Genomic DNA, 287,554 nt, shown 5'->3' on the forward strand with positions numbered 1-287,554 from the left:
TGGTGCAAAAATCCTTTTGTTAATTTCAAGTCATAGGCCTTAATTTTAAGGAAAAAAATTACACTATTGTATAGGTTCATTTGATGACAAATGATTTGCTCATTTTTACTTTTGGGCAATCGCAATGATTGTTTAAAATGTAAGATAAGTTTCGGTTAGATTAGACTAGATCAAATAAATTTAAACTAGATCACTTGTGCTCAGACAGGATGCTAAGACTATAGACCATTTGAGTGATTTGAGTCTTTTTTCAATATTTCCACTCTAACCATATGTGCAGTTTACACACTCCAAGAAGCAGGATGGGGGCCCTTTAAATGTTTTAAAAATTATTATTTCTTATTTACGACCACCTCCTGCCTTAAACATGCTGTGTGACCAAACATACACTTGGAAAAAGCTTTCGAAACTGGCTGCAACTGTAAGGAATCGTTCAAGTCGTGAGCTGACTCATCTTGCGCAGGGGAAAGAGCACAGCAGATTTGGTGTTAGAGATTATTTAATTTATCGTTTTTTTCTTCAGAAACGATACATTATTACTTTTCGTATTGATATAAGTTTATTCAATGTAAAATACATATGTGAAAAGATATGAGTTAGGCCGAGCTAACATTAGAGATTAGCTGCTACTAGTTAACCACTAACTACTAATACAATTTAAAACGTTTATAAGGTGAGCAGCAAACATATTAGTTAGAAATGTGAAAGTAAGATTTAGTTAGATGTATACGCAATATCAAGCAATAATTCCATAAAATTAAGCTAACGTTAGTAAACTCGTAAAATTGTTTAAATTGCCATTGAAGTGGAGGTTATAACCTGTTTGCTCTGCAATTTTAATATGACTCAAACAGCCAATCTGAAATAAACAAAAAAAATTTTACGCTAAATGGTTGAATTTATTACTGGTTCATAGAGAATGGCACAAGTTAAAGGAAAATAGCCTTTCCTTGCTTTGGCTATCTGGGGGCCAATACCACCCCCACTCCCACCGGCCCTGCATAGAATTGTTTTTAGCAACGCACTGGAGGACAGTACAAATTCAGGGTGATTTGGTAGAATTTCACCACAAGGGGGCAAAATGTTTTTTTTTTAAATTGACGTTACACTTATTTATACTTGTGGTTTATTAAACTTTGGTAGCCTCCAGTCTTGCTAACACGTGCTACTAAGTGCTCCTAACGCACTTTTAATGAATCTCCTATTCACTGCAGAAGAATGGGGATGTCCTCTACTTTATATCCGATGAACTGCTATAAACCAGATGTCCTAACCGGAGGGTAAACAACGTTTATGACATTATATTGACATTTGAATGAATGTGTACAGGATATCAATCATCAAAGAAATAGCATGACTGCCTCACAGAGTTTTTGGTGCAAAAATCCTTTTGTTAATTTCAATTCATAGGCCGTAATTTTAAGAAATAATTATACAATTGTATAGGTTAATTTGCTGACATCTGATTTGCTAATTTTTACTTTTGGGCAATCACAATGATTGTTTAAAATGTAAGATAAGATTCAGTTAGATTAGACTAGATCAAATCAGTTTAAATTAGATCACTTGTACTCAGACAGGATGCTAAGACTATAGACCTAATTGATGTGGAATCAAACCCTGAGTAGCTAAAAATAGGCCTATGAAATGTGCCTAATGTTTTATAGACGTAAATCATAGACACAAATATTATATACCACACACCCAACAACCCATACAAAAGAACACTATGGCTGTCTGAAAAAATGTCACCTTAAAGAATTGATGGACAATGCCAAGTCTTGCAGTGGGTGCAGATGTCATTGGGGAGAATTATATCTACTGAATTATACCTTCATGTCTCCATGGCAACCTGTGAAGAGATGAGTTTTTCTACTAAGCTACTTTTCTGGCAGTGCCTTAGGATGTCGAACATACTGTGAACACTGAAAGCAATTGATACAGATCTAAGTAGTCTTTAATTCAACAGTATAACCTTTAGACCACTTATTCTCAGCTCATCATGGCAGCAGCGGCTGTAACTTTGAAAGATAAGTAGCCTTATTTGTTAAAAAATTGTAAAAAAAAAAACAAAAAACAAACAAACCAAAAAACCCAAAACAAAACAAAAAAACCATAGTGGGAACATGGTCAGCACATGGTCCTTTGACCACCTCCCTAACAGCTTCACCAGAAAATGAAATGTTTATAGTGTTTATCATTGTGTAACCTTTTTCACATGGTGAAGATATTAAAGCTTAGGAGGATGCCAGTAAGATGAATAAAGTTAAAGTTAATTCTATCACTGGTTACAGTCTAAATGATAATTTTATAGGCCATTAAAAAAAACTGAAGAAATGTTAAAGGAAATTTAAATGCACACCCCAAAACTACCTTAGAAGAGAGCTTGTGGTAGATAGCTTTTTTAGACATTAATGGCTGAGACCATCATTGGAAATGTGATTTACTGGAATTCATGTTTTATTTTACTCCATACATATAAGCCTATTTATTATTAATTACATTTATGTATTATTGTATAACTATCCATTGGTGTATATTTTAATTAACTATTTGTATGTAAACCTAACTTTTCATTGTTATTTTTTCATCTTTTCATGTTCTTTTAATTGCTATTGCTGTTACTAATATCGTGGCGGCAATGGCAATCCACATTTCATTGTTATACATACCAATGAAGAAGAACCATATCGGTAGCCTTATAGCCTCTTTTAAAAAGCCTAACTCTGCAATTGTTTTATACAGTGTAGAAATTATATGTTTGGTTCTATTTTAATTGTATGCACCCTTAATTCCATATTTTCTATTTGTTCCATTCTCTTCATGAGTATTCATTATCTATGTTGCCCAGAGAATGATAGGTTCCCCCTTTGAGTCTTAACTCATCTCAGGTTTTGTCCTCAAATAATTATGGAGTTTTTCCTTGCCACTGTTGACCTTTACTTGTTTAATAGGACCCAGATATCTTGCTCACTGGGATCTGGCCCCATTTAAAGCTGTTTTATGCCAAAGTCTATCTTTTTGTAAAAGCTCATGAACTATTAATAAAGCCAATATATAAAAGGGAGAATAGTCTGAATTCATTGTTTTTATAAAATAGCATGCATCTTTAAATGATAGCAAATAAATAACCATGGTTAAAATTAAACTAGACATCATTCTGTTTCTAAATGGAATGTTGACCACAGATGTGTTTTGTGCACCCTTGGATTTACTCGAGGATTTTTGCAAACACTCGAACACTATATATTTTAATTCAGAAAAAAATGTAATTCTTTCCTCATTTTAACTAGAAAAATGAACAGACTTATCACGGGGTACCGTAAATAGAAACAGAAAAAAAGACTTCATGTAAATGAAGTTTAAACGGTTGCTATGACGATAGCGCTAGAACCAATAACGTTAGACTATCAGAGGAGTAAGGAGTTTTGCGTTGACTGACAGCAAAATAAACCAATTGTTGTGATATTGTTCGACGATTTGTATCTGACTGCCCGAATATCCAATGAGAGTTCTCTAATGACACCGCTTCCAAGGTCCTCTCAGCCAATCACAATATAAGACAGACACTCACGTAAATATGCAATGAAATCAGGCTAGAATGCGTAGGTTTCTTGGACAAATATTGTAGCGACGAACGGGGCTATTTGCAGGTTTGTTTTAACTGCCTTTCCAGTTTTTTGTGTGATATCGTAATAATGAATTCAGCTGAACACTTGTAACCACGCAGTGTGGAGCATAGATTGGATACTGAGGTGATATATATGACTGTCGACATTAATTAGTGAGCGCAGCTTGGCACTTGCCTGCAAATTAGCTCGCTCGCTAGCCAGCCACAAAATGGAGTGATTTTCCTGTAATTTAGAGACTGGCTGGCTAATCAATCACCTTGCCTTTTCTAGCTGGATAGCTGCTAGCTAACTATATAAACGACTCTACATTAGCTGCTTGTTAGCAGTATTTGTAAACTATAACCAGACATGTTTCGAAACGAACGTTATCTAACGTAGCTAGTCAATAAGTCAGTTTTTTTATTTAGATCTCAGTTACTGTTAACCCAGTTAGCTAACGATAATTAGCTAGCTAATGTTACCGATTAATTTTAGCCAGCTAGCTACAACTGCTATGCTAACGCGAGTAAAGCCGGAAAAGCAAGCCATTTTGTGAATGGCGAGATGGCTAGCGTTAGCTTCCTAGCTGCCAAGGTACTTTGCTCTTTAGAGGAACTATGTATTTCTCGTCTCAAACATCCTAATAGCCACTTGAAACAAAACTTGCTGCTCTTCCTTTGTTAATATGAAGTATTACATTTTCACTGGACCTGAAACTTGTCTTCTCGTCCACATGTACGATTTGCTAATGTCGTCAGCTGGAGCCCTAAACGCTACCCACGCACCATTTTGAAGTGGCTACGCTAAAGGCGCGGTGGGCCTTGTTGATGGGTTCTGTGCCACCTTTCATGATTTTGTAACAATCTGCTTTTGCATAAACTAGCACTTTAATATAATCTGTTTTGCGGTAAGCTAACTCGCCTCCGCCTTGTTATTTTAGTTCATTTGATTCCGTCAGTTTTTTTGTGCTGTACTTCTTGATTAACCTATCATCGGACCACCGAATGTGTGTGTTCTTGTGGATCACGATGATTCTATAATGTTTCAGTAGCAGGAGTTAACCTCAAAGGGTTAGGTACAGCTCATTTCGGCAGTGATCATTAGAAAATTAGTCCTTGACACACCCACTAAAAAGATGTTGGCCGTGCTCAGGGCAAAGTGCTCACACCAACCGTGCTGTCCCCAGAGTTGACAATAAGGAGAGGAGAGCCCGTTCCAATTTCCCTGTTGGTAGAAGACAATGGAGACAGAAATTGAGCAGCAGGAAGAAGAAACCACATTCAGCAACACTGACACTAACGGTAAGGTCTGGTTTCTCGGTAAGTTAAATTTGTCAAAAAAAAGCACACTTGTCGTCTCACTGCTGCAGGTAATCAATTGATATAACGCTGAGTATTTTTACTTGGGCTAGTAGTTTTTATACATGTTTATTTTTAGCATTTATTATTTATTTTTGATTTTACTACTCAAGGACATCATTAGTTGACACACACCATCACTTACTTGGTTACTATTTAATAATCCAAGAAGGATATTTTTATGAAATACTTATGAAGCTGAATTAAGTTTCTGTAAATGGTAATGGCTGCTCTTCACTTCTCAGACAGTTAAATCCATACTCCCACAGGCAAGCGACCTGCTGAGGACATGGATGAGGAGCAAGCCTTCAAGCGCTCTCGTAACACAGACGAGATGGTGGAATTGAGAGTGCTACTGCAGAGCAAAGTAAGTCAGTGCTTTCCTGGGAAAACAAAAATACAGCTTTATGCTTTAAATATCTTCTTTATTGGCAGTAAAACCACAGTGATTGCAAAATGTTAATTTTCGGCAGTTCCACAAAATTTTATTGTCTTTGCAGAATGCAGGTGCAGTGATTGGAAAAGGTGGAAAGAATATTAAAGCCCTTCGGACAGATGTGAGTATTTAAAGTTTGGAGAGGACATTTACATTTGTGAAAGCATCATTCATTCAGGGTGGGACTTGCCTTCAAATCATCAACAATCACATTTTCCAATTTTTTTTTTTTTTTTTTTTTTTTGGCCAGTATGTTATTTATTTATTTTTATGTTTTAGTAAGGATCTGATCTCAATCAAAAGGCACCAGAGCGATTATATTTAAATCCCACAATTCAGCCATCACATCAGATTTTTTTTAAAATCAGAGCTTTGATTTAAAAGATGAATCATATTGTTGTAACTGCATCTTTAAGGGCAATAAACCCAAATATTGCATGCCACTAGACCCTGAAGGGAGGATCTTGTTCTCCTTTATATGGCACAGTGCTGCGCTGTATCTATTGGTTAGCTCATTTGGACAGACTCTCAAGCTGGGGTCTGATTGTGGGTGGGGTTTTGATATTTTCACAATAAAGGGGAAATATTCTCAAACTCAAGTTCGCTTGAGGGTTGTCTATCTTTCTCTCTCCTCGACAGGGATGTCATGGCGGCCTAACCATTCCGTGCTGAAACCCTAAAACTGATGTCTTGACTTTTGAGCTGACCCATAGTCATATATTAACTGCTATAGTTTTGTAGCAAAACTGTCTTCAGATCTGTCCAGCCCTGTTTCTTGTGCACTCATTGCCAAGTCTCTTCAAGTTTTTTTTGGACAATAGAGTGATGAGTATAGCCTTGTATTCAATTAAAATGTATTCCTTCTCCCCCTCTTCCCTCTCCTTTACTTTTTTGTTTTTGGCCACCTTCCTCCGTTGCCCATGTACTGGATCGACATGCCCCTCCTGCGTTGCCCACCTTGACGTTGGCCCAACCTCCGCCCCTGAACGCCCGCCCACCTGACACCCCGGTTGGCCCCATAAACGTGCCCTTTCCTAAACGGGCACCTTACTTGACAACATGTGATTGAATGCCCTTGCCCAATGCCAACCTCCACGACCAATGCAGTACAATGCCAGTGTATCAGTCCCAGACAGCAGTGGCCCAGAGCGGTATGTCCCACCAGTTATTGCCTCACTGCCTGATTAGAACAGAGAACACATGTCTTTGATAACCTGCCTTCTGTTTCATTTTAACATTTTAAACACATAGTATCCCCCCTTTTTAAGAAACATGTATTGTTCCATTTAATTTCTTATGTCTTCTCCCCTCCTCCCCAACACCCCATTCAGTCTTTTTATTTGGGACCCTTTTCTTTGTCAGTCAAGTATTTTTATGAAGTCAATTCTGCCACACGAGAGGGAGAACATTCCCGTCTAAGTTATTCAATTTTAATGGAAGGAGGACTGTTTGAAGTGTTAAGATAAATATATATTTAATTGTTGCTGCTGTTGTTTCTTGCTCTGGTGTTGATTGTGAATTGTTAAAAAGCAAGTCTCTTCTCCCCCCCCACCCCACCCACCTACCCACCCCTTTCCTTTCTTTTCTTGTTGGCCCAACTTGCCCCCTCCCCAGAGCCAACCTCTCTACTGTTCTCAACATCACTGTTCATGACTCTGCTGCTGTTGCACCGCCCTCTTTGTTGTTGTCATCATCACTGTTGTCTTTGATTTGTCTCTGGTACTGCATCTCTCCTGGTTTGGTTTTCCTCTCAGCCCACCCAACAGGCCCTTTCCCTGTTGCCTTGCTCCAGCTCTACACCACACCTAGTGCCCCTCCCCCTCTGCTTTAACTTTTCGTTTATGGGCTGCCTCTTTCTCTCTCTGTCTCTCACTCTCCTCGTCTGCCACCACCAAAAGGAGGTGTGCTAATAGTGCATTAGTTGTAATAGCAAGGAATTTCATTTTCTCCCTCCTTTCAAAGTTCGCTAATGGTGGGATAGAGTATAAAACCAGTGGCTGTGTCTCATGTCCTGCGGAGCCAGTAGTGCTCACTGATGTTCAGCCCTTTCACTGCTGCCCATTTCTTCAGGCCTGATGTCTGTTGAATGTGCAAGGAGCAATTGCATGTCAGTTACTTGTACTTCAGTCCAGTGTTGGAAGACCTAAACATGTGTTCAGCAGTCTTATTTTTGATTCACGTTTTTCTTTTTTAAAAATTTTTGTTGGTTTCTTTGTTTTAGTTTTCTAAAGCTTTTTTTTCCCCTTATGAGTTGTATCATACTGTTGTGATGTGGATCTAAAGGTATGTTTCCATTTGTTTTGCTCTTGTCTTCCAATATGTTCATATTTTGTCATCTGGCTGTGCTGCTGCAGTATCCTGAGTGTTAGTGCAGATATTGAGACCATTGGGGAGATTCTCCTGAAGATCATCCCCACTCTTGAGGAGGTAAGGACTAATCTTGTGGGATTTATTATGTATAAAATCTTGAATAAAAATGATTAAAAAATTCTCAGACTTGTAATTACAAACAATACAAGAGTGCATAAAAGCTATTAAGTTAAAAGTAGGCTTGGGAAGCCTGAGCAAATGTTAGGCCAGGTTTTCAAGCTATGTTCTATTGGTATGTTAATATTAGGTTTTTATCATGACTCGGAATATTTCTCCCTTTGCATATATCTGGCAGTACCAACACTACAATGGCATTGACTTTGACTGTGAGCTACGTCTGCTGATTCATCAGAGTTTGGCTGGAGGCATCATTGGTGTTAAAGGTGCCAAGATTAAGGAGCTGAGGGAGGTAAGATGTATTATTTCTTTCAGGCTGTGCTCTACAGATTAGACAAAGGATCTTTCTTCTAGTTTTAGTATGAGGATTACCCTTGCTGGCAAATTCTGTTTCAGCCTCCCGACAGATGTCTCAAAGTTTTGCTATAGAATACTCAGGAATCAAGTTCATAATATGTACCCTTTGGAAGCAGAAATGTCCTATAACTCCAAATCCAGCAATATACTCTGCAGTAAGGGAATTTGGTTCCCACCTCTGGTGTTCTACTTTGGAGTTATCTAATCATAACCCTTGGTTCCAATTAAAGTTTGATACTCCAGATACGTTTTTTTGTTTGGGGGGGGGGGCACTTTGAAGAGTTGAGATTTGTCATATCTAAGAGGTGGCTTGCAATAAGTGTGGAATCTTGATGACCCCATGATGTAATTAAGTTATTCCATGCCCTTCCACAAGGCTTTCTGAAACATGGGTGTTTGTAGAACCTTTGTCATCCTCTGGCCAAAAATGCCAACTGCAATTTGTTTATGCATTGGTGAAAAGTTTGCATCATGGGTGTTCTTTATAGCATCAGATTACAGCCTGCATTTGGAGATGATTAATAAAACAGAACTTGTTTAGCCTAAGCTTTCTTTTATTAAATATTATTGCAGTATCCTGTCATTACCCACTTACAAAACATTAACAACTTTAAATAGGCCTTATCAATGTGCTTTTAACCAGAGTAGGTTGTTTTAAAAGGAATATAATCCCTTGTTCATCTTAGTAGGGACATCTTGACAGAATTATTTGACACAACTATTTATATCAAGTAGATTTGAGCAATTAAAACATTGTTGATTTCATAAGGATGTATTTTCTTCTAGATCCTTGTAATATGCAATGACTGCAGTTGCACTGAATTTGAATGTAAAACTGTTACTGTAACAGACGGTTCATGAATTCTAACAATACCTTAGAGTTGATCTCTACATACCACAGTGGTATGAAAATTGAATGATCGATATATACAGTTTGGCTAATTCTCAAAAATCTGAGCACGTTAAAATGTCTTAAAATATGACATGTATGGAATTTGAATACATTGTGATGAGCCTATAATGTCAACTGATATGCAGTATAAGCTACAAAAGGTCAGTCTTTTCCCAAAAACAAACCCCCTTCAAAATCTAGTGCAAATCAAGTGTTTGAATCTTGAAAAAGCACCTGGAGTTGCTTTTGTAATCAAATATGGTGCTCAGGTATCTCTGAGATTTAAAAAAAAAACAAAAAAACAAAACAAACTTAATTATGGGATTTTCTTGTTCTTGTTTCTTCATTCAGAATACACAGACCACCATAAAACTTTTCCAGGAGTGCTGCCCACATTCAACAGACCGTGTGGTTTTGGTGGGAGGTAAACCTCAAAGAGTGGTGGAGTGCATCAAGGTCATCCTCGAGTTGACATCAGAGGTGATTATACCTACTGAAAGTAGAATGTGTAGATCCCAGCTAATGAGTCTGTCTTTGATGCAAGAACAGAGGTTCTAAATAAGTTCACATCTCCCAACTCGAATAGGCTCCTATTAAAGGACGTGCCCAGCCCTATGACCCAAACTTTTATGATGAGACATATGACTATGGCGGCTTCACAATGATGTTTGAGGAAAGAGGTCGGCGTCCCATGGGTGGGTTCCCCATGCGTGGACGTGGGGCATTTGAACGCATGCCCCCTGGTCGTGGAGGACGACCCATGCCTCCCTCCCGGCGGGACTATGATGACATGAGTCCCCGTCGTGGGCCACCCCCACCGCCACCAGGAAGAGGGGGCAGAGGAGGGAGCCGTGCTCGAAATCTGCCTCTGCCTCCCCCTCCACCACCCAGAGGAGGGTGAGGGAACCAGATTCAAACAGTCTTTTTTTTTTTTTTTTTCTTTTTTTTTTTTTAAACTTAGACACACTGTTTCAAGTTGTAGAACGCTGACTTGTAAAATGTTGAATTGGTTTTGTAACTTTCGATTTTACAATTACCAGTACTCAGTCCTATGGGTCCACAGTATGTTGTATCTCTTTTGTTTAATGGCAAGTGTGAACTTCTTTCTTGTTCTTACAGAGGTGATAGATTTTCCCATCAGAGCTATCATAGCAACATGGATGACAGACCAAAGTAAGTAAATTCAAAAGTGCATTATCTTCCTCAAAAAAATAAATACTCCTGATGAAACTTGGCATATTGTCATGAACATGTGCATAAAGCTTTTACAGTACTAGTTTCTGAATATCCGTTCATATTGAGTTTTTGTTGGCTTGTGTGTTATTTCTTACTTGCATTAACCTAAAGTTAGTAATCTAAAGTTATTTGTGAGGCTTTGACATTTTCATGTGCTGAAATGAGTGTCGAGATGATTGTTGGCCAACATGCTGATCAGAATGAATTGTCCAAGTGTGCTCAGCTGATTTACACATGTCTATATGTTTTTGTTTTGCTCTCAGCGACAGAAGGGGAAGGCCTGGAGACCGCTATGAAAGCATGGTGAGTAACTGGCTCCTTAAACCTGCTGTATGACTGGCTTTGTTGCACCATAAAATGCCTGTGAAGTTGTGGAGTGCATGGCCTGTCCTTGGTCTGGCTGTAGTGGCCCCTTTTTGGAAAAGCACTTGGAAAACCCAAGTAAAACTGGTTGTTCTGTCTATGTGAAATGGATGCATATGTGGAGCTCTTATCCGTGGTGCACTAGTTTGGACTGCTGTTGCTAGGCAATAATTTTTTGAATCACTTGTTGCCTTGGTTACCAAGGAGCAGCTAGATACGTAGGTGAAAGCCATCACACTCACCAGTGAACTCGGGGCAAGGCTGCTTCAAGTGCATAGCTTTGTAGAATACAGGATGCTTAATGGCTGCCATTTAAAGGCTCCACAGATGGAGTAAATAAATAAAATGTAATTTTAAAATCCATATCACACTTGTACATGCTCACACGCATTTTATATGTATGTGGGTTGGGCTAACACCTTTTTTTTAAAAAAATCTATTTTCTCTTTGCATTTGAACACAAGGGTGGAGTTGGCTATGGTGAGTGTTCATCTTTTATTCCCATATTTCCTGTGTGTGTGTGCGCGCGCGTGTGTGCACACACCATATGCACTCACATGAACTGAAGGTTGGCCCCAGTCAGACGTAATAGCTGTAGTATTTCCTGGCTTTCTTTCTCTCATACCTCTAATATCTTGAACACTTTCTCTTATTTTCTTTCCCATATCTTTGTCTGAAGACAACAACTCTTCTTGGGAGCCCTTCCAGTCTGGTGAGTATATATTATACCTTTTATTTACAGATCCTGGGTGCATGGAGTGTAGCATTGAAGTAAATGTAGGCCTAACATATGATTTTTGCCAGGTGGCAGAGGTTCCTACAGCGACATTGGTGGTCCTGTTATCACAACGCAAGTCACCATACCCAAAGACGTGAGTGCAGTGTAACCCCACAACCCCAGCATGCACATGCATGCAGGTGGAGTTTCACTGAGATGTATTAAGGTCTAACCATCCTCTCCTGTTTTAGCTGGCTGGTTCCATCATTGGGAAGGGAGGCCAGCGGATCAAGCAGATCCGTCACGAGTCCGGAGCCTCCATCAAAATTGATGAGCCTCTGGAGGGCTCAGAGGACCGGATCATCACCATCACAGGAACACAAGATCAGATTCAGAACGCCCAGTATCTGCTACAGAACAGGCAAGTTCAAGCTCAAATAGCCAGGCTTTGGGAACTGTAGGTCTGTGCTTGATGACCAACTGATGGGCACCATAAAACCACCATGTTTGTCATCTCTTGGCATGTGAAATGGGATAATTCTTCTGTCATTGGGGCAAACGTGTGGTAATGTTGTTTTCTTTGTAAGGAAACACGTCCATTATCTCTTAACCTTTTGATATCTCCCCATTCTCCTTTCTTTCCTCTCTGGGCACTGTTGTTTTTAATCAGCTGTATTTGAAGTATCTAAATGATATTTAAAGTACAGTGAGCAGGGTTGAAACTTGACAATGCTGAGAAGCATGATTTGATTATTACTTCATAGAAAGTGACACATTACATGATTATAAGGCTTGTTGCCTTTTTAGAGTGATTGTGCTAACTAAACAGATGGTTTGTTTATTTTTCTGATGTCAGGAGAAGCTATGTAGTCACTCATGACCCAAAATTAGCTGGCCATTTGTGACCTGACAAATATGGCATGAAACAATTTAATTACCATACCTTTTCACATCATGATGACACTTCAAATGCACTTGGCTGCAAATGGTATGCTCTTCTCTCTGCTTGACTAACAATTTCTTACTTCATGGGGGGTTGGTGTTCCTTTTGACATTCATACAGGGTTGTAATAGTTACATTTTGGAAAAGAAATCCAAATTGAAAGTGACTGAGGGGCAAATGACTTGGAGCCCAGGACAGTGGGAGAAAGCTGGCTTGCTTCTGTGTGGAAGACTTGTGATTTTGTTGTTGTTAGTTAGATAAATTGACAACAAATCACAGTCTGCCCTACAGCACAGGCCCAGCCTCATCTGCCCCTCCCCCCAAACTCCCAGCCTTTGTCTCACTAACCCTGCTGTGCCACTGATGTTTACCTTACTCTGACATTCTTGTAACATGTATGTCTGCACGTTACCCTGCCTTCAACCCTAGTAAACCTTTAGTGTTTCCCTGCCTTTTAAAGCACTATTCCTTTACTCCAGATGTGCCTCCCATGTGTAAATCTTATTTCATCTTTCAGATTAGTTTTTTAGCTGAGGCTTATGTACCTTTTTGACCTGTTACTTTTATTCTTGTATTTAAAAGGTTACTTCTACTAATTGGTTAGAGAACAGGGCTATACCAAATACTTTTAATGCATAAAACATGTAAAGCTCCCTTGTTTCTCATTGTAAAGTGCTGTGGAAAAAAGCAAAGATCACACTACATAAAACAAGCATTGCGCGCGCATAAATATATAAAATGTGGGATGACCTGTTAACACTCTTCCAAAGACCATTTTAACCTTGTATACCAAATCTTTAACAACCTATCATCCACATCTTTTCATATAAATGATATTTATCAGTAGTAGCAGTAAGAGCAACATTGTTTTAAAACCTCTTGCTTTCTGTGCTACAGTACAACCTAGCAGAATTTGAATGCTCAAGTTTCTTCCGAATGACATAAACCCACAGTACTCTGTCTCAACAATTTGTGGTTCTCCTCTTTCAGTGTGAAGCAGTACTCTGGTCGGTTCTTCTAGAGGACGGCGAATGAAGCCAAACTGCCATACCCATACTTCAGCTTCTTTTCAGAGTTTACATTCCTCTGCTGCTTGAGTAGATGTTCTCCCTTTCACTCTCTCCTAACATCTTTAGAAAAAAAAACAACCAAACAAACCAAAAAAAAAGTAACAAAAAAGTTTGGGAACGGTAGAAAGGTGTCTCGGAAGCAGCAGAATGAAGTGGAGCCTTTCCTTCATTATGGCCATGTGGTGTTCTTGTATGCATTGATTTCTTTCTTTTTGGAAGCTGTAACTACTGGGGCTCATCTGTAATGTCCACTGTTAGCCTTACCAGAGCTGCATGCCCAGTCAGTACAGCATGCAGAATGTAATCTTTTTGTAATCGTCCTCCCCTTTTTGCCATTTAGTTTTTTCTTTCAAAGGCAAGATGATGTCTAATACTGTATATATTCAGTTATCATTTGGTGAAAGTTTTAATATCAGTACAATCTTATTGTAATGGTTTGAAAAATGGTTTGAGGTGGAACATAGATTCATCTCTGATATGAAGATCTCTCCCCCTCCCCTTTTCCTCAGTTTTCTAAGAGACCCTTGGATGGACTGACTGTTTGTACTCTCACTGATATTGGGATCCATTTAATCTTGCTGATGCTTGTTTTGTACGTCTGTTTGTAAGCATTTTTAACATTTTAGATGGGATCTTTCTAGACCAGTCAGCTAGAGGGAAACAAAATCTTACCTGTAAAGATTTGTGGCAGGTCTGTATTACCAACTGTGTGTTTATACCCCCATGCCCCCACCCTGTGTCTGTAGAATGTGCTGCAAGTCTGAGTAATAAAATCTGTGCCACCTTTTATTAAAACAATGTTGCTGGCTTTTTAGGTGTGGTGTTGAACAAGCGATCAAGTTGAATTTCCATTTTAAATCAAAATTTGTGGATCAGCTTAACTATTTCTTAAAAAAGTTGTTGTTGTTGTTCTGTTCTTACAGATGATTGACCAGTTCCTTTAAATGCTTAAGTTTAGTCTGACACTTATGAATCTAACAGATCAGACATTTTATATGAACAATAATGTCCTTGATTTTAATACCTAAAACCACTGTCAATAAAATAAGTAATTTATTAGCAAAAAAAATTCTCCATATAGCTTTCTTGTATTTTACTAGGATTAAATCAGTATAGTCAAAGTTGAAACGTGTTTGTAAATGATTGCTCTACGTAATGTGCCGAATTTCGAAGATGGCAAATTCACCTTCCTGTAAGGAAGGAAAATGTATTCAGCCATACAAGAGTTTAAAAGATGGTAGCACTGTCATAACTGATGGAAATGGTTGGCGTAATGGCTTTAATAAAGTCTCATTATCTAAATGTGACTAAAGGGTTAGTCATGTGGTTTAATAATGGTTTCATAATTAATGCTGCATATAGACCAGTCAGTAAACAAGCTGTAAATGTTTTAAATCAATGGAATCGATGCGAGTGCAAGTAAGTCCATTGTGACTTTATAAAACGCTTTAACGCGGGGATACATTTAACGTGGTTTAATGAGTTAAAACAGTGAAATCGGTTGTTTCTCTCACTTTAATAGTTACGCACTTTATTTTGCCAAAAGAAAGATTCCAGAATCTAAAAACATAGCTCCAGGTTTTGCACTGGGTCCTACTCCATTTAAATCTGTTCGGAAGCAAACGGCCTATCGTTGCACAATCTACTGAAACATCCAAAATAATGATCATCCAATTGACCACAGACAGCGTTTTATTACTAATACGATGCGAGTGAAATACCATGCAAGTCCGTGGTCGTTTTAGTACATTAAACGTAGTTAACCCCTTTTCTTACGAGACGGCTCAATGTCAAAGTCTGTTTCGGCTTGATATTACGAGATAATTACATTCGATAGTACTAGCGACTAGAACGATGTGACATTTTGGGGTAGTAAATTGTTGTTGTTGTTGTATATTAAGACACGTTAAACTTTTACAGATTAATTTTAGAATGTCTCCCAAAAGATGTACACCTAAAATTGTCTCCAACTTATAACAACGACTTTATTACTCTTCCAGGATACGCAGGATATGTGTACTTTCCCACACTGTCTAAACTGTTTCCTCTCGGCCAAACACACCCCTCCTAGACTGTGAACGTCACATGGCAGGGAGTGGATGGTGGCTGTAATGAAATTACATATGGAATAGGCGAAAGAGAACTCGAGTGCACCCAATCTGGAATTTACTTGTTTCTATATGTCCGGGAATAATTTTATGAATGAATTTAACACTGTCGGGTTTTTTTTTTTTTATTGTGAGACATGTATATGCCCGAGGATGATATATTTTCAGTGGATTTTCCAGTAGTCAACTGGTCCAGTCTGGTGGTTCGAAGGGAATTGGAGTGAAAGTCCGCCATATTCATCTTTACCACGCCCGGAGTCGAGTATTTGGGGAAAACGATTTCAACGCTTTGGCTACGCTCGCTAATCATACAAATGTTATCTGCTGCAAGTGTGTTAAAATGTAAAAAGACGAGAGCACCGTTGCTTCTTTCTTAGGAGGAAAACGTTGGTTTTATTAAAGGGACTGGGAGATTGTTACTTATTGCTAACAAATTCGACAAACGTTAGCTATGGAGTTAATCGACCAAAAGGATCTGTTGCTTCTAAAGTGAGAGATATGCAAACGGCACATTGGCCTTATTAGGATTTAAGTAGGTGTGTGGTGAAAGTTTTGGCGGCTGGTTAACGTAAGGGAATGATGCATAATTGCAAAAACATTTGTTTATGAATTACGTCGACGGTTATGAATCGTCCCCTCCTCCCCAGTAAACTACAGGAAAACTAGCTAATTAATACCTACACCCATGTTCGGACGGAATTTTTCCTCAATGGATTTGCCGAAAAACTCTTAGACACGAAATATCTACCTTAGTGTATTTATTCGGAGAATCATGACTCTTGACTCCATAATGGCGTGTTGCCTCAGCGAAGAGGCGAAAGAAGCGAGGCGAATTAACGACGAAATCGAAAGGCAGCTCCGTCGAGACAAGAAAGACGCCCGTCGGGAACTCAAGCTACTGCTACTCGGTGGGAGATCAAAATAACTTAAAAAAAATCTGAGCTCCACTATGTGTTGGCAACGGCCCGGCTGCGGTTTATTATGCAAAACTTAGTTCGCTTCACTTAAATCATGTGTTTGCAAATGCAAATGGTACCGAGTTACTGTCGATATCTAAATCAAGCATTAGAGAATATTAAGACACATTTCTAAATGGTAGGCATGGTAATAGATTTAGTTTTTTCTAACAGTGTTTTGTGGCAGCAAAATACTTTAAATTAAAGAAGGATTGTAATCAGTTTATTATAGCCAACAATGCTAGTTCGGTTGTCGTCGAGGATCCCAGAGGGTACAACTGGACAACGTGCATCAAATAGACACCATGGTAGCGGAGAACGTTTGGCGTCCTTGTCATAGAGCAGTGGAATGAGGTGTTGGTACCAGGTTCACTTTAGCCGTAATCACTGTTCAAAATAAATCTACACAAATGCAATCAACTATTCGATCACGACAACATGTTTCGTAAACGGTAACGTGTGCTGCATCTGCAGGGTTCGTAGGAGCAGATCCACGGCGAATTTAATGTGGAGGACGCGCCTAGGCTAGTTCGATTCTAAGAAACTATCGACCCTGCTCGTAGATCACCATCTATTTAGTGCAGCTGGAAAATCCACCTCTGCGGCCTACGAAATCGTGCACATGTTTGGCATGGGGTATGGAATGTTGGCAGGTGTAGAGCTGCTTAAGTTGCATTTATTTATTTGTTTTTTTATATTAAGGTAGCTATTCTGTATATTGTCTAAGATTTGTTTTTGTATTTCGTTGTCACTGTGTTGTAGGGACCGGAGAGAGTGGGAAGAGCACCTTTATTAAGCAGATGAGAATTATTCATGGTTCTGGCTATTCTGAGGAAGACAAGAAGGGCTTCATTAAGCTGGTCTACCAGAACATCTTCACTTCTGTTCAGGCAATGATCCGAGCCATGGACACCCTCCAGATTCCCTACAAATATGAACAAAATGAGGTATAGTTTCCTCATAACCTTGTCCTTGCCTTTTCTGAGCAAAGCAGTAGCCTCTTCAGTGTCTGCCCAATAACATTAAACCTTTGGTTTGAAGTCTTGCAACAGTGGGGTCTTTCATGTCGTTTTAGTCGGCATGATTCCATGACTTTAGCAAAGTGTCAGAGTCAAGAAGTGCATTGTCATGGTCAGTCAACGTTCGTAGGTTTCAGAGTTAATTTGATGTTGCTATTCTACCACATCTGTGTATCTTTAGGAATATCTCAGAGGATGCAGTTTTGTTGTGAAGTAGGTCAGCTCATGAGACAAATGCCACGAGAGAGACAAAACCACTTTGGTTAAACATGCAGCTCCTGCCTAATGAGATTACCCCTCCAAGCTATAAAATTTAATTATACAAATTCATTGCCTTACAGAAATATGCTGGCACCTCTTTTCCATTTCTAGATAGGCCTAAAGGCAAGCCTATTTTTTTCTCTTCTGCGTTCGTTGACTGAAATATTACAGAACATTGCAACCTTGATGAAGCACCACAGTATTGGGTCAGGCCTTGCAAGCAGTAACTTTCAGAAACATAAGTGTGTGGTAAAATGGGTCATTGACATGGCAAGCAGGTTAGACATGTTTCATTCCTTTAGTACTGATTCATGGTAATGTTTCTATATGATGTATTTTTCATAAACTTCATTTATTTCCTCTCATTTTTCAGGGCAATGCAAATATTGTTCGAGAAGTGGATGTAGAGAAGGTCACAACATTTCTAAATCCTTACGTAGATGCCATTAAAAGTTTATGGATTGACCCAGGGATCCAGGAGTGTTATGATCGAAGGAGAGAATACCAGCTCTCTGATTCTACCAAATAGTGAGTGCGCTACAACACAGTCATCAATAGGCTGAAAAAGAACGATAATTTAAACGCTGTCTTGGAGAATGCATTGAAAGAATGCAGGAATTTGAGTTAGACTGGCTTCCTTGAGTTCCTTCCATGCCTATGGTGATATAAATGCCACCACTCCTGATGTAGCATGTCAGTAAGTCAATAAAGAGCGATTGCTGTGAATTTTAGGGGCCCTTTCACTTTCCCAGGCACTGCAGGGGCATTTGAGACCAGTGCTAATTAAGGTGTGAAACTGAAGCCATAACAGTAGGCCTGTGTAAATGGAAGTGTGACACTGCTTTGATACATACAGAAACTAACCACTTGAATTTCGATTTCATAGCCACCTACTCATAACTGCATTTGGTGTTCCTCTTCTTTCAACCACAAGCTAGCTCATGATGCAAATAAAATCAGTGCAGAAAAGCTGTTTCAAGTCTAGGTTCAGGTGATGTGCATGTATGTCTTTAACATATTTAGCTACCTGAACTCACTGGAACGTATTGCTGACCGATCGTACGTGCCGACACAGCAAGATGTGCTCAGGGTCAGAGTGCCTACCACTGGCATCATTGAATACCCTTTTGATCTCCAGAGTGTCATCTTCAGGTAGACCCTGTAAATTCTGTTCTAATAGAGTCTAACCTGCTCTGATACAATGTTTTTAATTCTGTTTCACCCAATGTTAATTTATAATTTTCCAAATTATAAACCTTTTGACTTTTTCTCTTGTATCTGCCAGAATGGTAGATGTGGGTGGCCAACGCTCAGAGAGACGAAAGTGGATCCACTGCTTTGAGAATGTGACTTCCATCATGTTCCTAGTGGCACTGAGTGAATATGACCAAGTTCTCGTCGAGTCGGACAATGAGGTGCGTATCTCCTTGTCTGATCAGCAGAGGGAGACAGAGAATTGCTCATAGCAGGACTTCAGCAAGATCAAACATTAGCTTCAGAGCTCTGTGATAACACAGTGACATCTTTTAATACCTATGAAGACCTTTTTTTTTGTTAGCATAATCTAATTTTAAGAGACTTGGTGTCTTCCAGTGGTAGATGGAATATAGACTACTTTATGGGTAGCAAGTGTGATAGTTATTTTGTATTAGAATAATAAACTGTTGTCTCTTAAGTAACCAGCAGAGGATCCAAAAGCAACAGAAACTCAGGCTACAGTCATTTTTCCAATTAAGTGTGTATATGGTGCTGTGAGTATGTAATCAAATCTTAAAATGTGTATGATTTATTTCTCTCCCTCAGAATCGAATGGAAGAGAGCAAAGCACTGTTTAGGACAATCATAACATATCCATGGTTCCAGAATTCTTCAGTGATTTTGTTTTTGAACAAGAAAGACCTGTTGGAGGAGAAAATAATGTTTTCACACCTGGTAGATTACTTTCCTGAGTATGATGGTAAGTGGTCTGAAAGCCTTAATTTTAAAAGTGTCATGTGTCAAACTGGCAAAAAAACTCACTAAACCTCTAAAAGCACAACCACAAGGCAATATGGTTGTTGAATGCTTGCATGTACATATACACGTACGATAATGCTTTATGGGAACGCTGGTGGAAGTGCTAACACAGCTAACAGAGACTGACTGTTACACATCAGCTAGTATATTAATGATGACTGGTGACTAGCTATCATTTATCATCAGCTTGATTTAGACTTTTTGGTCATTGGTTATTCCTGTGGGTTTCACAATATGCAGCAAATAAAGAAATGGAATGTGTTTCGTAAGCGCACAACCACATTAAGTGGCTTTACAGGCTTGTGCATTCTTAGTCACCAAACAGTGGTGGCTAAGGCTGCAAAAACGAGGAAATGCCATCATTTTCTGAGCTGTATCCACGGACGCATAGATTGTAATAATTGTCCCTGATTGCTCTCCTTTCTGTTTCTCAATCCCACTGCTAGGCCCTCCGAGGGATGCTCCGGCAGGGAGGGAGTTCATCCTGAAGATGTTTGTCGACCTGAATCCAGACAGTGACAAAATCATCTATTCTCACTTCACCTGTGCAACAGACACAGAAAACATCCGCTTTGTCTTTGCTGCTGTCAAAGACACCATCTTGCAGCTGAACCTGAAGGAATACAATCTAGTCTAAAAAGACAAACAACAACAAAACCCCACCTGGTCTAAAATGTGTGCTGCTCCTGCTTGCAGACTGCAGCTTGACTACAACTGTACATGGCATGCAGAGACCATATGGGTCAACCTTGATTTTCCTGAAGGGCAAATTGCAGACAGATTACCTTTTTGTCTTTGGACTGTAATATTGATTAATACAAACTGCTCACTACTGCATAATTATTTATTTGCACCATGGAGCTTGTTCACAGGGTCCACATTGAATATTATTATTCCATTTTAAAGAGAAATTGTTAATTAACTTTTTATGATCATAAGAGGTAAATGCATTTGGAGAAGACCTGCTCTCTTCCTGATCTTTTCAAGGAATCAGGTAATTCCATAACAGTTAGCTGCAAGAATGTACACATTTGGTTTAATACTAAGGTGACAGAGCAAAATGTATGATGTAATATTCGTTGAGGGACAAGAGGTCGTTAGGACATAATTAATACATTGTCCATTGTATTTAAGTACTTCAGGGAGTTGTGGCATTCTCTTCAAAGTCAGAAGACTTTGCAGGTGCAGGGGGTTACTCTTAAAGAAGTCAGATTACTGTGCGTTTGTTATCTTTATGATGAGTAAAACTAAATGATTAGGAGTTGAATAGTAGTATGTTGCAAGTGCCACATTTTGCTTTATATATATATATATATATATATATATATATATATATATATATATATATATATATATATATATATATATATATATATATATATATATATATATATATATATATTAAAAAATAACTATAGCCTGATGAATATTTGCACCACTAACATTAGCCGTCCCATTCATATATTTTAAACATGAATTTTTTTTTTCTTTAACACACCACCTGTTTCTATTATCTTAAGGATATTTTACATTGCTGTTTTGCTCTTGTAACGTCCTACACAATTAGCGCTCACTTCGCAAATTACTGTAAGTCACTCATCAGTATTTCAGAATGTTAAGCCAGTGTAATGTCACTAGATTGTCAGTCAGTGCCTAGGATATGAGGAAATTCTTTGTGTGTTTCTCACACTTGATAGATAAATATTTTTGCCATAATTTTGGCTTTATTAACATTAACTACCAAATACTCTCAGTATGTCACTGGAATACGTTTGACATAGAATGACCAAGAGGTCAGTTTAATGAAAACAGGCTTTTGGTATTACCATTGACTGAAGCAAGGCGGTCTTACCGAATTGCCATCTTAAAAGCGGTTGGTGTGATTTAATCTAATGTTGGTATATACAATGAGTGCCTAGTGTTCCTTTCAGAAAGTCCATGGTACTTCCGAACTCTGCTAGTGGAAGTTTTGGTGATTAATGCAATCTCAGCGGTATTATTGGTTGCCATCAATTCCTTTTGTCTGAAATGAGCTTTCATCAGGTTTACAAATGTTTATTGATGAAGGGCTGCAATTTTAGAAAGTAACAGTGGTGGTGTTAGTGCTATGTGATGTTTGCCATCAGAACGTTTTAAAATTAAAGCATGACCTAGTCCTCATGATTCCAAGGGCTTTTGGTGTTAACTTGATGTCTAATTCATTCCTAAAATGACTGATATAAAATTAAACTACTTGTTTTTAATCATGGCAAGGCTTCAGTTTAATGTTCTGTAAATGCCATTTGACAATCAGTTCAACTTAAAAGTATGATGCCGTCTCTGCCTTTGCTTCTGTACTGTTGAGAGCTTCATGTCAGAAGATCATTCAGCTGAGCTGTGAAGGATGTCTGAAGTGCAGACGTTAACACGAGCCTGGGAACAACTGTGCACCTAATAGTAGGTTTGTGTTACAGCATTAATTGTTGCTCATTCTTTTTCATAGCACTGCAGAATTGTGTTCCAAGGCAAAAATGAAAGCTTTCCAAAACTAACTAAACTGTTCTCAACATTCATGTGGGTTCAGCACATGATTCCCTAAGTTCACTAATTTGAGAAATGTGAAATCTGATTGTGCTTCACATGAGACCAAACATTAGCACTGGAAATATGAGTCCAGCTCAACCACCAGTTATGCAGTACATTGTACCCATGTTTAGAGGGCTTCTGCAGGGATGTCATGGTTTGCAGGTGCTTACTGATAATTTGATGGACCAACCATGTGAAAATGCTCGCCTACAGTTGAATCTGGATACTCGTGTTGCCGTTACAGGGTTTGATGATTCACTTGTTCAACAACATGCATCAAGAGGAACAGAAAACAAGTATAATTCTATTGCCCGTTAAGCATCCCAGACTGAAAGGTGTGGTCTTTTTGGACAGATTTTAAGTCTTGTTCAGAAGTTGTCATACCCCAATTCTAAATTCACTAGACACTTAATATGGTTAATTCAGAAGGAATGGCAAACGCAATGTCTGCCTTTCCCTCGAAAACACTGTGCTGGCAAGTTGTAATGGTTGCTTTCCTTTCATCTAGAAATAGGAGTTTGCTGTTTATTGTTCTTCAAAACATTGTCATAGAACAGTCATCTAAAATGCTTTCTAATCAACTGTTATGGAATAAATTATTCAATTTTCTAAACCTGAACGTCCTTTGTGGTGTAATTCATTACCTGGTTGTTCTAGACGGAAAGAGAACATACTCTTTCAGGTCTAGTGCACTGCCTGTGTTGCAGTACAATGTACACCATTCAGACTAGGAAAAGGAAAGCCTCTTATCCACAGCTAGTCTGTGGTTTCATCTAGATAGTGAATACATTACTCCTCGTTTAGAAAAGCAGAATTTTCATCTTCTTCTCTTTTAAGGACTTGGTTGAAGTCCCCTATTCCTGCATTGATCACTGAAGGTTGCCTTACTATAAGTGGCAGTTGGTGTGCACTACTTGCAAACATTCTTGTTTGGGAAGATGAATGCCTGTTGCATGTGAGAGAGAGAGAAAGTTACAGGATCCACAAAGAGATTGAGAGACAACTGAAAATGGACAAAAAGGAAGCAAAGCGACACGACAGCTGAAACCTTTACTTCTAGGTATGTTATTGTGTTTTGAGAATTGAATACTCACATATTGTCTTGTATTGTAAAATCTGAATTAAATTCCTACCTCTTAAAAATGAGAATTAAAAAAAATAAAAGCAGTTTTATTGACAAAATAAAATAAGAATTTTTAAATATTCTTATATGGTAAATAGAATGAGTGAATTTTCACATGACATCACACCTGTAGGGTGCAAAACCATGTTAGATTATTATGTTATAAATTATGTTACAGCTCGTCACTGCCTTTCCAACATATTAGATGAGCCGACACTGCCTAGCCAATGCTTCATGTTTTGGTCTTTTTTCATTAAATTAATATTGGGCTAGTTTTTGACAGAAACATCCAGTGAGGTAATAAGTGGTTTTCATAATAACAAATTTCACCGACCGCACAGCATTAGTTATGAGAGGTTAGATAAATACAAATATGCCTCATTCAGTTAAGTCATCCCATATATTTAAATGTATTATTTCCTCGTTTTGAATTTGTTGCCGATTAGGAATGTTGATGAGCAGAAGGAAGAAGATATGAAAACAGGCATTGTACTGTCTCCTCCTCCTCGTCCTGATAATGTTCCCATAAACAAAACATTGCCTGTTAGAAGAAAACATGTATAGAGATAAACTTGTTCGGTTCCTATCCATGAAAGCCAGGCTGCAAAGTACCCGTGTTTTATAAGTATTTTCTCCAACCACTTTATTCAAAACACAGGAACACCATATACATGTACAGTTACAAAGTATAGTCCATCTGTTAACACAGTATGTGTTAGCCATGCTGCAGTTCTTCCTCAATGTCCACAGGACCTGATACACTCAACCTAGATATTTCTCAACGTATATATATATATATATATATATATATATATATATATATATATATATATATATATATATATATATATATATGTATAACACAAATCCCTCTCACCCACTAGAGGGTAGTCTTTCCATCACAACATAACCAGTATTTTTTATGTTATTTTTTTGTGATCACGAGTACTTAATTGAACATGTAAGGTAACTGATTGACCATTCTGTTATCTGACCTGACTCCTGTGCAAAGAGGTTGTAAAACCTGTATCAGCTTGGTCATGGGGACTATGCTTTAAAAAGGTAAGAATAGGCTACTAGTAGTACTACTATTTGTACTATTAGTATTAGTAATAGTCAACTTTTGTGTTAATATAAAAACAACTATTTTTTTCCTTGTTTGTTTTCAACTGTCTTTAGGTGCAGGAGAGAGTGGTAAGAGCACCTTCATCAAGCAAATGAGAATCATCCACGGGAAAGGTTTCTCAGAGGAGGACAGAAGCGGCTACACCAAGCTGGTGTTCCAGAACATATTTACTGCGATTCAAGCCCTCATCCAAGCAATGGAAACACTGCATATCCCATTCTTAGATGACAAAAACACAGTAAGAACTTGCTGTATGCATATACATGCACATATATTACTATTAGCATAATACAATACAAGTCTGCGTTAAGGTTTAATATTCAACATTTTTGTGACATATAACTCCAATTTATTTGATGATTCATCAAACACTGGCTACATTTACCACTACAATTGTCATTTAATATACAGATGAGTCTACTAAACTTTTACACTGGGAGATTTCAGATGTGAATATGTCAAACATTTTATATATGAAAAAGATTCCAGGTGAGTAACTGCTGTTTCGACCCCAGTCTATGCAGCGTGGCCATAACAGCAAAAATATATACAATCCTACACCAACTCCATAACCAAAAAACTGACACAAACCCCAATCCCAAACAAATAGGCACCACTCCCAACAACCAGTAACTATTTACTGGTGAACCACAGGGCTCACACAAACAATCAGTAAGAAATGATACACAGGGAAACTGGGAGGGCACAAACACAAGGCTTTTGTTAGAAGTCCAAAGAAGCAAAGCAAGAACAAGTACTAAGCACAGTCAGCACTAACTGAGCTGTGCTATAAGAAGCCATCTTCAGTCTTCCAACTTGGTCCATATATAGACCATCTTGATTGGTAGAGAGGAGACAGCAGCTGTATCCAAATACCGAACTGGAGCACATCAGGACTGGCGTCATCAGAACTGGAGCACATCAGGACTGGCGTCATCAGAACTGGAGCACATCAGGACTGGAGTCATAAGGAAGGGAGTGCAGCAGCCTTAGCAGCCAGGGTTCTGTAGTTGTCAGAAGTTATAGAAAAAGATATAAATGGCAGTGAAATACACAAGAATTCCAAGATATGGAGGCACTTCAAATTTCATTAATTGATGACAAAAACACACCAAGAATCTCTTATTAGCTTATTAGCAAGAAACAAAAAACTTGCTTTGTGCTAGTCTTTTACCATAACTGCTTCAGAATATAGAAAATCAACCTTGATGTCACTGGCCAAAGCTTTTGGGCTCTATTCTATGCATTATGTATATAAGGATTATACCACAGTTCTTTACTATATATATAGTGTAATATAGTGATATTTGCAGCCTTTACAAGCAGAACACTATCATGTCAAAATTACAACTCCTCCTATAAACACATTCATGAGAAAACAAAAAATAATTACAGTTTATTATAGTTTCATGATTTTAAAAAATGTAACCCATAACTAAGCTATTTAAACTTTTGATTGCACTCCTAAAAGATACATTTCAACTTTCAAATATTCAAAATATTAGTAAGGTATCATAAGAATGTAGCATAATGGTCAGCATATGGTCTGTGGTTACAAAAAATGTTGAATCCATTTTTTCCCCAGGACCTAAGAATGATGCAGATGCTGCAATGAAATTTGTACTCAACATGTATGAAGAGCAGAACACAGAACTGAAGCAAATGTACTCACATTTCACATGCACCACTGACACAGAAAATATCTGTAAAATCTTCCTGGCAGTGAAAGACACCATTATGAGAATTCACTTCAAGGAATTCATCTTGAATTAGTAGAACATGTGTACAGCCCTAAGTCCAAAAAAAATAATTATTTATCTTCTGCTGAAATCACTGTTTTTTGGTCTACTCCATGACAATACATTGCACATGTAGTATTTAGCATTTATCACTGTTTCCCTGTTCATGCTTTGATGTTGGTGATTAGTATTTTGTGTTAGAATTTTGAAATGTTAATTTTTTGTTGAAATTTCTATTACACAAAGGATATATTGCAGATCACATTTGCTTTTCTTTGGATACAGTTGTCCTTATGACTCATCTTTTTATCTGCTTAATTTATAAGCTCCTGTTACAATTTAAAAAAAAAAAAAAGACATAGCAATTTTATTAGTGTACCCAGGAAAAGGGTTCTATTGCTTGTATTCTCTATTTTCTCATCTCTGCATCTGATCAGCTGTTCCTTCATAGCTAGAAACCCAAATGAGTAAAACAATTTCACCCCACTGTCATCCGCCCCACTGTCATCCGCTGCATAGCATTTGGTAAGGAAATATCAATATAACAACATAACAACTATTCCAAAGTAACTTATCACTCAGTGTCCCTGATAACACTCACTGCTTGCAAGATAACTCTTGAAAGTGAAAAGAAAGTGTTCAGGATGTTCTGTGGATGTGCATTTGTAGCTATATGACTACCAGTTATATTGTTTAATTACATAAATAGCTATGTATCCTGCGGTTATCTAGAATATAGTTCTAGAATATTTCAATATAGTTGCAATAGTTAGCATGTAGGTAAATGTATCTTCTTGGTTTGTTACATTATGTGTAGAATTTAAATATTAGGCAGTTGCAGTTGCTAGCACCTTGATCTACTTGTGCTCTACATGCACATAGCGTGAATCTACATCATTTACTGCTGAGATTCTACGTAGGTTGGATAAAATTGTTATTTCATGTAGGTGTGTAGCCTTATTAAAGAGTTACTGTAACACTGTTAAGTTATATGAAAGGATGTAAGTATGTATTTGGCATGTAGGCTTTTTGTAGCTGTATATGGAAGATATTGTCTTTATGATTACTCTGTTTACACTGCTTATATCAGCTATTTAGATCCATTAAAACCTGGCTAACCTTAGCTAGGCTTCTTGGTCATCCTATTCTTAAAAACCTCTAAGGCTTTTAATTCAAATGAACAAAGAACAAACTGAAGCTTAAGTATATACGATACTTAACATATGAATACTTAAAATAGATTGCCATAGGTCTACCAACAAAAAAAACAAAAAAACAAGAAAACTACAACTTTGTAATCCAATTTATTTATTTTTTATTACATGTAATGCGGTAGAGGGAGATGTGGAAATGTGCCAATCAATTTTAATAAAGGATGTAGTGAATAAACTAAAGAACAAAAACAACAAAAAGGAGGAGGAGATTAAAATGGAAAAGTAAAGATGTAGAGTAACTATATATAAAGACACAGAACAGACTGAAAAAGATGTGACACAAGGAGCAAGGCAAATGGTGGAATCCAGAGTAAACTCATAGATACATACACTGATCAGCCATAACTTTAAAACCACTTACCTAATATTGTGTATGATTATGTATGTCCCTTATCGTGCTGCCAAAACAGCTCTGACCTGATGAGGCATGGACTCCACAAGACCTCTGATCCAGCAAGATATTAGCAGCAGATACTTTGAGTCTTGTAAGTTGAGAGATGTAGCCTCCATGGACAAGACATTCCACAGATCCCAATAAATGCGCTAGCCTTTGTTGTCTATGTGCATCAGAGAGCCTTGGAAGACCATGATGATGTGACTGATTCACAGTTCTCTTTCCTTAGACCATTTTTGGTAGGTACAAACCATTGCATATTGGGAACTCCACATATGATCATCTGTTTAGGAAATGCTCTGACCCAGACATCTAGCCATCACAAGCTGACCTTTGCCAAAGTTTTGATCCTTACACTTGCTTATTTTTACTTTTCCAACACATCAACTTAAAAACCTGACTGTTCACTTAATGGCAAATATATTTACATTCGCATTTTATGGAATTTAGCTGACACTTTTATCCAAAGTGACTTACAATTCTGACTGAATATAACTTGAGCAATTGAGGGTTAAGGATCTAAATATTTCCTACCCCTTGACAGTTTCCATTGTAATGTGTCATATTTGCCCATCCGTGGCATTGTGGTGCCCATGGCAATGCCACTATGTTTATTTACTTCCTGGTTTTGTTTCCTTGTTATGGTTACTTTTGGTTCTGCCACATAGTTAGTTATTGCTATCACCTGTGTCATGTTATACGCTGTGTTTGTGTTCAGCCATTGTGAAATCTCATCACGTTTGGTACGTTTCTGAGCTGTTTTTTATCATTGTGTGTTTCTTTTGTTTATTTGGATTTCTGCCTGTTTTTGGATTACCCTCTTTGCCTGTTTCCCATCTGTTTGGTTTGCTCGTTATGACTGATTGGTGTATATATATATATATATATATATATATATATATATATATATATATAATCCTAACCAAGAAACAAGACAAAGACCAAAGACACACACACATGAACAAGGACCACTTAGGAACAGTCACTGGGAGGGGCTACAAACAATACTCAGGATAGGTGTATGTCAAGGATGCAGAACAGGGGACAAAGAATTAAAGCAAAACAAAAACACATGGCACAAGAAGCACATGTAAACACATACACCAAGACAGACAATGTTAAACAAGGGGGATTACTGTGGGGGTTTATTCTGCACCTCTATTTCACATATTAGAATCCATAGAGAGAAAAAAAACATCATATATGCATAGTATTATAATTTGAATGTATGGTATACGTTTTCTGATCTGATGAAAAGCCTTGTGTGATTTAGTAGACAAGGTGACTTACAATGGGGCATAAACATATAATGCCACATTTTATGCCACAACAACTATTAACAACAAATAACACAAGGCATTACCCAAAAACGTCTATGAAACTATAATGAAAATAATAATTCTTGCTTACTTGATTAATTTTTTGCTTTCTGTTGTAATTGCTTTCTGTTGACTTGTAATTGTAAGGTTGCTGGTTCAAGCCCTGCTACTGCCAAGTTGCTACTGTTGGACCCCTGAGCAAGACCCTTAACCCTCAATTGCTCAAGTTGTAACTAGTCATAATTGTAAGTTGCTTTGGATAAATGTGTCAGCTAAATGATATAAATGTAATTACTTTGTGTGAATTGTTAAATTACTTAGCTAGCTATGAAAAGAGTTATCTACTGCACAAACGTCTTGTACATTCCACAAAAGCCTCTTCTAGGCTGTTTGCCAGTAAAAACTAATGTAAATTAGATATCTCATTTAGCCAACACTTTTATCCAAAGCAACTTACAATTATGACTGAGTACAACAGCCTTGCTCAGGGGCCCAACAATGACAACTTGGCAACTTTACCAATGAGCTACTACTGCCCCTCTCATCCCCTATATGCACTTTTGTGTGAGAACATTTGGCCCGTAATGTTTCAGGTTTTAATTTTTGGAGCCCTAGCTAGTCAAGAATTCTGTCAATTTTTTTGCCTGTAATAAAGCATATTTGTCATCTATGCTGATTTTCATTTCTTTAATGTTTTTTTTTTTTTTTCACAAATGTATGTTCTGAGTTTGTTTATTTAGAATTTTATGTAGATACCTTAAATATATACCAGTGTTTAGTTATGGATTTATTATTGGGATTTGATTATTCTCATGAATTTTATTATTTTTTGAAACTGAGGTGGGTGTATCATGTCAGTAGAGAGGCAAAACACACTCTGCTAAATTACTCCTGTCAAGCAGTCAAAAATGCATCTTCACCAGAAGTTCTAATTTAGGACAAATCGTAGGCTTTTATGTGAACTTTAAAGCTGCACTATGTAATATTTACTTGTTAAAATAAGTCAGATAACTGAGTCAAAAGAAAAAAGTATTTGTACTTGAAATGTGAGTCTGAAAACACCACAAAGTCAAAATCTAAATTCATATATGTAGTCACACTAGCAGTAGACATGCAAATTGCATGCAGATTGGCTAAACCGACAAATGTACAGAGGCAAATGTTTTTGTACCTCTACCTTGTACAAATTGTAGCAAAAACAAATAATTTTATGAATTATTGAAAAGGGGCACCACCCTAAAATATAAGGAAAATATGTCAACTAACAATGGTGAAATGCTGAAGGCTTATTAACGTTATATCAATCTCATTCTTAAATTAGTTCGTCTTGCAGTGTCCGAATACCATTGCTTCAAATATGGTGTCAGTGCCAGAGCGTATCCTAGACATATTTTGTAGAACTCTAAGGTTGGCTAATTAGTGCTAATTACTGTAGGCCAAAAAGGATTAATTCTAACTGTACCAACGATGTAAAACAAAATTTTGACTATCCTGACGGAGTAGTGAAAAAACAAATTAAACGGTTTAAGACAAACTAACACACTAAATATAAGACGAACATAAAATATGACACTATTCTAACTACTTAGTTCTTCTCTCGAGAGGGTCTAACGATCGTTCTCAGGTTTGATTATGTATATGCATGCCTCTTTGTCTCGTCTCCAGATTTGGCGGGTAACAACAACAACAAAAAAAAAGTAAAGAACTTTAATCAAAAAGAATAGAAAGGGGGAATAAAACAAATAGGTTAGGTTGTGGTATTTGGTTATAAGACATATGCCTTTTAACCATAACAGGTGGGATCAGTTACCTTAATCCTGGTCTACATATTTAGATGGATGTTCTAATAAGTAATAAAAAGCACACAATTATATGTAAGCAAGCAGTTGCATTTTTTCCAGGAGTATATAACTTAAAAACAGAACTGATTACTGGGGGAGACAGAAGAACATAGAAAAGAGATAGAGAAAGGTAGAAAGTGCAATTTCTATCTTTGTAGAAATTGTACACACTGTACACACTGTACTCACAGTTTTCCACTGTACTCTTATCAATAATGCAAATCTTCCTCTCTCTGCTATATGTGAGATGAGAAGGTAATCACTAAGTAATACATGTAATAGGCAAACACTAGAATAGTAAGGTTAAGGCATGGATATAATGGCCTCATGGCTGGCTGAAATAACCAGAAAAGTTAACATAACTAGAGAGAGAGTGGGTTTCATAACAGTTTGGCGATGATAGCTTAGTTAGATTTCATCCCAAATTGAGCATGTAGAGCCTGTTATGTTTACAACAATACATTGTTGGCCATACGTGATTAACAAGTCAAGATGGGAAGTCTGTTATAGTGACTGAGGTGCGCTGAGAATCCATTGTCCATACAATACATCTGAAACATGAACTTGTTAAAAGAAAGGGATGGAACAATTAAAAATCATCTTCCGGTCTCGTTGTGATCCTCGCAGGAAGATCTTTCACAAGGATAACATTAAATTCCAGTGTTCCTTCAGGAACATGTTCTTTTTTAAAGTTTCCCTTGATCTAAGTATGCTAGCTTGTGAAGTCATCCACTTGAGGTGTTTTATGACATTGTTGCGCCCCAGTTCACAGCTGGGGTTGTAAAGTTTGGGCCATGTGTCCTGGTGGGGTAATAAACCTTCCTTACGGAGTGGTGTGGAGACCTGATGAGGAAAGGGAGCACACTTTTAACAGAGCTAAAGGTGTTCGTGTATTTGTCAAACAAACACAGACATATTGCTGTCTGTCTTTGGTTCTGTTTGTTAGATTTAGTATTATTTATTCTATTTGTCCCACTCGTTATGGTTTCCTTCGTTAGTTCCGTTTCAGGTAACATCCAAGACGCCGGCACTTCGCATGTGTGTTCGCTCTCGCTTACCTCCCCTCCTGTATTATAGTATATACTTAGGTCACACTCTATTGATGCGAATGTGTTATGGGTTTTGAAAAGTGTACATGGTATTGAGTGTGAGAAACAACTGTAAAAACTGCAAGTCGGATGTTTGTGACTTTTATTTTGGAGTCTAGGTTATAAGAGGAAGCATTTCTCTTTTTCTTTCTCTCTTGGTTTAGCAGGGAGTAGATTTGAAAGTGCTTTGACACCTGCTAAAACTTTTTAAAGTGATTAAACCCTGTAATCCAGAAATAGGGAACCTGATTGGGCACATAATTAGAAAGCAGGAGAGCTTGATTTATATACATTGTTTGGGGGGGTGGGGTGACTTGTGTGGAATTCTGGATGTTGCTGACTAGTGAGGGTGTGGCACTGAGGCAGATGCATTTCCTTTGACATTACAATACACAGCCAAGTTTAAATGTTGTTTTTCACTTTCATCTCACTTTTTTTCTTCAAAGAATTGTCTTTAAAATTGAGACTTCAATTACACACTTGATTTAGTTTCAGCTTGTAAATGAATCTCCCATGTATTCATTTAAGGATTGTTGGTGAGAGGAGAGTTCTATTCTCTGAGAGAAATGAAAAGATTGCAGTTTGTTCAAGTCTAGTGCATTGCTTGGGTTGTCCTACAACATGCCCCATTTAGATCTAGATGAGCAAATCTACAGCTGGTTTGTGGTAAAACCTGTCTAGCATATAGAATGTACCATTCTGTGTTTGAACCCTCCTGTAGTACAGTTCCTTGTACATGCAATAAGGGAAGCTGCCCGGCTTTTCCCAATGATTATTTACCCTGCTTATATTTTGGTTTGGGAAGATGAATTTCTGTTGCATGTCTGATGAAGAGTGGGAGAGAAGGAGAATTCACCAACAGATCGAGAAACAGCTGAGAATGGACAACAGGAACCTACAACGACAGCTGAAGCTATTACTTCTAGGTATGTTTGTGTAATTTTATACACTTACTCATTCATTGTCTTTCACAACCATCTAGCAGACAATTTAAACACAATTGCTATAAATCTACAATGTTTATAGACATTAAACTTGGTTTCATTGCACTGCCTTTAGCTTTGATTATGGTACACATTCACTGTGGCATTTTCCATAAGCTTCTGCAAGATCACATTTATTTCTGTTGAGTTGCATTAATATTTCCAAGATCTACTGTTGATGGGTGATTTAGACCACTGTGCAAAGTCTTCTCCAGCACATCCCCAAAGATTCTCAATAGGGTTCAGGTCTGGGCTCTGTGGTGGCCAATCCATGTGTGAATTTTCATGCTCTTTCACAATTTGAGCCCGATGAATCCTGGCATTGTCATCTTGGAATGTGCCCCTGCCATCAGGGAAGATAATCCATTGATGGAATAACCTGGTCATTCAGGTAGTCAGCTGACTTCATTCTTTGAGCACATAACATTGTTGAACCTAGACCTCACCAACTGCAGCAACCCCAGATCATGGCATTGTCCCCACAGGCTTGTATGGTAGTCACTAGGCATGATGGTGCATCACTTCAGCCACCTCTCTTCTTATCCTGACGTGCTCCATTCTGGAACTCAAAGATATTTCCCCACTATCCTTCCACATTTTAATAATGCATTGGACAGTTCTTAATGCATTGGACAGTTCTTAACCTGATTTTAGTAGTTTCAGCAATCTCCTTAGATGTTTTCTCTGCTTGATGCATGCCAATAATTCAACCTTTCTGAAACGGGTTAACATCTTTTCCCTGACCACAGGATGTCTTTTGACATGGTTGTTGAACAAATGAGAAGCTACTCACTGCATCAGTTAAGGTTAAATAACTTGTTGCCAGCTGAAACATAATCACCCATGCAGTAATTATCCAATGGGAGGCTCTTGCCCATTTGCTTAGTTAAATCCAGGTGGTGACCTTTGGCCAGGAAGTACGTTTTATCGATAGATTCTGAAATGGCATAATATAGTAGGTCTGGGGAATAGTATACATTGTTAAATATTGTATAATGGTGCCAAAAAGCTAAGTAAGCACCAATGGGCCTGTCTCAGTTCAGCCAGTTCAAGAGATCAATGCAGGAAATTGAATGCTTCCTCATGTTTCTCAACATTTCTGTAACAAACTTCACCTCTTTGTAAAACTTGATTACAGTGCTTTCAACAGCTCACTTTTATGTGGACAGTGCTAGACAATGTACTGAAAATGGTATCTGAAGGCATATAAATGATCAATGTGAATAAAAAAAAATATATAGTTCCTTTGGAGCAGTTGATTATCAAAATGGTTATCCCAGTAATTGTGGAATTTGAATTTTCCCTGTCTGTCATGGTTGAACACACTGGGAAGAAATGGAATGAAGTGCATAAGAACAAACTTCGTTTTAGACAAACCGCACTGGGAGGGAAAACATCACTGAGCAAGCAGGGGTGAATGAGCTACATCTCCCAGGTGTTATTGTTCAGGGGTAGCAGAGCACTGCATGGTAATGATGGAATTTGGCTTTCAGCAAGGGGTCCAGCATCACTCCTGAGGACACAACTTGCCTAGTGTGCGAAGGAGGGGAGAGGTCCCACAGGAGGAGCTCCAGGAGTGCCCTCATGGCAAATTCAGAAGACATTGTCCATCCGGTGGGGGGGGGGGGGGGTTGGAGGTGGGGGGTGTACACAGGGGTCTCCTACAGGGAGGTATGACAGGCCTGAGAAGGGAAATGTGGCAAGGTGGAACACCTGTTTCATAACTTTGGAGGGGCCTATGTAGTGATACCTGTGCATTTTCCGTTGAGGAGCATAACTTGCACCATTCACCCAACCAGTCACTGCAAAAGGTGCACAGGTTCCTGATTCAGTCACTTCGTCTGCACATTGGCCCATGTTTGTGCCTAGAAGTTAGGGTTACATTGATGCCCAAACAATCCATACATGTCCTTCAGACTTGCATGATAAACTGGCTAAAAATCAAGTGAAGTTCATAACTTGTGTATTGATTAACAAATGTAAAAATCTGAAATGTATATTTGTCATAGGAGCATAAAGAAGCTAATATCAACAAAATAAATAAATCACAGGTATCCATATCTGGAACCGAAATCTAACTGTGGCTTCCCCCCACCCCCCCCTCTTCCTCCCACTGGTAAATTGTATTTCTCACCAGACTCCTAAGTAAATGGAGGTTGGAAAATCCGCAGCAGGGCTGATATAAAACGATATGCAAAGGATTGCTTATAACCATGATGGACTAAGAATAGGTTCTTAGATTTTTCACAGTACTCAAGTACACTTCTTCCTTGTTTTCAACTGTCTCTAGGTGCAGGAGAGAGTGGTAAGAGCACCTTCATTAAGCAAATGAGAATCATCCACGGGAAAGGTTTCTCAGAGGAGGACAGAAGCGGCTACACCAAGCTGGTGTTCCAGAACATATTTACTGCGATTCAAGCCCTCATCCAAGCAATGGAAACACTGCATATCCCATTCTTAGATGACAAAAACACAGTAAGAACTTGCTGTATGCATATACATGCACATATATTACTATTAGCATAATACAATACAAGTCTGCGTTAAGGTTTAATATTCAACATTTTTGTGACATGACTCCAATCTAGTTTTGATTGATCAAAACAGGCTACATTTACCATTTAACATACAAAAGTTCATACATGGGAACTTGAGTGCTAAAGTACATTCCACAGAATGTTTTAGACAGAGGTCCTTCATCAGCTATGCTGGCAAAGTGCTTCTGAATTAGTAGTAGTAGTAGGATACTTTTCATATATAAACTGGAAGTGTATAAATCCTAACATTAATTCCATGGGGTTTTCCATATACTTTTAAAAATTTTTTATATACTTGGTATACAGTAACTGCACTGTTTACTAGTTGTAGTAAAATATGTAGAGTTTGCAGTGAAGTCATACATGTTTATACAGAGGAGAGTGAATGGTGTGTGAATATCTATCTATCCCACTCACTCTCCTCTGGGTGGTCTTTTTCCTTCAAGTTCTGGTACGTCATGGTACAGCTCCTCCCCGAACGTCTCCTCTTGTGTGCGTGTTCCTCAATGTGGTCACACCTGCTCCTCATTGTCATTTATTGTGCATGTATAAGTGTCGTTTACGTGTCTGTGTTGTCGCTGTTTGATCCAAGTAGTAGTCTGTGTTTAGAGGTGAAAGTGATCTGTAAAATAAAGATGTGTTTGACATGACTTGTCCCCGCATCCTGCTTAAACCTCCAACGTTACAGAAACGCAGACCAACAAAGGATACCTGGGAAGGGGAGCAAAAAAGGAAGGGGAAGAAAGGAGGTAAACGCCCTCACAACCTGCACAGCAAGACCCTCCATCATCCTGGCCTCGCTTCGTACTTCCACCATGGGGAAGGAGGCCGCCACGGGATGATTTTCAGGGGGCCCCGAGTGTGGTCCAGGGTCGGACCTTGCAGAGTCCTACAGACTGCAGCTGGACCCTGAGGATCGGCACGTGGAAGCAGACTCTGCTGGGTCCTATGACCCCTACATGGACTTCTACGAGGGTTACGGATTATGGAGTGCAGTGATATTAGTCTGTGGTCGGACTTGGGGTTCAACTATGGGGAGGACCCATCTATAGAGGTGGAGGAAGTGCTCTATGGGGATCCTCCCAACAGTGACGTAGAGTCTGCAGACACTGAGAGCGACGAGCCTCCGGCACTTAAGATGCCGCCCGAGGCTCCACCTAGGAGGTAACACTCGGTAGTGAGCGAACCATCCTGTGTGGCACAAAGAAGGAAATTCCCTCCACTAGGGCACACAGCCCCGGAACTCGTGTGCTGGTACCCAAGTCTCATAGAGGCAAGGGGGAGGTGTCACCAGTACCCACCCCAGAGACGGGCAAAGCAACTGGTGCACCTCCTGTAACAAGTGCACGGAAGTCACTGCACCCCAAATCAGCAAAGGGTGATTCCCTCACAGGCGTGTCTCCCTTTGTATCTGGCCTTGTCTGTCATGATCCTGCTCATGCTGGCCGGTGTTGGGTGGCTCGGTCCCCTGGCCTCGCCATTTGGCATTGGTTTCGGGGCCGCAGCCCGATAAGCTGGTGTGCCGAGAGTCGTGCAGTCAGGCAGGGGCTCTGTCATGTTATGGCCCTTCCCCCGAGCGTGTGCACGTGTGTCGTCAATGTGCCCCTGCCCTGTGTCCCACATCTGCTCCTCTGTGTGTGTGTGGCACAACTGATCTCCTGCATCCTGCTTAAATCTCCATCTTATTGGTCTACATTATTTTAGATATGTGTCTAACAACTGAGAGCTCAATCCTTGTAATGGCATTTATTTCCATATGCACAAAGGCACTGGGAGCACTGCACATTCAATTCCAAAAGAAAACATGGAGATATCAATTGTTGAACTGAAAAAGAATGGGCTTCATTTAGAAACTCAAATAGTTACAGAAAGTTGTTTAGAGATTTAGTCTTTCTGTTGATAACTGAACTAATATTTAATTGTATAACCTTTTATTTCTGATAACTGCTTTTACATCTGTGTCATTGAGTCAACTGACACCTGCAAGCAGATATTCCAGGCCAAGATGACTGGGCTACGTTCTACAGTTCTTCTGCATTCTTGGGTTTTGCATCAGAAACAGCATTTTTGATGTTACTCCACAAATTCTCAATCGGATTGAAGTCTGGGGATTGGGCTGGCCACTTCATAACATCAATCTTATCGGTCTAGAACCAGGTTGTTGCCCGTTTGGGGCCGTTGTCCTGCTGAAACACCCATTGGAAGGGCACTTCAGCATAAAGCAACATGACCTGTTCCAGTATTTTGATATAGTCAAGCTGGTCCATGGTGCCTGGTATGCGATAAATGTGTCTGACTCCAAAGTATGAGAAACATCCCCAAACAATTGTTTGCACCTCCATGTTTTACAGTCTTCAGTGTACTGTGACTTGAATTCAGTGTTTTTGGGCCATCTCACAAACTGTCTGTGGCCTTTGGACCCAATACGAACAATCTTGCTCTCATCTGTCCAAAGAACACATTGACTGGCCACTTCTCTTTAGGCCAGTCAATGTGTTCTTTGGCAAACTAACTTTTTCACTTTTTTTTTTCTTCCCTATTAATGATACTTTGAGGGTTTCTTGCAAATAGTTTGGCTTCACGTAGGTGTCTTCTGGTTGTTGCAGTACTTGGCTAACTGAAGATCTTTTGATATCCCTGGAGCTGATCATTGGATGCTTCTTTGCCATTCTTGTTATTCTATGATCTATGCAGATGGTAGTATTTCTTTGCTTACCACTTGTTTTGGGTTTTGTTTGCCATTTTAAAGCATTTGAGATCATTTTAGCTGAGCGGCCAAATATTTTCTACACTTTGTTTTCCCCTCTGCAATCAACATCTTGATCAAAGTTCTTTCTCCTGTGGTATGATGTCTGGAATGACCCATTTTACTCACCGAGCAAGGACTAAAACAAACATTTACAGCATTTGTCATAATTGACACCTGTTTCCTTATAGAATGAATGACCTCACTAGTTGAACTCTATGCTGCTATTAATTTGAACATGCCCCTTTCATAAAATGAGTCAATTACACGCAATTAGCAGCATGCATGTCATGACTGTTGATTCTGTTTGTTGCCCATACACCTAGTCATGAATTCTTTTCCCATGTTGTATTATCTTTTCTGCCAAAATCAGTAATTTTAAATACATTAGTGATGTTAGACTGCTATTATTTTGCACATAATGGTATATTTTCCTTCAAGTTCCTTTTCCTTTCAACTTCCAGTCCTCCCAGGTGGAGGGTCCTGTATAGGACTTTAGCTATTCTCAGTACTATACACTTCTGGACGGATATCTCAGATGTTGCTACAGCCATTATCCCAGTTTGGGGGTCACATCCCCTAAATCTCCAATTACTACTGGAGCCACTGTTGCCTTCACCTTACACATCTTTAACAACTCTTCTCTTAGCCCTTGGTATTTTTCAGGCTTTTTGTGTTCCTTGGTCCTGATGTTGCTATCACTTGGGATTGCTAAATCTATCACTATGGCCCTCTTTTGCTCTTTGTCCTTCACTTTTATGTCCATTTGGTTATCCGTTAACATTTCGTCAGTCTGGATCTGGAAGTCCCATAGGATCTTAGCGCAATCATACTCCACCACATTCTCCACTACCTTTTGTTTCTGTATACTATGCCAGCCACATGTTTATGACTTTCCAAGTATACTCTGCCTGCTAGCATCTTGCATCACGCTGTTAGTTGCTGGATTGTCTCAGGGGCATCTTTGCACAGCCTGCATCTTGGGTCCTGTCTGGTGTGGTAGATCCCAGCCTCTATTGATCTTGTATTCAGGGCTTGTTCCAGTGCTGCCATGATTTGTGCCTTCATGCTGTCTTTTGGTTCATGCTTTTCCAGCAGTTGGTAGGATTTCTCCATATCAGCCACTTCCACTATTTGCCAGTGGTACATACCATGCAGGGGTTTGTCCTCCCTCGATGGTTCCGGTTCTTCCTCATTCCCATCCACCTCAGGTTTCTGCTGTCTGATGTACTCACTAAGCACTTCATCAGTTGAGGCCATCTTTCTGGCATACTCCTGGATCTTGGATGTTTCATCCTGGATAGTGGCTCTGACACTCTCTAATCCCCAGTCTCTTTGCTTCGGCTTAGTATACAGTGCTGGATTTTGGACGAAACCCTCTGTGCATTACCTTGTCTTGATGTTAGTTACTTCTATCTTCTCCTTTGGCCAGCTAATTATGCCAGAGGGTTATCTGATGACTGGTAGAGCATAGTTGTTGATTGCCTGGATTTTGTTCTTCCCATTCAGCTGACTTCTCAGGACTTATCTCACTCTGTAGGTATTTCACTCTAGCTGCTTTCCTTGTGGCCTCTTCCTGTTTCCTTTGGGATTCCAAGGTATTTGTAGCTGCCCTCAACATCTGTTGTTACCTTTTGATAGTATGATCCCCTTAGGTAGTCCTAACTACCTATCCTCCCCTTGTAACCATCCAACATATGATGATGTTGCTGTATATCCTTGGTGAGATGAATTAATGAGTTGAGGTTTCATTCAATTCTGGCATATAATTGATGTCATCCATGTAGAGGAGGTGGCTAATGGTTGCTCCATTCTGTAGCTAGTAACCATAGGCACTCTTGGAGATGATTTCACTAAGGGGATTCAGGACTATGCAGAAAAGCAGCAGGGGGATTTTACCTTTTGTAAATCCTGCTCTTGATGGTGAATCATGCTATTGGCTTGAAGTTGACCTCGAGGGTCCTCTTCCACAGCCCTATTGAATTCTTTATGAAGGTTCTTAAAGTCCTGCTGATGTAATACATCCTCAAGCATTACAGGATACACGTGTGGAGCATTGAATAGATTATTGGTATATTGGACTCTAACCTACTATACTGGCTAGGATGTAGCCTATGAGTAAATGACAAAGTCATTCTGGATGCCGTAAATGTAAATGAATCATAGGCTTTCTGGTAGTCAGTCTAGTTGATCTCTTTGGTGTTATCCACCATGTGCTAGGCTTGTCTGGTGTTCTTTCCAATGCCTTTCTGGGCTCTGCTCATGTGTTGAGCCATGTGCCTAGTCATCTTTGCCACACTGATGCCTGACAAGAGCTTGCAGGTTATCTGCTGGTAGTTGGATGGAACTGCCCCTTTCTGGGGGTCCTTCAGGATCATGACAGTCTGGCCTTCAGTTAACCATTCAGGGCCCCTTCTTTCCATTAACAGCTGGATTATTTGTGCTGCTAGATGCTCATGGAGTGCAGTTTAGCTTCTTTAGCCAGTAGATGTGGACCATGTCAGGGCCTGGGGCTGTACAGCTCTTCATATTAGACCTTTTCTAGGATGTCTGCTAGCATGATGGTTACTGGATCCTGTTCAGGGAGGTTGTTGTGGTCTGCTCTCATGCTCAACATCTACTGGGCATTGTTGTTTTGTGATGTCCCTTCTCCCATATGCTTTTCCCATATGCATATCAACAGCTTTGGATCTGTTACCCTGCCACTAAGAGTACACTTTGAATGGCTCGTGGAAGCCAATCAACAGCCAATCTTTGAGAGCTGTCAATCTTTGCATGGCAGTCTCCAAGGCCTCAGGATGGATGAGTTTGTCTTAATTAATTTTGCTTCTGTTTCATAAAAAAATGTAAAATCTCTCAAACCCTTTCACCTAATGATTTCTGACCATCACTTAGATATATACCAGCTGTTGTAAGGAAATTGACTAATTGAGCTCTTTTCATTTGGGGTAATAAGTTTAAAGCAACCTGGAAATAGGCTAGTGCAGAAATAGCACTGTCAGGCCTACTATAGACTAAGGCTTTTTTGGACATAAGGTTTTTGGTTTTTTTACATCAGTTTTAATAAATAAATCTACTAAAATCTATAAACATTTTTCACAGGTAAATATGCCTTTCATACTTCGAGATTTCATGCAGACTTCATTTATGCCTTATAGTGATAAGTTGTAATTGTGGTATATTGTATTCCATCTCATTTTAAACAATACAATGTTTGAGAATGAACATGATCCTGAATGTCAAATGTACACTACTTTATGAGTAGTGTGAAGTCAGAGTCAGAATGTTTATTTATTTTTAGTTTATAATTGTGAATGTGCATTCATTTTCCAGAGATTTGTTCCTATGCTAAGCAGTATGACACCAGAAACTGTGTTCAAAATGGAGGCATGCTATGCTGAAGCAATTAAGAGTGTGTGGAATGATCATGGTATGCAGCAATGCTATGAGCGCAGAAGAGAGTACCAGCTCTCAGATTCAGCCAAATAGTGAGTTCCTGGTCCTCTCTGTTTCTATTTGGCTAGTGATTGCCTATTCAGTTGCTGACTTTGAAGTTCAATCAGTATGGATTTGTGGCTAATATTTTTTTTTAACTTATGTAAATAATTGTCATGTCACTAATATAATATCAAGAAATTATAGATTTTGTATGATTTTGTATTTTAGTAGACATTGTATGTAGGTCAATCTGCATCAGTGCTTCTAATTATTTGTGAATTTGTTTTTGTTTGTTAGTTACCTGGATGACATAGACAGAATCTCTGCTTCTCTTTACGTGCCAACCCTGCAGGATGTTCTACGAGTCAGACTTCCTACCACTGGAATTATTGAGTACCCCTTCAACCTCGGCTCTGTTATCTTCAGGTTAAACTTTTGTACTAAAAAAAGTTACTTTGGGCTAAAATAAGTGTAGTGTAATTACTGCCAGCACCTTCTAATTCACTTTAAACTACTCTGTTCACACAACTCATCTTTAAATTAGATCTTGAATTTTAAGGGGACCTCTGTAATCACCAAATTACCAAAATATTTCCTAGCAAAGTAATTAAGAGAAGGTTGGCAGCTAAAATCCTATTTCAGTTCCATAAAATGCTTTCAGTGACCCCTAGGAGCTTCATGACTAGTGTCATCCTGGTTTGCCTGTTGCCTTAACGGAGACCAGTTTGGGCCAATTCTTCTTTCTTTCAGGCCTGCCTGTACTTGTCTACATTCTGAGATGTAACTTTAACTTGCTTAACATCAGACTTGGGATTACTCTGCTGGGTATCATTTAGTTTTAATAGGAAACCGGTGATCACTCTGTGTATCATTCATTTTAACAACAAACCTGGGATTACTCTGCTGGATATAACTTGTTTACTGGACATCATGTTCCTTTACCAGAATATCTTTTATTTTACTCCTCAGCACCTGTCAAGAGTTTAGAATATTTAGAAAATGTCACAGCAGCATTTAACTATTTTATTTGTCATCATCTGCATGATTCATTTTGATCAATTTTCTTCCCTCAAAATAGCCCATTCATAAGAAACTGTAAAAGACATAAGCATTAATATCCATAAAAAAATGTGAGGTTTGTGTTGATACTTCTACAGTAAGCGCTTTACAACACCTTAGGTTTTAAAAATATGAATTGCTTTCCTAATTAAGAGGTATTTGTTAGTTTTTTTCCCAGATTTGACTAGTTTATGTTAAATGTGTTGATATGTAACACATTTCTGGTTCATTAAAAAAAAAAACATGCACATATTGTCATTACAGAATGGTTGATGTGGGGGGTCAGCGGTCAGAGAGGAGGAAGTGGATTCACTGTTTTGAGAATGTGACTTCTATAATCTTCCTGGTAGCACTAAATGAATATGACCAGGTCTTGTTTGAAAACGCCAATGAGGTGGGATACCGTTCTAGTCTATTACTCATAAAAACTGAGAAGATTAAATTGAATCAGAGGGAATGGAAAAAAAGGTATCTTAAATGTCTACACACCCTCCCCTTGCAGAACCGCATGGAGGAGAGTTTGGCTCTTTTTAAGACCACCTTGACCTACCCTTGGTTCGATGAGACCTCCATCATTCTCTTCCTCAACAAAACAGACCTCCTTATAGAGAAAATCTCCAAGTCCCACCTTGAAGACTACTTTCCTAAATACAATGGTGAGGTTTAAAAAATGTTGTGTCCACCAAAACTATTGAAACAGCAATATTTACAAAATAGTTTTGTTGCTGCTCAAGCAGTAAGAGTTAAGATTATTGCTCTGGGAAAAATCTCAATTATGACACTATTGCCATATTTTAGTAGGATGAGCAGAATGGGAAAGTATGCGCAATTGAAGCTCAGTTTTTTTTTGTTTTTTTTTTAAACGATTGTATCTTGTTGGCACAGCTTTTGTACTACTGATTAAAAATTCTTAGAACAAAACATTTTTTTCTGCAACTCTGGAAATTCTTAGCAATTTTGCTTACATCTTGTAATTTCCAGACTAATCTTATTATTATTATTATTATTATTATTATTATAGAATACATTTTCATATATTTCTCATTTCATTTAAGATGATAACGCTATGATGCTTTTGGAAAACAGGGGCTTTGTCATTTTTCTTCATATCCCTCTGGAGGGGGAGAAGTGTGAAAGTGGACTACCATTCTTTTTAGTTAATTACATGGAACAATTTACTACATTTTTTAAAAGATACAACAGAGTTTTAAAATATATAAAAGAGGACACTTTATATAAATATTTTTAAATTTTGGGTTGCCATATCCTATAAATAAATTTTAACTTGATTCGAAATATTAGAGTAAAAAAGCTATGCAGGAAACATTTTTTCAAAATGTTTCAATAAGTTGTATTTTTTTTCCCCAGGCCCTAAGAAGGATGCAGATACAGCAATGAAGTTTATTCGCCACATGTATGAAGAGCAGAACACTAAACTCAGTACAGACTGCAAGCGTATGTACTCACATTTAACATGTGCCACTGACACCGAAAATATCCGTAAAATCTTTGTAGATGTGAAAGACACCATTATGAGAATCCACTTAACTGACTTCAACTTGAATTAAAAAGGTATACAGAATACAGTATATGGCTTTTATATTTCAGATGATTATTTACTACTCTTAGTTAGAGGCTAAATTGTGCCCTCTCCAGGTTTTGTAAGTCTCTTAGCCTGTGGTAGGAAGATGCCAGAAAAGTATAGTACAGTCATAATAACGTTTCAAATAATAACATCTAGCCAGTAATTTATTAATTTCAGTGGAAAGTATGGACATATGGACACTTCTTATTAATTTACTTTGTGAATGCTGTCCATCTGTAATCTTATAGAACTACAGATCTGTGCCCTAGTCCGTTATCAAATCGAAACCAGATTAGAATTCAGTCTCTAGTTTTTGAGGATCATGGATCTATATCTTAAAAACATTAATCACAGTGTGAAATTTAATGCATTTTAATTTCTAAACAAAAATGTTCAAGCATTCATTTACTGACAAAATTGTAGGGACTTGACATTGTGTATTATGTAGAGATTATTGTTTACCTGTTTATGGTATATTTTGTCTTGCAATTTGAAGTCTTATGTTTTGTTGAAATATATATACTGTATAAATAGAATATTCCTAATAGTGCAAGATTTATTTCAAGTGTCATTGTTTGAATACACTGTTGTATTTTCAAGATTCTTGCATGTTTTCATTGTTTTGAGTTTTGTCTTCAATAATGCATAAGTACTTTTTGCATTTTAAATCTGGATATTGCACTTTTATTACTATACTAAAAAAATCAAATGTGTTTACATAAACCTTTGCATCTGATTAGCTGTTCCTTTTGGTATGGGTTATACCATTATACAGTTTAATATGGAAAGGGGTGTACCGTATGACAGCTTCGCATACTACGTATACCATTTTTAATTTAAAAAAACTTGTACTTTAACTTTTAAATATTTGGATAATGTAAATATATTTTAAACTAAAAAGTCCTATATCCCAGTTAACATAAAGTGAAGACATACTACAATTTCACTCTCAGTTGAATTAAACAAGCAACAATCAACATGAGGGCTCATATTTCTAAGGAAAGATCTTTTTTCAATAGTCTTTTATTGCAACTTGTGGACATTTAAATTATGACAAGCCCTCGTGCGAGTGGATTTCTTTTTCATAGTCATCACAGGTGGGGATGACATTGTCCCAAAATCTCCCTGTCACTATCTCTCAGTGTGCTCAGAGTCGTCATCAACATCTAGCTGTGTGGAGGAGCTAGTGTGTACAGCAGAGACAATCTAGTAATGTCTTAAGTGTCATGTGTTCCTCCTGTATGTGGCCCCTCCTGAGGTGAATATGCTGTAAGCCCTTGGCACTTCTCTCATCTTACATACTCGAGCAGGTTACCATCCTTTATTTTCTGTGGCCATCCAGTGTGGTCCATTTGCAAAAGGGATAATTATAAGCCTTGTAGCTTGCTGCAGCAAAACTCTGAGTCAGGGCTGCTCTTTTGCCACCAAGGTCAGTATCTTAAGATTCACCGAGCAGTGTTTTTTACATTACTCTAATGAATGCACTAGCTACCTTTTTATGTCTTTGCCTGGTGTATATACAATGTTTACATCATACTTTTGTATTTGGAGTTGTATCTGTGTATGGCCACAATACCTTCAAGTGACCGGTGATCACATTAAATCCCAATTGTACCTTAATACACATTCCGTACACATGGTTTGAATTTCTGACGAGCATAGAACAATGGCCCTTTTTCAGTCTGAGCTGAATTCAGCGCTGCACAGTGGTCATGAAGTGTAGGCTGTGGGCCACCAGAATATCTTCAGAAGCATCGTCTTGTATCAGTCATTTCTTTTAGATTGTAGAATGAAGAAGATATGGCAGCATCCAAACTTCACCTTCAGCTTGCTAACTCCTGCTTACTGAACCAGCCACCACACTGACTCATTCGTCAGCAGTTCCTGAAGTGGGACACTTGGTGTATAATCCCTAGTAGACCATGAAATTCTTTTTTTGTCTGCTGGCATATTGTGAATGGCAGACACTTGGGATGAGTGTTGGCAGATTGGTGGACTTGGTGGTAAATGATGAGCACAAATAATGTTAGTGTCTTGATAGTGCAATTATAAACATTTAAGTATTTAGAATTTGGCTCATGATGATTTGCTGCTTTGAGAATAGTTAGGCACTTTTCCTGTCCAATATTTCTTTGTAATGAGCTTCCATGAATTCTTTCCAAGATTTCCAGGTACTTCCAAGAAACAGCACAATTATTACAATCCAACAAAATTGTCTTTAGATTGCTACTATTTGTTTTCTAGTATTTACACAGAACCAAATGCACAAAGATAATCAAGTCACCAATACCCTCTAATAAATGCCATTCTACATTTACTTAGTTATGCCAACTGATACTGCAAAACTTGATAGCTTCCATGTTCCATGGTTTCCCTGTCTTGGGTGTTCTGGTTCCATTCTGTAGTTTCATTAGATTTAAAACCCTGATGCTCACCTACAAAGTCAAAAATAGACCACCATACATAATGACAGTGGTCAAAGCCTGTTCTGAACCTTGAGTACTTTGAACCTCAAATACATCTCAAAATTTTTTATTTTTTACGGCGCTTTTTACAACAGATGTTGTCACAAAGCAGCTTTACAAATGTTCAATTCTAAGTCCCCAGTGAGAAGCCAAGGGAGACAGTGGCAAAGACAAACTCCTTAGAGCATATTGAAGAAACCTTGAGAAGGAACCAAGACTAAAAGCCCTCCTTTCAAAGCCCATCCTCCTCTGACTGAAACACCATGCTTCAAGACTCATGGAAGACAAGCGTTGAGACTATTCTCTGTCCTGATTCACAGATGGTGAATGAACTTCCTTTGCAGTATTCAAATGTAGACTGAAGACTTATCTATTTGTGAAATATTGAAATTACCATTCATCATGCACCCATGTTGAGTAACTGAAAGTCTAGTACTTATTTTTTGGTTTGTTTGTTTATCAGATGCTTATTGTGGTCATCTGATATAAAGTTTATCCTTATTTTGCACTTCTTTTAGTTATCAGCATTGATTCCTGCATTTCAGCAGTATTCTAGTTCAGCGGTATCTTGAACCTGCAGTACTGGCTAGGGTACATTCTAGAAGTAGATGACAAAGTACTTTAGAAAGTTGCTCTGGATAAGAGTGTCTGCTAAATGCTGAAAATGTAAATGTAAACCAAAAAGCTATTCAGTTTACAAAGAAAACAGAACTGCGAATCCTCATTCCTGAGTAGTGTATTAATTGTATATTATTGTTCATTAATATTTGTTAAAAGAATAAGGCTGGTGATTTTCTATTTTTTTCTTATTGTCAGTAAATCCCATGAAAAGACCAAAACCAACTTTTTAGTATCTTACTATGTAGTATTGTGTGTGATTTAAAAGCCTTATTTGTTTGTAACAGCTCTGTTGTAGTGTTTCTTTAGAAACAGCTCTATAGATTAATGATCATCACTTTCAAGAAGGTTATTAGTCTGTAGGGTCTATTTTACAACAGTGCCCATATGTTTGGTTAGGAAGAAATTAATTGGCTTCATATTTAATTGAACAATTAGAAAATTCATCATCTTTGCTCTGTATGCCACATTGGATTTGAGATGAATTAGGATTTTGCACTCCAAATATGCAATCAATTTAGGACTATGAACACGGGTAACAACCAATTCTGCAGTATTCTTTAAATCCAAAAGCACCTACCAAGCAGGTTTATCACTGGGAACTTGTTTTCCAACAATTAAAGGAACTAACTGAAGAAGACACCAGTTTTCATTGGCGTTGCCATCTATTGTGTTTCCTGTAACGTTTGTTGTAAAGTTTTAGGTAACAAATGAGGGCGGTTAGTTTTATCCCTGTCGTGCTTGCCCCCCTCCTAGCATCTCTGTCTCCATGGTTTCCCTGTTTTCATGTTATTGTTTCATTTTCTCCATTCCAGTTCCAGTCCTTGTTTTGGTTTTCACTCTCTTTTGCATCACCTGTGTCTTGTTAACTCAGATGTTATTCCTTACCTCCATTTGTATTCCATGCCTTGTGTTTGCGCTGCATGTTTTATCGTTTATGTTGGTGGTTTATTTCTGTAGCTTGTATTAATAGTTTGCTTCCCTTTTTGTCATTGAGTGTTTGTTTTATTTTATTTTTGTTCACTGTCTATTCCCAAACTCTCGGCATTGGTAAATTTACCCTGGACTGTACTAAATACTAGAGTGAGACAAACACTTCAATGCACCATACTAGTTCTACAGGAACTATGCCCTCAAATAGATTATGGACAATATCTGGAGGGTAATCTCATGTCTTTTTTTGTGACCAATTGGTTCAGACTTCTTTGTCTCTGATGACCAATGAAGGGTGACAGCACTCATGTCATGACCTTTTAAATTTTCATGTCTGAAGTGGCTTCTTTGGAGATAGTGTTTGCTGAATAAACACATGCTCTCTGGCTGTGAGTCACTAAGAATCACTAAGACTTTGTGTGTTTTTTGATCATGCTTAAAGAACACTATTATTCATCACACCCCTTTTCTTGCACTGTTTTGACATAAAGATGATTAATGTCCTTGTTTCTGCACTCAAATACTCCTCATTGGTCCTGAATGCCACAAAGCTGGGCTGTACAAAATTGATATATTTTCCTGAGAAACTACAAATGCAGCTAGCCCATGAGCCCCCAGATTATCAACAACACACTGTACTGTGCCCTGGAAAAATGACCCAAGCTGTGGGCTATACAGTTCTTGTTGGCCCAAATTCAATACGTCATGCAGTAGAGGCTCAGAAATTCTCATAACCATAACCTTTAACATGATCAATTTTGCACAACAAAACTAGGTAGATTGAGAATAGAGCAGAGCTGCAACCAGGAAGAAAGTTACCTGAAATCCAGTACACTGCACATAGCTTGTGTTTCTTACCTGACATCTCTAATGGCTCACAAAAACCAAAAACATCAGTGTATATGCATAAGGAAATCCTTAAATTACCTGAAAAAGGGATTGCTTTTATGATACTTGATGTCCTGAAAAGACATATATTGGTTTAGATTTGGAGAAGAGGATGCATGATTATCAACTATATCTTTACACCCAAGTAGCTGCTATAGACACCTCAGAAGGTAACATACTGAAGCTCTTGCTGGTGCCCACTTGACATGTTTGACACCTTATTTACCTTGTAGTATTGTTTACATTGTTTATTGGGCTACCCTTAGCTGTAAATGATTATTAGTAGAAATGGCAAGGCTGAGCTAATGTATTATTGAGAAATTAACTGGAAGGTTCTGCTTGTCGAAAGCTGTACTGTGTGTTGAGGGCACTGCGGCAGAGGTAAAAATGAAACATAACTATTCCAATAACTCATTCATGTGACACAATCTCATTTCAAAAAATGTTTGAAGTTTTTGATACAAGGAAAATTACTCTCTACTAGATTTCCAGGAAACAAAAAGCATGTAATTATTACTAATTTTACACTCCTTACATGTAAAACTTCAACATGACATTGACTCACATAAGTTTTAAAAGCATTCCATGTTTTGAATGAGCATGGGCATGTCTCTGGCTGGAATGGCCGTGCTTCAACTAAGTGTTTTATTAGCCAATACATCGTAGATACACTTTTAGAACACTGTTTGCACCTCCACATTCAGAGCCTAGAAAAGAAAATGGAAGTGTCAGTGATCAGCAATAATTTAAAGTCTAAAAATATATTATTTCTAAGTGACAGGTATTGTTACACATTTCTGCTTATCTGAGGCAAATTCTCCAGAGTAAAGAATACTTACCTCCACATTTGAGCCTCAGGGCTTAGCATCCATCAGGTGAGACTTGTTGACAAATCCAGACAATTTATAGGTAGCCTTCACACAAAAACCCCACAAAAACATCTATCTTTCATAGAAAGTGAGAAGTATAAAGTTTACAGTGTTTCTATTCTAAATCTTGCATTTAAGATTAATCCACAAATTACTTATTTACCTTCCATTAAGAATTAAGGACTTTAAAATAAGAATTTAAAACGGGCTCAAGCCCAACAGAGCTCCTGCTGATACTGAGTGGTTTAATGTTATAGTAGTAGAAATCAAATCAAATTTATTTATATAGTGATTTACAACAGTCCAAGCCCCCAGTGAGCAGCCAAGGGAGAAAATGGTAAGGGAAAACTCGCTAGAGCATGAGGAAGAAACCTTGAGAGAAACCAAGAGTCAAAGGGGGTGGGGGGTGGTGGTTCATCCTCCTCTGGCCAAAACAATAGCAACAATATAACAATAAGTAGCAGAATAGGTAGTGAGAGAAAAAAAAAACAAATAAATAAAAAGAAAGAAATGAGCAATGACTGTCTATTCCAGTTTTCTAGAAATTCTTTAAAAAAAAAAACACTGTGTCATGCACCAGGCCTCACTCAATCACACACACAGCAAATCACCCACATAGCCCCATTCACCCTACTCCTGTAACGGTGAGCAGTAAGGAGGCGGAAACATGTGCAGACAAGCGCGAGATTTATAGGGGCAAATCCAAAGTCGTAGTCGTCAGAGTAGTCCAGGGTCAGTTTACCGATACGGAGATTACTAGGATACATGATAAACAAACAAAGCACACAAAGGCAAAACAAGGGAAGCAGGCTATAACAGAGGCTTAAGAAATACAAAGGCTAGACTTAACACACAGGCTTTGATTCACAAAAATCTTTGTGGAAAACGAAACTATGGAATGGAACCAAAACACCCAAGACAAGGAAACCATGGAACATAGAAGCACCCCCCCACCAAACGTGCAACACTAGGGCACGCAAAAACAAGAACCACCAAAACAGAACAGAACAGACCACGAACAGGACTATGACGAGATAGCAACAGGAACAGAACGAGCAAGATGCGGAGGAGGGGCAGGACCCAGACGAGAGACAGGAACAGACAGGGCAGAAACATGAGCCGAACACGGGACATGATGAGGAGCAGGCACCGGAAGAGAAGAAACCAAAGATACAGAAGCAGGAGACCCAAACACAGAAACCGGAGGAAGAGGAGCAGAAGCAGGAACAGACACAGAAAATGGAACAGGACCAGAACCAGGAATGGGCACAGAAGCGGGAGCAGGAACAGACTTAGGACAACTAAAGTGCCAGGAGGAAGGCCAAGGAGAAACAACAAAAGATGACAAACGACGAGGGACGACCAGAGGCACAAAAGGATGAAGAAAACAAAAACACAAAACAGACCAGACCAGAGACAAAGGGACAAGAACAAAAACAGACACGGGCACCAGAATGGACACATGGATGGGCACAGAGACAGAAAAAGGGAGACACAGGAACCAGAACAGGCACAGAAACAGACAACAACAGGAGCAAAAACAAAACCAGGAAATGGAGAAGGCAACAACGGAGACACAGAATGCACATGGGGAACATAAGGCCTGGGAGTCAGAAGGCAGGTCCAAGGACATCAAGGAGACCGGTGACAAATCCATGGTGCACAGAGGCGCAGCTGTGGCATTCAGCGGTGGGTCCGGAACGATCACCAGAGGCAGGTCCAACAGATGTTTAGCCATGGGAACAGACCTGGAACCAGGACATGCAGTGTCTTCCACGCCGGGAACAGGAACTGGACCAGGACGGGCGGCGTCTCTCATGGCTCTTAATAACCCAAAGAAACCCTCCAACGTTCTCATCTCCTCAGTGCAGTGTTTCAACAGTATTTCAGCCCACTGCAAAAACCGAATATTTAAGAAGTCAGGTGGTTGTGGACAGAGCAGGCACTGAAAATATAGTCTGCTTTGCAAAATAAATGCCTCTAATGAGCCCTCCCCACTGAATTTGTGAGGGGTCCCCTTTTCAGATGGGAGAGACCAGGGTTCCCCAACTCTTATGTCAGACAGCAGGTCAGTGTCCATGCTGGGAACAGAAACCACAACTGGTGGGGCAGAGTCCTTTGTACCTGGAATAGGAAAGGGATCAGGCTGGATGGTGTCCTTCACGATGGGAACAGGAACAGACTGGGTGGCTTGCAGGATAGCCACAGGTTGTGTGACACTGGAGGAACACACAGATACAGAACCCACTTGGCAGTTCTCAGAACGCACATGGGCTATGGGGAGCTCGCATTTGCGCTTGAGCACACACCGAGTGCCTAGAAATGGGTTATCTGAGCCTTCACTCCACCTATTCACGTCTTGCGCTGCAGGCCTCTCCCCTGCAGCATTGCTGAAGACGGGTAGACTCTTGGCGCTTACCTGGGACCTCGTCATCATCAAAATACACGGAATCCTGCTTTTTTCAGGAACAAGGAGACACCCGTGTACCCGCAGCATCAGGGGATTTTCTCTCTCTGGTTTGGAGGCACTGAGACATAACGAACTCGGATTGTGTAGAAACAGCCAGAGTTTCGTCCCAGCGGAACAATTACCTCCCAGAGTCTCGCTCTATCGCTGTGTCTTTGTTCGGTTGTTCATCCTGTAACGGTGAGCAGTAAGGAGGCAGACGCATGTGCAGACAAGAGTGAGATTTATTAGGAGCAAATCCAAAGTCACAGTCGCCAGAGTAATCCAGGGTCAGTTTACCGATACAGAGATTGTAACAACAAAAGAACAAGGCAAACCATGGGAAGCAGGCTATAACACAGACTAAGAAACACAAAGGCTAGGATAAACATATAAGGGTAGACTTAACACACATCTTTTGATTCACAAAAAAAATGGTTCTGCTTACATACAGACATTCAATGAACAGCAAAGACATGAACTTAACAAGTCTGGAAAACCAAATGAGGGGCAAAGAAAATGAAATGAGGGAAACCATGGAACATGGAAGCTAGGCGGGACTAACCGTGACACCTCCAGCCCATCAATCACCAGTCACTCCACCAATCACAACACACAACCACATTCACGGTACTTATTTATCACACACATCTGCAATTCATTCCACCTTTCCTATTTAACCCCACAGGACCAGTCCTTCAGTGCATTGCATTGACCGTTGCCATTATGAGAACATGTCTTGCAAGCCTACGAACTCTGAGACTAAACAGTCTTTTGTTTGGATTATTTCTTTGTTACATTTGTGCCCTCAGTTGGCTCCAGTTTGCCTTTGATGTTTTTGTTAATAAAATACCTTTTTTCTCTCACTCACACCTGTATCCTTCCCTCTATAAATGTCACACAAGTCATATACTCTTGCTTTATAAGGCATTAGTAGTTATAGCTACATGCTGAATGAGTAATTATACAAGCTTATGGCAGGTGTTTTAAAACATTATAAATGCCATATATATATATATATATATATATATATATAGGAACTGTTTCCATTATGTTTTATGTAATAATTAATTGCTTTTATTGGAATATACATTCTTTATAACTTTTGAGTACATTCTTGGTATCATCAGTGATCACCACTAGACGAAACGCTCCCCTTCCGCTGGTCACGTGGTATGGCCCGCTGCGTGATGTATGAGTTCTCCGTTGACTGTAACCGTTTGTAACCACGCCTATGTTGTTAAGCACACATCTGCATCGGTTTAGTCTTGTCTCGTTTGTATGTATTTAAACCCTTCTTAGTGTGTATATTATTGTTAGTCATTGATCACGTTCACGTTGTTCCAGTTCGTATATTCGCATTCACAGTTTATGTTATAAAATGAGTGCCGGTGTGTGTAGCTTATGTTAATAAACGTCTGTCTCCGTCAAGTGAGTCTGTGTATCCTGCTCCGTGCCTTGCGGCGCTTTGGCCGTTACACCAGGTAACATGTTAAGGCAGTTTGAAGGTTGTTAATATTTATTTGTAGTCATACTTTATTCTTAGTTCTTTTTTTCTAAACATTCCACACATATTAATCGCAGTATGTTAAACATAATTGTGCAGTTGGGTACAGGCGGTGGCTTCTTAAATACTCATTGGTCATTTGTGAAAGGTTGTGATCCATCAGAGAAGAATACAAGCCACCTGAAAAGGTGTCAGGAAGTGAAACAGGTGACTAAATGTGGTTAAAGGGGATATATTGTGTGGAAGTGGTGATTTAAAAAAAAGTGAATTTGTCTACTGCTCTTTCAGTTTCTTTGGATTTCAGAACCTTTATGAGACAAAAAAGGACTGAATGTGTTCAGATGGGCATGCAGCAAAATCCCACATCCCATGTGCTGAAAGTAAGTATCGCAGGAATCTCTAAAGTAATGCATGGTGTTCTAATTCAAGTACTCTAATGGGGCATTTTTGCTTAGTTTCCTCAGTGTAATTTTAAGGATGAACCTAATGCCTTTTCCACAAACATGGGGAGGGTGGAGGAATTAAGAAGGGGAATAGCCACAATTGTTGTTTACCTGTAGGCCTATTAGTTTTAAGCATGTAATATGTACCTACAATTTACTTGTTAAGTCTTGTCTTGAAACAATAAAATTGTTAGATGCCCTTGAGTGATTAGTGTCTCTTTGCAGTTCAAAGATATGAGGTGGGAGTATAACTTTGGCAATTGTCAAGTTGGTGTTAAATATACTGAATTATGTCTTTGTATTTCAAATTAAGCTTTATGTAGTTATCGTGACTATATAAAAAACATTTATCCACCTCTTCTAACAATGACCGAAGGAAATAATTGCCAATATCCATCAGGTCAGTATATGTGTCAGCAAGGGTTGTTCCAGCCTTGGGAATTAAAGCTGAACGTTGTATTCCTTGTTCATGGCACTCTCATAATACACATTGTCAAGTTTTATGTGCTTTCTGTACACTGAGTACTATGAATGTCACTGTCATATTTGTTTGACTTTTACCGGGTTTTCTGTTTGAGTTTAAATGTCAGATTTAACACTTGTCATTATCCTAGATACAGCAGAAAATGTGAATGTAGTCTTTAGCATCCATATGCCTGCATGAAGTGTGTGCATGCAAAGGGAACAGAACTGTTGAATTCGGCACAGCACCAGTTTCTGCCATGCTCTTAGCCAAACAGACAGGGTGGGGTATGGAGGAGTGTCTTAAAGTAAATGACATGAGGTCTATGTTAACACAAAACAAGGTTCCATTCCAGAATAGTTTTTCAAACAGGATTTCTCAGACAAGTCATTAATGCGGATTTAACCTTTCAGTGCAGATTCAGGAATAGAATGTGTCTGTTTTTACACTACCCATTAACCTTCCTCCACCAAACTTTACTGTTGGCACTATGCATTCCATTAGGTAGCACTCTTATCCAAACCCCCTGGGTTTCTGTGCCACTCAGATTTGTCCAATAGTTAAGCCTGATTCATGGCTTCAGAGATCACGTTTATCCTGCTGTTTACCACTTTGTGGCTGAGCTATTGTCACTCCTAAATTTCAATTTTGTAATAACAGCACTGATGGTTGACCAGGGCAGAAATTGTGGCCTAGGTGGTATTCTAGGACACTACCACGTTTAAAATCACTGAGGTCTTCACTGTGAACCCATTCTACTGCTAATGTTTGCCTATGAAGATTACATGGTAAAGTGATTAATTTTATTCACATGTTAGCAATGGATGTAGCTGAAGCACTTGAGCTCAATAATTAGGAGGGGTATACTTTTGGGCTGATTGTGTTGAGGATTTAAGCATGGATTGAATTTCTTGCTCAGTCTCACTATTCAAATATTCCATTTTAAAGAGCTCAAATATGGAATTTATGCTCAGCATAGCCATTACTCTTACAATGGCCTTTCTATTGCAGGTTTCCACTGCTGTTTCTTCTGAAATTATATTTTCCTGTGGACAGATGTCCTCTGTATGTATTTTTCAGATGACTGTTGAAGCTGAAATTTCTTTGTTTCGGAAGAAATGTATTCGGGCTATTTATGGGTTCCTCTCACCTTTTTAAACCTTTTTGTATTGAATGGAATTCATTTTTACTTTTGACCTATGAAGCACTAATGTTGGTTATTTCTGGCCTGCTACATGGTTTGTTATTGCTATATTCACAATTGGAGCAGTTTGCGATTCACATCTAAACAGTAGATCAGCAAGCAAGTATTACTAAGGTAATCTTAGCCAAGGAGCAGAGACATTTTGCTTACATTTATGACATTTAGTTGGTGCTTTTATCCAAAATGACTTACAATCATGGTGGAGTACAACTTGAGTAATTGAGGGTTAAGGGCCTTGCTCAGGGACCCAACAGTGGCAACTTTGCAGTGATTGGGTTTGAACTTGCAACCTTTCAATTACCAGTAGTGTACCTTAACCACAGATTATTATTTCCTGATTTTTAATTAGTTCATAGTCTATCTTTACTTAGAATTCCTACATTTATAGTCCAGAGTTTTGGCCAGCTACATAAAGGACATGCTATTTACTAACAATCTCCACCATTTTGAGTTCAAGATTTTCAGACCTGTTCATACTGAAAGATAAAAAATATCCATCACATTAAGTTATTTAAAAAAAAATTTATTTGTCTTATTTCAGTTTTGGATCTATTTATATTTGTCAGGTTTTCTTTTTATCATGTTTACTTTTATCATTTTAGTCAACTTGTTTTATTAACAATACCCCAAGTAATGTGTTGAATGTGTGTTTTCGTTCTTTGAATTCCCACTTCTGCTTGTGGTGGGCTAGTCCTAAAGGTGTGACAAAGCCGTTATGGTAATGACCTTTGGACAATCACCTGTTGGTGGAGATCTTAGCCAAGCACCTTCTTTACTTCCTGATTATCAATCGAGATTTTGTGATTTAAAAGTGAGTACTACAATAAACCTTTTAATGTTCATTTGCGGAGAGATTGGAATATTGAAGGGGAGCCCTGACAAAGTCGATGGCATTGCTGACACCATACTTGCATCAGAGCTTGTATTTTACCCAGTAGCCGTCTGTTCTTGTGAATCTGTGATGAAACTCTTGCTGAATTTGTGACTGAAGTGTACTTTCTTTTTGACAAATGTACTGACCAAGCAGTTAATTTGTAATATTTAATTATTTCACATGTAAATGTATTTAATTTCCTATTTTGTGTGCTATGCAATAATATATTGGTGATTTGATTTGATTAAAAGGCATTATATTGAAATTATAAAGCATTTAAAACACAGCCAGCAAAGTTGAAAATTCATTTTATTTTATCCTGCTAATACAGCTATATCCTGTATATTGTCATGAGGTTTGAGAACCTCAAGTGCCCAGGGCTTCTGTTGTCAGACCGACTCAGCTTCCTTTGGCTGAGCAGTGGGGCTCTCTGGTGGTGTGGTTGCACACTGCCTCCGTCATCCTCAGTAAGAGGCTGCGTGAACAGCCTTATTTGGTACTAGAGACGGTCACATGACCACAAAATGGTGGATGCTGTCGGTAGCGGGTGAGGTGAGCATCTTTGACTGTGCAGAGAGACGGAGACGAGCACAGAATCCCACACCCGTTATTTAAATCCTGGCAAAGGAGAGAGAGTGGTGAGTGATTTGGGTGGACTTCTTTTGCACCGAGAAGAGGGACAGGTCATGTGTTTTCATGAGCTGAAAGAGAAACAAGGGGGAGGGAGGGGCAGGTGTTTATAGAGAACCAGTGCTGTGTGTGTTTGCAGGGGAGGGATATTTTTGCTTCCTTGATGATGCCCATCCCATTGTGTATATGCATGTGTGTATGCAGTGAGTTTGCTGCATACACACAAATGAGGGATAGTGATGTGGTGAGGCATGACTACCACATTTGATACTGTGTGTGTTATTTAAGAGTTCCTCACCATTAGTCACAGCTGACCTAGTTTTGGTCATTTAAATCTGTGGCATGGCAAGTCTAGCCAAGGCATTTTCCTAGAAATGTGTGCGCATCGTTTCTCAAAATGTGGGTGGGTGGATGGATGGATAAATAAACATGGTGAAACACTCATGGATTTGAATGAGTATGAGATTACATAACCTGCCCCTCACACTCTCCTATATTGCCTACTGCTGTGTTGGATGAATTAGACCAGACTAGTAAAAAATTGAGGAGAAGAAACCCCACCTTCTCCTCTTTAGCACCTTGCACGCACACACACACACACTTGCACGCACTCTTACTTTGAAATCCATCTGGCAGCTCAGTTTATAGTGGAAACGATCCTTTTAAGGCATTATTTTTCATGTGTTTGTAGGTGCTATCTGTGTGTGTGTAAAGTATGCAAATTGTGCAGGAAAATGTAGCACATTTGAAAGATTTTACACAGTAATACACTGCCATGAGGAATCTTTGTTACAAGGAATTTGCACACTGATATATTGCTATGAAGAATCTCTTGTGCTTTCTGTTGTCTACTATAATAATCGCAGTAGAGCATTAAGCCATGAATCAGGCTTAACTTCAGTCAGATGAACTGACTCTGTGGAGGCAAGATCTGCTCTGATAGAGAAGTTAAAAGATGTGAATTGATTTAAAACACAGCAAAGTGAATCCACTATGTGGAAGACTCAAATGTTCTGTATGTTTGTGCTTGCAACAGATGCTGGGCAGCACAGTGAATGAACGGATTTAGGGTGATGCAGTGGTTCTCAGGAAGCCAACTCTTCTGTGCCCCAGTTATATTCTAACAGTGCTGCGGAAATAATGCTCTAAATAGTGTGGATTTTATTTCAATGGGATGTTAATTATGGGATGAATAGACGAGTGGTTATCCATACATAAAATGTAACCAATGAAGTAACACTTCCCTCAATCCTGGCTTCACCGTGTTGGTGCACATGTACTCCACAGACTATAGCAAGCAACTGAACTGGACGCTGAGATTTGATGAACTGTGTGCACATGGTTGTTTAATCCTCAGGATCCACCACTTCCCAGTGATGTGGGGATGGACCAGCCTCCTGAACACAAGATGAGTCCTGAGGAGACAGAAGGCAGACCATGTGCGTATGCTATTGCAAATATCCACCCACCCATACCTAGCTTATCTGTGACTATAATGCAGGAAATATGAGCAGCATATAAGATGGGTACAGATGAATGTCATTATAGGGGAGATGTTTGTCTCCTCATTTGTCTAGAAAACTATTTGAACAAATTCATCTCACTTTTGTCCTCCACTAGCCCCTCCCACCTCTCTGCCATTGCAGGGCGATGGGGGTGGGGCCTCTCAGAGGAAAAAGCTCTCAGCTCCTCGTATTAGTCTCTCATTGGACCAAAGTGAGGATGACCTTTTCGATACGCCTGATGACCTGGATATCAACGTGGACGACTTGGATACACCTGATGAGGCTGACATCCTGGATTATACTGATCATGAGATGGATTTGGATGGTAAATTTTAATTAAATTATTTAATTTAGGCTTCTGCAACAGCAAGAAGGTTGTTGGTTCAAGTGCCATCAGCTAACAAGTGCCATCTTTGGTTCAAGTGCCATCTTTGGCTCAAGATTCGTGTGGCGGTGCCACTCTCTCCACTAGCTCAATAGCCTCTGCTTGATAGCAAACTTCTTAACATCTGAATATCTGTTTTGCTTGTATTCAGAGTCTAAGGCATCTGTAAAAGCTTCAGCACTGGAGGGGGTCGAACCCATTCCTACTTGCAGTGCTGAAGAGGAACGGCAGGAGTCCAGACTCTGGAGAACAGTCCTTATCGGCGAACAGGAGCACCGCATCAACATGAAGTGCATTGAACCCTACCAAAAGGTCATTTCCCACGGAGGTACTCAAAATATACATTCCCCTCTAATCTTAACTCGCCTTCAGTTTGAGTATTCACACAATTACAGACTGTGACTATCGATTATTTCAGAATGCCAGTTTCATGGTTTCCTTCATAACGATGATCTCTATCCTCCAAAAGGATACTATGGCAATGGTGTCAATGCCATCATTGTGTTTGCTGCTTGCTTCCTTCCGGACAGTGATAGAGAGGACTACCATGAAGTAATGGAGAACCTCTTTCTGTGAGTGAAAGCCTAAATACAGTGAACAAATTGGGCCAACTGTTACAGTCCCAGTATTTAATGCACGCTGGTGGGAGTTGATATCAGTCAGCGGGCTTTTAATTGGACATTGTTGGCTTTTTCTTTTTTAAAAAACACCCTTTGCATTTTTATTGAAGTATGTGAAAATGACAGTACTTGTCATGTTCAGGTATGTGATCAGCACGTTGGAGCTGATGGTGGCGGAGGATTACATGATCGTCTATCTGAATGGAGCCACGCCTCACCGTCGGATGCCTGGCCTTGGCTGGCTGAAGAGGTGCTACCAGATGATTGACAGGAGGTGGCTACTGTTCTTATTCTCCTGCACATTGTGTGTGTTGAATGTAAGCATGCAAAGCTGCTAAGGCCTGAGAACCCATCTGACCAGAAAAACCTACTTTCAGGCTAAAGAAGAATCTGAAATCCTTCATTATTGTTCACCCTTCCTGGTTTATCAGGGCTGTTCTAGCCCTCACCAAACCCTTTATCAGGTACAAGAATGAAACCTCATGGTAATTTGCTCGTGTGTGTTGCAGCATGTGTTGGTGGGTGTGCGTGCTTTATTGCTCTAATCTTTATGCTTTTTGTGTGTTCTCTACAGTTCAAAGTTCAGCAGCAAGATTCGGTATGTGAACAGTTTAGCAGAGCTGGAAGAGCTCATCCCTATGGAATATGTCCATATTCCTGAAAGCATCATCAAGTAAGTAGAAGTGCTCTACTAAGGTGAGCTATGTATGTGAACCTAAAGTGACTTTAAGGGAAATGCACAGATACCTCAGTGAGTTTTTCTACTGTATGAAGAGGCCCCTTTTTAAAAAGTTTCTGTCATCTGTACAAGCTCATACACCAAACTTGCCTGCCCCACATTAGAAGAAATATTTATGTATATGAGGCTGTGTGGAGATTTCACTGTTCCTGAGAATCTCTGCTGAAGCTGTGAGATTTTCACACCTGGGTTTCTGTGGCAACTAACAAGTATTGAAAAGGGTGATTTGAACAATACCCCTTTAATTAGCAACAGTTCTATCACTGAAAATTGGTTAAATGGTTCAGGATTGTTCCATTATTTTCAGGATTCTTAAATCATTTCAGCATGGTATTCTTTCCATTTCTGCTTTTCACATATACCAACAATTATATAGCATCTTGTTGTATACAGTACAACAATATTTGAACAATTGTTTAATAGAAATGATTTCCTCACATCAACTCTGGCATTCAGATGTAAATAAATGTAAATAAAAATAAATGTAAATAAAAATATCAATATGTGAGTATTGATTAGGCGCCACATGTTTAGGATCAATTTCTCTTATCAACAGAGTTGATGAGGAGTTACAGGAGGCAGCAGAGAACTCAAGGTGAGAATTGTTGTGATGGATCCATTCTTGACTTTTATGACTGGAAGGCAACCAATAGCATAAATTCACTCCAACCCACTTTAAGAGTATACAGTGCTGGTGATTACACACCTTTGTATATAAATATATTTGCTGAGAGCTGCACACAACTGTCATGGATTTTTCACAATATCTGAAAAACTGTTACTGCACCTTATTGCTTGTTATACAATGCTTGTTTTAAACTTTGAATGCAATCAATTACTAAAGGTAGTGTAAAATATTGTGTAGAATCAACAGCTTTCTCCAAGGACATGAGGTGACCCTGGAGGAACCTACGTAAGAGCACTTTTCATTACAAGCAAAACATTAAGTGGTTGTGGCTGTCAAAGTCTAAGTATCTAACTGTTTTTCTTTTACGTGTTGCAGTGCTCCAGCAAGTATGAACAGCTCTTAAGTCTTAGCAGCAGTGGAGAACTACTTGGGCAGTGTCTGAAGGAGAGGTCACCTGATTATTTGTAGCCTGGATTCTACTTGGAAATGCATGCGATTTAGTTTCTCCTGAAAACATGGATAAACGCACGCCGTTCTTCTCACACGTCAGCTCAGCAGATGATATTGCTATTTTCATGTCTCATTCGGCACTGAGGAAGACTACTCTAGATCAGTAAAGCCCTTAAACTCTCACAGCCAAACAGCAGTCCTCTGGACAAAGGGGTTACCATGTTCATTCTTTTTTGCATAGGTTTTCATCCTTTAAGATTAGTCTGAGATGCATAAAAGCAATAATGTCATGTGTATTTCACACTAAGGTACATAATGTATTGTGTAGACTTAAATGCGCAGGACTGATTGATAGAAAATGAAAACTAAAATACTTGTGTCCTGTCCAAGAATCCACTGGAACAGTACCATATTGAGATATTCATGACCACTCAGTTGTGATCTATGTAGCAATTCTTATAGACTGAGTGCAAATGTATTACACCGTGCTATGTGGTCAGAGTACTGCCAGAATTACAAGAGTTTGCTGTAGCAGTTAATGTAACATTCAGGAGTTTCTTTTAAGACCTTTTTTAAAGGATGATTTAAAAATATATTAGTAATGCCAGTTCAGACAGTTGCAAATGCAGAATATGGACATTAATTAGAAAGTTTCTGAAGACTCACCAGCCATTAGTCATAAATCACCTGGTATTTTGTGTAAGTAATTGTTCTCTCAAAATGAATGGCTTTTTAAAATGAAGTCTGTTTTCTTCAGCCAGGGTGTTTGCGATGTGTAATGATCCGACTACTTCTGACTGGACAGACTAATTTGTTGACCGCTTCAGCGGACTGCTATCAGTCAGTCTACTCCAGAACACCTCTTTGTGTGTGGCTATGGGTGGCCTGTAAGTGTAATTATGAGTTGGGTGTGTGTATGTGTGCTTTCTTATTAGTATGCCATTATGTCTCTCAGGTTCCTCCTGTACAAATGAAAAGAACTCATAGGGGAACTAAGACAAGTGCTACAAGCACAATATTTACATAGTCATGTGTGGGTGTGCTCAGGTGCATGCACGTCACTGCATGTTTCTTAGTTATGTAGTCATTTGAAATAATCTCAAAACATTGATTAAATGGAGAGCTGAGACAGAGGCCTTTTCAAAGTGTGTTAACGTAAAATGATGCAGAAATATCAATAAATTTACCTCTAACTTAATTCTGTAGCATGCATTATTGTGTTAGAATAGGCAGACTTCTGGTAGTTTTAGAATTTATAAAAGTTAAAAGTTTGTTTTTATATATGTCTTTGTCCTGCTGAGCTATTCTTTTTGAAAGTTGTCATATTCCATTTTAATTTCAGAAAGTCAATATTTGTTATTTATCCCACTTTTATTAAAATGAGTGGATGAGACACACTTCCACAACAAAATCAATGACAGCAAACAAAGTCAATGTGTCTCCAAAGGAAACGGTATCTCAGTTACCATGTAAGCCCTTCAGAAATTATATTTAATGCTGTGTATGGGCTGTTCAAATGGTTGCCTCAGTGAAATGCATTGCTTCACACAATCAAAAATAGCACAGAAAACAATTTGTCTAAAGGTGCTGACATTGAGACCCATGAACCAAAAGGTTAAGTGATTTTTGTTTGACCATACATAGTAAACCTAGAGCAATACATAGAGCAAGAAGAGAAAAATTAAAAGCCATTGCAAAATTAATAATGGACTTCCCAATGTCTGATGTAGGTAAACCAAACCACTTGTAAAGTTTCTTAAACATAACCAATAACTTACTAAAACAACTTTGAACACATTTTTTGTTATAGACGTTGAACCCGGTTTAACTTTGGCCTATGTTGCCAGCCTAGAAGTTCAATAATTCAACTTCTTAGTGTCTCTGAGGTGCATCTTGAACTATGAGCCATCTACTGGACTAGTGGGGCAAACACATTATTTTACAGGAGACAAAGTGCTTCTGCTACCAGTGAGGGTTTCAGGAATCTTTTTTTTAATTATCGGAAATTATAGCTCTCATCGTCATAGTCCATCTCCTCGTCCTGGTCCTTTCCCATCTGCCCATAGCTGAACTTGCGGTAAACCGTACCATCCTGCCCCATGTACACAATATCTTCATCTACTTCATCCTCATCATCCTCATCATCCCCTTGGCCCAACTGGCCGTCACTGAGGTCCACCAGCTGTGCCTCTTGGAAATGTCCGGAACTAGAGCTGGCCTGGCCGCCATAAGTGGAGGAAGATGATGTCATGCTTCTGCCATGGTGTCTGTCCTTAGCTCCACCGTGGCCCAGTTTTTCGTAACCCCGGGCAACAGTTGCATCAGGTGGGGGCTTTTTGGAAGTGGAGCGTTTGAACAACATGACAACTAAGGTGACTAATGCACCTACTAGCAGGATGGTGGTAGTGACGAAGATGGCCAGGTTGCCTGACTGCTCCTCTTCCTCATGGTTGCGGAAGGCAAAGTTTGTAATGAGGACACACTCACCTGTAAGGAGACAGACAAAAGCACAGCTGTAGGCAGAAGACCCTAGTGACTGGCCAAACAACGTAGATTATGACAGCAGTAACAGATACTTCACGTAAATCTCAGTGTTTCCTAATGTAACTATAAGCTTACTTTACATCCTAAATATGTCAATAGAACTGTAGACATTAATTCTGTTGAACATCATATCTAGGCCTGAGTTATGTAACAGACATTCATGTGTTACAGTTAAATGGCTCTAACAAAAATGTTTGTTAATTGTACTTAATTCATTTATTATTATTATTTACAAATTATACAATATATAATTTATTTTAGGATAGCATATGTCATATGAATATCATGAATACTGTATTCATGAAGTTGTTTTCAGACATAATTGTCAGTCACGTTGGATAAAAGCATCAGCTAAACACCATAATGTAAATGAATATATATTGGTATGAATATCATGTGAATATATATCATGAAGTTCTGAAAGACCTGTGGTTTGTGTACAGTTACAGCACTCTGGGTCCTGTACACTTGTCTCTTCTTCGCCTGCCTCTTCATTCAGACAGCAAGCCAGACAGCGCCAGCCAGTCAGGATGAACGATTCAGGGCATACTGTGCAGTTTTGTGGCCCAGGACCCTTACAAGCCAAACAGGACTCATCGCAGGTGTTGCAATTAGAATCCTGCTCCTATGAAGAGATAGTCAAGCCAATAAGAACAACATGACAAATAAAACAACATGACCTCTGTGTTTTCTAAACCTCTCATGACCTCTGTTTTCTAAATCACTGTGTCCTAGTCCTGGTCATGGAGCATATTCATATCCATGTTGTTTTCTCTGCTCTAAATTCCAAACACCAAATTCAATTAATGAACGTCCTAATTACTGACGCTCTAGTACAGAATAGAACAAACAGAGCAAAAAGAAAAAAATGGACATTGGAAACACCAGTAAAGAAATAAATTATTTTGGATTGATAATTTTTGGATGAGAAGCTGCCAAATCTATAACCTCCAGTGATGTCCAGACTGGTACCTTATCTGTGGGATACTCCCCCACGTCACAGTGAGACTCACAAGTTCCCTCGGTAAGTGTGTATCCATGATGACAGGAGCTACAGTCCTGTTCCCCTTTACCTGCCAGTTAGATATCACAGACGTTCATGACAAGTACAGGGGCCATTCCAAACATACACACATACACAGACAACTTTTCATCCAATAGAGAGCATTCAATGGAGAGAGAATATTCTTTAACATTTGGCTACTATTTTCCAATACTTTTTAAAACCTTTTCAGTTGCTACTGATAGCATGTATCTGTGGGATGTTTTCAGAAACTTTCCAAACTTGTCCGTAAACTTTATAAGAGGCCTCCAGACCTGTGCAAGAATTGCAGGTTGCATGGCAGGGCTCACAGGAGCGGTATGCCACGTTATGGTAGTGCAGGTCAGGGCAAGAGCTCACACAGTGGCTCTGCTTCCTCACGAACAGCAGATCGTCCCTACAGCTTAGGCAGCTGTCAGCATCCGCTCCCTCACACTCCCGGCAGCTCTCATCACACCGCTCACATACCCTCGAGTCCATATCCGCATAGTGACTGCAATAGAAGTAGGAAGGTCGCGCACATCAGAGTGTGCTTTGCAAACAGTTTCTCTCTAGCAGTTCTGAACAACACACACTGTCACATGGTGTGCTGACGCACTTCTGTTTAAAGTAGGCATAATAATTTTAAGCCACTATATTCCTTTAGAGTTTTGGTTACCATAAGAATTTTGCTTACACACTTTGGTAGAGGGTGTGGTAGTATGTGTGTTGTAGTGTGCGTGGCAGAGTGTGTGGTAGTGTGTGCTGCAGAGTGTGTGGTATTGTGTGTGGTAGTGGGCATGGTAGTGTGTATGGTAGAGGTTGTATTAGTGTGGTAGTGTGTGTGGTAGTGGATATGGTAGATGGTGTGGTAGTGTGTGTAGTAGAGGGTGTGGTACTGTATGTGGTAGTGTGAATGGTAGAGGGTGTGGTAGTGTGTGTGGTAGAGGGTGTGGTGCCACATGGCCACCGCCCATGTGCTGAGCTTACTTGGGCCGGCAGGTCTCCACACACTCCCTGCCATTTCTGTAAAGGTGGGCTCTGCAGCTCAGGCACTCGTAACTACGGCGGCCTATGCAGGTCATGCAGTTGGGGTGGCATGGCTCACACTTCTGGGTCTCCCCACCAAAGAAGCCCGTGGGACAGCTCTTTACACAGGTACCATCTGCAGTGACACACCAGGATCTGGGTGTCAGTGCAGGACATCCATGATCTTTCTGATCGGTGTTCCCCGCCTGACCCTTAGTAGAACATGTTACGCAAAATTACATCATGCTGACTCACTGTTCAGGAAGTGGCCGGCGTAGCAGCTGAGGCACTGGCTGAGCTCCGGGCCCGAGCACTGGTGGCACTGCCTGTGGCACAGGTGGCACTCGCCGTCATGGTCGCTGTAGTGGTGGGAGGGGCAGGTGGTGGGCGTGGCACAGCGCTTATACGCATCTGCCCTCAGGCCCTCAGAGCAGCTGAGACAGTCTGTGTCCAGGGGACCCGAGCAGGTCTGACAGGTGCCGTGACACACTGGGGACATCATGTGACATGACTTTCACAGGGTATGATTATGATGACTATCAATTGATAAGATTATATGGTCAATAAAATATGGTCAGCTTGATTTCATAATACAATAATTATGACATCCAAAATACAAGTTTGATCTAATCCCAAAACAACAAATTAAACTAAAGTACTTTTTATGCTAGTTATTATGCACAGTTCCTGTTAATTTGTATTTTAACACTTACTCATGCACTCCTCAGATCTGCTGTCCCTGTAGGTTTGTGGGGGACAGGCTGTCACACATGCTCCGTCTTGGAGAGTACTGTCAGGGTCATTGCAGGAGTCACAGTTGTTAGGGCCTGGGCTGTCGCACAGTTTACAGTCAGAGTGACACCGCATGCACATATGTTGCTCTGTGTGCTTGAAGTAGCCATCAGGGCACACAGAAATACACTCTCCGTCATATAGGAAAGTGATGTCGTTACACTCTGGGGAAGGAAAAGAGACAGCAAAGGACTTGCACTGAGGGGTGTGTACATAAATGCACACGTCTGGGTAGTAATAAGTGCTGTAATTGTAAATAATATATAGACCTATACTACCAGAATATAAGCATATATTGGGGTACTGGGATGGTTAATAGTGACACAAATGCTACAGAGACTGGTGAAGTTATTGGTATTTTTAAATTATTAATATCGTTCTTACTGCTGTACTCTTGTTATTCACTGGTGTGGCCACTTAAATTTAGTCAAATACAAAAAAGGCATCTCACCATGTATGTTCTCCCTTATATGCTGGAACTGCTTATACTGTGGCACTAACGTCATTTAAGTAAGGAGCACTGGCCATAGTGCGACAGTCTCAGTGCACATTTTCTTACCTGTACACTGGTCTTCCTCAGAGCACTGTCGGCAGTCTTGTGGGCAGGCCACACACTCTTCATTGTGAAGACTGTGTGCAGGGGGACACATTTCCACACATTCATGTCTATGAAGCAGTAAGGGCTGATCACAGCTGAGACAGTGCGTGGCGTTCTGCTCACACGACGCACATCCTGCTGCACAGCTCTTACATACCGTTCCAGCAGGGTAGCCTCTGGAAGAGTGCACACAAACAAAAACAAAAACACACACACACATGCGCACGCATGCATGCATGCACACACACACACACACACACACACATATAGCTTCCAGATATGCTTCATCTGAACTTTCAACCAAACCTGAAGTCTCTATACAAATATGATTACAGATAAATATCCAGTGCAAAAGTGAATTAACATTCTAATCCCACTCCCATTTTAAATCCATAAAAATATTTAGTTAATAGATTATTAACTAATAGATTAATAGATTATACTTTGTACTGCCACAAATATAATTAATAACATAAAATAACAGAAATAAACAGAACATATCTGACCTGAAGCACTGGCGGACACACTGTCCATCCTGCAAGTAGAGGGCACTCTTGCGCGTTGCCAGGCAGCGAGTGCAGTGCTGCTGGTCCTGGCACATGGCACAGCCCTGCGCGCATGGCTCACAGTGCCCAGTCTTCTTACTACCAAAGGTGCCCATCGGGCAGCGGGTGACACACAGATCGTCTGCGTTCATATACCGCCCTAAAAACACACACACACACACACACACACACACACACACACACACACACACACACACACACACACACACACATACACACAAACTGGATTTGAAATACTTTATATGAAATATTAGATTAAATATTTCATCTAGGAATTTTAGGTTAATGCTAAATTGGTTCAAAAGACACAGAGTTCTGCTAATAAACTTTGTGTTCATCTATCATCTTGCCAGTTAATCATACCATTCTCTGATGTATAGTCTCACAAGCCTGCGGAGCCGCTGTTAGTTTTTAGGGACAAACTGAAACAGCAAAAAGAAGCCTTGCAGAGAGAGAGAGAGAGAAGGAGGGATAGGGCCACACTCGACCTGAGATGCATGCTCGGCACTGGTTCCTCTGGCTGCCCCAGCACACCTCACAGGAGGAATGGCAGGCCTCACACTCCCCATCATCTGAAGGAGCCAAACCAACCAACAAATCCGACATTTAAAGCAACTAATGCTCATGTATTTATACAAATAAAACAAAAAATATGTCTAAGACTCTTTAAGGTACCCTTGAGCTGTACATGCATCCTTGCTTTGAAACTATAAGGTCATCTTAGAATCTCATGGTATAAAGGGGAACACAGTGGTGTTTCGTCTGGCCGACTCCATTTTGTCTACATCTTCTATCGTCTCTCTGAACACCGACTTAAGTACTCAAATCATAGTTCTCAAGATCAGGTTCCTACAGATTTTCTATCCTGCATTTAGCTAGGAGTCAGGTGTGATGGCAATGTAGCATACCCAGCTCCATCAGTTAACTACTAATGTTATCAGAATTAAGTACCAGATCTGGATTGGATGTCGAAGCCAGATTGTAGCTAGATTAACTGATTGTTGTTGGGTCTTGAAAAACCCATATGTCAAGGTGACGGTAATGGAAAGGGCTCACCAGTGAGGTAGGTTTTTTCAGGGCAGCTCTCTTGCTCCCGCGCACACTCTCCACTGGACAGCACCAGGCCATCCCGGCATCTCACACACTCCTCGTCTCCTGGTCCGCTGCATTTCTGGCAGTCCTTGTGACACTTCTCACACTTCTGTGTGTTCTCATCACCGTAGAAACCCTCTGGACACTCTTGCATGCACATCCCATCTGCAAGAGGTGTTATTGACTGTTATTTTCAACTCAGAGGCAGGCACACACACACACACAAATGTTTGAGACAGACACAGTCTCAATATTTAAGCCTAGGCTGAAAACCTATCTGTACAGTCAGGTATTTTCTTAAATACTTTTCATCTTAGGTAAAGGTATAGACCTGGGGGTCCATGGGCATTAAGAGTTATGGTAAACTGGGATGATATGATGCTATCACTTCACCTGTCTTTTGTCACTGAAGTTTGTTGATTGATGCCATGGAGTGCTGATGTTCCAGGGTGCCCTCATGCCTGTGGTTCCTTTTGGCTCAATACTTTTATCTATGCTGCCATAGTAGATCTGCCAGAGTCCATCTTTATACATTACAGTTCCCTTATTTACACACCCTTGTACCTAGACATACCTAACAATATATTTTCTCTTTCTGCCGAGGTACACCTACCACCGATGTCACAATGTTACCGCCAATGTCATGATGTCAACCTGTCTCAGCTGCAATGGCTCCTCCCACTACCTCATGATACCCCCCTGCTGTAGCTCACCACACTTCCACCCCGGCCACTTCCACCCCGTTGCCCTTGATAGACCGTCTTGTGCAGGATGTGTTTTGGACACACACACACATGTTGAGACCAGACTAGGACTTCTAGAAAACTGGACTACACACTGATTGCATATGTCCTTTATTTTTATTACTTATTTATTTTCTCTCCTCTATCTCTGCCTCTTTCTCACTGCTTATTCTGCTCTTTGCTGTTTAGTGTTGCTATTGTAGTGTTCGTTGTTGACCAGGGGAGGATGGGCCCCCCTTTTGAGTCTTCCTCCCTAGGTTTCTTCCTCATCCTCTAGGGAGATTTTCCTTGCCACCATTGCTCTTGGCTTGCTCATTGGTGGCTTGGACTCATACATGTGTAAAGCTGCTTTGTGACAACATTTGTTGTAAAAAGCGCTATATAAATAAATTTGACTTTGACTTTTTGGTTTTTGTTTTGGTACTCCACATGGTTTCCTGATGACATTGTATTCTCTGTACCATTTTGTCCTCTCTATACTTTCAATCAATTTGATTGATCTTTATCTCATTTGTCTATGAGTGTTTGACTTTTTTACCTTTTAGAAAACTGGAACTTAATATTTGTGTTCTTAGGTCTTACCCATGGTGTCCATCTTGTGGTAAACCTTCAGAGGTGATGCTGGTTTATACTTTTCTTTCTGGTAACATTTGACACATCTATGCCTGCATTTAGTAAAATGTTCTTGGTCTGTGAAACATTACTGCGGTCATCTGTGGTCTACTGTGGTCTACTGTGGTCATCTTTACATCTTATCATTGCTAAGCTGACCAGTGTGTGCTTGCTTCATGAGAATGTACAAAATGTGTTTGACACATGCATGTCACTGAATGTTTTGGGGTTTTTTTGCTTGTTTTTGTGGCCATTTGGAGCTCATTCCAAAAGGCAACATCAACAGACTTAATACGCAAATCCATTTACCAAAAGAACTAAAGTAATGACACTGACCAGACACGCATACCTGATAGGAAGAGGTCGGTCTCACACCAGTGGCACTCCTCCTCATCACAGCTGATGCAGTCTTGTTGACAAGCCACACAGCTCATTGTATCTTCTACAGTGTATGTCTTAGCAGGGCAGTGCCTGTAGCAACCCTCCTCATACCTGTGACACATGCACACACATGCAGGCACGCGCACACACACACACACACACACACACACACACACACACACACACACACACACACACACACACACACACACACACACACACACACACACACATACACAGCTGTTGTCACAACCAACCTAAATGCTAATACAATGTCCTGTACAAGTTACCACACAAAGCTCTCTAAGTCATACAAGATCCAACATCCTCTTACTTGTAATATCCATCAATGCAGGACAGGCAGTGTTTGGGGTTATCTATGACAGAAGAGAGGAGTCAGCAAATAGCTGCGAGAGATTGACTGCAATGAAGCTTCACCTGGGCTAGAGAGCAGATCATAACTGACACAGGACGCATGTCTAGATAGCAGATCATAACTTACACGGGACACACGTCTAGAGAGCAGATCAGAACTTACACAGGACACACGTCTTGCAGCCTTCTTCACATGCCATGCACTCATTATACTCTGGGTCCTTGACCTCCCCTAAACACACACACACACACCATTAATGCTCTGAAAAAAATTATTAAATACAAAACCCAAAACACAAATTATTAAACTTGCCTTAACTGACGGATATGTATGGAGTGAATGGCCCCTACCCTCTCCACACTCAAGCTGTGTGCAGCTTCCTTGGTTGAGGTAGTAGGAGCTCTTGCATTCAAGGCAGCGTGTTGCAGAAGAACAAAGCCTGCAGTGTTCTGAACACGGCTCGCATGTCTTGTGGTCGGTGGAGAAATGGGCCTCGGGGCAGGCAACCAGGCACTGTCCAGCATACAGGTACCGGTCCTGGCCAAATTTATCTGCAACTCAGCCATTGAGACATTATAGGAAGGCTGGTAGATCCACAAGCATATAAAGGCAGGGTCAAAAATGATTAGGTTTAGTTAACAAGTGTTTGTGGATTGTGATACTTTTTTTTGCTTCGGCTTTCTATTTCTTTGTAATGCCTTATATTACAGGCATTTTAATACTTACAACAAAATTTTGTGGGACCATCCAAAAAATGGACAAATAACTTTAATAAGGTAATTTTATAACATTTAGTTCTTGACAGCAGATCCTATCCAGACAGTGTCTGCCTGAAGTCTTACAGTGCATGAAGCCTATTTAGACTCCATTCTGAACCTCATCAATGTTAACCTCCCATCCCCCAAAAACCTTTGCTGTTTCAGTATGTGTTAGGTTGGTTTAGTACGGTAAGGTAAACTGGTATCTAATGGGTTTGAAGCATGTGGCTGGACCTGAGCAGATAAGGTGCTGGTAAGATTTTGTCCTTCACCCTGCTAACAACAACAGAGCAGTACCAGGTGAATTGACCTGCTGGGATGACAGCTAGTTCTGCTTTTCCTCACACTTTCCTCATTCCATCACTATGGAGCATGTTAATCATTGCCTCATCTGTCCACAAGACTATCATAGGGATATTTTTATGCATGTTTTAGCAGCCTAGAACCAGGCCATCCAGTGGTTTGCATTTTGTGGTAAACCTCTAAGGCCATATAGCTGCATTCTCTTTTTTAAGGTGAAATTCTGACACATCCATGCCTAGATCCTAAATAGTACTCAACAGTGTTTCTTCATTCTTTTCTTTATTATTCATTTTCTTCAGTTTTTTTGGGCATTCACTTGTATGATCTGCTTATCATGGTGGCATAGTTGTAAGCAGATAAAATTAGTATGTTTAGCCCTCAGCAAAATGCAATCAAAGTCCAAGGACCAGACAAAGCAAAGAAAGTCAGCACATGATAAGGGAAAACAGAAACTGAAATATTTAGGTAAAGGAGTATGATGTCAAACAAGTGTCAATGATAAAGAGACTAAAGAGGGCTAAAGAGGTTTCTGGGACTCAAAATCTGTGACTGAGGCTGCAGACATCTCAATGCTATCATTACTGCTAAGCTCACCATGGTATGCTTCTTTGAAACAAAACCTGACTGACATTTTTAAATTTCAAATCTGAAGCACTCGGGTTCAAATCCAAAGCAAAAAAGTGAGAAAAGACCAGAAAAAACAACATAAATGTTGCAGTCCGATTGCTTATAGACAGTAATGTGTATATGTAAAGTCAAGACTGTTAATATCCATGAACAGTAACACTAGTAACACTAGACAGACTTTAAATGCCTACCAACTTCTTGCATGAACAAAACAAAGCACTGTAAAGGAAAACAAAAAATTATAAAGTGGATTCTCACCTTTGTCACAGCTGGTGCAGCTGGCAGGGCCAGCGTCCATGCACTGACCACAGGTGTGGTCACACACATGGCACTGCCCACTGGACTTGTACTTCCCCTTTGGGCAGTGTGCCACACACTGGCCCTCATCCAACCAGCTGACACACCACGAGAGCGGAAAACACACAACAGGTTGGACTCTGTGTCATATGTAGTTAAAAAGATCATCCAGAGCTTAAATAATACCTGATCAATACATACAGTTTAAACTGTGCTGTCAGAGACACGGAGTCAGACAGAACTTTTCAAGGGATAAAGAAAGGCCACGAAGCAGCCATCTTGAGAAGTGTTTGTATTAACCATACAAAGGGGTATTATTACATTTAATATTTATTATAAATAAATGTAAGTAAATATTATAAATAAACGTAAGTGTATACAAGGCCTTCAGTATACTGACGTGAATTTCTGAATGTGCTGTCACAGTCCAGAACAGGAAAGCTTGTTGTACAGCATGTCCAAATGATGGAATTCTGAAGTTATAAACTTAGGAAGTTGATCTTTACCGGGAAGCTGAGCACCAAATGCAGTCATCATTCTGTGGCCCTTTGCACTTATGACAGGTTCTATCACATGCCCAGCAATTCCCAGAGTCATCCCGGTACTCTCCTGTCTCACACACACACACACACACACACACACACACACACACACACACGCACACACGCACACACGCACACACGCACACACACACACACACACACACACACACACACACACACACACACAAATGAAGACCACTCCTGTGGTGAAATATCAACATCTGATAGTTTGAGACATCTGACTTACCAGTACTACAATCATGAATCAGCACACACGCCCCGTTATGCAGTGAGTGCCAATCCAAACATGCACTGCAATTCCCTTTGCCTGGTCCAACACACTCCAGACAGCTAGGATCACACCTGAGTAGAGCAACACACATACACACCCCCTGAATAAAAGATTAAGGCCATTTCGAAGCAGTGATTAACACACTGTAGTTACAAAGGAAATGTCAATAGATGGTGGTCATTAAAAGCTCAATACACACAACACACATACCTCCTACAAGAGCTCTGGGTCTGTCTAGCGGGGTCTGAGTGCATTAGGTAAAAGCCTTGACTGCAGGAGGACACACACTTCCATTCCTCCATCAGATACCCAACAGCACAGCGGTTGCAGGACTCTATGCCTGCAGCTGAACGCACACACACGCAGGCATGCATGCACGCATACACACACACAGACACAAACACACACCCACTGGGCTTAATACCTAGAAAATACAAAATCCAACACAACAACCCATCTCAACACAAACACATGCGCTTGGTAGAGACATTTCCAGTGGTCAGCACCTGCACATGTAGCACAGGCTTCATGGCATGGTTCACAGGCATTATTACTCTCATCATAAAAGGTACCAGGCTCACAAGTCTTCCGACACCTGTTCCCCATAAGGCTGAGAGAGAGAACAAAGTGAAAGAGAGAGAGAGGAAGACAGAGAGAGATGGAATGAACGAGAAAGAGAGATTTAACAATGACTACAACACAAGACTGCTTGTTTATAGTACTCAAGAAACATTCCTCAATAAAGTATCAATGACATATCCTACTTATAAATAATTACCTTGTGCCTTGTGGGCACTCAGTGCATACAGTGGGTGAAGTACACTTCACACAGCTCTCACTGCATTTCCTACACAATTTCTCCTCTGTGAGACACAACATCAAGGACATGATTGGTTATTAACCAGTGCAGCGTTAGTGAAACTTGAACACAGCATGGAAAGTTAGATTTCTAAATTGTCGCCAGTTCTCCTCCTTCCTGCCCAGCCTTCTTTCCACTGGCTACTTGCCATGGCTGGTGTAGTATCCATCTCTGCAGCTGGTCACGCAGCTGCTGCTCTCCTTGTCAAGGTAGTATTGGGCTTCGCACGAGGAGCACTGATTAGCGAGGCTGCCGGTACAGGTGGCACAGCTGGGGAAGCACTTCCTGCAGCGCTTCCGGTCACTCCAGAAGCCCTGTGGGCAATGAGACAAACACGTCCTACACACACACACACACACACACACACACACACACAATCACATGACAAATGATCATGTCGTATCAAAGGATGGGATTCAAATCAATCAGTGAGAGTCTGACCTAGTGCCATTCTTGAACCTCAGAACGTTATTCAAGCAGGAAAAGCAGTGAAGTGGGCCTGGACCGTCACAGCCGTCCTCACTGCATTCTGGGTCACAAGAACCTTGGAGATGGAGGATTCAAACACAGGAGTCGAAAAACCATGCAGAGAGATCTTTGTTAAATGAGGGATACTTCATAAAACTGAAATAAATCCAGGATTGCATTACAACAGAACAATAAATTGAAAAGAAAATGTAAACAGCCCACTGTTGTATTCTTCAGAATTGTAATCGCTGGACATCTCAGCTGAGCGGGGTTGTTCGTGCCGTTCATATGGGTGCCCAGATGTGCCATAAATCACCAAAGTCCATTCTAACAATTTCCCTATACCCAGATGATCAAAAAAGAAGTAGAAAAAGAAACCTCTAGATTTACTACAAATTAGTGTCGCTAAATTCCTTGAAGGCAATACATTAACAATTTATGTAAGCTGGACTGTATCAACCAAGCTCCTGATTCTCTCAGTGACATAATGAAGGTGCAACGGAATCCACAAAGAAGCTGTGGGTACCCTGTCGTTGGGTGTTCCTCCTCAGTGATGGGAGGTCTCTAATCCCCAGGATCCAGTCTCCAGTTGCCTTCTCACCCCAGCAATGTGTAGTCATGAACTCCCACTTCCTGAAGCCTTTGGCTGAGTGGTCATTGGGTCTGCTCCGGAGGATCAGTGGAGAAGCAGTCAAACAGGGAGAATGTGAATCCCAAAAAGGTAACATTGCAACTAATTAATGAAATAGGGACTGATTATACAATTTAGGTTTTTGGGTGTAAGTATTGCTTGAAGTGCACTTCTATGTCACTGTAGGACTAAACAGTCAAAAGTTCAGTCTTCTTTTTTGCCTATATGGTTAGTAATTTGAAGTGGTCTGGAAGGTTAGTGGTGGTATGTGTATTCATACCGAACAGCAAGAAGCTGGGATGTGGTCCCAGAGGGGGAGGTGAGGGTGATGGACAGGTCTCCACGGTGCGGGTGAGTGATTGTGATGCGTACAACCACGTGCTCCAGATACGCCACATGCTGACCACGCTGGGCAGCACAGCCTGAGGACTTATAGACCAACCTCAACACTCTTTCTGGACTAATGACTCTGAGAGTGAGAGAGAGAGAGAGAGAGAGAGAGAGAGAGAGAGAGAGAGAGAGAGAGAGAGTGAATAACAGGTGTATTGTTTGCATTAGTATTAGTGCTTGTGTTAGCTATAGTCATCACTGACTACTGCAGTATCACAGTGCATGTAATACCTTACACGTGATGCTGTTACCTTTCATCCTGACCAGTGTTTTCCTCACATACATGCTGAGTAGGAACCTGTCTCCAGGTTTCTGCCTCTTTCACCATTGCCCCCGCGTCCATCAACCCAAACCCATACAGATGGCTCACTGTCAACACCATTGATAATATACTTTACACACATAGGAACCAACAAGTGTTAAGTGAATTTTTAGATTTCATTTTAATAGGTAACTAAATTCCAAGTAACCAGTGGAAAAAGAAAACCCAACAACAACAATGTCCATTTGTGTGCCATTGATTTGCTCATGAGTGTGATTCTGAATTTGGTCAGGTAACACACAGACAAGCTGAGCCCTTGAGCTGGGCCTAGATACTACCATCATATCCAGCCCCATTGCTCTGCCAGTCTGGGGCACTCAGGTGACCTCGGCGGGATGTCCTCACAATGATGTGCTGCACATCTCTCCAGGTCAGCAGTGGGCTATGGTGAGAGGGCAACAGATGAAAGGAGCAGACATATGCTTCAGTGTGAAACGTACATACTAAAGTCCGTTAAACTCAGGCAACATGTGAATATTAATCATGAGAATCTCATGATCAGTCCCTCATGAAGCCAATAAAACTCCAAATGTTTAATGCTGAATGTCTTATTGGGACAGAATCTGTGTAAGTAATTCCCACACCAATCACAGACATGCATGTGCACATGCACATGCACACACTCATATTATATAGTGATGTTTGAAAGTTACATAAAACTTTCTACATGTCTGCATAAATTTGACCTAAAACTTCACCAGAAGCCACAAAAGTAGATAAATAGAACCAACCAAATCAAGGAAAATGATCCAATAAAACATTGCAGATTAAAAAAATAAATAAATTTATATATATATATATATATATATAAAGAGGATTAGGAAGTTGAGGCTTACTTTGCCTCCAAGGTAAGGGCAATGATTGCAGCAGCCATGGGGGCTGAGGCCGAGGTGCCTGAGTGCTGGTCAGTGCACTGCCGCCTCAGGTCTGTGGTCACCTGCACACACACAGGAGTGGCAGCTAAACCCTGCACAGGCTGTGCTGCATAGTCACAGCGTCAGCAAGCAAGACATGTTTAAGCTTTTGTGGCTTTAGAGGACATACATAGAAACAAAGTGTCACATTCCTGTGTTGTCACTCATCAGATCATCAGCCACCAGAGGTCATCATCATATGCAGTTTTCTAGTGTTTTTGCTATTCTATGCTGTGTGATGATGTTTTTGGACTGCTAAAATTGCCTTCTGCCTGACCTAGAATATATCTGTTTGCTAGGATTAGTGTTTGCCTGTATTTGTCAAAATGCTTTTGCAAGTGTTCTGGTACTTCTGTATTGAGGCTACTGCACTCTTTACTTTTTCTTTACTTTCTAGATAATAGAGATACAGTTCAGAAATATAGCTGTTGTTGGTTTGGTTCATTTTAACACTTTCATTAACAGACAATAACTGCAATTCATTCGTTTTTTCTTTGCAACTGAAATAAATGTGTGTGTTAATATCATTCATTTCACATCACACATATGTTTTCAGCTACATTCTACACTATTTATCAGTGCTCAGCCTCTGACCACACTGGGCTATTGCTGACCAAATATTATCTGATTGTATTCTGGAACATAAAGAATAACGAAACATGCAACATGGCCATGTCCTAGTTTGATAAGGCATTTTGTCACTGACACTACATGAACAAATATTTTTAAAATGTACTAAAGGCTTTGATAAACCTTATGCTCTCCTATCCAGAAATGCACCAAACCTCTTTAAACTGCATCTTAATTAAGTCAGTTTAAATGCAGTCAGTGACTCACGATGCCTTGGCTATGGCTCTCTCCACTGCTGTAGGTGGAGGCTAGAGTGGATGAGCACTCCTCCAGGTACCAGGGCTTGTGGCCACTCTGGGTGGTGCTGCTCAGAGAGATAGTGTAGATGCTGTTGGTGTAGCCATCGCATGAGCAGTGGTCTTGGCTCCGCCCCCCATTCCCTGATGCCCAGACAAAGATGGAGCCACGCCCCTTCCTGCCCTGCAAGGCAAGAGTTTCCATTTCTATTCTGATGACATTCCGTTGATAGGTGTGGATATTTATATGTTCATGGATGCTGGCAGGACCTCAAGGCAATGACAGCTAAACACACACATACACACACACACACACACATACACACCTTGCGTATGCCGTTCTCTAAAGCAAGGCGAGCAAGGGGTCCGGGACCATCTACTGTTTTGCCATCATCGTCCGGACCCCAGCTGGAGCTGTAGATATCAATGTACTTTTGCCTCAGGCTAAGTGATTGGGCCTCCACCATGTCTGTCATATCACCATCCAACATACGAACACCTACATAATAATAATAATAATAATAATAATAATAATAATGCATTGTATTTACATAGCATTTGTCAAGGACTCAAAGATGCTTACAATAGTCAGTACCAAAGAAAATACATTTACAGAAAAATAAAATAACATATATAGTATTCAGAACATTTACAGGACATGTATAAAGAGAGGTTCTTAGGTTTAATGCCATATGATCGCCAACAACACAGACATACAGTTTCACTGTTAATCTCTCCATGAGCACATACCACCTATCCTGGCATTGTAGGCAATTCCGACCATGCACAGGGAGTTGTTAGCTGAGGCAGCCACCACTCCAGCACACCTTGTCCCATGTCTAAAACAAAAGACACCTGCTAATGGCCAGCCTGGGTGGAAGAGTGCCCAATATATACCCGAAGGTGCACCATTCTCAGTCATCAAGAAACATGCTCAATATTAATACATTACAAGAAAAACAGGCATAGAGGAATAAATCTGAGTACAGATACAAATGCTAAGAATAAAGTTTTAATAGTGAGAGAGGGACAGACTTGTTTTCATTAGTGGAATCATAGCGTGGTGTGGGGTCGGGGTCGTTTCCATTAACATCATGGCTGGCTTGAGCATCCTTACAAAGACACAATAACAGTGACTAGTTAGAATATGCCGTACATAAGACCTTCACATTCACTTTATTCACAAAAGGACTGGTTCATTCATTTAATTCCATGTACACCGAGTCATCTTGAGGGCTTACGTAGTTCTGCTTTAGGTCTGGATGTTGTCTCTCCACACCATCATCCAAAATAGAGACCACTACACCTTTCCCCGTGTAGCCTCTTCTCCATGCTGCCTTGATGTTCATGTCAGTCGGACAGTTCTGGTCGCAGTGCTGCAGATCAGTGGTGCATGACGGTCATTCTTCAATAAGTCAGTCAGTGCTTCAATAAATAGTTCTTATTGTTAATTCATATTAGTGGACATGCAGTGGAAATCAGAACTCAGTGCAGACTGACTCAGTGCAGCATACTAACAATGTACCACATGCTGTCCCACTGTGGGTCATTAAAGTGGGTGGAGTGGGTCTGAGCTGTTTCAGTGCGTTTCACCCTCCTCTGAACCATCTGCTGTTGGATCCATTCCACCTACGGCATGAGAAACACAGGGGAGTTACATCAGGGGTACGCCTTTACATGCTACAATGGACCAACCTTAAGTATAATGGGAGTGTTTATGATGAATAATTGAATAAGCTTAGTTAAGGTTGGATCATTTAACTCCTTGGCAGTTTGAGGCTACATTAGTATGGTTCAATGCTCTGTGTATGTGTACGCATGCAGCTGCATGCATGGGAGGTGTAGTCTGACCCATGAAGTATTCAGTGGCTTCTCAATAACGGCAGACACGCGATCTATGTACCTGGCTCTCTGTGGCAATGAGACTATGGTTCCCTTGGCTCGCTATGGGAGAGCGTTTGATGGTATCTCGGTGCAGGAAGTGGTAGTAGTCCCTCAGCCCACCGACCTGCAGCAGTGCATGAGAAAGTGCATGAGGATCAGCCTTTAGATCCAAGACATCATTCTGTACACCTGCAGATAGGGTTAACCCTAACCCTAGGGCCTTGCAATAATGATGGATAGAGCACACTGCAGTCATTATGTGACTTGCAGTACATCATAACACAATGCTGAACCTTGGTTGTGACATGGTTAAAAGTTAAAGGTTAACAGCCAGCCTGCATTTCTGTTACTGAATCTATTTACATGTAACGGATCATACAAATGTCAGGATTCCTCAAAGCATCCACAGAAAACTCATCTGGAATGTCTGAGATATTGTGGACGATCACAGCACACAAAATATTTTGTGATTTGGTGGCGGTGTCTTTCTGTGATGTCAGTATTGTAAAAGTCAATATTGCAATAATGATTACCAAACAATACATCATGCTGCCCTACCTGCTGCTTCTCTGTGACTGGCACATACATAAATTATGCACCCATCCCTGACGTATGCCATAGAGCCAACAAGTGGGTCATATTACACCAGTGATAAACTTACCGGCAAGGGGCAACTTGAGCTCAAGGAACGTAGCTAGTTGGACTTTAAGCCACTGGCTGATCCTCAATGTCTAACAGCCTGATACAATGATGTTATATAAAGTTGGCCAAAGCTAAAGCCTAAAAACTTGCAGCAAGCTGACATGTTGTGGTTACACACAGCACATGAGCAGGAAAAATACTACTACTACAGGAAAAGGATTACACACTGAGAAACCAAAACAAAAGGTGATGAGGTGGTTCATGGATACGCCAGATTAACCCCCCAAAATAGTGTATACTTCAAAACAACTGCAATTAAAGATAAATGTGCTTTCAGCTTGAACTGTGTTTGCTGGTTAAATAAATTCAGACTATTTGGGCTCAGGAGCTCATCTTGCATGATTGTACACATACATTATAGAAGAGATTCACGCCAGTAAGGCTTGAGACGAGATAGCATTATTCAAAATAACTGCCAGTTATCTAGAGTAAAGGTTTGCCCACTGAAAAACCAAAATAAAGCAAGTAAACAAATATTCCTTACTTCAATGCACTGAACAAATGACTGTCGCTGTCAAAACTCGAAGGCCATCTGCGTAGTTAAACCTTGTTCTTTGTCTGTGGTCAAAGGCCACATAACTAATTAAGGTTGTGAAACAATCCTATATTGATTCAGCTTTTAAATCCTTTTAGATACAACAATTTTATGATTGTCATTTATTACTTGACAGTCAAATGATCTTAGCTATCATATGTTATATAGTTTAACATATGTCTGCACTAAAGGTAAAACGAAAGGAATTCAGGTCATGGAGGGAAGCGACTACTTAAAATCATAACGGTATTTTACGATAGCTTGCAAATTTGTGTCTTTTGACATCCTCAAGCAGCACATTTAGTTCAGGATACATACCTGGCCCATATTAACAAATCCATATTTTTCAGCAATTGCATCAGCATGTTCATGACCTCCGCTTATTCTTACCGCCCAGTTATTCGTGAACATTCGCATGTGGCTAAACGGGAATATAATTCCAAAATAAACCGTATATCTAAAAAGCGCTCCAGTCGTCATCTTCGCCGGATGATACGGTGTCCTTACACTTGCTCCCCTATGCATTCAGTGCGTTAATATGCAACAACTCATGACGAATAAAGCAATAACTTGCATTCTAAACGAAGACAAAAAAATTTCAAAAGTGGTTCCCCATGAACACGTCTTGAGTGTACTGAATGCAGAACTCTCCTCCAGGATGGTTCTACGGTATCTGTTGATCGTAGCCTCTCAATAGTGTCTCAAATTACCACCGCGCTAATTTACGGGGATGATAGGCCCTTCCTTGGGGTCAGCAGGCCAAACTGGGAAAACGATTAAACCAACCAAATAAAACTTGTACATAGTTTTAGGCAAGTCAGGTGAAATTTAATTTTGAAAAATAGAACTACACATTACACACAAATTAACTCTAGGATTTTCAGCACTACACAATGAAACAGAATGAAACCCTCTTTATTGCGATTAGAGGCACATCGGTGTACTCTAAACATGGCTAGACCTGTCAGTGGTCACCACACAGCGCGAGCAGAATCTTGACATAATCTCCCTTAGTTTCGACCTGTAAAAACCAAATAAATTGGACCGTTACACGTGATAAATTATGTTACATCAATAACAATTCCACAGGTTATTCAACGGCTCTGTTTTGTTAATGAGGACAACGTGCATCGTACGTCACCAGAGTAATGTCCTTTTTTTTTTCTTCTCAGCAATGACTCACATTAATGTCTTCTTGAAGGGTTTTGCCATACATTCTTTTGTACTCCTGCAAAATTTTCTTGAGGTCCACCTCTGAGCGACTCACGAGGATCCTGGTCAGGGTGTTGCAGTTAGCCCATGCGCCCTGAAGAGTCAGAGCATCGCATTCAAACAAGACCATATTACTATTACAGCACAACTGGGGATACATTCACAGTACAAGAACTGCAGGGTTATTAGATTTATTGAGTGACTTGCTGGATAACTTGCCAACTGACAAATACATTAGCTGTACTGAAACATGTTGGAATACTGTAATTGTGACAAAAGCTAGCTGATGATTGTTTGATTTGTAGCTGTAGCACTGTGCTGTGATCCTTAGATAAACTTTTACCTTCATAGCTAAATGGAGCCTTTCAGCAAAGTATGCAGGCTTGTTCCATGCTGCTTTCACTGGATAAACAATACATCAGTCAGTCACACCTGAGATAACAGGCTCGCACGTTTAAATTTCAACAAGAACCTGAAAAGGACCAAGATGTAAACACAGCCTAAAATCATGTTCAGATCAAATTATTCACTTCATGGAATAATGACTCAAGAAGTCATTATTTGAAAATAGCCAGAAAATCAGAAATCATTAAAAATAACTAAAAGGAGCAACAAGTAATTTTAACATTATGAAACAGCCAGTGACTTGGATGTTGTACTGAAACCCAGTGGCATGGATGTTTAAAATTCAGATAAAATGTCTAAAATTATTTTAAAAATAGCTGCCTCCATATGGGTGACTCATTATTCATTTGAGAACTACAAAGCAATTTTATTAATCTCATTTGAGCTGCACTTTATAGAGAAAATATTTAAAAAATCATAAGTAAATCATTATCAAATGTTTGCTACTTTTTGGTGGTAAATGACTTATTGCTCCTTCAAGTACACATAACTGAGTATCCACCTCCTCTTGTGACTATGCTCACTGCCTATCTGCCTTAACATGCTAATCTGGAAAGCCAGGTTTCTTCTCTCCTTGTGCTCCCAACACACTTTTGCAGTGAATAAAAATTCCCTACATAGTTTTGATCTTTTGTGGGTGAGTGACATGGGATCAAGTCTGAGGCACATGCACACAAACACACACTTACCCAGGGTCATGAGACAATCTTCCACATCTCCTTTCATTTCATGTTCTAAAGCCTTTGGAAAGCCCTGTGTACCAAGTTTGTCATACTGCTTGAAAACTGAGGGCACACAAATTACCCACAAATTTAGTTATAAAATTTTAAATGTTACTTTAAAATGTCAAAAACTCTTATATTAATGCTGACTCATATTCCAATATCAGATTTCATGTCTGAACTCTTTGGGTGACAGTGCCATCTGTTTGTATAGGTTTTTTGTTACCATGTTATCTACCTACTTTTGCATAGTTGAGCTTCGCTCCTGGATGTGAGAATGTCAATAAAGACAGAGTACACAGTTCCTATCTTCTTCTCTCCAGCTTCATAAAGAGCCTGAGGTCATAACACACAATTTACATTACATCACAGTTGTATCTTTACCATGTTATTGCTTGTCCTGTTATTTGAAAGCTATTGTTTCATTACTGAGCTGATCTGCCATTTGACCTTGTCATATGACACAGACACTTAAACCAGGAACTGTGTGGAATTGTATTGTGAAAGAAAAGCTGTTTGTTAGTGATGCGGTATAATTTCTTTAAAGTGACCTCACCTTTGCATCGCTTTTTGCCAGTCCATCATCGATATCCTGGTCCTCACTTCTGCTTGTCTGAGTTAATAGAACCATATTAGGTTTTACTCATTGTTCCTTGCTCTTTTCTTTTTCATTTTTGTTTGAAGATTTGTACCTTGCTCAGGGCAAGTAGGGCAGTCTCATAGTGCCCGCTAGTGTCGCCTTTAATATTGTGCTCCAGCTCCGCTCCATATGCTGTCATCCATACACACATATTTCAACTGAGCCTTTAGACATATAGACATAATTTAGAAATATTATTGGACCAGCTGCAGCAGATTCAATACTGGGTGCTTACCTTCTTTGAAGGCAGTTTTCAATAGTCTAATCTCATGGTTTGACCTGGTTCCCAGAATTTCATTCAGGACCTTTTCATTGGTTCCCAGACCCTGTTTTTGAATGAAATTTTAGGTTTTTTGCAAGTCAACAAGCTTAAAAAAATTCACAAAGTCCCTGATGAGATTCCTGATGTAGAAGCAAGTCACTCAAAATGGTCTATAGTACCATAAATAATCTATAAAGTTGCAGCAAAGTACAAATGGCATAACATTTTTAGATGTATTAGTATTCATCACAGTCCCTATTGAAATAAGGAAAAAGCACTATAACATCTGTAATTGAAACACATCCATAAGCCTGAGACATGAACTACAGTGTTTAACCTTCATGGCTTGTCTGAGCTCATAAGCATCATACTGGGCTGGATTCATGAGCAGAGCCACGACCGTGTCTTCGTAATGGGACTTCAGAACAGATTTCAAAGTCTTCACGAGGTCCTAAGAAATAAATAATGGAAAACCACAGAATATCAGTATAGCATGCAAGGATAACATCAGTTTCCCCCGGGATATCTTAAAATATACTGAAATAATGTCATTTAATGGAGTCTGCCTTGCAGTCATGTATGCACAGCATCAAGTGGGAGTGCTTCAGGAGGTCTCACTTTTCCAGTGTCATTTTCATAGGCTGCTTTAATCTGCTGTCTCTGTGCATTAGTCCTTCTGGCTAGAATCTCAGTAATGGCACTCTCATCCACACCTGCCGACACAAAGAATACAGACATTCCCACGCACCCCTAAAGGGGTCTGTATGAAGTCTCCGAACAGAATCTACAACAGCATAAGCCAATTCTTTACCACCTTCCAGACACTTTACATGGCCCCAAACTTTAAGTACATAGACTGATGCAATTGTGCAAGTATAACACACATTTGTACAACTATAAAGGCAATAACAGCTTCCCCCAGCACAGTTACCCACACCCACACCCACACTTGTATCATTAAAACCCCTTAAAAATACTTTGGCCATGACTTGACCATTTTAAAACATCAGCATTACTAAAGGCCTTGGTAGGAGTGGGAGAGCTGTACCTTTGGCTTCAATGGCTCTCTGTAAAGCAGCAGCATCTCTGCTGGCGCTGAAATTAGGATCAGGAGTGATGGTGCCATAGTATGGCGGAGTGCTTCCTTTGGATGGAGCTTTACCCTGTAACAGCACACATGACGAGGATACAGTAGAAGGAGACATTCTAACCTGCTCAACCATCCCTGGTTATGAAGGTAAACACAGACAATGTCACGGATTTATAAAAGGAGGACTGGTTTGAACTAACCTTGCCATCATCTTTGGGCTTGTCATCGCTTATCTTTTTAATAAATTTGTTGAAAAATTCCATTTTGAGGATTCTTAAAAAACAAACAAACAAAAACTTAAGATATTCTAGTATTTATGATAAATTGACTCAATACAGACCCAGTTCCAAAAATGAACACAAACTTCTCTTTTGTATGTCCAGCTTATAGTGCAATAGGAAACAAAGTACAATTATTTATCAAGATCAGTTGTCACATGATGAAACATCTTTGTTCTTGTCTATCTTTCAGTTATGCTCAAATGTTACAGAGAAAGTCTACTTATACCATGATATAACCCAAGAAAAAGAGAGGCATCCTACCTGTTTGTGAAGTGTATGAACACTGGCCTCAAAATTACTGTACGGCTACTGAACTCAGATTTTTGCAGATTTTAGAACACCCACATGTACTGACTGCACTGATGAGTCCTTGAGCTGGGTGGAGATGAGGGAATCAGGCACTTCTGGTTATACCTGTCTGTACATCAACAATGAGCTGTATTGGCTAATGAGACTATGGAACTGTAGAACCCTGTGGGACCAAAGCTAATGTCATTGTGGTAACTACAAAATAACTTCCAGGAAACATGTACACTTCTGAAAGATTTAGTAAAGGCAACAGTGAAACTGAGGGGATTGTGGCAAATTCTTACAGAGAAATTTGGAACAACTTTGCAAACCACTACATTAATATAATGGATTTGGGTGTTAGATATGAATGAAATTAATGTCACACACAGCTAATGATGTCAGTGGGACCATAGACATCACCAAAACTACTTTCAGTGCACCCCACCTCAAGATAAGAAACATTTATATATTTTTTAAACAAACAAACAAACAAACAAACAAACAAACAAACAAACAAACAAACAAACACACTTGTGCACTTACAAAAGTACTGTAGAAATAGCAGCGCCACTGTCTGTGCCTTCTTCTAGGGAATGGTTTGCACCACTGTGATCCTGGGAAGGGAGAAACAGGAGCTAAATGCTAACTTGTGGGAAGAAAGGAATAAGTGAAATAAAGCAATAGCTGAAAGCATACTTACCAGTAAAGATGAGGAAATGGCCATGTAAATATGATCTATATGACTATGTATTTATTATGGATTACTTGTAGATAACGTAATGAGATACACCCTTTTACCTGTTTTGGTTTATTCCACACTCAATCACGGCGAGTAAGGGCAATAAAAAGGACACAGCCGTTACATGGGGAGTCAGTTTAATTTTTTTTGTTTGTACGACCTTGTGTCTTCCAGATGGGTGAGTGAAGCTTGTGCTCATGACGTTTGTGCGGCCTCTTCCTGATTGTACTGGGAAAAGAGTCTGAGCTTTGAGCACTGAGAGGTCAGAGCACAGTGACATCTAGTGGCGTGCAAAAGTTGATTTAAAACGATGATTTAAATATGGAACCGAGTTAGACGATTTCTCTGCTGCATTGTATATAATGAAGATATACTACAAGGCAGTGTGTATTTATTTTGACATCTACTATTTGTGTACAACCAGAGAAGAACTACTATAAATATTCATGTGTGAAGTGGATGAATTATATTTGTAAGTAATAAAGGAATGTGTTAGTTAATGTAGTTGGCAAAGGGAAAGATTTGTGGGATCCACAGTTAAACAGAAAACTATATCAACAAATAGTTTCAATACAAATCATTTTTAGAATACACTGTACCTCCTGGACCTGTACAGTAGCACTGGCTGTAGCTTTCTTATTTGCTGTTCTGACTAGGCATATCTGTCCAGCATGGTGCCTTGTGTTGCAGTTGGCTCACATGCCAGCCTTAGTCCTGATGCCTCAAGTCCATTCGAGATACAGCCCTAATAACACATCTGGCTCTAATTAAGATGCTACTGAAAGAGTTGGTTTTACTGTATAAATTGTGAAAGATTAGGGACAGAACTAAACACTCCAGGGCAGTAGATCTCCAGGACCAGAATTTAGCACCCCAGCACTAGAGCAGTCCTACTGAGCACTGTGGCCCTTCGTATGACCTGAACATTCACATGTGACCCTTGGCTTGCTCACTGGATTGGACATTTGTAAAGCTACTTTGTGATAACATCTGTTTTAAAAAGCACCATATAAATAAACTTTTATTTGATGTACAACAAAAGCCCACATGTTTTAAATAAGACCAGACAAAAGACAAATTCAAGTCTGTTGACCTTTGGTACTTATCAGAGAAACATCTTTTTAGAAACAAGTGGATGAAGTAGAGCAGCCAGGTGGAACCTGGACTGTGATTTAAAAATACAATTACTCTATCTATCTATCTATCTATCTATCTATCTATCTATCTATCTATCTATCTATCTATCTATCTATCTATCTATCTATCTACATAGGGTTTTTAAATTTTTACTTTGTAATTTGTTAGTAGTGTCTGCTAAATGACACAAATGTAAACGTAAATAAGTACTTCAAAAGTGTTGGATAGTGGTTTGGGGTTGAGTGCCGGGGGGAGAGGGCTTGTTGGTCTGGGTGTATGAGTTTCATTTAGGGCGTGAGCAGTCCTAGGTTCAAATCCAGCCAGAGTTCTGGATCTATATGTCACTGTAGTCCTGCTTCTTAGAAAGCTGGCAATAAAGATAATGACATTATCCTGGTATATCCTTATCTTGATGATATTCTTTAATATTCACAATCTATATAACAATTACACATCTGACTATATATGCCTTATGGGGGGGGGGGGGGGTAATAGTGTCTGAGCAAACTGTATAAGAGACCGTTTTAAATTATCTGAAGATTATAACTGTTTTATTTATTTAATTAGAACTATTTTATTTGGACATCTGGACACTTAGTACATAAAGTACATAAAGACCACCCTTTTATTTATTTCATTTCCAGTCAACACAGAAATTAAATACAACTTATTCATTTTTTTGAAGAAAAAAAGTAGGAATTATTTTTAAAATACACAGTGTCCAACACTAAGCATAATATCAAATCTATTACTCTTTATTTTGTCCTCTATTCACGTTTTTGCATTCTGTTGCTTCTGTTGTTTCCCACAAACCGGTGTGTTCCCCTATTTCTATAGGAAAAAAACTCTTCAAATTTATTTATTTTTTGCCGTACAGATGATGACAAAATATTATGAGTATGATTATGATATTATGATACAAATCTTATTATTGTAATTGCTCTTGATTGTTTAGTAAATAAAAAACTAAAGGTTTGAAGTTTTGTCAGTAGTATTCTACAAACAATGATACTGTACTACAACCCATATTAAGTCAATATGTAATGTATTTAATGTAGCACCCACACTGTTTACCCCTATTTACCACTGGACATAAAGCCTCTATTATTTAATACTCTCTAAATGTTTGGTTAATTACTGTAAATGGACTCAGGTGTACAGACAGATAACACACAGTATACTACATCATCATCCTGGTAAAGAGCTAGTGGCTGGGGGGTGGCGCAGCTCCCTTATGGCCCGGGCCTGCATTACCAGGCAGACAACCTACTGGCTTGGGGCCCGGGGCCTGGGTCATGAGCCCTCGAGTGTTCGGATTGGCTAACGCCAGTGACACGTCTTTCTGCACATTTATGCCTTTGCCAGCAGCACCCGGCTTCACTTTAGGAGCTTTCCTTTCCTCAGGCTTCTCTGGAGTACAGTGAGAAAAGAAACAGATACCAAATCAAATCCAATTAAACACACAAACATTTCATGGAATTATGGAATATTGTTGTTGTTACCTTCCTGCTCTCCTGGACGAGGCAAATTTGAGCGATTTGGTAGCAAGTCCTCTAAATCCTTCAGTACCTGATTGGTGCTGTCTTTATTATTTCGCCTGTTTTTCTCTTCGTCTCTTGCCTAGAAGTGAGGCACTGCTATTTACTAACAAAAACCAGCTTTGTAAAGATTTTGGTTTTTTCAATAGAAGGAGAACATCTGCTGGGGATTAAGGATTCCAGAGTTTAAAATCTAACATACCATCTGCATCTTCTTCTTCAGCTCCATGTTGGCATTCTTATACCCCTCAGACACTGCGTTCAGATAGTAGATAGCCAAACTGCAGAAACAGTACAAAGCGTTATTGCTAAGCGTAAGTCTTGTGCTACACTCATGCTACTGACAGGACACGATGATCAAGGGCTTGAATAAAGGGCAACTCACACCATGAGAAGAATGGCAGGGATGATGAGGCCAGGGTTGGCTGCATAGCTGAAGAGCGTCCCCATAAATGCAGGCAGGTCCAGATCGATGGTCTCAGTAATCACATCGAACATTCGCTCCTTGCCACTGCAAGAAAGGACAACGGTGATTAAAATTTGCATTCTCCAAATATGAAAGAATGTTTTGATTTGGACAAGGTGTGTGTGTGTGTGTGTGTGTGTGTGTGTGTGTGTGTGTGTGTGTGTGTGTGTGTGTGTGTGTGTGTGTGTGTGTGTGTGTGTGTGTGTGTGTGTGTGTGTGTGCGTGCGTGCATATATGGACGCATGTGCATGCATGTGTGTATGACCTAAATGGCCCACAGTCAAAGGATGGTGGCAGAGACATGATGGTGTAGACCACAGGCAGTAGACTGAGGAAGAGGATGAGAAGAAGAAGGCCCATGTAGAAGTTGTTGGATTTGGAGGCTTTGAAGACCCGCTCATGAGGCACGTTACAGGCCATGACAGCCCAGCACTGGTAGTACATTGACGTCAGGAGACGAAGGACGTTGATACCCACCAGGCCAGGAGCATAAAAAGCTCCCATCCTAGCTCACACACACACACACACACACACACACACACACACATATACATACAGTCTTGTATGATATTGGAAAGAAAGATGATTTTGTTTCAGCTCTGTACTCTTGCACGTCAGCTTTGAAATTAAACAATTACTATGAATATTGTTAGCTTTAATTCCATGCTGGTTGACCACTGTGTGAATTACAATTATAGTTGTGCAATTTACAATTCCAATTTTTATACATAGCTCTATTGTGGCTCCTCACATGTGTATTATAGCTGTTTTGTTGTAGGATTAGTCCACAAGAGAGTGAAGAAGTGTCTAGACCTAAGTTCAGACAAGGCATTTGAACCTGTCAGTCTAAGACCCAAAAATATGAATTAAACAGAGCGATAAAATATTAGCTGTACCACAGCCAAATGTTCGGCACATTGTTAAGAAGAAATAATGCACTTTTCAGCTTCAGGAAAATAACCTGGCAGACCACAAGTAGGGAATCACCAAAGATTACTTTGATACAAGAAAACAGCTGAACAGATCAAGAATATTTAGAATGTAGGCATAGGTTTGTCAAACTCTACCATGTTAAAGTCTACCATGAAGAGACCTTGTGACCTCAGTCTTAAACACAAAATGCAAGTGAGTGATAAGCCACAAACAGAAATATTAACCTTTGTTGGGAAAAGTTTACTAAATTGTAGATAACAAAGCCTGCAGAGTTCTTGGACAAAGTCTTTATTTAAGATTATGTGAATATGCACAGATGAACCATAGCCTGAAAGCAAGACAAAGGCAAAAATATACCCAAATATACCCAATGTGTGATGACTTCAGATTACCATCAGATTAAATTTGACACTTCCTCTGATGGCTCATAGTAATTGTTACATTTCTAATCCAATGTGTGAGAGCACAGAACCGAACCAGTAAAAGCTGTGAAGCAGTCTTGTTATCTACAGACTGCACTGTGTGTGTCCTCTGCTCCTATCCATTATAAAACAGATTTGGCCTAGTGACCCTACCAGATCATCCCTTGATTGAAGACCAACCCAAGCACATTACCGCTGATGTCAAATTCACCATAGGAAGGCTGAATATAGAAATCAAAGTTAATGAATCACTTCTGGGTAACCTTAAAAGCTTGAGTGTGAGATTAGTGATGAAGCTGAAACACCCACCCAGCCTGCCTCCAGGTCCCAACACCAGCAGTAGTTCAGGAACCGTACAATCAGAGCCCTCAGAAAGTCTCCAATAAGGATGGTAAGGTAGGTGACCTGTATGTCTGAGATAGTCAGCTTCACAAACTCCTGTTGTGGACAGGGTAGAAGAATTTCAGCCTCAGAGTTAAGGCTGGAAAGCTAGATATGTTCAATTTCATTTATAATGAGCAGTAATATGCACAAATTCAACATCATTACATCAAGGTTACACAGTCATGTTTACACAGGCAAACTCAAAGCTGAACCTGAGATTTTCACACTGTAATCACAACACCAGGCACAAGGGGTAAGGCTTAATACTGGGCAGTCATAGCTCAGTGGTTAAATTACTTGTACTTGTAAACAGAATGGTTGTGGGTTCAATCGCCATGTCATGAATGGCTACTCTCCTGGTGTCACTGTTTCTTTAGTTTCCCTCTCATGTCTTTTTCCCTTTACTTCCTTGTTCCGTTCCTTGGTTTCATTTTCTCCGCCCCTATCTGTTCCTCTATTGCACTCCTTGTTTTAGTTTTTGCTGTTCCCATGTTCACCTGTTTAGTGCATGATTGTTTTGTTTATTTAAGCCCTGTGTTTTGTTCCCTAGGTGGTTGGTTATTTTGGTAATTTAGGTTGGTCTGTTGTGTCTTGATTACGCTGGCCATTATTGTCGTTGCCCTTGCTTTTCTGTTTGCTCAGTTTATGTATTATTTTTGCCTCAGTGTTTGCCCTTGCCTCAGGTTACCCTTTCTGATTAAACCACCTCCTGCATTTGCATTCTGCCTCTTGCCTGTTCCTGCTGAAATGTAACACCCCACCACTACCAAGTTGCCCCTGAGCAAGGCCCTTAATCCTCAATTGCTCAAGTTGTACTTCGTCATAATTGTAAGTCACTTTGGATAAAAGTGTCAGCTAAATGTTGTAATAATAGTAGTCTAGCACAAATATATTCATTGAAGTGAGTTTTTTTTTCACTGAAGCCATGAGTGTAAGTGCTCGCAGGGTCATTACTATCCCCACTGTTGTCTCCCAGCATGGGCCTCGGATGACATCAGAAGGGTCAATAGGGGGTGGTGTGCCAGTGTCATTGGGGTTATTGGCAGTGTAGTTGGCGTGATACTCCTGCATGAACCAGATACTGGCGTTCTTTATGGATTTCTCTTCCTCCAGCTTAAGGACCAAAAACAAATGAGTTCATTACATTAACCCTCTCCTCTAGTCCTAGTCAAAATGCCTTATTTATAACTGACAATAATACAGACCAGTGATTTCATGCTGAGAACACCTTTAGATAATATTACTACTACTACTACTAATAATAATAAGAAGAAGATCATGAAGAGCAGAGCCTCAGTACTGTGCAGTAAGTGAAAAGTTGACTGAAAAGACTCATAAAAGATTACATTTAATCAAGCCACTTCAAATTGCTCACCTTCCCTAGCATCTTAAAAAGATTGTAGATTGGAATTAGGCTGGTAATTGCTAGATACTCAGGGACCAATAGATACTTTAAAAAAAAAAAAAAAAGAACTGGCTTAACGTTTGACACAAAGTGTAACAGAACTAGAAGTAATAATATGAGAGATATGAGCAGAGACAGCCAGAAGGTCTGACTGGACATGTAGGGGCAGGGTCTAAGTTGGGGATCATGGGATCATAAAATTCACAACGTGGTCATGACTTTTCATACCTTGGCATTGACCTCATCGAACAGAGCCAGCAGGAAAGTGTAGAGGTTGCCCAGGAAAAGGGCAAAGATGCGTCCAAGCTGCCACTTGAGGGCGATGCGTGGATGGTAGTCCTCCAACTCAGCAATAGTCTCAAACAGCATTGGGCCCACCAGACCCAGCAGAGACATAATAATCTCCAGCTGAAAGGAATACACCAGCATGCAATCACCATTCTCTAGTTTTAAGACTTTGAAGCTTTGAAGTCCAGCTCACGAAATGCTAGGAAAAGGGAGTGCTATGTTGTTGTTATTCAATGTACATGTTACAGTTGCTTTTCATTGTCCTAAAACATGAAATTCCAGATTTAGGCATTGATTTAGTTTCACAAAGAACCCTGGCTCTGTTTTCCTAACAAAAGCAAGACAAACCTTTGAGCTCAGTCCAAACCCTATGCTGGTGTGGTTTCAGAGAAGCAGAATCATAGCTGTGTTATATTACCTCATTTTTCTCATACCAACTTAGATTATCCATATTGGCAAACTCTTGGGAGCGTTTCACCACAAAGTAAATGAGGTAGCCGCTGCCTCCCAGGGTGCAGGTGATGAGGAGGTTAGCTAGCACACGTAGGAATCTCCTCAAGTGGACGTTCTCATCCTTCTGGTTCTCCTGTTCATCCACTATGGACTCCTGCAACACACAGCACAACTTATTAATACAGACTTATATTGAACTTCATGCACATACACCCACTGTTAAATACCACTAAGATAAAATAAGGGATTTTTTTCCCCACAAATTACAAGCAAAAATATTGCCAAGTGTTTTAGTCTTATATATAGTGGAAATTCACATCTTTCATCTGAAAGAACAGCCAAAAAATAAGACGCAACCTAACACAGATGATCGCCCCCCCCCCCCCCCCCCCCAAAAAAAAAGAAAAACAGATCTATATCTACCCACATGTACACACACACCTTAAAGCTGGTTGTAATGGAGGCATATTTGTTGTCAGCTGTTTCGGCGTTGCCAATGAGATAGTCCCAACTGGTGAACATCTTCCAGGCGAAGGTAAACTCATTGTCCTCACCGTCCCCGCCCCCCACATCTGCGTTTTTAGCCATCCTATCGGCAAGAGTGGACTGTGTTCGTAAACTCATGGGGAGTCCACTCTGGCTGGCAGGATAACAGAAGCGCATACTTCCAACCTGAGACATTGCACAAGCAACCGGTTTGGAGACTGACTCTAGGTAGAGTTAAATCCAATCTTAAATCCAAACTCTACAGATCACTACTGCCTAATCCAAGATGCATAATCTGCACAGATAACTGAATTTTTCAAAGCACATCATCATTTCATCTGAACCTTTCAAAATGTATTTATGAAAGTTGCTGAGCTGCATTAGCCTATCAAGGTCACACTTGATTGTGTAATATTAACCATGGTCTGTAGTGATACTTCATGCCATTTCTAGAGGATCTAGTAATGGATGAAACGGGTTCCACTCACGTTCGGATCACAACCATCAGGCTATACCCGAAGGTCCCAATGCCCACCATGAGGTAGGACAGAGGGAGACGGAACTTCAGGAAGCCGACAGTTCTCTGGTTATTATAGTAGCCATAGAAAAGGGCAGAATACTTGCAGTAGCCCTGTTAAAATAGAATTTAGTGAACAAGGTTATTATCCAAGATGCACACAATGCATTCTTTAGTATAACATAAAGATCAGCATACTGGCCCCATTTACTCTAGCATGTAGTTTATAGATCTGGTATTAAATAAGGTACTTATCTTACGTTAAAGTCCGTGAGGACAGAATAGTCCATGGCAGTGGCCTGTTCTGCCCTTGGCACCGTTTTCCGAGGAATAGATCCATAGGGCAGACCCATGAGTAGCTGTGAGATATACACCATTGCTTCTGATTCATTAGGAGAAAAAAAGCAATGATGTATAATATTCTTTAATACACGAATCGTAATATGTCTGACCTCTGGGATCACAACCAGGCCAAAGGTCAAGCTGAAGAGAACTAGGTTCATGCCATACATCCAGCGAAGGAAGATGAAATAAGATGCGACAGAAGAACCAAAGTGACCTAAAAGTCAAGTATACAAATTTCTTGGTCGAAAAATCACATGGAAGGCCGTTTCTATTCTTTCCACCAGGTGGCAATGTGGTGCTTTAATATAATCTGTTTCCTGACAGTATTTACCTAGAAACCCTTCAAAACAACTGCATTAATGTAGTATATTATTTAATTTGTAATATATTATTTAATAGCATTTAATGTCTGGATCTCTGTAATAAAGCTTTCACAAATATTTGTTAAACCACTGCATTTTAAAGCTTGCAAGACTTTCAACCTTTTACAACCTTTTACATTGGACATTTGTAAAGCTGCTTTGTGACAACATTTGTTGTAAAAAGCGCTATATAAATACATTTGATTTGATTTAATTTGAAATAAAAATCAGAACAGGACAAAATATGGAGTCATAGCTCAAGGAAATCTTTACTATTCATTTTAGACAAATGCATTTAAAAGTGATCCCATTCGAAATAGTCCCTAGTAAAGTTTCTAATAACACTTTTATTAGGGTCTAATACTATTATGCACTAAAAGTCTATAAAGATACTTTTGCTGCTCTTTGAAACTGTTGGTTTGTGGCCTTCCCCCACCATCATTTGCAGTGTTTCAATCTACCCTCTGCAGACATTTCCTAAATGCCCTCAGAGACAGCATGTGCCCACCTCTGGTCAACTTTTGAAACAGCTATTCATAATCCTAAAACATTACGCATAATTATACGCTTGAGCATATGGTAACATGAAACTAAGTCTTGCTTTGCATGTTTTTGTCATTGTTGTTAATGCACTTTAAACTCTTTAGAGAGTCAGTCCTGGAATAAGCATTCAGATATAAATTAGTTTCACCATGAATCAGTAACCATAGAATAACATAGAATACCTTAATTAGACAATACAAAATTCATACGGAAACAGATCACTTATATCCAAACCACTCACTTTCAACCTCTTTTATTTTCCGTTCCCAGGGTATGCAAGCTGTCTTAAAATTTTCAAAATCTCTTTGAAATTTGATCCATTTCTGTGAGAAAATGAAGAGAAAAATAAAAGCAAATTTGACATGAATATGACACTAATATATATAGCTGTAACATATATACTGAGATTTGTCTTTCTTACCTTCATCATCATAACTTTGTAGGCATACAGCTTCCTGCCCTTCCCTTTGCCCAGAGCTCCCTCAAACTTATCCACAAACAATTGAGCTTCCCTGAAGAGGACACGTGCAAAATGGCCAAAAAGGGAATTTGGGAACCTGAAATCTGAAACCTTAAAGGAAGTAAATTCATTACAGATGATGGCAGTAACTGATACTTCTCAATTTAAAGAAAGAGAAATTGTCTTGCATATAGTCAACTAATTTCTTCTTTATTCTATAAATTATCTTATCAATATGCAAGTTTATGTTAATTCATGTAATCAAGCTCAATTTCCCCAGTAGTAATAAAATATTTTAAAACAGCAACCTAAAATTGCTGGTGGGGTAATTTAAATGAATGATTAGATTCCCTGAAATAAATAAAAATAATTCCTTCACAAACATTTTGTATATTTGCTTGAATCTCTACTGGGCCCACCATGTCAGCCACCCACCTTCACATGTTTGCTCTTATAATTTTTGTATGAAATACAGTTATATATGCAGGTTATGAAATGCAGATATAGCCCCTGGACCAGTACCAATCCCCAGTTGTTCTGAAACCTTCCTCCCTTCACACCTATGAAGTAAATCAACCATTGGTTGAGCCATTAGAGCATCTACCAATCACAGGCTGGTTTACTCCATACCATCCCACGTTTATGCTAAACAGCTCTCTAGACAGCATGCTGTCAGTATTTGGTGAGAACTCCTTTACTCTACTTGAGATGTTTAAGTCTCCTCTTCATGCGCCAGGGCTTGTTCCTAATGTTAGCAATCAGCTTCTTCTTCTCCTCCACCTCTTCCATCAGCTGGGCCCTCTCCCCCTCTGACATGGACTCCTCCTCCTCTCCACCCCTCTCTGACTTTGAGTCCTCACTTGGATAAGGAATAGAGGGATGAAGAATAAAGGAGTGGTGAACAGTACCACGGGAGGGTGCTAGCAGACAGATATGGTGATCTATTGTAACAGAGTTCAGGCATAAAGGGGAAACCTCGACCTAGAACCTGACGAGCAAAGCAGTCAATGGTTGGGTTTCATGTTTAGAACATTTGTGCAATGATGCAGTAGATATAGTCAGGGAATGTGCTGGGCTCTGCCTTTTGAAAATACACGATCAAAGGCTACATGTGGAGCCAAAGCATTAAAAATGCAATGGTTGTGAAATAAACATTAAGGTATACTGCTCAGTTAAGGACTGTAAAAATGAGGAAATATTCACTGGTTACTCTAAATGAGCACTTAAACTGCTAACACTTCTAGTAATGAAACAAACGTTGTTGGGACCAATTACAATTACACACTAACCCCTGGAAAAAAAATAAGGCACTGATATTATTGAACTTCTGAAAATAAAAAGGAAGTAAAGTATTATTTTTTCCCCCAATTATATATTTGCTAACCCCAATTACACAAAACTTAAAACTGAGGGTTTTTTTATTACCTGATTTGCACCTTAGTGCTAAATCGTAAGAACTGCTTTGCAACAGCTGTGTAAAACAGGAGTTCTGTTGATGGCTCTTTCCCAGCATACCTACTGTTCTTGCTCTTCTCATCCTGCTTGCCCTTGACTTTGTCCTCCTTCTGTTTCTTGCCACCTCTCTTGTTTCTCTTGTTGGGCTTGCCACCCCCCCCACTCTCTGCTGCGCTCCCACCCGGTTTGCCTCTCCTCCGGTTCCCAGCACACCTCCTTGGAGGAATATCGTCATCACTGTCCTCCTCTAAAGTCTCGTTTTGGGCCACTTTTCTCCTGTTGGCTGCTCGCCGACCCCTCAGGGGCTCATCGTCTTCATCCTCGTCCTCACCATCCTCGCTGGCAGCCGCTTTGCCCCGTTTCTCTGTTGCTGTTCTTTTGCCACCTTTGTTTTTGGGTGTGCTGTTTTCTGAATTCACATATGTACACATGTAAGGAGTGCTCATCAGAGCAAAACACAGCAGCACACTCATAGTAGATCGTTGGTGTATGTCAGCAAAGAACAGTCATCATATTCACTGGAATAATGCAGACTGATATGACACACAAATTTGTGCAGAAAAAAAAAAGACTTTTGCACTTACCCTGTGCACTGTCCACTTCTCCATCAATCTCTATTCCCACTGAAATAACATAGAAACACATAGTACTCCACTAATACTTTGGGACATCTTCATGAAGAACACAGTAAACCATATGAGTTTGAAAATAGAGCAAACCAAGTCAAATAATGTAGAATTGTGAACTACACAACACACCACTTCATTTGAATTTAAATTGCTCACCCTCCTCTAATTTCCTTGCTATATCGCTGTTCTTTGGCATTTCAGGAGCTCTTTCTTGGGTGATCCGTGGGTGCTGGGATGTTCTGCGAAGCACAGACAGTCTGGTGCCCCCAGCGCAGGTGTGCTGCCGCTATCCAGTAACTAACTCCCTCTCCATGGCAACGCCATGTGATCTCCCCATCAGATATGTCTAATATCAGCAGGCATGATGTCAATATCACTATGCAAGCAGAACTAAAAATCATTGGAAAAATCTTTTTGAATTTGAACTGGAGATTTGCATGCATTCAGGACACGTTATACAATGGGGGAAAAAAGAAATAGCTAGGACTGACAGAGTAAGAAATTGAGCACTGGAGACACTTTCAGTTAAGGAGCATTCAGCTATTTGACATTTAACACTTAACACAACAATGCTTTCTTATGACCAACAAGGGAGTATATTATGTCTGATTAAACTGTCAGACATTCTCACTTATTAGGATACATGACACCCACCACTTGTCACAAGATGAGCACTCTTAAACATTTAATGAAGGTTTAGATTTCCTTTCACATGCAATTAAAGATATTTCACACTATATTAAGCTTTAGAGTTTCATATAGCAAGTTGTATACAAGCGTGAGGCATATTCTTTCAATGGATATTACTTAAAAAGTTCCCCAACAAATATTTGGACATTAGAATATTGTTTGAATAATATTATTTGAATAATTCATAAGTGAGACGTGAGCTACAATATTCCAGATAAATAGTTGAGTAATTTTTACATATTCACATGAACACATATGCAAATACTGACATATTCTTCTATTGTGGGTTATTTCTATTGACACCTTTCTCGCTCCAGAAAGATCTTTGGTTCCTTTGCTTTTTCAAATAAATATTGAAAAACATTATTATTTTTATGTTGCCTTGGGGCTACAAAATATTCCCCAATTTAAATATTTCATGTTTTCAAAGACCTAAATACCTGCATACCTCCACACACACATGAGTGATACCTGTTTGATGATTCAGAGGGTCTCAATTTTCATAGACAAACCGCAACATAGTAATTTGTTTGAATCTTTTAGATCAACCTTCACTAAAATACACATTTCCAAACATGTACAAAGGTAATAACATATTTTGGCATATTTGGACCTATTTGCACTCACATACAGACACACATCCTCCTGAACATCCACATCATTCTGCACAATGGTGATAGTCTTGGTTCAAAAACAATGCTCTAAAACATTTTTTAAACTTCTCAAATGATGGTGAGTTAATAATTAATGATTTACCTCATGTAATGTGTATGAGTAGCAATTCAATGTTAATGTATCTTGTTTGGCAGAGATGGATATCACATCTCATCTTAAAATAGACATTTTGTATGGTCTGAAGAAATATGTTCTCCTCTGATTGACACCGAACAACTAACACCAATATAACAATATAACAACAATATAAACAATTTAAGTATAAGTAACGTACGTATCTATAAAAGTAGAGATCAGTTTTATTTTCTATATAATATGAAAATGATGGATAATTATCGTTTATTGATATAGTATTCCACAAGTTTAATAAGTAATTTCGACTATTTTCGAGAACAAGGCAATGGATAAAGCATATAGTTTTATTATTTCGAACACTCCAGACTGAAGGTGGCACTGGTGCGTGAATGTCAAACAGTATGGCCAGGACCCAAGTACACCACCCCCGCTATACTGAAGATTGGAAATTTTAGAGGTGGCTGGAGTATTGCTTGTTAGCTAGCTAGCTAGCAAGCAACGAGCGATTGGATCTATATATCTGTATTTTATAAAGTCTTTATAGAAACATTTAATACAATGAGTGGAATACTAGGCACTGCTGTTATTCAGATCACAAATCTGTCCGCATCTGTTAACAGTGAACAAATGAGAACTCTCTTCGGCTTCCTCGGGGATATCGAAGAGTTGAGGCTTTACCCCCCTGAGTAAGTGTATGCATGCGGGACAACGTCAATCCAGAAACACCGAGGGTGTTTAGGCCCTGTTAGTGCTTTCTACCAAGAAGCTGTTCAGAAATTCACCTTTGTTCAGGATAGATTACAGTAGCTAGCTAAATGCTTTTGATTGTATCCTAGAACATTCAAAACTGTTTAATTTATCCAGTGCATATCTAAAAAACAATCCCCACATTATCTGGCGCTAACACGCTAGCAGCCCCGCAAACTTAGCTAACTAGCTAGCGTTAGCTAACAGCGAAATTAGATGACTTTTTCTTGTTAGATAGCTAGTATTTTCATCATTTGTACATTGCTACTCGGTTACATTTTTGACATTTTAGAAGTCGCTCTCATTCACATCAGTGTGTCTACCTTTAACATGTTGCCTAGTTATGATCGTTGCTGTTAATTTGTATAGCGAACACAGGTTTGCGTTACAAAGCTATAGCGTTATCCACAAATAGCTGTAAAGTTAGTACATCCGGTTTGCCCTATTGCATGGAGATTATTACAGCACGATCACATTTTCCGGATACAGGTTTACTGGTGTATTTGTGCTCCTAAAGAGGGGAAATTTCAGTCAGGGTCAGTGAAAAGATCGCACTGTTCCGAATGGATTCAACGCTGCTGAATACGAATCCTTATTGCAAAAAGAAACTAAATAAGTAGTCAGACAGACAGCTTTAAAGACGACCTTATTAAACTCCAGGGCGACTCCTGGCCTGCTATAGCCAATATCTAATAAGATGCGTCTCCAACAGCATGTTGGCTAAAACAAGTGTCTTTTCAGGAGCATTCTGTGGTAAGACTTGTCAATCTTCCAAGAAATATTTGACTGAAACGTCTATTGCTTCTCTTTCAGCAATACACCCCTTTCCTTCTCATCTAAAGTCTGTTACATAAAGTACCGCGAGCCAAGCAGTGTTGGCGTGGCCCAGCATTTAACCAACACTGTGTTTATTGACCGAGCTCTCATTGTTGTGCCGTGCGCAGAAGGTTAGTAACTTCTATCTTATATACACAGTTCTAGTCGGACAGATTCTTTTGTGGAGGGGAGGGGTCACATATGCTTGCACACAGTCCTCTTGAGAGGCTTCCTAGGCTGCCTGGAATAGACCTTCAGAGGCTGCCTGCCCTAGCCTTGTTTGGGTCACTGTTTCTCATATGTGCACCATCTTTCTTATGTGCGGAAACAAAATGCTCTCTTATTTGCTGGTGTAGCCATCGGTTGTAGCAGTTTGCTGTAGCTTGTGTTGTTTAATGTAGAGACTTATATCGGCAGCTAAATGGGATGTAACTAAAAAATGCATCGTTGCTGATTACTATTAGGAGTTCTTGAAGTGGCTCTGTGTAGCTGAACTTGGGAGTCCTAGTAAAACCTGTTTTTGTATGAAATTAACTGTCATGGGCAGGTTAAAGACTGAATCAGGAATTGTTTAAGCAACCAAAGACTACTAGTTTTAAACTAGCAATAAGAGAGCATGCTAAACACATTTTATTGTGCTATTTTTTTTTTTGTAGATCTGTTTTGGTAGGTACAACAATATTTGTACAAAGCCCTCTGTTATTCTACCAGTAACTCGCTTGCTTGGAGTAACAATTCCTGATCCAGTGTTGTGAAATGTACCAGTGTTGAGTTTTACTGAATGTTTTGCTTTCTACACATAATTGAGGGGCTTATCATTACCAAACCATCTAAGATTTTGCTTGATTTTGTTAAATATGCAAGGCTTTGCTCAGTGAAATAACAAACAAACAGATGTGCAAGTCCTGATAGCAAGTGGAATTACAAGAGAAGGCTCCTTGCAGGAATCCAGGATGCCTGTCCTGTTGTTCATACTGCGGCCATGAAAAGATCTGTCTTAGCAAAAGGGTTATTTCAGGGCTGCAGTACAAGAACTGCTTAACCATCTGTCTCCTTTCTCTCTCTTTTTTTTTTGGTTTGTCTTAATTTTTCATCTCTGAAAACAAATAAAACAAATTTTGCAGTCCATTTTTTAAAATAAAAAGCTTCTAATGAATATTGGTATCTTAACTGAGCTAATCTGACCCTAAAATTACCGAAAAAAATTGCTTGTCCTCGTGACTTCGTGCTGCTGGATGGCTTACTGCGTTGATTAATTTGGTTTCTGTATGTTTTTTCTGTGTTGATTATGTGTGCATATCAGATGACTAGAGTGGCCCAGGCGTTACAGTACTACACTAGCCTGACACAAGGCTTTGTTTTCCAAGCCACTAAACCCGCTGGGGCCCACGCTGCCTTCAAGGGGGGATTGTGACCAGGAGCGTAGCTGCTGAACCTTCCAAGATGGACACCTTGTCTCTTTTTTTTTTTTCTTTTTTTTTTTTTCTTTTCTTTTCTTTTCTTTTCTTTTTTCTTTTCTTTTCTTTTCTCTGACATTGTCCGTTGTTTGACTTTTAGAAGAGCCTGTTGCATATTCATTGTGTTGTTTTTCCCCATTTTGTTTTTATTTTTGTTTTCTGTCTCCAGCCCCCCCTCCCCCCTATCCAGTTGCACTCTTTTGCGTGTCTCTCAGTGCTGTCCAGGTTGGCGTCCAGTAATGAAGGGGGATTGAACGGTACACAGGCAGCTGTGACTGGCGTTTAACTCTGTCTCTCGCTCGCTCTCTCTCTCTCTCTCTCTCTCTCTCTCTCACTCTCTCTCTTTTTCTCTTTCTACCTCTCTCTGTCTGTCTGTATGTCTGTCTGTTTCTCATGCTTCTGCATATGGTCATGGATTCACTTTGACATAAGGATCCTGTGCAGTACCCAGAAATGTATATTTATCATACAGTGGACCACTTTAACTCTAGGTCTTGCAATATAATTTTTGTGACAAGGGCTAAGGAAGTTACAGCAACCAGTGTTACCTGTATTAACGTCAGATAAGCACATGATTGTTGCTCATTTAAGGAAAATCATGCTTTTTTAAGTTATTTTTTTTCCCTAGAATGGGACTATCTTATGCTCAAATCCATCTAGTCTTCATCCAGCTAAATCCACCCAACACCAATCTAGAGCTGACAGTCACACCTTAAAGCATGTATAAAATACTTATTTTACCAAGACTGACAGAATAATATTTTTGGACAAAAAAAAAAAAAGTTTGATTTTTTTTTTTTTTTCTGGCAAGTTTATAGGTATACACTTTTTGGGGGGAGGGGACTTTTGAAAGGCACCTAAAATGTTCTTCTCTTCTGTATCTGATGTTCTGTGTGCTATTAGTGATGCAGCCAACATGAACGGTTGTCTTGTGTTGCACACCCTTTCCAACACTGCGACACGATCGCCCCAGGGAGAAAAGCGTCCATGCTTGATATCGTATGGTTCATGACCATTATGTTTCCAGTACAGGTGACCCATACTACAAAGTGTTCCCTCATTCTCTACATTTGTGTTGATCTTTAAAAAAAAAAAAAGAGAGAGAGAGAGAGAGAGAGAGAGAGAGAGAGAGAGAGAGAAAGAAAAGGAGAATGAGAGCTTTTTTTTGGTTTTGTTTTGTGAAAAAGATGTTTACAGTCTTGTGCTGAAGCTGGTAAATTGTACATGGTTAATAGCAAGTAACTTGGACTAGTGACAGGATGTAAGGACTGATAACTATTCGGTGTTAGAGATCTAAGATGTGTATTCTGGACCTTTTCTTTCTTGTGTGCATTTAGAAGGGAGAAAGTGGTGTAAGCTCTCCATGGCTCCCTCTAACGCCAGCACTCTCACCCTGCAGGAAAGATCCCTGAGGAGGCCAAGGCTCTGTCTCTCCTGGCACCTGCTGCCCCAGTGGCTACCCTGATGCCCGGTGGAGGACTTCTGCCAATTCCAAGCCCTGTTCAACTCCAGAATGTGAGGAAATGCTCGCCCCCACATTTTGAACAAATAACATATAGTAAAGACTGTAGTAACAGTTAAGAATTGAGAACTTTTCTATGTGGGAGCACCTGTGAATAACAATAAAGATAGAATTAATGTTCTGAGAACAGAAGCTGGAGGCAGAGTTTTTGCAGTCATGTTGGCCCCGCCTCCTCACTTTAACTGACGCTCAATGGTTGCTGCGACCTTGCTTGCAGCTGGGGCTGCCGCTGCCCGCGCGGGGCCCGCAGCCACCTAGCCGGGACACCTCCGTGGCGGCAGTAAGTGCCACTCCCCCACAGCCCCCCATCATGGGCAACGTGGACCCTTCCAAAATTGACGAGATCCGGAGGACTGTCTACGTTGGCAACCTGAACTCTCAGGTATCCATCTCAAGCCCTCTCTTCTCAGCCCTGAGAGGACAGGGAGTTTAGATTTCCCTAGATTTGCCTATGACAAATGTGATTGGTCAGCCAAATCAGGCTAACATTTACTGGTTATGCTCTGTTTACTAGATACTAAGAAATTAGAAAATTAGTCGCTTTGACCTCGGTGGAAAAGAGGTCTAGAGAAGTGTCTGGTACAGGGCACGCAGTGTCATCCTAGGAGCAAAGGTCTACATTTGTGTATTTGTTATTTGGTTATTCATCAGCCAAGTTTTCTAGGTGTGTAGTTAAGCTCTCCTCATAGTAGGGAATTATTTCTTATGTCCCTAATGTTCTGATTCCAGAAATTTGGTGTGAGTGCCTTGCGCACCTTCCTCTTCAAGTGACGTGTGTGTGTGCGTGTGTGAGACTTTCTATGGCCCTTCCCCCACAGACCACCACAGCCGAGCAGCTGATGGAGTTCTTCAAGCAGGTAGGCGAGGTGAAGTTCGTACGGATGGCAGGTGATGAGACGCAGCCCACGCGTTTCGCCTTTGTGGAGTTCGCCAACCAGGAGTCTGTGGCTCGAGCGCTGGCCTTCAACGGCGTCATGTTTGGGGACAGGGCCTTGAAGTGAGTGGCTGCCCGGCTGGCTCTTTCCCTGACCTGACGAGGTCTCCCACACTGGAGGTCTACCACACTGAGTCCGTGTCCTTTATGCCCAATGAGGGGAACTTTAATAAAGAACAGCAGAGGGTGTTTGGTTCGGCAATGGCATGTGTATGATGACATGGTGCGTGGTGCACTGGCCTGAGGTCCATCACTCTCGTACTGACCTGTATTCCTTACCGACTTGCACCTGTACTCCAATGGCCAATGGCCATTGGTGTACATTATCTGTGCATAGCCAACATGTTGCCAAGCAGAACAGGCCAGCCACCCTTTACTCCAGATCATCACTGCATAGTTTCTGACCACAGAATCACTGGTGTCCAGATGCTGTTTGGTTGACTGATCATTCATCACAGCAGTGACGCAGACATGGTAGTGGGGCTTGTGCTGATATGCATGTGTCAGACACACCAGTGCTGGTGTGGAGTTTGTGTGTCTGCCATCGGGTGTGTAAGTGGAGAGCAGGCTTATATCTAGAAATATCCAGCCACCAGCAGTGTTGTGGACAGAAACTGACTGACGGTAAAGAAAGAATAATCTTGTGCTTTATTATTAAGTATATATATTTAACATAACTTGACTCTGTCTATTTTAACATTAGAGTTGCTGTGACAATTATTTTGAGCATTTTGAAATTGAGATGTAAGTTTTAACAAATCCTCCATGTTTACTGATCCATGACTTTTATTACAGTTATATATTATCATTAATAACTATAAATAAATATATTTATTATAGTTCTATTAGTGCATGTTTGTTTGGTATTGTTCAGAAATTAATATTCAAGAGTAAAAAAAGTTTCTGAGAGTATTTACCTTGAAAGCACATGTAAAGGTTTTAATTGTTTCCCCCCCCAGCATATCAGGCTTTACTATGGCAATAATTAGCCTAAGCACTTCAGCTGATGTAACTCAGAGGGAAGAAGAGTTATGGTTAAAAAAAATCATTTTAAAACGATAAAAATGTTTTTGTGTGTGTTATACCAAACATAAGCGTTCACTTTTCGAGCACTCAGAATGGCTGCCGCAGCTGTTTGAGTGCACTACAAAATCCCGGGCTCTTAAGTGTTAATGCTTGGATCATGTATGCTTCCAGGATCAACCATTCGAACAATGCCATAGTGAAACCTCCTGAGCTGACCCCTCAGGCTGCAGCCAAAGAGCTGGAGGATGTGATGAAGAGAGTTCGAGAGGCTCAGTCCACCATTGCTGCAGCTATTGAGCCAGGTGCTCTCCCTCAGCCATCCCCACAGCTCCTCAGCTGCCAACTCGCTGCCGGGCCCACCATCACTTGCTGGATGCTAACCTGCTATTGTGTTTTGTCTCCATGTTTCTGCGTGCATCGGCATTGTTACCGGGTGTAGGGGAGAGCAAGAGCAAGCGCTCTTCCAGCAAATCCAGGCACTCCAGGAGGTCTCGGTCCAGCTCGCGCTCGCGCTCCCACTCACGCCGGAAACGCTCGCACTCTAGACACCGGTAAGCCCAGCTGCGCCTTGGCTCTGTCTCGCTCTGGCCGTGTTCCCTAAAGCTTGTCCCACTGTGCTGAAACGCTACGCGTCACGTTTGACTTGGTTTTGTGGCAAAGGGGCCGGTTGTCGGGAAGGTCGCGGCAGCGGACAAGCGACTCTCGCAGCTCACACAAGAAACGTTCACGCTCCAGGGAGAGGAGACACAGCCGTACGCGGTCACGCTCCAGGTGAGCTCGAGCAACTGCTTTCAACCACAGTCAAATCTTTTAACCACTGCATTGGCCCCATTCACAAACCTGGGAGGACTGCTGTCAACCCAGCTGAAGCCCTTGATGTTTCCATTCTGACTTACAGCAGTAATGCTACATATTGTATGTTATTTTAGGCTGAATGGTGAATAAAAAAAATCACAAAGATTTTATATATACATTTTGTAAGAATATTCTTTAATACATTTCTATGTGTCTTAGGGACAGGCGAAAAGAGAGGGATGGGAAGATGAGGAGGAGAGATGAGGATGACAGGAGAAGAGAGAAAAAAGGGAGAACGCCCCTCAAAGGCTACGGCCGTTCTCCGAGATCGCGCAGCACCAGCAGGTCAGCAGGAGCCATGCTGCCAAAAGCCACCCGGTACTCCTAGGCAGCAGCACATCTTGCCATCTGATTTGCACACTGACTCGTGCTTTCATTAGTGTTTTTGTATAAGTTGCTTCTTTAAAAAGCTTTGTGTGTATGTGTTGTAGATCACCCTTTTATCAACATGTTCTGTACATTTTTTTTTCTCTTAGCATGCCGGAGTTTTATATTGGCATCTCTTCTTTTTTTTTTGAGAAGCACATTGTTTTCATTGAAGGGTTCAAACACCCTTCACTTAACATTTGCTTCTACTGTATAATAAGTGTGAGTGCTGTGTTCTTTCCAGGGGACATAGAAAGAGAAGCAGAAGTCGGTCCAGAACACCGAGGAGGAAAGCGAGGTCTGCCTCACCAAAGAGGTGATGGCAGCATAACCCTTGATGTCACTAACAGCCAGCCGTCTGCGCTGATGTGTTGACGTGTTTTATTCCTGTGTCCAAGAGGCAGGAAGGAGAGAAGGCGAGCACGTACGCGGGACAGCAGCAAGGAGTGGAGGGATAGCTCCGCTTCCAGGAGGCGGAGCACCAGAGACTCGGACCAGCGGGAGCGCAAGGCCAAGACCACCCAGGTGAGTCTAACACACATACACACTTAAACATGAGGGCCTGTTTAAGCTTTTTCCTTGTAACTAACAGTAACGTCTATTACACTGGACTTAAAGATAATCTTTGACTTAAAGGTAATCATGCTCTCAAGAACCAGAAGACAGAGTTAAATCTATTGTATCTTAAATCAGTGTAACACCTGTAAATTGTTAAATTTTACCTCAGCATTTACTGTAGTTGGTATAATCTGTTTATTGGGAATATTTGGCATGTAGCAATATACTGAGTCTGATTGAGGCTTTGGTTCTAGAGATTACAGTGTGATTTTGTCCAGTATACATAAATTAATATATGCTGTGAAACTGCAGCCAAGAGCCATGTGTTTACAGTGTAACAGTTCTACAGTGTATGTTTCTACAGTTCCACAGTGTATAAATTGATCAGCAGTGACGTCCCTCTGATGTATAATTCCGTGCCTTGGCAGTTTATCTAAGGCAGATTCATACTGTTCATGATGCTTTTGTAACATCACCGGTTTGTCCAGTGAACAGCAGATGAGTGTAGTGTTACAGGGTGTGTTTGTTTTTTTTTAACCATGTCTAGAACCTTCTTTTTTCATGAATTAGTCGCCAAACGGTCTTCAGTAAAAATGGCAGTTTGCCTCACACTGTGTAATTTATTGGAAAAGAAAATATCTATATCTTGTCTATATCTCTATATCTATTTGGTAACCTTATTTCTAAAGCCTTTTTGCTTGCCTGAACATGGAGGGGTTTTTTTTCCCTTCTGTGTGGTTTATGTGCACCACAATGTTTCATTTTCATGTTCAAATCAGCAAAATTCTGCCCGGTGAGGATGCCTTCAGACTTACTCACAGCAAGTTGGGTTTCCTGAACTTTTGTACTCCTCACATTTTCATGCCTGGGTTATATAAGGACTGCACTCCAGGGCTTGTCTGCATCTCTTATTCTGAATCAAACCAAATTTTATTTTGACCTTCGGCATCATGTGACATGTTTAGTTAACAGCTTTAGCCACACTTAGTAAAAGTAAATACTCCAAAAAGCAAAGAACGGGTACTTTGCAGAAGGCACTTTACATGTGCCGTGGAACTTGTACAGGTAATTTAGAGGACTATGCCTTCCAACACACAACTGCTATCCATGCTTTTTATCTCCAGAGCCACAGAAATATTGTTGCATGTCATATGAGGCACGACACTGTAAGAACTCAAACTTGTGTGCATGTGTGTTTTGTCATACCAGCAGGGGAAAGCGTATGAGCAGCAGGAGCCGGGCTACGAGAGCAATGGCGAGGTCTCCAGTTGTGGTGCTAGTGAAGACCTGTCTCCCCATGCCCACCTCAACGGCAGCTACAGCAGCACGCACGGAGAGGAGGAGGAGTGACTGTGCCCAACCCCAGATCAAGCTGATCCAACAGCTGCTGGGACTCTTTTCTGCATCATTGTGGCAGGGATTGGGGGTGGTCGATCTTAACACTTTGTCAACTGGAGTTAAAGAAGTGTAATGTATGTTACATTTCTAGGTTGCCCCTCAAAGGTGTTTTTTTTTTTTGTTGTTGTTGTTGTTTTTTGTTTGTTTGTTTGTTTGTTTTTGTTTCTTTTCTTTTCTTCAGCTTCTATTGGTTATGCAGCAATATTCCGTACCAGAATATTTTACAAGGCATTTTCTGTGGCCATCAGTCTCCTGCTGGTCATATGTTTATAAGGAATATGGACCTGATGAAGAATAGCTTTTGGACAGATCCTTGTGTGAAAGCTATATTGGAAAGATGCACCTGTATGTAGTTATGTATGTATTGTTTCTATTTCATATATATATACATTTCTTTTTATATCTTTAAGAAACACTTTCTTCAAGATACAGTTTGACCCTCACAACAATGGGACTTCAAGGGAAATATGTGAAAAACACACATAGCATGTAAAAAGTGCCTGGAAAAAGATGGTTACTACAAAAAATGTTAAAGTATAATTATGGAAAAGAAATATATATCTAATCCATTTGTCTAAAAAAGTCACTAAAAACCTTGTAAGTGCTCAGTTTTTAGTTGTATTTTTAAAAAAATATTTTTGTGTAAACTAACGAGTAGGCATAAGATGTATGGTACATTTCCTTATATTTCTGTACAAAAAGTGTTAGTTATTGAGCTGTATCATCACATTTAAAGTAGTGTGGTATTTTAATTTTTATATATGATGAACTATATGCAAATCTTTTAATGCAGTGTCTCAAAAGCTACATTGATTGATTAGTGAAGACTTACTGTAAACTTCTGAAATGTTTGGGTTGATGGATTGTCTCATTTAAGTTAGTGAACATTAGACACTTCTGAATGTTATTTATTTTTTTCTATTACCATTTTTGTTAGATTTTGTGATTTGGTTAAACATGCGTGTATGACGGTGGGAACTAACATTAAAATCTCTTGAACTGAATTACATCAAGCTTCCTGAATTCTGACTGTTTTGTGAAGTGTGGCGTGGATGTGTTTTGCCTACTTTTGAAAGCAAACTGTACGTCTAATTGATTTAGAATTGCCCTACCGAATATAAATAGAGACTATACCTCAAGTAAAAATTTTCTATAGTTAAAAAAAACAAAACAGGCAATGATTCTGAAAATGGATTTTAAAATAATATTACAGCATATATTTCGCAATGCTATTGTCTCCACTGTCAGAAGCTCCTTTCATTGTTGCAGGTCCTCTGTGTAAGTGAGTGCCTGGTGCATGTAGTCCTCCGGATTTGAAGGAGCTGTCTCTGAGCAGCCTATTTTATTGACAGTGCTCTGAACTGCAATTCTGGAAATCTGCTGGAATAGCTCCATGGTAGTGTAGTCACTCACAATGGGTACATTGGGCTTCACTGTTAAGACATCATCTGTTCCTCTTGTATTTGAGGTGTTCATCGTGTTAATGGCATCAGTGGGAGGGGTCAGTGCAGAACCTTCTGTGTTACCATCTATGGGAAAGACCTCATTAGCTGTGGAGTCTGTGATGGTTGACGCTGCATGTGGCTCGGTGGGTTCACCTATGAGGGTGTCATCAGTGCTCTCAGTAACTATGACCGGGATAAGAGTAGCCTTCAAAAAGTCCCGAGGAGTGAGGGAAGGACAGGTGGCCGGACATTCCTTGAACTCCACTACACACAGACTCGCCTCAGTCCTATCTGCTACACACAGACTCGCCTCAGTCCTATCTGCTACACACAGACTCGCCTCAGTCCTATCTGCTACACACAGACTCGCCTCAGTCCTATCTGCTACACACAGACTCGCCTCAGTCCTATCTGCTACACACAGACTCGCCTCAGTCCCCTCCACTACACACACACTCGTCTCAGTCCCCTCAAGATTCTGCCAGTGTAGGGGCTCCAGCATCTCCTGAAGAAGATCAGAGAATCTATATATAACCTCCAGAACGTAATAATAATAATAATATACTGTTATTTTTATTATGGCACCTTTCATACACAGATAACAGCTCAAAATGCTTCATAGTCAAAGCACTATGGACAATAATCTATGAATGCAAGCCATTTTAACTAGGATGGTTTCTGAAACTATATACATTAAACCTCATTTTACAATATAATACATTTGGTCCTAAACACTTACCAGTTCCTGCCCTCCATCAATTTTCTGCACAGCATTGCTTTTACAAGGATTTGGTACACTTGGCCATAACCAGTTCTTGGATCTGGGTAATAGAGATGTGTTTGATATTTAAAGCAGACAGTGATTTTACATTTAAAGGGGACCTGTTATGTTGTGTATTTTTCCCTTTCTTGTAGTGTTGGATGGGTGGAACATGTAGGAGTGGAACTGCTCTGATGGTTGACCATTCAGAACATAGTGGGGCCCTCTGACTAATCAGATCTATGTTCTGACCAATCAGCAGTGGGGCTGAAAGACAACAGAGCTCTGACAGAGCATTTCAGACAGAGGGTGAGATTTACAGTATGAGAAAAGTAATGTTTTTAGAATATTTAAGCATGTAAATCTATTCTTGTAAATCCCAAAAATAAAATTATGAACATTGAAAATCAGCATAATAGGTCCCCTAAACTGTATACTAAAATTATTTCTCAGAGCCAAATGAGACTTTACCTCTGCAGAAATCGACAACAGAAATGAACAGCCAGTAATAAAGTGATTATCCCCCCAATGACTCCTGCCAACATTCCATCCATAGACATAGAATCTAGAAAAGATAGACGTTCAGTTACAATATTTGCTGACAGTTGGCTGACCATTTTTGCTGATGTGTAATATATAATAATAATACTGTTCTAACAAGAACAACAACAAAAAAGCCTTGACAAACCACTGGCACATTTTCAACACCAGCTGATATTCTGCATGATAAATGAGGCAAGGAAACCTCTTCTACAATGGGACATTGAACCTTACCGATCCATTGTGCTTCTTTGTTTGTAGAGCAGTAAATTATATGAAAAATCGAAGGACAAGGAATCAGATAAAGATTGAGAGGAAGGATTATATTCTCTATGGAAGATTCAGTGAATTTTCCCTGGTACAGTCATGCATCCTGCAATTCAGGGTTAGCAAACTTAAAGCCTCCATGATCTCACTGGAAGGCAAGAAAGCTATTTCTCCTTCCTACTAATGTGATCAGTCAGGACAGAATTTGCAAGACACCTTTTGCAGATCAGGGCTGTTGTGCCTTCCAGTTCCTATTTGTCATGGTAGATCGGTACCCAAAGGGGGGGGACACGCTCCTACCGGACCAGAACCGTGTCACGCACTTTCCTCGCTCACAATCACCTGTCTTCTGACAGGGTACACCTGCATCTCACTGACCTGCACACGTATTTATACACCCACAGGTTCGGAAGGACGGCGCTGCACATTAGTAGTTGAACTACGCGAGCCTACTGGAGAGATGCTACTCCGCTCCTAAGGATCCACTAGACTCGGAAACGCTACTCGGAAAGAACTTGTTAATGGAACTTCGCCTCTCGCTTCCTCTCTGCCGCCCTTGTCACACTTTTTCAGTATAGATAGGCCTTGACATTGCTGAGTGACAAAGGAGGGAGACTCAGCATGAGTTTCCTCCAGAAGGCAGAAGGAACTGCAATTTGGATCACTGGATCAGGTCTGGTTAGAGTTTTAGTTCTGAGAACCAGTTTTGGGAAATGTGGTAATTGGTGGGTAGACCCTAAAAGATTAAGAACACACCCAGGGGCTTTGTGTCGATGTGCAAAGGCTCATTGCTTAGACCCTCTCCTGCAGCTGTGTATGCAGATAGCTGCACACTGTACATAGTTCTGCTTTTCAGATTCAGCAACTTGTAGCTGCTCACACTGGGTTCCACTGTGACATCTAAAAAGAAAAAGAAGTTGGGAAAATATCACTGAACATCATGTTCAGGCAAAAATACTTTATAATAACAGATGGATAGCCTGTTCATTGTTACTAATGACATTGTTGTTTCAAACCACAGTGGGTGAAAGTTTAAAAGAAAGAGGGGAATGTATTTGAAGAAAGAGGAGGGCTAAGCAGGAAATCTTATAATTCCTGACAGAATTTGAATAAGCTTCCAAAAGTGCAAAATAACACCAAAGCACAAGAGCATCACAGTCAAGGTCACAGATGGTACATCACCCTGACCAAAGTGTAATTGCTGAATATTCTGTACGCTGTACTGAATAAATATTTAAAGAGAAGCATAGATTCTGTTCTTTTAGCTCTGTACTCTAGCACATTATCAGAAATTTGTAAAAACTTGTTAAATGTTAGCAAAAAGTAAATTAAGTTGTTTACCACTATATGGGGGACCACACCAGACTGACATGACACCTTTTTATTCATACTTATTCATGTTAATATGCTGCAACAGATCAGAACGGAATTTTACAGTGCCTTGTAAAATTGCACTCACGTTTTCCACTCTGGTCAGGCACATTGATGTATCGAATAATGTAGCCTTGCAAGAAACCACGCAGGTCCACCTCAGACACTGGATTCCATGTAATCACAAAGGAACTGTGGGTAATGTTATAGATGCTGACATTCCCAGGAGCAGCAGACGGTGCTGACAAAAGACAATGTGAATAAATCAGGGTAAGTCAACTCAGGGTGGCCACGCATCACTATTGCAATGTACTGACATTATGCAACCATAATACAATACAATGTTCATTTCACTTCAACTACAGAGTGTGTGAGTAGGATAGGTCATGGTCATGGCATATATGAAATGGAACTGACTTCCTTCCAAGAGGTAGGCCTGGGTCCTGCCATAGGTGTGCTCACTGTTGTTGGCGTCCTTCAGGTTGCAGGTGTCTTTATATGGCCTGACATGCAGCAAAAAGTGGTATCTCTTATATGGCTGAAATAATGCTGCAAACCACACAAATGAAAATGCATGAGAGACAGGTGAGGGCACAGTTCAGCAGAGGCAACACAATTCAGTGCACTACATAAGAAGGATAAATAATCTTTAAATGAGGATTAGATGAAGCAGAAGGAGGAAGACCATGTACCATTCTCAGTTCTGACTTCATGGTAGCTCTTCTTCTGATAGAAGGACATGTATTTGGGTTTTTCTCCCATCTCCCACCATTCTACCAAATAGCAGTGATACTTTTCTGACAGCGAGCTGTTCCATGAAAGGTTGAAGCTGTCATTGCTGTTCATGGTAACATTAAACGCTACACCCCAGTCTGCAGATACCAAACACATTTCATAGATTTTATGCTTGCTGGTACACCTTTCTGTGGTTTTGGCACTGCCTGAATTTGAGCCAAATATTAATTTTATGAGCCTGAATAGACACAGAATAATTTTATTAGGCATAACTGCTTTAATGATTAAGACCAATGGGCAAGTGTTAGCTGAATGCATTTAATATTCATTTGCACTGTAAACACACTAGCAATGCATACTGTTATGAGCATTGTAATAATGGATACACTTGTATAAAATGCATGCAGATATATATGCATAATATATCCAGACAACACTTGCTATGTATCACAAAAGGGGCCACCAGAAACATGACAGCCAACAAAACAAGTTACCATCAGTCATCTTCTGAGTATAGACAATTGTTCTGGTATCTTTAGGCCCAGCTATGCAGTGAATGTAGCCTATACCTTGGCAACTCAGTGTAAGAACCATATAGCCATGTGTTTCTAACAAAGTGGCTGTGGAAAGAGGGAAACATATACCACTTTTATCTTCCATGTCGTCTACAAGTACGTGTGCAGCAGGTGAAGAGCCAGCTTTGTTGAAGGCACTGATGCTGATGTTGTAAGCAGAGTAGCATAGAACCAGAGTGACGGTGGGAGATTGGAGAAAGTAACTGCTTATTACGGCAGGTTCTCCAGATGCCTTCTGAATTGTTACATTATAACTTTCCACTGCCTCCCTGTCCACATACTGAAAATAGGAAGCAGGTATTAAAACCATAATCAGCTGTCTATAACAGCAGGAAAGGTTATGTGCGGAATGTATACATTTTCATAGTGGTCAGAGAAAGTGGGAACTCCCCAAAATTACTACTTTACGATTTAAACCTAGGAAATTTACAGCCATAAATAAACAGTGATGCAGGGTCTTGAGGGTGTAAACAAGGTGGAGGTTTTGCTAAGGAATACATCTTCACCACTATCACATTATATTTGAATGACAATGAATGACTTGCAAATTGAATAAAGAGGTTATTTCACCCGAATATGCAAGCATTTGCCAAAATGTTAAATATAAACAAAAAACAGAACAAAATAGCTCAGGAGGGAGGGAATGAAAAATTTTGGAAGGATTCATTTAAAATGGTCAGTTCTGAATCAAATGCTGCAGGGACTATGAAAACCACACTCAGAAGCAATTCTATGGGAAAGAAAGTCTCATGCAAGCAAAAATCGAAGCAGGTGAAAAAGAAATAGAGGAGAGTGAAGATATATAAGTACCTCCCACGTTATGATTACTATCCTCTGTCCAGAATGGATGAAATGAGACTGACCTGGGACTTCTTTTATGTCTGGTGTGCCTAACAATTCTGTTTTGAGAACAAGAAAGAAGTTAAGCTCAAGTATCCTCCAACAATATATTCTATTAAACAATCAGAAAGTATTCAGTAAATGTGTTTGATTCAAAGTGTTTTCAGTGTTAATCACTCTAGATATACATTATATGGACAAATGTATTGGGATACACCTCTTAGTCATTGAATTCAGGAGTTTCATTCAGCCAAACCCCATAGAATCAAGTGTATAAAATCAAGTGCCAAGCCATGCAGTCTGCCTTTCCACACATTTGTGGAATGGGTGATTCTAAACAGCTCACAGCATTTGAGTGTGGTACTGTAATATGATTCCATCATTGAAACAAGTCAGTTCATGAAATTGCTTCCCTCTGAGATATTTTACAATCAACTGTAAGTGGTGATATTGAAAAGTAGAAGCGATTAGGAACCACAGCAACTCCACATAAAGACCACATAAAGTTACAGAGTGGGGTCACCTAGTGCGGAGGTGCATAGTGTGTAAAGGTCTCTCTGACTCAATAAGTTCCAAAGCTCCTCTGGTGTTAACATCAACATAAACACTGCACTGAGAGCTTCATGGCATGGGTTTCCATGGCCAAACAACTGCATGTAAACCTTACATCACCAAGCACAATGCCAAGCATTGGATTGAGTAGTGTAAAGCACGCCCCCACTAGCCTCTGGAGCAGTGGAAGCGTGTTCTGTGGAGTGATGAATCACATTTCTCTATCTGCCAGTCTGATGGATGAGTCTGGGTTTGGCAAATGCCAGGAGAACATTACCTGCTTGACTGCATTGGGCCAACTGTAAAGTTTGGTGGAGGATGGATAATGCTATTTGGTTCTTTTTCATGGGTTGGATTAGATCCCTTAGTTCCAGTGAAGGGAAATCTTAAGATTCAGCATACCAAGATATTTTGAACAAATTCTATGCTTCTGTCACGATTAGTCCCTCCCAGCTTCCATGTTCTGTGTTTTCCCTGTCTTGTGTATTTTAGTTCCATGCCATAGTTTCGTTTTCTCCACCTCTCCTTTGATTGCTTACACCTGTCCCTTGTTTCTACCTTGTTAAATTCATGTATTTAAACCTTGTCGTGTTCCCAGTGTCTTTGCTGTTCATTGCATGTTTAGTCAAGTGGTTGTGTTTCTTTGTACTCCATGTCTTTGTGTTTCATAGCCTGCTTCCCCTGTTTGCCTTCGTGTGTTTTGTTTGTTGACTGGACCTCACAGAGCCATGACCAACTCCATATGAATGCATATGGATTTAGAATGGGATGTCATAAAAGCTCCTGTAGGTGTAATATGTAGGTGTCCCAATCCGTTTGTCCATACAGTGTATTATAAGTGACAAAGTTTAATAAATATATTAAGATTATTAATTGAGATAATTTTCACTTGAAAGCTTGTACAGTGTTGTGGAATAATTTTGGAATGAGTTCGATAGCAATAACCTCACCTTGTGGAACTCTGATGACCTCACCCGGGGGACAGTGAGGACATTCTCTAGTGAGACACTGTAGTTGCATCTCATAGGACACAGAGGAAGTAAGATTCCACACAACATAGTCCTTGCTGTTCTGCAACTGCACCTACGGTATAAGGAAGTGGCTGACAAAGTATTCAAACACAGAAGAAATCAAAGCGTCACTCACAAATCCATCCTACCAGATTCGACTTTTCATATCATTATCCACAGTGTTTATGCAGGAGTAGGGTTGTCTCTTGCTGATGTAAATCACAAAACAGATTTTAGACTAGCACTCTCAACTCATAGGTGTATGTAAGCATTATAATTACCACTTTCCACTTTGTGGTGTTGGTCTCCTTGTATTTCAGAGAATAGCGCTCTAAATGACTAACTTTGTTATCCCACTCAGCTGTAACCCTCATTTGGCCAGAACTTCGCTGAAAATGCACATTTTTAGGTGGCTCACAATGTACTGAAATACAAGAAACCAAAAATTAGAATAATGAAGATAAAACTGGAAAACACAAGTACTATATAGTTTTATATAATATTTTATTCATATCCTATTCAAGTTCAAGTTTGGTTTATTCGTCACATACATAGTCATACACAGTATAACTCGCAGTGAAATGGTGGAGAGTGCTCTGTCCAAACTGAGGAAAATTCATTAGTTAATTCTACTAATTCTACGAAAAAAAGGAGTTTACTCATTAGTTCAGGAGAACTGCTGAACTTTGTGATGATGCATCTTTTGTGATCATCACTCTCAGCTATGGCATATATAGTCACATTTCTTTTAGGTCTCAGAGAAAATGAATCTGACTTTTTTTTTTCCATACATGACCTCCTGAAACAGAAAAGAAATTTCTATTACAATGTTTCACAGTTGATGCAGCAAACAGTGACTCATCAAGCATGAAAAAGACACCAACAATCTTGAAAATGTGAAGAAATTTGTGATAAAGAGCTAAACTGTGCAAAAAAGCTGAAAGGCTCTGTGTAAACTGCAAATATTTCCCTCCATTTTCAAACGCATTTAGTGCCTGACAAACTAGCTAAACAGACACATGGTAATAGAAAAACAAATGAGAACTCAAGATAGCCTCTCATAAAAACCAGTTCAAAGCACCCACCCACCCCTACACAATGTGTCCAAACTGAGCCCTTCAGTACAACATAAACCAAAGAGCTCCAAGGATGTTTGTCCATAAAGTTTTTAATGTGCCAATTTTCAAGATGTAAATATAAATTGACTGCTGTACTAATAACAACTTACTGCTCTATTAAGAAAACATATTCGCTGTATCCCTCAACATTCCACTGGCAGGTGTAGTCCATGACTGTTGACTCCCCCAGAACCCTCGGTGAGCATTTCAATTTATTTGCTTCAGGGATTAATAGTGACATACATATACTAAGACATTTAATTTATTGAAATGTGGACTGATTTATGCAAATACAAAAATGATAAAAGTATACTGTTCTTTGCTAATAGGGTTTTTGCCCAAATCAGATCAGCACTAAGTCAACCTCTGATAGCAGGCTTTAAGGATTATACAATTCTAGACATTAATGCAATATCATATGTGCTATGCTTTTAAAGGGAAAAATATTTTTACCATAAATACAATAGAATAGGGTATTTTCAGCACATTTAAACGCCCAATGAAATCAAAGGAGGATGTGCAAGGTGTTTTCAATAAGCAGCCTTCTTACCTTCAGTGGCGCTGCACTGTTTCTCACATAAGCTTTTGTTATTGCATGTGCACAACACTAGAAAATAACAAGACAACAACAAGGGGTCAAATGATCCACACATCTTAATCCATTGTTAACTAGTTTACACCTTTCAATGATACAAGGAACAACATTATTAATCCACATTTATGTACACACTAGAGGAGATCACACCATACTGTGAAAAATGTCGATAAAACAAGCCAGACAATTTTGAGTGACCTAATGAGGCAGTATTTTGAATACAGAAACAATTTTTAGTGGAATTCTTATTGGATCTAATGAAACCTAGCAAAGAAAAAACAATGCTTGTAAAGACATGGAGAGAAAGATCAGGCCCATACCAGAGGAGATGCATCAAGTATTCTGAAAGATTTATGAAGATATCAACGCATTTCTCAATAATATCTACCTTCCAAAATTAACTGAAGAACAAAAAAAACCTTGAAGTCCCCTACTTTCAACAATATTTTCAGGAAATATGTTCAAAAATCAAAGACAAAGAATATATATATATATATATATATATATATATATATATATATATATATATATATATATATATATATATATACCATCAATTTCAGATTTTACCAATATTCATTCTTCAAACTCTTATCCAAAATGAATAATGAATAAATGAAATGTATAAATACCCAAACCTAACCCACAATTTTCTGTGCCAATGAGATAATGGGAATAAAACCTTACAGTTACTCCCATTGTAAAAAATACATTTAACTTGACTAACAACAACCTTGTACAATATAAAGTAATTCACAGAGTACACTACACTAACCAAACTGATCTAAAGTGGTTAACTGGAAATCAAGGAAAAACATTCCTATCACTGGAAAAACTTACTCGCAGACCATATATCAGTGGCCAAGCTCTCAGCATCTATCAAAAACAAATCTCCTGAAATCCACATATCCTGGCAGCACTCAGTAACCCTAGTGATTCCTCAAATAGCCAGCAATTTCAAAAGAATAACCAAAGACAACACTTAGTATTACCCCATATTACCCCCCACACATGCATGAACACACGGACACACAGACAAATCTATAAGACAGCTGTTAGCTATTGTTAAACACACTAATATTATTTTCTTTTTGTGTACCTGTTTTTTAATCTTGTATTATCACTAAGTTATTGAATAATTACTATAACGATCATTACTGCTGTTATTATTGTTGTAATTCTTCTTCTTATTATTATTATTGTTGATGATGTTATTAGTGGCAGTTTTTGATAATTAGTGTTACGACTGCACACACACACACGATGGACAGGATGCAATTGCAAGAGGTTTTATTGGTGAAACTGAACAGATTAGAGGAGTTAGGCAGGTAATCGTTGTCAGGTCTCTCCGAGGTCAATAACACAGGGCAAAGTCTGGGAGGTGTCCAGGGATCAGGCAGGAGACGAGGTCTGAAACACAGGCAGGAGTCGAAAACCAGGAAGATAAACATGCACCTCGAATGCTCAGTATGCAACATAGGGTTGGCAATACTTTGCGAAGTGAATACGAGGGGGTGCGCTTAAGTAGGGGGCCAATAATGATGAAAATAGTTATCAGGTGTGTACTAGTATTCTGGTGAACCAGATGAGCAGTGTGTGCAAGAAGAGGTAGGCGTGGCAGTGAGGGGCTGAGTATGGTTCTGGAGTTCGTAAGAATTAGAACCGGGCGGTGGGGTGGAGACTGAGGTCAGAGGTGCCATTAGAGGCCCTTGTTGATTGACACCTTTCAACCTTATTGTTTTCCAATTAATCAGTATTAATCAATGCATGAAGTCAATGTGTTATGTCATTCAACATTTTATTTATTTATGTCAGCCTAAGTGCCTGTTAGAATAAAGGCCTATTCACGTGAGATACTGTTTTTCTGAATGGATGTGATTGTAATATAGTGGAATGTTCACATCAAGTTTGATGTATTTTTAAAACACTTTTATATTGTTTCAGCTTTCATAAATGTGTGGCAAAGATTTCACCATGTTTTTTAACATGATCAACTAAACAAAACAAATAAAATATAAACATGCAGGCTTTTCATAAAGTAATGAAAGGTAGCTAGCTAATACTTTGTAGATGTACCCAGGTATGACCAGGCTTGAATACATTTAGATAAAACAAAACAAAAGACTAATAAACAGTCCCTATGTATTATAAAGGTGTGTTATGGTCCTCCGTGTATTTTCTTGTGGAAACAAGTAACAATAAAATTTGTCATATTACAAATAGGTTTATCTATAACATATAGATTTACAGACTAAATAACTAAGTACATTTTCTAAAGTAAGATCATCATTTGACATATTATGGATACTTGATGCTGGGCATGGATGATGACATAAATATGGAAGTACCTTGGCAATTGGCTGCCACCATAGGTTTGGAAAGAGAGTGAGAAGGGAGTGGTTTTCAGTTGGTTGTAATCTGTAATCTCAATGTAAATTGCTACTCACTGCTTCTTTAATATCATGATATACTGACTCAGGAACAAGGGTTCCCACTTCTGGCTCAGGAGCATGGGTTCCCTCTTGAGTCTTGGTCTTTCTGACCAGAGAGTAAATGTCAGCACTGCCTTGCTCACTAGGGATCTGGACCCAAACATTTGTAACCCTACCAACTGTCCTTTTGATTCCATGTCTTCTAGATTGCTCCAGACCCCATCGCAAGACCTGCTCCCTTTCATCACTTGCATCTGGAATGATTCCTTGTCATCAGGACAAGGTCAAGGGCCTTCAAAACAGCAAGGGTTATAGCTTGACAGCTTTGCCATCTGCATTTACAAACCAGCATCACTTCTGCCTTTTCTTTCTAAAACTCTTGAATGTTCTCTTTACAAACAACCATCTGTCTCTAATATACAGTCTGGGTTTAAAGCTGCACAGTCCTGTAGCTACACCTACACCTGTAGCTGTTACTGAGAAGCTGCACATTACTACATCAACCATGATGTCACTGGTCCTGATACGCGTTTGACCACAAAGTCCTCCTGTTCTCTGGATCCCACTAGAGATCTCTTCATTCATGAATACTGGATAACCAACTATCATTCTCTCCTCATATTGCTAATTTGACTTGGACATTCCTCTTCAGCAACATCAGAAAAATCAAACCATTTCTCTTCCACTCAGGTGCTTGCTCAGTACCTTGTCACCTCAAGACTGGACTACTGCATCTCGCTCCTGGCAGACCCTCCCCTCTGAACCATCAGACCCCTGCAACACATCCAGAAAGCTAGCAGCTGCACAGATTGTTTTCAACCTCCTGATGTTCTCTCACTTCGCACCACTGCAACATTCCCTCCACTGGCTCCCTGGAGCAGCTCACATCAGATTCAAAGCACTGACACTTGCCTACAAAGCCATAACTGAACCAGTTCCCACATTCCTAAAGGCACTAATCAAACTGTTCTGCAACACACTGCCTTCAAGCCTCAAGTACTGCTCAACTCAAGCCACCATCCCTCAAGACTCAAAGACGACATGCATAAACACACCTCATGACACCCAGGTGGCGGAATGAACTTCCACTGGTTGTCCATACAGCTGAGTCACTGGTGGTCTTCAAATGAAGACTAAGTCACCAAGCTCTTAAATAGAGTTATAATTACATAGTGACAATTTTAAAAATAATTAAAAAAAATTAGAATTTATTGCAAAACTATTTCAGTGCGGATCCAACACTAATAAATAATGAGCCTTTTGAAAAACCTTATAGAGAAATGTCTGATAAGCTGGCAGTAACTGATGTAAGGGTAAGGGACTAGACAGCTGGAAGCAGTAGAATTGCATGAATGCTATAATACAGCTGTCATCTCATCTAGCTGAGGTTTTAGTTGTATTTAGCTGCATGTAGTGTTTCTGTTCTATCCTTCAGATGTTTTTCTGTAATCAATGTATGGGTTATTATTATTTTTACAATAATGTAGCATTGGAACAAAAAGATCGAGAACCAGCACAAACGTAATGGGAGGGGGGATAACAAATGACAGACCTACACAAAGACGATAACACTCTAAAAATGCTAATAAACTGAAGGAGACAGACCCAGCTCAAATGCATTCACACAATCATCCTCTCCTTTCAACAATATTTAACACAATTTTTTTGACTAGTTTACAGGCTACAGGGAAGTGTACAATATCCTGGGAGACCTCACTGTGCCCTCCCCACCCTCTCTCTCTGTCTAGTGGCATGTCAACACAACACACAACACCTTTAATAATGAGACTAAATTAAAATTCTGCACTAAAGACTTGACAGTCAACTTATACCTGTAACATGGTGGCCCGAGTGTCGCAGGGCATGGAACAGGACGCACAGACTCTCTTGGCATGGATGAACATTTAATTACACAAAACAAAAGACAAGAGCGGCACTTACGTATTACAAACGATAAACACGAACACAACATGGTCAACATTAAACAAACACGATAAACAAAGATGCATTTAACAACTACGAAAAGACCATTTAACATTAACATGCTACATAGACCACAAAATAAAATTATGAACACTGAAAAGGAGTATAATATGTCCTCTTTAAGAATGGCTCTAGTCACACGTGAGGCATGAGGCCCTTGATCATGTTGTTAGTTTTCAAAACTAGTTAGTTGGTTGCCCATGTTATCGGTTATTTTGCTAAATTTGGTCATGTGTGGAGTCATTATTGTCATTGTTTTATTTGTTTGCTTAGTTTGTGTGTTACTTTGCCTTAACCTAGTGTTTTCCCCTGTTTTATTTGCTTCCCTTGTTTAGTTTCCCTCGTTTATTAAAGAACCTCCTGCATTTGCATTCTGCTTCTTGCCTCGTCCCTGCAAATGCGTTACAAAAAGGTATTGTTTCTGTACATTTTTCAGCCCTACCAGAAAATATTAGTCACTACAGTTAATCTTCCCCCAAATTGCATTTTTATTACCTGATTAACATTATGTTCTGTCCACTACTCAGAATGAAACATACAAACAGACCATGCCTTCATAAGTCCCTATCTTGACTACCATATTGGTTTTCATGCCACTAGGTAAGTAAATAAATAAAAACTACTTTGAACAAACTTTGATTTGGCAAACAACACGAAAGCAATTACTATGTTAACTGACAATCAGTTTATTTAAAATTATGAAGGGAAGATATGAAATTTCATGTCAGAAATTGAGAACTTCTAAATTGTAATACAGTTACATTACAAATGAAAGGAGTTATAAAATCGATGGGTTCCTATGGAGGGATGAATGAAAGAACAGAAGGGGTGATTAGATGAAGGATAAGGATGAAGTGCTGTTTGGTGATTGGGCCTAGTAGATCAATTAGTATAAAAATTTAGTGCTTTTAACTTTAAAACTGAATGAGTATCAAAGTCAATAGATTCCAATAGGAGGATGGTGGTATGAAAAAGGAAAAATAAAGAAAGAGTGGAGAAAAATTGATGTGTAGTTATATTAGAGTAGTCTTACTAGGTATACTAAAGCTGGTGGTTATGGAATTTAAGGCATAGGAGTTAGAAAGCAGTGAAAAATGAATTGAAGTCAATTGGATGAAAATTGAGGAATGAAAAAAAAGTAAGGATGAAATGAGGGATAGAAGCAAAGGATTACTTTAACAAAAAAAAAACATTTAACCAACTCCTCCAGGTACAGGACAAGGACTTTGCTAGATCCCTGTTCTTTAGACATCCCATTGATCGACAACACCTCACTCAAATTTCATCTTCAAATGATCTGATAATCCTAAAGGTTCACATACTTTTGCTACTCACAGATATGTTATTTTGGATCATTTCCCTCAATAAATAATTTTTGTCTCATTGTTTGATTTGATTGGCTTTATCTACTTTTAGGACTTGCGTGACAATCTGATGATGGGTAAATTTATGCACAAATATAGAAACTTCTAAAGAGTTCACAAACTTTCAAGCACCACTGTGTATAAGCTATTTTTTCAGCTTTACTTCTCTAAAACAGAAAACAGAAAATTTATGAAACTTATGTAATAAGATGACAACTCAAAGCTATTAAATAAAAATTTCAACTTCTCTGGTCACACACGCATGTGCTACCTACCTATATATACTCCCACTATATTCTCTAGTTTCATTAACAGAACACCCAGGTTTGACCGTACCCAAAAGAGTACTGTGAAACCGAAATAGTGTTTCGAAGAATTTTTTTCTTTTGATGAAGTTTTGTTACCTTGTGTTGAAACAACTCGGAAAACTAGTTATAACGTATTAAATATTATTACTTATAATAGTTAAATATTAGGTCAAAATAAGTATTAATGATGCAACGTATGTCTATAGCTATAACAGTTTATTTTGCGGAAACAAAACAATTAAATATGTAGAAACATGACTTAGCCATTTACCCACGTTTAGACTTAACCTAGTCTATATTAGCCTAACTACTACATTGAACTTACCTGCCGAAACGTAAAGGACAGTTAATGACCAGGTCCATCCAATCAGGATTACTATAGAAATATTTTTCAAAATCAATAGTTACAAGTCAGCTAATAAATCATCATTAAAACATTTAATATTGAGCAGGAGCAGCATTGCTGAAGTCTGAGTTCACTGCTCTATGAAAATAATAATGTTAATTGAAATGGCAAACGCACCATAAGAAATGGAGACCGTTGTGCGAACACACATTTTTGTTCGTTTAGAAGCGACGTCTCATTTGAGGTCAAACAGCCTACTATCAGAGAACAGCGAGTTAGAGGGGAAATCCGTTCCCATACTTTCCCGCACGTCAACAGAATAAGCCACCCACTTTTGGACAGTTTTGAGACACCTAACGTCAAGGGTACAACCCTTTACTAGTTAATTAAACTCTGGCCCCGTTTCATGACTATTTTGAAAACACCCTGGAGAACTTCCCGTCACGACTCTTGAAAGCGTATCTTCTGCGTCATTCGCAGTGTTTCGAGGAGCGGATTTGTCTATCAACGCAGGTACAGTAGGGACGGACGATACAGCGCAATGTTTTGACTGCATTATGTACCAAGGATAGCATCCTGATAGCAGTATCGATACCGATCTTTATTTTCTTACAATGAGAATTAAAAATTAAAAATTAAAAAAGAAAGGTTATATACATCGGAAATTCTATGCACTATCATAATGCACGTTACATAATCAGACAGAAATCTGTTTGTATAATGGAAGGTGAAGGTAGAAAGAGATATTCCTATATATTATACAGTTATTACAATAAAAAGGTAATGAAACCACTAACACAAAAGCAGTGTTTTCAATGGGATGTAATCCCCATGCTGCTAAAAAATAAACATCTCAGGACACCTGACACTGAACAAAGCAATACATGTCATATGTCTTACAAACACTGTCATGTTTGTCATCTATAAATGGCAAAAAAACAAACAAACTTAGATGTAGAAACAAAATGTAAAATTTTTCTGTCCTAAAATCTTTACAATATTAATTACAGTTTAAAGTACACTCATTTCATTGGTTTGAAATGGAAATTGCATCAGATAAGATTAGTTCATCCTCTTAAGCCTAGTTTCAATTACCTGATCCTTTCTTAAGGGTCATCTAATGAACTTCACGTAAGCCCTTAAAGTAATGGAACAGCCTGTAAGATGGTAAAGCTAATCCGCCCAGAGAAACATGGACCAAGGTTAGATAAGGGTAGCTTGTCTCTGTTCAACAGAGAGCAGGAATAAAATGTTGGAAGTTGTGTGTGGAGGTGTGTGTGTGCATTTTGTTTAGTAAAGCAGAGGCTCCAAACACATCAGCAAGGCATTTCAATGACATCAAACTGCATGTTGTCTAGGAAATGTATAGACACAAACAAATATTTACAGTTCAGACTCTGGCCAAAAAGGGCCCAAGCAAGCTTCTTTGTGGAAGTTACACTTCCTGAAATCTAGAATAGCTTACAATTATAGGTTTCTGAATTGAATTCCCATACTGAATGGTGGGTCAGCCATAGTGGAACAACAAGGTTGGTAGTATAAGCTATGTGAGTTTATTTATTGGTTGCTTTTTAAAAAAAATACAGTTATAATTTGGTTACATTTGGTTGCAGCCCTTTTATATAACTTGAGTATTAGAGGACAACACTTCTTCAGTCATTGTATGTAGGAGTATTGCTAATGACAGGCCAAGTATTATTTGCTCAAAACTGAATCAAAAGAAAAGGCGTGCAGACAATTTTAATGCATTACCTAGCAGTGTATTTACACTGAATCTCTAGTTCAATTTCTAAATGCTGATTACATCAACTGCAGCTGCGCAATGCATGATGGTAGTATTAAATTGGTATTCAGTTTCCTTCTGCTTTTGGAAGCCTTTAACCACATATAGAAACACTGAACAGAGTTGAAAACGTTCCTCATGAAGGAAGGTTTCAGAAGTTGTCAGGGTCTCTGGTGGGTTGGGTCTCTGTCAGGGTCTCTGGTCTTGGTTTCTCTGTAAGCAGAGAGGAGCTCCTCTCTGATACTCCTATTTGGTACTTTATGATAATGAAGCCATGTTCCTGTATTTTTGGTAAGATGCTCCATCTACGCACACCTCAGACAAGGAAGAGGTGTGTGAAATGTCAATGTGTGTAACCATGTGTGAGCAGAGTAAATGCATCGTGAAGCACTGAAACACAGAGAAATGAATGTGTTCTTTCATGTGACATATTTCAAGCCATCTTGTACATGCTTTCCAGGAAATTGTTTAGTATTTCAGATTTTGTTCTTTCATAGTGCATATGGTAAATAGAACTCCATTTGTTTAGGTATTTTGAACCTTTTGTACTCAGTATTGAGGCAGCCTTGAGAAAAGGTAGTTTAGCTGGGCTGGAAATTTGCATTGTATCAAAATATAATAACAGAACTGTTCAAGAGGCAATGTGTTAGGTCAAAGCAAATACAGACTCTTGAACACTGCAATACTGAATTATACTATTTTTAGTCAGTTTCAGTTGGTCTGGTGCTGATGTTTGTGATGTGTTCCTTTGGAGCTGAAGTCTGAAGTCTTTCACACGCACACACACACACACACACACACACACACACACACACACACATATACACACACACACACACACAGAGAGAGAGAGAGAGAGAGAGAGAGAGAGAGAGAGAGAGAGAGAGAGAGAGAGAGAGAGAGAGAGAGAGGAAGGAGCATTTTCACACTTCAGAGCCTTTAGGAGGCCTCAGTGTAAAAAAGTACAAAGCTCTATTAATTTCCATAAACTAAATACGCAAGCATATTTTCAGACACATTTGCTCTGGTATATCTCCCATTCAATATAAATATGCATTGAATGTGCATTTTAATATTTTCAGCTACTGATACAGATTTAGAGAACGGTACAGGCAGTATTCAGGTAAAAATTTATGCAAAAGACTGAGAAGACCAATTTGACCATGCTGCACTTATTTGAAAGAGATAAAGGAAAATGAGGTAAAATCAGAGTAGTTTTGATTATGGGAGTGTTGCACTGACGTGTATAGTAGCTGTAATTCCTCACACAAAACAGAACAAAGGACTCAGTGTCATAGATTTAAGGCACTACTGTCACATGGCATCCCTGATAGTCTTCCAGTGCTCATCACTACAATCTAAAGAGCACAGGTTCTATACTAACAAGAGGGCTTGTGGGTAGTGGAGAACATTTTCATAGCAATTTATTTAAATCTATTTTTCCTTATAAGATGAAAGCGAGTGTTGTGTAAGTGGTGCCTAGTATTCATTTACTCTTACCTGGCCTTGAAAGTAAAACCTTAGCTGTATTACCCTTTATTTTGTGACTGATAATCATGGAGAGATATAGATAGCCATGTCTAGCCATCACAACCATAAGTAAAGTTAGTATTTATTAGTTAATATTTCAAGTGGATCATGTCTCACGTCTGATAGTAAAACAAGAAAAGTAAGCTGAGAAATTGATAATATTTCTTTAGAGGGTTGTTTTTCATGGTAAGGGTAATAAAGTCTTAATCAAATCTTTCATGTCAACATTTCACTATGTGACTTAACCTCCCAAAATGAACACACATGAAGATGCAAAAAAGTGATTGTGTGAGATTCAGTCAGGCTCCACTGACAGGAAATTGTGCATTTATTCAAAGGGCCTGGAGAGTCAGTGTTGCCACGCAGTCATAAAATTCCCCACCACTGCTCTTATCAATGCACCAATCAGTGGCAAGTTTTTTTTGTTTTGTTTTTTTGCACCTGTCATACAAAAGATGAAAAGACTACACTGCAGAGATGCCAAAGATAAGAGAGTGTCGAGCTGTTTTGTTTTGATAGAACATTTGGCTGAATGTTATTGCATTCTAGATTACATGGAAGGCCCTGAATCGATCATTTTTTAGAAAGATCCAATGTGGGAAAAAAAAACACAAAATGAAAAATATTCTGTGTAAAATAACTAAAAGTAACAGGAAAATCAAAAGAACAACAGAACTAGCACAGCAGCCAAACTAAATCATGGAGTACAGCCATGCATGTACATCCATGTCAAGGCATTCTTTCAAGAGAAAAACAATTTTTGCTGTAATAAATTTTTGTTAGTGATTTTATATATTGACATTCAACTACTTACATGCCCAATTGTTTAGCAAAAAATATGACCTCAAATTATGCTAATCATAAAGTGATCACAAGATCCACTACACCACTACCCTCATACCTAGCCAATATCAAAAATCTCATGTAGATATGATATATAGCATAGTATTGTGGCTTTATGGTTTGTTTGGTTTAGTTGGATCCTTGCTAGTTAATTCAATGTCGATTTTGGTTCTCATCATTGCGGTGTGTTAGTTATCCCCTCCTGTCTGACCCCACACTCTTCTGATCAGTCCTTTTTCTGTTGCCTGTGGTTGTCATTAAACTGCTGTTGACAAGTATAGTGGCATATCCTGATTTTCCTCTGGTTGACATCACAGTAAGTCCCACGTTTTGCCATTGATGGAACACTGATTCATCCAATTCACATCAACTTGGACAAAAATCCAGAGCAAAGAGCAAATCAGCCTTACATGACATTGTGTCACAACCACATCCTGTACCTACAAATGTTATTTATGTGGTATTTAAATCAAAGTACCTCAGATCACGGGATGGTAAGCCCACATCATTTGAAGGTGGAAATACATATTACAATTGATTTGAAGAGAAGTTATATTTTGGACATAAATCAGGCTGTTCCATTCTGATTATTAAATGAGATCTGATGAAACTTGCAACTTAAATAGTCTTTTTACTAGATAATTTTTTCTTCTACTTTTACTTATATTTATTATTTTTAAAATAATAGTACTTTTACTTGTGTACAGTATACGCTACTGTCCACTCTACCCAGCTGCAGAGCGGTGGCATGGTTGTGAGTCTTGAGCTGGTAAATGTTTATCACATCACACATAGAACAATAGAACAAGAGGGCAATGCTAAAATCAAACGCAAACAGACTGTATTATTTACACTGAATACTGTTTAGGTGCACAACTCTATGTAGCATTCTATGAGAGCAACGGATCAAATCAAACGTGAATTGTGATTGGTTTGTTTTATTTTGAAAGTGCATCATATTCTTTCCTATATTCTAACACCCATATACATTATATAATGTATAATATAGTGTATATTGTATAATAGTATAATATAGTGTATATCATATGTAAGATTGTATCTATGGCATAGGAGCAACATATACGAACAGGCCTATTCTTACAAGTGACCAAGGCGGTGCAACATTAATGCATTACTCACAAGGACTAGGACTACATATAGTGCAATAAAGCAGGACCATGTAGCAAAGGCCACTGAACTGCAGTGCAACACTATGCAACACTATGCACCAAATAACTGTAGTGTAACTGGGCTCAAAGGCCAATACAATAGGTATAATGCAATACACTGCACTAGACAGTATGTCACATATAGCAAAAATGTATAGAATGTGAGCAGTGCAGAAACAGGACATGCTTACTGTACAAATTCCATGTGAGATGGTATATATAACAACAACACAGAATAATGAACGTGACCACATGTAGCAGCAAAAGAATTAGTGTACTCAACATAAACATTTGGTCGGTAAGTGACAGGCCAAGTGAACAGATTTTGAAAACTGTCTAGTGGAGAAGTGTCAACACTGTGAAGTGGAGGTGAGGCAAGGAGCTGTCTGACAGATGTTAAAAAGAAGGATAATTAGCTGATGGGTTAAGTCTGATGGGTTGGATGCAGGAAAAAATATTGGAGTACTTACTGCTATCAAGTCATTTTTTTAAGTGTCTATTTTCACAGTAGTTTTAATTAACCTATGGCTTCTTAATATCATAAGTTCAACACCGCACAGGAATTACCGGCATGACTCTCAGTAGCAAAGCTGAAAGACCTGGGCTTGAGACAGGTTCACAACATTCAGCCCAAAACAAATAAATGGCTGTCAAACGGAACTACACTTTTTTACAGAGAAGGGTCAAAGATGGTTTTGTTTCTGTACAGCCTGAAGGCAATGACCTTGAGCAGTACAGCTTACAACAGATCAACACTGTCTTTCTTTTTAGGTAAATGCATTAATTTTTCATTTTAAACAAAACCAATACCAAAACCAATATAGAAAGTGAACTACATGAAACCTGTATTTGTTAAAAGCTGAACGCATACTGGGCCATATACATGGTAAAGCGATAACATAGAAATAATAAAGTACTATATTGCCCCCTAGTGACAATTAATGTTGTTGCTTTTGTATTGAACTGAGTTCAGACGTTAATGTACAGGTTATAAGAGACTTACATCACCCCGTATGTTCAGTGGATAATGTTTCTTTCAAATTCTATCTCACCCTTCCAATTGCTGGTCAGATCTTATTTTTCTCATACTAAAGTCTTCTACTAGAGGCCTGGGCAGTCTGAAGCTGTGGTAACTTCTTGTCGCTGTTTTTAGAATTGCACTCATCTCTTAGGGGTTTCTTAGGGATCACTTAGGGTTCTGCAGGGTATCTACTATGATTTCTGGTTGCTTCACCATCACTTGCTTGTGTGTCTGTATCTGGAGGTCACACAGGATCTGGAGGTCATACGGAATCCGGATAATAATAATAATAAAAATAATAATAATAATACATTATATTTTCATGTGCATTGTAGAAAATCAAGGACACATTACAAATAGAGGAAGGTATCTGTGGTGAAGGCTACTGTTGCTTCATTAGGTGGGTGTAATGATCGAGACTCCAACCATAAACTATTTCTCCCTTCTGGCTGGTGTACAGCTACTGAATGATAGATATTGGGCAGAGCACATTTTATTCATTTACTGATGGTTCACAATGGTTCCATGATACAGGCAAAGTCTTTGATGTGGTTAAGCTTCCATAAATGCTCTTTCAGCTCTTTGCAAACCACAGATGTGCCAGTACGATGCAACCAAAAAAGTCTTTAGCCCCACCAAGGCTGCCAAGCTCCCTTCTCACCATGAGTATGAGTATGTGCCATCAACCTGAAGGAGGGAGCTGTCGTCGGCACCCCCCCTCCCCACCTCTCCATAATAAAGAGGGTGATGAATGGAAAACAGCTTGTAGTACAGCCTCAGGACACTATGAGTACCTGGTTCTTTGTCTTGGGCTAGTCCCAGCACCTTCCATATATCAAAGGGCATTCCTAGGTATTGCCACTTAAATCGATGACATCTATCTATTCACTGTCGTAATACCAACATGTACCAGCATGATGTACATCAGATCCTCAGCACTATCTTATGCAATAATCTATATTGCAAGCTGGAGAAGTGCAAGTTCCACCTCCGCAAGGAGGATAATCCTAGAAAATGGCTGCATCATCAGGAAAGCCTGAGTGCAGGTGCAGCCCAGTAAGGTGGAGGCGGTAAATGGATGGCCATAACCCCAGACATGCCATGAGTTGCAGCAGCACCTAGGGATCACCCATTTCTATCGGCAACTCATCCAGTCATTCAGTACCCTGGCTAAGCCCTTGATGGACCTGCTGCATAGGCAAGAACCTGGAATACCTCCAAACCACCAAGGGCTAACCTGCATGCAGACTCACTGGTCTGGGTTCATTTCCTGGTGTGTGTTTCAGGTCACCTACAGACCAGAATCCAAGAACCTGAAGGTGGATCTGTTCTCTCAGAAGTACAGCATGGAGGCTCTTCCCATCAGCCGTGAGCCAGTCCTTCCTCCTTCCTGCTTCATGCGGGCTGTCAGTTGGTACATTGATCACAACACCCCCACCATCTCAGCCTACCAGATCAGCTCTTTGCTTCTTTGCAATGCCACACAGCACTCATTACCTGGGCACAGTCCTGCCTAGGAGCAGTACATTCTGGATCCACACAGTCCTCCCAGCTACTGGTGCCATGCTATTGGTGGCCAGTGATGTGGGGAGACATGTCTCAGCAAGATGCTGCGCACACCACCAGCCGGTAAGCTGCTCCTTCTCCCCACATCACAACATCCCTTGTCTCATCTGGCTGTCAACTTTGTCACAGACCTTCTGGTCTCCAAGGGAAACACTGTCATCCTTATCATAATCAATTGCTTTTCCAAGATGGTCTGGTTCATTCCACTCCTGGCACTTTCCACCATGCTCGAGACAGCTGACCTGCTCTTCTGCCACATCTTCCAATGGCTTGGGCTCCCATAAGTCATCATTTTGGACTGGTGGCTGCAGTTCACCTCCCAAGTGTCGCAGCAGTTCCTAGGAAAACTGAATGTGATGGTGATGTGATGATCTTATGTCAGGCCTTCACCCACAGTCCAACAGGCAGGCAAAGAGCGTAAACCAGGAGCTTGGTAAATTCCTATACCTTCACTGCCAGGAGCACTCAGAGATCTGAAGCTCCTACCTTCCCTGGAAGGAGTAGGGCCAAAACTCTCTTCACCATGCAGGTACAGTGCTCACCCCCTTTGTATGTGTGCACTTGGATATCAGCCCTTGATGTATTCATGTATTCTAACCTCGAAAAACCCCGCTGTCCAGACATGGTGCCAGTGGAGTGAGCAGGTCAGGAAGGAGACCCACCAGCACCTGCGCACTGTCATCACTGCCTAAAAGTAGAAAGTGGATCAGTGACGTGGAGAAACCACCACCTACAAATCCAGAGACCAGGTGTGGGTGGCAATGTGAGACAGACGGGTGGGACCAACTGGCAAGCTGGACTGGCAAAGTATGCAGGTCCATATACCATCATTAACACATTAATGATGTTACCCTCAGGGTCAGCTTTCCATGCATCTAGAGGAGTGAAGCTGGGTTTGGAACCAAACCTGTGACATTTTTCCCTCGGATGCACCCATCCAAGCCAGCTCCCTGGGCAGATCCTGCTCTCTGAAGTTGGTGGGATCTTTGGGTTACAGGAGGGGTTACTGGAGGGGTTCATGGTGCATCAGACATCCAGCCTGACATGCCTACTGCGACACACACACACACACACACACACACACACACACACACACACACACACACACACACACACACACACACACACACACACACACACACACACACGCACTGCACCTTCTCAATTCCCTGCTTATTGAGTGCCTTCATTTGTTCCTTGTTTGCACTTTTGACTCTTCCTCTTATTTAGGCACATTGTTCCATTGCTGCTGTGAACTAGACACCCTGAGTGTTTACCACTACTCTGCTGCCTTCCCGTGACTACAGTTAAACTGCCAATGCTTTTGTTTTCTTTTGCTATTTAGCCAGCTCACTGCTGTGCTTCTTTGTTGATTTATCATGGAGACACTCTAAATATGCACTTGTGCACTTCCCTCCCAGCACCTGTCACACTCCAGCTGCCCTAGGCTTCCATTAGATGTGTGTTTCATGGCAGCTAGTTTTCTGCACTTTTCTAAGTACACAGAAGTATGTTGTAATTATTATTATCCATGGAAATTTGGTAAATGCTACAGATGAGATTAAGTTGAAAAAATGCCATAAAAGTATTTTAATTTATCAATGTAATATCTTGATATGCACCTCTTGATCAATACCTTGATCAATGTGTGTTGTCCTTGGCCTGTAAAAATGTTTGGTTAGCCTTCTGTTTCTCTTCCTCTCTCTAATTATGATTGTGATACACTGTTGATTTTTAAAAGTTAAATAACCGCACGTTGATATTTGTCAAAAATGACAACCTCTGTAGACATACCATAACATTTAAAATACTTCCTAATTAACCTGTCACTGTAAGTCAACTAATTTGCATGTGTTACCTCAAGCTGATTTTGTCGTTTAAGTGGATGTCCAATTCATTCAAGGCAGAATGGCACAGAATGAGCAGAACCTTAGGGTCATGAAACTGTATTAAAAAAAGTTGTTCATAATATGTGTTCAGATATTTGCTTGCTTGCTGGTTTGTGTTGTTTTGAAACAGGCTTAGGCTTGTAGCCTAAGTTATTCTTGAAAGCAGGATTTATCATTTTAGTGAGATAAATTCAACTCGAAGTTGAGGACTGTCCAACAGGAATGTCCCTCAGCAATTCTCCTATCAGACAGTATTGACTTTGGCCTTAAGTTATCTGGCTAAACTGAGAAAATAAATCAAGCACATTGAAGTGGTAGTGGATGTAAACTTTAGACACATTGATGGCACAGTTATAGGTGCAAGAGAGGATAAGGGAGTAAAATGAAGAGAGAACAAAACACTTTAAGTTAAGGACAGTTTTTAACCTTGAAAGTTAGGGATGACTATCACAGGACAGAAGAGCAACAAAAATGTAGGACAATACATTGTCCCCTGTGCAGGGTAACTATTTTGATTTCCTTTTTAAGAATTCTTGTTATGTTATACCGTAGCAATGGCTATAGTAGGCTTATTTATATGTGAATTTTGAGACCTGCGCAGAGGAAAGTCGCGCGCAGTCCATTTCAAAGGGGAACCTTTGTCATTGGTTGCTGGGCGGAGATTTCAACGAGGTGAAATATGGATACGCGTGTTTGTACTTTATGAAAATCAACACATGGATGAAACGCCAAAGAACATAGTGTGAGAGGGACTTTACCATGGTAATGAATCAAAATAATTTTTGTTGAAAGGAAAGGTGTGCACAGGAATGAATTCTCTTTAGGGCATTTTATGAATACACGAACGAGATGCATTTTACAATGACAGAGTAGTCTCTCCAAGTTCCGGAGCTTGGTGCACGTAATGGAGAAGGAATTGTTTAAAAGATTTGGACGCAGTGGGAGCAAAACTTCAAGTTCCGATACGCTGTCAGACGGGGAGCAACGCGTTGAGGATACTGAACCCAAACTACAACATTTTGAGGCACTCCGCTGTTGCGCTTTAGATTTTGTTAGTCTTGACCAAAAACGGAAGCAAGGCGGCACTTGCCGTGAATCAAAGGACACTGGCAAAGAGGTGAAAATGAGGAATAAAGATGACCTAGAGCAAGACCACGAGGATGAGGACGAAGACGAAATGGTAAAATCTGTTGATGTGAACCATACACCACACTGACATAGCTACCATTGGGGATTTATCACAGTTTGCCTTTTAAACGGAGTATTGTGTTGAGAGAAAGTGGAAAGACAGGTGTGTTCCTGTGGGCGTAATCTGCTGGTTGGTGGGGTCAAGTAGGTAATGTGTGTCAGAAGACAGATCCATCAGTTGTTGTGTTGAAGGATAATGATTATGTACAAGTGTTGTAGCTCACCTTTTATAATAACCTGTCAGCTCTTGTTGTTAAATGCCCCACCTGCACTCATGTGGCTGGATTCAAATACCTTGAAGGTCATGGGTTGTTTAGCCAGACTTTCCATGCTCCTTTTCAGAGTTTAAGTATAATATTAGAAATATAATGCTGCTCTTTGTTGATACCATCAGTCCACCTTCCAGTGAGAAGTTACTGTCATCAAATTTATGGTGCCTGAATATGCTGAATGTTGTGTTGAAAATGTTGCTGTGTTTTTGGAAGACCAATCACTGCTATTTCAAGAAAATGCTGTTTGCAAAAATCTATATATCTATAGGTATTGAAAGACTTGCTGAATTGTTTTTGTTTTCTTTAATGAGCTATCTGCATGCTTTGTGTTGCTACTCGGTTTCAGACATACTTCATTACAATGACACTGTTCACCTTAACTTAGTTGCAGAGTGGGATGACTGCTGCAGCAGTCAAGACTGGTTCCTCCTGCTGCACAGAATAATTATGCTTTTAACCACATAGCTAATATGCCATTTCTTCTGACATCAGTCAGTGGTGCTTGAGCAGATACCTGAGGTACACCCATAGCTGCACCATTCATTTGCAACAGGTTGAGTGAGCTGTGCCATTCACAGGCAGATGGTGATACTCAGAAACTTGATTTTGTTATTTATGGTATGCTGTTGCCAAGCTCAAGAGCAGAGGAGAAGGCTTCTGGGAACAGCAGTTTATCTTAAACAAAGCCCAAGCAGATTTTGTTGTTGAATGAATCCAGCTATGACATGGCCTGCTCTAATACCAGTGCTCCTCATGGTGGGGGTCTGATCTGACACTTGTCACAGCGTTCGATCCCATGCTGTTCATAGGATAAGGACATCTTGCTCCAGGTTGAACAAGCAGATACAGTGAGAGATTTATGCAGCTTACAGTGAAATGTTCAGCTCTTAAAATGTTCTTTTAGGCCCTTGATGGTGGTGTTCATAAATAAAGATATTTTTTTTTCTCTCTTACAACCTCCCTCACACACCAAAGCCTGCTTTAAAAAAATCTTCCTTGTTAGGAAAATGTTATTCCTTTCTTTCACTTACGACTTGGCATGTTGCTATGACAACCATAATGGCGGTCTCTTGTGATGCTGTTTTAACAACTTGATATAGCATTTATTTGACAATATTTTTTTCTTTCTGAAATTGCTTTCTGTATGGTGATTTTGGCAGCAGCTTGTTTAACTTGCATTTTGATAAAGGCCCTAATCTGGTCACTTGTGAATTTTAAGGTCACTCCTGACTTTTCCTTGGTGCTATGAGGTTTTGAGTAGTGATTGTGTCACTTTATCACTGCTAGTATCACATTTTAAAGAATGTAGATTTTGTTTCCACTTTTTTTTTGCACTATTCGTCAATTGTTTGCCCATTAGTTTAACACTGATAGATTTATACACAGTTTGATCTTTAACTATGATTTAGTCCATCAGGCAAAAGTGCAGCTCACAGTGGACATTTTTCATGCATTGATTTAACTTTGCCACCTTTTCCAGCAGGAAAACTCAGATAAAGCCCAAGTCCTCTCTCATTGTAGGAGAGTTTTTAATGCTTGTAGAGATTATTTGCAACAAACTCACCAGTATCTTACCCCACCTCACCAAATCTGTAACCTGACCACTTTTATGTTAGCTCGTTGACCCCATTTCAAGAGTCTTAAATAGCTCCCTTCACTTCCTCTCTTCCTCCCTCCTGAATAGTGATCTAAAATGAAGAGGACATTTGCCATACAAACCAGTGACACTGTCTCACTTTTTTTCACCTATAGAATTGTGCTTGAACTTGTAGGAAGGCAACAGTGCTATCACATGACTCACGGAGACAGCATTGTGACTGCTTTATTTGACCTTACTGGGCTAGTGCCTGTACTTGATATTTGCTTGGGGCATCTTCTCTTTAGAACCCTGCAAGTTCAGGGTTGTAAATAAATCTTCATTTAAAATTTATTTATTTTTTAATATTTTTAGGGGGGGGAAGGGCACCTACAGAGTGAGTGAGTGTCTTATGCTCTAAGAGGAGTACTCTGTAATCTCTATAAGGCTTGATGTCATTACCAGCATGTTTAGTTGATATCTGCTGTATCTCTCTCTCTCTCTCTTAGTCCCTTTAGATTGTGAATGGCAAACACATAGCTTTGTTTTAATGGAGACACCTATACTCTACCAGAAACCAGCACAATGTATGAAGGATGTTGGGTAAGAAAAGCTTCCCTGACCTTTAAATGCAATAGTTTTCCACTTCAGACAAGTCTTTGGTTGTTGTTTGTGGATTTGCTGTTTTCCCTGAACATTAATCAGGGAAATTTTATTTTTAAATTTTTTTAAATATCTAACCTGAAATGAAGGATGCATATTCAGATGATTCATGGCGATCTTTGGAAACTGGGACTCAAAGTAGGAGAGTAAGAGGAATGGTGATGCCAGCAGCTCAAAACTAGCCATGAGCAAAATAAAACAACATACACTACTAGACCTTTATAAAAGAGTTTGAGACATGCAACCTATATAGCAAGTATGTTAGAACTCGCCTGAGGTACAGTGTGTCACTGCTGACTTTCAGATATTGATATTTAAGGCTCTGTTATTATTCAAGACTGGTATCGCCAATCACAGAGCACCAGAGAGAGTAACTTGTTTGGCAGGCATAAATATGTTATCTTAGGGGGTGTGACATTTCCTCTTTTAAAAAGGCCTTGAGGAGACATACTTAATTGTTAACATTAAAGTACTCGTAAGCTGTATGCATAAAGATATGTTGTTGTTATTTTTTAGAACAACAAAGTGCTGAACTGGCTGTTTCTTTTGCCTTGACACTATGCCACTTTGTGGTATCAATTCATAGACTGGGAATTATTTGGAGTGATTAATGGTGTATACAATAATTACAACATTAACTTAAAAAAGCACTTTGTTTGCCTGCTGAGATCCATACGTTCTTCTGCATCTGTTGTAAACAATATGCATAATAATAAACTGACTTTGATACTAACCTTTTCATATAATTTGATATAATACTAACTTTGATATAATTTCTTTTGTAACCACACTTTTTTCATGTAGTCTGGATTTGTAATCCACTCATGGGCAAAAATGCTGATCTAGTTTGTTGATCTCACTAATGACCTTTTGAAATGTACTACATAGATTTAAAGTTTGATGATGAAAGCATGTTTGAAGGTGTTGTTCTCTCTGGAGTGCTCCTGTATTGGCTCATTTCCTAGTACCATTCTGACATTAATGCTATGTGGAATGATCCCTTTATTGAAAAGCGAAAAAACAAACAAACAAACACAAGTGATTTCTGTAGCCAGTCATAGGAAGTCTCAAACTTCTCACAGACAATTTTGGTAGACATGGTTTGCTTATAAAAGTCCCACAGCTGCTTGTATCCAGAGGCAAAACAGGAAACTGCATCCCTGTTGGGAGTTTGCAGGCCTGTGGAAGCTGGAGGAGGGAGGCTAGCAGGAACACTGCTCATGCGCTGGGTGGCTTCAGAGGGTCAGAGCCTGGACGTGGAGCGCTGTAATGTGAACAGACGTGACGTTTGGAGGAGTACAACTAAGATGGGAATGGAAAGGGAGTGGGGGTGAGATTGACGAGATCTCACTTTGTCTGCAAACTCTGAATTCCCTTAGATTAAAATCCTAACCCTAACCCTAGAGGGAAATGTTGATTATAGTCTACTATATTTTGGAGTATATTAAATATCTTAAACATTTATCAGGTTAACCTGTATAGTTTTAAACAAAATGCTTAATTTAAATGTTTACACATGTCAAATTGTGAGATAAAAGTAAAATACCCTCTTTTGTAGACTGATTTGTAGCCTCTCAGACTGACTCTCTTGGCCTCAACACAGTCCACTTCAGCACTGTGTTGTCTTAATTGAGTTTGGTGGTATAGTTCACACCTCAGAGACATTTTGATGATAATGTCTTATTGGGTTGACAACTGTGTATAGCCCACATTTTGGTTTCTCTGCCCTGATTCACCCACTAAACCTGATAATTAACTGAGTTGAATCAGTTGTTTTTGAGCAAGGAAGACACCCTGCACATTTAGTACTGGGGTTTAGCACCCCTGGCTCATCAGTTCCACCTCTCATCTTACCATACGGACTCCCATGCTGAAGCTATTTTGGAGGGTATGGGAAGGTGAGGGCTCAAAGGGAGCTGACCTATCTAGTTCCTGTGTCAACCGACTGGCTTCTGACAGAGACATAGGAGAAGGGGTGTACAAGAACTGCTGAAACATCATGGGACAGTAGAAGCTGGGGTATTAATGATTATTTAGCTAGCTTTTAATATGTTTATTCTGATAAGCGTCTTACCAAGCTTTAATAAACATCAAACAGAAAGCCATGTCAAAGCTGGGTTAAAATACAGATTTACAGGCTTGCACCAAGAAATGATGAGGTGTAACTGGAGCAGAATTACCATAGGGCAGTAGGATACTACTAAATGCTGTTGACTCTGGATTGTTAACTATGATAGCTGACCTAGATTTTTGTTGTGTACAGTGCTGCACACAGTTCAAGTTGATTTCTAAAAAGCAACACAACCTGATTGTGTGCACCCATATTTAGTGCATTTGTAGTGGTTCAGTTTTAGTCACTGTGCTGCTTTTGAAATATTAGTGATGTTACCTTCGTGAGTTATGTTTTATTTCCTCCAACAGCTCTTTGCAGTCATGCTGGATCATTGTTCTTTTTAGGACTCTGCCCAAATTGCCTGCACCAAACCCACACCACTCCCCATGTGAACAGCGAGAACCGGCCAGTAACAAGAGATAGAAGCTGTGGCGTTAGGTTCTTTAAAGGCAGAATTGATGGTTGCTGTTTAAACCATATACTGCCTGTGGTTTAAATACAATAAAGTCGGCCCTTCCAGCTCAGAGTGACCGAGACCTGCTTATGTCCAGCGAGCTAGAGAATGAAGATAAATGAAATAAAACTTTATTTTTTACTTGTTTCATAGTGGTTACATTCAAAAGCACAAAAAACACCTCAACATAACCCTGCAAAAAGGATTTTGTGAGGAAGGATATTTCCCTACCTTGTGTAACGCTTACTGTGCAGATCACTGACATTAAGTCTGGCAATATGAGTAATTTCCTATTGTTCCCAAAGTCATTCCATACATGTGAGATGATGGGATGTCTTGGTTTGAATTTGATCCAAATCTTACCCTTTCATTGTCCTAGTGATTATTTGGCAGGTAAACTTAAACCCCGCTCACTAAAAAAGGAAGGATGAACCATTTGTTTGAATGGAAAAGGAACGGTGCCATCAGAGCTGTCTTCAAACAGCTATGAAATATTGGTGTGGAAATTCTTATTGCATTCACACTGAGGGCTCACCAATGTGAACAAAGGTTTTAACTGCATTATTTTGACCACAATTATTTGTTTGTTGGATTATGTGAATGCTGTGATTCATCAAAACACCCACTGACCACTTATCTGGAACATCAGAGAGTGGTTAGGATGGTTGGCACACTAGAGGAAAAAGTGTGGTTTGATAGAGGACTCATTTTTTGTGATAGCACTATTGCAAAGGCCAGTATTGTTATGACCATTAAGAAAATATATGTAAAGAAGACTGCACAGTCAACATTACATAAGTTGTTTTGTAAAGACTCATCCTTTAAAGTGAAATTGCCTTTTCTAGAGTGGCTGATTATTGTCCAGTAAGCTTCGCTGCTAATGAGTGAAATATATTTATTATGTAAGATGTTCAATGACTCAGTTATGTAAAGCGCTTTCTAAGAGTTCACAAAGAGGAAGTGTGGGATCTCTCATGAGAAATTACCTCATGTTTGGTATAGAACACTTTAAGAAATGAACAAGTCAAAGTGACATATATAATTCAGATGATGCTTTCAGTCTTAACAATGAGAAACATTTGGGCTTAACTGGTCTTCCAAATTATAAATGACTTAAAGAATGCTACACTTAACCAAATCCACACTGCATTACTGTAACTGTGTTCATATGTTTTATATTGTGGTGTACTGACAATATTGGCAGCAATCTGAATAAACTGGTGGCTGCTGTCATATACTCATATTTCTTGAATAGGTTATGGTATTAATACGAGGATCTAATGGTTATGCAACCAATTTTCCTCTTTGATCCAAATGAAAGACTTAACACTCTGGAGGAGGAGAGACAGCGATGCAGACAGATGTATATTAATAGTGAGAGAAATGTGAAATGTACACAAGGACTGAGAGAATGGGCCATAGCACCATTTTATACTTTAAACAGAGGGGTTCAGTCTAGCACTGCATTTATAGTAAAGCCCCAATCTACATCTGCCTGCGATCTTATTCTTGGCAGCATGGAGCATGACAGTCTCTGTGCTCTGATTGCAAATGTCTCATCTACCGTTTTGAAGCCATTAAAATAAAAAGCATTTCAGACCAACACAAATTTGTCTCAGCTATGAGGATATGGCGTAACATCCACCCACGGTTTTGGACCACTTCACTGCAGATCTCTCCATAGGAACGAGTTCTCATCTGAAAAGGAATTGCAGTGCAAGAGCTCAGTCATGGACCAATGTGCATCTCTACTGCTTGATGGATTGTCAACAGCTCGTCCTGAAAGCTCCCTAATAGAACTAACGGGAAGCCATAAGATCCCCGTAGAGCTCTCTGGCTCACCACAGACGTGGTTCATCTTCACTGCACCTCTCTCGTTGCCTTTCCTGGCACACTGGAGGGTCTCTGCTGTGAAGCTGCATGACGATGGTGACCTCTTCAGGTCATAGTATGTGATGTAATGGAAGGGAAGGGCATTTACAAAAGTGGCTGATTGGGGGGGGGGGCAGGCTTTCCTGTGTTCAGGATTGGTAGTGGAGGGAATTAAATGATTCTTCTTCACACTAGGTCACTCTGACCCATCATTATACCCCCATCCTATAGTTCTGCTTCTCCATCATTAGATGGAGTTTTCACACCTTGTTCTCCTACACAAAAAACATCCCACATCCGTAGAATCTCTGCACAGAAAGTTCATACATTCTACTGCTTTCGTATGTTCTGTGCTGCATCTCATAAAATCTTCGTTAACTCTTTCCAGAGCCTTCCCAAGTCCTCCTGTTTGAGGTCAGTCAGCTTCCCTCTCACCCTCAGTGCATTAAGCGTGAATGCAGCAAGTACCTGTGCGATTATCCTCACATCCCTTTAGGACTAAAAGACCTGAGGAGGCAGCCTCTGTGCTCTCAGCCACTGCAGGAAAATCAGCGTGGTGCAGAACATCACACCATCCAATTCCTCAGTGGCAAACACAAAACATGTGCATGGTGTGAATCCCTCAAATTCACTGAGATTCAGACTTGAGTTTTTTTTTTATCAGCCTAATTAGGATGGATGTATTTGTGTCTTTAATACTTGTTGTTTTGGTAGTGATGGGAGTAAACTAAGCTTTATGTCCACTGCAGGATCCCAGTCTGGCCCCCACAGACCCACAGCCTTCTCCAGTAATGCTGCTGCTTCTTCTTCAGCTCCTGTCAGGGTGAGGAAGACCACACCTCACAGCTGACCAGAACAAACCAAATATGTGCACTGGCAGAGGACCCTAGAGCCAGGGTTCTTAACTCCAATCCTGATTCAAATGTCCTGTGGCCAACACACAAGATCCAACTCCTCAGCTAATTATCAAGTCTTTCATGACTTAAATCCAGTGTCTTGTCGAAGGGTATATTTGAAACCTTGCAGAGCAATGAGTGCCCACTGTAACCCTCCACTGAAGCCGCTTGAATCAGGCCTCCTGCAACTGAGATGCACATCATGGTGATGTATCCTGAGTGATTGATCAGACTTTAGCCACAGTGAGAGATGGTTTGTATGACATTTGTTCTCTTTTGCATCAGTTGAATCCTCTTACTGGAGACAGCACTGTGCCATTATCTTCTTGATTTATGAATTAATTACCTAACTGTTTATAGGCTTGTTATTCATACTCTTGCATTAAAGGGATTTTACATCCCTTTATCATGAATACAGCATTGTTTATATCACCTGTAGTGATGAAGGCAAGGTGATTTACATGTGCATACTTTGTCATGTGATGATGGTGAACATCCAGCTTGCAGAATAAAGCTATTTCTTTGACCTTTGAGGCTGTCCAACTGAGCTTTATGATGAATATGAACAATGGACCACAGAGTTTTTATGACTCTGTGTTTCTGAGTTCATTGTGGTATACTGAGATAAAAGGCTGGTGTTATGATCTGGGTTAAAATTACAAGGACCATTCTGTAGTATGGAAATGACCTATACATTGTGTAGTATTGTGTCACAAACAAAAGTGTACTTCATACAAGCACTCAGAGAAACATGCACTGCGTCACTGTTAATGAGCTCTTTGTCAATGTTGAATTTTAGTCTGTTTATGTAAGAAGAGTATTATTTAATAGTTCTCAAATTTAAATATTTAAATCTTTAAGTATCATAGATATTTGTGATGTATTTAGTAAAGAATCTTTAGAATATTAAGAATATTTAGAATTTTTACCTGTTGGAAATCTATGTTGTACTGATGTAACTCGCCACAGAAACCTCATGAAAATTCATGGGTGTGTCTACAGGAGGAATATAGTTTGCATGCCTATTTTATCATCCCACCCATCACCAACCATGTCACGTTCAAAGTTACTTCTTCCTCATTCTCATGCTCAATGTTGACCATGTCTTCATGCTTAAATGCACTGAGTTGCTTCCATGTGATTGGCTGATTAGATATTTGAGTTCACAAGAAGCTGAATATGTGTACTTTATAAAGTGGCCTGTGAGTACTTTCAGTTTGAGAACTTATTTAAGAAGGTTTATTTTGCACAGTGCTCCATCTACTTCAGTTTTAGCCTTCTAGATGATATTTACTGTTTACTATTTCTTCCACTGGGCCTGCACAGGAAAATTATTGTTTTGGCCAAATATTGACCAACAGCATTTAGATTTTCAAAGATAAATACCTCCTTCTAAATTATCTATTTCCTAATTATCTGTTTTACACAATCCCCCCCCACACCTTTGCATTGTTGCATCGACGTCAGCTGAAAGAGTAGGCAGCTCTCTCAGGATAGCTTTAGCTTTGTTTTTAAATGTTTTTGTGTTTGTTTGTTTTTTTTTCAGTGGAAAATTGGCAGTGGGGCACATTTTATTTCCCCTCCCTTCTTTCAAAAACCAGCAAGAGTACACCTTGACCTCTCTCCTTGCTCCCTTTGGCAAATGGATACGGCTCACGGTGTGAGATGAGGTGCCTATTACCGCTGAGCCCCATCATATACTTAGGAGCTTTGCTTTATCTTCATATTGGTGTCTTCTGTTTGGTCATTTTATTTGAGTATTTTTATAGGCTGTTTTAGTTTTTTGACAACTTTTGAGTTTTATAGACTGAACTATTTGCCTGTTTGTGTATGTTTTGGTTGCGCATGAATATTGTTCATTCAGCAGGACATTTTTAAAAAATCATTTCACTAATAATTTTCAGTATACAAAACAAAGTAGAATTAGAGAAACTTCTGCATAGTCCTAAACATTTTCAAAAGTCAAGGATACGGCAACCCGAACTCTGCTGTTTGGTTTCTAAACTCAAGGGCATGCAGTAAATGTGAAGTGCCCCAGATGACGACGGGCCTGCTTTTATTTGCTATTCCCAGCCGCATTCATTCCTTTCACAGCTGGGTATCCTCTAGTTTGAACTCTGTTTGCTCTCATGTATAGTCTGCCATCCTGATCTCAATTTTCAGGTTATAGGACCACAGGAATGATGATAACCCTTCCATTTTGGGGACAGAGTAGCATGGTTCAGTCATATCAAATGTTTTCTTGTTGACAGGACAATGGTTGGAATTTTTTTTTCTATCAAGTATGGTTTGCCCAACCGATTGGACATTCTGCCTACTTCAATAGGGAAGCTGTAATGAATCCAGATCCTTTATCTTGTGCCTGCAAAGCGAGTGTGTTCCCCCACTTCAGGCCAGGTGGGGTGTGTTCACATTTGCTCTTCTGCTATTCCACTCTTATCCCACTGAATGTTTCTCACAGGGACATCAGTTCCTTTTGAGCTCTCACAAACAATGAGATTCCTGTCACGCCACGTAGGGAAGGGTGTGGGATGTTGACAGTGGAAGAGTCCTTTTGAAATGCCTTTAAAATCAAAATTAAAATTGTTTCATTCTGTTGTGCATACATAATGCTGTCATTGTCCATGTCCTTGTTGTATCCTAAACAGCAATTTTGGATGCAAAGATGAAGATATTCCTCAAGATTCCAGCTATTCTGTTTCTCCAACATGAGAAGTTGCATTTGAGATTACAGTTAATGGTTTTCAAATGAATTGTGTTCTCTAGTTTTCATATTTTTCCCTTACTGCCTAAATCAGGATGAGGGAGAGAGAGAGAAAAAAAAATTTGGGTCTTAAAGCTGTGTTACTGAAATTTGTGATGCAGTATGAGTAGAGTGCAGTGGCTAGACTTAAAATAACACGAACCACCTTTCATGCTTTAGAGCCTAATGGAATATCACAAGTTTTTTTTGACAGGTTTTGCAATATGCAATTTTCAGACTGATTGCTTTGAAATGAGTCTGTAAAAAGTTATACATTTCAGAGATTGTGCCCAAGCCATCTTGTAAATTGCCTTTCACTGGATGCAGAATAAATAATCTGTTTTGCATTGCTTCCCTGTGAGATCCCCATTGTTTTATCACCATGAAAATAAATGTTTGTGTGTCTAGAATGTAGATGGTGCAGCAGCTAGTGATGTGACTCGAATGGATACTGAGTTCTGTATGGTAGGAGGTCAAAGGATTTGAAAGCTTTAAATCACTTTTTACATAATAGGTAAACATACTGATCTTAAATTGAGTATGAAATTCTTAGTTACAGGCTGTTTACATCTTAAAATTATAGCTCACGTGGTTGCCGATTTAAATGAATCATTGAATCATGAACTAAATCAGGAGTTTTATTGTTGGTTCTGGGTATGCATTGATGTAGATGATAAAAACATTATGGATATAGAAAATGTTGTGTTATAGGATTATCCGATTGCTGCTATGAATCAACTTCCTATCTCAATCTGTGAGACAGGAAGTGACAGGAAGTTTGAATCTTTTATTGTATTCACTAAACACCACTTTTCTCTCTCATGCAGTCATGGTGTGTGTCATGGTGTGTGCTGTTTCTCACATTAAGCTGTGGGTTTGTGACCCCCTCCTTCTCTCCTCCACTAGCTGGACAACATCCTGTCCCCCCCCTGCGCGCCCTTCCGCAAGACGAGCAACCCTGAGGTGTCCTGCGGCTTCGGAGCAGCAATTAAATTCAAACACCAGCTCAGTGAAGATGGGAAACAGCTCCGCCGAGGGAGTCTGGGCGGCGCCCTTACAGGTAGCACCGTTGAGATCATTTGCAGTTATACCGTGTACATCCTCACAGAACATGAGTAATATTCCCACCCATGTTTGCATTGCAAGAGTATCCATTTTGAGCCTATTTTGGGGGGAAGAAAACATTACTGGGTCAAGAGGTCATAGTTGCAGTCACTGTAGCTTCAGCGAGATTTTAGGACCTTCTTTCAGTAGTGTAGTGTAGTGCTTTCCTCTCATCAGTGCATGTCAGTTCAGTTGAGACAAAGTCCCTGTTTTCTGGAGCATGCAGAGTGTTGTGTTGGGCTGAACCATTGTGGGGCTGTACTGTATGACAATAAGTAGGCATTGCCTCAGCACCATACGAAAATAAAGAAGAGCAAAATAGAATAGTAAAATAGTATGCTTTCCAAGGCTGAGATATGCAGGAGTATTTATTTTGGGGAAAGCATTATAAAATTAAGATCTTCAGAGCTGGAAGCCATCTTGTGGTAGTATGTTGTTTTGAGCTAAACCATGTGAGAGAGTTGCTTTGCCTCTACTGTTCAGATAAAATGCATTAAATGTGTACCAGGAGGGTGTGACCACAATCTAATGAAAGCCCATTGACCTGTCCAACATGCGTGATTAAGCCCGTCACTCCACACAGTGTGTTTTGTTAACACCTGTCGACTGATTAGGGCTAGAAGGGCAAGGTGTGGTCTGACGAGACCTGGTTGCCATGGAAAGCACGGTTCTTTATTCAGAGAGGCCCAACAGCTGCTAATTGGTATGTACAGGACAACATGGTATCGAGATGACACTCAGTGGGAGTACATCCTGTATAAATATTAACAATTAGGGAATCGGACAGACTGCTGAACAAACATGTACATGCAAATGTACGTTTGAGCCACCTGAAAAATGGGTGTTTGACCATCTTTTATGTAGGAGCTATGTGGTCTCATTAATATCGAAATTAGTTTAAGTTAAATTACAGCCCAAATGACTGAATAAATAAGTGGATATGGGTGACATTAAAGTCATGGTCAATGCTTTCTGTTTAAATATAGCAAAGAGAGCGAGCTGATATGGAAGTGTAGCTGGATAGGTCCAGTTATCTGGAAACATCACCCCAGCATCCAAATAACCTTAAATAAAAAGGCTTGTAAATCCATAATTACTAATGTACCATTCAGTCAATAGATAATCTTAGACTAACAACTAACAACTTTAATTGGTGCTGTGTAAGTCGTAACGAGCAAATTTTGAATTTATTCTTTGTTTTCTCAAGAATCAAATGGAATTTTGACTCAGCTCCACTAATATTTGGGAGCTGACCGACATTTGCGGTTTTGTACTCACTGGAAAGGTCAGCTGGGGGTGGGAAGGGGTTCAGACGAGGTGAAGTTGCTGCTTGCAGGAGTATTGATGTAGTGTGACGCCTAGCAAATAGTGTGTGAGTGTGTCACCGTAACGTGAGGAGCTCTCAAAGCCCGAGAAGCCTGGATGGCACCGCCCAGTAGCTTAGACATGAATTTCATTAAGCCTGCCACGTTTTTGCTCACACTCAAAGTAGAATGCTTAAAGGTGTGAACATCTGAGCCACAAGGCAGACATAATGACTGATGCATCTGTAGCCAAGGTTATCCTCTAAAGATTTATAATGGGTAAAAACCCTAAAATGAGTCTCGGTAACTAGACGTTTAGTGTGTTCTAGAGTTATGGAACCATTTTCTAGAGATACAGAGGTCATCCAGATTGGTTATGATCCAGTAATTCTTTTTTTCCTTATGAACATCTTTCTCTGTGGACACACAGTTTTTGAAGGGTCACTCATCCTAGTCCTTGTTTTCAGAAGCCCCTAACCCTAAGGTAGAGGCCAATTTGAATGGTCCATAATGATTGTCATTCCCAGTAGTTCTGATTCGATTACGTGTATCATGCTGCCATCTACTGTGGATGATTTGAAACATCGTAACCGAGGATGAATGGTGTATGTAGAGAAGACACAACTGAGAAACAGAATGAAGCAGGTTAATAACACAGAACAGGTCCGACAAATCTGCACACACCTTATAGTTCGATATGTCACACCGACGCACCAATTTAAATTTTGTGCAAATTAAAGCTTAATGAGTCACCCTTGCTTTTTTGCCTGTTACATTGTGATGCATAGAGGTCATGCTCTTTTAGACCCCTGCCAAAATGGTTTGAGTCAAACATTCGGCACATTACCCCTTTATGCTCATGTTAACAGTTTTCCCCCTGACCTTTGAACTAAAGCAAACAGTCAGCCTTAGCCTGGATTGTTGAAGTCCTGCTCACACTAATACCCCTACATGCAACATTGCAATAATGTCTGTGTTTTTACCTTTCTGTTCTCCAGGGAAGTATCTGCTGCCGTATGTGTCCATCCAGCAGGCATGGCCAGGGGCGGGGTCTGAGAGCTCCAACCTAGTGCGCATGCGCTCCCAAAGCCTCGGCAAGTCAGCTCCTTCCCTCACTGCCAATCTGGTATGTTCCACCATACTTCATTTTCTCCTTCGGGCTTTAGCTTGGACTGTTTCTTCCATTTAACTAACTAAGTCATATTGGGCTCTTGGTTTGTCTCCACTGTAATGCTTTTTTAAAATTCCTATAGCATCTGGTAAGTGTAGAAATCATATTTGGACACCTGGGGGCACTGTTGCATTTAAATCCTTAAACAGTGCAGTGTTGTCTGGGCCTCTTGATCTCTTTCTGATGGACTCAACCATTCTGATTGGGAACAGTTAGTCTTTTATTACAATACAATGAACTAACAAGATGTAGCTTGGAAATGCATCAGTTGCAGTTCATTAGTGTCACTGTCCTAGAGGTAGACACCAGGCTGAGAAGCAGTCATTTTCTATGGCATGAGGTATGGAGCAAGCAAATCCTTGTGTCTGTGTTGAAGCTGGTGCATATTTGAAAAAGCAGTATTTCACCTTCAGAGACTAAACTTTGGATATTTTGGTTAATTTTACCAAATGTTGTTGTTTGAGTTTTACAACCTGAGCAATTGAGAGTTAAGTGCCCAAGAGTGGCAACTTGGCATTGGTAGTGGGGTTTGAACTGGCAACCTTCCAATTACAAGTCAAGAACTTTAACCACTAAGCTACCACTCCCATCAAATTGTATTAAAATTCTGTTTAGGCTTTTCAGACATTTTAATAAAGCTTTTTTAAACAATTTGTGCAGCATATGTGTCCAGTCCGAATATTGTTGGGAAGTGTGCCCTTGGCTGAAGCTGTTTATAACCATTTTTGACCGTTTGACTGTTTATAGTTGCTACGAATGCTGAGTAGTGCTTTTTTTCCATTAATGCTGATTAGAGAGAAGCTGATTACACAGCCTCCCGCTAATACCTGAGGCCTGTGATGTCTGCTTCCCCTGCCGAGGGGAGCAGGTTGCCACCAAATCGCCAGGCTCCTGCCATGTCCCATTTTCCTCTCAGCAGATGCGGTAAACATGGGACTAGGCCTCACGTGGGAACCTGGCTGAACCAAATGATCACTGATGCTTGGGTCAGAGCAGTAGGAACACGTCAGCACTGTGCGGCGCCGATGTCCACTGTCTGCTCTGCTTTTCCACCCGGGACATTCTTGCTCTCTGTCTGTCTCTCTCCTTTTTTTCTTTTTTTTTTTTTCTTTTTTTCCTTCTCACCCTGTCAGTTTCTGGTCAGTTTGCTTCCAATTAATTTTTTTTTTTTGTCATTGTCCATATATCCATATATATTTTTGTGTGATGTTTCAGATCAGTTCAGATACCCAGTTTCTTTGTTTCTTTCTTAGTGTATTATGTCTTTGTCTCTCTGGATCGTGTGTGTGTGTGTGTGTGTGTGTGTGTGTGTGTGGTAATGTTTTGCTTTTCTGTCTGTTAACATGCCCCTGCATCTAAACCCACCTCAGTGAAAATCAATGCTGGCTCTGCAGGCTGTCCAGCTTTGCGTGGATTCCCAGTGAATTGCTAATGCGCCCCCGCCCTCCAATTTTTTGGGTATATTTTATGTTGTTCCCTTGGAACACAAAGAAGATGATGTCTTGGGAGCATTACTGGTCTTGGTAAAAATGTGTAGTTGTGGACCAAAGCAATGATTTTCTGTGACCTTGGAAAGATGATATGCAAACACATATCAGGGGGTATGGGGGCTTATTTCTATTTCTTTGAATACTTCAAGTTGCAAAAGCACTCAGGATTTCTTGCTGGATTTTAGATGTCTCCTGTATGAAAATACTGAAGGATGTCCTCTCAGACCAACTTAATTAGTTCCACATCAATGCCTTGTAATAATAGTTTTAAACAAACTTGGATTCAGCATTAGTCAAAATATCAGCAGCTTGCAGAACGAGTGAGTGCTTCTCCTGCTGTGGCCCATTGTTCTGTTGTAGACAATTTGTAGCAGCATGGTTCTAGATAGGCCCAGGTCTTCAGGCATGGACACCTAGCCAATCGTTTACATAACCACCCATGAGCCACGACCTCCCTAATGTCAGGATTGTTGTGCTGTGCTCCATCAAGATGCATTTTCCCAGGAGACCTGCCTGACTGCCTTGACTTGGAGATGTTTTTTGTTGCGGAAATTATTTGAAAGACTGTCCCCTCCCTTTTTGTTTTAATTTTTTTTTTGGGGGGGGGGGGGGGTGCAGTGTTGGAAGTATTCATTTGGTGTAATGTTCTTGGCTAATAGTATACAAATCAACGCGTTCAATAGAATTATTCATTCATTATGTCACGGCAGGCGCTCGTGATGGATCATTGAGTTTTCTCTAGGGGAGCCTTTTTTAAGATTTGTTTCTGGGTTGTTGTCTTTCACTGCAATATAAAAAGCATCGTGGGTATAGGGCTGTCCCTCCCGAAGCTCTTACAAAGTTGTTCCTTTTAATGATGCCAATTAACTTGTGAAAACTCCAGCTCCAAAAGAGTGGCGGTGTCTGACTGGGACTTGTGTGTGAATTGTCAGCTGTTTGCTAGCATGTTGGCAGAAATCACTGGATACTTGTGTCTTGTTTGCTAATTGGTCACTTTCACTATTTTATATATTAGTTTATGAGAGATTATGTATCGTATTATGGTTTTAACTGATTAACTTTCAGGAAACAGAAAAGATTTTACTGACTAGTCAGTAAGGTTCATGACTTACAACGTCTTCCGCCTTTCTGCTGGATATTTTGTGCTTCATTAGCTTCTCTACTTTTTACTCTCTCTCACTCACACACACACACACACACACACACACACACACACACACACACACACACACACACACACACCATAGTTCACATATTTTTCTGGTCAGTTAATTTCTTTCACACCATATAGTGAGCCATGGAGTAAATGCTCAAAATCCCCCAAATGTTTCACAGACACACATCTTCTGTCTCCTCACAGTTGAAGCTCTGACACTGACCCAGCCACTCTCGCTGGACTTTTCTCAAAGGCCCTTTGTCCTCTCCCATCCCCTGACTGCATGATATCATCCCCCTAGGCAAGTGTTGCAGGCAGCAGGGAGAAGACCTCCGTGACCTTTTACACTGACACAGAATCAGTTTCCCCCCCCCAACACACCAATCCCAACCCGCACCATTATAAGAGCCACAAAACTGGTTTCAGATCAGCATAAAAACCTTCAGCAGGATGCGCCAAGGCTGCCCCATCTCTCTTGAGCATGATTAGCTTTGGCAGAAAATCAATACAGTCTCCCCTGGGCTGATATGGAGATAAGAAGTCATAATCCTGATGTTTGCCTTTGTGCCTGAGAGCCCTCCGTCGTTATGGTGGTGGAGATGTCCTTTGCTGATAGCGGCATGCACTCTTCTCCTTAAAGTGGATTCCACAGCATGTGCACAATGGGTGGTGAGACTGTCATCTTTTTGTTTGTGAATATAAGGCTTGCTTTCACTTCACCTTTTTTAAAACATTCTTTGACCAGGTTTTAAAGCAATTACAGTATGTCTCATATCTGTCCATTGCCTTGAAAACCTTTTTTCTTTCTTTTTTTTAACAACTTGCATTGATATTTTGCAGGTTGACTAAGGAGGTCCTGGTCAGCTGTGAACCTGTTTTTGATGTATTGTCATAGAAAACTGTATTTCTCCACTGTATTTCTCCTCCTTAATACTCTGTCAGTGTCTTTCATGTCACCCCTTAGACTCTCCATACAGAGGTCATATGAAGGAGATGACATGGGGAAATACATTACGGTCCCATTTCATGTTTGGGTTCTCACTGGCAGCCAGGAGTTAAACAGGAGCTGCCACTCTGATGAAGTGGGGCCACTGAGAGGCATTCTACCTTTGCCTAATCTGCCACGTTGCTAAAATGTTTTTTTACTAAGACATGTTAACATCAGGCAAAATACACCAGTGCTTGAATTTCCAGATTTAAACCTTGCACACAAAGAAATCATCTTTAAATACACACAGTAATTTTGTTGCATACTATATATGAATTATATTGATGTATGGATTATATTGTTGACTCAACACCATTCACTTTCATTCTGGACTGATGCTACACCCATCTGGAGTTTGTCCATGCTGTTTGATGTGAAGAAAGTTAAGTCTGTATCAGGTTTGCTCAGATATGCCACGGATTCAGGTCTGTGTGCGAGTGCACGTGTGCTCTGCAGGCCTTGAGCTCATATTTGCTCACCTCAGAGGAGCACGGGACAGAGTGTGACCCCACAGGTCACTCAATCAACCCTCACCACAGGCCCTCTCTGCTCATCTAAGCCCCTTCACACTCCCCTCTCTTACTCTCCTCCTTTCCCTTTCTTCATGGGAACCCCCTACCCCCACCCAACCCTGATGGATTCTTTTATATCCATCCAAACCCAGTGGCCACAGCCCCTCTGGCTCCATTTTATTCTGGCATGGGCATGCCTCATCCTGGTCCTGCCCATCCGCTCAGCTCCTCCAGCTCTCAGGAACTAGTCCTTTATCTCGCACTGGTGACAGGACACGTGCCTTGCCTTAGTCCTGCAATCCCCCCATGCAAACAACTGGAGGCCTTTCCTGTAGATCCTCTTATGTTAATGAAGCCATTTCCAGGCAGCTATGTCTTCTGAATCCTGCACAGCGCTCTGTTGCTGCTGTTGTTAAACCATTTCTTTGAATGAATTCTGGCACAAGTGTCAGCCTCAGAGTTGCTCTGCATGTTGCGATTCATGCCTCAACACCAGGAGCGCTCCTGAATCATCAGACAAATGACCTGTCGCCGTGACGATTCTCCCTCGCCCCATCATACTCCTGTCTACTCAGCTTCTATACAGAACACTCTAATTGTTCCATTTAGTCTCAAGGCTGACTCGAGACTGTCTGCTCAGTGGACCAGCATGGTTTAATTCTTGATGGAATAATTTGCTATTCTCTGAACACAGAAACGGAGGCTCAATAAAGTGAGTCTATCAGATTAAGGAGTTTAAATCAATACTTTTAAGCAATCAATACTATCGGGGGCTTAATCCCCCATGCTACCAGACACCCAGGGGGGCCCAGTCAGCACGTGGAGGCGGGACCATCCTGGGTAATATGGTAAAACGAAGCTGGTTGCGCTCTTATCTGTTTGATCTTCAGATATCTTTGTGGGTGTTGATATTAGGTAGCTGTGACACTAATTGTTTTCTCTTTCTTCTTACTTTTTTCCTGTTTGCCTGTTCAGTAGTCAGTACTGTTCAAGCCTGGCTGACGGGGAGTATGGATGGGGGGGGGGGGGTCCAATTAATATTCACAGGCTTGTCCTGGTGAACTGAAAGGAAAGAGAGTGTGAGTAAGAGTGTGTTAGTAAAAACTGTTTGTGTGTCTTGGAGGGCAAATAAAGAAGAGCGAGACTCAAGTAGACTGTGAAATTGGTGGATGGGATTGTTGCGATGGTAATCGGTTTCTTATTTTTCTAAATTCATATAATTCCAATTTGACTGCTGAATGGCAGCTGTGAGAAATGTGGAGGTCACCAAAGAAGTGACAGGCGAACACTTGGTTGGATAAACTTTACCAAATGCTTCACTCCATGAAATTCCCGTAGTCCTGGAGTTGATTCATTTTTGGCTTGACAAGACTCCACTCTGCCCTTCAGTCCTCTCTGTATTTTGCATCCCTTATAATATGACTTACATGACAATTTGCATCCGAAAAGATGTTCATCACTGCCAAGATTTGTGGGAATTTTCACTTAAGATAGCAGAAAAACAGCCAGGAATAAAATCCCCTAAAGTAATTTCTGTTCGCTGACCTTGACATTTGCGTAGCACTTGCAATAACTGCCATATGTTGACATGCTAAGTGCTTTACAGCCCCTGACCATGTTTATTAGATGAAAGGAAATCCAGACCCCCCTGGACTGTGCCCCTCAATAATTCTGGAAGTACTTCAGGTCCAGCTGTTCCAGGTCCCCTGGTGCCCGTGTGTATGTGTGGTGGTGTCCTCTCACCAGCCCAGTCATGGTCACTTTTGCCTGCTGACCTTCACACTCCAGCCCTTATCTGTGGACCCCAGAGCAGGACGAGCGGCTGCCGGCTCCATACGTCCCGTGCGCGTCTCGCCAGCTTTATCGACAGAATAAGGCCATGTGGACAGGATGCCAGTTGTATTGTCTCAGTAGCAGAACAATATGGGACCGGATTTCCTGCTGCCCCCCCCCCCCCCCCCCCAAACAACCTTTGTGTGGTGACTTCAGGCTCCTGCGAGCATACGTCCTGAAGAGGAAGTGAATCACTGGCCCCTGTGACCTCTCATGCTGAATTGGCACTGAACTGTCCACAGCCTGGCTGTCTCCTGCTCTCCACCTCTGGATTTTCTCTGTTCTTTTTCTCTCTCCTTTTGTTCTCATTCTGTTTTTCTTTCCATTTCTCTTCCTCTCCATGTATCTACTTCTTTTCTCCCTCTCTCTTTTTTCTCTCCGTCTGTCTGCTACTTTCTCTCTTTCACAAAGTAAACCTTTTACTCTCTGTACCTCATCCCCTTTCCCGCACATTCACACTGTCTTATTTCTTCCATTCGTTTTTCTTTTACCCCCCCCCCCCCCCCCCCCCCCCCCCCGCACGCGCGCGTGTGCACGCTTCTTGCTTCCACATTGTCCTGAACTTCCAGGAGAGAGGGAACAGCAGAAGAGAGAGGGACTGTGTCAGCTGACTGCCCCCCTCCAATCAGATAAGTTCTGATGTAAGTGTTTAGCAGCTGCTAAGATCAGACAGAGCGTGCCCGGAGGACTCCGGCACCAGTAGCGCAGGCAGCGTGCAGTGCTGCATGCCTCCCAACTGGTGACACAGGCAGGGTAAGAGACCGAAAGAGAGAGAGAAAGCGAGAGAGCACTCTGCCTCTTCAGCATGGATGAGTCCAGCATTCTGAGGAGACGAGGGCTACAGGTAGGAGATCTGGGACGTTGACTGATGCGGCTCGCACACCCCTGCATGTGTGCGTGCATGCGTGGGCGGATGCGTGAGCACGTGCCGGACCGCCAGCTCCTTGCCTGGGAGTTTTCACAGCTTTTGAATTAACACTCGGTGGTGCAGGATGAATAATAAGACAGCCACATGCTGGCAGAGTTGGAGAAAGAAAAGGGAAAGAAAGGGAGAGATGCAGGAAGGATGAAGGCTGGTGAGAGAGAGGGAGAGAGTGTCTTTGGCATTTCCGGACACGGGAGAGTCCTCTGCAGTGCTAAGCTTCATCCTAGTTCTCTAACATTGTTCTGTAGAGCTCATTGTTCAGTACTGATTAGTGACAGGATTTTATAGAACTAAGCCAGTTTCTGTCTGTTTCTAGAAACTTTATATGCCAATGATGGACAGACGGAACAAAGTCGATTGATGTATTCACCTGACTGTTATCTTTACTTGAAAGTGTGTGTGTGTGTGTGTGTGTGTGTGTGTGTGTGTGTGCGTGTGCGTGCGTGCACGCACGAGTGTCTGAATTGATTGCTTACATCTGCTATTGTGGTATTGTAGCAATGTGTCATTGACTTTATGATAGAATTGAAGTCTGATAGAATTGCTCTTGACATGCAAGGACACTGCTAGTCACTGACGTGGCTTAAAGTTCATCTTGAATGACAAGTATAGAAATAGAATCATGACGCTGGCACTGTAAATGTTTCTTTGCTTACACATTTATGATGCTGATGGAGTGTTGCAAGTGTGAGAGCCATAGCTTTTATATAGAGATTATACAGAAGCTAAACAGCCTTCTCTGGGCATTTGTAGCACTCTCTGGCTGTGAAAACCACTTCCGTGCAGCGAGATTACGGTGCCCTGTACTTGAAGTTACAAGAGCATATCAGATCAGTTTATTTACAGTGCTACATGAAGTTTATAGTGTGTTTCAGATGAAAGTGAAAGTCTTCCAAAGCAAGACTTAAAAGATTTTTTTTTTCCTTTCAGAACCTTTTGTGGCCAATATTTCTCTCCTTCACCAGGGTATCTGCTTGCTCACAAAGCCAACAGAAAGGTTGAGCATTTAGATGCTGGCGTTCCATTGCTTTGCTGTTCACTTTGATGGTCTTAACGAGTTTCCAGCCATTAACATGTGGGGTAATTGCAGTGTGTGTTTATCAGGGCATACCAAAGGCGCAGTTTCCTGTAGGTGGCTGTTAATCTAAGAGCTCTTGGTCTATTGTGCTAACTCAAAAGCAACTCTCTTCTTCCATTCTTTGCTTTTCTCGATCGTACTTGAAGAGGACCCCTCACAGAGGCGCTTTCTGGTTCGGAGACGAACATAAAGTGTTTTTGAGAACATAGTGTTTCTTTGTGGAAATCTATAGGTGGTTCTTTCTTATGATTTCATTTTAGGCGTGCGTTTGTTTGACATTCTCACTGTGTGCTGTGAGACCTTTCATTAAAGCCACAGGGATTGACCTCACAAATCTGTGTGTGTGTGTGTGTGTGTGTGTGTGTGTGTGTGTTATTTAAATATCTCATGTGAAGCATCCATACTGTGCATAATGGCATTATAGAACTGGAAACAGTTTAGTTTTTCTTTCTTTACAGGCTGACTGAGCAGTACAGCAGATTTAAGCTTCCGTTGTTGTGTGGTGTTTATGTGCTTGAAGTCAGTTGTGTAGTTGGGTGGTGTATTGGCGGGGGTTGGGCAGTTCATACATGTGTTACTGCCTTTCATTTCACCACAGCACAGGAAATGAGTGGGTAATATTGCTTCATTTGAATTGGTTAATACCTGTTCCAAAGTCAAGTCAATTTGGTCAGCTTGCCTACTTTACTTCAATTATATGTAGATAACTGCAGCACCATGGGAACCTTCGGCCACCCATTCTGAACCCTGCAGTAACTGCAGTACCTGTAATGAGCTTTCAGTATTTGCCAGAGCTTTAATGTCCTCTGCTTCCCAGAACTACTTCCCAAATGGAAGTCTTGAGTTTTCTTTCTGAGTTTATCAGAATCAGCATCAGTGACCACAACTTTGCAAAGTACCAGTGGACCTCACCATTGTTCCCTAAGCACCTCTTGATCTGCGGAAGACTAAGGCATGCCATGTCCCAAAGAGGCTTTCTGAAGAGACCGGAGAGCTCCATAGCTCCCCCCATGTTATATCCTCAAAATCTGGCCAGCTCTCCCGGGGATTCTGTTGCCATCCAAACATATTGAGATGGGCTATGGATGGTGTGTTGTGATTAGAAGGAACAGACAGTGGTGGCCCCGTATTAGCTTTGTAATTACAGTTGCAGTGAGTGAGCGTGTACAGAGCTCTCCCGAGGCCCTAACCCTGCGTACCCGCCTTTGTCTGCTCACACTTCACATTACATGAATCCTTTTGCATAGGGCTTCTGTTTTAATGAGATGTGCTCATGTAATGGTGGTGGGTTTGTTTGTTTTTTTTTGTTCTCCTTCTGTACAGGCAACCTTGAGAATATGTAATGAGGTTTGTTTTTATCAGATCTTGTTGTTGTTCAGTTTTTGGCCTTCAGTGGTACTAGACTGGGGAATTTGCAGAAAGTGTTTGCTGGTATGAGAGCTGGCACAGGTGTGTCCTCCAGGAGAGACACATGAACCTAGACACTGGTGAGGAAAAAAGTCCTGTAATCATGAGTCATGATTGATTTTGTATATTCAGTCATCTCAGCTATGTGCATCAAAGCTGACCATGACAACTCAATACATCACTGTATATGATGTATGACGATGGATCACTAGTCAATAATCATGATTTATGATGCCCAATGAAAGCAATTTGTGCCCGTTTGCGGAGATCAATCAATTCTAATTTACCATGCAAATAGAAATAATGCCAATCTTTCTCCATGCAAAGGTCTGACCCACATTGGACACAACAAATGAAGGTTTATTACATCAAATAATTTTTGATACTAAATAGTAAATGTTCACTTACTACCTTAGCACACTGTAAAATCTTCAGTCTTAAATAAACCCCCACATATCTAAATTTAAGATGAACATGCAGTTAGTATGTAGTGGCTGGTGGGACATTTTAGCAGTGGATGTTTTTTCTCTTCCAGTACGCTCAATTGAAATGCTGAATGCAGCCCCAACAGTTTGTTGACTCTACGGAATAGTGTGGTCCTGATACCTCAATATATTCATGCCTACATCAAAAGGCTCCAGTCCTCCGCAGTGTGTGAGCGGCCCCTTTGGAAGCTGTCAGACTGCCTAAGTCATATTTGTATGCGCCGCATGGCATATGCCAACTATCTGCTTGGTTGACACAGTGGTAAGTTAGCAGTGGGAGTCCCAGTCCTCAGCGCACTGACGCGCGCACACACACTTCATACCGGCTCACAGATGCTGAAGGATCTCGCATCCAGTGCCGGGATACAATTTAAAGCCCACAGAAATGGACAGGCAGGGCTGCTCCTGTGAGGCTGACCCATATCTTGCATGGCAGGAAGAACCATGAAAACCTACACCTCATTTTGCGATCTTGTGTTCATTATAGCAGAATGAGGTATTTTTGGTTCTAACTGGGTCTGGAATGGCACATTGTTGTGAGTGCATTAGCACAGGTGAGCTAGCGGAGAAACACTTAGGGCAGGTTGTCATACCATGACAGCTTTCAGCGGCAAAAGGAGTTGAAAGGGAGCTTGAGGGGAAAAGACAGGAAAAAAGCAGCTTTAAAACACTAGTAATATCTAGTACCTATTTACACATCTATTGTGCAGTTTTTCTTTGCCATTAGAATTGATATAACTCAACCCAATGTGAAAACAAGTATCTAAGAGTTTGACCGTCTTAAGATTTAAGGTCAGAAAAGAGGAATCTACTGATGCTAACCAGGCTTTTATCAGTTAATTGCTTTGTGAGCACAGAATGAATGTTTGTGTCACTCTGCAGTTTTGTCAGGGAAGGACGTGAGAAGCATGCCTCACATATATGCTATCAGAAAACCTATCAGGGCAAGGAGCTGCCTTTAAGACTGGTGCCAACCCAACATAAAAACACCAGTGCAAAGGCAAAATCACTCAAAGTGATATTGCACAAATACAACTGATGTTATTCCCGGTTCCCTTGGCGTCAAGCATCAGTGGAGTCATGGCGAGGATGGGTGTGGTAGTGGAGTGATGGGCAGGGACAGGTGTAGCAGTGGCTCCAATAAAAGCACTCTGCTCCCGCATGACCCCTAGCTGACACCCTACCATAGAACTGCTCTTTGAAGTTTGGAGCACTATCAGCAGAGTATTGCATACTTGTGGAATGAAGGATGGCACTGTGGTCTAGTTCTTGAAGGACCTTGAGGAATGGACAGGGCTTTTTTCTTCCCCCTGTAGAATTCTTTTCTTTTGTTCCAGTCCACAGAAGGAGATGCAGGGACACTGCTGAGCTCTGTCTGCTCCCTTTCAAAAAGGGAAAACCAAGGCATTTGCCATTGCAATGATGAGAGAATTGAGTCATAAGGGCAGAGCGGTGGTGTGTCAAAAAGAAAGCGCCTGTATTTCCAGTCCCCACATGACCCAAAGTAATCAGAGTATGTTTCAAATAGCTAAAAGCAAATACCATTTCTAAGAACTGTTTCTTTTAACTTGTGTTTTGTTAATTTTCCCCTATTCTGAATTACTAGCCCAGGCTTTCCACTTTAAAATCTTTTTTTTTTTTTTTGGTAATTATTTTATTAGATCGACAACTCTTCTTGCACTATGTGAAGGCACGCTTTGGCTAAGATGTAAAACAGGGTCATGTAAAACATGACAGTTTAATCTGTATTATGCACCTAATTTCTTTATAATGTGCGCTGCCAAAACACAGCTAGAGTGCCAGGAGGCCATCAATCAGACCTCAGCTGCCATTAAAAGGGTGCATGTGCGCTAGCTTTGAAATACTCTTCAGTGTTTTAATTCCCTGGCAGATCTGGAGCAGGCAGGCCATCAGTCCTTCTCTGCTTCCCACCTAATGATGGACGTGACCACAGAAGATGAGGTGAAGTTAAAATAAATCTTGCCTATTGGGAGAACTCATTCCCAAGAACTGGGGGAGTTCATACATTAACTCATTTTGGACCGCCTTTAGCTTTGATTACGGCACGCATTCACTGTGGCATCATTTCCACAAGCTTCTGCAATATCACATTTATTTCTGTCTAGAGTTGCATTAATTTTTCCCCAAGATCTTGTATTGATAATGGGAGATTTGGATCACTGCACAAAGTCTTCTCCAGCACATCCCAAAGATTCTCAATGGGGTTCAGGTCTGGACTCTGTGGTGGCCAATCCATGTGTGAAAATTATGTCTCATGCTCTTTCACAATTTGAGTCTGATGAATCCCGGCATTGTCATCTTGGAATATGCCTGTGCAATCAGGGAAGAAAAAATCCATTGATAGAATAACCTGGTCGTTCAGTATGTTCAGGTAGCCAGCTGACCTCATTCTTTGGGCACATAACATTGCTGAACCTAGACCTGACCAACTGCAGCAACCCCAGATCATGGCACTGCCCTCACAGGCTTGTACGGTAGGAACTAGGCATGATGATGGGTGCAATACTTCAGCCACTTCTCTTCCTACCCTGATGCACCCATCACTCTGGAACACGGTAAATCTGGACTCATCAAACCACATGACCGTCTTCTATTGCTCCAGAGTGCAGTCTTTATGCTCCCCTAGCAAATTGAAGCCATTTTTGCCAGTTATCCTCACTGACAAGTGGTTTTCCTCAGGTTACACAGCTGTTTAGTCCCAATCCTTTGAGTTCCCTTCACATTGTGCATGTAGAAATGCTCTTACTTTCACTATTCAACATATCCCTGAGCTCTACTGTTGTTTTTCTACGATTTGATTTCACCACACGTTTAAGTGATCGCCAAACACAATCATTCAAGATTTTTTTCCTACCACATTCCTTCCACGAAGATGATGTTTCCCCACTGTCCTTCCACATTTTAATAATGCGTTGGACAGTTCTTAACTCGATTTTAGAAGTTTCAGCAATCTCCTTAGATGTTTTCTCTGCTTGATGCATGCCAATAATTTGACCCTTCTTAAACAGATTAACATCTTTTGCACATCCACAGGATGAGTCTTTCGACATGGTTATTTAACAAATGAGAAGCTACTCACTGCATCAGTTAGGGTTAAATAACTTGTTGCCATCTGAAACATAATCACCCATGCAGTAATTATCCAATGGGAGGCTCTTACCAATTTGCTTAGTTAAATCCAGGTGGTGACCTTTTTTTTGGCCTGTGTGTGGTTGTTTTGTTGTATTGTGATGGGAACAGAAGGAGGACACGTTCGTCATCTAAATGTAGTCGCTCCTTCCGCAGGAGTCTCTGCCTCTGTCCATCTCACAGACAAAAAATGAAGTCAGTACACTAGGGGTTATTATATTTATTAATTTAGTCGTTTAGCTAGTCGGTTAGCTATCTACCAGCACACTGAACCGATATATAAAGCAGAACACAGAGAGGGGGAAGACCCCTTGTGTCACTCGAGTCAGCATTTTACCAGGGTGAAACTAATGAACTTTTGATCTTACAAGGGCAGAGGAATGCACCTATTATTCCCAATTTAACAGGAATTATTAATGGCCCATCATAGGAAGGTCTTTAGAAGGTCATTGGCACGACTATGATGTCATGGCTGGAACCTTCTTTGCAGGAGTCAGTGGCATTTCTTGATCACGCACAGACACGATTTCCTTTTTTTCCTCTAATTTGTTTTCCCTTTTCTTTGGTTATTGTGACAAGGACATCTGTTTGAGATTAAGGTGAAAGATTTCAAACTTTTATGTGATCATTTCGCTGGTGTCTTCAAAAGCCTTTGATCTATTTGAAGCTGGTTGTCAATACCTGAAGGATCACATACACATGAGATTTATGTCTTTTTATCAATCATCTCAACTTTCATTTATCTGGAACTCAGACGGTAAATGTGAACCCAGTTTCTTTGTGTCCAAAAGCCAGTTGAAGTTACTTACACTTTTATTACACTGGATAATAGCTTTAATAATAATAAGCTTCATTTCTACAGCAATTTTTAAAATAAAATTTAGAAGGTGCTGTACAGGATACAAGAAGAATATAATGAAATCAAATGAGATAAAACAAAAGATAAAATCTAAAACAAAGGACAACATGGACTGCTCAGGTCACTATGTAGGAAATTCCAAACCTAAAACTACTTTATGTATTTTCAGAATTGATAGAATAAACCTGGCTGCATTTGTAAAAGGGATTATCAGGATTTGTATTATTCCATTTGTAACCCGCGTCCAGAATCACACTATGCAATTCCACGGAAAAGCCAAGCTGAGTTTGCTTCTCTTCAAACAGCTTTGCTTTCTACTGCAGCTCTGCAAGGAGACAAAGAGGAATCACTCAAGGGTTCCGGTAGCGGTGTCAGTTGATGCCGGCACAGCTTGAGTGGAGATGTTTGATGTAGAGCTCACAATGGAGTAAGCAGTAGCTAGAGAACTTTAGAGAACTGAGCAAGGAATTCCCTGCCAGATTTTAAATCTTCTGTTTTATGTAACTGATTGGTTTGTCAACTGTAGTGAGTGAACTGGGAGACTTTAATTGGCTGCACTAAAGGTGAAATCACTGTAGTCTGCAAAAGTTATGGCAGTTTCTGACATGGTTTTATTTTCATTACTACCTAATGTTTTCTGCCAGCTTCTGAAAATGCACCAAGTTTTGTCTTTCGGTTCCACCATTACTGCCCTGTATCCATCACTCTCCCTGTCAGAAACTCTATGGAAATATGCTCCCCTCTGCCAGTCCCGCCATTTGCACATCACGGAGAAAAATGAGGGTCCATGACCCCCCTGCCCATTTTCACTGATTCTCCCCACAGCACCATCACCCTTTCCAGTTCGACCCTCAAAACAGCAGGGAGGGGGCCAATCACAGGCAAGCATGACACAACCCATCGTTCACTTGGCTCGTTAAGTCATTTGGTTTTTGCTATAGAAAGAGAATGAGTTCTGTGCCAGGCATGGCCCATTTCATTAGCTGCAGTAGCTATTATACCTGGATGAAGTACTGACGGAGCTAAACGCTCATTCTGGCCCTTGTTCCTGTGGTCGCTGATCACTGATTAGTAGCAGCGGTTTGGTCGGTTTATATATATATATATATATATATATATATATATATATATATATATATATATATATATATATATATATATATATATATATATATATATATATATATAGAGAGAGAGAGAGAGAGAGAGAGAGAGAGAGAGAGAGAGAGAGAGAGAGAGAGAGAGAGAGAGAGAGAGAGAGAGAGAGAGAGAGAGAGAGAGAGAGAGAGATAGATATTTTATAGATATATATATATATATATATATATATATATATATATATTTTATAGATATATATATATATATATATATATATATATAGAGAGAGAGATATAGATATATAGAGATATATATAGATAGATATATATATATAGATAGATATATATATATATATATAGATATATATATATATAGATATATTGCCAGTACAGGAAGCTTCTATTTTGCTTTCAAGTCTATTCATGCTGAAAGTTTCCAATACTAGCTGAGAAATTGTTTTGCTAGATTCCCCCGATATGATAGATCTGTAACGGAACCTATGACTCAAACTTGCTAGAGCGATTTCCCTTTTGCACAGAGTGCAGTTTTGTTCAGGTGCACTTACCTTAACGTCACTAGTATCCACCTTTTCACAGTCAGGCATTGCGCGGGAAACCCTCTTAGCCCGATTCCCATAGATTCCCTTTCTGCGCATAACTCTGTGACCGTGCTCACACATTTATTTATTCGACTGCCCCGCAAGCTCTGCTTGATCGTGCCTGTTCAGTCACGCCGCCTCGCGGCACCCTGCTGGGCTCTTTCCCCGCTCGTTCTGTCTCATTACGGTTGGAAATGCGCTAGGCTACGCGGTCGTGCTACGGTACCATATGGAGCAGCTGGAGGTGGAAAGCGTGCGCCAGAACTTTCTCTACGCCGCCGGCAAATCGCGTCGGCCCTCTAGTTTATTACGCTCTAGAATTATAACATCTGTACATGGCGAGAGAACGGGAAATATGGAGATTGTTTCGGAGTCACCGGTTTGGAATGTTGTTGGCTGATGGCCCGTTTTGATACTGAGCAATGGGAGGTATTTGTAATACGGGAATGTGGTTGTGATAGTGTATGCTGCTCGTGTGTGGTGACCAACAGCGGGGCCACAGAGTAGACTACGCGTAGGTTCATTATTTTGGAGAGGGCTATCGTTCTCTTCCTATACAGCACCTCCATTCCACTCACTAGGCTCATAATAGAGTGCTAGAAGGAAGGTCTAATTAATCCGAATAAAAAATAAATAAAACGCAGTATCGTATCTCTTATTAAAATAAGACATCTGTCATTTGGTCAGGTATGATGATTAAAAGCCTATTTTTTGTTCCAGTAAAATCGTTTGAAATTCCGTATCACTAAAAGGCTACATTCTTGCTTTGCCTAGTTTCGCTACCTGGTTATTGAAGTCCTTTCATTAGATGCACTTTAGAATTTATTGCAAATGCCCCCTCTGGTGGAAGCTTATGAATATTACTTTTTTTTTTTTTTTTTTTCTAAGGGATGGAGGCCAATATCACCAAAATGTCATCCAGAAATATGACTGACGACTTGATATAAATTGTAATATAGGCCCATGTTATATCCTGTCCTTGACTTTATGACGAGGTTATAACAATGCAGACGTGTTGCGCACACACACAAACCTTGAAAAAATGTTTATTTTTCATTCTGTAGGTTTTATATTTTTTTATACATACAGTATAAAATGAGGGAATATTTATTTATTTATTTATTTATTTATTTATTTAGGACAGTTTGGAAATTAGGTCACCACTCAGACCATATTGAGCCAAAATGGTGAAGTTAGTCTTTAACAGCCAATGAATGGTCAAACTAGGAATGTGTGTGCGTACATGTGTTTGTGTGTACGCTTGCATGTGCATTTGCATGTCTCTGTGTTTCTGTCTGTGTCATATTCACAGTCCCCGTTCAGGGTTAAAAGGCTGGTGCATTGTAATTGCTTGGGTCAGTGGTTTGACTCATTCCAGGTGCTGGTACTTATGAATGAAACCCAGTGAAAACAGACAGCGCCCCTGAGAAAGCTGGAGAGAATCAATGCATGAATGGATCTCTGCATCATTTACACCTTCTCTGGTTCTCTATATGCGTTTTAACATTGTTCACTTTTGCATTGTTGATTGCTTTGATAGACCCTAAAGCTCATGCACTTCTCTTTTTTCTCTTTTCCAGAAGGAGCTCAGTCTGCCCAGAAGAGGGAGCTTGTAAGTGAACACGACTCACTTATTTCTAGCATTTGTTATGCTACAGGATATGCCCTCAAACCTTAGTCTTCTACAGTTTTCCTTTGTTTATAGGGGTATATAGAAATTATCCTTTTTCATTAGTATATTCAGTGTATGCTGAGACTTCTACATAATTTGTAGATTGTCAACATCAGCTTTCCCTATTGAAGAAACAGAAGCACCTTATTTGTATGATGAGGTGTTTTTTTTGTTTGTTTTTTTTAGCCCTGAAATGCTTGCAAAAGTACATGCTTACTATAGACCTTTTCTAAAACTCAAATGAGGTGTTTTGTTTTTTCCCCCTTTCTCATTGCCATTGGTGTAATTAGCATCTTGTGTATACAGTTATGCCTGTTTGATTAACATTCATGTTCTTTAAGGTCAAACGCTCTGCTAAACCTCACATAGAACTCATTCAGATGCGCGCACTGCACGTTGCAGCTGCAGCTGCTGACTGCAAGTGTGTCTGGCAGGTCCATTTCTATGTGGGGAGCTGGAAGCATTTTCCATAAAGCGTTCCCTACCTGGGCTTGCTAAGCCATGTCATCACTGCAAGTCCCTGCTGCAGCTTGACCTGTCAGGCAGCTCTCGCTGCACCATGACACCCAGGCAGGCTCCAGACATTCTTCCTTTAAGCACAAATGAGACTCCAGCCTCTGGACTGCAATCCTGGCAAGCCGCCTTGCTTGTTGTTGGCCAGGAGTAATAAACCGCACCCACACTCATAGGGTCCTCCGTCCTCAGTCTAATTTATGCTCCAGCTATTATGGGGCATGATCTAAAGCACTGTTTCCTTATTTGTTTTTTTAATGTTGTGTATATCTCTCTGCCTTGCCCAGATTGGCTGTTAAACTCATTAGAATGTAGTGGGACTCACTGCGCTCTGGCAACTGCTACAAGAATAAGCCTATGGTTGAATAGTGGTGATACCGGGCCAAATTGGCATCCTTTATATGCATGTTCATGACCAAGTACCTCCCATGTACAAAAAATCTTTGGATTTCTGGTCATGGTTTACATTTGATTGTGTTTTTTGGTGCTTAACACTGAAAACTCAAACTCGGTCTGGCCTGGGTGAGTCAACACCACAATGTCCAGTCATCTGTTGAAGTTTATTAAGCATTCTGACACTGCTGCTGTTAACAGTTCCTTCCAAATTAGTTTGAAAGTTAATTAGCAAATGAAATACAGCTATGTGCACATGGGGTCTCACATGGGATGTGACCTCTAATGACATTTCTTCACTTTGTGGATTCGTCATGGCATCCCACGCTGCACAGGTAGGCTTTCATGGAATTGAAGACCTCCACCAATCTCTTTTTAAAGGCAAAGTTCCACCGCACTGCTGTGCAACTGCTGTGGGGATGAACACCTGCTGGAGTGGTAGCAGATTCAGGCTGACAGGTTTTGTTAGTGTGGGTCTAGTCACAGAATTGCTGGCCATGCCTCACGCTCTGGCTGTCTGACATAGCTTTCGTATTTAGTAGCTCTAACTCACATGGCTGTTATTGGATATTGACAGGCTAATCAAAATCAAAACATGTTGTCAAGGTATTGAATATAGTGAACCATGTCTTCTGTTTGCACATAAATGTTTCCTGAGCTTTTTCAGATTTAGGATAGAAAACTTAATTATGTTTCACTGCCAAAAGACATCTTCGCTCATGGCATTTCTTAAAACACAGACATGTCCCTGCTCTTGTGCATTTTGTCTGTCTTTATCTGAAATAGGCCAGGCAGGTTTGCTTTCATCTGTTTATATTTAGCCCTTACAGCTGTCTGTTTTTATGGTGCCAATAATGACTTATGTGGAGCATTTGGTGTCCGGAAGAGCTTGAAATCGTTATTTCTTTGAGGGTATTGACCTGCTAGATACTGGGGGTGTTGACCTGCTAGATACTGGGTGTGTTAGATACAAAACAAAACTAGAATACTACACTCTGGGAATTCACTTTATTTTAAAGTATATGCATTCACAATGGCCACACTGATTGGTTGAAATACTGTTATTATAATGCTTATTGGCATATTTGCTTAGATCGGTCTGCGTGTTCATGAGCACAGGTGAGTGCTTCTTTCAAAATGAGATCGAAAATGAGCCTGTTAGCACTGTAGTAAGGCTGGACCTGTGTTCTAATATCCCTCTTTACCTTTCTAAGACAAGGGCTTGTAAGGCACATGGTATGAGCATTTAGATGAAATGTACTCAAAAGTTACATTATTGCACACAAGTCTATATGTGTTCTTATTAATAAAGCAATTAGCAAACACCTGATTTAAAATATATATTTCTTTTTGCTGTGTTTACTAGCAAAAAAATAGTTTACAACAGCTTTTTTAAAAAACTGTGACATCACTGATATATAATTCACAGCCTTGCACTATGGTGGGCTTGAAAAATAATATCCTGGTATCAATTCCACATTCCCATGGTGTTTCAGGTATGTTTGCCAGGTCCAGGTTATGGGAATGTAGATGATGAGACATGATGAAAAACAGACATCCAGCAGAAAACAGCAATCTCATTATCTACAACTCAAGTAGAAGACTTCACACAGAACTCCTAGAGCCAAGTTCTTTCAAAAAACTCAGGTTGGGTTATTCTATGGAAGAACTTTAATCCCTACCTTCCACTACTGTTTTCTTCATAACTTGAAAGTTCTATCTTCATTCTTTCCCAAGGCTAGAAGATGTCTTCACCTTTCTTTGTTCTTCAAAGAAAACTTTCTAAGAATATGAGCTTTTTACCAAAGTCTCACATTTATGGAATTTAGCTGATGCCTTTATGCAAAGCGACTTACAGTTATGACTGAGTACAACTTGAGCAAGTGAGGGTTTAAGGGCCTTGTTCAGGAGCCCAACAGTGGCAACTTGGCTGTGGTGGTGCTTGAACCAGGTCTGGAACCTGACTGGGAGCCATACTGGAGAAAGGCTCCATGTGTAATGACTCTCGCCAGCCTTCCGTGACTGTGATTTACGGTTATGTCCAACCTGACTACGCCATAAGACAAACGTGACTCGCCCTCAGGTAGATGGATGCTGACTTGGGGCTGGAGTGGATATCTGAGAGAGACACACAGAGGGTAGGGTGAATGAGAGCAAAGAGCATTGAGCCATCGAGTGAGAAGAGCCGTCAGATGGCCGGGATCGTTAAACAGTACGATGGCGGTTATGAACATGCCTCCCGATGTGTTTGCTTAAATGTCAACGAGGCGTGAGTCATGCAGCCACTTTGCGGTGGCAGCTGTGTGACATCTGTCTAGTGTATTTCAGCAGGAGCAAGGCTTGTTGAACTGCACTGGGTTCTGGTTGCAGAGAGGGTTGTTCTTTGAGCTGGACAGAAAGTTGCTCTCTTTCCTGCAAGCCTGTCAACCAGAACACTCCTTCAGCCCTAGTTCTTTAACAGTTTTTCTAATATTCTGTTTTGTTTTGTTTTTCCTTGCAGTAATATGGCAGTAGAGCTTTTTAATCACAGTACGCTTCATGTATGCATAGACTAATTTTGTCATTGGCTGCTGTGGGTTTCAGTGGTAGAGGAAAAAGAGTTAAAGCAGTTAATAAATGCAGATTTAGGGAGGCCATTGTTGGTGATGTAAAATCCCAGTGGAGTGATCTCAGAGCTGACTGCTGATTACCTCGATACTTCTCTCATCCTCTTTCCCTCCCACTCTTTTCAAAAGCACATGGTATTTTTGGTTAGTAAATACCAACCCTTATGCAGTGTTTTGGAGGCATTTAATGTTGCTACACAACCCGTTATCAAACTATGAATTTTTCCATTCCATCCGGGTTGCAGTGTTGTCTGGCTCAGTTCCTGACTGGAAATTAATGAATGTCATGCACAGAGTAAATGTGGCCCTTGTGTAGGCTGAATGAGTTTCTGGCTTATGATGGCCCATAGCTGATTTGGCTGTGCTGGGGTGCTGTACAGCAGGTTAACAGGGCTCCAGTTCTCCAGTTGTCACGCTCCAAGTCTCAGTTACAGACTGTTCCCACTGACTCTGACACACAGTGTGTGGTGCTAATTGTGCATTCCCATGACCTGTGCATTGGTGATAAACAACTGATACTACTTCCTGAATCACGGAGTGACTGCAAGTGTGCTTTGACTTGGCCTGCTGAATGGGCTTTTGTGCAATGGAGTCAGTTTTCATTGCTTTTTTTAATTGTTTCTTTGTTACAATTATTTATTTATTTTTTTTAAAGAATAAGTAAATGTTTTTTTAGTATTATTAAATGCATGGTGAAATGGAATGAAGCAGGGCTGGCTCAGATATAATTCTCTTGAATTTTGAATGAGTTTTCCAAAGTTCCAGGAAAGACATTCAGCATGTGTTCAGGTTTAGTGTTCAAGCTTTTGGCATTGCTGTCTGCAAAAATTACCCTTGGAAGTGATGCTCAATTATTTCTGAATCACTGGCTTCTATGAATGAACCAAGCTTAAGATGTCATGCCTGTTTGGCAAAGGAAAGAAATTCTGTAAGCTTATTTATTCTTCTCTTATTATGCCTTTACCCTAATGGAAGTATATCTGGTTCGTGTTTCACAATCATTTAACACATTGTTTAAGGCGGAGATATAACATAGCACTCACTCCAATAGGATTACAGCACCAGTCTCCAAGCACCTTGGTCCCTGGTGAATTGTGTACAGGTTGTGTGAAGGAAGCATAGTGTGGTATTATTGGGAAGTGAACAGAAATAATTCAGAGGGGGTTATCCCTGTGGACAACCTGCTTTTTTTTCTTTCTTTTTTATGTATCTTATACTATTGTAGTTGTTGTGGGTGAGTGGGTGGGTAGTTGGTTGGTTTAATTTAATTCTTCCACAATCCATGGTGACAATGGATTGAAGTGCAATATTTTTTTTTTTGCTTTCAAGGACACTGCAGCAAAACCAAGATGGTGAGAAAGAACTCACCACACCACACTGGAGGTGCTGTCTGTTGTCCTCAGTGTAATCTGTTGGTGTGTTGGGCCAAAGTTACAACAGCACGGAGACCCCATAGCAATGTGAGAGGTCCCTACACGTTTAAATATCCACACAACGCCTGTGAAGCAGGACAGGCACAGGGCAGAGCTGTTGAAATGCCTGCTCTGCTCTGCTGATGTAAGGGTCTTCCACCGGTGGAGGAGGGGCCGGCTAGAAGCGTGCGTGCGTGTTTGTGTATGAAAGCGCGAGAGAGGAAGAGGTAGAGTGGGAGGGGGTGTGCAGGATGGGAGGGGAATCGAGCTATTGTCCAGCCTTCCAGCTCTATACAGGCAGCTGACGATTTCATTTGACAGTCCGGGGTATAAGTTGAAGGACCGAAAAACCAAACTCCCCGGCCCCCCTTCCCCTAAGTGCCGCTGTGAGCGGCGCGCGGTGCCGTCCCTCCGCTGCGGAGCCTGCCTTACGGCTCATTGTCGGCGCGTGAGGTTGCAGGCAGGCAGGGAAAATATCATGTGCACAATAGAGCGAGCGAGAGCAGCGCAGCCATGAAAGCCCAGCGGGAGAGGCTGAGGATTCCGGGGCTCACGTTGGAGTGAGTATTCTCTCTCTCTCTCTCTTCTCTCTCTCTCTCTTTCCGTCTCTCATCGGGTTTGTCTGCGGCGGACATCTTCATTTATGCGCGTCGCGCGGCCGAGCCGAGCAGCGTTTACCACAACAGCAGCATTTGCAGCATGCGCTAGGAGGTAAATACAGCCAGGCTAGCCTCGCGCTAGCATCAGCCAGGCTTTGCTGGGTCATGGTGCCGCTGGCCGCTTTGTGCTGGTCTCGGACCAATTTTGAGGTTCTCTCTTGTTATGCTTTGAGCTTGGGGTAGACATGAGGCTGATCTTGGATCGGCAAAAAAAAATACCGCTGTCCAGAAGCCTGCCCAGAGCCAAGAGGACTGCAGCAGTTGTGCAACCTGCCAGGTTGCCTGTCTGTTTAGATAAGGTGACGTACATAGACATGCCTCTCCTCTCTCACTCCACTGCTTTTCAGTGATGACAAATAACCATAGCAAGTGCTTGAACTACCCCTATGGAGACCTGGTTTGTTTGTTTAGCCCAGTGTCCACTGTGTTATTACTGTAGCATCTACAGCAGAGCCTCTGATTCAAAAACAAATAGATAATCTCTGCGTGATTACTGTGTCATCTGTTACGTCTGAGGGAGATTTTTGTCCTTTTGTTGAGATATAAAGAGATCTGATTGCATTTCTGGAGGTCACAGGCAGTATGAATTTACATCTGTGCTCAGCGTGTTGCATCATAGCTAGTTGTTGCTAAGGACACGATATACGTTTATCGCCTAACCTGTCGGTTCAGCACTTTCGGCTGACGTGATTGGTTTAATGTGCTCATCAATAGACACATTGGCTCTGCCGTACCAGGCCTTCATGTATGCTCTTGCACAAGGCCTATACCAAAAGACACGCACAGACGCACACGGATGGTGAGATTTTGGAGGGCATGTTGAAACATTTGTTCTAATTGTTTCTCAGTATTGTGCTAGATGACTACTAAAGCATGAATATGTAGGCATCAGAAATCAGATCTGAATGGTTGGTTTTATCCAGGACTTAAATTTAGCTTGGTATTCACATTCATAGTTGACAATTTAATGATTGTGATTAGCCCAGGAAAATGTCATTGCTAAGTGCATAATAATAGATAGAAAAATTTTTAAAACTCTAAGTGTCATTATAAAATTGTCATTGGCCCGCCACTGAACAGTGTGAATAGGTCCTCCAATATGTTTAGTAAAAGTTTTTGTTTAAAACACTTTACCTCCTCAAAGCACAATTTATTAGTCTCATGGGTCGTGCCCAGTGCTGCTGTGTGGTAATGTCTGACAGTTAGCCTCCATGTATATACAACGTATGACGAGGTGCCCCACATCCAGAACTTCGTGTGACAGACGTTGTAAGGGCAATGTGGTCATACGGAAGGAGCAACATTTCTGAAGCCCAGTTTGACTTGCAGCCTGACTCCGAGGAGCCTGAGCCCGACTCCCACAAGCCCCTGCAGCCCCTGCAGTCCTCTGCACGCCTTCCATTTCTGGAGGTAAGAGGTGCTTTTCTTTCACTTGGCCATTTTGTTTTTGGGAGCCAATTGGGCTGCGCACGAGATTCCTGCTCGACAAGCGAGGATTAGGTCAGTGCCACGACAGTTGATGATCAGGATGAAAAGGACAGAGTCTCACACCCCTTTATTCTTAGTTGAATTTTTTTTCACATATCCAAAGTTTTTGAATGGTTTTTGATAGAACGGCACATGATGCTTCTATAATGTTCATAGATTTTCACCTGCCTCACCCCCTTTTGGTGAACCTCCCTTTCGTCCTTTTAAGTGCAAAATAGGATTTATGGGTGAATGTCTGCAGAATTTAAATATGTGGAGAAAGTCAGATCAGTTCAAATGTTAAGGTGAACCGTTTTGAAAAGGGTTTCTAAAAGCTGCTGCCTTGAACATCTGGAAAGGAGGCATTTGAAATGAAGACAGGTATGCCACCAGACTCGTGTGCTTGTTGAGAACCAGATGAAACATGACCGTTTGATACAGTAGCAAATTGTACAGAATGGGGGAAAAAATGCAGCAGTTTATTTCTGAAGATGTAACTTTTACCTCAGTGCTTTGTCTGTCTGTGTCATCATCTGGTCTGCTTTTATAAACACTTTGTATCATTTCATCACATGATGACCTGCCTCTAAATCTCATACTGCTTAACAATGAATGGAGATACAAACTGTTGCAGAAATGTTGCATTGGCATTGTGCAGAATCTCTGTCTTCGTCTCCTTCAGCAGCAGTGTCTGTCAGTTTTTGTTTATATTTATCTCTGGGCCAGAAGGAGAAATGGGTCATTGAGCCGAAGCCATTTTATATTTGCACCCGTTTGATCAGTTCATGTTTGCACATAATGACCTGCCTTCAGTGAGCTTTGATGTCTGAAGAGCAGATCACTGGAGAGGTTGCAGGAAGATCACGGCTAACCAAAGCTTGTCTTAGACTGTGAAGTTTCATATTCATGAATAGGCATTAAATATTCCTGAGGCCAATGATGCTGTTAAGGGGGTAGAAGGTTTATTGTTATGTCACACTGAAAGGTGAGGATTTTCCTTTTGTCTGAATGGTTGATTATGACCCTGTAATTACATCAGCATGTTTAGCTGTGTGCTAATAGCCACAGCTGAGAGGAAGTCTGTCTAGGGTTGCATCAATGTCATGCTTTGAAAGCCAATACTGAATACAAGGTTCAAATAACAATAACAGCATACACTCAGTTTTGTGTTTATTTCATTACTGATTATCTTTGTGTTTTTGTGCAAAACCTTTCTCAACAACTAAACAAAAACAAAATGTTCTCTGTGTTATGTTTATATCTGCTGTCTTTAATGGGTTTATTTAGAGACATGTGGAATAATAATAATAATAATAATTACGTTATGATTTTGTTCGTAGGTATGACATAGTATTAGTCTATATAGATACTAACATTTTATGGTTAGGGTTACTATTAGTGGTTACTATGGTTTTATGGTTAGGGTTACTATTAGGGTTACTATGTTAGTGGTTGTTTTCATGTATTGTAAAAATACCTTGCAGCCTCTGCCTAACTGAGGAATTATATAGAGGTTAAAATCCCATTTTGTTATCAGGAAAACCGTCATTATGCTAATTAAAAACATGACTGTACACTGTATCATCGTGATAAGTATAAACTTCTACATCTACTGAATCTGTGCTGCCATCATTGCTTGGAAGACCTCGTACTAACCAAAAGCTGGAACGCACGTGCCTGCATTTTATTGACTGTTATTCATGACTTACTTGAGTGAAATCATCAAAGGAGTGTACTGGTATAGCCTGAAGTGAAGTCAGTTAGCACTTCGCCTGAATCCTATCTCTACTGGTGTCTTTCATTCACCCTCTCCTAATGGGAGCATGGAAACGGAGCATAACCATATCTAGAGCAACGTCTGTTCCATCATCAGACCCTATGGGACCCCAATAGCGAAGAAGGAGGTTAAGTCTGATCTGTTCTTAACATCACCAAAGTTTTGAGTCACTGTCCTAGCACGATAAACACTCTTAGGAGGCCAGGGATGGATTATGCCTTGGTCGCCGTGTGGGGCAATAGGGTGTATGTGCGGATGTGAGTGTAGGTGTGTGTCATATGTTTGCTTATTAGATTATACTCATTTTGGTAGTGTTCCCAGTAACTCTGTTCAGCATTAGCTGTCGGTCAGTGTGGCATTCGTTGGCGTTTGGTGTGGTATTAGTTGTCGGTTGGTGTGGCAATAGCTGTCGTTCAGATTACAGTACGCCGTCACAGGATCTTGGCTGGCTTTGTTGTTTACGCCCTGCCCTATCAGATGTTTGTTTCTCTCTCTCTCAGGCGTGGCCTCAGCATGTCTGCTTGCCCACGGCTAGCACCTCCTGGCCCACTTTGACTCAGGCTGCCACAGACCCACCGCCTTTGAATGTTCAAAGGCTAATTGTCAGGACAGGGGTAGGGTGGGGGCTTCAACTGTCACGGAAGCTAGGCTGATCTGGAGCCAAAAGACCAGATTGGGGAGCAAGAGAAAGGAAGGGATCAAAGGAACTGAAGTGGACAAGAACTGGAGGTCCTATTAATGAAGGGTGGGGTTTGCGGGGCTCTGGGCAGACAATACCAGAATGCTTGGAGCCCTTTAGATGGAGGTGTCCATTCAGTGAAATTTCCATTTCAAACGAGGCTTGAGAAGGCTCTGGAGTGGGGCCAGCCCTGGGAGTGCTCTCGCTGCTCTGTCTGCTGATGATGCAGTGACTCACATGCTTGCCCTCCCTTCACTCCAGCCCCTCTGAGTCAGGATGTGAGGTGATAGATGCCTGTTACATGATACGCAGCATACTCAAGCCCATTGAGACAGAAGCAGAACTGGGAGACTTCATCGGGGGAACAAAAGTCCTCCACTTCTAACCGGAACCGGTCCTCTCTTCCTGTCCCAGAGGCAGTCGGGGTGTGTGTGTGTGAGGGACAGCGATTATGACCTGAAAAGGAGTGCACTGCAGAGGATCTTTCTCTCTCTTCCTCTCGTTCCAGTCAGGACACTTCAAAGGACGCGCCGTCCCCTCTGACAGTGTATGCCGCGGCCATTTCCAGATGTGCCCGGACAGATCTCTGCTGGTTCGGAATGTTGCCGTTGTTGCGTCGAGAGAGCTAGCCAAGAGTGGAACAGTGGGTGCACGCCTCCCTGTGGGAAGCCGGACGTTTTTGCCCAGGCAGTTTTCCGAGGCAGACTGGTTCTTTTTGGGTAGCATGACTTTGAAACCATGTCGGACTCCAGCTTGTGGACCGTACTGTCGAACTTCTCCATGCCCCACTTTCTTAGTGGATCCAGACTCAGACGCTCGAAAAGGTAACGAAGCAAATGGAGCTTGCTGGTAGTTTGGGTTAAACTGTGTTAAACTCTTTGAGGTCACAAGCAAGAACACTCCAGTAAGATGTGTGCTACTCTGTGTGCCATTGTGTTGTATTTCCTCTGTGAGTTCACCGTGACGAGTTTTTGATTGTAATCGAGACGCCATTGTTCAGTCCACACAGCGCATACAAAAAATGTTTACATATGCTATGTAATTACCTTGAATGTGTTGTTAAGAACTGAAGGGAACCAAGAGTAAGGAAAACTGATTGTTTGCGATATCCGCTCTCTTGTAACTGCAGTTATTAGCAGCATGACTGGCATGGTTTGGAAAGCTATGGGGAGAATGCCTCGAGAGCAGTCACGTTCTGTAGTAGGTACAATAGAAGACTTATTTCAGAAAAGGTCTTCGTGGCTCCATGTTAGCAAGCACAGTAACAGTGTGTTACTGTTTTGTCCTCTATATCTCAAGCATGTTGTAATTGGTGTAATGAGGCTGTTTTTTGGGTTTTTTTTTGTTTTTTAACCGGTTTATCTGACACGAATTTATCTACTGTGTAAGTTCACAAAGTGCAATCCCCCCATAATAATCTTTTACAAACATGGTGACTCATATAATTAAACAAAATATTAAACACACCGATCTAGGCAATAGCTGTCCCACCCTGGATGTGCCAATCATTGTTGTTGACATGAGTTCTAAAACATTTCATTAGCAAAAAAAAAAAAAAGTAGCAACACACTACTCTCACAGGTCATTGACACTCTTTTAACTTTTGAAAATCAGGTTTTTAGGGAGTTGTATAATCTTTTCATGTAAGTTTTCACCATCAAAAAAAGAAACAATGTAAGTGCAACCATTTTCTTCATGCGTCTTGCATTACATTTAGCTGATGCTTTTATCCAAAGTAACATACAATTGTCTGAATACAACTTGAGTAATTGAGGGTTAAGGGTCTTGCTGTGGGGCTCAATAGTGGCAACTTGGCAGTGGTGGGACTTGAACTGGCAGCCTTCTGATTACTAGTCAGGTATCTCAACCACTGAGCTACCACAACCATGTATATTAGTTAATGGTGGCACAAGTTAAATCCCAGAATTTATGAAAGGTATGATTAATATATGCTCTTTTGCTATAATTCCTGCTACTGAACTGTTTAGTTTAAGGTGTAATCTATGTCACCATATTCTCTGCCTACAGCCTTTCAGCAGGTGGTCAGGTACTTGGTGGATGTTAGTTCAGGTGCACCTGCCCTCTGAAATGGAAGCAAACGTGTTGGCATGTTTGGTGCCATGGGAGAAGAGAAACTTGAGCCTACTTGTAACTTTTGTAAGACAGCTTTTGTCGAAGCCTACGCAAGCATGTTCAATGCCTCGCTTTACTTGAACCCTCTGTGTGTCCCTCTACTCTGCCCTTTACTGAACTGAGATCCACATAGCTTCACATGCCCAGTGAGCTCAGGGGATTTTCTCACTAGTATATCTGGTTTGGTTTTGTTTGTTGAAGGGAGAGAAATGCATTCAAGTTTGTTGAGTTTTATAAAAAGACTGTATGTATACAGTGGAAGAATAGTGTGTGTTGGAGTTCTTCATTGTGTAAAACACTGAAAAATTAAGAATGGACTTCTTTAGGAACTTGCATAACATTTTCTGTCTAACACTCTAGTACAGCACTATAATGGCTTTACCCATAAGACTTGCATCTAAATTTAACATTTTAATACAAATCCACAGTGAAGAAGTTGATGAGGAAAGCGCTATCTAAGAGAAAAGGTTGTTGGAGCAGGTAATGTGCCATTAAATACTCATCAGCATCCTGGAACAGGCTAGTTTTGTTTTTTCCTCCCAGGTGTAATGAAAGTGACATTTTTGCAGCATATAGCATTTTATCACCTATGTGAGCATCGTCATTTAACCAGTGAGCTGTAGGTGGCACCCTAGAGCTAAGGGCTAAGGAGCCTTAAGCCACCACATGTGGAGACTATGTAAATAGTTGTGGTAAATCTCTGCATATGCTAACTTTAGTATCCACTAAATGTATTGAGGAGGCGTGAGCTCGTGTTAAACAACGAAAGAAGTAACGATGTACCTGAGACCATTCAAGCCTGTTCCAAAGTAACAGGGGGTTGAGCCATGACACCATTTGTTTTTCTCTTTTCATTCAACTAATTGTAAAGCAGCACAGAACAAGTACCATACGGGAAGCCCATTTTTAACATCAGTACCCCTAAACACCATCCAACAAATGCCAAATCATAAGTGTCGCTTCCTATGCTGTTGCTTTGAAGATAGAGTGATATAAGTAGTTGTGCACTGCTGGCATGTGTTGCCTGATTCGGCCTCTCATCCCTGGTGTTTTAAAGCCCATCACGCAGCCCTTTAACAGCTAGCTATGTCAGTTCACACCAGTTGGTTTCAGATGATAAGGGCCGCTGAAGATGCCTCTTAGTCCTCTGTTTAAGACAGAGCTGCAGGAAGTTATCACATCTACTGTAAATTGCTATAACAATTACTAAACGTTGTAAGGTCCATATTCAAGTGCAGTTATTCATCCACTGGTTCAACAAATGTGTTTGTATATTCTCTGACTTGCTATTGGACGCTATTAAAAAAAAAAAAAAAAAGTAAATTAAAAATATACATACTGAATAAAATATTTTTAATATATACATACACACACACACACACACACAGTAAAGCAGTGGTTTTGCAGGGTAGCAATGAGAAGATATTAAGAAAGACCAGCTCTGCTCTGGTTTCAGCACTGTATATTTAATGCAGTATATATATTTAATGCAGTATGCATATTTAATCTTTGCTCTGTAAACTAGTGTTATCACCATAATCACCAACACAAGGGCACACTGAAATTTTAAAGTTTTCTGGACAGTCCTCCAAACTGAACTAGGATTAAGGTGAGGATGGTTGGGACTGTGCAGTGTCATCTGTTTAATCTTTCAAAGACTCATGGTCAGGAAGGCTGGAACTGTGCCCTGGATCTGCACCTGGCCACAGCCATGTGCTCTGAAACCCGCTGGGGTTTCAGCCTACGGTGCAGTCAAGCAATGCATCAGATACTCTCTGACCTGGTGTGGTGTTGTATTGACACCCCTCCACCCCCCACCCCCAGGGTCATTAAATGTGGAAATAAATAAATAAATAAATATTTGTCTTTGATCATGTCACTGTCACATTCAGTGTTGTCCTAATATTTAGTTCTCCATGCGTTCATGCTTTTAATCATCAGCTCTCCATCTGACAGGGTCACTTCATAGGGGATCGGTGAGCTGCTTTTGAATATATTTTTAAATCACCTTGGCCACATCACCATGGCTGCATCCATAGCGGAGCAAGTTTGGAGTGCTTTTAGAATATTTTCAGCTGCTTTTAAGCCATTTTCAGCACTCTTGCCTCCTTTTTGCCTTTGAGTAAGGTGTGTTTGTTTCCTATTCTCTGTGTCTACAGGTAATGTACTGAAGACATTTTGGAGAGGTTTAAGGATTTTGCATATATATGTTTTTATATAGATGGATGGATGGATGGATGGATACATACAGTTACTCAGTTACAGTTTACTCAGCATTTTGAAGTATTTTCAAATCCTTTTTGCTTTATTCTGAAATGTATTTGCCAGAGACATTACATTTTACTCCATTCCATTAATTATTCACATTTGGTTAATAATTGCTCTTTTTTGTCTGTGACAAGCACCTGGAAAGCTTGGCTGTTGCTCATACCTCTGACTTTTACATGGTAGCAAGTATCACAAAAGGACAAGATTAGCACCTGGCTATTTCCCCATCCAATGCTGGTAGATGCTTGTGCCAAGAAATTATATATGGAGTTCACAATTCTTGAGTTACCAAAGTTTTTTTGGAAGGCTAATTCTAATTGACTATTGTTACTTCTACAGCCATTATTTCACTGTAGTAACAATGTCATAATTATTATTTTGCACTGCTCTTGCCATGACTGGTTGAATAACCTTGCGGGTAAGAGTCCGTTGGGACATTGGCAATGTCAGCAATCCCCTCGCTCTATCAGTGATATGGAAGGCACCATATCCCATGTGAGCTAAAAGGAGCTATCCAGAGAGCTTTATTTGATCTGATGGTAAAGCCAACAATGGCCTTCTTCAAGCTGGAATAAGGCAAAATGGAAGATGTCTGGAAATGGCCAGAGCTGGAAAAGAAGGCCGGGAAGTCCGTGGCCATACTGTGTGGCATTTCTGAATGTTTTGTGGAAAATGAAAATACCAAGTGTTCTTGTTGTTGGAGAAGATGGCAGTTTAAGTTGGCGACTTTTTTCTTTTGTTTTTTTTTAATGTTTTTTATGCAAGCCTTCATAGCAACTTAATTGAATTTAGGTTCAGACGTGTCGTGTCTAAATGCACCCAACATCTTGACCCTCTGTTGCCTTGCAAGGTCCTTGTTTGTCTCCATGTTTTTGATGAACGTATAGTGTGATGTTGGGGCTAATAAAGCTACAATATGCTTTGGCATCTCTTCTTTTGCCTGACTAAAAGCACATGTAGATTTTCAGTGCGGATTGTTTTTTAGACTTTTCTAGCGAATTTGGGTCCTGTAAATGAGTTTGTCCTGTTTGATAACTCGCACAAAAGATTAATTGGCCAAACAGAAATCTTAATGAGAGTCATTATAATTATTAATGGAGGTCAGTAGCAGTAAAGGATGTGATGAGAAATTAACACCCAAGTCATAATCCATGTGTTCCTTCATCTCCTTAAATGTTGTCATGATCATGTGATCAAATATTGTAATATTTAAGGTCTAATGTTTAAAAATATATATGTAAATGTGTGTTTTTACAGTTGCAGGACAAGCAACAGAAAAAGTTTGATAGGAAGTGGACAGTCTTCAGCGCTTCCTCGACCTCACTCTCCCCTCTCATCACATACAGGTAACACACACGTCTGCGTTTCTGTACAAATGGCGTGGGCGGTGGTGTATTTATGCATGTCCAGCAATTGCTTATTTAGTCTCGTCAGTGAGAGAGTAATTGTTGCTCTCACATGCTGTGTGGTGAACCTGGCACTGGTCCCGGTGAATGGCGCCCACCATGTTGAGCTGTGTGGAATGGCAGGGTCTGAAGAGCGAGCTCTGTCTGCTACATCCTCTGTTCCCAGAATGCTTTTCTGCCTGTGGCTCCAAAAGGCTGACTAGCAGCGATTTGGAAAGCTTTCCTGATTGTCATCACACGTTTTGCCATACTATCTTACTTTTTTGCCAATTATGAGATGAATGTAAGGTAGGAAGTAATCACATCCAAATGTTTATAAATTATTTATGATGTTGTATTATGTTTGATAAGCTGGTTGAAACCTAAAACTTTTTGCTCAAAATACAAGGTGGGAGTAAATCTAATTTAACATTAGCTTCTGTATATAATCATATAATTTAGGATATCGCAGGCAGAAACATATAGATATTATATTGAATTGTAAACAGGTTGCTTTCTGTCTCGTACTTGTTGCCAACTCTTAGCCTTGCTTTAGCTGGCAAATCTAAGCCTAGCCTCTAAATAACTGGTTGAATTGGGTTAGACCTGCCTTCTTGGTTGTATAGCAGGATGCAGAACAAATAAATATCTGTTTGGAGAGCCTAATGAATCTCACCAATCAATTCCTATTCCCCATGACACTCTTTATCATCAAAGTGGCATCATTGTGTCTCTTTATTTAATTAACTCTTAACCCCCCTCCTGTATTCATTAACTTTAATTAATTTTGGTCAGAGCGCTGTTTTTATGTGTTAACAGCACACTTGTTATAATTGCTGTCATTGGGGACTTGAAAACACAGGCATGCACACCATCTCTCTGTGACTGGCCCCAGTCCCCAGAAGCAGTGGGGTGCTTTAGTCAATAGATAGGGTTCGCATGAGCTGGGGTTTGCTGGCCTCTGTGGTACTGCGTGTAGGAGCACATGCTTCAGCCACCTACTGTAGGAGCCCAACGGTCAAAAGAGTTTCATCTCCAACAGCGGTGATGCACTTTGTCCGCCTTTTGAAGCCATTGTAGTTTCATGTTTAAGATGATATCATGTAACTTGTGTTCATGATCAAGGCAGGGCTTACTCAAACATATCTTTGAAACTGTCCTTCATGTTTTCTCTTAATGGTCGGAGATTGAGGGTCTGGTAGGTGGTGCCTGGCTGATTTGGACCTGTGTTTGAGCGTTCGTATGTTGCCTTTTCTCCCTCAGGCACCAGTCCCCAGGACAGCCCCAGAAACTTCTCCCCCAGTACGTCAGCCCACTTCTCCTTCGCTCGCAGGTAACTGACGTACTCTCTGCCTCCTGCACCCAGCACCGCCCTGGAGCTCCACGCTGTTCCGCAGAGCGCACTAAACAATAACATGGCTTTTAAAAAGACTAAAGTGTAGTGTGTGTAAAAAAATAAATAAATAAATAAATTCTGACATAACTGACAAAATAATGGCTGCCATGTATGGCTCCAGGTGGCTGGAGACTGTTGATTGAAGTTTAGCTGTGGACTCTTCATCGGGTTTCCATGGCATCAAGAAGCATGAATTATGCAAACAAACAGTACATTCTTTGATGTCAGGAATGCGTCATACCTCGGCCGTTTTCTGATGCATCTGCCGAGAGCTTGGCAGGTGCTTTGGAATGCTTCAGGATCTCACAGGCCTCAGCCCAAGTTGGGACTAACTGTGAAACAGTCAGTGTTTTGTTCATTTAGTGTTTTGTTCACTTCAGCAGGGGAGGAAAGTTGCAGTGGTGCTCATTAAACTTAGCCACCTGTAAAAGCAACAAAAAGTCCTTTCTTTATGTTGTCCCACATTGCTTCAAAATATACATTTATTTTGAATTTCGCAGCTATGGCCACAGAGACGGGTAATTCCAGTTAAGGGGCGTCCTCTTCACTTTTCCCCTCCTCTGCTTGACTTGTATAAGTTTGCACCCCCCCCCCCCACTTCTGGTATTGTTGTCATTAATCCTCATGACGATACAGCAGCTGGCAAAGGTTCCTGCAGGAAATAGTTCGCCGAGAGCCATTTGGGGGAAAACACAACCGAGCTCAGTCATCGGGCTGCTTCATAACCAGCTTTCATGTCCCCATGCTTTGAAAATCGATGAGTCATTCAACCCTTCCCTCCTCTGCAGTCTTAGCTTTTCACTTGTTTGTTTCCAACCTGGCAAGGTCTGATGCCTAGCATTCAGTGCTGTTTGGGCCGGGGTGCACTGGTTCCTGTCGTGGCATGAGTGGTCTCAGCAGAGTGTGTGTCTGTCTGTGTGTCTGTCTGTCTGTGTGTAGGGCTGATGGTCGCCGCTGGTCCTTGGCCTCACTCCCATCCTCAGGATATGGAACCAACACGCCAAGTTCCACCGTTTCTGTAAGTATCTGCCACGTCTGCTATGGGGAGAAGCTTTCATATGTTAAGATGTGGCCATTTTTAAATGCTTATTCACACTTGAAATTTCTCATGTTTGTATGCTTTAGAAGGACTGTATTTGTTAAAGCTACAGCAAAGTGTGATCACCCTCACATGTCCTAATACTATAAAGTAAACTTTATAGTATCTTCTTTTAAAATTACTGCTTAAAATTGTATGCAGTTTGCTGTATACAATTGAAACCAACTGGCCCTTCAGAAGGTGCACTGTACACATTATTCAAGCTACACTGCTCTGTGTGCTTGAGACTTGGCACTCCATATCTTCTCATGGCCCCATGAGCACAACTAAATGGGGGCTCTCTGCCATGTGTAACAGATGCTGCCACGACTGTCTCCCACTCTGAGTAATATGGCTCTGAGTAGCGCCAGATTTGCTTGCTGGTAAATATGGCCCTGATTCAGCGCCAGACTGCCCACTCGCGCTGGCGCTCCCCAACTGGAAATGGCCATGTTTACTGACACTGTTTCAGCACCCGCCCACCTGAGGAGGAAATGGCAAACAGTCTGGTGCCAGCATGCTGGCCAATCACTGTCGAGTTTAGGGGATGGGCACAACAAACCACGCTCTAGAACAGTTGGTGCACCCGCCCTTCACCCGAGGCATTTAAGGAGGGAGAGGGCATTGTGCACAAACTAATGATCTGTGAACACTTTAAAACTGATTGGGATGAGATTAACATTGGAACAGCCAGACAACATTGCGCACATTGTATTATTTGGATGCTATTTTGAAAGGTAAAAAATATGTCTATTGGACTTAAACCGGTGCCAGAATGGAGAAATGCAAATGTGCATTTTAACATGTAGCCTGTTCAAAAAAGTATGAGCCAAGCATTCAAGGCATCTGCTGCCAAATTCCAGATTTGCATTTACTTTGCTCACATAGAGATGAGTTGCCTTAATCACTTGGTCTTAAAGCAAGTTATTTTTTGCTGCTTGTTCGTGTGCCTCCCACCCGCATGCTTGCATGATGCTGAAATGACATGACACGTCCGTCAGCTTGTCCTCTTTTTCTTTTCTTTTCCTCTGTATTTCCACATCATTTCCAGTCATCCTGTTCATCACAGGAGAAGCTCCACCAGCTGCCCTTCCAGCCTACACCTGACGAACTCCACTTCCTGTCCAAGCACTTCTGCACTGAGAGCATCGCTGGTGACGACCCCCGCAGGGCCACGCCCATGCGCCCACGCTCGCGCAGTCTCAGGTACAGCAAGCAGAATTGTGGGATAGGCATTGCACTGATGTTACCAAATCTTTGTGTAACAATTTACAAAGACTGTAAGGTTTTTGTAAGTTGGGCTCCCTTGCTCTGCATTTATTCATATTTTCAAATATAAAAAGGATTAAAAGGATTACAGTTTAAGATGATGACTGTATTGTAAATTTGCTGCTTTTCAGCCCTGGAAGATCCCCTTCTTGCTGTGATCATGAGATTATTATGATGAATCATGTATACAAAGAAAGGTTTCCCAAGGTAAGAAAAACATCTTACTTTGCATTTAAAAAATTCCAAAGTTTGGGAACATTTTGTTGTGGGGAGTTGTTCCGTTGGGCGCTGGGACTGCGAGCACTCTCCCGTGTCCCTCCAGGCCACGGCTCAGATGGAGGAGCGCATCCAGGAGATCATCAGCAGCAGCTCCCCAGAGAGCGTGCTGCCCCTGGCAGATGGCGTGCTCAGCTTCGCCCACCACCAGATCATCGAGCTAGCCCGCGACTGCCTGGACAAGTCTCGCCTGGGTCTCATCACCTCCCGCTACTTTTGCGAGCTCACTGACAAACTAGAAAGGCTTTTCCAAGAAGTGAGAACTTCAGCTGCCCTTTTGGCATGATGCCAATGCCTCATTTGGCTTCCTGATACCAATTTCTTTTCCACTTGTATGGACATGGCTACAGGCCATGCTTGTTGTTGATAAGATATGTTCTCAGAATACAAAACTTCTCAGCAATGCTAGCAAAGTTAAGTTTGTCCTAGTTGACGGTTTGTGTCTGAAATGTGTGATTAGGTATTCCCTTGTTAAATTATTTGTGGACAATTGTGTTGCTGCAGTCTACTGAGCGCTCTGAGAGCATCGAGGTGACCTTCATTAAGGAGCTGGTGAAGAAGATTCTTATCGTTATCGCCAGACCGGCACGACTCCTGGAATGTCTGGTGAGTTTGTCTGTTTTCTGCAGCTCTAGAGCATTTTAGGCTTGAAGTCCCTATAAATATTAAGTCATCATTTTGTGGGTTTTTTTTAATGTTTAGGGTGTATGAGGGAACTAGCAGTGAAATGTGATGTCTGTGCCCAGGAGTTTGACCCAGAGGAGTTCTACCACCTCCTGGAGGCTGCAGAGGGCCATGCCAAAGAAGGACAAGGCATCAAGACCGACATTCCACGCTACATCATCAGCCAGCTTGGCCTGACACGAGACCCTTTGGAAGGTAAGATGGTGAGGCACATGTAATGAGGTAGTGATTTTACATGCAAGGAAACCATATGGGATGGGAATTGGGAAGGTTTTGCCAAAATTCTTATGTTTTCTTTTTTCTTCTTAATGTCTGCATCATTAAAGGTTCATAAAATCACATGGCACAGGCAAAGCATTTTATGGTCTTCATTAGATTTGGGTATTTTATGCTTCAAAGAAATATGGACTGTAACCGCTCTTATACGAGACAGACCCCCTATAATGACCCTGTAATTGTGCATCTAAAACTATCATTACCAGTAGTTAGAGCTAAATGCAGCTCTCCCCTCACCACTTTTCCCTGTAAACCTGGAAACTTCACTGTTTCCTCCACCAAAACCACACCGGAGTCAAAGCCCTCCAGGGCCTCCTAATCCTCAGAGGTGTCCATCCTGCTGCCTGGGATGTCTGGGAGCGGAGATGGGCAGCTGTTGTGAGCTCTGTTCAGTGTGCTCAGGACACTTTGGGGACCACAGAGTGGCCCTCCGGTTCATTACCCCCTGCTGTCGGTGGATTAGCTCTGAAATCCCACTTGCTAAGAGCTTGCTCACTGGGATTTGTTTGGCGGTGCAGTTTTCCTGCGGAAATGTCACATGATGTGCTAAGATCCTTTCCTATGATTTCCACTTCATTTAACTCCTTTAGGAAGGACAGGAGACAGGATCACTGTGTGGAAAAAGCGATAGAGTTCTTTGTTTAAGACTGCACAGCTCAGGAAATAAACACACAACAAAGTATATGTTTATGACCGTGAGAATATGTGACCATGTTTAGTAGCCACAGTTTCTTTTGTCTCTACTTAATTTTTAATTTTATTTCTTTAGATTAATTTTAGTTCACTTTTGTTTTTAAATCAACTATATTTAACTATATTTTAATAAGTAGTATTTGTAACCTTTTCTTTTTATTTGTGGAAAAAAACCTACCTGAGGTGATGGATCTCAGGATTAAACAAGGTTTATTCTTCTCTGAATTGACACTGTGTTTGAAAAGTGCTATACAAGTAAACTTGCCTTGCCTAGAGAGAAGTCTATGGGATTTTAATGTTTCTTGAAAAGATGCTCAGGGTCTAACCACTATTTCTTCTATCTCACAGAAATAGCTCAGTTAACCAGCTATGACAGTGGAATTGCAGAAACCCCTGAAACCGACGATTCTGCAAGTGTGAGTAGTTTTGACAACTTTTACTTCAAAAGATGACAAATTTTGAAGTAATTTGTAATAAATACAAAAACCAAAAATAGAACTTAAAAGTTCAATGTTGTTTTAACTGTGGAAGACAAAGGTCCCACTTAATCAGTACATCAATGTGCTTAAAGCTCGTTTGTTTTCTTTCTTTGAATAGATTCTTAAGTTTAGCTCAAATATGTCAGTCACTGAATCCCACGTTGAAAGATCTTAGACATGACCTGTGTTGGACGTGACCTGTCTAAATGCTCTATGCAAGGTGCTGTGTTCAGTCAACTTCACATTCCTCTTTCAGTCTCAAAGCTTAAGTGCGACTTTGAGATCACGCCGTAGACCCTGTGAAATTGACTTTGAGATGATCAAACTCATCAGCAACGGAGCTTACGGGTAACACATTTTACAGCTCCCTCCTGATTCTTTCATGGCTAACCTTTTTTTTTTTTTTTTTTCATTTCATAAATGTTACTACCTACATGATCTAAATTATGAGGATTTTTTTATTATTAAACACATTATTTGCATAGATATCTATAGAGGTTACAGCATGTATTAAGTTTTAATGAATGGGGAGCTTGCTTTTGGACTTTAAAGCCTGATGGTAACAGAGCCTAATCCCAAAGCGGTGGTGGTGGTTGTTGTTGCTTTTCTCCCAGTGCTGTGTATCTGGTGCGTCACAAGGAGACCAAGCAGCGCTTCGCCATGAAGAAGATAAACAAGCAGAACCTGATGCTGAGGAACCAGATCCAGCAGGCCTTTGTGGAGAGGGACATCCTCACCTTCGCCGAGAACCCCTTTGTTGTCAGCATGTTCTGCTCCTTTGAGACACGCAGACACCTCTGCATGGTCATGGAGTATGTGGAGGGTAAGACACACACACACACACACGCACACACCTTTGCATGGTCATGAAGTATGTATGTCGATGGTATTGCGCCCCCCCCCCCCCACACACACACACTTCTGCCTGATCATGGTGTATGTTGAGGGAGTAGATGCACACACACACACACACACACACACACACACAGAAAACTCAGGATGTTCACTGAAGTCAAGAGTCCATTGTGCTTCGAAGCCCGATGTCAGAGGTGAGCACTGTGTCATGACAGGTGGAGACTGCGCCACGTTACTGAAGAACATGGGTCCCCTACCTGTGGACATGGCCAGGATGTACTTCGCCGAGACCGTGCTGGCCTTGGAGTACCTGCACAACTATGGCATCGTCCACAGAGACCTGAAGCCAGACAAGTAAGCTCCCACGCAGAGCCTCAGCACTGTGAGCTCAGATCATCTGGCTGTGTTAGGTCATCTGATGATGCAAGGTCATCTGTACTCTGTTTTATGCTGGTTTACACACATCCTGTGCCTTTGCACCCACACAGTTTACTGGTCACATTGATGGGGCACATTAAGCTGACTGACTTCGGCTTGTCCAAGGTGGGCTTGATGAACATGACCACCAACCTCTATGAGGGCCACATCGAGAAGGATGCCAGAGAGTTCTTAGATAAACAGGTATTAAGGTTCTAGAAGGTTGTAGCAGCTGAACAATTAGTTTTGATTAAGCATAGGGTGTGTGTGTGTGCGTGCGTGTGTGCGTGCGTGCGTGCGTGCGCGTGTGTGTTGTTTTTCTTCTTCCCCAAGCTGTATCTTAGAACCCTTGTGCATTTGATGCAGGTCTGTGGCACTCCAGAGTATATCGCCCCAGAGGTGATCCTGCGGCAGGGCTACGGGAAGCCAGTGGACTGGTGGGCCATGGGGATTATCCTCTACGAGTTCCTGGTGGGCTGCGTGCCTTTCTTCGGAGACACTCCAGAGGAACTCTTTGGCCAAGTCATTAGCGGTCATTGCCTTTCTGATCCTTTTTCTTAGCTTTGCTGCTACAAACAGATATAAGAGAGGCTCTTCTAGCTAGAAATCATCCAGCAGCTACCTTCCCACACCTCGGCTGTGTCACTGTGTAGCTGTGTCTGCTTTCTGCTGCATCTTTTAGCTTGTTTGTTCATTAATGTGCCTCTGTGCTGGAGGCACATTGCCATAACACAGCACTCATAGCTATTTGCACTTACAGAATCTCAAAGCTCCAAAACCACACAAACATTTAGATGGCCAGACCTCACTATGGCTATAAATGTTGTCAAGGCTAAAGAAGGTATATTTACTAAGTTTGCCTAGGTCATATATTTGAAGACTATATATCACTCCCTGAACTTCACCTTAGCTGACATTAGCTGACATTCAGAATTCTGATTTAACTACTGCTATTGTGTCTACAAAATATGACCTTCAGAAATGTTGGCATGTACTGGTTTAGACGATAGACCCTCTTTTGCTAAATGAGGATTAGGCGATGCATGTCTGGAAATTAATGACGTGACAGGTCAAATTTGCTTTGCTCTCCATCATGAGACCAAGTGCTAATTAAGGGGTCTTGAAAAGTCAGCGCTACCTGCCACTGCCCACGGCACCCATGCATATGCATGCCCGCTGAATCGGATTAACATGTGCACTGCACGCAGCCACGGAGACAGTGGGCCAGAAAACTGCCATGACCCCTTTGTTTATCCGCACCTCTGACCTCTCAATGGAGCCCTCATGCAGTGAAAGGAAGCCAGGACCAGACTAGTGTGAGCGAGGCCCTTGCACCGCCCCACTGATCATATGCAAATTGCTTGGGCCGCTGATTGTCACAGTTTGAACCCCAGGGCGATTGTCCCACTGTTTGCATTCGCAGACGAACAAGCCAGGGAGACCATCTGTGTAGTGTTGTTCAACTGCATAATTTCATGTGCTGCTAACACGTCTCAACAGTGCTATGGAAGCCTAGCAGCCGTGCAGCTCTCGAGTTTTGTCCTCTCAGCATTCTCGCGCCTGATATGTGGCAAGTGCCTGGCATTGGGGAAATGGCCGGCTGACCAACTTTGCCCTTGTGCTCCTCTCCAGATGAGATAAACTGGCCAGAGGGAGAGGACGCACCCCCGGCCGATGCCCAGGAGCTCATCACACTGCTGCTCCGGCAAAGCCCCCTGGAACGGCTGGGAACTGGTACGTCTGAACTTTAGAATACCGGTCAGCGCACACACACACACACACACACACACACACACACACACACACACACACACACCACACACACCCAGATAGACACTGGTCACATTTCCCATCTCTCAGAGATATTCCAGCAATTATCTGCTCTCAGTTTTTCCTCATGTCATCGATGGTTCTAGTGACTGTTAGGTCGTGTAACTGTTATGCTCTGCTTCTTGTCCTCTTGCAGCATACACAGTTCAGCTGCCATAAAATGTGGGCTGAATATCTATAGTTTATTATTACCAGGCAACACTAGGGGACTCTTTACTACTTTGACGCACAGCGGCTTTTATGCCAGCTAGACATAGTGTACTGTGCGGTTGACCCACGTCTGTCATGTTTCCCCTGCTCATTCATAGCCGCTCTTAGCTGCTCGTATGAATATCAGCTGATATTATGTCTCTGTCCAAGATCAGCAGAGATCATGTCCCTGTCAGACCCTAGTGAGCCTCCTCTCTTCCCATACATCATCACAACTTATCTTCCCTTCAACTGACTACATCAAGGCAGGGCAGGATACCTTCATCAGAATCTGTGCCTCCATTCTGGCGGATCTCCCGCTGCCCTGAGACTGAGGGGTCACCCACTGGAAATTGCACTGTGTAACTTATGACCATGATATCAATGTTGGGTACAGGCCAGCGAGAGAAAAAAGGCAGGACTGCATGATTTCTAGACATCCCACTCTCAGAGCCGGAAAGGACGTTCGACTCAGCGCATCACACCAGCTGGGTTTGGACCAGGCTGTAGGCTGTCTGTGAAAGACATGCACGAGAAAAACGTCCCTCGGCTATGATCAGGAGAGCTTAATGTTTAACATTAACATTACTCATGGGTCAGCACCATTTTAGCTCAATAAACATTTAGAATGTAGTTTATTTTATATATAATGCTGCAATTATGCATTTTTCTCACTTTGATTAGCAGCATGGGTAACTGTTGATCGAGTCACATCAACAGTTTGCAGTTGTTCGGTCTGTGTGGACTCGGAGGTGAAGTTCTGTGTGTGTTGTTTATGTGTGGATCAGCAGGAGGAGCCTATGAGGTCAAGCACCACAAGTTCTTTCACAATCTGGACTGGAACAGTCTACTCAGGCAGAAGGCTGAATTCATCCCCCAGCTAGAGTCCGAGGACGACACCAGCTACTTTGATAGTCAGTGTCTGATTATGCGTGTGTGTGTGTGTGTGTGTGCGCGTGCGTGCGTGCATGCGCATATTGCTCTCTGTGTGTGTGTCATGCATGCAGAGCAGGGCCATTGTCAAAATTACTTTAGGCACAAATCAGAGACTATTAATGTTGCCTTTAATAGTGAGTAATGAGTCAAAATAGTAAAATTGGAATTAGAGATTTGAATATAGAGCTTGAGAGTCATTGGTGTGGCTCTAGTAGACTCTGTTAGCTGAGTGTTAGCTGCCTTTTAAGTCTAGGGACATGAACATGCATCTACAGGTATTATACATATGTAGAGAAGGACACTGGGTGTAAAACTGTGGAGTAAAGGTTCCTCATACTCATATTTGGGTTTCACGCTCAGCCCGATCCGAACGATATCATCACCTTGAAACTGAAGAGGAGGAGGACACGAATGATGAAGATTTCAATGTTGAGCTACGCCAATTCTCATCTTCGTCACACCGATTTTCCAAAGTGAGCTTCCCACCCCCCCATTTTCATGCACACACATGCCTGTCGATATACTTTAAACATCCTTGTGTAACATGTAGTCAGTAATGTTCATATCTCTTCAGGAGAAACACAAGAGACATGATTGTTAAGGATCCTTTAGATCTCCGTGAGTTGGGCCTAAAGCTCTGATCTAAACCTCTCCCCAGTCATATATGGTGGCATTAGCTTTGGCCATAGAGCAAAGGTCATTTTCACACATCTGTTATCACTTGTACAGCCATTCATTTGCAGCAGGAATCAAAAGGAAAAGAAGCACTGCACCAGACAGCCTGGAACACGTCCGCCGACCCCTTGCGTGTGCAGTACAGACTGAGTTTGTCATGCATGAGTTGCAGGCTATGAGTTTTTGAGATATGGTTGGTTCTTGGAATATCTATGAAACAAGCTTTGAACTCACGCAAGATTCTCGGTTAGGTAGATCCATTTCAGACATCCTTGAGCTTCCTTTCATGCATCTTTTCTGTTTGTTTGGAAGGGACACTGAGCCCGAGATCCCATTCATCTGTTTGTTCTACCTTTTGGTCTCAGTTTTTCAAAAATGTTTTTGTTTTGTTTTTATTTCAAGTGTCAAATGTTATTCACAAATGCCTGTCCTGTGGGTGTGTGTGTGGGGGGGTGTGTGTGGGTGGGTGGGTGGGTGTAGGTGTACAGCAGTCTGGATCTGTCCCGTGGACAGCTGGAGGAGAAGGGAGAGCAGACGGAGAAGAAGAGCGAGAGTCCTCTGACTGTCGACTCGCTCAGCTGGACCCCAGACTTCACTGAACTGTACGTCAGAAGAACCTCTCCTCTCTTCCTGGTTCCTGCTCAGATTTAAATATGAAGGGCAGAGGGTCTAGTGTCTGTATAATACAGTGAAACTGCACTGTATAAGAGTATAAACTTGAGATGTCTTTTTACTCACATAGAAATGTAAAATATAATATACAAATAATAATAAAATAAATATAATGATGATGATGAATAGAAAATATTAGAATAACTTGGCATGATGTCTCATTTAAAGCGAGTGGTGTCATTCTTGCGAGCAGGTCATCTCTGTCCCACTCCTCTGACACGGACACCAGCCTGGCCAAGCCATCTGGTCTCCTGCCCAGGTTTGCCATCTCAGCTGAAGTGGAGAGCAGCGAGGGCTTGCCAGCCCAGAACGAGCCCAGCAAGACTGCCTTCTCCATCGGCGAGCTGCCCCAGGATGAACCTGAGGCCACCACGCCCTGCAGTACCGTCAGCAACTCCACCTTCTCAGGTGCCAGAGGCAGGGGGTGGAGAGAGGGCCACAGATGTGTGCTTTGAAGTGGTAGCGTTAGGATTCTGTAGCGGAATGGCCCACTTTTCTTTTGCCCCATTTGACCACTGAGCCCTAGCAGCTCAAACAAATCAATGAGATTGAATGCTGCAGGTGCAATTGACCCGCACAAATGCATCTTTTATTTCTGTACGACTTGATTGTGTGGTTTGTGACAGACGCCTTCACTCTGTTTGAACAGGGAGCTTCTCAGAGCACCTAGACCAGCTCCCATCACGGGCTGAGGGAGTGGCCAGTCCAGATGGTGCCTGCAAGCCATCTGCTGGGGACTCCGGGGCCCACCTAACCACCCAGAGACCTGGGGCCACAGATAAGCAGTGTGCAGTTAGCAAAGTGCCGAAATCTGCCTCTGCCAGCGCCCTGTCTCTCATGATCCCCGGGGGTGAGTGCTTTGGTGTTTGTACAAAACATCAAGGATGAAGTGTAAGGTTTTTCCCCCTTTTGAATTACACAGTGAAATGTGGCAAACTAGGTTGAAGGTGGTGTGCAAGAGATTAAACAGCTCTGAAATTGCCCTGGCTAAGATCCCCTGTTGTAGAATGGCTAAGGGTTGAAGCTGAGGATCGTCGAGTGCTCAGAGTCTCAGCAGTGCTGGGGGTAAGGGGCCGTAATGTGGAGAAAAACCCTGTTGGTCTTTTATCAGTAACCATGTCTTTTACTTTTATCAGTAACATAATAAGCAAAGAGCTATCGGAGGTGCAGGTCTCTATATCGCTTCTTCATTAACCAGTGTAGTGTTTACTTTGATTGTTCTTCCAGATGTTTTTGGCGTGTCCCCACTGGCTAGCCCAATGTCTCCATACTCACTGTCATCAGACCCCTCCTCCAGAGACTCCTCCCCGAGCCGAGACACCTCCCTCTCAACAGCCAGCTCTCGCCAGCCAATCATCATTCACAGCTCAGGAAAGAAGTTCGGTTTCACACTTCGAGCTATTCGAGTCTACGCTTGTGACAGTGATGTCTATACTGTCTATCACATGGTCTGGGTAACTGAAGCAATTTATTTAAGCTAATACTTTTTTATATTCAGTCAGTTCAATATTCCATCTTAAGGAACACATTAAGGAATTTATTTATGTTTTTTATGTTTGTTTTTACTTATTATGAATTCATTTTAATTTTAATATTGTTCTGCAAAAGAGTAAATGAAAAGTTGCTCATGTGGTGTGTTTTTTTTTGTGTGTGTGTGTGTGTGTGTCAGAATGTGGAGGACGGGGGTCCTGCTCAGAAGTCTGGGCTCAAAGCTGGAGACTTGATCACCCATGTGAATGGAGAAACTGTCCATGGACTGGTCCACACGGAGGTGGTCGAGCTCCTGCTGAAGGTGGGAGGGCCATACTCATACAGCCTTTCATTCACAAACAGAAATGTCTGAACTTCGTAGATGCTGACATGGGAATCGCACAGTAAAGTCACCTGCCTCTTTGTCTCCAGAGTGGAAGTAAGGTCGCCATATCCACTACCCCTTTTGAGAACACTTCGATTAAAACGGGACCAGCTAGAAGGAACAGTTACAGGAGCAGAATGATAAGGAGAACAAAGAAGCCCAAGAAGGAGAAAACACAAGAGCGGTAAGATTTCTTCTACAAACGAGAATTTAATTGCACACTTGTCAAGTGTAAATTTAAATAAAGGCTTTTATTATTATTCATTTTTCACATGAGTGGAAATTCAGCAGCTTGCTGCTGTTTCTTCTTTCACCACTAGGAGTCGCTGTGGTTCCATCATAAACCGTATGCTGCGCATCCATCATGCCGTGATGCAATAGCAGTTTATGCAGTTGAGTGACTCCTCGCTGTCTTCTCCATCCCCAGGCGTCGGTCAGTGTTCAGGCGCTTTGCCATGCAGCCATCTCCACTCCTCCACACCAGCCGGAGCTTCACCTCCCTGAACCGCTCGCTGTCCTCAGGGGAGAGTCTGCCTGGGTCCCCCACGCACAGCCTGTCCCCCCGCTCTCCTACTGCCGCCTTCCGACCCACCCCCGACTTCAACCAGTCAGGTGAGGGCATCACCGTTTATGGCTCTGGGTGTAACATTTGTGTGCTTATGGGTTCTTTACTTTTTTTTTTTTTTTTTTTTTTTTTTTTTTTTTTTTTTAATTGCATATTCAAATGTAAAACTGATGGACTTTTACAGGTTGGATTATTGTGAGTGTTAATGGATAGAAATGTAAGCATGTAGCTGTGCTCACACAGGTATGTTCATGTCCACTGCATTCGTAGGTGGCACCTCCTCTCAAAGCAGTTCACCCAGCTCCAGTGCCCCCAATTCCCCTGCTGGCTCTGGCCATATCCGACCCAATACCCTGCATGGTTTGGGGCCCAAGTTGCCTGGCCAACGGCTGCGTCAGGGCCGCCGTAAATCTGCAGGGAGCATCCCTCTCTCTCCACTGGCTCGGACGCCCTCACCAACCCCTCAGCCAACTTCCCCTCAGCGCTCCCCATCCCCCCTGCTGACTCACTCAGTGGGAAGCTCTAAAACCACTCAGACCTTCCCTGCCAAGATGCATTCACCCCCTACGATTGTCAGGCACATGGTGCGACCTAAAAGTGCTGAGCCTCCCCGCTCGCCACTCCTTAAGAGGGTCCAGTCAGAGGAAAAGCTCTCACCATCCTACACCGGGGACAAGAAGCATCTTTGTACGCGGAAACACAGCCTGGAGGTGACTCAAGAGGAAGTTCATGGTGAGGTTGCATCCGGAGGGGAGTACACACTACAATGCGTGGAGGAGAACTCTTGTGAACCACCTGCCATTACGCGGGTAAGACCTGCTGAGCAGGGTTGCTTGAAGCGCCCTGTCACTCGTAAGGTTGGGCGCCAGGAATCTGTAGAAGATCTCGACAAGGAGAAATTGAAAGTAAAAGTTGTGGCAAAAAGACAGGACTGGCCTGAGAGAAGAGAGTGCCTGCAAAAGCAAGATGCTTTGCAAGAGACCGAGTGTGCAGTGAGCACCCACGCTGATGATAAGGACAGGGGACACCCTGGACGCCCCAGTAGCAGATCGCAGGGCAGTACTGAATCTGGTACACTTGATAGCAGAGCTGCTAATGCCATACTAAAAGATGTCCTGTACAAAAAACTGAACACCAGAGTGTGTGAAAGCATCACGGAGTCTCTTAACAGCAGTGCGGACTGTGTCTCAATATTACATGAGGGTGTCAGATCTGCTCCAACCCAGTCAGACAGACAGCTATCCAGGCAGATTAAAGAGGGCAGTAAACCCGATAGGCTTGATTTCAAAGCACCCAACGTGGAGTTTGCGAGAAAGAAGCAGTCTTTTGAGGAGCGCGAGGACTGCATGTGTTGGATCACCCCAAGTGTCCATGAAAGCCTTCACTTCAACACCACCAGGTCCAAAAGTCTGCAACTGGACTCTACTTTGAATTTAGATCCTACCAAAGGCACCCCTGGAATAAGTGCAGATTCTTTGGGCCCTAAGCTGTTCAGCGGGCGGGGGGAGAGTGCGGTGGAAAAACTTCAGATGATCTCCTCCACCGAGGGGCCCATCAGGAAGACCTCATCAGAGTACAAACTAGAGGGTCGTCTTGTGTCTTCTCTTAAGCCGCTGGAGGGGACATTGGACATTGGCCTGCTGTCTGGACCCAGAGTGTCCAAGACTGATACATGTCTCTCCAAGATGGTGAGCTGCCAGGTTGACAGTGGGGGGCTGCTGGGAACTCATCAGAACCAGAGCGAGAAGCAACTGCTAAGCCCTCAGCAGACTTCCACAAGCAAGCAGACATCCTCTCCACCAGGGCTGGAAAGTCATGGGGCTAATTTGACTCTGAGCAGCCAAAACAGTGGAAAAGAACTTGCAGGGGCTAGAGGCAGTGTTGTTAGTTCCATTATCAGTGAAGGCACCCATGACACAAATAAGCAGGGTGAAGGGATCAAGTTCCAGGTGATGTCTACTAAAATGGAGCCACTGGACTTGAGTGGAAAATCGGAGAGTAGGTTGAAAACAGCCCAGGAGATGAGGGCTGCCCGACACAGCACTCATTTCGTCTGTGGGAAAACGCCTTCTATCAGGGAAGTCAGCAACGAAGACCAGGATGATGAAATGGAAAACCCTCAGCAAAAGCCTACCCAGCAAAACCACACTGCAGATCCAAAGATCCCAGTGACCTGTGACCATGAGGTCAAGCAAACCACATCAGTATCAGAGAATAGTGATGTTCCAAACGAGAGAAGCGAGCCCCTTGTCAGTCCACAGAACCCGAGCCCAGCTTTAGTAAATAATAGCAAAGTAAGCATGGCCAGTGGTAGAGATGGGAATACAATTACCGCAAGAGTAGTTTCAGAGCAGGCACATCAAGCAAGAGCAGCTGAAGATGGTGTAATAGGGACACGACACTCAAGTACGGCAACAGCCCAAAATCTGCCTGAGAAAAAAGTGAGAACATTTAGTGCAGAAAACTCACTCCTGAATTCAGAACATTCACTAGCAAGTGGAATAGACAAACCAGAAAGCACAGTTGAAGCCACAGATAAGTTTTCAGAGAAGGTACATATGCAGACTGCTGTCAGACACACAGCAAGTAGCACAGCAGTTTCACACGTGGAATCGGAGCAGGTTCAATCACAGGGATTAGTTGAACAAAAAATAACTGTTTCACAGGGTTTAGACTTAACACCCTTGGTTCCAACTTCCACTTCTGCTGTATCTTTAACATCAGCAACTTCACCAGCACTAGGCAGCTCTATTATTACAAACCTACTCTCTCCAGATCCTCTCCTTCAAAACAAGCCGAGAAAAAACAGCACAGCTCCAAAAGCTGCTCCTCTAAAGGCCGTGCCTGTCAGAGAGCCTCAGTCACCACAGTGCATCCAGAAAAATCCCCAGCACTCCATGCACATCAAGTCAGACACGGCTCTAACTACACAATCACAGCAAATATCTTCCAAAACGCCAACCACTTCAGTAAATAAACACACAAGTATTTCAGACGTTCTTTCCAAAGATAACTCTGTCAAAACACAAAACATTAGTGCAGGAAATGACACAGAATCTAGTTCACAAGGCTCTGAGCGATGTGAAAATAAAAACACCGACAAGGATCACCTGACCTGTGTGATTGCAAAAGAGTCCACTAATGAATCCAGTTTGGCTGGGAAGCTTGCCAATAGTCCTGAAAATAAAACGATTGACGCAGGAGTGAAAATACCACTGAACAGAGAAGTAGGATTGAAAGATGATGTAAAATTCCCTATGACACCAGAATGTGTTGGTTCCACAGCAGTCAGGTGGGTTGAGAGAGAAGGGGCTGTAGCCACTAGTCACACCCTCTCCAGCTTTGTGTCCAAGCAGAACACTAGTGCCAGTCCACCAAAAATGAAAGGTAGTGATAACAAGCCAAGTGATATGGTGCAGGTTCAGCTTGTAAACCTTGAAGAAAAGTTAAAAGTCAAGAGACCTCCAGATTTGTCCAGCCAAAAGCTTTATAAGCCAATTCTTGAGATGTGTGGGAAAGAGTCAGGTCTGCTACAGAAATCTGTACAACATCCACAACAATCAGGTACGAGTTCTCCAGGAAAACATGGGCCCCTGAGCTGCAAGAACAAACCCAAGGTCGAATCCCCACTGGTTACATACCACAGTGGCAAAGTACCAGAAGAAAGAGGAAAGCAAGATAGCAAAGCACCTGTACGGACCACTACAACAGACAGTGTAGATGTAAAACTAAAGGAGCCGAAAGAAGCTACCCTTTATGCATCTATGGCAATGCCACAGAGAGAGGTCTCTTGCCGTACAGGCTCCCAGATTGCTTCTGTACCAGTGCTCCCTGTGCCTGCTGTTAAGGTTCACATACCCAGTGGTGCCCCCACAGGCAAGGGCACTGGTGCCACACCAGAGATGTCTGGACAGTCAAATAAGGAGCCAGCAAGGCTTAAAGTAGAGACCTCAAAATCAGACTCCTCACAGAAACCAAACCATAAAGACTTTCAGAGACCTACGGTGTTGCCAAAGGATGGCCCAGCTCCTGAGAAAGAGTCAGCTCGGCCCAAGCAATCCAAGGAGCTGCCACGAGGGAATAAGAATTGACATGGGGGATTTTGGTGGTTGCCATGTCAAGTTCCTTTTAAGAAAGACAAAAAGGCAATCTTCTTTTTCCATGCTTCGTATCATAATGCCTTTCCTTCTAAGGACCGGTGTAGCTGTTACTTCAGTGTTTTGTGAAGGGAAGAAGAGACTAGTCCGCTAGTGTGTATGCTAATCGGCAAATGCTCTGTTAACATTTATGCGTCGGGAAAATTGTAGGTTTGAATGTAGACCTGCTTTGCTGCTGATGGTCACTTTTTTGTTCTCCCTTGTATGGGAAGTCCCTGTATTTTGTGCGCGTCGTGAGGTGGAAAAGTGTGTGCAATCAGACGTGGTGAGAGTCAAAGCCTTTACAAGGCGTCAAAAAGAACTGCGCCAGTTGGGCTAAGTGGACTTGTTCCAAACACAAGCATCTGGAGCAGATGGAATCGTAGTGGATCTAACAAGTATTTCTTTCTCATTCAAACTAAAGTTGTGAAGTGAATTGCAGCTGTTTAATCACACTTAAATGCCACAAATGAAACATTTGTAGCAATAGTGCTTATTTATCAGCATACATTTTTCATGCAGTAAAGAAACTTAACCACCACTGTTTGATTTCATACCGCTACTGCTGTTGTTTTTGTCCTATCTAGTGACAAAATGTGCAGTTTTGTTTTGGGTAGTGGTGCACAGAAGGGATGTGCTTTGTCCTGTGCTTCTCACCTAGAACTATTTTATAATGGAATCATCTTACGGTTCTGGACTCATATTTAGTGGAAGGGGCCTTAGGGTATTTTGGGCAGTACAACTTGCTGTTCTTAGCAGGTTGTGGCAAAATTCACATTCCTTTCACATACATCTCTACATTTACTAAAGATGAATTTTTATGCAATGTACTGTACATAGAGCAATGTTAATTGTACAAACCGTGATCCATCAGATCAGTTAAATATGAGTGTTGTATGTTTTATATGTATATATTTTGCTATGTCTCATGTTTGTATACTGTACTCAATATGTTTGTTGCTCAGTGACCTTTTCATAGACGGAAACGTTTTCATCTGAAACTCATGTGGAGACTAAAAGTAGAAAAGGCACTATCATTGTCATTCTGAAATGAGTTGTACTTGAAATTTCACAGACACTAATAGTAGTAATAACGCTCACCTTCAGATGTGTGTCAGTCAGAATGAAAAGTCAAAATGGCGGAAAGCACCTCAACTGCCCTTTCCTTACGGTGATGGGTTAACCATAAGCTAACGGTATAAAATGTTTGAAAAGGAAAGACTACATGTTAAATACTGCAAAATAATAACACCGTTTTTAAAAACTGAAAGTTTAAAATTTCTATGTCATCATTCAAAATCTTTTTCCACATAAAATGTTAGGATTTTAGGACAAGTCTTTTCCAGGGGTCATTAACACATCAGAGACTGAAAGGGGGTTGAATTGAGGCAAGTGTTAGTGACATTTGTGATCAGGCAGGGTTGAGACAGTCAGGATTTTCAGCTGGGGTTCTCATAACTAGTTTGTTGCCCATTGCTTGTTCACTCATATACAACGTGTAATACTTATACAAGTGGGACATGTGTAATACTTATCTAGAGGCGATTTTGCACTGACCATAGACGTATCTAATAGCTGTTGATTTAAATCATGATTGATAAATACATTTCACACTTTCAAATTCAGGACTTTTCAGATGTGATTTGTAGTACATCTTCAAATGTACCCAATGTACCCTATAAAAATTCATCTTATTATCTAACGATTTCACTTCTACATTGACCTAGTGGCAAGTAGTAGGAAATAAGAGAGGTTTGGATCACTTTAATGTCTAATAATTGCTCTAAAATGACACATACTTCCATCACATACAATCCTAGTCATTTCTGCAGTATTTAAATGTGACAGGATATGCTATCAACTTTGCAGTAACTGTAGACAATACTAGGATATTAAAGTAATATTGTATGTTTAGAGTGCAAAGAGCATTCAGTAAATAGAAGCTGGATACAAATGCTCAAATCACAAATTAGGAAATGCACCATATGAAGAAAAGCTAATGAATTTGATTGTAGAGATTTTAAACTGTATTAGTGGAATCTGAAGTTTTACTGTTCCTCATAAGATTTGCAAATGTAGTCACTGTAGCCTGGAAGACAAAATGCACCTTACTATTATATTTAAAAAAAAATACTATATACTTGTTGCATTTCTGGACAGAGATCATGAATGAGGATAAGTGAGGATAAAGAACTGTGAATGTTTAATGGGACATACTTTGTCATCTGAAATAGCCAGCTTGAATATGGTCACGAATGAGCCACAAATGTTTCATTTGATGGATTTCTGTCCCCATGCCTTCAGCCTTGCTGATTGATGTTTCAATTCTGAACTAAGCACACTGTATTTTTGTTTACAGCTAATTCATGGAGTGTATATTTTGAATGTTGTGTTACTCATTTGCCAAATCTGTGTGCTACGTCACAGGAAATTACGTCGTGATCGTAGTGTATGTATGACGTCCTTCTGCAGGTTGTGCCGTTTAAGACATGTCAGTCTATGGTAGCCAGTTTGTCTGTTTTGAGTTTGTCGGGTCTGAAGGGTCCTGCATATTTTCTGGAGTTCTCTCTCTCTCTCTTTCTTTCTCTCTCTCTCTCTCTTTCTTTCTCTCTCTCTCTCTCTCTCTCTCTTTCTTTCTCTTTCTCTTTCTCTTTCAGTGTGTGAAACTAGTGTTCGTGTAGATGACCCTGCTTCCCACTGTATTTTAGGAACTGTGCAATAAGAGATGTGGTTTTGAGTTTTGTATTTCAAGGAAGCTCTATGGATGTTATAGATGTTGTATTCTATACAAATATTTATACTTCTAAAGTTGTATTATACTGAAAATTAAAAGGCATGACATGAACCTTCTGTGTTGTCTTCTTTTTTTTTTTTCAGCAGACTGTAACAATTCCCCCAAATTGTAAGACTGACTAGAAACTGTTTCACAAGCATGTCCATAAATAGATCCTGCAGTCTGATATGCTTAATCATCATATCGCTACTCAGTTTAACATGAAATAAATCAAGCTATGTGGAAATGCTACCAATACAACTACTAACTCAACTGCAGATTACATTGTCCAATATCCCTGCTGGACTCTTAATCTCAACCTAATGTGGGAAAAAAAAAAAAAAAAAGTATAAAGGCAAAAGCAGTACAATACAAATTTAGAAAGGCTCTATCTTGTATGTGCAGTCACTTGTTATAGTCGTGAATAGGCTACAGCTCTTCCCCAAAATCTTCCCACAGAATAAGACAAATACTATTATAGCAATTATAACAGCAAATGTAAGTAAAAGCAATATTGCTAGCTTTGTATTAGAAATTTCACAATTTAAGTCCACATCTATAATCTTATTTGTGGAATTACAAACTGTCTTCTGTATATTTCTCTTTTTTTTAGTATTCTCTTTTACCTATTTAATAAACTGATAATTGGTACAATTGCAAATCAGAGGGTTGTAGCTCAGATCAATGGTGCTGCCTTCCCTTAAATCCTCAACACTTTTAACATCCACTTTTGCAATTGAATTTCTGGCAAAGTTAAGTCGGCTTTTCTTTTGTGAGTAAAGAGCTGAGAAACTGAGACTGATTAGCTGATTTTCACTGAGATCAACAAATATGATATTTGTCAGGCCTTTAAATGCATTTTCACTGATGCTGGTGATACCACACAAAGAGAGAAACAAGGTATCCGAAAGAGGCACATAATTAGTTAATCTGCTGTTGCAAGGACTCCGCAACATATGACATTCTCTTTCAGATTCAGCACTCTAAGGTTCTTCAAGCCCTTCAAAGATGTACATTTGATAGATTAGTTTCTGTCAATGATAGGTTAAGTGTTTGAAGATTTTGTAGATTGCTAAATGGAGAGTTAGTACCTAAAGAATATTTAATGTGACTGCAGTCCAGATTGTGTAGATGTGGCGTGGCACTGAATGGATGAGAGTCCCACTGCATGGTAAAGTTATGGCTGAGATTTAGGAGTTTTAGTTCACTGAGACCAGATAATTGTTTGTTACTTGTTTTCTACTGATAGACAAATAAGTCAACATGGGGAAGTTGGCTGCACTGATGTGGCACACATCTTTAAAAGAGTTCTCATCTAGCACCAGGTGGACAGTGTTGACAGATTGGACATGTGGGCTGGGAAAGATGACAAATGGGCTCTGGTGAGGCCTAACTTTTGCAGCCCGGTCATGCATTGAAACACAGTGTCTGTGAGGTCAGGGAAATGTTGGAACTGGAAGTCTAAATCAACCACTGACATCTTACAGAAACACTGGATGCCAGCAAACTTTATGGAGCTTCTATAGCTGTCCTCATAAACCCCTAGATATAGCTTGTTTTGTTTTTTATCCCTTTGAGTCCCTTCAGCAACATGGAGGTGTCTATTTTGTTGAAGCAGCAACTAAAATCCAAACTGTATATCCAGTGAATGAAAAGCATTTGGTTCAACATCAACGAGTTCATTCCCTTTGAAGCTGAGGTGCAGTCCTCTTGTCACCTGAAGGGCTTGCAAATCAACTGCCTTTATCTACTCGATGGAATTCATGTCTAGAAAAATCTTTAGGCGTTGCAATGGATAAAAACTCAGGCCATCTAGGGAGCGAATATCATTTCCTTCAATATCTAGGGTCTCCAAGAATCTCAGACTTGCAATAGGGATGTCTGTTAGACTTTGTATCATAGACTGAGCTAGACTGGGGTATTTAAGGACCACTAGTCCTGATAAAGGACTGTTTGCTATGAACACCAGTGGGTTTCCTACCAAAATAAGGGTCTCAAGGTCTGATTGATGTTGAAAGATGTTCTTGTACATGATAACAATGCCGCACCTGTGTATGGGAGGTTCAAGAAAAACATGTTCTTTACATTTACATTTACGGCATTTAGCAGATGCTCTTATCCAGAACGACTTACAAAAATGCTTTGTCATTTACTCATAGAATACATCCTAGCCAGTACAGTATATTGGAGTCCAATATACCAATGAAATAGAAGTGTTGAAATACAGAGATCAATGCTGATGCCTAGAAGTGCAAAATACATAAGCTCTCTCAGACAATAATTGCAATAGACAAAAAGTACTAGAGTTTGTTAGTCAACATCAGTGCAATAAAAATACCTTACAATAAGTACTAGTTTCAGTTAGTTAAGTGTCACAATAAGTCCCTTCCATGTTACGTGTTTTCCATGTCTTGTGTTTTCTGTTGCATAGTTTTGTTTTGTCCTCACATTGATTCCTTACACCTGTCCCTCATTTCTAGTTTTGTGAATTTCATGTATTTAAACCCTGTTGTGGGCCTTGGTTGTAGCTGTTCATTGTTTGTTTGTTTGAATAGATTTTTCATTGTTTTAATGTGTTTTGTTATGGTTGTTTCTTTGTGTTTATCTTAGCCTTTGTGTTTCCTAGCCTGCTCCCTGTGTGTTGGTTTTATTTAATCATGTTTCCTCGTACTCTCCATGTTGGCTCTATGACCCTGGACCGTATAAACGACTCTGATTTTGGATTTGCCCCTACATTAAGATAGGAGCAGGGTCAGTGGTCATTTAAATATTCCACAAATAGATGGGTCTTCAGTCTGTGTTTGAACATTGCGTTTGTTCATTGCTCATTACATGTTCACCAAAAATCCTCTAACCTTGTCAGGTCCAGTGACACCAGATTCTTCAGCCTTTGGAAAGTTGAGTTGTATAGTGCCAGTAGGTAGTTGAAGCTGAAGTCTAGAGATTTGGTAGACTCTGTGATCTGGTTTGGCACAAAGCTTAGGTCCAAGTCACTGCAGTCATAACCATCAGCTGTCTAAAGAACCCAAAAAGGAAGCCCAAATGATCTCTAGTAACTTATTATTATTATTATTATTATTATTATTATTATTATTATTATTAATCAGTAATTATAATAAGTATAAACTATAATCAATCATTTAAGGCTTGATATATGTCTAATCTCCTTTTTTGAAAATGGAAAACATGCAGTATAATTACATCTTTTTTATGTATGTTCTACTCTGCACCAGATTTGTGGAAATTAAAAATATGTATAAAAATATCATAAGTAACAGGTTTCTCTATGCTCAGGTTATCGGTGAGACCATTTAGTGCATGATTATAAGTGATGAAAAGCAATTTTAATGTTAAGTCTGGATGGGGGAAAAAACGGGGGTGGCCACGCCTTCCCCGTGTAGCACACCTGCTCCTTCTTTTGTGTCGTTAGCAGCAAGCTGGCCCCCGTGTCTCACAGAGAGACTGGCTTTCACATTGGGCACACGGCCTCAGAGCTCCGGTGCCTACGCGCAAGCCTCAACGAGGCAAGAAGGAGGCGTCGCCAATGCCTGGCCCAGAGACAGGCAGAACAGCTGGTGCGCTTCGTGAGCCGCCGCCACCCGACCCGGCGAAGGACGATCCCCCACAGGCCAATCGGGCTTCAACCCAGCCGACGACTGGGGCACAGGCTGGGGCTCCTGCCGGCTTCCCTGGCCTTTTTCACAACTCTTTGTGTAACTTTGTTCATGTACCTGTCACTGTACGCGTCCCTATCACACTTAATATACCGGTAACTTTGTCCTCCTTTGTGTCTATACCTGTTCCCACTAGTGTGTCCGTCCCTGTCGTGGTCCCCTCTGTCCTGCTTGTGCTGGCCCATGTCGCGTCGCTCGGTCCTCCGGCCTCGCCGTTTAGCGTTGGTCTCAGGGTGTGGGGTGTGGGGGCGCCACGAACTCCCCGTGTAGCACACTTGCTCCTCGTTTTGTGTGGTTCTCGTGAGTGTGTATAAGTCTCTTGTTTAGTCGTGGATGTTGTCGGTGATTAACCTATCGTTAGCATGTGTGCTACGTTGTATGTTTCGTGTCAATAAATGTCACTTTGTCACATTCGGCTTGTTCCTGCGTCCTACCTCCGACGTCACACTTAAACAAAAATATGTCAAACCGATTAAATTCCTTGTTTTCGTAACTTTAAGTTTTGTGTAACAGGTTTCAGCAGCGTAAGGAATATACTGAACCTTAACTGTAAAGGCTGTTCTTTGCTCCAAGGAGTTGTTTCAGTACAGGACAGTGAGCAGATTAACACTGCAGTGCAGATATACGAGGAATGCAAAGCTTCCATAGTGTTTCCACACAAAATAACTGAACAATGTCTTGTTTTAAGTGGCTTGAACAGTTATGTAGAACAAGATTGCAGAACCTGAAAGCGAAATATTTCAGATGGAAAACTTGCTCATCCTACAATTGTTCTTCTTTGTCAGATAAAACAAAAAAAGGATCTTCACTGTCCTTTCGACCAAGGTCATTTTGATGCTGTACTGTAAGTAAATGAAGTAAGTTTATGGTCTTTCATTGTACCCATGTTAATTTTTTACTTATGTATTTTTATAATTATTTACTTTCAAATCATAATTAGCTTTTGTTTTTGCAGCTGACTATGAATTTAATGTGAATGGCTGGGTGACAGAAGCGCTTGTATCACACCGCTTTAGAACAGCCATCTGTCTGAAGATACTCTAGCACCACAGTACACATCATCTTCCAACAGAGGGCACCAATCTCCAGCTTTGCTTTCCCCCTTGACTGGCTACAAACTGAGGTGGGCTATGGAGTTATGTAATCTTTACATCCAGATAAACAAGACAAGTTATAATCTGTGTATATATAGAAAGAAATCTCTCAGGAGTTTAGTGTCGCAGTGAGTATGGAGGGGCACACAAGATTACTGTGCACTCAGATCCAAATGTTAATATGGAGAACAGGACTCGAGATGTTTTTACTACAATCTATGCTTCATGGTTGTGTGCCTGGGTGGCTTTTATAATGATTGACTCGGAAAACCCATCATGATTTAAAAGATCACCCTTCCTATGGTCCCATAGCAAAGGTAACGATCTATTCACATAACATTTAAAAAAACACCGCAATGCAGTCTACAGTTTGTGTTATACAGTCTTTCTTCAGTACACATGAATCCTTTGTTGCTTGTGTCCTAATGCATTTTTGAAAAGACCCCTCCAAGTTAGAGGTACCCTTTACCAGTAGGAAAATCACCTTGGCTCTCATGTGCAAAAGCAGACATTTTCCCTTCAGACTGTGAAAGTGACCTAGTTGCCAAGAAGTTCAAGGAAGTTCAAAATGGAAACCATGGAAACCATGTAATAACATGGCAAAGGGCAGTGAAAAAGTCAGTGTCACTGGAGCAACACAAGCAGCCCCTTCTAAAGGCTCATGAAGAATGTGAACAGCAATGTTGTTGAATCATGTTATATATACACAAAAATGGAACAGGGGTAGAAAGTACCGGAAAAGGCTCACCATCTTAACTGTAGTCCATAGAACTGGATTTAGCAAAAATCTTTTTTTTTTTAATGCCGGCCGGCAAATTAAGAGAGCTTGACTTTAAATTTTATTACTGTCATCTTTTCAGAGACAGGTAGGCTAAAGCCTCCGAATTTAATTAGTTTTTCTAATTAGTTTTTCCAGAAATAAGTCAGGCTTAAGTAAGACAGAAAGAGACATTTCCAGAGACAACAATGGAAAATCTTCTTGTACATTTGAGCTGTAATAATTTCTAACAGCTCCAAATATACAACGTATCTCCAGATCGAAAACTGTTGAGTTACATTGATCCTCTGAAAATGGAAAACATTAGACATTAATGCTTTAAGGCAAAATCAGATTCAGAATCAGAACCAGAATCAGGCTTTATTGGCCAAGTATGCTCACACATACAAGGAATTTGTTCTTGGTTACGGTAGCTCACCCTGCACAGTTGCTTGTACACAGTACAACAAAAGACAATTCCACCACACTCAACATACACAGTCATACTTGTGAACCTTATATGTGCAGCAATGGTTAAGAGTGCTGAGTGCAGCAGTTGGGAGATGCCATTGTAGAATGATAAAGTTAAATAAATAAGTATAAACTGATAAACTGTGGGGACCACCACCACCACCTCGTAACATGACTGTATATCTGTACATCTGTATATATAGATTTTAGATTTATACTCAATTAACCTGTTACAACAACTGTAGATATGGTACTATACAATGGATCTGTACATTCTGTAGATTGTGTACATATATACTCAACCATATACATTGTACATTGTGTATATAATCATAATATACATATATTGTACATACATTGTTAATATATTTTTGTACATACATAGAATATATATATTTATCTGTATATATATTTTTTTCTCTATGCACCCCTGGTTCTCTTCCTCAGTTTGGACAGAGCACTCTCCACCATTTCACTGCGTGTTGTATTGTGTATGACTATGTATGTGACAAATAAACCAAACTTGAATCTATATTGTTGATTAAAATGTAGAGCAGAAAAGTGCAGATAAAGGTGAAGTACTAGAAAATGATCAAGATGAAATGTTTAGGTGTGTGATTTTGCATGTTGTGTGGAGTTTATATGCACCGAGGTATTCAACTGTTCATAGGTTTGATGGCATATGGAAAAAAAGCTTCTCTGTAGCCTGAGGGAAGGTGCTGGAACAGGAGATGATTAGGGTGAGATGGGGCAGCTGTGATTTTCTCCACCCGCCTCCTGATTCTGAAAGTGAGCAGATCTAGCAATGCACCTCAAGCTTTGTTAATTCTTGACTGTATTTTCTCTTCACTCTCACCACTCCTCATGTGTCCCCTTCAGAGCCGTTTATGAACAGAGGCACCTATTAATAGATGGAACAGCCCTGTCACCATGTTTGTCCACCGCTCTCTCTAAGGTACAATAGCATCACACGCCCTCATAGTGACACAGAGAAACAAATCAGGCTGCAGCCTGTTCAGTCCACCACCCACATCAGATGATAGTTTGGACGTGTCGTGACGGAGCCGATGCGCTCCTACCCACTCAATGATATGGTGTTAGTAAAAAAGAAATTAAACTCACAGGCTCAAATCGTGTTAAGGGTTCCTTCATTCTCCCTCTGTCACCACTGAACCTACACCAGTGAGGTTCAATGAAATGGAGCACTGAGGACAGTGGTGGTACTTGGTGAGGCTCCGTCATGAACAGTGCACAGACAGCGGGGCTCTTCTGACCCAACATCACAAAATTAGACATCAGGGAGGATTCTGCGCATGGAATGGCCGTCACCCGCCGTTCGTTTAAATCATTTTGACAGAACCACTCCACTCCGCTTAAGAATGTGGAGAAATAAAGAAGCATTTCTTCTTTCAGTCCTGTACTTATTGTATTGGAACACACTCTCCACCTCCTACATCCCCCACACACACCCAAAATGTATACACGCACTCATAAGACTGTAGAGAGAGTAGGCTACTGAAGTCGAGGGCATGGCCCGTTGAAAAAATACAGTCATAAACAGAATGCAGTGTTAGCAGATCTGGGGTGGGGGCCCCCAACATAATTAGAAGTGAGATTGGAGAAGAAAATCTTTTCCCATAGTTTTCGAGGACACTGTTTGGGTTAATCTCCAAGGATGCTTTAGAGATTAAAAAAAATAATTTATCATATGTCTCCAAACATAGGCAAATGTTATAATACTTGACTGTGAAAATTCTACATTGAGAGGACTTTCACACTGTAAGAATTATAGTGATTTCTGAGGTAAAACAAGAAGACTGCCTCACAATTTGATAACTCAGAATTTGTGATCTGTCTGTTTTGTCCTCTGTTCCTGCTTTTCAATTCCCTTAATAATTTTATATTATTATCTCATAATAGTAGCCATGTATCTGCTGGAAGAGCACACACTCAATGGTCCACTTCCTGATCCCGAATACCTCAAGTTCACTACGTACTTGGCATATGTGATACATTCACCTTCAGTCTATCTCCAATTCGTGTCCTCCGAATTCATCTCCTCTGTCGATCTGTCAGCCCCACATTAATTCTACCATTATATCAAAGCAGTTATGATATGAATAATACATCTTCCACCAAGGGCAAACAAGCTGAGAGAGGTGGACTTAAAAAGAGAGATGATGGATCAGGGAGAATAGTCAGCCCCTTGCAGAGTACACGACTGAAGTCACGACACATTTTACAGGGCTACTAAGAGTGGGCACGCTGCACTAAGGATTCATTTGACGTAATCCATTAAGTCTGATGCGTGATCACTAACTACCATGTGGGCAGCTGTATGCCAAAAATGGTGTAAAAAAAAATTCTATGATCAGGGACTCAAAACCAAACTAACAAAAAAAAGACCACTTGTAATGGTGATTGTGCCACCAATTTGTTGCACCCACTGATTATATTTGGTATTTTCATCCACAAAAAATAAAGCAATATTACTCTCGCAAAGGTGATTTGCAAGGGAAATCATTTTGACGCAAGTCCGTTGTATTAGGAACCAGCTATAAACATTTGTATTTCACCTCGCACACTGGCCAAACTGAACATTTTCTAAATGGATTTCAGGGTCCAGTATCACTGCAAAAATTCTCACCTCTCTGTCTAAGTCAGCCTGTGTTAAAGTAAATATTATGGTGCTTATGTATACAGGCAGATCTAAGATGGAGGACAGTTGATGACAGAGTTTTGCTGTACTTCCCCCTGACACAGTTCTGCTGTGCGCAAGGCAATCTGAGAAGCAGATATATCCTCGCGAGCCTGTATTAACTTCAGCTGGACTCAGTTCAAGTACATTTTGTGACTTAGGCAGGAGCCTGGCCTCAGCCCCTGAATCCCATGTTGCAATTATTGGCCAAAGCTTAGGCTTTAAATATGAAAACGGCAGCCATTCATGCCAACGGAATGAACAAACATACCGAGCTGGGACGGGGGGACGGGGGGGTGTCAATGGAAGCACACACTGGTTACCGCTTTGTTTAAAATAGCAAGAAAAACACTGACTAATGCTAACACTTGGAATGCACACTAGTGTGTGCTTATAGAGCCCAAGTGCTGACAACAGAAAGCATTCCAGATTCTCTCACTCACTCTTGCTCTCTCACTCTCACTCTCTCTCACACCCTCTCTCTTTCACACATACTCACATAGACGCACGTAGTTAGTTCAGCATTTGTCCAGAGGCACCTATTTCTACACAGCCCCTCCTCTCTGTTTATCTTTGGTTTCAGGGCAGCAGGAAGTTTTAGTCTTACGCACCAACTGTGTCTTAGCATTACACACCAGCTGTGTCTTAGCCTTACACACCAGCTGTGTCTTAGCCTTACACACCAACTGTGTCTTAGCCTTACACACCAGCTGTGTTTGTGTTTTAGTCTTACACATCAGCTGTGTCTTAGTCATGCACACCAATAAGCATTCTTGCATTTTTTTTATATGCATGTTATCGCAACGCAGAAACTTCTTTAGGCTCAGGTACCTGTTGCGCAGATTGAGCTGCAACATTCCATGAATATATTGCAAAAATATATTGCATAAATATATTGTTTAGGTGCATAGATAAAAGGAATACAATAAACATAATCCATGGAAATTATTTTAAAACTTGAATCTAAACTGAGGAAATATCTTACAGACGTAACTGAATTGCTCAACATGTTACTTAGTTTGTTACTTTGTAATGGTCCACCAGCTTGGTGAATGTGGCCTGGAATGTGGTACTCTGATAATGTACCCAGCACTGATGCAGGTGCACATTCCGCCTAATGTCTGGGTGGAACACTGAGATGACACCTGCGATAAGCCAATGCCAGCCACTGAAAATGCCAGGCTGAATACTTCCATTGCAGCTCCATTCTGTCTTTGGCTTATATTTAGCAGCAAAAAAACCTAAAAAACATTTGTATGGCTGAAGCTTATTTGTAATAATGATGTCTATAATAATGCATTTGAGATAATTCTTTAGATGTCACAAAGCAGTGTATTGTGTCAATAATTACCCTAGTGAACAGGACAAACTATGCACATTTAAAACCTATTACCAAATACCACAAATACCTTGTCTTGGCTTGGAGCTGGTAATCATGTTATAGCTACAAGCATTTTAAGAGGCAATTTTCCTTTAATGAGACATCCCCAGTGATTACAGTGGCTAGATCTGACTATAGACATTGAGTGTGTAGCAACACATGAAATTATTTCATTTACCTGAACAGCATTAACCTGACAAACTCCATACCCAAACAATGCATTCACAACCTACGTGTGATCATACTGAACAGTACAAACAGATCAAGAAGCACCATACCAGTCTCACATTTTGAAAAGAACTGTCAGGAGAAGATATATGTGGGTTAAGCCCGGTCCTGTATCGAGTGTTCAAGCTATGAGAGATGGGGTGTGTCCTTTCACACTAGGGGTGACTCCAGTATAAAAGCTATCCTGCTGCACCCAGAGGAACACACTGTAGAAAGTCTCAAAGGCAAACGCTTGAAAACAACTTTTGGGCGCCTCTCGCTGGCATCGCTTAGCTGGGCTTTTTGAAATTTGTAACGGGTGAATGGGATGTGGCAGGCATCTCCCTTCTCGCTGCCACTGGCCACTGTTTAGCTGAAAGGGCTTCTGAGTAATGGGGAAGGCTCAGTGATCTGCCTCTTAGTCAGCTTGTAGAAGAGAAAACACAAGACCTGGCTAATTCGCATGGGTTTTTAAATTGAGCAAGAACTTTGTCTGGAGTGGCTTGGGGGCATTTCACTGTATTTATAAAGAGATCAAAGTGGCGGTGTTGGCTTGAGCTTCATGTACAGTTGTGGCCAAAGGTTTTGAGACTAGCACAAATTTTGGTTTTCACAAAGTTTGCTGCTTCAGTTTGTATGGAGGCAATTTGCATCAACTCTAGATTGTGAAGTGTGATCATATAAATTGCAATTAATTGCAGAGTCACTCCTTGCCATGAAAATTAACTTAATCACAAAAATTGCTTCATTTCGGTCACTGCATTTCAGCCCTGCCACAAAATGGCCTGCTAACATAATTTCATTGATCTTCTCGTTAGCTCAGGAGAAAGTGTTAACAAGGACAAGGCAGCTGATATCACTCTGTCATGCTGATTAGAAGAGCAGACTGGTTGTTTTAAAAGGGTGGTGGTGCTTGAAGTTTTCTTCTGTTAACCATGGTTACCTCCAAAGAAACACGTGCAGTCATCATTGCATTACATCACATCAAAAGGGCTTCACAGGCAAGGACATTGCTGCATGTAAGAACACTTAAATCAACCATATATCGAATCTATGGGATCATGTCACCACCAGTACAGAGCTTGCTGAGGAATAGCAGAAGGCAGGTGTGAGTGCATCTGCACATACAGTGAGACGAAGGCTTTCGGAGGATGGTATCGAGAAGGGCAGCAAAGAAGTCACTTCTCTCCAAGAAAAACAGCAAAGACAGACTGACATTTTGCAGAAGTATAGGGAATAGACTGCAGAGGACTGTGGTAAAGTTATTTTCACTGATTAAGCCTGTGATCAACTCCAAGCACCGATTAGGTAAGAATGGGTTGCCATCAGTCAAGATTTTGACCAAAAGTTGGAATTGGAGAAGTCTTAATAAAAATGGTCAACACTGTAAATATTAAGTATTTGCTTAAACTGGATGTATTTGTCAATAAAACGTTTTTTTTTAAAAAGCAACTTGTACTTCACTATATCATATAAACATCTTACAAAAGGATCTAAAAAAAAAAAACTGAGGTTGTAAACTTTGTGAAAATCTGTCAAAATTTGTCAGTCTCAAAACTTTTGGACACAACTTGAGCGTGTCGCATGTCTAGAGTTCCATGATGGCTAAGCTACATTTCAGCATCAACCTTTGACACCATATAAAATTAATGTTTCATCACATAGTCTCCCTCGCGGAATATATATTATGACCCTGTCCGGGGCGTTCACACTGTGTTTAGATCCATAATACACTGATGTGAACAAATTTTGCACAAGGCAGTTGTAAACCTCCAGAACAGTTGGAAATCTGGCATTGGTTTGAGACTAATGGTTGCCCTTTGACATCACTACACTGCAGATACATGTTCCACTTGTAGTTCCTTCTGGCAAATTCCTAATGAGATGTTACCTGTGAAAAGCCAGTGCCAGCAGAGGAAGGAAAAAGTCCTGGCTGGAGCTCAGTTTGGCCCTTGTCAAAGAAAGCCCTCATCTGTTCTCCCTAACTGGAAGGATCCCAAGTATTTCGGCCTCCGTAAAGTATGCTCCTTACATGCTTTCACTGCCTGAAGATAGTGGCCATAGGCTGCTCTATTTAAGGTCAACTTGCATGAGTGCAGAAAAGGTTTTATTAATATTATTATTACTATTATTGCTTTTTTTTTTTTTGGCAGAATTCAAAAAGTGCAGTCACCTTGGGTGCAGGTAGAGCGTGGTTGAGTAGCCATATCCACATCAAACCCTGTGTTTAAAGCGACAATGAAAAAAGGGCTTTTTTCTGAAGTCCATGGCTCAAATACAGCTGTATATATAGGCGTCTCCAGGCTCTGCTTCCATGGGCCAAATAAAACAATAATAAGGCATGTTTGTCTAAGCCTTGGAGCCCATGCAGTGACCTTCCAGTGACTTGCTCTTTCCTGGGAAGCAGGGGAACTTTAATGAAACTATGGCATGAGGACTTGGCTGCAGAAATATGGGCACACTGGGCCTCTGCAGAACCCCAAAGCCCTGCCCATTCTTTCAAAAGACACTTTGGCCTGTAAGCTAATAATAAGCAAAGTTCAACTAGAAAGGAATTTTATACAGCTCTTTTTCTTTTTCTTTCACATCTATTTGTTTCTGCCTTGACAGTTTTATGAAGCTGAAATAACAGGCACAGCTCAGCACCTTGAGGCTTGAATCAGGAAAATGTTTCTAAAAATATTTGTTTAGTAATAGAGCGCTATTCATCATTACAATTATGCAATACCCATTTAATTTTCAGCCAATTATTAAACCACTCTCCTTTGTTGTGCAACTTTGCTGTAGCTGTAATACCAAGTCTGTCAACAAGGAGTTCTTTTTTTCCTTTTGCAGATTATCCTGCAGGTTTTTCAGTATGTGAAATCATGCAACTCCCAAATAAACCCTAGCAGTATGTAAGGGAGCAGGGTGTGACGGCTGAGTCTGGGCCCCGCTGAAGGCTAACTTTGTTCCCCAATGCTGTTGCATAAACATTCTCTGAGGGCCCAGGCACAAAACAAGCTCAGCACTTTTAATGCTAAATGGATTAATTAATGTGCAGGTTCTTTCCGGAATATGCTCTACCTTCCACATTACTGACCTGGACATTTTGTGTGGCTGTGCTGGTGGAGAGCTTACATGAGCTTAGACACATGAGCGGTGTCTAAGAACAGGGAGAGGGAGGGGTAGAAAGAGGGAAAAGACAGCAGGAGAAGGAAGAGAAGGAGGGGCAGATAAAGGACCGCCTCTGAGACGAAGGACCGAGGCCTTCTGCCCAAGCAGGAGTTGTGGGCCCAGTGTGGGATGGCAATCCGGAGTAAGGTTAAGGTCCCTGGCATCATGCAGATCAGGTGACAATGTCATGGTCCTGTCATGTCAAGGCCATGAGCCTATGGAAGGCAGCTAGCCCTAATAAAGGGTTACCTTGAATAATTTCTTATCTAAGAGGCTGAAACAGTGCCATAGCATATAGCAATTTTTGTGAGCCATGCTTGGAAAGGTTTTTAAGATATAGCATTTCATGAACATTGTTATGTAAGCTGTTTTTAAATTGACTATGCATTGCTGTACTACATGGACATACTGTTTTCTCCGAGAACACAGTAATTCGACCTATCAACTTGACTAATGAGTATGTCCTATGAGAGTAGGATTAGATGTATGAAAGCACTAAAACCTGCAGTGCTGTGGCCTTCATAACTGAAGCGTGAGAGACCTGTTCTAATCTCATGTCTCACATAGCATTTAACTGACATGACTTACAATTCTGACTGAACAAAACTTTGAGGGTTAAGGGCCTTATTCAGGGGCCCAACAGTGGCAGGACTTGAACTGGCAAACCTTCTCATTACAAATCAATTACCTTAACCACTGAGTTACCACTGCCATTTAATGATGCTTGATTTCATGCTTGTTTAAGGTATGGCCCTTTTTGAACTTTAATGTTCAAATTTCGAATGGACATGTTTAAATCAAATGCAAATCCAAAGAGAACTTGAAACCATTATGTTCAGGTCAAACAAGATTTGCTTTCTAAAATAAGCCCTGCCTCTGGAGTGCGCTTCAACTATTTAAGCAGTATTCTCATGCCACATTAATAAAGAATCCACTAGACACACCCCCACATGGACTGTTGTCTTCCCTTTGTGGTACATTCTGATGTCCAGTAATTTTTTGAAAGTTTTGAAAGTTAGATGTTGTTGGAAAAAGATTCTGAGTAATATTGTTCAGGAAGAAATATAGGAAGCAATGCATTTTACAGCCTTTCAAAGTCAGTTGTTTTAACTGTTAACTGATCACATGTTGCTATAATTAAGTGTTGTCCTAGAAGCCTCAATGTATTGCATTTTCATAGCATGTTCTCTGCCAATCAGTGAATCTGATATGTGTTAGATAACTTTAATCCTCATTAAAATCAAATAAATTAACTTGCAAGGCCCTCAGGCTGGACTGACCATAAGTCCTGTCGTACATCTTTTGAGTCCTGAGTCCTGTTGTACACCTTTGAAAAAAAACAAATTTAAAGCCACTGAAAGCCAGAAGGAATGGCCCCTGCTTAGTCCAGAGAGATCTAATTTCAGATCATCTATTGTGCCTGGTCCATTTTTACCGATGCAGCAGCTGTTGCAGGCTGCAGGCACATACATGCAAGTCATGATAAGAAGACTCCATCCCGACAGTCACGCCAACACCTCACAGAGCCATGCATCGCATTCCTCTCCATCGGCTGCCGCGACAACCAGCATGCTAACCACAGAGCGGCTCTACTTTCTCTAGGAGATTTTATGCAAACTGCAATTACTGAATCAGCATCGCTGTTAGGGTGCCCATTCCAAAATGTTTCCCAAGAATGTGAAATAGTTGTGTTATGCATAATGAGCTATGCAGTACATAAAGGAGTCATGCTACTGGTGAAATACAGAAATACAGCCCAGAGATCATGTCTCATGGATCTCTATTCCAAATCTCTCTATTCTCCTTTTCTGCTCTTGATAGGTCATACAGTTTTGGGGACACTTAAGTTTAAGTTCCCCAAACAAGGCTTGATCATATTATATCTCATCATATCAAATTCCATTTCATTCTGTACACTTCCTTTCATGGAGGTAAGGATCTCATGCACCTCCTTCTCTGGAGGTAAGGGTCTCGTACACCTCTTTCCGTGGAGGTAAGGGTCCGTATGAGCCAGCAGAGGAAGATGATGTAGCCACAAGGCAAGGCAGGCACTGATTACATGTGAATGCATTTACTTCAGTAAGTGGGGTTAAGTGCTGTGTTGAACAATGTTAATACAGTGAATTGGATGAAATCTGTGAGAGCCAGAGAGCTAGAAAAAAAGAGAGACAGCAAGAATGAGAAAGTGAGAGGGTGAGAGACAGATAGACAGAGAAAAACAGAGAGAGATGAGTTGATGAGTTGATGTTAGGGCATGTAGGTCACAATTATGCATTACATCAGATACCAAGATACCATATCCAGGCCATTAGTGAATACCTATTTGAGAGGCACAATAATAATGAGCCCCTGTCAGATGGAGACCCCCAAATGTGCTCAGTACCTAACCCAAAAAGGTCAGTCAGGCCTGGCCTAGCAACAGCATGAAGACAGATGCGCTAATGAAAGAGTGGTCTCTTTCTTCAGGGATCACCAAACACATTCACTTTTACTTTTATTTCAAGTGCTAACCTCCCTCTGCAAGCAAGTCCCTGTTTGGTAAGTTTATCAGAGTCTTTAAGCAGTGAGTAAATGCGTGTGTGTCGCTAAAATGCCAGTGAGAGTCATATGTGCAGGACAATTTCAAATACTTTTAATAAACAAGCAATCTAGACATGCTGTCTGTGAAAATATTATCTGTCTAGTTGGAGACAAGACAATGACCCTTTTAATGTAATCAAACCTGCCCATGGGAACTTTAGATATTTGGATGTTTTTATATATGGGATGTGGTGTATACATGTAGTGAGCTGATGTAATCATAACACTCTGCCCATCGAATAAATGGAATCATGAATGGTGAAGGTTTATTCAAATCTTTCTCACTGAGGATGACAGAAACCTCCTTCCTTTCATGCAGAGCTCCTGTGTACAGTTGAAAAAGACACACGTGTTATGTTACAACCAAAAGCTCACATTCAAAGAGATTACTGCATTGCTCTGCTATGTAAGGTATACACCATATTACATAAAACCAAGTCATCTCTACCCTCTGTCACTAAAATATCATACCAAAAATACATTATTCACAATAGCATGTTGAATATTCAGATCTGATGGTTAAGGTCTATGCAGGCCTCCACTCTATTCCACTGGCCCAAACATAAGTAAGAAATCAGCAGACATTGGTAACTTATTTTCTTGATAGATGTGGAGAGTGTGGCGTGGGGAGAGCCTGTGTCAGGCTCGACTGTTCCCTGGCTCATGCCGTAAACAAGAAGGCACCACTAGATTTTTCTCAGTGACATTAGCAAATCTGCCGCTGATCTTAAAGGAATAAGCAACTCTCCACGGGTAACCTAAATTATAAATTAAACCTGTCACCCGGGACCTTTTTTTCCTAACTGATTGCTTGCTCATGACCAAACATGGAGGTCTAGTATTAGGCAAAATGGAATTTTCTTTAAAGAAGTCACACCGACAAAGAGTGGAGCTCAGCCTAAACTAAGATTAATCTGCATTTGAAAACCACTGCTGTTATTGGGAGTCATTCCTTTGTACAACAAAAAAGATGATTTTCCTGCATACTTATTTGACCCTTCCCAGGGGGAAAGGTGAGAAGGTCACTGACTGAAAATGTTCACTACACACACAACCTGCTGTCACCCATAGTTGTTTCCACATAATACAGCTTTCTCTACACAATTACTGTTGTTTTATCAGTTTATTTTCCTAAAACTTTTATATAATTTATTATTTGTGGGGGGGGTGGGGGGGGGGTGGCTGTGCGCATACACACATGCACATAGACAGTCATGCCCACATCAGTAGTCAGAAGTATTTAGAACTATAATGAGAATCAGTTAGGAGGAGGTGAGCCAGCAAACACACTTCTCTCTCTTTCTCTCTCTCTCTCTCTCTCTCTCTCACCCTCTCTCTCCTGCTTACTCTGTCTCTCTATATACATCTCTCTCTATCATCTTCTCATTCTCTGTATTTTTACCTCTCCTTTGTGACTTTGCCAGAACTGGAGATAGCAGATGTCTCTTTTCTCAATGTAATGATCCAGTGAGAATGTGGATAGTTATGATCGTATTTTTTTTTCCACAAATATTCACATAATTTCATGTCTATTTCTAATACTTGTATATGTATAACTACAGGAGTAGCTATAACCCTAATCTGAATGAAATGCACACATAGGTTATTTTACATATCTTACTTTGTTATGTTTAGATTATTTTATTTAGGTTGTAACATAGCTGCCTTTGGAAGTACATAGTACTATGTTGGCGATATCAACAATTTTTCATGAATACATGTGAATGCAGATATTTTCAGCACAATATTACTTATCTTATCTAACTCCTTGGTAATTATGTCCAACTTGCAACAGTGTGCTGTGGTTCCAAACTAAAAGTCATAACAGTGAGATTTAGAGATTTATAAATAGACCAGAGATGTATTAAATAGCAGTCTTGGAAATCTCTGGTTTGCAGTCAGATACTTGTGTCCTCTTGCATTGTGATTGAAAACAACATTTGGAATTAGCTCACAAATTTCCAGCAGCGTGATATATGTCTGTCACTCTCACTCTCACTGTTATCTTTCAGGTTGCTACTTTTAAAAAACTACTGTAGTTTTCTGCATTTGATATGTACTCAGTCATAACCATTGATTCAGCAACTTAACCTACTGAATGCACTCTAACACATCATTAAGTCCTAGTGCTCGTTGCACTTTGTTGTGTGTGTGTGTGTGTGTGTGTGTGTGTGTGTGTGTGTGTGCATGTGCTAGGAAACACACGCCTCGCTGAGCTACGCAATAGGGTTTCAATCTAGCTGCAGTAACGCGAGGAACTACAGACCTTCCACCATTACAGCCCATCAAAGCCACTCCTGCTCTCTCTCTCTCTCTCTCTCTCTCTCTCTCTCTCTCTCTCTCTCTCTCTCTCTCTCTCTCTCTCTCTCTCTGCCTCCAGCACTGACTCCAGTGTGCTCATCTCCCCCCCCAAAAAAGTAAGTTAGGTCACTTAAACATTGCCTAGCATAGACCTCTGACCTCTTTGAAGTGGAACCAGGAAAGTTAATCTGTGTGAAGAACAAAACAAAGGTCTTGCAAAGACCATTGGCGTCGGCCACACGCGTGGCAACCTCGGGCCAGCTCAGAATATCACGCAAGCTGCACGGCTGTGAGACTTCAAGAGAAAACTGCTGGAGCATGAAGATTCATGCGAGAAGATGAAAGATGCCTTTTGTTCAGCTATCTCGATCTGGGATCGCCTTTGTTTATACAAATGCTTTTCGTTTGTCTACATTGAGCAGCCCAGACCCTTATTAATGAATCATTTTGGAACATGTGAGCAATGTTCTCTCTCTAGCGCCATGAAATAAGGCCAGTGGAGCCGAGATGTTACGTTGCTATCTAATACAAATTATAGCTTTGCAGTAGGCTGAAAAGCAAAACAAACACTAAACTTATGGTTCAAACCTAACACTACAAACCACATGAAGTTATATCCACCCCCCACCCCCCGCCCCACCCCCATTCCTCTGCGTCTGGTTCAGCTTGCCCTCATTCAGATATGGATCACGGGTAAAAACTTAACACAGGAAACCATGAATCACATTCATCTGAGCGGGGCATACAAAAGAAACACAGCTTTAAAATGTCCTCCCAGATACTTTAATCTCCTACCAATGTTTTATCTGAAATACTTCCAACTGTTGAAGTTTTTCAGCACATTCCTGGTTTGGAGGGCGAGGGAAGATTCATGTTGGCATGGCTTTATCGCCAGTCTTGCACAAACATGCACTAAATACTTTTGCCTTTTCAGAGTCGAGGAGTTGCAGAGGGCCGAGACAAAAGCCGACTATTTTTATCACAAATTTTGCGGGCAGAGGGGCGGTTTTCCTTTCCTTGGGGCTCATCATATGGAACACCACTCACTCGGCATCGGTGGTCTGAATGGAGGGCCCATGCATCCGTTGTATTCATGGAACACGTTGTCCTATATCCTCTCAATGTAGCACATAAACATAAAGGCATAAGGATGCCAGCATGTGTCTCACTTGCGTGTCCCAATGGCCAGTCCTGGCAGGGTCCGTAGCCTGAGGCCAGCTCAGCCACACAGCTGGAGGTGGGCAGGACCTGTGTGCCTCCCACATGCTCAGATTTCTCTCACCAGTGATGCGCAACCCCACATAAATTGTCCAGTGTCAAACTGGACATGCTGTGGGCATTAGAGCTGGCCCTTTCCTAATTAAGGGGTTAATTTTCATAGCCATTCCTCCCTGGTTGGGTCTCTCCTAGATAACAAAACCAGCCTGCCCTAGCAAACGGCCCGCCCACGACAACAGTCTCTCACGTGCTTTGTTGCCTGGAAACAGCAAAAGGCCCCTGAATGCAGCAAGCTGTTTATGGAGACATTATTCGCACAAGAAAAGTGATGATGTATGGTGATATGTATGGACTGTAAGTAGTCCAGTGTTGTTTTACAAGAATAAGACCAGACACTCATTGCCAACATGCCTGCATGTCACTGGGGTGAACAACAAAAACCCTCAGCTTTGATTTGACAGAATTTGGTCAGATTTGGACATTATTTGTTTTGAAATGCACTACAGAATGATTCGGATGTGACCATATAGTCCCAAGGGTAAATCCATCTTGACCCAGGCCAAAGACTTAAGGAGATCTGTTATATGTTGGAATCGCAGGCAGGCAGGGAAGGGTACGGTGTTTGGACACAGGTGGAACTTGGGTACAGGATATCAGATTGTGTGAAGCTAAACAGATGGTCCTTTAATAATACATTGGTTCTGTGTTCCCTCGCCCAAGCTGATGGCTATCACAGCATGAAGGGTTCATCCGGGGTTCAGGTGTGTGTGTGTGTGTGTGTGTGTGTGTGTGTGTGTGTGTGTGTGTGTGTGTGTGTGTGTGTGTGTGTGTGTGTGTGTGTGTGTGTGTGTGTGTGTGTGTGTGTGTGTGTGTGTGTGTGTGTGTCAGGAAGAAAGCTTTAGGGGTTGAGTATTTTCCCCTTCTAATTGCTTAAGCGACAGGGGACAGTAATCCTTGGCAGATTAACCAAACATCGACTCCACAATTGAGCAAAAGCTTTTTCCCTATGCTGATCAGGACATGTCCACTGTCCCTTGGATGTCTATTTAACTGTGTGTTGCCTGTGCTATCAATTACAGTTAAGTGGAAAAAGATCAAAAGAAGGTCTGGGCCTTGACTGAGCCCTTCATGCTATATTTATATTTCTTCAAGAGGAGAACTTAACCACTCAATTATTACATCATTTGCTTTGTGCTCCAAACAATGCAGCCAGAATTTGTTATCAACTTTGTACCTCCATTATCTCCTTGCAGCTTCATTACTTGTTACTGCTGTTCTAATAGTATCAGTTCTAAAGAGAACTTTTCTTAACACGAGTAATATTAGAAGCCCACACTGCACCCTGGTAAATCTATGTTGAGAGCCAGTTTGCTCCTCTGCTGGAGTCTTTCATTCTCAGCCCATACCGTGTGTGGTCCCACACATCAGTCAACCACATGGGTGTGTGTGGTGAGCCAGGTCAGTGAATAGAACTGGGTTTAGAGGTGAAGAGGTGAGCTACATCAGATCTAACCTCCCTGCTACCTCCACCAGGTGCTTCACACTTGGTGTGTAGAATCCAAGAGCTTTCGTCTTATTAAGTGGACACCGCTGATCATGTGAGGTCTTCTTGTGTTGCTCGAGGGCTCTCCAGTTTGTTTTTTTTCTCATCATTTTTCAAAAGCACTACATACTTCAGTGAGTAACCAGAAGCAATTTCAATTGTATTATGTGTGATCTCAGAGTTGCTTCTACCTCTTCTGAGGATCATAGACTCCAGGGGATTAAATGCCCTGTTGAGTACAGAGATGTATTAAACTAGTAGAGAGCTGCAGCTGTTATAGCTGTTGTAGCCATAAAAGCTAATATTAGCAGGTGATATGATCTCATACTCACATTTAAAATTAATTTAACTACACCATGCCAACGAACAGACTAACTGGGTTCCATTCAGGGGTGACATCACGATCGGAGCTTTTATGATTTAAAAAAAAAAATTTTTTTTAGCTTTTTTCATTCTAAATGATGGAATAATTTTTTGAGGATTCTTTTCTTTAGAGGTTTGCCCTTTTCAATCTGCTGCCTTTGAAAAGTTCTATTTAAGCATGAAGAATATTGCCCTGTGAAGAGTTACTCAGGCAGCTGGAGGCCTCAGCAGACTACAGTGACGAAGCCTTCGGGTTTTCTTATGTGGTCTAGGCATTTCTGACATCAAGACGCCTGGTATGCTTTTAACGTGTTCTCATTAAGAGGAAAAGATCCACATTTATTTATGTATATCACATTTAATCACATTTATTGCATTTAACCATACAAGGAACGTAGCAAGAACACAACGCTATTCACAGTGTGTACATTGTAACATTAGGACTAAATATAAAAATGTACAAGATCACTTTGCAAACAAACTTACTAGCATATATGCAGAGTTTTAAATAGCAGTGAGGCCTTAAAGTCTTGACACGGATATGCTCTGCAGTGTTTGTATGGTTCAGTGGGTTGAATATAGCTCACAGTTAAACATCCAGTGGAACTCATCAAGACTTTTCTGTCTGCATAAGTGTGAGCTGAAAGTCATGAAAGTGTCATTTTTAGCCTTCCTCTTCTGTACATGTATCAGCAGGGAGAGCAACGGCCATTTGAGGTGTGAAATGAGAGAGAGCCTGAGTTGAGAGAGCAGGGTTTGTGCTTCAGAGTCTGCCGCCTCATCACAAGACCCCTTCCAAGCTAAGAATTCAGCGTAAAAGTTTGCCTGAGTCAAGAGCCTTGCAGGCATCAGAAACCAAAGAATTGTTAGGTGTTTTCTGAAATGGGACTGCCATCATTCCCGCTCTGAATATTTTCTTTGGCAGCTCCTCATTAACTCACAAAGCCGTAGCTCCCCAAACATTGGCCCCCAGAAGAAAAAGAATACTTGTGTACGTAAAATAAAACAGGAGGACCACCATGAGCGTTAAACAGACAGAGTAACATACACATATAGATAATACCGTGGCCTTTCCCTCCAGCTGGTTTACATGTGACCTCTCACATGTGACCCTGGCCCCTTCTTATGATGAGTGAGTGATTTTGAGTGATTCAGACACTCTGGCTTATCAGAACCAACATAACAGTGATCACTTAATTCCGTGCAGCCATGATAGAGGTCGGCTTCTGAGGGGAACCTATGTGTTGATCCAGTATTTACAGCCCCCCACCCACTCCACCCCCACCCCACAAGCAGCTGCCTTCACATCTGTGAAACCAAGAGATTCAAAGTGGCTGGAACAGCATCACCAGTTTGATTTACAGTGTTATCACGTTCGCACGCCGCAAAATGGTACAAAGAAACAGCTCTTCTTAAACCTGGCATGTGTCAGATGCTACAGTCTGAACATGGGCCAGCTCCTGATTGTTCACTCCTGATTGCTGTTCACAAGTCATGATTACTGCAGCTTTGTTTCCCAGGCCACAGTGTGGGCATGTGCCTATCAACTGGACTCGGGTGTTTTCATTTGGGGAATGCCTCAGATCAGTTATTAAAAACCTACATCAAGAGGACTGACTCCTGCCAGTACATTATTGTTCCTGTGGCCATGTTTAAGCAAGACTGCTCCTATGGAATTGATACCATATCCAGACATCCTGGCAAAATTCTGTGGCCAGGATTGAAATGTAATTCTTACTTTTATTCAGAAACTACTGGAACTTCAACATAATCAGAATTTAAGATGGTCGGCTTCCATACAGCTAGTGAATATGTCACTTGCAGTAGGTATGGTGAATAAGTAACTCAAAATCACACACTTATGATCTTTGCTTTGGCTGTGTATAGCACTGTTTTTGTCATATGCTAAAATGTTCTGTGTTTTGGGATATTTTAAGATTTGTGCAACTCACTTAGTCATGGGTTCACAGAAAACAAGGTGCATATGAAAAAACGACATAAAAACTATTATCATCATTCTTTCTAGAGAACCTGATTCTCCCCCATACTTAAGGTCATGACACCATATACAGGAAATGTAAAGTGCCAGTATGATCACATGATGTGACTGAGATGGGCTGAGGAGGTTGGTTTCCACGTGAAAGTGATTTGAGAAAGTCAGGAGTCGTAATTCCTCTAAATGTGGCACAGACCCTGCTGCTTTGCTGGAGGGCCGTGCTTTCCTGGGCCACATGCTGTATCTCTCAGCCTGAGCAGACCTGGAGCTCAGCACCAAGACTGCCTTTGGAATCCTCCGATTTCTTTACCACCAGTGTGTGAATATCATTCCACCGCTTTTATGAAAGCACAGCGTGACTGTGAATTCAACTTTGACACAGTAAAAAAAAAAGAGAGAGAAAGAGTGAGAGAGGAGAGAGAAAGATAGAGAGAGTGAGAGCAAGAGAGAGGAAAAAGGAAAAAAAAAGACTTTTAAAGGGACATAACTATGCTGATCTAGGGAAGCCAACACTCCTATTTTTGGAATAGTGGCAAAAATCAAAAGTGGGTTACAGAACAGTGCAGGAACTGTTCTGAGTACAGAGCGGTAGGGGTATAGGGCCAATATGGGCAGCAGACTATGTGGTCCCCATGATGATCTAATAGGAAATACATCTGCTGACCTTCTGTGTGCACTGTAGAATTCAGGTTTACTAAAGCACTGAGCATATGGTAGACTTAGCCCAGTTTCTGTACACAAAACTGCACTCAGACCAAACTCAGCTCATTCTTTCATTCAGTACAGGAATGAAATACAAGGTTACTGGCATTCCCAGTTTAAGTGAAAATACAAGATTCAGGAAATCTTGTGGTAGCATTTTATTGTCTACTTACCTAATGCTTAAATGGCATGAATATTCATAAATATTTTAATTCCACATTCTGAGACAGGATTTATTTATAGTCAAGATTTATAGTCTTTCAAATGCACCTTCGTTAATGCAGGGCTAAACCATTCTAGTTTGATAAATAATTCTACTTTGCTTAATAATTCAACACCTGTTGCCATCTTCTACCTCTAATGTCATCATTCTTAATTTTCTGACATAGACAAGATACAGTGAAGGAAGCCCGTGTATGTGAACCAGACATAACCTGTTATACACGTCCCGGACAAAGTCCCTCGCAACTCTGGTTGCTCTCAGTCAATGTTTACTCTCTCTTATCTGTCCCAAACAGTGCAGAAGAGACTCCTCTAAAGCACATGTATTACTGCGATGACTCAGTCCACTCTATTGCCAGCAGTTGACAAGAAAGCGGTGAGGACCAAATGTTCTCAAGCGCCCGTGTTTGCATAATACAGAGCCCTCCCACACAGTGCTGTGCTAGGTAGCACACCCAGGCACTCGCTCTGCTGCGTGCCTCCCACTTTCTGTTGCTGACAGAGCACTCGGTGCTTGGGCTTTCTGGTGACTGACATTTATGACATTCTCACGGCATCTCACAGACTAGGCGTATTAATATCAACTGTCTTTGTGGAGTGGTGTCTTCTAATCAAGAGAGAGACTGGTGCAAATCAGTAACAGGGAAAGTTGTCCAACTGGATTGATTAAAGACCCTGCACTTCCCTAAAAGATCCAAGTAATTACATTTTTCCATCCATTTTTATGTGTGGTGCCTTATACAACAGGTTTTGGCCCTAAGCAGTTTAACAGACATCCAGGTCTAATTTATGGCTTCATCTCTATAATACTAATTTATGGTCCTTCATTTGATGCATATTTATGGTTTTTCGTATGGTGGTTGAGCCTAAGCATCGCTTAAGGGAAGCTGGTACTGGATTTGAGATAAGGGATACATTCAGCAGAAAGTATGCTTTACTCTGGCTAGTAGCCATCCTGCACAACTCCCAGGGAACGTCACTCATCCTCACACACAGCTGTTTTCGTTAGATTTTCGATACTAATGTAGATTCTGCGGAGGTATGGAATGGGGTCCATGAAAAAAGGATACTCATTTCATGTGAAGAGAGTGCCATATTCACAAGTACGGTCTACAAGTACGGGCATGTGCTCCAGTGTGCTACTGCCATAAGGAGACACAGTAAGCCACATGCTGTGAATACACTGCATGAAAACTCTAGTCATGCCAAGTAATGAGTGACTACTGCTCAACTGCATGTGTTAAAGCAAGATGTTTAAAGGTTGAACTAAGGTTTTCAGTTTTATTATAGCCATTAACTATTCATTAGACTAGGCCTCTCGTGGTAGAAACAGTATTAGTCTACACTATATTGGTTGTGCCATGTCCTTCCTAAAACAGAACCATTTTATGGGCATTGTTTAGTGAAACTATTTATTGGAAATGGTGCTGGATTTAAATATCCTATTCAAATTCCTCTTGTCGCCTAGGCACCAACAGTTGCCCTTAATGGAATGACAGAGTGCAACATCCAGAACCTCTGCTCTCTAAAGCCGAGCTAGCTAAGATATACAGCACGCATGGCATTATAAGGTGATAGAGCAGGTATCACTTTGATATGTCTACCTTCTCTGTCTACTGTATCCTGCTCAGTAATAGCAGTTACCTCAAACTGGGTGTTTAAAAGCTTTTCACAGGTATGATCATCTGCATGGCTGACTCAGGGATTCACAGGTAGGAGCATGACAGATGCAATTCCACAGTGCACTTTATGTCTTGAAGAGCAACACAGGGTAAAGAGAGAGAGCAGCATTTATAGCTGCAGGGAAAAGCCCCTGGACTGTAACGGAGGAGTCCCGAGCCTACCGACACTCTCCAAGAGACAATTTTATGCAACTTTAATAGCAACTGAAAAATAAATGTGATCTATTTTGCAGTGACTAAACAGAAAGAATTCTTTTTTTTTGGTGAAGAATATCTGTTGCCAAAAACATTGTTATGATGAATTGAACACAAGCTGTTGTAACATAGTTTCAAAATGTTTTAAAATGTAAATAAATGGGTGTTTATACCTGGTAAATTTTCACAGTAAATCGAGTAAATGTTTCGATCCATCTTGCAAAATAATTCACATATACCTTTCATCTGAATTGAAGGGCTTAAAAAAGTTCAACATGTTTTCTGCATTTTGTGCATTTCAAACATGTCTTTGATATAATTTCATGAATATTCATCAGTGTCAGAAATCTGTGCAAACAGATGCTATTTATCTCAGGGTGAACTCCGAGCACCAGGAAGCTGCCATGCAACTGAGGGAACACACGCACAAACATCCTCCTGGTGTGACAGTTCTGGAAATGAAGAACTCATTTGCTCTTGCACTGTGTGTGTGTGTGTGTGTGTGTGTGTGTGTGTGTGTGTGTGTGTGTGTGTGTGTGTGTGTGTGTGTGTGTGTATGTCTGTGTGTGTGTGTGCGCGTGTATGTGTGTGTGTGTGTGTGTGTGTGTGTGTGTGTGTGTGTGTGTGTGTGTGTGTGCGCGCATGCGTGCACACGCCTATGTGTAGGTGCGTGTGCATGGACACGCACACATCTACATGGACAGCAGAAGTAAGTTAAGCTTCACTGCTGTAATGGAGGAGTGTATCATACAGTCAATCAGTAGTTTAGCCCATGCCCGGTCATACCTGTACCTTTGCTTCACCACAAAGCACTAGAGCAACAAATCACATGACATCTGACATGTAATATACAGTGGCCTCCAGAATTAATGCTATCCTGAATAAAAATGACCAAAAAAGGTAATGAGTCTTGCAACAAATTTAGCAAACATTTATCCTTTCATTGTGTTAAAATAATTTTTAAATAATTCTTTCTGCTCTATATTCTCATTCATATTTTACATTTGGTTTAAGAACATGAGCCTTAAGTGGTCATGACAGTTAAGTGGTCATCTACAAGTCCATTTTACTTGAATATAAACATGCGATGATACACAACCAAGCCGTTTGTTAATATTGGAAGGCCAGAGTCTAGACAAATGGAATGAGTGAATGAACCTGGGGTTTACTATCTGCTACTGGAACCTTTACTGAAACCTTCAATAGGAAATAAAAGAGCTAATCCCTGCAGTATAGTGGTGGATTTTTGATGTGGTGCTGGGATTTGGGTGGGGATTTTTTTAGAGAGAGAGAGAGAGAGAGAGACTCTGGGAATCTTGGTAGGAGGCACTGTATCATTTACTCAATCAAATAACAAGGGATTTTGTGTAAAAATCTGTTTGCCTCTGCCAGGAAGCTAAGACTGGGTGGCTGGATTTTCTAGTAGGACATTGGCCAAAGACATACCTCAGAATCCACACAAAGATGATTCACTGACCTCAGAATCAGCCTTTTGCTATGGACCTCCCACTCTCATGCTCAAAGCCCTAATTCCAAACCAGCATTGTGAGCTGAAGGGAGGCCATAGACAAGGCCCAGGGACCCTTTAATGATCTGAACAGATCAGTACAATGAAATGGTCCCAGGTCCTTTTACAGGTGCATTTTCACCCGATCTAGCATCATGAATTACTTTGACAAACAAGAAGTGAACAAAGCAATAAATATATATGTGACAATGGGTATGGCCGGACTGAACATATACATTTCTCTTAGAATCAAATTGATAAACAACAAAGCAATTTAGATCCTGAGGAACTTAGCCATTTTCTCTTCATCTTTATCAATGCGGCGGGGTAATCGTAGAGGGGCAGAGCAAGGACTTGAATGGACTGCTACTTGCGCTGCCTCCGTTCTTCCGTTCCCACTGCACTGCCAGATATCCTGACAGTGGGTGACTAGCAGCACACACAGGAAATATATAGCCACATGTCCTGGTTTTTTGTTACCCTGGTTGCCTCCTTCCACCACACTTCCCCTCAGGCATGGTGAGGAATCATTATTCCGAGTGTTTGAAGTGCACAGTTCGACTGGAGCCCTCCTCAATTTAGTGGGGATTAAGATAAGCGCTATGGCTGACTCCTTCTGCCAGACCCAGCAGACTAATCTGGTTCTGAGAAGAGCCATAAAAGTGGTGTCACTGTGGGCTTCCCAGGCCACCCTGCAATGCCAAGTTTCGCCTGTGCTCATGAAATCTCTTTTCTTATCCCTGGCAATGTGGAGCGTAGCGATATCCATGGGTGTCCTTGGAAGGGTAGTGTGTGTAGGGAGGGTGACAGCGGACGCCCAGAGGCGTGTGTGTCATTCTCCTGCTCTTCTAGTTGAAGGCGGGAACACACGCATAGGCTAATGAGACAAAAAAAGTGTGTCTGGATGAGCTAAGTCTGTGCCTGAGCCTAATAGGCATAGTCTATGTCTGAAGAAGCGTGACAGTGTTCTACATACCTGAGCTTCAAGCATATTAGTGCTTGGAATCGTTATGTATTTGCATTCATACTGTAATATAATAATGTTCTGGAGAATTAGCTAAACTGACTTGGGTTTTGTTCTTTTTTTTTCAGAGACATTTTTTGGTTCAGAGACATTTTTTTATGACAATGGACCAGCATTATAAATTATTTCTTAGAACTGTACTTTCTGTGAAATATGACAGAAAAGGAGTTGGATAATGAACAAGACAATAATGGTGTTATCATTGGACAGTTGGACAGAAACGTGATAAGTGTACTAAATTTTAAAAGATAACAAATATTTTAGCATATTTATATCTATGTATAAAACTGGTAGAAACAATTATTTTAAGATTACTGATTACTTCAGTAATTACTGGTGATTACAGTGATTCCCAGTTCTTTGAAGTCAAGTGTCTTGATTAATAATCTGGGGTTGATCACAGTAAGAAGGGTGAAGGCACATGCCACAAATTACACCAGCTGACCTTTTTCTACTTCCTGTTCTTCCTGTTTTCTTCATGAATTATGGCATTTGTTTAGCAATGCCTTCTGAAAACCTGTGCATTCCCTAAGATATTCCACATTCTATCTTTTTTTATTTCATAAGGGAAGGATTTTAGGGGAGGGCAGGAAGACATATATATTTTATTTTATGAGTAGACTGAATCATGCCACATTGTTCCAGGTTTAACCATCTCTTCTTGTGGAACATGTGATTATGACCACAGTTGGATATTGAGTGACTATATACACTAATTCTATAGTGTTTCTGTTACCAGGGTTTTTTATGGTGCCAGATGGCTGCCCTTACACACTTGCTATGGGGACCAGGCCATTCAATCATATCTCTAGTTTAGTCCATGTAACCTTCCTCTAGAAGCTAGTGCTCAGTTAGATTTTCCCTCGAACTAATTTAGAGTTTAAAGACGGCCAACTGATCTCACATCAGCCCATGCCCAGGCCACTCTTTTCTCACAGGAAACACATAAATTCCACCAGCTGTGACTGGTTTTTACTGAGATCGTTCCAGCGGCCCACAGTAGCATCAATTCATAAGTGGATTAACAGGGCTTGAGAGATTTTTCTTTCTTCTTGAAGAATTAAAGTTAAGCCTCTGTTTCTCTCAATTGTCCTGGTTCCTCTTTTCCCTCAGCCACACGTTCTCAGTTCCCCTGACCTTATGGTCTGAGACCAGCGTCTGAGTCCTCCAGGGGTGCCATGTGTTCCACTTCCTCTGAGCTGGAAGTCAGGAAATGAGTGTGTTGAATCAGTGAGCTGAGTGCACATTCAGCTAGGCTCTAAGCCCTTTCACTGTTCACAAGGAGAGAGTGCTTGAGGTGTGGATGTGCTTTGAGGAAATATTTCAATCAGAGATTTTCCACACAAATTCGTCAGAAACTGAAATGGCATTTCTACACAGATTTATTCAGTTTCAAATAATTTATTTTAAAATGAAGTTCAAACGATTAGTCTAGACCCATCTGTGTGCATGTACACTATGTGAATAAATAATATAATGTCTCAATAAGTGTTTAGTCCAAATTTTCCAACTTTTAAATTTTTTTATTTTTTGCTTCTTGTTAAATTCTTTGTTAACATTCTGGCTACGCCCCTCCATGACCCTCCCTCCCACCCATACATAGCCATGGTCACCTGTCCATTGTGCCTTGAATGCACTGTAAGCATTGTTGCCAGCAGAACCTGAAACCTCATGGTAACGCTATCTGCCCCTTACCAAATGATTCCACTACTTTTACTCAGCAACTGCTGGTCCACGGTGACACGGGGAACTGAGCACATGCAAAGTGGCATGCTATATTTAAATCCAGTTAGATTGGTTACAGTAAAGCTAAAAAGAAATTGTGTCACAGATCTATTTTCTACACAGATATACAACATTTTTTTATCCATTTAAGATGACAATCTAAACACTTATAACATCAAAGAAAAATAGCACCCTAAATATTAAACAAAAATGAAAATGTATGCATTAAGTAGGTGCAATGTCATGGTTTTTAAATACTAACATAGCCCCTACTAAATCATGCAGTACATGTGTTTACTGTGCTTTCTGTTATTGGAGACAGCATTGATCGTGGGATCGCCGGTAGGCTGACTCAGCTCGAAGCGAAGAAGCTCTTTGAAAATTACATTCACTTTTACACTTTTCCTTGCTATAAAGCACTAAGAGAAGTGGTGCTATTTTACATCTGCGCATGTCTACATGCTATATACTCCGGACAACATTACATGCTCGACAATCTGTCACATGCTCAACTACTAACTACGTTTTTCATGTTTTTACATGACGTTTGAGCCACGTTCATGCGCTCTCTAACGTTATTAATGAGAGGGGACATTTTTTATTGCGTCTGTTACAAAAGACTCGTCTTGACCGTGCAATGTTCTTTCTCTCCCTGCGCCTTCTTTGCTCTGAACCGTGCTCATTTTGCCTCTCTAATTTCAACATTCCAGCCTGACCTGTCTATAGCTATCTGCTCTAGGCACAACATGACAGCCTTAAATCTCTGAACCGTGGAAGTGGAATTCCGCAGAAATACGGCATTATATCACAAATGAAAAACTATGCTCTGATTCCTCACGTCCTCAGCATGTGTGGTCGGCGAGCCTGTTTTTGACCTTTCAAAGTCGAGGTCTGCTGTGGAAGCTCAGAGGAAGACCTCGTAGGAGAGGCGTCTGCATGGCGCTCAGATCGATCTGCCCGCACCTTGTCTAATATACAATTAAAATGAACGATGGAGGCCTTCCTGTCCGGATGTTGGAATCGTCCTATGGCTCATAAAACAGACTTCATCGTTCAGCACTTGCACTTGAAAGTAGACAGTGAAGAGCCTGGGGGGGGGGGTCAGTGCCATCTGACAGAGGCAGTCATTCCTCCCTCTCTCGCTTTCCATCATCCTCCCTTTCTGCCATCCTCCCTTTGTCCTGACCCACGTCACATGCAGTGTCCCTGTGGAGGAGGTAGGCATCCATCTCTCCCCTACGGTCATGCCTGCAGTGTGTGGTGGGGAGTCGAGGTGGACTCTGCAAGGGGAGGAAAATGAGCTGTAGCCCAGGACCCAGTGTTGACCTAAGGGGGAGCTGGGGGGGGGAGCATGCACTGACCTCCAGGGAGCTCCTCCTCTGCACCATGTGCAGTGCCGTGCGGTGTCTCCCTGTCACGCGTAGTGTCCATCACTCGGCCTTTTGTCCCTGTCCCACGCACATGCGCACATAAAACAAACGGACACTCTCTCTCCCTCACTGTCTCCCTGTTTCTCACATTAGCACATGCACGGTGGGGTGTCTGGTACATGTAGTATGCATGTAGATTGCTTTCTTCCTACAGAAGGCTCCACTCACTTAGACTTACAGCTCTACCATAATGACATTCGGTTTACATGCAGACCATCTGATTGGCTCAGTTTGGGTTGAAATGAGCAGCCTTCTAACACCAATGCATGGCATTGTTAATAGGCCTTTTTAGATGTGTGGTAAGACCATTTCCTATATAGAAGAATTTGCAGGGAATAATTAGAATCATCCTCGGAGGGCCACAGTGACGTGTAATGAGTAAACGGTCACAGTAATCACATGTCTGTGTCAGTAATGTGTGTGCCACTTTCAGGAAGGCATTCCGCATAATTATATTTCCCAAATGTTGGGGTTTGAGGAAGCAGATGTGTAGTACTCAGTTAATAAGAAATCTGGTAGTATTTTAGTGATATTTGTGTATTCACTGTTATATACTGTTATATATAGACTTGATATGTAGAGAAACAAGTGCACTTTAGTTCAGAGAAAATATTTGCCTTTTTAACATTGGCATTAATAGCAAACTGCTTGTCTACTGTATTGTAAAGAAACATTCACTTGTGTGCCCAAGCACACAAAACTGTAGTTAAATGCCAACACTGCAATGTCAGTCACATGTGGAGACATCCTCTTCTAGTAAGTCCACAGGCACCACAGAGTCAGGAGCTACCCTTTGCTCAGTTGTGTGAACAGCAGTGAACAGCTTGCCCATGTGTGTCTGCCCTCTGGGCAAACAACCCAGACCTGTCCCTCAGCATTGCTCATTTCACAGTGCCACTTTAATCATACAAAACAGAACTGGAAAAATTTGATCAGATCACCATTGGGAGCCATCAGGCTGTAGGTCCAGCCTGATTGGAAGGTGTAGCTCTGGGGTGAAAAATACTTTGCTTGTGTCTCCAATTTTTGGCTTAGCAAAGCAAAGTAATCTAATATATATCTATCTATCTATCTCTATCTCTCTGTCTCTCTATGAATCTGTCTCTCTGTCAAAAGAATATGACAGAGACAGAAATATACCAGTGTAAAGTGGTGGAGGAGAAACTCATTTTATTGTGAATGAGTGTCTATGTTTCTAGGATGGAAAGTTGAGTATGTTAAGTGTTCTGTTAAAAGGAAAAATTTTTTGGATGTAGCCAGGATGTACCTGTCAAAATTGTTTTAAATCTATCTCTCTCTCTTTCTCTCTCTCTCCATCTCTGTCTTCCTCATGTCATTGGATCAGAGTCCAATGGTAAACCACTTAGCAACTATCCAGGTCAAGCGAGACCTGTGGGTGAGAACGCATCATAACCAGAGACTAGCCCAGGAATCTCTTCATCAGCTGTCTTTCCCCAAAGAGATCAACTAATTCCTGGCTCACATCTCATCCAGCATCTGTCTCTGGCATCCAGAGGGCCCTCGTGATTCCCTAGGTACTGCACGTGCTAATGTAAACTTCAGCGATGGAAAGTCTCTGGCCTTTGTGAGAAGCTATCAGGCACAGAAGCCATGAGTCTGTGCACTCTCCAGCACCTTCCCAGACACTTGTTTGGAATATATATAAAGTGAGAGGCTGACATGTTTGACCTGTGTATACATTTGTCTTGGGGGGGGGGGTATTTGGGGGCATTATCGAGCTGTCACCATTTGCACGCCAGCCATGCTAGGAGCAGCACGCAGTGTACTGGCTGCTGGGTGCGGAGACGGGGGCAGGGCTGTTGGCCGCATGTCAGGCAATGCACAACATCCCAGTTCCTTTTGAAAGCCTCTCTCAAGTGAGTGGCGATTCCCTGTGGCCCTGTTGTTTACCTTAGGCCTCAGAAAGACACAGAAAAAGATGCAACTTTATGAAAGGTCCGAGTTAGCTGGGATAAGTGCATATTTTTTAGCGACAGCATAGATAACCTGGCTATAGAATAAGTTGACAGTAATAACTTGAAAATGTTAGCAATTTCAGGAGGCACAAGTCTGGTGGCCTTTTGTGGAGTGATTCAGAGAGAGAAACGGGTCAGAATCTGACTCCTCTGTGGTCTCAGACTTTGATCCAGGCAAGCGCTGTGAGCCTTTGAACCGGCAAGGCACTTTCTGGGGGATCTTCTTTATGATAAACACACACAAACACATACACACATGTACAAATGTTCCAGTAAACAGGAGGAGCTATATTTATCCTATGTAAGAGACGCATGATTCCTGGTTGCCTTGGCTACATAACGAACACAGTAAATGGACAAGGAGCTGCCTGTAATTATGAAATGATTTATCCCTTCGGCTTTAATCTAGGGGGTGGTTAGAACTACCCAGCATTTCAGCACCAGTTAGCCCAGCATCTGCAGCAGCTACACAACATATGGACGCAACCGACTAGAGTTTGTAAAGAGCACAGAAATGGCTTAATCGCAGAAAAAGCCTCCTTTACACATGGCAATTTTCACATTCGTATTTATCTGACAACAGGAGGCTGCCCCTTTCTCTGTGTGCATCGTACAGTATTTGCATGTGAAATATAGATTTCATGGGGAACTTTATCCTTCAGCACCTTCTTTCACAACAATTGGGCATGTGAATAGTGCTAGAATAAGATGAAAAATCTTAACAGAGGGCCTCCCTTGACCACCGCCACCCTCACCATCACCCCCTGCTGTGTTCCTCGCTCTCACAGCAAACTGCCTCGGAAGTGCAAAAACACCAGGAAGAGTACGTTGAATCTGCGGCATGCTACAATGGCCACCTAGGCTACCCCTCTCGTGCTCCGTAAAAAAGATCTGAAGCTCTTTGATGTGGTAAGCTGCCCTAGAAAGAGGGTTCTCTTTTGTGCAACTATGAATGGCCAGTTCTGACAACTTATTCAGACAAGACAGGAAGCATCAGCTCTACAGGCCATCCATACATTGGGGTGGGGGGGTGGGGGGTTGTTTAATTCTTTTCTTTTTTTTTCATTTTAAACTTTGCCTCTTTCACACTTCCTCTCTATCCTCGCCAACAGAACGGGGGGGGGGGGGGGAAGACAGGAAGGAAGTTCTCTGGGGATTACTAACCTTTTCATGTTATCAGAGCAGCATCTTTTAATACAGTAATGATTTGATACAGATATGGTAGCTATCATGTGGGTACTAGCATACTTCAAAAATTCATTTTAATTAGCATTACAGACAATTTGAGAACAGAACAAATGTGCACAAATAATTTAATCTGCACCCTTTTTTTTCTAGTCAATTAAACCTTAAAGAATGCCTCACATGCCTTATATGTTATGACAAGTTAACTGAATGACAGGGCCAGGTGCTTACAGCCTTAGGACAACAGTTCCTATCACAGCATCTCTAGAGAGGCAGTCAGTGTAGTACATCTCATGAGTTACCTCCCAGTAACAAGTAGGTGAAGAAAGTTAGGAAAAATGTATTTTACTGTACCTGACATTAGCATACCAGAAGGAAGATTTCTGTGTCTCAATTTAAGTGTGTGACATGGACAGCATTTGGCAACTAAACCAAAAACTCTTGTCTATTGGTATCTCTTTACAATCTCACACTGTTTGGACTGTCCCTTTTGGGGACTGCAGACAATATCGCGCTGGGCCCCACAGTAACTTGGCCTGCTGAGGATAGGTGGGAGGATCCTAGCCTGCTGATTGGCTACAGTGTTCCTATGCAGCTTGGAGCATTGTGTCTGCTCCGGTGTTCCTCTCTGTAGCTGCTCTGCTCGCGCGGAGCTGAAAGGGAGGCCAGGCTGGAAGCTGCAGGAGAAAGCGTAGGGCCTGTACCCATCACCCACAGCCATGTCAGTACGGAAAACTGGGTCAGGCCTCGGCAAGCATCCAAAGTGCCTATCCAGAGCAGCATGAAGGCTTCTAATGACCTGGGCGCCTTTGACCCCCGTGCTTTTCTCTCTCTCTCTCTATTTCTCTCTCTCCCCCCTTCCTTATTGCTACTGCTGCTGTTGTACTGTTCTGTCTTATTTAACCCAGACACTCCCATCTAAGTGTACAGTAAAGGGCTAACATTGCTGAGATCCAGGCAGCTAATTGGCCATAGGAGAGAGTGGGACACCCATCAAACATGTCTGCATTTCTCTAACGCTGTTGACACCTTGGTTCAGCCAGCCCTGCCTATGCCACAAGGACAGAAAAGACAAGACACTCATCACCAGACTTACTCATGGATCACTCTGAGACAACCAAGACATGCAGCTATAGAAGACAGTATGTGGAGAAAGTCCAGTTATCTGATCATTTTAGGTCTACAACATAGATAATGTTGTCATAAACAACATTTTTTTTAACTTTAATAGCAGTAAATTAATTGCAATAGATGAACTGCAATAGATTAATAGATGAATTTTCTTAACTGAGTAGTCATTCATTTGTATTCACTCAAAGCTATGTAGTTCTTCCAGAAAACAGAGGGCATGACCATCATTATATAACTTAAGAGTTTAATGAATAGGGTTTATCTGATGTGTATAACATAACAGTTTAATTAATAGAGCTTATCTGATGTATATAACCACAATTTTATTAATAGAGCTTATCAGAAGTATATAACTTAACATTTTAATGAATAGGGCTTATCTAATGTAAGGAACTGGTCATTTCTTTGTCTCTGCCTACTGTATCTGTCCCAGATCCAGGTTCTGTGTTCTCACGTAATACTTCAAAAACTAGTTTCCACTGGTCTGGTAAAATATTTCCCAGAAGCTCAGTAATCTATAAATCAAAGCAAAGGTCTCGCTTGCCTTATAAATCTTGGCCAGAGGTAACTGTAACAGCATTTAGTGAGAAAGCTGACCATCTGTCAGCAAGTCCTTTATTTTATAATTTCCTTCTTACTGCAGTATTTTTGATAGATGGGAGAATAATTATGACAATTCTTAACCTATATCATGCCTTTTAAGGTTGAAGGTGCCCAACACTAGTCCTGAAAGGACACAGAACTGTAACGCTTAATACTTTCTTCATCTGATTGGCTTTAAAAGCTTAAAAAATGAATGAGTAAAAACTGTTAGGAGCCAAGGCACTTGACACAATGTGGTCAGTTGTTAACTAGTGTTAATGTATACATCAGAAAACCATCAAATGTTAGATACACACGTCCTAGTATCCTCAAGTGTTAAAATGTACTCTATACTCTGACTTGAGCAGACAGCGATTTGCATGACATACTTCTTACGATTGTAGAGAGTGCAGTTACTGCCTGTAACAGAATCTGACATGCCAAAACAGCAAAGGCAGTTTTAAGAACCACAGAACTGCATTGCAGGTTTTCCTATCAAATATGTGTTTTTCCAAGTTAACTTCACACAACACATCATACTGTGTTTTTCACTGACACCAAGCCAAATTAGGGTCTGTCATACCAATCTATCAAATAGGAGTTTATAGGAATTTGCCAGTGAAGAGCTTGTTCTTTATGAGAAACAGACGCACCTGTCAGCAGTTTGTTTTGGAAGCACTGAAAGAATGTGCAGAACTGTACACAGAGCTGGCATCACACGAGAACCTATGTGCTATTAAAGCCATTCACTGTGAGGAATTGCACAAATGGCTGGAATATGTCAAGTCATGTCAAGTCAAATTTATTTATATAGCACATTTTACAACAGATGTTGTCACAAAGCAGCTTTACAAATTTCTGAGTCCAGGCCACCAGTGAGCAAGCCAAGGGCGACAGTAGCATGGAAAAACTCTCGAGAGCACGAGGAAGAAACCTTGAGAGGAACCAAGACTTAAAGGGGGGGGGGGGGGGGGGGTCCATCCACCTCTGGCCAAATGTAAAATGATCTCATTATTGAACTAAAGCAAAAGCTGAAATTTACAGTTTGTTTTAATATCATTTCACACTTTGACATTTAACATCACCATTCAAATTATATGGACTGGTCCTGTCTGGGCTGGGCAGGGGAGGATGGGCTCTCTCCTGAGTCTTGGCCCTCCCATGGTTCCTTCCTTAATCCTCCCAGAGAGTTTTTCTTTGCCACTGTCACCTCTGGCTTGCTCATTAGGGATCTGAACCCAGACATTTTCTGCTTTGTGACAATGTGTATTGTAAAAAGCACTATATAAATAAAATTTTCTTGACTTGATATCACAATTTCCCCATTAGATAATATCTAAGGCTGGAATCTGTCTTTAAATATGAACACTCTGAATTCATCATGCAAAATGACATCTTTTTAAACTCATGGTGCCCTGGGGTGATCGCAAAATAAAAAACCAAAACAACAACAACAACAACAAATATTGTGGCTCTGGCCAGTACCATACACCAACAGCATAGATTATATACACAACTGACAGAACTTATCACAAAATGCATACAATTAAGAATCTGGTATGCACGGTGTTAAGAGCTGAACACTAATGCCTGATGCCTGTGTACACTCATAATCAGTGTGATGGGCAACATCAAGCATAACTGGCCTGCCAAAGTGAAAGTTGTGTACATTTGTTCTGCTGGGTTTCACCTCTGCCACTGTGTTTGTTTATTTATCTATCTATTTATTTATTTATTTAACTGTTGAGTACACTTTTTTCCATCTTTGCCAAGGACTTCTCAATATGTTCCTTTTTAATCCTAAACAAATTATGATACTAACACTTACAGTTGCTGGATTTAAATGAAAATTCCACTCTCTGTTCTCTTGTGTGTCACTTTTTAACTGTTACGGAACGCTCGCCTCCCGCGAGTCACGTGGTGTGGCCCGCCACATGCCGTGGGAGGATATTTGTTTATTTGTAACCACGCCTGCACACCTGCACCGGGTTAGCGTTTTGTCTGTGTGTATAAACTCGTGTGGTGGAGTGCACTGCTATCGGTCTTTGGTATGTTTGCCTTTGTGCACGTTTGTCTCTGTATATGGTTGCCCTTGTTTACGCTAGTTATATGTATGTAGATGTTCACCGTTTATGTCATGTGTGAGTGCCATTGTTGTTTTCATTATATGTTAATAAATGTCTGTCCACGTCAAAGGAGTGTGTGCGTCCTGCCCCTCGCCCTGTGGCACTGTTACATTAACTGTTACATTAACTAGCTACATCCTGAACTACACTCTGAACTACACACCCATACACACACACACACATATTATTTATATATATATATATATATATATATATATATATATATATATATATATATATATATATATATATATATATGTATATATATAGTATTGTGCAAAATTGTTAGGCCACCATTAGATTTGTTTTTTTAGCAATGGTATAATGACAGTATAATACACAAAATTAAAAAAAACACCATTTTCAGAACAAAATGGTTTCTCCAGACAAAAATCAGTATTTAGTGTGACCTCCCTTGGCACCAAGCAGATCTTGAACTCTTGGGGAGACTGTCCTTTATATTACACCAGTCCTCTTTTTAGCACTTCCCTGAGTTTTTCTTTAGTGTTTTCCTGCTGCTAATGCTCAAGTGTAAGGGGGGGGGGGGGGGGGGGGGGGGGGGGGCACACTAAATATTTGACACTGTAGCTTTAAGGTCTACTTTAATATTTTAACAAGCTGTTTTATTGTTCTCATGCCCTTGGCATTTTTGTAATAGTAGCTTTTCTCCTATATTCATAATTACAACAAAAACAGGTTATGAAAGACTTTTCTGTTTGAATTACCTTCACTAACACTTATTCAAATTAAACTGCTGACGGGCATTTTAATCCAGCAAAAATGCAAATTATTCAGATTTTCTTTCGCAGTTGTCAGAGAGTGTGGTTGGCCCACCCAACAGTTGAGAGATTAATCAGTAATTCTGTACTTGTGCTTTACCACCAGAGTGAGGACTGACTTACTTTTTTTCATTTTTAAAAATTATTTATTATTATTTTATTACTTGTTTATTAAGACATTTTGAATAGTTTTGTAGCTTAATAAAGTACTTAATAAAAATATTTGTGGAATGCTGTATGACACATACTACTGTATTTTTTCAAAACAGCACTACCTGAAAACACCTGATTTTTTTTCAAGAGATAACAGAAAGCAATATGTACTATGTTTATTAATATCGTACATCATTCTTAATTGTTTTTGTTTGAATTCTGTATTCATCAAAATATCCTTCTTTTGATTCAGCAGACCTGGTGCATTCCAGGTGAAAGACTGCATTATGAGATGAATGTCAAAGTTCATTTATTTCATTTAGCTGACACTTTTATCCAAAGCAACTTATAATTGATTATAACTTGAGCAAGTGAGGGATAAGGGTCTTGCTCAGGGGCCCAACAGTGGCAACTTGGCAGTGGTGGGGCTTGAACCAGCAGATATGTATGTTAAAACAATGTGAGCATTAGCTGTACATGAGCAATTCTATAAAGATTTTCTGTGAAATTAAACTAAATGTTTATTATAGCTATTTAAAAGTGTTTTTGACTTTCTATGTCTCTTAGTGCGAAGACCCAAAGAGGATCAGGCAGATAAGAGAGCAAGAAACAGAGGGAGAACAGATCTTGAGAGAGTAGAGAGAAGGAAAGAGTGGCAAAGAAGAGCATGAGAGAGTGGAGGAACGCCTCAGCCCATGTTTCAGCTTTGTTTAAATAAATGTTGGTGGGTGATGCATTTCACAAGGCCCTCCTATGTCACTGGCATTATGGGCTGTGTGAGAATTCTCAGCTTGTTCCCAAAAGTAGGGGAATCAGTGAATAGAAGGCAAAAAGAAAAGAATGAGTTCAAGTGCCTTCACCACAGCGAGGCCTGTTTCTGTAAGGGGTGGGGGGGCACTTAGCTGAATGGTTTAAGGGGCTTTGCTTTGCTGAAAAGTGAATTCTTAAACGATAGATTAGACATTCACATAGAGGGCGGCGAGAGAAGAAGGTCACGTACCTGGGCCAATCTTTCAACCCTAGCGAGAAGGAGAGAGACAGGTAGACTAAGAGAAAGAGACTGACAGAGAGACAGAAAGAGTGACAGTCAGAGAATGAGAAGAAGAGAAGGAGAGACAAAGAGGAAGAGAAATAGAGAGGGGTAAAGAACAGTGGAATATGCTGCAACCTCTGCCACAGTGTTTTGTGTAACACACTGGAGAAACACAGATCGGCCAGTGTTCGGTGTAACTGGAGAAACACGTGCAATCGTTTACATTGACTGCAACCCCCAATTATTATGTCTTATTAGCATACCTATACACAAACTCAGCACATATCCCCTTTTGCCCTGACTACACTTCTTCATGTGCCAAACACGGATCTGTCATGTGTTCAATTACTTTTTATAAGCTAGTCAATGTTATCTTTAATGCGCTGTAAAAATACCCAAACTTTACCTGACCAAGTACCATTGAAATCTACCTCTACCTCAAGTGTATGGGAGTTGGGCTTTATTTAGGTGGCTGGGGGGGGGGGGGGGGGGGGGTTCCTGTACTCTGTCATTGTTGATCAAGAGCTGTAAAGTGGCAGTTGGTGGTCCACAAGGAGCCCCGTCTTTATAAGCGTATTTGATTAGCATGATAATACCCGTCTCTGCCCTGGTTCCTGCTTCGACAGGCTGCCATCTCACTCCATGGACACACATGCAGAATGCCAGCATGACTAATCTTGGGCTCAAATTTAAACAGGAACAAAGCGGCAGCTGAAAATTGCATTCATAAAGATTTGGGTTTCAGATCACTTCACTCACAACTGTTCCAAATCTCCACAGTACAAAATCTCCACAGTGCTGTTATATAAAGGGACACACGGCGATGACATATATGACAAAGCCTTTTTAGCATTTGTAATGACATATTCTATTAATAATAGCAGATTACAAATCAGGCTAGTTTCCCTTTGGCTTCTGTTATGTTAGGAGCTAACTTATTTGGAGCAGAGAATGTTTGCATGTTTCTGTTAACTATAAAACGTGAAATTATAATCAGTGCTTATGATTATGATTATGTATGAAATACACATGTCTTCAGTTATGTTTAATCTTGCTTTATTAGCTCACTCTTGCACACAAAAAAGGAAAATTCAGCATTTTAGATGTCTATGATATGACATTCATATTCTAAATTAATTAAAGTATTACACTTCAGAAACAGACCTACTATCATATATTACACTAAAATAAAATGTATCATGGGTTTGGGGAATATACATTAACATGTGCAGCTGGAATTTAAGAAAACAAACCACGGTGACTTAGAATTGTGGTGGTATTTCCTTTGTTATATCTTGTTTGAACTTACTATAAGTGCAAATGAGGTCTGTCTCAGATGAATCTATGACCAGTCTTTAATGTGTAATAAGCAAAAGCACATGAAAGGACAAATGGACAGTTTCTGAGCACCTTTTCTTGTGCTTCGTGCCTTTGTGAGTGCCTTCTCCTGTAGAAGACCTACAGAATGGGAAGAGCACATGCTATATGGTATTTATCCGGGGAAGAGTGTGTATGTGTTGGGGGGGGGGGGGTTGTGAAATCTTGGTGGGTTATAGACAAGGTTCCTAAAAGGGGCACGTTGCCACACATAGAGGATTAGATCCAAACACTGAGCGTTACATTTCACACACAGACCTGCAATATGAGTGAAACAATCATAATCAATCCCGCTTGCAGGCATATCTGCTGTCTACTTGAATTTGTGCTCAGGGAGTACAGTATACAGTAAGACTACAGTTGTACAGCATGTTCTACTAACATGTTCTTTGAACTCCAGTGAACTTCTCAGTATCTTACGTTGCGTAACCTAAGTAGCATGGCTGGAATAGCTAAAAATACAACCAGCATGGCACAGAACAAACTGTGACACAACACTCAACCCCTGCAATAGACAATCTCCACCAATTCTGCTGTGTTGCTCAACAATTCTCTAAATATGAGCAGAATTTTTGGGCCACTTCAGAGTCTCTGCAGCCAGTGAATTGGATTTAAGCCAGTCTTAGTTTGGCTGTTGAAAGGGAGAACTGGGCCCCTTTGTCTGCTCATGGCAGAATATTCAGATGGTACAATCAGCCGGCTAATTAATGGTCATGGGATATGTGCAGAGTTCTATAAGCTACTTGCTGCGTCTAGTCTTTCAGAAGCCCTGCATCAGAACTACTGTGCCACAACGCGATGGTGAGATCAAAAGCAGGGAGTCAAACTATGTAGTCAGATTAATTATTTTATGACATATTGTCCAGTTGATTTGAACTTTTATGATCAACCTTTCAAATGTTATATCATAGACATAAAAAGAAGCATCTTGCTCTTGCATATGTCTGAGATTGACATGGTGAATCTAGCAAAATAAATGTGAAACAGACTTTAATGAGTCCAAATAAATCTACATATATGATCTTCATAAACCATTACATTATGTCCAGTCACAGGGAAAAAAAACAAAACTGTTATGCATTTTAGATATTCGATGTCAGTCAGGTAGACATTCTTCACTAAAGTACCATTAAAGTGTACAACAGACCTTAATAAGTCCAAATAATTCTTTACGCGTTGGATATCTGTGCAAAGGTACTTTCAATATTTCAAGTCAGAGGTCAAAACCTATGTGTTAGTCTCACACATGACCTGGGTCAGTTTCCACCAAGCCACAGGGGTCAGCAGAGTCAGATTGGCTTTGTAATCAGAGGGTTGAATGCATCAATTTGATTGTTTTTGTAATCAGAGGGTTGAATGCATTGGTCTGATTGTGTTTTTTAATGAGATAGTTGAATGCATGTCTGGGCTTTCTGGTTAGGTGACACAGAGGTTTGTATTTCCATTACTAACGTTCCTGCTTCAAGTGTTCCCAGTCATTTAGGATCAGACCAAGAAAGGTAACATTCATCTATTGCTATTAATTTCACTTCAATTTATTGCATTTTATTTTATTCAATTTATTTGTTCATGTCAGACTGTCTAATTACATTTATTTCCTTTCAACTTTCAAATTGAAGTTCTACAACATGGTATTTATATCTTCATTTAAGATGTACTAATTGTGCATTGTATTTTCAGATGTAGATCAGGTGCATATTTGGATTCACATTTCGATAAGTTATGTAACCAGATTCAATCTGCAGGCTTTGCATGTTTTTCGTTAAGTAGCTCTGCTTTTCCACAGGAATGCTCACAATGCACACCCAAGCATCTACCATCTAATCTTCTCTGCAGCTCAAATAGGTGCAAGGGGATTCCTACCTTTCGTTCAGCTGCGAGTGGCCTTCATGGCCTGAATCTTACTCTCCAGTGTTCCTTGGTGCTTGGACAGTAGCAATGAACTGCCATGGGGATTTCTACCCACTAACCTGTTACATAATTAGGCCACCCACATTCATAGTCATGTGCATGGGATTGGATAGGCTATTCTATAGGAGTCTTGTGTGGTCCATATAGGATTTTGACTGACAGAGGTTAATAGAACACAGGAAATGACCCTTTTCTCTGAATAAGATTGCCTCATTTACCTTAAAGCTTTTCTTTTTACTAGTTTAAGTTTTATTCATTTATTTATTTTAAGCAACATACATTGCAGGATTGAACTAAACAAGAGTAAAAAAGGGTAAACAGTTTTATAACTTTTCTTACTGTGAGTTCTGACTTGATCAATGAACATCTCTTTATTGAATAGTCAGATTTAGATCATTTCTCTATCATTTCTCTGTTACTTTCTCATCGAATGTCCAACATTACTATTTAATATCAATGAAATAAAACTTGATGGTGGAACAAAGTAATAAATCTGAAACTTTATATTAAAAGAGTAAAAACAAATAGAAATTTACAGTGTTTCATTGTTATTCACACTGCTTGTTGTATGGACTTTCTGTTCTAAAATTGTATTTCTTGTTCCCATAGCTTAATAAAATGTAATACTGCATCTCAGGACATGAATATGACAGGAATAAGACAAATGTGACCTGGTTTGATTCCAGTGCTCTCTCAAAAATTATTTTTATATTTCATCTTAATTTCCAAAGGATTTCCTATTTCCCTGTTGAGTGGCAGCTTCTAGTTATTAGACTGCTTATTTAGGAACAAATGATAACAATGTACATTCTTACAATCCTGACTGTCTTTCAGATTCATCTAATTAAGGATAATGACAGGTAGAAATTCAGAGACTACAGATTATTACTATGTATGCATCATACAGCTGTTATATTCTTTATATTATTTCCTTGAATTTAATACTTGCATATGAGAAGGGAATCAGAGATTTTATTTTATGAGAAGACCTCGCAATAATGGGGCTGATATGGAAAGATTCTTGTGATAAAAAATTCAGTGAAGCCCTTTTTCTTTAATTCAAAAATTAAAGGCAGATTTTAGATTACACAATAATATATTATGGGCAATAATATATTATTGAATTCCTATTCTGAACCTACTCCTGGCCTCAGCCAAAAACAGATTATTATGTACCGAACCGAAATACCGAATGTGAAAGTTGTGTAACATCTCAGGGACGTTACATATGAACCGATGCAACCGGTTTGCTAGCTTGCAAAGTAGCAGTTCATGTTTAAGCCACTCGTGCACAGGCATTCAATCGCTCAAAAGCGGAGAGGATCGTTCAGAGGGCGGAGTATGCGTAGCGTCCGACGACGATGCCGTTTGATGGACGTGGCTGTCTTTCCCCGCGCCTGGGAATGGGTTCTATTCGCACTGCAGTCGCTCGGGCGGAGTCGTCACGATTATAGAGTGCACGAGCCTCGTCTACAAGTTAGGAAATTAGTGTAAAACGCAGTTTTAAGGTGAAATATATTCAATAATTGACCATTATTTCGGCAAAAAAGGCATTACCCGAAGTGGATTTTCTTAAAGTTGGATTCAGATGCATGTTACAAAGCTGTATTTTCAAGCTAACCACTTTTTACAGAAAGGAAAGATTTTTTCGGCCCGACTTTGACGGGTTTTATACAAGTTAGCTATCAAAGTGAGTATCTCATGCTCCATTCTCGATTTTCCTTGTACGTGCTGTTGACTGTTTTCATTGTTATCCAGTGTGTTAGCATTTTATTCACTTATTGGCTAATTTACGAACACGCACAACTTTTATATAGCCAGCTATGTTAGCTAGCCTGCGTTAGCTAAATTGTCAACCTTCTTGCCAAGTTCGAGGCTCCAGTTGACTGGAACAGCTTGTTCCCATGACGATGAGCACCAGACACATCTGAGCGCTTACACTGTGTTTTAAATGCTGGATCTGTTGCATGTGTATGTGCTGTATTGCAATTAACTCGTAGTGTTCGCTAGTGTTACGTAGGTTATAAGGTTGTTAGCTAGCTAGCTGGTTAACTCCATAGCTAACTAGCTATGTATTCTCTGTTCTGTAAAGACCACACAAAGCTTAGCCAGTGCTCAAGCTAGGTAGCTAGCTAACGTGGGAGCTAACCCTAGCTAAGGGAGCATGTTTGTATATTTATTTATCTAGCTTAGTTATTTCAATGTTGGCAATAGAGCGTAGTTAATAATATTGAATGCTGACATATAGCAACAGTTGGCCTACTCGAATGTTTTATTTTGAATGTTGTGTATTTTTATTCGGCTATAGCATTAGCTAAACTATAGAAGGTTGAGATCCAAAGCTGGTAAAATACGATAGCTAGAGAAAGCTTCTCAAATGTCTTAGCTAGTTACATTAGCTTGCTAGATAAGCTAAGCTAACACTAGATTTCTCAAGCGTCATTTGCTGTATCTCGTTACATAGCCTGCTTAGATTATTAGCTAGATAGCTAAACTACACAGACATTAACCACTTGTACTACATGGTGTGTTCCTGAACTGGGGTACCTTTAAATATTCTTGCGTAATCTCAAAAAAAGAAGTCTAAATTTCTGCATGGCGACTTGTACACATATGTCTCTACGTTACTTACACATGTATTTAGTTGTAAAATTGATTTCGGTGCTTTTTTAATATGCTGTAATCTAAATTAAATATCTTGCTTGTTATATGGTAATGAAACAGTATTTCCTGCTACATTTTCACTGTTGCGTGTTGGACTAAAAAAGTCCTATGAAATTAGACGTTACTGTCTTTCAGATTCATTTACGTTCTTTCCGCTGTAAAACTAATTGTATGAATGCAATATATATTTATTCCCCACTAAAACCATTGCTGTGACATGCAGTAACTAGTTTGTATTTGTAAAAAATATAAAAAATATTGAAGTAGTTGTATTTTGCTTTATAATTGTTGTAAAATGATTAGTTTTAGGAGATTTGAGGTGATTTGCTTTAAAAAAAAAAAAAAAAAAAAGAACCATCCAAATAGACTTTGTGTGCTCTGCAGTCCTTAGAAAATGGCTTCTCTGTGTTGTAGGTCGTGGCTGCTTTGGCTAAAGCACTGGATCAGACTTTTCACTGATGGGAACACTGTGTCTGAAGCACCGTGAAGGTGCTCGAGAGCTCTGGAGAATCAGTTTAACATAGAGTACAAACGACGGACAAAGCACGACTGCACCATAACATTTGCGATTATAGGGAAATATCTTTCACACTAGATCGATAACTTGTTATATCCATGAAGTGGATAAGAGAGGGCATTGCAGAGAACAGGTAGGAGGTGCAATAAAACCCAACCCAGTTTGACAGTTTTTTTGCCAGCAAAACATAAGTAATACTAAGAGATCAAGATGAGTGCGGAAGGATATCAGTACAGAGCCCTCTATGACTACAAGAAGGAGAGGGAGGAGGATATTGACCTCCATGTCGGGGACATACTCATAGTGAGTAAAGGTGCCCTACTAGCACTTGGCTATAGTGAAGGTCTTGAGGAGAGACCAGAGGAGGTGGGCTGGCTGCCTGGTTATAATGAAATGACTCAGGAAAAGGGGGACTTCCCTGGTACCTATGTGGAGTTCATTGGTAAGAAGAAGATTTCCCCTCCAACCCCAAAACCAAGACCTCCAAGACCCCTGCCCGTGGCCCCAGGATCAGCCAAGGATAACCCAGACTCCGAGCAAGGAGGTGAGTGTCCTCTGCTACAGCTGAGGTTTTGCATGGTTTCTACCTTAAAACTGCAGTTGTCCACCATTTTGTGCAGCAGTGGGAAAGATTGGTTTAGTGCCCAGGAAACTCTTGAGGTTCTTTTTAACTAAGCCCCTCTTTGGGACTGATTAGTCAGTCTCCATTTGTTTGATTTTATGATATGAAATGATGGAGTCATAATAACATAAGACAAACACAACACAATTTAAACAAATCCGTTCATGTACACACCAGATATCACTCCCTAAAATACTTACCCTGAACCCCATTTTATCAAGTAGTGACCAATTTTATACCGTATATTTTCAAGAGTTTATAGTAGCTTCATGCAAATGTTCCTGATTATTATTGAATGCTTATGTTTTGACACGGGTCATAATTGCAAACATGACAGGAAGTCTGGGGGAAGGCCTGTCCATTAGAGTCTACCGTGTAGTAGTCTGGGGTTTTGGGGGCTATCTCATTTTATGCAGCACAGCAGTTGGTGATCTAGCAATGTAGAGCTTCACACGACCCTTCTGTACCTCCCCCAGGAGGCTGGCACAGAGATTATTACAATATTATTGCTCTTCTACCCTGGTGTCAGAGACGTCTCTGGGTAATTATTGTAAGGATTAAGATAAGAAAAGAAGACTTCGGATGTACAGAGGGTAATGTCTACTTGGAACTGTTTCCATGTCTTTCATAGAGCTGTAATGTAACCGACCTTCTGCATACAGTTGGAATTGGTGGTTAATGTTTCTAAAAGTGTTCTTGGGTTCATGGTAATTTCCACTCGCACACGAGGGCAAACTCATGGATTGAACAAATTAAAGCACACGCACCATGCCCAACCACCGCTGTGCGGAGTGCGTCACCAGGTTTCTTCTTTCGTACCATGCATTAGGTTCTGATTAAGTAGCACTGGAAGAAACAGTGTTGCCATGGTGGCAAAGTGACTGGAAATGTTTTGATCGATAGTCAGAACATTGGAATATAAGCGAGATATTGCTGCTCAGTAATCATTGGTAGTAGTCAGCCTCTACTTCCTGGCCACTTGTGGTAGATTTTCTTTCTTTCTTTCTTTTTGAGTGTTTGCTATTTTTAGGTGACACAGCCCAGACCCTGTCAGCCTTCCCCAGAACTATGAAAAGTATTGTGCAGATGTTCTGACATTTTTGCATTGATTCAGTGCAGAAGACCCTGTTTGCTAAGAATAAAGACATACAGCTTTAAATATACTGTCAAGTGTGTCCAGAGTTTGGGGTTAGGCTTACAGAGGGTACAGTACACTTATAGTATTGATAATGGAGGTTGAGCTTTCGGCGCTCTCCTGAATACAGACCAGAACCTGGAAACAATGCAGCTGGCTGAGGGTAAGAGCCAAGCACACTGTGGGTTCATGCACCTGGTACCTTCTACGAATGACATGACTCCTTCATGTTTTTTTCTTTCTTTGACATATAGATAACATAAAATAACCTGTCTCTAAGTTGCAAAGCTTTATTCCTTTAAAAAAATTATATGGTCTGTATATTAGGCTAAACTTGGTCATTCTAAGTGAAATTCATTAATGAATGACAGAAGTGACTCCTGTCTTGCTTTTTTAATGCAGTATTGTTTTTGCAGAATGTCTTGAATTTTTGTTATTACTCTTTGCAAATGCGCTATTAGCTGCCTCCAAATCAGTCCATTTTTACATTGACACTAATCTGATGCCAGTTCTTAATGACTAAGTTTGATGTTCTGATGCTGGAGGCTATTAAAAAAAAACCAAACATGTAAAGTTAAAAAAAGAGTCTCCACCCAGTGACAGGTTCCCCTGGGGTCCTGTAGTCTCTGTGGGATGTGATTTGTGAAATTCCTATAGGGTCTGGCAGGGTTACGGTCCGCATGAAGGCTGGCAGTGTTGAGTGGCAGCCCCAGAGCTCGGCGCAAGGCTGAATGTGGCACCGGGAGAAGAAAAGTCTCTGTGTTTGTGTGGGCGGGAGGGAGGCGGGGAGAGGGGCTGAGGCCTGCAGCGGCGCGCTGGGGCCTGGGGCCGCAGCCTGGATTCTTGTTGCTTCACAGCGGTTGTGATTTATTACCTGCCACTGAAGGATCTGGCGGACCTCTCTTGCTTCTCCTTTTGGCCCCTCTTTCTCTCCTCTTCTCTCTCTCCCCTTCTTTTCATGTTTTGATAATGTTGCTGGGGCCGGGCCCAGATAGGGGAGGGGGAGAGGGAAAAGTTGGAGAAGAGCAGAGAGGGAGGCCACGAGGGAAAGGGTCAAAAGCAGGGGCTTTGCTCTCCCTTTCTGGTGGTCTCTCTCTCTCTCTCTCTCTCTCTCTCTCTCTCTCTTTCTCTCGCTCATTCTCTGAGCCACAGGGGCTTACTTCAGAGAGCAGCAGATGTGGAATTCCAGCCCGTTCCGGCTCCCGAGCTTTTAAAAACACTAATGTGCTCCTTTCTGTGGGCCTCAAGAGTGAAGGGCTGTGTGCCTAGGCCTGGCCAGCAGCACCCAGCCCTGCACTGGATTATCCGCATTCACAAATGCTCCCTTTTTCAGTTTACTTTTGAAAGTAATTTGCATCAAACGCACACTCAATTTAAAACCCCTTTGTTCAGTCAAAATTGTCTATGCTCCATGTATTTATTAAGGCATCTCCAAATGCTTACATCTGATTTGGATACAAATAAAACCCAATCTGATTAAATAAACTATGATAATAATGATAATAATAACAAGGACAGAATGTTATTTCTTGGTAGTTCACAATCTTGCGTCAGTTTACTTATGTTGGTAATGCACAGCTGTGTAATGTGCTTTTGTGTGCTGTCCCCTTACATTAAAATCTGACATCCAGCAGTCATTATTTCTGTGCAGAAATATGGGGGTTGTGCACAACTTTAATTGTTCCCTGAAGGCCAGTGTTTGTAATGCAGAAAAGTCATGCACTTAACTGTAACCCACATCAGATAAGAATTAATAAATGAATGCACATGAATGAATAGCACAAACCAATACGAATATCTTTGTGGCATCCACATGTCTTCAGCCGACGTCCAATTGCGTCTTATAGGTAAGGTCATCATCAGTGTCTTCCCACACCAGATGGAAAAAAGAAATTCTTTTATTATATGGATTTGCAAATTTCTCTACTTTTAAACAACAAAATGTCTTCCAAAATGCTCCCTCGCTGATGGCTTTGGTACTGAGACATGTGCTGCCTCTCTGTAGCTTTACACCATTCAGTGCAGCGATCGTTTAGCCTTTCAAACCCCCCTACCCCCAGTTCTTTAAGAGTGGAATCTCCCTACTCATCATTTTAAAGGATGAATTCCAGCTGAATTCCAGTCATATTTAATTGAATGCTTCCAGCTTAGGGTGGCTTTATTTTTTATTTAAAAACAAAAAGCTGCATGTTGGGCGTGAGTTAACATGATTGCTGAGCCATAATCAGGCAGGAGCCACTTGAGTGCTCTGATTGTGTTCAGCTCTATACACCATTGGAATGGCTATGTATGTGTAAACAGCAAATGAAAGTAAACCACACCCACCTCGTCAGCGGCTGCATGTTTTCAAAGGTTTGTGCTCTGGCGGTATCTGATTTGCCTCACTTTCTAGTGTATTTGCTGTTCTCCATGCACCGTTGTGCTTTCGCAAATAGAAGTTGGTGCTGAATATGAGCGGTCCATTTATAGGTTTCATAATGGACTGAAAATGCAGGGCCTTAGTGTTCATTAACATAGTTTATCTTCAGCTTTTAGAAAGTGGGCAATTTATAAGTTTTTATAAGACCAAAGAAAGTCTGTAAGTCTGCCAAAATAATTTGATGATATAGTGATAGTATAAACAGTAGTTGCCCCAAAGGTAATATCTTGTTGTAGCTAAGATAGAAGTTATAGATATCTGTGCTTCTGAGGATGCTTCTAAAATGGAAGTGATTAAACTTCCGCTTTGGTAGAGCAGAACTAGTTGCTCTATGCAAGTCCATGCAGGGCCTCCGTGCTTTGTCACGCACAGAGAAATCCAACCCCCCCATCTCTGAGTGTCAGTGCAAGGCCTTTATTTTATGGGGAAGAGCAGATCAGAGATTATTTACCTCGAGGCAAAAAAAAAACCTTGCTCAATTGCAAATCTTAGTTTAGTCTTTGTCAGTAAATCTTGTGGAGGTAGGCTTCAATCTACAAAACTGAGGTAGGCCTTTGTTTTTGCTTTTAGTACAGTTTGTAAGAACAGCCTTCTTTGTGCTGAGAACGCACTAAAGATTTCAAGTATTTAGGTTTGAAGGGAAGAGAGAGGTTAAAAAAAGCCTTTCATGCGTTCAGCCAGACAAATTGCTAGTAGAGTGCCCTTAGTCATGCCTGAACACTTAGAGAAGTGCTTGCAGTAAACTGAAAAACCAGAGGGGGAAAGAGAGGGACTTGGAGCTGGTAGGGCTGAGAGAGCGAGAAGACGGCAGGGTAGAGAACATGTTGCATAGCTAGAGTTTGAGATAATGTAGCTCTCCTTTTCGGGGGCCTCCTCAGTGCTCGGCTGAAACTGCTCTGTGGAGCTGAAGTTAGGCTCTCTGAGGGGAAATTGTTGCTTGGCTTCGCAAAGAATGTGCACTTTCCCTTAAACACAGGAGTAAGCAGCTAGGGGGGCATATCCTCATGTCCAGCCTCCTGCCCAGAGCACAGCAAAATAGATACATTCTAGCCTGAATGAACACACACACACACACACACACACAATTCCCAAGGGGAAAACCCTAACAAATGCTCAGGATTGCAGCGTCTGTCCAAGAAGGTCTCCCCAGGCACTGGTGGTTAGGCCAGGGCTGGACTGCAGTTGTGATCATAATGACACGCTTTGCTGTTCAGCAGCCCATAGAGCATGTGCCCAGTGGACACATTTTGCATTGTGCTGAACCAGTACAATTTTCCCTGTGTGCTAATGGCAATGTGCATTCAAACCTGCTGTAGCAGAAGCATTGGCCATGCCCGGCGGTGACCGCATGCCTGCCTGCCCTACATGCACTCCCCAACATGCTCGCTTACACGCCTGCCCACACTTCACTCCACCCTTCTCGCCTTCCCATACCCAGCTCGGAACATGCTGTACCCTGCGGGCCTCAGCGTACTCCCAGCCTTTTCATGCTTTGCCTGGTGCAGGATAAATGGGTGTGTTCTGCCGCTGCAGCTGACATCTCTGGAATACCCAGAGCTCCCGGCATTGCCCCCTCCAGCACTGCCCCAACTCCTCTGAGTCAGAATATTGCTGTTCCAAATGCACACTAACAACTACACGACTTCCTATAGTAATGTAACAGCCAAAAAAAAAAAAAAAAACCCCAGCCATGAGTTTGAGGAAAATGGAAAAACTGGCTGTGATGGGAGGTGGTAATTTACTACCCTCCCCCTTTTTTCCCCCTTCTTCTTCTGTGAATGTGCAGTCAGGTGCCCCTCCCAGTGACCCGCCCGTGCTGATGGGGCCCTGTGCGTGCGAGTGTGCACATGTGCCTTTCATTACACGTCCCCTCCAGAGATGCAGGGCTGAACTGGCAAATCTTCTTACTGGAGGCCGAGGACGACTGTTCAAGGGATTAGCAGCCTATTGCTGGGAGGGGAAAGAGAAAAGGAGAACTGAAATCTGCACATGGATAACTAAGTGTGATGCCAAGATTCAACCTCTTCTGTCATATTTTTACACTGGCAAAGAGCTTTGTGACCTGACCTGTCTGAATGGAACACACACTTCAGCCTGAGAGCAGACAGAAACTGAATAGCCTACCTGTTTTGTCTCTTGTTTCTTTTACTTTAAAATTTATATCCCAGTATCACAGTGTGATGTGCCGGCCCGTGCAAACCTTCCCATATTTATTACTGTGAAACTGCAAGATTTTGTGTTGGTTTTTCAGAAACAGCTGAGCTGAGTGTTAATTTTTTTCCCTTGGAAAGGGTTTTAAACTATGTTTTCGGTGAAAAGAACAGGTGGTTTTTATGTTGCAACACGGTTAAAGTGCATTAAAGTAACAAGACACTGGCAGTTTTCAGAAATATTGACATGCTGTTCTTTAGAAAACAGTCCATACTGTTCCTTGAATGCACTGTAAGTTCAACTGTGTTTCAGGCAGCACATGTTTAATGGAATACTCTGGTTTTCAACCTAAACAGTGTCTACTGATTCTTTAGAGTATGACTGGTTACTACAAAGAATTTTGATGTGTTTTCCTATACTTGTAAAATAAGAGGAAGCCCTGTTGGCTCATTTATGTAGTGCTAAAGTGAGTGTTGGAGTCTTCCTTTAAGAACTCCTGGGCAATCTGAGTGGAATTTATTTTGTCTCAATCTAACAAGCAGTGTTTCACATGATGGTACAAAGGAAAATATGGTTAATCACTTTAACCTGAGGTACCTCCAAAGCCAGAATATTCCTGCCCCGACTCTCCTGATCCAGTGAACAATGGCTTTATTATAATGTGATGCTTTTAATATTTCCACTATCTGTGCTTCATGGCTGCTCTTCCGTTTTTTCATCTCTAGGGGGAGACGTGGTGGCATTTTTCAAATGGCTGTACTCTGGGTGTTCTTTTGTAATAAAACCTAATCTGGTTTGCATGGAAATTCTTAAAATATTGTTGGTTTTGACATACCTTGAAGATTGTTGTTGTTAAGCCATCAAATGTTGTTTATCATGTCCTCAGTGTCCAGTGTGACTGAAGTAGGTACAGTTAACCCTGTGTGCTTTGCTGAACATGCATAAATATCTACTGTAACTAGCACTCCTTTAGAACTGAATTGGAACAGCAGCTATGAACAGTGACTGTCCGGGAAGTGAGTTGACGTGACCAGTGGGGAGTTTGAACCATTTTCTTTGATTATTTATGTACGCTTCATCCTTGGAAACCTGTCAGGTGGATGTGTCACAACTGACAGAGAGAGAGAGAGAGAGCACCAGCTAGATTGGGAAAGCAGGTTACATGATCGGAACCCCTAATTTTAACTCGTGAGCCATCTATCTTTGTTCTGGCCATGCTGTGCAGTTCAGAAGGTTCAGCCACCGAACCAGACGACGCTCAACCACACTGGCAGCTGCCCCACGGCTTCCGTGTCCTGTAGTTCCTGTCTCCTCCAAACCTTATGGGACGTAAGTGGGAGAGATGGCTTGCATACTGCTCAAGGCTTGTGCTTACTTGCTCATGGGGCCCCTCTTCCTCCTCCTGCTGTTACCTTGGCAACCAGAGCCAGAGTGGCTTCTCTTATTGGTCGGGTGAAATTGAGCTCATCCTGCGTCGCCTGTTCGATTTGATTGTTCCCTAACAACACAAGCACCTTGTCCTGCTAGGAGAGTGTCTTAGATACGTGATGGTAAAATACATATTTAAAAAGGACATGACTGTAATTTGGTTTGGCCATGAATGATTGCATTAGCCACTTTTTCTACTTGGCGCCTCGTCCTGTTTTGAAGCATTTTTTGTTTTTGTTCTGTTGTTGTCATTCCAGAGGGCCCTCATTCCAGCTTGGGCTTTCTAGAACCTCTGAGCAATTGCTGGAGTGAGTGCAGATGTTATACTCCCTTTGTGTGAAGTCCTGATTCTCTTAAAACATAGGTCAGCACAAGAGCATGCATAAAGAACTGTCTAATGCAGGGTAAAACTTGATGTAGGCATTAGGATAAATGACTTTCTGCTACCATCCTGTGTAGTGGGCCATAGTCCTGTGCAATCACCACCTTCTTTGTCCACTTGATCGCCAGTCTGAGCAGAGGCCTTTCGGAGAAAGTATGAGCCAAAACATTTCAGCAATTTTTCTTGGTGTCATTCAGTCGGAGTGCCCCGAGGGCCAGTGCTATCGGGTCACTGCGAGTTCCTGGGAAGCAACCCAATCCGACTTCTCTCCTGGTCAGGCCATGAGTCTGCCACCACAGGCTTTCACGGGGAAACAAACACAGGGTGCTCACCAGGCCGCCTGCTACTGAAGGCGGTGCTCCAGAATAGAAATGGGCTTGCAGACTTTCAGTCTGGCTGCTTGCTTTCTTTTTTGTATCTGTTTTTTTATTTTAAGTAATACACACTGCCAAAACCTGCCAGTTGCAAGTTTTGGTACTATGGTAACAGCCCTTTTGGTTTTGAGTTGTGGTAGCATGACGACAGCATTTTTAGCTTTTGTAAACCATACAGGAGGCTCCCAGGGGTTGTTCCCTGCCTGTATCATCTTTCTATAGTTCTGTGGGGGAACAGTGAAAGAGAACTGTCAACAAACAATACAGGTGAAGAGTGGTAGGCTATAAAGGATGAGCCCTGTTGGCCATTTGTGAAGATGGCCCTAAAGTGGAGTGGACATGGGTAAAATTAGCACAGCTTTTGTGAAACCGGCTTCTGAGAACCAACTGGCTCGTTCTGGCCAGCAGCCGTGGATAAGGTGTCTGTCTGGGCTAAAGGTTGCACCTTGGATGCATGCAGGAACAAGACTGATGTCTGAATCTCTATATGAGGATGGCCTCTTGATCTCAGTGTTTCCATACTTCTTAGAAAATGAATAACCTGCATTGCCAGCCCCCTGCTGGGTCTGACCTTCCTGCTCACTTGCAGAAAGGGGAAAAAACATGTGCTCTCAAACCTTTCATGTACTTCTTGGTCAGGCACTTTGGCTCTAATGCCTGAAGCATCTAGCCCTATCATTATTTGTAATGACCTAAATGACTGGTCCTCTGTACATGGAAGGTTTTCCTCTTCTAGACCAGTCAGTTTCAGCACTGATTGTGAATAAGCTACCGGGGGGGGGGCAGGCAGGCAGGCATTTTTCCCCCAACAATTTTAATGCTGAAAAGTTCAAAATGGAATGGACTGTAAAGAGGCCCCATTCATAACGGCTCCTGTTTAACTGCAGCCACCTCCAATCCGAACAGCCGACCCTTTGAGAGCTACCGGCCTCCTTAAACAGCCGCCCTCATGTCCAAATAAAGCAGCCCACCGGTTGCCTGCTACTCTTTGAAGCGCACACCTGCGTCCGAGCGCTCCTCCCGACCGCCAGGTTCTGCCCATCAGCCGCTGTTTGCTTAGCCTCCCCGGCCACCTCCACTCCCCACTTAATCACATCCTTCCACTCGGTGCCAACTTGCACATCAGGCCTCCTTCTTTCCGCCAAGTCACAGCCACAGAGCACACTCGGGACATGCTGTCCAGAAATGTGTGCCTTCGCGCCCCCCCCCATCGACGCGATGAATAAACCGATTAAATGTGGCTTTTCAGAACATGCCCTGCCCTGGCGGCATCTGGGCAAAAACCCCTGCTGTGTATAGAGGGTACAAAATGGTCGACATCGATGTCTGACGAAGCGCGGTGGGGTTGTAGGAGCAAGGTTGTGCTGGCTGCTGTTGCCAGGCTGTTTTAATAGTTCTCTCCTCCTTCCCCCTGCAGGTTCCAGCACTCTGCTGGAGTTGTCGGAGCAGTTTACTCCTCCAGACGTGGCTCCGCCCATGTTGCTCAAACTTCTGGAGACCATCGAGAGAAAAGGTGAGTGTCTGTTTCTCCCTCTGCCTCTCCATCTCGCCTCTGTCTCTAGACCCATCGCATGTCTAAGCTAAACCCCCTCCCGTTGGCAGGTCTGAACAATCCAACCCTCTACAGAAATTTCACTGCCGGCGGTGGCCTCGACGTGCGACAGAGCTTCGAAGGTGGTGAGTAACCTTAAGATCCATTTACTCCCAAAAGCTCCTACCTTCCCTCCTGCTGGTCTCTAATAAATTGTGTCTGAAATAGATCCCCCCTCCATGGACCTTGAGCAGCTGGACTTGCAGATGCTGTGTGATGGTCTGAGACGATACCTGCTAGACTTGCCCCAGCCCCTCATCCACAATGCAGTCTACAGCGAGATGGTACACATTGCCCAAGGTGAGAACATGCTGTACATAGCTCTCCATGCCAAGCAATATATCTATTTGTGGCAGAATTTAATCTCACAATTGAATTTATAAGAGATCCTGATATCAAAGCCAGAGAGAAACTTTGGCAATGGTCACCCCCACTGCTGATATTGTGTGGCAGCTGCCACGGGGGGTGCTCTTGTTCTTGAAGCCTCTTTGCTGCAACCATAATCGTTTAGCACCATGAACCTTTCAGTGATCCCCACCAACTGCTTTTAGTTGCTGCAAAAATGTTTTTTTTTTTTGTTTTTTGTTTTTTCCTTTGGCATATTGGCCCAGCCCAAAGCCAGGCTTCTGCTGATAATCTGGTATGTTGCATATTGCCAGACTGCTACATGTTTCAGCAGTTATGTAAATATGTTTCAGTTTTGGCAGTTATTTAAACAGCCTGCAACTCATTGTGAACCCACTGTCGGGTTTGAAATATGCAATGAGATTGCCGAATCTGCTCATGTACTATAGAACAGTGTGTCCCTGAGAGAAAACAAACTCACTTTCATCAAAGTGTGAGAGCAAGAGGAAACTTATTTTTTCTATGTCTAGTATGGTTATCATGAAGTCACATTGCACAGAACAGGATATCTGTGGTTAATAGGACCTAAAAAGACTGCACACTTATCTCTAGCATCAACCAGTCAGCGCGCAGTGTGCCTTACTCTCCTCCGTCATTGTCACATTCGTGATCTTTGTGCGGTTTGAAACTCTCTGAGCACAGGTTTCCACCCAAGTGCTGTAACACTCTACTTTAATCCCCACCTCTCTCATATACACACACACACACACTTTCTCAGTGCTCAGATTACCTTTGTGCTTAATTCATGCTCCAATCGCTAAGGTGAGGCAGTCACTAAAGGATTTTTTTAAACATTCCCAAAGAGTTAACATGTCTGTCTGTCTGTCTCTGTTTTTTTGTCCTCTTTCACTGGTCACAGAGGTGCAGGGCTCAGAGGAGTGCGCGCAGCACCTGCGGCGGGTTGCCAGCTCTTCGGCGATCCCTCCCCAGTACTGGCTGACACTGCAGTCCTTACTGAGACACCTCACCCGTGTATGCCAGGCCTCTGCTGGGAACCTGCTGAACGCACACGCCCTCGCCGAAATCTTCTGCCCTGTGCTGTTCCGGCAGCAGACTGCCAGGTTCCCCCTCATACCTCACTCTACACACTACACTCACAACCCCTGCCGCACATACATGCATGTGAGGCTGACGTGTACAAAAACATGCACCAGGTAGAATCCTAAGATGTCATTTGGGTCAGGTTTTTTGTGGTTAGGCTCCGGGTTTTTCCTGCTCAGAATAGTCCTGCCAGATACTCCCGTCGTGGACCTTGGCTGAGTGTTCTCTCTCCTGGTCTGTGTTTGCAGCTGCGAGCCTAGCCCTGAGGCCCATGTCCGCATCCTTGAAGTCCTGGTGACCAGCGAATGGAGCAGCAGCCAGGCAGCTCCAGGTAAAAGTCACTACCTCTGCACTCACACTCCATTTGGACTCTGCATAATCGTTCTGCATTGCCTGTGTGCCTGGGGCACCTCTGCCCCGGCTTTTTAAAGAGGGCAAAAGGAATGGCATAGATAACGTGAGGCATGTGCGGCGCTCTGTGCATGAGGGGGCAGACAACCCATCTTCTGGTTTGAATGTTGTCTCTGCAAAGGCCTGTGCAGTGCGAGGGCCTGGCTCTGTCACATGGGCCCTCTGTCCACTCCCTGGAAACACACCCACACACAGCCAACAGATCAGCACCTGGGCATGATGCCCATATCCTGATGTCACCCAAGTGCTATGGCTGCCCCAAGCCACATTACAAAGGGTGAGACATGTGACCGAGCTTCAGATAGATGAGTTGCTGCAAGGGAACTTCTCAGATAAAAGGGAAAAACAAAAGTGTACGGATTTGGTCTGAGGAAGGACGCTGAGCTCTAATGGAAGGTGAACGCTGGTGGCAGCATGCTGCTTGATTTGCCCAGGTAATTAAATCTTTAATTATTTAAGGTGCATTGCAGAACATTAGCATTCCACTCCCCCTGCCTCTGTGGAGCAGAGCTGAACAAAAGTTCTGAGGACAACCCAATTTTCGCTAATGTAGAGATGGGACTGTTAATAAAGTGGTGCGTGCATGTGTTTGTGCATGTGCACCATTGGTTTAAACGTTTTATTACCTATTGGGGGATATTTCTATCCTCCTCCTGGTGTAGGCCATGCTCAAGCTGTCAGTAATTTGCACCTGGGCTGAGCCAGGCTGCGCACGCGCATGCGCACACACACACACACACACACACACACACACACACACACACACACACACACACACACACACACACACTGGCTGAGCCAGACTGAACATACGCACACTTTCACTCCCCAGCTTGCTGTTTGGGCAGCTTGGTTCCTTCCTGTGATTTGCACGTGTGCGTGCACACACACACACACACACAGACCCCTAAGAGGGTTGCTTCAAGAGCTGCCCCAGGCTCAAGTTCGCTGTGTCTCATTTACTTGCCTGTACATGACTTGGTCTCTGCACATGTGGCAGTGGTGTCTGAAATTATGTATGTTGCCATGGGCAGGAGTGCACGTGTTTTTAGAAGTGTGTTTGTCTGTGTATGCTTCTGTTCGTGCATGTGTGTGTGTGCGCGCGCGCGCGCGCCTGTCTGTTCGCTCCCAGTTACAGGCGGGCTATTTTAAGCCGGTAGCCAAGGACCCACTTAAATTTGGTTGGCTAGAAGTGGCGTCTTCTCCACAGAGCGCTCTTGTTAGCTTGCAAGCACTGGCCACTTGCACATGCGTGCCCCACAAAAATACACCCGCTTTCCAGGACGCCACTCCTCCAGCCAGCCTCCCTCCCAGCACGCTAGAATGCCTGGCTCAGCAAATACTTGAAGCAAACCGAGTGAATCATAAGAGCGGTGCTGGTGAGTTAGCCCAGTTGTGAGAGTGCGAGCATGCAGCAGGGCTGCAATTCCCAAAGAGCCAGGTCCAGCAGCACGGCAACTGTTAACCAGCCACCCCAGGCCGGCCTCCCTTACACAGCCTTCCCTCGTGCAGTGCCCAAGCTATCGGTCAGCAGGGCTCCAGGGGCTGCCCGCAGGACTACAGTCACTGCTAGCATGTCTAGCCTTGGCTGAAGAGCTACGTGGATGTACCAAGTCACTAAATCCAAGGAATTGGACCACTCTTGAGGACCTGAGGAGTGCATTTTCTGGATTTACCACACAAGGAAATACTTTTAACAGATTTCCTCTGGTGATCATGCAGCCAGTTTGCTGAAACAGCTCCAGAACATGCACAATTTACAATGTAAGTGTGGTGTTTAAAGACTGGTGGAAAGTTTGGAGCTAAATTTTTGGTCTTGTGGGTAAAAACAGGAGTTGACAGAAAAAAAAGGTATAAATTGTTACCTTGCTGAGAAAAGGTGTAAATTAGGGCTGTGCTGTCTTGCTGTGAACGGAGTTAGACAGGTTTTTCAAAAGTGCTACTTGGTAGGGCAGTCGGACCCGTTCCCTGTCCCCCTACCTCTATGGGGTGAACTGTGGTGGGGCCACATATATCATCCGTGCCTCAATGTGCACCTCTGTCACAGACGGCTGATAAGTACAGACACCGTGACCACAAAGCTCAGAGCACAAAGAAAGGGAAAAAGTGTGCAGACCGGTTTGGCTGAGCCCGATCTTGCCTCAACACGTCCGAGCATGTGTGGGGAACGAGCTGCATTATTGATTCACTCACCCGTTCAGTGCGTTTTCAACATCAATAACAAGTATTGAGTTGCAAGTGGTATGTCCCTTCTGCAGCTCGTGATGTGCTTTCAGTGCTTTTAAACACAATAAATAGATCAAACACGTCCTGATTCCTGTGGTGTTCTCAAAGCTACTGTCATTTGGTTTGTCCGAGGTTCTTGGCCACCCCTGACCTGCTCTTTAGCTGCCGGGTAGCCTTTAGCTATGCCTCTTCTCTGAGCTGTCATTAAAGAAGTGAGCCTGACAATAGGCTGCGTTCCTAGTGCTTTTTTTTTTAATGCTACTGAGAACTCTGGCTATTTCGGGTGTCTCCCAGGAGCCAGGCCTCTGGGTCATCCCTCCCCCACACCCCTTGGCTTTTGGGATTACAGGCGGTATTTGCAAGCCCTCTCCTGTCTGTGACCTGGCCGTGGGCTTGAAGTTGCAGCTGCCTACGTGCGGCTGCAGCAGCAAGCGGAGGCTCTGTGTGTGCCTGCAAGTACAGAGGCCAGCCTCCTTGCTCACTGAGAGGAGGAGCCAAGGGGACCTGCAACAGAACAGGGGAGGGAGGGAGGGAGGGAGGGAGGGAGGAGGAGATAGAGAGCGAGGTAGAGAGTGAGGCACCAGATCCTCTGTTCATTTGAAAGATGCTGCGCCACCATGCACTTCACACGTGACTGTCTCCTCTTGTCGCTTTGACGCCTTTTCTCTGGCAGGCTGTGGATTCCTCACTTATATTTAAGCAGTGGATAATTACTGAATGAGACATCAGACATCTGTTTTTACCGTTGGATCAAAAAGCCAGTGTGCTTTCATGATGACATCATTGCATTTGGGAAATGAACGATATAGTGACAGGCGATGAGGCAGGAGTGGCCAGCAACAGTCCCGCAGCACCATTGGCTGGGGTAAGTGATGTAATGCTTCGCTTGACCCTGCTCTTCCAGGCTTTTCCAAAAACTCATTTTGGAGCTGCAAATGGAGAAATGTAGCATTTGTTGTCTCCACAAGGCAGGGGAATTGTGTTGAATCTCGCCGATGTGCAACGCAGCATTAACCATGAGTGATACGGATTGTCCAGGCTCGGATCGGGGTTCTGGAGCTGACCTGCTCTTTTACATAGAAGTAGACCCACCAGGTAACTGCTGAAGTTGGTGGATAGTGACTGTGTCATTGATTGCAGCCATTGCAGTAGTTCTGGGTGCCCTGTGTTGTTTTAAACAGGTAGTTCTAGATGCACTGTATATAACAGGTTTAATTGCCTATAGCTGACAGTCCACAAGTTGGCAATGAAATTAGCTGTAGTATAATCGTCATGTGTTCTTTGTCTGTTAGTAATGTGAGTCAGTTTCTGTGAGACGGCGGTCTCTTTCTAATTAGGCACACTTCCCAAGGGCTTGTGATCTTTAGTGCGCCATTTTGCAAAACGCTTATTATATTGGTGTTGGCGTAGCTGTATTGATGTGTGACTGCGAGACTACTGGGCTGCTACTGCAGTGGGCTGATAATGCTTAGTGACTGAAGTGAACAAAGAAGACAGTGGGCAGATGAGGGGGGATAAAAATAGCCCATCGCTCGAGCTCTGCCCCTCGCTCCACAGAGACCACACAGCCCCCGCAGCTGCATGTCACTCAGCTCAGCAGCCAATCAGCTGCTGCTGTTCCCTGTTACCAATGATGCAACATGGCCTCAATGGTTGGTTAGAGAGAGAGCAGCTTTTTCCAAGAGCACGCATATACGATCTTTAAGCAGCCTTCTGCCTATGACCGTGATGTCATTGACATTTACTCTGCTTGGTCTTCAGCAATCTCATAAGTGGTTATTGTGCTCTGGTCTGGCTTCACTCCATGTTAGATGTCAGAAAGAGGTTGTGTGATTTAATCAGGCAGCCAATCAGCTGCCTGTCCCACTCTGGGGCTGATTTACTGCTGTATTTCTCACTCCTTCTGAGAGACTGCAAACAGAATGGGGAGGGCTTCTCTCTCTCTTGCTTTTTTTTTTCTCCTGAATGAAATTGATTCTCCCTGACTCACCCTCTGTCATGGCTAGCCTTCCTTCCTCTGCTTAATCAAGTGGAACGGCCGGATCTAGCAAAGTGCAGAAGCTTCTTCGTGCATTAAAAAAATGGAACTATTTCTTAAGCTTGGTCAGAGACATTGAATGAGAGACATGATTTCCTCCCCTGCTGTTATTTGTTTAAGCCTCCAGAAAAGCATTTCCTGTTGAACATTTATAGACTTTCTTCCTGGATGCTGCATAGACATGTCCATGCATATGCACTGGTACTTGCCTGGGCACATTTCTTATGTAAATGACCTCAACTGGAGGCGGTCCATTTGGATGTAAATGGTCTGGGGCTATATTAACCTGCTGGCCTCTCTTCTCCACAGCACTACCTCCAAAGCCACCCAAATCTACCCCCGTCTCTAACAACGGTATGAACAACAACATGGCTCTTCAAGACGCCGAATGGTACTGGGGAGATATCTCAAGGCAAGCACCATTTCTGTAGTTCATCTTACCATTCTCAGCCTTTTACACTGTAAGCGAAACTCAAGACTACGTTTTCCTTTCATCGTCTGTAACTTGGAGGCTTCCTCTCTCCTGCAGGGAGGAGGTAAACGAGAAGCTGAGAGACACAGCTGACGGAACGTTTCTGGTCCGTGACGCCTCCACGAAAATGCACGGGGACTACACCCTCACTCTGAGGTAACATATTACAGTTATCAACTGTCCACTGCTGCCTCCTCTCTCTTCACGCACTAATCTCAGTAAATCTTTGTGTGGCACTCTGATTCATTTGTGTTTAAACTGGCCCACAGGAAAGGAGGTAACAACAAGCTCATCAAAATCTTCCATCGCGATGGGAAGTATGGCTTCTCCGATCCTCTGACTTTCAGCTCTGTGGTGGAGCTGATCAACCACTATCGGCACGAGTCCTTAGCCCAATATAACCCCAAACTAGATGTGAAACTGCTGTATCCTGTGTCCAAGCACCAGCAGGTAAGGCTGGCCTAGGCATCAAAGTGAAGGACATCTTGGGTGTTTGAACTTGCTCTAAACTAGTGTGTGGCATTCCGATGGATGCAGTGCTAAAAATGTTTGATGCTTTGTAGGATCAAGTGGTGAAAGAGGACAATATTGAGGCAGTGGGCAAAAAGTTACACGAATACCACCTGCAGTACCAAGAGAAAAACCGAGAGTACGACAGACTGTATGAGGAATATACTAGAACCTCACAGGAGATCCAGATGAAGAGGACAGCCATTGAAGCCTTTAACGAGACCATCAAGATCTTTGAGGAGCAGTGTCAGACACAAGAGCGCTACAGCAAGGAGTACATTGAGAAGTTCAAGAGGGATGGCAATGACAAGGAGATCCAGAGGTAAGTTAGAGATGGAATCTGCAGCAGGTCTAGTGGGAGGAGAGTAGTTGTCATGAGCAGTTCTGTTGTTAACAAATGCCTCACTCTCAGGATTATGGGGAACTACGAGAAACTCAAGTCACGCATCAGTGAGATCGTGGATAGCAAGCGGCGCTTGGAGGAGGACCTGAAGAAGCAGGCGGCAGACTACAGGGAGATCGACAAGAGGATGAACAGCATCAAGCCTGACCTCATCCAGCTCAGGAAGACCAGGGATCAGTACCTCATGTAAGTGCCCTGGCCTCAAAAGGCTCCTCTTAGTTGAATAGAATCTCCTCCGAAGGTCACACGCCCCGGCAGACACTGATCAGGTGCATGCCCTCTTGCTCCACAGGTGGTTGACACAGAAAGGAGTCCGGCAGAAAAAGCTCAACGAGTGGCTGGGAATCAAAAACGAGAACCAGGAAGAGTAAGTGTCAATCATCGCCCGCCCCATTCAACCAAGCATGCTGCACCACCTTACTGCAAGTTCTACCTCCGATAATCATTCACCGTTTTTTGTTTGTTTTTCTTTTAGTCAATATTCGATGGTGGAGGACGACGAGGACTTGCCCCACCAGGACGAGCGCTCCTGGAAGCTGGGTAACATTAACCGGAACCAGGCTGAAGCTCTGCTACGGGGCAAGCGAGATGGCACATTCCTGGTTCGAGACAGCAGCAAGCCTGGCTGCTATGCCTGCAGTGTTGTGTACGTGTCCAACAGCCACAGGGCCCTTGTTAGCCTGGACGTGTTTGAAAACCACATGCTGCAAATAGCATTTTTAAATTAAGTTGATGTTAATTGAAAATGTACTGTTAGCAGTATTACCTAGCTAGTTAATACAAGTTAATGTTAACTTGTTTATGTACTTTGTCATTGGAAAGGTTTGTCTCCAGTAGCCTGCATTTCAAACATACAGTACTTTTGTGCAATATATTTTCTCATTTCTCAATCCTTTTCTCAGTGTAGAGGGCTACTGTGACTACTGTGAATAAAGGAGCCCTGTGTGTATGAGGTTGTTTAAAGAGTCTTAACACTGCATCTCTCTCATTGCAGCGTGGATAGCGAGGTCAAGCACTGCGTGATCAACAAAACCCCCACAGGTTACGGCTTCGCCGAGCCCTACAACTTATACAGCTCGCTGAAGGAACTGGTCCTGCACTACCAGCACACCTCCCTCGTTCAGCACAATGACTCTCTGAACGTCACCTTAGCATACCCAGTGTACGCGCACCAAAGGCGATGAGATTCCCTTCAGTGGGCGCGCACGCGCAGTCTCTCTCGCCGGGAGTGTAGAGGAGGGCTTCACCTGGCATGGCCATGCCTGCACTCGGCCTTCAGGACACGGCGCTGACTTTTTGTTTCTTGGCCTTTGCACAGCCCCACTGTGGGCTGTGAAAGTGAACCCCTGTAACAAATTTCAGCCACTGAGACTTGAATTTAGTTTTCTTCTTGATCAAGTGGAAACTGCTGAGCCTCTCTTTCTCTTTTTTTCTCTCTCTGTCTCTCTGTCTCTCTCTCTCTCTCTCTCGCTCTCTCTCTCTCTCTCTCTCTCTCTCCCCCCCCCAAATGAAAGACTCTGGAGGCCTTGGCCAAAATGGTGCTTGTTCATTTCAAAGCTTTACCTGCTGCTGGAATGTGGAACCCTCTTGATAACCTCTGGATTGCATTTTTTTTAATGCTACTTAGAGCCCTAAACCCTCACGCTACCATTCAGTTTGTTTCCCCATCCCTGTGTGCGCGTGTGGCTGAGTGGAAGTCATGTGACCAAAACTCACAGTACCTGGAAGCTATTCGTTGGTGGTGTTCAAGATGTTGACATGAGAAACTTGTGAACAGACCATGGAATCAGTTGATCAATGTAGCAAGATGGCACTTTTTGAAAACAATATATTCTGTGTTTTCACCTGAAAGACTCCTGTATGGACAATTGAGCACCTGAAAGTCTCATCTCAAAGGAGCAAAACAGAGAGGGTGGCAGATGTGTGGCATTTCCTTTATAAGCATTACATATACAAATGTTTGACTCCGTCCCCTTTACGGACAAACAAAGCACGTGAAAGGGCCTATAATGGACATTCATGCTGTACATATGGACACTGTCAAAAACCTATGTGATAAAACCATATTGTACCAAAAACAAAAAAGTTGCTCATTTCTTTTTCAGTTGTATTCAATCTGCTATGCAAATTCTGTATCTTTCTTCTCTGCAAAGTTATGATTTTATTTTATTGCTACCCATAATATAATTTTTTATGGCTTGAAGCTTTTGTTTTGTTTTGTTTTTTTTTTCATACTGTATGTAAGAGAATATTTTAAGTGTCAAAACCGCCAAGAAAGATGGCTTCAGTTTTACAACAACAAATGATGATAAAGTACTTTATTACAAATTTCTTTATCAATAGCTGATAAGATTAAAGATGATGAGTATTTTATTAGTCTTTTTCACTTTGAGCTCATTTGTTCCTGGGAAGATCCTTGGGGGACTTTAGAACTGCTTCTGTCAATAGTACCCATGTTATATTTGAACATTTGAGCAGTGCAAAGAAATCTTAACATCTGCAATCTAACAAATTCATATCAGAAAACGTTTGCTTATAGTTCACTCTTTGCAAACCAATGACAAAAGTTTATTTTGTGATACATTTTTCACAAATGGAGAGAAAAGCGAATTGATCCTTTGGAATGATGGAATTTGTGATGACCCGTTTTAGATGGTGAAAGAATAACATCCCATTCATTCCTTATCCACATAGTATTTTTTCTGTATCAGAAAACCTGTACTAGTGTTTACATGGATGGATCAACTCATTTTGACTTGGAGACAATACTAGACTGCTTTTCCCATAATACCGTTGATGATTTCAACAGTTGGAAGACAAAAATGAATCCACTTTTTTTCCTTGACTGCCAGCTTTCATGGACACATTTGTCACTGCTGTTTCTTAATTGCTCGTCAGGAATTACAATATTCTAAGCTTTACAACAAGTGAAGTCTGGCATAGTTTTGCCTCCAGCTCGAGTCGTGTCTATATTACAGTTATGCATACAATGATCCAGTGATATTTTGCATAAATAAACATCGTTGTGACACCAGTAATCAGCTTGATAATTCGTTAATGAGCATATTTGTTCTGGTTGCTCAATTGTTTTAGTTTATCACCAAAGCAAGGTCAGTACTAAAGTGATTTGATTTGTTTTAACTAGGCCAGAATGCCTTAAAGTGAGTTTTTCTGGTTTTAGTTAGGTTTTTTGGGGGGAGGGGGGCATCTTTTCTCTTCTTTTAGCTTTCATAAATATAACATTTATCTCATTTAACATTTAGGAACTAGTAAGATTAAAAGAAGAATGCAGGTCGGTCCTGAATGTTAATTCACAGAAATCCGTGATAGTTTTGCATGTCACTTGGTCAGCTGCCACCAGTTAGCATTTCTTATAAAGAGAGACTGAACACTACTGAGTTTGATGTAGGTCTCTGTTTTCTGAGTAAACCTAGGCATTTATATGAAGAGTTGATGATTGATAAAAATAGTAATGGGTACTCTGATATCTGCACTATAGGAGTTCATCACCATGTCAACTGCCTTTGTGGTTTGATCTAGTTGATTCATTTGATGCCCAAGAACTGCCATCAGGTTAAAGTTAAAGGGCCACTTTCCCAAAAGTGTTAAGAACATCTTAATTATTAGACAGGATATTCAAAGTGATACTTGCTCTGACCCTGTCTTTGTGCTGCAGTGTGCCTGGGGAAAGTCCCCCAAGTCCTCTTCATTTGCCTTGAATTCTGCAAGAATTGCATTTTTAGATGTGATCTCCAAGGAGTACTTGGTACGAAATCAGATGATTCAAATGAGAATTTTCTTTGGCCAGATAAAATATTTATTTTCTTTTCCTGTGTTGTTCTAGGGCTTTTTTTCTGCTTCAGCCCTTAACATGGCCTCTCACTCTTCTTAGTTTAATGCTGTTTGGAAAATAGCAGTTGTTCAGAAGCAGCAGTTTAAAGAATGATTTTTCTCATTTGAATCTGTGCTGTATTAATTTACATAAACTGTAATACCAAAACTAACATGTGTGTCCCAGTTCTAAAACCTCTACAAACCTTTAATGGCTTTGTTTTAAATAAAAAAATGTTTTCAGAAAAAAATCTTTCCAGGGCTCATTTTGTCACAAGGCTCTGTACTTGGTAGGGGGTCGACCTCTGTGCTACTGGAGAATTTGAGGTTATGCAAATTCAGTGGTGTCACATGATCGCACACACCATCTATGTCACCAGACCCAATTGAGGACATGGTACTTTTTGTTCTTGGCCTGGGTACAGCTGTCCTCGGTCAAATATGTCGCCACATTTGGTTTTCGACAATCATTTGTCATTTGAAGATAAGGCTTTGCACTCTGATGAGCATCAGCACAGGACTAGTGTAAAGCTACTTGCAATTTATAATGGAAAGACAAAATGAAAATGTACACAAGCATCATTTATAAATGGCAATGTGTATGTTGCAGAACAGAATTAGTTAATTGTAGCCAAAGTTTTTTACAAGCCCAACTTGTCCACTCATGCCAGACAAGTGAAAAAAAAACAAAAAACATCTTGTATTTTTTGCATAACCGTTAACAACAGTTTAAAGCACAGCCTGGCGTAGGGGACACCCAAGCCATCCTGACTGATTGACTGTTGAAAGTATATTTAAAAAACTGAAGATGACTCTCTATATAAAATGTAATTTTGTCAACAATGGCAAGTGCCTACTAAGGGCTTTGAAAGAGTATGCAACAATGCATCATTGTTCATAAAACCTGATCATTTCAGCCAACTGCAGCTGTTACACTTCAGTGTTCCAGCGTGCTGCTGGGGGTCCAGCATTCTGTCTTCTGAATTCTGTACAAACGCACATGACAGCAGTGCTGACCTAATTTTTTCCACTGTGCTCAAGCATTTGGTTGACCATGCAGTTCCTCTTGAAGGCTCAGCTGCTGTATGTTTTAGCAAGAGTACAAGGCCAGGAAGTGGTGAGCCACAGATATGCATAGCATGAAGGCTGCTGTTTTCAAGACTCCCAATCACCAATCTTATTACTTCACCCAGAGATACGCACACAATGCCTGACGTACACGGCCATGCGTACCTTTTGCTATGGGCCATGTGACATGGTATGAAGCCCAGGAATGCACTGAAGCTATTTCCAGCAGGAATGATGGACTCTGTCGACAGTTGCAGCCACCGTGCTTTGAAGTTGCTTGTCTCTGCTGTTTGGTCCTGTTAATCTAAAATTAAAACAAGCTGGACAGAAATGCTGTGCTTTTATTATTATTATTATTTTTATTATTATTAATTCCAAACAATAATGCTGTTCCATGGTATTGCAAATTATGACATTAGGTTTAGAAGCTCAGTTGCTCCAGATTAATAATTGTGACCTTTGGAGCGTGATTAACCGCAGACTTATGACAGCCGAGTTCTTAAATAGGAGAAAAGAGGTCACTGGATTCTAGCTATTGCTTATGGGCACATCTTTAAATCTTTTAGCATAACCCACATTATATTTAGCCCCTCCTTCTAAAGCGAAATCTGCTCTCTGAATGACAGGAAAAGGCATAGCCATCACTTCTGCCATGCAACTGTGGAATCTGCAAGGTGTTGAATCCGGTACTGCCTGCAAATTTGCTATGTTGTTTTTTGGGGTGCCATATATTTCACATTTCTACAGTTTGTCAGCTGGTTGTCTGATTTTTTGTATTGCTTTATTTATACACATAGGAAATCCTTTTTGTACAAAGATTTTTATTTTATTTAAAGAGGAGGGGGTTCAAGTAAAGTCTTCACATTTTACATTTCCCTTATTTTCAGTATTGTACACTGTAACTTATCACAAATAATGTAAATGTAAAACAGTCACACAGATATATAAATAAATTAGGTGGAAAAGGTTATTCTAAAGCCATTCTATTTTTATTGACATTAAGAGATCTACAAAAAGTCTACAAAAGGTCTGTTTTCTTGAATAGCTTCCCCCTAACACTATTAACAGGATTTTCTCTAGAGTGGCGTGTCTAATTTGGGCACTTACCACAGATGGTTTGCACTGAAACATATTTATATGAAGCTTAGAAACCATGAGCTGCACAAATGTCAAGACATCTGGTCATGTGACCTTAAGTCACTGTCAAATGTTGATGAGATGATGTTCAAGATTAGGGTACTAGATCTGGACCCACTTTCCTCAGCCTCTGCTTTCAGAGTTCTACAATTAATGTGCAAAAATATTAGAGCAAATGTGTGGCTCTACAACTCCCTATCAATCATACTATAACCAAGTATTTTTACTTAGGCCAAATTAAACAGGTACATCTATTGGCATCAGTGTCTTCTTCTTGTTGCATTATGCTATATGTAAGTTTCTAAGTTTTGTTTTCCATAGTTCTTGTAACAGTAAATGGCCATCCAAAATTTTTTAAAAGGCTCAACTGGGCCATGTGATTTGAAATATTTTGAACAAACAAATGTTAAAATTACACTACCCTTTATTATCTTGCAGTGTGTATTTTAATTTTTGTTGCTTCCTTTTTCAGTTAACTATTGTTAGCTCTTTATACAGTACCATGGTCAGTGTCACAAACATACTTTGAATTCATTTGCAAGATTTGTTAATGATTTTGGTTGCTGTTGGTTCAGATGCACTTGAGCGTGTGGAAAGACCGGGTCATCCAGGCAAATGTAATGTGCAGTGTAAAAGATAAGATAAAAGTTCAAAGTGCAGCCATGATACAGTGCAAACGGTTTGTTTGCGATCATACCGTGGTCTGTTAATGGTTTGCTAGACCGTATCCATCCGATAGCAGCAGAGGTCCTAGAATCTGATCCAATGAAAGCTCCTCCCTCATTCTGATTATGAAGGTAGGTGCAGTGCACACAGGTCAAAAGAACTATTTTGCAGTCATTTTTTCAACAGTTTAACAGAACAGCAAAAGAGGCAAAAGTGTCCTTAGACCTGTTCTTAGATTATATCAGCTGTTGCATTATGTGAAAATGATTAGTCAGTGGAGACTTAATGTGTGGGAAACAAACTGCAGAAGATGGATGGTGTTCCATTAGTCTACAGGCAACATGCAATAAAAAATAGAAATATTTTGCCTAAGATAATGTAAAAATCTGCAAAGCACACCAAGCAGTACTGATCAGCAAATGAAGTCAGACTGCTGTTAACTTCACAAGGAACACAGTAACCACAGCTGATGAAGCCACAGCAGAGCTGTAGCTGCTGAACTGTAGGTCTCTTGCAACCTGCACAGGACCCAGAATACCAGGGGCCTGGTAAAATTGCTACCTCTAAGGAGGCAGAGCATAAGCAGGCATACCCTCACGATGGCACTGCCAGGAAAGAAAGGGTTAAACATGAAGATGCCCAATGTGCTTTTCATTGTTCTCTCCTGGATTTATTCTCTGCTTGCCAAGGTAGGCTATTTGTTGTAGAACTCTATATACTTGAATCTGACTTGTGTTCAGGCTATTGATAAGTTTAGTAATAGCTGGCGGTTTCTGTGTCTGAATAGCTAATGAGTTGTTCATTAGTTGTCTCAAATATGTAGAATGGAGCAGTTTCAGAATACTTTTAGAGTGGGAATAGTGGGTAGGGCTTACTCTGAAATGTGTTGACAGTGATGCTGTCATGCCAATATGGACCAAAATCTCTGAGGAATGCTTCCAGTACTTTGTTAAATCTATGCCACATAGAATTAAGGCAGATCTGAAGGCAAAAGGGAGTCCAAACCTGTACTAGCAAGGCATACCTAAGAAAGGGGATTCTAACTACTTATTACTGAAAAGCTGTTACTCGCATATTGCTTTATCAGCCAAGCTGACATGAGTCCTGATTCTTCTTGCTCTGCTAGCAGTTTTTAAGACAAGAATCTCTTGTGCATTGTCACAAGATTTAGGATTAAGTCATATTAGGTGACATTGAGGTGATCCAAATCTACTCCATACACTCTCCACTGCCATCCCACAAGGCTCAAAGCTTGGCCCTTTCCTGTTCTCCATCTACAATGGCTTTCTTTTCGCTGTGCAAGTAACATGACGATTATTGCAGATAATGAAGAGATTTCTTAGGTCATGAGTTAAAATATGTAATGACACATGTAATGTGTCACGGCAGCCAATTTAGTGCCTCTGCAACCAAAGATTATCTTCTGGCTATGTCAGAAATTTTGCTCAAAAATCTCACAGTGTGACCACCGCTTCAACACAGACCTAAAATCAACCAATAGGGAGCAACTGGAAATTACGAACAAACCAAGATGCCAACTACAAATAAACAACAGTACATCGAAATGAAAATGAAGTATATGGGACACAAAAGAAGAATGTTTTGTGGAACTGTGGCAACAGAGAAAACAGCTTTTTTGTGTCCTTTTGCCAAAAAATAAGACGGATATGGATAACAAATGCAGAATATTGTCATTTTCTAGCACTGTAGGAATATTGGCATAACTTGATCATATAGTCTGACTTTCAGCACAGGTGAGATCACACAGAATGTCATGGAATTTGGTCAAGACTTCAGCTGCAGTATCTCATAGGGTGTGACACGTAACAAACATGACCACTGTATTCACACAGAGTAAAGCCACCTTAAGTTAGGCATTTATCATACCACTACTAAGCTGATAATACTCGACTGAAGATTCTCCTTTCCATACTCTGCTCGTGTCTCAGCATGCCTGCCAGACATCTTTTTGTGGATGGCAGCTTATTACTGGACTGAGCTACTATACATCACTGGAAATACCTTCACAAGAACTCTTGGATGGCAAGAACTTACAAGGCATGCAACCTTGGGATTTAATTTAATTCTCTCCTCATATTGCTAGCTTGACTCAGTTCCTCCTCTATAACAAAGAATTCTCCACTGCTAGATCAGCCAAGCTGTCATTGGTCCTGAGTCTTCATGATCAGAAGCTGTGACAAGATAGAAATATGTAGACACTCGCAGGTAAAATTAGGAGGATAAACTTCACTGAACCATAAAATTTAAACATGCAAGGGTCAACACCTGAGTAGGGCAAACAGTTCAATCAGGGAGTTTCTCAAGCATAAACCAGAGAAGGCAAAGTTCAGTAACAAGCAGCCTACAGATAATCGACAAAGCAGAGGGCAAATCCAGGACACAATACACAAAAACAATACACAAAACAGGCAGAAACAGAGACCCATTATGAAAGTATGAACACATATAGTGGCAAAACCTTACAAAGAGGAAGTGAACAGAAAAGTAATGTAAACAGGTGGGAATAATGAGGAACAGGTGGACACAGTCAGCACTTGGAAGATGTGCATTACCTATAAGCCCCTGGACTGGTGGAGTTAGGTTGATGGCTTTCAGCATGACTGACTGGGGTATCCTGGGTAGTGTATCTTAAATACGCAGGGTTGGGAGGTAGAGTGACAGCAGCCTTTGACACTGCAAGATTTCCCTATGCATTCTCACAAGATTTAGGATTAAGTCATATTATGCGACATCAAGGTGATCCAAATCTGCACCACTCAGAAGCCACTCAGGTGCTTGTTCAATGCTTTATCAGCTTTGGATTGGACTGCTGCAACCACTATTCCTCAAGACACAAAGAAGACTTGCATCAAATCTCTGCTCTGTCCTGGCTCCCAGGTGGCAGAATTAACTTCCCCTGGCTGTCCATACAGCTGAGACACTAGTCGACAAATGAGGGCTGAACAGTCACCTCTTCACTGAGTCACTGAGCACATAACTATGCACTCATAAAATCCTTTATTGTATTCTTTCCCACTTTAGTCAGGACTTCACCCTGATAGTATTCTTGACACTAACCTATTTTTGGCTAACATGAGACTACATTTTTCATAGAGACTACAAAGCTTTTCTGTCTATCATCCTGAACAAGGGTATCTTCCAAGTGATGAAAATTAAAATAGAAATGGAAATAGCTGATGAGGTTTCTTACTAAGATTAAGACTTTGTATTTCTAGTTAAGGATTTTTGGTTTGAGATTATTTCATTTATGGCAAGATTATTAAACATGAGCTAATTAAAGATAAAAGCTCACTGAAAGCACCAAATCAGCTTTAACTGTGCATGTGGGCAAAGACATATTATTTGAATACTGGTGGTTTGCTGCTGATACTTCATTTAAGGTGATATGCAAAGTACAAATTTCCTGCATGTTTACACCTGACCAGAAAATCCAGAAATATTTTCCTACATATAATGATATTGCAGTTTTTTATGAAGTAAACTGAACCCTTTTGGGTATTGCAGTCTGGTATGGTACAACCCAGGACTGCTCAGGAACTCTCAGGACACTGAGCCACCTGCCATGGGTTGCCTTTACATGTAAAGCTTTGCAGAGCTGAACATGTAAATATAAATAATGGTGTAAATATACCCTGATGCTCCAGATGTAGCTCTGTCTGAGCGACGCATTACTGGCCGTCATTCTGAACGAGGCCCAGATGTCCCTCAACTGTTGACTAAATAAAGCCAGGGCAGTTACGCAAGACCCAAACTGCACTGCTATAAATCAGTCTTCACCGCTTGGTTCTGTGGAACGAGCACTCCATCAGAAGAGGACTCACCACAAGGCTCAAAAACAGCTTCATCCCTCAAGCAAGATGCACAGCACATGCACAGCCAAGCCCCCCACCCACAACTCCCACCCCAAAAAAGCGATCAGGCACATTTAAATACTGCTAAGATTAATATTTCATAATCTATACATTCATTATAATCTTAACTTGGCTGCTACTCTTAGTGACTGCTCCCGGATTCTATTGTACTGTATTTTCGAAGTGGGTTTTTTAGGTACTTATGAAATTATACTAGTTTCCCTGTAATTTATGATATTACAGCCCTACAGAATTGTATTTCTTTTTTAAACAACATTTTTCCATCCTTTTTAATGTAATTCACATAAAACACTTTGCGGATGGATCCTTGCTATGCTTATCAAAGGTTTACAGGAGGCTGTCTGAAAGCTTTCGCACAGACCAATAGACCAAGTGTTTCTATAACTATATCATTTAAGTAAAAGTCAAATTCATTAATAAAGTGTTTTTTACAACATACATTGTAAAAGCAGTCATTGTCATTTAATATATAGTTATTGTTTCCCCATACCCCTTGCGGACTTTGAATGTCCTTGGCCCACTACAACAGTTGGAGCCAGCTTCTAGAAAAGAGAATTTGACCTGCCTGTCCCAGCACTCTGGAGGAGGAAGTAGTTCATTTTGCTTAGGCTGTAGTGAGCATTAGGCACCTCCTAACTTGAACTTAGACACTGATGAAAACACCAAGAAAGCACTCAGCATTGCATGAGCACCCAGGGGGAAGGAGTTCTAGGGACTTTCTCCCTGCCAGCTCTTTTCTCAAAGAGATACACTTGGTGGGTGGGTGCTTGCTGGGGACGGATTCCTAGCACAGGCATTCAGTCTAGTAGTCCTCGCTGATGCACATCTGTTCTTGTGCTCACAGTATCTCATGTGATGATCTGAAGATACATTTTCTCAGTAATATGGTTTCTCACTACACTAATCTAGACTGACCTACAAACTGCACTTGAGCCTGTTGTGAACACGGGCCTCTCTTACTATGCCAGAGGACTATTGGTTACACACTAACGTAATGCTAATAACTCATCTTATTACTTAGAAGCTGAATTATTGATTATCATTCATAATGTCAGTGACATATGGCACCTGACGATTCAATGGGTTATATTCCACAGATGTAAAAGCAAGCCCTGAACGCTTTTATTTTATTTATTTATTTATTTTGGTTATGCACTGATTACATTAATCATACTATTGTTATTGTGCGTTTAGTGTGTGTGCTCAGTGTGTGTGCCAGTTAAAGAGGGAAATTAACCCATATGACAGGATGGAGTTCCTGTTTGCAGTGGCTGGTCTGATCTCGGAAATCACTCTGGGCTTCAGGTAATAAAAAGGAAGCAGTTGCAGAAGAAGTGTGATGATTTAGTGCAGCGGATCCTGGAAAAATGTCAAAGGTAAGTAGGTCAATCAGACGTATAAAGCTGATAGGCCTTTTCTTCCATGGCACCTTTCCTCTCTTACAAGACCAGCACTGTGGCCAGTGCCAGCATGCAGACTGCCCCTCCTGCCTCCCTGCTCTCCCTTTCCCCCCCCCATTTGTTATATGTTGTTTACCATGTTAAAGGTTTTGTCTCTTTCTGTGTCTAGGCAATTACCTTAGACATCTTCTTTTTAGATCTACTGTTTTTATAACTTGGTCTGGTAAATTATCTGCACTAGTAGTAATTACTCAAGCCTACAGCCACTTAGAGACCGTGAATACACAATCACCACCTCCATCCGCTCTCCTGCTAGACTTATTTAGTGGTTTTATGTGCAGACTCTGAATACAACTATTAATTGCTTATTGCTAAGGGAGGTTCCTCTTCTGTGCATTGGTTCCTCTCAAGGTTTCTTCTTCTTGCCACAGGTTCTTTATCTTTCCCACTGTTGGCTCATTTATTAAGGCACTGGACCACTGGGTCACTCTCCACTTACAATTTCTGTGAGGTTACTTCTGTAAAACTGCTTTATGACAACACTTGTTATAAATAGAGCTATATACATAAATTGAAAATGAATTTGAATTTACTAACGTGCACTGAGCTGTGTATTTAGCAGGGTACAGCAAAAAGCTCATATTTATTCGTAATTTGAAGTTTTATCACAGGCCGAAGGCTACCCTCCTCTCTCCTTTATGAAAAGTTAAAGCAACGTAAAAGATACAAATTTGGAGTTATTGAGATGAAGACTCAAAGTAGTTTGCTTCCTTATACATAGACTATTTTTACCTATAGTAAGAATCCTCAAATGAACAATTCCTTAATTGGTTACTGCTGATTACTAAGACCAGCACAGTGATTTTTACTCTTTGAGAAACTACATTAGTGATGGATATAAGTTTATCCGAAGTTCTTAAAACAAATAACTTACATCAGCTTTAAGTGCTTGGAAAACAAACTGACACTGGAAGAAGGCTTTGTCTTAAAAAAAAAAAAACACAAACACTGTATGTATCAGGTCATGTATTCTTGTTCTGTCAAACATTATCTTCAAAGACATCAGTCCATCTACACCCTTTTTGCCTCAGACCCACATGGAAACAGAGCAGATCCTCTGGGTGGCAGGGCCATATGTAGAAGGTTTCCACTGGAGCCCTCATTCATCTCCAACCTCCCATATGCTGCTTATGAGCAGTGCAATAAACACAAAGCAACAAATCTTTTCCCATGACAGGACGTCAAATCTATGTTTAGCAGTTCACAGATGGAGATTTTAGACAAGCCTGTTTTTTTTTTTTTCCAGGGCCTAGCTTCTGGGAGTGCTGAGGGATTCACTGTACCGCTAATCCCTGTTCATTCATCAGCAAGGCCAGAATAAACCCTTCCTCTCTCAGTGAGCCATAATCTCTGTGGCTCCAAGTGGCTTCAAGTGGTGCATTCTGCTGGGCAGGGAGACTGTTCTCTCATAAGGACTCCAGAGCACAGGACAGCACAAAATCTTCATGTAATTCTAACAGAATGATAAGGCACATTTAGGTATTATATATTATTATTATTATTATATTACATTTTATATATATATACATTGATTGAAAAAATTATTGCATCTAAATAACTGCCTGTCTTCCAAATTTCATGAATTAAAAGGTCTTATCTGACATGATAATATATTGCCCCCAATATTATCCTCAATATACTTTTTTCACTTTTCACTTTTTTCAGTCATACATTATACAAAAAATGAAATTTATTGGAAGTCAAGTGGAGCAAAGGTATAAGCAAATCTTGCCTCAGAAGACCCTGGTACGAACCAAACAAGTCCAAGGTCTTGGATATTACTTGATGTGTACAACGAACAAAGAGCATTGGATACATTTTAATCAACAATTGAGTGAATATCATTATAGATATGCATTTTAGGAACTATAGATCAAAAGAGTATTTTGTGGGCTGCAAATAGCAAATTTTGTGTAAAAATACTCCAAGGAACCTCTTCAGGGAAGTGAATTCCTTGTAATAAACATGTTCTGAAAATCCCTACTGTATCTATTTCAAACTTTAAAATTGTATACATGCAAATGCTTATGTATTATGTGCTTAATGGGATTATGGAATCCTTCACTACGTCAAAGTGAAATGCGGATGAGAAAACCACACAGGATAAACATCTATTCATCACTGTGGCAGTGGCAGTCTTGGAACAGCATCCCATACCCTCATCACATTAGCATATAAGTACATTATCTTGATTATAAATGATATATTGTACATGATAAATACATTCTCTGGGGCAAAATGAAAGGTGTCTGAAACTGCGAGCCTCACTCCCTCATTTGCATAGCTTGCAGAAACAAAATCTAATTACCAAAGGACCTGACCCTCTATCTGCAAGTGATATTCTACATGCATGATTTCATATTGTCATGGAATGATTTAAACGTCACCCAGTGTTCTTGCCCTGCGGGCTCCCTTTGAACAAGTGTTTTAACATCTGGCTTGCAAATTGCCCCATTTTTCAGTGAGAAACAATAGTGGCCAAATCCATAATTTTTTTCTGAACCCAGAGCAATTAGCTAAATGAGTTGAGCCATAATTCTCCAACGAATCCATAAAAGCTATTAGAGGGTATAATTCATAGTGTCCATGGGTAATGACACCTTAGTGTGGAGAGAGCATGTGGTAGATCACTGCTGCCTAGCATGATGAGAAATTACTTCATATATTCTATTTCAAATGTAATTAGTGTAGAATATTCATTACGTACGCATCAATGCACTCGGAAACAGATGATAACGAAGCTTTTGGTATGTTAATTCCCATTTTGCCATCCCAGGAATAGATTTGAGGGGCATGTCCACAGCTTTTTAAAATGGCTGTCCAATGATTACAGTGTGCATAACAGTCTTCCTATTCTAGAACTGTGTATTAGTGTGTTAACAATCATGAGAGCATGCGTAGAGGTCTAATTTCTTGCCAAATTAATGGCTTCTAGGGTTTTGCTGCTGTTTGGGCTCAATTTCCCCTCAACATCTTATGCTGGCAGCATGCAACCATTTCTGTACATATATTTCCTTGCCTTATCTTTTTTTGTTCTCAGTAACAGGAATTACCTACCCTATAAACTTTTTTTTTATTCAAGACATACCCACATAATGGAAAGTCAGCTGAATGTGTTAACCATGATGCCAGTCACGAAGGCAGAACGTGATTCAGGTCATGCTTAACTGATGTAGATGAGCTATCTCTAAGTGAATGATTATCTCCCAGACACATCCAGTCAGTGCTTGACTTACATGTTTTTCATGGGTTAAATGTCCAAATCAACCAAAATAAACCAAAATAAAACTTGTGCAGGTACCTCAGTGTGAGTCAAAATGCCAAAGTGCTGCTGAGTCTCAACTCTGTGGTGTCAACTATGTATCTACAGCTATGATTAGCTTTTGTCATTTTTGTTGATGCTTTGCTTTCATTAATAGAATGAAATAGAATAGAATGATCACCATGAAAATGTCTCTACGCACTGTAGATGATACAGGCACACCCACAAGTCAATGGAAAGTGATCTGAATGTGCTAACCATCATGCCCCCAGTCATAAAGGTCAAGCATCGCTACAGCACAATCACATTACAAACCACAGGGCACAGTAGTTGCTTTACATATGCTGCATTAACAGTCAAATAAGCCCACTTTCTGAGTCCAGTCTGACTGCAATGACATGGTGAAACCATAATCTGTCCATCTCTGCAGGTTCAGATTGCATTGCTGTGAAGGAACACCAGCACTGAAAGGTCAAACATCACAGAGACATTAAAACGTCTCGGTGAACAAACTCAGAGGGAGAGGGGTTCCTTAAAAACGTTGATCACTGCCGGTCCAACATAATAATCAGGTTGGTTTCTTGGGCCCTCTTCCACTCTGATTTATTTGTAATAATATTAAAGCTCATATAAATAACTCCATTAACGCTCATGAAATCATGTTTGCATATTGACACAGTTCTCAATTTTAGTGTCCCTGACAAAGACCTCCAGTTCCTTAGCCATTCACGATATCTGTTAGAGCAAATTGTCAAGAGCAGACAAAGCACTTTGAGTAAATAATGTCCTAACCCCAAGCAAACACTGACAGTGGTGATATGCAGCTGTGCAGTATGTCCAAGAATTGTTAGCTAAATGTGCATTATTAGGCTGAGCCTCTCTTTTCTCCCTCAGGTATTATTTAACCTCTCAGGCACTATTTCACATCAAGATCTCTGCTCTGGCTCACCACTGTAAGGCACCGAATCTAAATGGTAATTTATCAATGATGTTCATAACGTCATTAAATCAGTTTGAAAACACAAAATGTACCTCTTTGACTATACTATGTATATGTACTATGTATAGTATGTATACCATACATACTAGTAAATAATATACTTTAGTTGGGTTTAAACTTGTTTTGAATTTCCACTTAGGTCTCAAAAAGGAAACAGACTGAGCCTAAGGGAGCCACTCCCTCTCTGTGTTTTACACCAGTTAAAGGTTCCTCTTTATAGAAATACAGCTTGTGGAAAGTGTAGTGATGCATCAACCTTTTTTCTTTTTTTACATACAACAAAACTCTCAG

General features: G+C 41.0%; 12 protein-coding genes and 2 long non-coding RNA genes across 44 annotated transcripts; 9 read left to right on the plus strand and 5 right to left on the minus strand.

The window, feature by feature from the left end:
* Positions 1-3,556: 3,556 nt before the first annotated feature.
* On the plus strand, positions 3,557-14,540 carry hnrpkl (heterogeneous nuclear ribonucleoprotein K, like). Of its 4 annotated transcripts, none has more exons than XM_027025363.3 (16): positions 3,557-3,653; positions 4,798-4,912; positions 5,239-5,336; positions 5,470-5,526; positions 6,513-6,556; positions 7,760-7,832; positions 8,071-8,184; positions 9,493-9,621; positions 9,728-10,038; positions 10,261-10,314; positions 10,641-10,680; positions 11,205-11,220; positions 11,420-11,452; positions 11,545-11,612; positions 11,710-11,879; positions 13,392-14,540. In XM_027025363.3, exons 2-16 carry the CDS (start codon positions 4,852-4,854, stop codon positions 13,420-13,422), a joined length of 1,299 nt encoding a protein of 432 aa, XP_026881164.1. In that variant the 5' UTR covers positions 3,557-3,653; positions 4,798-4,851; the 3' UTR covers positions 13,423-14,540. The 4 variants fall into 4 exon arrangements, with proteins under 4 accessions (XP_026881164.1, XP_081575784.1, XP_081575783.1 ...); XM_081719657.1 differs by lacking the exon at positions 3,557-3,653 and adding an exon at positions 3,661-4,518; XM_081719658.1 differs by lacking the exon at positions 11,205-11,220.
* Positions 14,541-15,558: 1,018 nt separating this feature from the next.
* Positions 15,559-21,176, plus strand: gnaq (guanine nucleotide binding protein (G protein), q polypeptide). 2 transcript variants are annotated; one of them, XM_027025382.3, is made up of 7 exons: positions 15,559-16,487; positions 17,298-17,482; positions 18,189-18,343; positions 18,839-18,967; positions 19,101-19,230; positions 19,619-19,772; positions 20,278-21,176. In XM_027025382.3, the coding sequence occupies exons 1-7, from the start codon at positions 16,352-16,354 to the stop codon at positions 20,466-20,468; spliced, it is 1,080 nt and encodes a 359-aa protein (XP_026881183.1). In that variant the 5' UTR covers positions 15,559-16,351; the 3' UTR covers positions 20,469-21,176. The 2 variants fall into 2 exon arrangements, with proteins under 2 accessions (XP_026881183.1, XP_026881184.1); XM_027025383.3 differs by lacking the exon at positions 15,559-16,487 and adding an exon at positions 17,019-17,171.
* A 62-nt stretch (positions 21,177-21,238) lies between these two features.
* On the plus strand, positions 21,239-26,686 carry LOC145658987 (uncharacterized). Of its 2 annotated transcripts, none has more exons than XR_014124908.1 (3): positions 21,239-23,456; positions 24,699-24,883; positions 26,231-26,686. It is a non-coding gene; the product is annotated as an uncharacterized LOC145658987 (long non-coding RNA). The 2 variants fall into 2 exon arrangements; XR_014124909.1 differs by lacking the exon at positions 26,231-26,686 and adding an exon at positions 25,057-25,260.
* A 6,272-nt stretch (positions 26,687-32,958) lies between these two features.
* LOC113586948 (guanine nucleotide-binding protein subunit alpha-14-like) lies at positions 32,959-48,962 on the plus strand. Its single transcript, XM_027025384.3, has 7 exons — positions 32,959-33,166; positions 35,514-35,698; positions 41,840-41,994; positions 42,242-42,370; positions 43,268-43,397; positions 43,506-43,659; positions 44,372-48,962. Exons 1-7 carry the CDS (start codon positions 33,046-33,048, stop codon positions 44,569-44,571), a joined length of 1,074 nt encoding a protein of 357 aa, XP_026881185.2. The 5' UTR covers positions 32,959-33,045; the 3' UTR covers positions 44,572-48,962.
* A 4,978-nt stretch (positions 48,963-53,940) lies between these two features.
* On the plus strand, positions 53,941-57,538 carry LOC145659084 (uncharacterized). Its single transcript, XR_014125086.1, has 4 exons — positions 53,941-54,291; positions 54,463-54,521; positions 54,603-54,694; positions 56,232-57,538. It is a non-coding gene; the product is annotated as an uncharacterized LOC145659084 (long non-coding RNA).
* A 276-nt stretch (positions 57,539-57,814) lies between these two features.
* Positions 57,815-63,453, plus strand: prune2 (prune homolog 2 with BCH domain). Of its 3 annotated transcripts, none has more exons than XM_081718617.1 (11): positions 57,815-57,936; positions 59,286-59,367; positions 59,549-59,758; positions 59,970-60,146; positions 60,237-60,390; positions 60,581-60,712; positions 60,816-60,902; positions 61,013-61,111; positions 61,734-61,772; positions 62,043-62,090; positions 62,181-63,453. In XM_081718617.1, exons 2-11 carry the CDS (start codon positions 59,313-59,315, stop codon positions 62,206-62,208), a joined length of 1,029 nt encoding a protein of 342 aa, XP_081574743.1. In that variant the 5' UTR covers positions 57,815-57,936; positions 59,286-59,312; the 3' UTR covers positions 62,209-63,453. The 3 variants fall into 3 exon arrangements, with proteins under 3 accessions (XP_081574743.1, XP_026881181.2, XP_081574744.1); XM_027025380.2 differs by having other exon boundaries at positions 60,288-60,390; XM_081718618.1 differs by lacking the exon at positions 60,816-60,902.
* A 129-nt stretch (positions 63,454-63,582) lies between these two features.
* On the minus strand, positions 63,583-83,079 carry pcsk5a (proprotein convertase subtilisin/kexin type 5a). 5 transcript variants are annotated; one of them, XM_081718611.1, is made up of 38 exons: positions 82,718-83,079; positions 82,349-82,422; positions 81,182-81,286; positions 80,797-80,907; positions 80,520-80,654; positions 80,314-80,390; positions 80,029-80,117; positions 79,605-79,777; positions 79,250-79,462; positions 78,335-78,435; positions 77,777-77,880; positions 77,428-77,545; positions 77,067-77,255; positions 76,682-76,818; positions 76,378-76,494; positions 76,129-76,231; positions 75,836-76,026; positions 75,607-75,691; positions 75,335-75,438; positions 75,039-75,174; positions 74,784-74,899; positions 74,501-74,603; positions 73,956-74,092; positions 72,360-72,560; positions 72,172-72,240; positions 71,968-72,010; positions 71,602-71,744; positions 69,862-70,062; positions 69,294-69,377; positions 68,746-68,944; positions 68,201-68,415; positions 67,563-67,805; positions 67,105-67,338; positions 66,811-66,985; positions 66,117-66,334; positions 65,772-65,872; positions 65,226-65,424; positions 63,583-64,742 (listed from the first exon to the last, which is right to left on the minus strand). In XM_081718611.1, the coding sequence occupies exons 4-38, from the start codon at positions 80,884-80,886 to the stop codon at positions 64,252-64,254; spliced, it is 5,334 nt and encodes a 1,777-aa protein (XP_081574737.1). In that variant the 5' UTR covers positions 80,887-80,907; positions 81,182-81,286; positions 82,349-82,422; positions 82,718-83,079; the 3' UTR covers positions 63,583-64,251. The 5 variants fall into 5 exon arrangements, 4 of the variants coding, with proteins under 4 accessions (XP_081574737.1, XP_035383608.1, XP_081574738.1 ...); XM_035527715.2 differs by lacking the exon at positions 82,349-82,422; XR_014124755.1 differs by lacking the exon at positions 82,349-82,422 and having other exon boundaries at positions 64,608-64,742; positions 66,202-66,334.
* Positions 83,080-83,205: 126 nt separating this feature from the next.
* Positions 83,206-88,143, minus strand: LOC113586946 (annexin A1-like). The gene is made up of 15 exons (XM_027025381.3): positions 88,003-88,143; positions 87,846-87,916; positions 87,273-87,429; positions 86,931-87,003; positions 86,689-86,803; positions 86,259-86,353; positions 85,978-86,091; positions 85,614-85,704; positions 85,431-85,510; positions 85,295-85,351; positions 84,981-85,074; positions 84,706-84,801; positions 83,955-84,013; positions 83,583-83,705; positions 83,206-83,420 (listed from the first exon to the last, which is right to left on the minus strand). The coding sequence occupies exons 4-15, from the start codon at positions 86,991-86,993 to the stop codon at positions 83,364-83,366; spliced, it is 1,044 nt and encodes a 347-aa protein (XP_026881182.2). The 5' UTR covers positions 86,994-87,003; positions 87,273-87,429; positions 87,846-87,916; positions 88,003-88,143; the 3' UTR covers positions 83,206-83,363.
* A 1,631-nt stretch (positions 88,144-89,774) lies between these two features.
* On the minus strand, positions 89,775-102,608 carry tmc2a (transmembrane channel-like 2a). Of its 2 annotated transcripts, XM_081718615.1 has the most exons (21): positions 102,375-102,608; positions 100,021-100,210; positions 99,820-99,858; positions 99,296-99,644; positions 98,484-98,639; positions 97,742-97,832; positions 97,562-97,643; positions 96,523-96,629; positions 96,331-96,429; positions 96,042-96,184; positions 95,509-95,656; positions 95,033-95,221; positions 94,555-94,734; positions 93,876-94,034; positions 92,847-92,975; positions 92,691-92,758; positions 91,448-91,687; positions 91,102-91,227; positions 90,919-90,997; positions 90,681-90,798; positions 89,775-90,588 (listed from the first exon to the last, which is right to left on the minus strand). In XM_081718615.1, exons 2-21 carry the CDS (start codon positions 100,058-100,060, stop codon positions 90,383-90,385), a joined length of 2,748 nt encoding a protein of 915 aa, XP_081574741.1. In that variant the 5' UTR covers positions 100,061-100,210; positions 102,375-102,608; the 3' UTR covers positions 89,775-90,382. The 2 variants fall into 2 exon arrangements, with proteins under 2 accessions (XP_081574741.1, XP_081574740.1); XM_081718614.1 differs by lacking the exon at positions 102,375-102,608 and having other exon boundaries at positions 100,021-101,684.
* Positions 101,736-111,987, plus strand: srek1 (splicing regulatory glutamine/lysine-rich protein 1). 3 transcript variants are annotated; one of them, XM_027025379.3, is made up of 13 exons: positions 102,864-102,998; positions 104,171-104,581; positions 105,228-105,356; positions 105,724-105,839; positions 106,064-106,228; positions 106,665-106,843; positions 107,978-108,108; positions 108,246-108,357; positions 108,467-108,577; positions 108,821-108,979; positions 109,272-109,343; positions 109,426-109,552; positions 110,795-111,987. In XM_027025379.3, the coding sequence occupies exons 3-13, from the start codon at positions 105,326-105,328 to the stop codon at positions 110,933-110,935; spliced, it is 1,344 nt and encodes a 447-aa protein (XP_026881180.2). In that variant the 5' UTR covers positions 102,864-102,998; positions 104,171-104,581; positions 105,228-105,325; the 3' UTR covers positions 110,936-111,987. The 3 variants fall into 3 exon arrangements, with proteins under 3 accessions (XP_026881176.2, XP_026881177.2, XP_026881180.2); XM_027025375.3 differs by lacking the exons at positions 104,171-104,581; positions 105,228-105,356 and adding an exon at positions 101,736-101,990 and having other exon boundaries at positions 102,865-102,998; XM_027025376.3 differs by lacking the exons at positions 104,171-104,581; positions 105,228-105,356 and adding an exon at positions 101,736-101,990 and having other exon boundaries at positions 102,865-102,998; positions 108,821-108,946.
* Positions 111,988-112,172: 185 nt separating this feature from the next.
* LOC113586937 (interleukin-31 receptor subunit alpha) lies at positions 112,173-127,624 on the minus strand. 6 transcript variants are annotated; one of them, XM_081720063.1, is made up of 17 exons: positions 127,402-127,624; positions 127,204-127,254; positions 125,056-125,109; positions 120,747-120,803; positions 120,307-120,415; positions 119,738-119,877; positions 119,360-119,502; positions 119,019-119,151; positions 117,487-117,575; positions 116,746-116,956; positions 116,059-116,238; positions 115,784-115,915; positions 115,455-115,607; positions 114,752-114,895; positions 113,660-113,753; positions 113,168-113,249; positions 112,173-112,933 (listed from the first exon to the last, which is right to left on the minus strand). In XM_081720063.1, exons 1-17 carry the CDS (start codon positions 127,433-127,435, stop codon positions 112,241-112,243), a joined length of 2,499 nt encoding a protein of 832 aa, XP_081576189.1. In that variant the 5' UTR covers positions 127,436-127,624; the 3' UTR covers positions 112,173-112,240. The 6 variants fall into 6 exon arrangements, 5 of the variants coding, with proteins under 5 accessions (XP_081576189.1, XP_026881167.2, XP_026881168.2 ...); XR_014125101.1 differs by having other exon boundaries at positions 112,868-112,933; positions 113,168-113,473; XM_027025366.3 differs by lacking the exon at positions 125,056-125,109.
* A 10,088-nt stretch (positions 127,625-137,712) lies between these two features.
* Positions 137,713-206,050, plus strand: mast4 (microtubule associated serine/threonine kinase family member 4). Of its 10 annotated transcripts, none has more exons than XM_035526878.2 (29): positions 137,713-138,205; positions 149,709-149,862; positions 152,209-152,336; positions 169,541-169,572; positions 184,797-184,885; positions 186,188-186,257; positions 187,260-187,338; positions 188,450-188,604; positions 188,799-188,874; positions 188,990-189,199; positions 189,448-189,549; positions 189,690-189,822; positions 190,945-191,012; positions 191,332-191,423; positions 191,690-191,898; positions 192,146-192,284; positions 192,419-192,551; positions 192,714-192,879; positions 193,980-194,081; positions 195,155-195,280; positions 195,663-195,775; positions 196,458-196,579; positions 196,843-197,057; positions 197,299-197,499; positions 197,877-198,103; positions 198,319-198,441; positions 198,552-198,688; positions 198,932-199,116; positions 199,340-206,050. In XM_035526878.2, the coding sequence occupies exons 1-29, from the start codon at positions 137,930-137,932 to the stop codon at positions 203,158-203,160; spliced, it is 7,683 nt and encodes a 2,560-aa protein (XP_035382771.1). In that variant the 5' UTR covers positions 137,713-137,929; the 3' UTR covers positions 203,161-206,050. The 10 variants fall into 10 exon arrangements, with proteins under 10 accessions (XP_035382771.1, XP_035382772.1, XP_035382773.1 ...); XM_035526879.2 differs by having other exon boundaries at positions 195,158-195,280; XM_035526880.2 differs by having other exon boundaries at positions 188,468-188,604.
* Positions 206,051-206,407: 357 nt separating this feature from the next.
* Positions 206,408-209,837, minus strand: cd180 (CD180 molecule). The gene is given in 11 exon segments (XM_035526900.1): positions 206,408-206,427; positions 206,559-206,918; positions 206,921-206,983; positions 206,986-207,219; positions 207,222-207,308; positions 207,311-207,536; positions 207,539-207,614; positions 207,616-208,026; positions 208,834-208,994; positions 209,527-209,683; positions 209,776-209,837. Coding segments are annotated over 11 exon segments (1,857 nt in total).
* Positions 209,838-251,441: 41,604 nt separating this feature from the next.
* pik3r1 (phosphoinositide-3-kinase, regulatory subunit 1 (alpha)) lies at positions 251,442-273,984 on the plus strand. 3 transcript variants are annotated; one of them, XM_027027335.3, is made up of 15 exons: positions 251,442-251,847; positions 253,236-253,882; positions 263,267-263,362; positions 263,452-263,526; positions 263,609-263,740; positions 264,705-264,906; positions 265,135-265,217; positions 269,871-269,973; positions 270,091-270,189; positions 270,303-270,483; positions 270,597-270,865; positions 270,956-271,132; positions 271,239-271,313; positions 271,422-271,592; positions 271,941-273,984. In XM_027027335.3, the coding sequence occupies exons 2-15, from the start codon at positions 253,549-253,551 to the stop codon at positions 272,128-272,130; spliced, it is 2,187 nt and encodes a 728-aa protein (XP_026883136.1). In that variant the 5' UTR covers positions 251,442-251,847; positions 253,236-253,548; the 3' UTR covers positions 272,131-273,984. The 3 variants fall into 3 exon arrangements, with proteins under 3 accessions (XP_026883136.1, XP_026883139.1, XP_026883140.1); XM_027027338.3 differs by lacking the exons at positions 251,442-251,847; positions 253,236-253,882; positions 263,267-263,362; ... (2 more) ...; positions 264,705-264,906; positions 265,135-265,217 and adding an exon at positions 266,076-267,061; XM_027027339.3 differs by lacking the exons at positions 251,442-251,847; positions 253,236-253,882; positions 263,267-263,362; ... (2 more) ...; positions 264,705-264,906; positions 265,135-265,217 and adding an exon at positions 268,100-268,388.
* Positions 273,985-287,554: the final 13,570 nt, after the last annotated feature.

This window comes from Electrophorus electricus, chromosome 8 (genome assembly GCF_041902795.1).
Source record: "Electrophorus electricus isolate QZ-2024a chromosome 8, ASM4190279v1, whole genome shotgun sequence".
Taxonomy (NCBI): domain Eukaryota; kingdom Metazoa; phylum Chordata; class Actinopteri; order Gymnotiformes; family Gymnotidae; genus Electrophorus; species Electrophorus electricus.

Excerpts from the sequence above, each read along its gene's own strand:
- hnrpkl (XM_027025363.3), top strand. The coding sequence starts at position 4,852 with ATGGAGACAGAAATTGAGCAGCAGGAAGAAGAAACCACATTCAGCAAC. Across the intron at positions 7,833-8,070 it reads TCATCCCCACTCTTGAGGAG|TACCAACACTACAATGGCAT; the intron begins GTAAGGACTAAT and ends TATATCTGGCAG. Across the intron at positions 11,880-13,391 it reads CAGTATCTGCTACAGAACAG|TGTGAAGCAGTACTCTGGTC; the intron begins GCAAGTTCAAGC and ends CTCCTCTTTCAG.
- gnaq (XM_027025382.3), top strand. The coding sequence starts at position 16,352 with ATGACTCTTGACTCCATAATGGCGTGTTGCCTCAGCGAAGAGGCGAAA. Across the intron at positions 18,968-19,100 it reads CTCCAGAGTGTCATCTTCAG|AATGGTAGATGTGGGTGGCC; the intron begins GTAGACCCTGTA and ends TGTATCTGCCAG. Across the intron at positions 19,231-19,618 it reads TCGTCGAGTCGGACAATGAG|AATCGAATGGAAGAGAGCAA; the intron begins GTGCGTATCTCC and ends TCTCTCCCTCAG.
- LOC113586948 (XM_027025384.3), top strand. The coding sequence starts at position 33,046 with ATGAATTTCTGTTGCATGTCTGATGAAGAGTGGGAGAGAAGGAGAATT. Across the intron at positions 35,699-41,839 it reads TCTTAGATGACAAAAACACA|AGATTTGTTCCTATGCTAAG; the intron begins GTAAGAACTTGC and ends TTCATTTTCCAG. Across the intron at positions 42,371-43,267 it reads CTCGGCTCTGTTATCTTCAG|AATGGTTGATGTGGGGGGTC; the intron begins GTTAAACTTTTG and ends TTGTCATTACAG.
- prune2 (XM_081718617.1), top strand. The coding sequence starts at position 59,313 with ATGGACCAGCCTCCTGAACACAAGATGAGTCCTGAGGAGACAGAAGGC. Across the intron at positions 60,391-60,580 it reads GTAATGGAGAACCTCTTTCT|GTATGTGATCAGCACGTTGG; the intron begins GTGAGTGAAAGC and ends TGTCATGTTCAG. Across the intron at positions 61,112-61,733 it reads ATTCCTGAAAGCATCATCAA|AGTTGATGAGGAGTTACAGG; the intron begins GTAAGTAGAAGT and ends TCTTATCAACAG.
- pcsk5a (XM_035527715.2), bottom strand. The coding sequence starts at position 82,924 with ATGCATAGGGGAGCAAGTGTAAGGACACCGTATCATCCGGCGAAGATG. Across the intron at positions 80,655-80,796 it reads GGGACAGCATGTGGTACATT|CACTGCGACCAGAACTGTCC; the intron begins GTTAGTATGCTG and ends ACTGATCTGCAG. Across the intron at positions 70,063-71,601 it reads GACCGACCTCTTCCTATCAG|ATGGGATGTGCATGCAAGAG; the intron begins GTATGCGTGTCT and ends CACCTCTTGCAG.
- LOC113586946 (XM_027025381.3), bottom strand. The coding sequence starts at position 86,993 with ATGGAATTTTTCAACAAATTTATTAAAAAGATAAGCGATGACAAGCCC. Across the intron at positions 86,804-86,930 it reads AGCCCAAAGATGATGGCAAG|GGTAAAGCTCCATCCAAAGG; the intron begins GTTAGTTCAAAC and ends GTGCTGTTACAG. Across the intron at positions 85,352-85,430 it reads CCCTACTTGCCCTGAGCAAG|ACAAGCAGAAGTGAGGACCA; the intron begins GTACAAATCTTC and ends CTATTAACTCAG.
- tmc2a (XM_081718615.1), bottom strand. The coding sequence starts at position 100,060 with ATGCCAAAGAACAGCGATATAGCAAGGAAATTAGAGGAGG. Across the intron at positions 98,640-99,295 it reads GAGAAGAGCAAGAACAGTAG|TGAGGACTCAAAGTCAGAGA; the intron begins GTATGCTGGGAA and ends TCCTTATCCAAG. Across the intron at positions 92,759-92,846 it reads GGGACCTGGAGGCAGGCTGG|CCTTCCTATGGTGAATTTGA; the intron begins GTGGGTGTTTCA and ends TTCTATATTCAG.
- srek1 (XM_027025375.3), top strand. The coding sequence starts at position 101,863 with ATGAGTGGAATACTAGGCACTGCTGTTATTCAGATCACAAATCTGTCC. Across the intron at positions 102,999-105,723 it reads TGTTGTGCCGTGCGCAGAAG|GAAAGATCCCTGAGGAGGCC; the intron begins GTTAGTAACTTC and ends CTCACCCTGCAG. Across the intron at positions 109,553-110,794 it reads GCAAGGCCAAGACCACCCAG|CAGGGGAAAGCGTATGAGCA; the intron begins GTGAGTCTAACA and ends TTGTCATACCAG.
- LOC113586937 (XM_081720063.1), bottom strand. The coding sequence starts at position 127,435 with ATGTGTGTTCGCACAACGGTCTCCATTTCTTATG. Across the intron at positions 119,503-119,737 it reads CAGTTCTCCTGAACTAATGA|TACATTGTGAGCCACCTAAA; the intron begins GTAAACTCCTTT and ends CTTGTATTTCAG. Across the intron at positions 113,250-113,659 it reads TGTTGTCGATTTCTGCAGAG|ATCCAAGAACTGGTTATGGC; the intron begins GTAAAGTCTCAT and ends TCTATTACCCAG.
- mast4 (XM_035526878.2), top strand. The coding sequence starts at position 137,930 with ATGGAGAAGGAATTGTTTAAAAGATTTGGACGCAGTGGGAGCAAAACT. Across the intron at positions 198,689-198,931 it reads AAGGAGAAAACACAAGAGCG|GCGTCGGTCAGTGTTCAGGC; the intron begins GTAAGATTTCTT and ends CTCCATCCCCAG. Across the intron at positions 199,117-199,339 it reads CCCCGACTTCAACCAGTCAG|GTGGCACCTCCTCTCAAAGC; the intron begins GTGAGGGCATCA and ends CTGCATTCGTAG.
- pik3r1 (XM_027027335.3), top strand. The coding sequence starts at position 253,549 with ATGAGTGCGGAAGGATATCAGTACAGAGCCCTCTATGACTACAAGAAG. Across the intron at positions 270,866-270,955 it reads AATGACAAGGAGATCCAGAG|GATTATGGGGAACTACGAGA; the intron begins GTAAGTTAGAGA and ends CCTCACTCTCAG. Across the intron at positions 271,593-271,940 it reads TGCTATGCCTGCAGTGTTGT|CGTGGATAGCGAGGTCAAGC; the intron begins GTACGTGTCCAA and ends CTCTCATTGCAG.